The sequence below is a fragment of the Tachypleus tridentatus genome, chromosome 13, assembly GCF_004210375.1.
Source record: "Tachypleus tridentatus isolate NWPU-2018 chromosome 13, ASM421037v1, whole genome shotgun sequence".
NCBI classification, from domain to species: Eukaryota; Metazoa; Arthropoda; class Merostomata; order Xiphosura; family Limulidae; genus Tachypleus; species Tachypleus tridentatus.
This window is the reverse complement of record NC_134837.1, coordinates 44,979,760-45,268,117: the sequence shown is the minus strand read 5'-3', so window position 1 is coordinate 45,268,117 and position 288,358 is coordinate 44,979,760. Positions and strand designations below refer to the sequence as shown.

Genomic DNA, 288,358 nt, shown 5'->3' with positions numbered 1-288,358 from the left:
TGGTATTAACTGGAGTGTCATATTTTGTTACTAGTTTTTGCCAAATGTTGATTATTTTTCTGCTGATGTCGGGAATATATGGTATGCAGCAGTATATAGTTTCGTGATTTTTTGATTCGTGGGATATATTTACTTTTGTTAGTTGATTTTGCTTTTTATCTAGGTGTGTGCGTATAATGTTTTCTACGGTTGGTGGAGGAAATTTATTGATGTTGATGAAGTATTGTTTCATTTTGTCTAATTCGTCGTTAATTTTATCTGGTGAGCAACGTTTTATGGCTGTGTTTATTTGGTTTCTTGGTATGTTGAGTTTTTATTTTATTTTATGTGCTGAGTTCCAAGGAATGTATAGTCCAGTATGGGTGATTTTTTCGGTGGATTTCTGTTTTAAATTGTGTATCGGTTCTTGTAATTTTGAGGTTAAGAAATGATATTTGATTGCTTTCTTCCTGTTCACATGTGAAGTTAATGTTGGGATGTATACAGTTAATGTGTTTGAAAAAATTAAGTATGTGTTCTGTAAACGTGAAACCCGCAATCGTGTCGTCAACATATGTGTACCAGTATAGTGGTGGATGTAATGCTGCGTTGGTTGCTTGTGTTTCAACTTGTGTCATAAAAATATTGATTAGAACTGGTGATACTGGATTGTCCATGCTTATGCCATTTGTTTGAATATAGTTGTGGTTGTTGAACATGAAGTTTGTCTTAATCGTAGTTAATTCTATGAGGAATTCTACTGGGAATGTCTATTGATGGGTTAGGGTCTCGGATATAGTGTTCTAAGACTATCTTGCAGGCTTCAGTGATTGGGACTTCTGAAAAGAGGCATATAACATCGAAACTGGCCATTAAGGCTCTATGATTAAGTTGATTAAGGTTAGATTTGAAATTAAGAGTTTTTGATGAATGGCTGATGTTGCATATCTGGAGAATGCCCATGCTATATGTTTACCAAGATTGTGATTAAACGATTCATATGTAGACATTATTGGTCGTAACGGACAATCTCATTTATGAAGTTTGGGGATGCCGCATATTTGTGTAGCAAGACAAAAACATAAAAATTGTAAAAGCAGATAAAGGAAACGCTATAGTCATAATGAACACAAATGAATACATCCAAAAAATGAAGAACATCCTATCAGACACAAACAAATTTAAACCAATACACACAAATCCAACAAAGACACACGAAACGCAACTGAACAAATACTACTAGAAATGAAAATTTAAAAAACACTTTATTCCTAACTACGCAAACCGACTCACGCACATTACAAAAATGCGGCATCCCCAAATCTCATAAACCAGATTGTCTCTTTCGACCAATTATATCCACATATGATTTGTTTAATTACAATCTTTGTAAATACATTGCATGGGTATTCTCCAAACATGTAACATCAGCCAGCTCATTCATCAAAGACTCTTTTAATTTCAAGTTTAATCTTAACCATCCTTATCATAAAGCCTTAATGGCCAGTTTCGATGTTGTATCCCTCTTTACAAAGTGCCAACCGCTGTAGCCTGCAAGATAGTCTTAGAACACTATATCCGAGACTCTAATCCATCAATAGACATTCCTAGCAACCAAGTAGCAACACTCATAGAATTCACCACGATGAAGACAAACTTAATATTCAATAATCACAACTATATACAATCAAATGGTCTAACCATGGGCAAACCTGTATCACCAGTTCCAACCAATATTTTTATGACACAAGTTGAAACACAAGCAATTAACGCAGAATTACATCCACCACTATACTGGTACACATATGTAGACGACACAATTGCGGGTTTTACGTTTACAGGACACATACTTAATGTTTTCAAATACATTAACTCTATACATCCCAACATTAACTTTGCATGTAAACAGGAGAAAGCAATCAAATATCATTTCTTAACCTCAAAATTACAAGAACCGATACACAATTTAAAACAAAAATCCACCGAAAAAATCACCCATACTGGACTATACACTCCTTGGAACTCAGCACATGAAACAAAACAGATACTCAACATACTAAGAAACCAAATAAACACTGCCATAAAATTATGCTCACCCGATAAAATTAACGAAGAATTAGACAAAATGAAACAATACTTCATCAACATCAGTACGTTTCCTCCACGAACCGTAAAAAACATTATACGCACACACCTAGACAGAAAGCAAAATCAATTAACAAAAATAAATATATTCCACGAATCAAAAAATAACGAAACCATATACTGCTGCATACCATATATTTCCGACATCAGCAGAAAAATAATAAACATTTGGCAAAAACTAGTAACAAAATATGACATTCCAGTTGATACTAAGTTTATTCAAAAGCCAGGCACAAAACTAAGGTTTATGCTATGTAAAAACTACCCTGACAAACACAACACCAACGTTGTTTATAAAATACGATGTGATAACTGCCACGATTTCTATATTGGAGAAACAAGTAGAAAAATGAAAACCAGATTCAAAGAACACAAAAAGTCACCTTCACACGTTTTCGAACACTACAAATCAAATAAACACAACATAACCATAGAAAACACCCATATTAAATAAAGAAACAAACATAAAGAAACGTAAAATTAAAGAAGCCTTACTTATACAACAACTCAAGCTCAAAGTAACCAATACGAAGGAACACCTCTATACCTATATTGACAAATATAATCAAACATCTAAGCACGCCCTCTACATTTCTACACTCAATTACATAACCTCCTTCAAACCTGTGGTCAGCTATCGGTCAGTTACCTCCTTCTTTTTTTGTGAACCTGACGATGACCAAAGAAGGTCGAAACGTTGTTCGCTCCTCTGCATAAAAAAATTCCCAACCCATTTGAGCCGTTTTTACCTATATAAAGATAGCCATTGTGTAGTTCTACAAGTTAAAAATAGCAAAAGTACTAAGCTCAAGTATGTACTACTTTATACATTGTATATCCGTATTTAAAGGCAGTGTCATTATACTTCACTGTTTCATTGTAATTTGTATTGGGATATTAGCCCAATGCTAGGACTTGAATCTATTACAGAAAAAGTATAAGGTATAGTCAAGCGTTGAAATTCTTATATTTTAGGAAATGCAAAATCTTATGAATTAAACTTGCAAAATGTCATTTCCTTGAGTTGACTGTTATACAAATAAACATTATTTTAACTGTTAGCTAATTGAACGTTATATTATTACTACGGTGATGGAGTGTATTTCAATGGTTTTTCCCTGTTAGAGCAAAACATAAAATATTGTGCTCAACTGTTCGGTAGGACAAGAATCATGTTGAGTGGGTAAACTGGTTGTCTTTCTTCCAGTCTATTATTTCAAAATTAGGGACAACTAATGCAGATGGCTTTTTTGTTTTGGGGTTCTCTGTCCACCACAGGTATTTCTATCGTTGTTAGTCCGCTGTGCTAGTCGGAACCGAATACCAACATCTAAAAACAAATGAACAAATGATAATAAACATCCCTAGTTGAGAAAATAAGATGTTTTATACCAAAAGTGATTTATTTTAATATTTCTTGTTTTGATACATCTGTAATGAGTAAATTATTCAACATTGTGCTTAATGAAAGCATTCCAATTTTCTAAAAAATCGTAACTTTTACGGTATTGCCAAAGCTTAGATGAGATATTCATGCAGCCTGAAATTGTCATGTTTTCAATCAGTTTTGTAATTTTACAAATATTATATTAACATATATATAGTTATATATACCTCTATATTTCTAAATAAATCTTCGATTAAGTACAAAGAGGAAAAATTATTGACAAGCCAGTTACTGAATTGTTCATTTCAAAAACATTGTATGACTTTTCAGTATACAGTTAACTTAATAACTCAGTTTCTGTTATGACTTTAACGTAAATTGGTCATCATGTTAACGAGATGGATATCGTTTGTTGTTCACTGGACTTTTAATGATATTGGATTAATTGTCTTGTTCAACAAAGCAATTCATGATAAAAAGGCTGCATATTTCGGTATATTAATCCACATTTTATCTATAAATTTTGCACAGTGACCAAGAGAAAACAGACATTTTGAAAGCAAAACCTAAAATATAAATTATTCTGTTTCAATCCATATCTATTCGTATTTTCTAGCGAAATGTATCCGAAAACTAAGAAATAACTGATATTTGAGACATTTCATGGAAATCAACAAATGGAACTCTATAAACATGATCGGTAAAATCGAAATAAAATATTAATGTATAGTTGAAAGCAGGCAAGCTACAAGGAAGGAAAGGGATTCATTGACAAAATTTTATGACTGAATTTACTGATAGGAAAATTCTCAACAAACAAGACATATTACGCGTAATATGACATTTTATGCAGATGTAATGGTAGCAATATCATATTTGACATTTTCTTGAAAAAACTAGTTTTTGTTTTATTATCTCAAGACAGTATTCTCAATGTTGCAAACATAAGAACTGGTGTTTTACTTTATAGCAAAAATATAATTATCTTTGATTTACTAAAATAGTATTCCTCACAATGCTGAAAATACAAAAATGTTTTGTTGCTTATCACTTAATTGTTTAACATTATATTTTTATCCATATTAATTTTTATATCATGAAGAAATAAATTACTATAACAAGGTATAATACACAATAGATAGGATTGTAAGAGACAGACACGAATGTATCTACGATAACACTTAACACGTACCTTTAGAGAATAATAAGCTCAGTCAAATACAGCCATTTAAAGTTCCACTGAAAATATAGAATACAATTTTTTTCATTTTGACAAAAATGCAGACATCAATCAGTTTCTCCCTAATTCCAATGATCGATGATTGTGTTTCTCCATTATCCTCTGTTTTTTACCAGCTTTTCCAATTCAAACTCCACATCTACAATCCATTTTTTATCATAATCTAGTCCAATGCGTTACCTCTGAAGGATGAGCTAATTTTTCTTGAGTTTTATTCATCAAAATCGTTATCTACGTTCCCTTATATTTATACGTATTCCCAAAGTAACGAATATTTCACTTCCAGGAAGTTGTTCTTTTGCTTAGCACATTCCTACACTTTTTACTAGTTTTTTTTTCTATGTAGATGATCTTTATCATTCTTCATTGACATGAATCTTTAAATTCTCTCGATGGGAGAGTAGATCTGAATATGCATAAGATTTGGGGAATATTTTCTCAGATAGTAATTGATATTTCTCCAAATTAATTGTGGGAAAATGGAAAATGGTGATATATCAATTTTCGAATTTTTCTTCCACTTTATCAATTCCTACAGTTGTCTTTACCGCCAATATTCTTACATAAATAAGTAAAGTACTTGATTCAATCTTTACCTTATACTTTAATACATATTCCAGAGATTTCTCAGACCTTGAACTTAACATATTCTTGCAAACTTAACACTTATTTTGATCTTACGGTTTTTTTTAGGTAATCATATTTTATTGAGATCTGCCCCAAAATTGCTGTATCTACAATGTAACTATTATTGAATAATAATTTCTTCTGCGTCAAGGGGTTTTGACTGACCACTGTACATAGGAACTGTTTAGTGTCAGTGACACCATACGTCTTTGTTGTACGACTCTTTCAATTTTTATCCAGCTGCTTCTATTTTCATAAATTTGTGCTTTTGCTTTCTCATCGTAATATAAATACTCGTTAATCTAATTCAATCTGCTACTGGATCTTAATTATCTTCTCATAGTTAATCATGTCAAAAAATATTTCCAAAGCATGCATAAATATTTCTTTGCACTTCTCGGGCTCTTTTACCTAAAATCCTAGATCCAAATACGCTTTCTAACATGCCTGTTCTCTCATTCTTCTGACAGTTTAGTTTTCATTTAATTAAGATTTAATTAATCAAGTAAATATACCTGTATATAAATTCCATATCTTTAGATTTCTTGATAACATGTAAAAAGATATCTATTAAGGTTTTCTGACATCATCCTCTTTCAATACAAGTTGCAATTATACCTAAAATTACCACTATCTTCACAACTTCTGCTATAACTGTATCTATATCTCAAGCCTTCAATTTTCTTGTGTAATTTAAATATCATCTTGTACCTCCATGTTCATAACTGCTTGATCTTTAATAAGGGTTCTACCAGCAAGGTTGGTTCTCCTTATATTGATTAATTCACTTACATACTCTGTGCATCTTCCTTCAACATCCATAATTTCAAAGAGTATTTAGTCGTTCTTAAACTTGATGACTCCAATAGAAGACAAAGTAGGTTTCATATTCAACTATTTTGAGTACATATACGTGTTGCATCACTTTCTCAGTTTATGTATTTTATTTGTTCAGACAAAAATCATTAGATTGCCTACACAAATATGATTTCCTTGTATACTTCCATATATTCTGCCGTAATCTTTTGTTTAAATCTCGTTTCCAAATGTAATTTGTTTTACCACTTACTCTTATCTTCCTAACAGTCTTATTTCTTGTATTCTGTAACACTTTTATGAGTTTAACCCAATTGTAATTATCATTCTTGTTTTCAATTTTTTTTTATCTTATTAATGTTTTTGTTTTTGAATTTCGCACAAAGCTACTCGATTAATGAGAAAGAAGAGAAGGCACATTTGATAAACTACATTATTTTTGGGTATATTTTGATATTTTCTTTATTTGTATAAAGTTTGTTTGTTTTTTGAATTTTGCACAAAGCTACTCGAATGCTATCTGTGCTAGCCGTCTCTAATTTAGCAGAGTAAGACTAGAGGGAAGGCAGCTAGTCATCACCACCTACCGCCAACTCTTGGGTTACACTTTTACCAACGAACCGTGGGATCGATCTTTCACATTATAACGCCCACATGGCTAAAAAAGCGTGCATGTTTGGTGCGACGGGGATGCAAACCCGCGACCCTCAGATTACGAGTCGCACGCCTTAACACGCTTGACCATGCAGGGCCGTTATGTTATTAATACCTCAAATTATATTTAGTCTCTATCACAAAGTTTTGGAGATGCTGTTTTTTACTTCATTGTTCTAAGATCCACGTTATTTGTTTCTCAAAGCAATGTAGTCCAAATATCTTTACCTACTTTTGCATTAAAATCATTCATTACCATAACACATTTTTCTGTCTTGAATACCTGTTTTTTTCCTCAATATCTCAACAAACGCTATTATCTTCTTATTCTTCACTAACATATGTAGACACCTAAACTTGGATGATGGCTAATTGAATTGATATTTGCCCAAAACGTAAGTAATATTACCTTGTCTGAGATAGGCCAAACGTCTTTCTTACAGATACTTAATTCCTTTTCTATAATACTCGCCTTTTCTTCAATACATAAACATACAGCTTTTTAGAAATAAATTATGTGCTTTTTCATCTTTCTCAATATCTGTAAGTGTAAAAATATTTAAGACTATTTTCCATTAACTCTGCGATACAAAACAATGTTCACTTGGGCTGAATGATAAGTTGTAGTGTTTATGTGTTTTTATCAATGTTATGTATATTTGATTTTGATGTTTGACCAGCTTTAACACGTAAATCCTAAATTTCAAAGCATTTGTACACCTTCGAAATTTTACGTTCTGAAAAATCTAATCCTATTGTAAAAATGTCCTTATCAGCTAGATTGTTCTTGCTACAGTAATCTTCATCTTGCCTGTCAATGTATCCAAAATGAGTGGCTCACTGTTTGTCCTTAATTGTTATCTTAATCATCCAATTTATTCTTATTAATGTCATAGAAAGCCTTTGCTATAGTTGTACAATCATATCATTGTTGCTCCTATACTTAATATTGACATAATCACGCTATTTTCAAATTCAGCATCCCATAATGAAAGATGTTCTTTACAAAGTACACTATTTTTTAAATATTCATTCGATTTGGATAGTACTGATTATGCAAAAATGGTGGTAAGTTAATCATACTTCAATATATACTTTAACTTCTGCTATCTTGGAGGTTTTAAATAACCAAGCTTTAGCCAGATAGCTTGTTCAAGATTTTTATCTCAACATCTGTTATATTTTGTCACAATACATTTTCATTGTGTAAACGCTCTTTGAAGATGCTGATTATGCAATAAAATCATCTTTACATATCCTCACACAGCCTGACTCTTTGAATACACCTTCCTCCATTGTACTCATTCTGCTGAATGTGACAAAAGATGGTTTCACATATACAATTATAGAATTTTTCCTGTTTATTTGCATTCTCTTCAGTCAAACTTCTCTATTCAATACCTAATTCTCTAAATATGCCTTCTGTCATGTCTTATAACTTTCGTTACTATTTAACTTCCTTTAACTTCCTAACTACATGACATTTTTCAACTATATGGGATATTCTACATTATGGGAATTATATTAATTCCACTCCATCTAATGTGTATGGGTCACCAAATTTTTAATTTTTCCATACCAAGTTTTTTCACTGGATGTTGTTATAGCTATGCAAATATAACTTCTTGTATCTCTCTCTAGCTTTTTCTTCCAATGGGTAAGGATCACTCGCCTGTTACAGATCACTCGTCACGCGGTTTCTCTTTTTTATCATCTTTCAATCTAGGAATACTCATCAAGTTTCAACAAGTTAATTAGCCTTCTTATAAATACCACATCTTAATACTACTTTTCTAACTCTTATTTACAGTTTCTTCATACCTTTGAGAAGTTTATTACTTTAGCTAGGGCTACCCATATCCCATCTAGATGTTTTACATTTTACAAATTTTCATCTCTTATTTTCCATTCAGCACAATTATTAATATTCTAATGACGTTTCCCTCATTTTATATCTTTAAAACTTACAAAACAGATTGGAATTTTGTTTGGTCAATCAAAGGTCAATGGTGGCATTGACTTTAACATTCTATATTCCAGTTTAGTGTAAATTTAATTCACTCAGTGACCTCTTTCTTCTCTTAAATGGTTATTATTTTGCCTTCTCTTATAAGTACTTGTTTCAAACATCTTACCTTCATGTTTTGGACCACACAATCTCTGATGACACCAACTCATTAATGTACACTCTTTTTTAGACTGTTTTTCCTCAATTATACATTTCATTAAGAATTTACTTCATCCTTCAAGATGTACCACCTATTTGGTACATAACTGATACTACCATGAATTTCCTTCTCTTTCTTCAGTTTTATTATTACAGCGTATGTTAATATTCTTTTATTTTACCTCAGAGATATGTAAAAACAGTTTTGAATCTATGCTTTGAAAGTAACCACAAGCAAAATTTAAAAATAATTCGTTAGAGTTGATTGTAAATTATATAGATAGATTTAGAGTAAATAATGGGTAAAAAGTATTTTTCGTTTTTATTGGAAAGCGATTAGATGAATATTCTGCAAAAAAAGAACAAAGGATTTTAGTGAGAGATCTAGAAAATTCAGGAGTAAGTCAAGTAGATATTATGGATTTTTTTATACTTTCTCAGAAGGTTCCTTTTGTTTCTGAAATTTTTTTGTAAAATTATATTTATTTGCAAAATTTGGTATTATCTCTGTACGAAAAACATCAAATAAACCATAAAAATACCATAGTCGCGGCAAAGTATTACAGTGACACAATCCTTCATATCGTTTTGCCCAACTGACGAGTTGTGGCATTGAATGAAAAATACTATATGCAATGACTTATGTAAGATAAAGGATAGATCTGAAGTTCTATTTTTATACACGCTTGATTTAGAATTCTAGATGTGCAAATTAATAAAGGTATTGAAAACAACATACCGCAGTTAAAAATATACGTGAGAGTTACATTTGTTAATTACGAGACAAGAAATTTATGAATATCAAAATTAAAGTTACTGTGAACTGTGATCTCTCTAGTTTATTTTAGTTGTTTGCTTTTTATGTATATAGTAATTTAATAATTTCATTTTTGTGCCCTTACATTTCTCAGTTTTATTTTCTATTAATTTTGATAAAGTTTGATAAATATGTCAAAATATACTTTTAGGACATTTCTAAATATGTGATATTTAAAATTGAAGTATGTTGAAATATTGTATCAATATTTTTATATCTTCGTTTGGCCTTTTGACATAGTTTCATTCTTTGCGCTATGGATTTTTCAACGTACAAAAGTATTGCATATCATGAGAGTTCTATGAAAAGAAACATATTTCAAATAAAACGTATACCAACGTTTAACTAGGACTGCTTAAAGCTATTTTTCAAACTAATAATTATGGTAGAAAAAGTTATCGCTGGAAAAAAAAAATATTTAAATTCCATAAAACTATTTGGTATATTACTTTGCAATAAATATTTATAACATATTTGCCGAATAAGTTTGAAAAGAACTATATTTTCTGCTAATTCTCTATTTCGTAATTTCTAAACATAATTGGATACTGATCAATTGTGGTTCAAAAGTTAAATAATCTTGCGAATAAAAATATTTTAATACTTGTATTTTTGTGTACCTAGAATAATATTTTATGCTAATTCATAAATATATCTTGGTTCTTAAAATAAATATTTAACAAACATGAAATCTCACAAAATATTTTTACAGCTGTGAAAACAAAGAGTTAAATAGACTTTATAAGAATGTCATTATAGGAACTATGCTGCCCTTGATTCTACAACGTTCATCAATCACACTTATTCAAAAGCCATGAAATATCTAGCATTGCCTGAAGTTTGTTTGCTTCTAGACCGCTGTTAAAGTAAAAAAATAACAAAACTCTATTGCAGTTTCATCTGGAAACTTCATAGATATGCAATGAAATAAAATTGTTGTGATTTTAGAGCTTTCGGCCGTTCTTCTTACAAAAACGGCTTTTGAATTCGAGTTGTGAAGGAAAGTTTGGTTTGTGAGATTAGTTTAACTTTTGTTGTTGTTGCATTTTCTCCTTAACAGTATCAAAAGAGATGTCCATCTTCGTCACTATATTTTTCCGGTCGGAATGTTCTGTTTTGTAATTTAGTCTTCAGTGTATAAATGAGGACGATCCTCAGAGTGACTTGAAGTATAGTTTTGGATCCAATTACTGTTCTAAATGCTCTACTGTGAGAAGTCTTTTCTTCCATTTCTATGAAAAACATTTTTCTTCGTAATGTTGCGTCCAGTGTATCTACATCGTGCAAATGAAAAAAAAATCACTAGATAAATATCTTTTCTCAAAATATGTGGGTAAGACTCATACATTATTTTTATTTTAATGTAGTTAAATATCCTAAGAAGTATTTATACCGTTGATAATATCCTTATGAAAAAATGTGCATATAACTTTAAACAACCTCAAATAATAATAGGATTTCATATGCTGTCGTTTGCAGTGGCCCGGCATGGCTAGGTAGATAAGGCACTCGGCTCCTAATCTGAGAGTCGCGGGTTCGAATCTTTATCACACCAAACATGCTCGCCCTTTCAGCCGTTGGAGCGTTATAATGTTACGGTCAATCCCACTATTCGTTGTTTAAAGAATAGCCCAAGAGTTGGCGGTAGGTGGTAATGACTAGCTAGTCTTACACTGCTAAATTATGGAAGGCTAGCGCAAATAACCCTCGTCTAGCTTTGCGAATAATTTAAAACAAACCAATTCGTTTGCGGTGGGCATGGCCTAGCGCGTTAAGGCGTGCGCTTCTTAATCTGAGGGTTGCGGGTTCGCGCCCGAGTCGCGCCAAACATGCTCGCCCTCCCAGCCGTGGGGGCGTTATAATATTACGATCAATCCCACTATTCGTTGGTAAAAGAGTAGCCCAAGAGTTGGCGGTGGGTGGTGATGACTAGCTGCCTTCCCTCTAGTCTTACACTGCTAAATTAGGGACGGCTAGCACAGATAGCCCTCGAGTAGCTTTGTGCGAAATTCCAAAAAACAAACAAACAAATCGTTTGCGGTATAAGTTGCAAATGAAGCGAGATATACTAGAAAAGGTATTACAAGTATATCTAAAACAAAATGTTTGTAAATTAATGAATATGCATCCATTAATATTTGTTACGAATACAGTAGCAGTTTTAGTTATGGTATAGAAATTATTTAAACGTATTCTTTTAATACTTTGACAACTTTTTTTATAATTAAAAATACATCTCTTTCATCCATCGTATCCTGTCTAATTGTACTGATTAACCATTATAGCTCCCACTACAATTTCCTCCGCAACAAGCTTCTAACAGCAAAGACTGCGTGATCTCTCATAGACAATGTATCTTGAGAATCTTTCCACAGTGAGTAGATGTCGGCTTCCTAAACCATGTTTAAGCGGACAAAGTCCGCAAAAAAAAACACACCAAAAAAACAACACTGGTGCACAGTCAGGTGACTTTACAGGGTTATCAAAGAAGGAAATAACATGAGCATTGATATGATTCTCTGTCGTTCGTTAAAGTGATAGTAATGTCTTGAACGTTTGACTTGACAATTTATCTTGCACAGCCACGCCCTCTCGAATTTTCTGCTGCGTGAATTTCACTGCAAATAATGAATGTTAATACAATCTTCTTATAGTAACAGGAGCTCACTTTTGTTTTATTGCAAACTTTGTAAAGTTTTAATTTCACGTTAGAAGAGGGTGTATGTGTGTGTGTGTGTGTGATTATAGCAAAGCCACATTGGGCTATTTGCTGAGTCCACCGCACATTAGAAGACAAACCAACATTAACCATGAAACCGAATTAGCAGTCTTGTCAATAGGCTACTAGTGATTAGTGCTCAGTATTTATTCCCAGACTACAGATACAACAATTAAGACTAGTGTGGGAGTTAAGCGTTCACAGTTTGTTAGGTATGGTTTATGCAATAGTTGAACTTTATTTAAGGAAACGAATGTGGTACATACTTTTAAATGAAGATATGCAATTTGTTTGGAGAAAAAGTGGGAGGCTGTACTAATCAAAGTGGAGACAAGAGATAAAGAGAAGTGTAAACTGTGTGAAATGGAAACAGGATTTCAAGAGAAATAAAAGCTTTTATATGCAAAGGATACATTAGCTAGTAACCCTTTTTAAGAAGTTAGAAGCAATGCTATTAGGGCTAAAAGTAGTGGATTTAATTATAATGAGCTTGTTATATTGATCAACTAATTTCAACCCATGTATTTTCTATATATTATATTATATTATTCCTTCATATTACTTGAAGAAATACAAACAACAGGGACATAGAAAGCTCTGAATGATGAGCTTAAGAAGGTTATAGTTATTGGTAATTTTTTGACCAGACGTATGGATAGAATAGTTTGTGGGGTAAATAATGAGAAGATAATTAGATTATGCTACTAAGGGCACGGATGGAGGATATAAGTGACAGAGCAGGATATAATAATAAAGAGGGTTAGCAGAGATGCAGTTATGAAATTACAAGTATATCACTCGGGGTGAATGCTAGGCTTTGATTAAAATGAAAGGATGTGTATTTTGGTTGGTTGGACTTGTGAGATCAGTTGAATGGAAAACAAGATTTTCGGAATTGATGGTTTACTTTTAAATAGGGTTTCTCTGCAAAGAATATTAACTTAGCTGTAAGGTCTTTAACTAGGACTGTACAGTGGCGAGGGCAAAAATAAACTAAATGCAAAACATGAGATATACCGAAAAGTTTAACATAGGAAATGAGCATAAAATAATCACTAATGATAAACTTAATTGTTACTATTATAATGCTGGAAGTATAAAAAATAAAGTAGATAACTTTAGAAATTTTTTTGGAATGGAGAATTCTGATATAATTAGAATAATTGAAACGTAGTTAGATGTAGACGATCTTAATGACAAATGTCTTTGAAATATAAAGTTATATATTTTTTTTTAATTGGGACAGAGTACTAAACAAACAAGTTGATTTATATATAAAATACGAATGAAATCCTGTTGAAGCTCAGAATATCAAAGATATCAACAAGGAAATTGACTAGGTTTATATTTGTTTATATAACAGGAAAATTAAGAAGAAACTTTACATTGAGATTTAGATTTCAACTGCTAATATGGTCATGAATGTGGGTAACTAATATCAGGCACTTAAAATGAGAAAGGTGAAACTGGAGGAAATTTGGATGCAAGAGGTCATCTCTCTATCACGTTTGATATTTTGTTGCATATCGGGATGAGGAATAAGAATATTTTTGTAACAAATTCGAAAAAAGCAAATTTTGAAAGGATGCAATAAGGATTATCTGTTGTGAATTAAACAGTTACGTTGGCCAACAAATGCTACAAATTAAGAAAAGCATCACACTTTAAAAAATTAAATAGACTGGTATTGCTGGAGACTTTGAAAATGATGGATCAAAAATTTGGTCAAACGGGAAATTAAGACTTGGCCAAAAATATAAAACTTAAAAATAATTATAGGACTATTAGTCTTACATCATTTGTGGGAAAAGTTTTTGGAAAATTGATAAAAGGTAGTTTGCAAAGTCAGTTAACAAAGTTTAGAATTTCACTGCATAGTCAACATGGTTTTACTAGGGGAAATTCCTGCCTTTCATATCTTTTGACATTCTTCAGAAACGTTGCTGATAATGTAGATGAGAGTAAAGGTGTGATATTTGTGTATTTGGATTTTCATAAACCCTCTAGATAAGGTGCCATATAAAAGGCTTGCAAAAACTTATTTGTAGTGGATCCGTTAAGTAATTGGATAAAAGAGTAGGTGGATGGAATAAAGTAAACAGTTGTTATAAATGGAGTTCGATCAAGCTAGATTAATATCACAAGTGAATTAAGTACCTCAGGGCTTAGCTATTAGAAATTTTCTTGGAACATAGATGAAGCAATAGTTAATAAGTTATTTAAATTTGCTGATTTGGTCTTTGGTGTTGCTGGCCATGACAAAGATGCTGCTGCTATGTAAAATAATTTAGGTTATTTCATGAGTTCGTCGAACAAATGACAAAAAGGTTTTAATTATAATAAATGCTAGATTATACATATGGGTTATTGTAATTTGGATTATAAGCGTAATTTTAATGGGAATAACCTTTACACTGTAACAAAGGAAAGTGATCTCTGTCTAAAGGTCGACCAGTTTCTTAAGCCATCTAAGCAGTGTGATTTTGTTAGTGGTAATACAAATAGGATTTTATATTGTATCTGCAGAAATATTGAATACAAGTCTAAAGAAGATATAATTTCATTGTATAGATCACTGGTTAGGTCACATGTATACTATCATATTGAGTCTTGGGCTTTTCACTTTTAGAAGGATATTGAATTGTTAGAAAGAGTATAGAGAAGTGTTAATGGAATGATGCCTTGGATGAAAGAGTTGTTATACGAGAAAATATTAAGATTTCTGGAATTGTTTGCTCTTGCAAAAAATAGTTAGAACGATGTGTTTAAAATTGTTAAAGGAGTTGAAAGTATTCATGCATGATCATCCTATCATATCTAATGGTGAGAATGATACGACTAGAGGATAAAAATATACATTTTGGCAGGATTTGATTGTTTATAAGCTAAGACAATTTTATTTTCCTAACAAGGTAATTAGCCATGGAACAGGTTGCTTTGGGATGTTGTAAAAAAAATATATTGCTACATTTAGCAAACAATGAGCGCTCATACCCTTTTCCAATAAATTTTAGACCATTAACATATTTTGCTAAAATTAAAATTGTGAGGCAGTAATAGTCAGTTCTTATAACTTATTATAACAAATATAACTATGAAATCCTAAATATTTTTTCTTCGCTCTCCTGCTGCTCCCTGAGAAGGTAATATTTCCTGAATAAAAAAAAAACTCCTACTAAGGGATTGTACGGCCCAGGTTGGAAAGCGCTGGCTGGTTTAAAGGATAGGACTGCCTAAATAAACCAAACGAGCTATTTATTATCCCTAAACCTTATGTTATAACACCAAACTCAAATCATAAATTTCTTCATAGAGGCTATGTATGCGATGCTATAGCTCAGATCAAAAAGTCACCTTCAGACGTTTTCCGACACTTCAAATCAAATAAACACAACATAACCACAGAAAACATTCAAATACTAAGTAAAAAACAAACATAAACAAAGGCAAAATTAAAGAAACCATACTTATACAGCAACTCAAGCCCAAAATAAACCACTACAAAGGAACACCTTTATACCTATATCGATAAATATAATCCAACATCTAAGCACGCCCTCTACATTCCTATGCTCAATTACAAAACCGCCATCAAACATGTGGTCAGCTATTGGTCAGTTACCTCTTTGTTTCTTTGTGAACCTGACGATGACCGAAGAAGATCGAAACGTTGTTCGCTCCTCAACATAGTGCTTTCTCTAACTACACCAGCCGTTTTTACATATATAATTAGCTCGGATCTATAACAACACCCTCTTACATTAACATCTGCTAATCGTTCTCATGAGTTATAATTAATCCTCCATATTGTAACTTTACTCATTAAGATTATCACGTATGCCACTAAAAGTAGAAAATGTATAATAACAATAACTAAGGTAAAAAGTTTCATATTCGTGTAAATATGCACGAAATGATTTAAGAACAATATTCTAAATGTTCATTGGATAAAATCAAAGTTATCCACATTCTATTTTATTTCAGATGAAGGTTTCTAGTAAGTGGTAAAAACCATTTTTTTCTTTTCTATTAGGCGAAAAGCGTAACCCACACATTGCGAGAAACAATCATTTATAGATACAAAATTTGTTACTAATGTTGTAATATTAATGACCTTTCCTTAGTTAAGAATAAAAGAAATGTTTCAAACTAAAAAAACTAGTTTTGCAACATTAGACTTATAATGCTCAAATTCATTTTTGGAAAAGTACAGAAGAAAAACAAAACAATCGTTTTAATAAGTTGATATTGACCACTTTACGACCACTTAGTCTCTAAATCGTTAAATTACTACAATGTCTACACTATGTTTAAAGATAGCGCAGAATATGGTTCTATTCCATTTTTGTTTTTAGTGTTTTTCTTTCAAAATTGCACGTGAGACAAAATCCTAATTATAACAGCAACATGATTTATATTGCGGCTGATAAATTCATGATGCCTTTGAATTAATCTTTCAACAGTTCAATGTTTTTACTACTTTTACCCAAACCCATCAACCCGTTCCTTTAAGTGGGGCGTTTCTTAAAGATTTCCGGATTACTAAATATTTGCTTTGTCACATACGTTATAGATATAAATTATTCTTTAGTGGTGTTAACATATAAGTACGCTCTACAATTATGTAAGATTAATTAACGTGATATACGAGTTTTAATACTTTGCTTTCATCTTGTGATTGTTAAGAGAAAAGCTATACATTAAGCAACTGAACCAAAATTTCCTATTTCTTGTTATTTAACGTTATTATCTGTTAAATATATTGTGCTAACGTCGCGATTTGTTTGTTGTTCAAGTATTGCAGCTATTACTTTCTTATCAGAGCTAGATAAGGTTAGAAATATTGTAAGGTAGGAAATGTTTTCATAGATCTTACTCAATATACGAAAGAATGATACGCTTGATAAACATAAGTATATATAAATTCTCTAGTTATTTCAATAGGTATCTATTATATAGATTAAATATATACTTAATGTTGTTTTTTTATGCAATTCAAGGAGATATAAGTATTGCTTTTAAAATATTCTAATATATTACATTTAGTGTTCTAGTAATATAAGCTCAAATATTTACGATTTGTTTCACGAACTCTTTTTTATATTAATAAAAGTGCGTGCCTGTGTATCCGTAGGTATGCGCGTGTGTGACCGCCATAGCTTAAAGAGGAAAGAACCTAGACACCTATATTTTGTACATACACTAAGTGGACCTTGAGGGTGTACACCTGTGTATTATTACTTATCCACTGCGTCTGCGCATGCGCATCTTTTAATGATAGAAACCACATAGAAGTTAAGTAGTTCCTTATATAACAACTTCTAATGTATAGAAAAGTCAGTGCATTTTTGTGAAACTGCGTTCCAACAGCGTTTTCTTTATGCTATGATACTTAGCAACAAACGTATACATGTTATAATTTTATGTTAAAATGGATTCAGAATACACACACCATCAACCTTATAACCTGAGCGAACCCGAGTACTTTTGCTATGATTTAATAATGTTGATCTTTTTTGCAAAGTTATACATATTTAGATTAAGGTTTCCCAAATACGCATTTATACTATATAACATTATCTTAGGTATAGCAAACATTTATGATAAATTTATCGAATGGAAAGGAAGTTTTATAATAAATATTTAAAACACGCTAATACCAAAAACATCTTTCATACGGACGTTTCATAATTTCCTTAAATTCCCTCATCAATTAGTTGATAATATTCGAACTACAAAAAAGAATTCTGGAATTTTGAGGGTTTTCGTATTCAATCGGAACTTTAGAAAAAACATATTCAAACGGTAATAATATAATGGAATGTACAAGAAAACGTGAGGTATACTTACGTTTAATAAAAAAACATTGGTGAGAGAAACTATTATAGAAAAATGGTTAACAATAAATATAAACACTACATCTTTAAAATATTAATAAATATAAAATAAAAATACAGAGAATCCAGAATTGACTAATCAGTGACAACATGAAGGAGTGATGTCATTATTAAGTGTCGGGTGATCACTGCAAATGGAGAGGCTTTCTTCAGTAGACAGTTCGTAATCTGTTATTTCGGAGCCGGGAATTTTAAAGTTTTCTAGAAGTAGGAGGAAGTTGTTAGTCTCACCGTGCAATTGGATACAAGACTCAGGTGTATTATTCACGTTACATCCGCTTCTTCTTAAAATTCCTATATTCTCATGCGCACGTATATGTAGGTGAGGTGTAGTTTTACCAATATAGATAGCTTTACAGCTACCACAAGTGATTTATATACGACTCACGTGCACATATAAATGGGTAGAGTGTCTGACGTAAATAATAAACGCAGCTTAATTTGTGGGTAATATGTTTATTATTTTTAATTTGATATTTGAGTTTAAAAACTAGAGGATACTTTGATTATTGAAAAGAGTAATAACTTTTTTATATAGCAGAGGTGTCTCTTGTTAAAAGCTGTATTATTTTTAGCATGAATGTAAATATTCATTAGCGTATATATCTGTTCACCAAGAAAGTTGGTTTTTCTTACCTGACTACTTTGTTGGCATTTATGTAATGCTTTCAGGTTCATTAAAAAAAAGTATTCTTGAAAAAGGTTACTTATTAATATAATTAAAGATCTAAGACAACGCGTTAGCTTTTACACTAATATGTGCGAGCTGGTTGGATTATACATGTCTAATTTGTTAGTGTAATCTCTAACAAATCAGACATGTATACACTTAATAAATATTTATATCTTACACAATTTATCAATTAATATATTTCTAGCTCAAAATATATCAGATATTTTCAAGAATAATAATCATTTAAGTAAAATCATACTTTTTATTTATACAATAACATTGATTACAGAAACGTCGCGGTTCATCATGCTAAAATTAGGGGCTCGATCCTTATAGTGGGCACAGCTTAGAGAGATTGTTGTTTTTCCTTGCCTTTAAATACATCTGTTGTTGTCGGATAATAACCTGATATTTAAAAATATATATATTGTTTAAAGTGATTTATATATTTTGTGTAAACTTCATCATCAGAAATTACAGTTATAGTTAAAGAATAAATGAGACAATACTAAAAAAATATATTCACACAAATTTGAAATATTTTACAATTTTAAAATATTGAAACCTTAGCGTTGATAAAAATGTAAGCTATTTATTAAGAATTATTCAATATAATCATTGCTATTTAAGGAAAAAAGATCATAGAATTGTAAGGCATAAAGTCAACAAATCGGTTTTCAAATTCGAAAAGTTTCATTTCCACAATAATTGTACAATAATGAAACTTGTTATACATAATTTCCTTTTGGTTATGTCAAAAATGATTATATTTTTAACCTAGACATATATAACAAAAATTAAGGAATATCTTGTTGACGAATATACTTATTATCAAATAAAAACGATAGTAACTGGCAAATAATAAATTCAAACGAAGAACAAACTGTGGCGCATTACTTCTTTACGTTGCGAAATGTCACTCAACAATTTTGATATTTCTTTGTTTTATAGCGCTAAGCTACATAAACACAACTTGTCACATGAAATGACAAGTCAGACGGACAACATCAACCGAAGAAACATGTACTAGTTTTGTTCGACCACACAAATAAATTTGACCGTCACTTTTATAGCGTTCTTACCGTCCCATACCACGGAGATGAGGAGAGATCAGTTATGTAGCAACAGGAAGTAAAACGTGGATTCTCAGAATAAAACATTTTATTATTACAGATATAAAGTTTGGTACAAGTCATCTGTCCAGAATAAACCATTCAAATAAATTACTAAAGTGTTTATCTTTTAATAAGTTTGTTTAACTTCAATTTAAGGCAGTAGATTGTTTGAAGTTAAGCACAAAGCAACACGGTGGACTAGCTATCTGAGATCTTCCCACCATGGGTATCGTAACCTGGCTTCTAGCGTTAGTTCGCAGAAATACCGCTGTATCATTGGGGGCCTATTTTAATCAAAAATAATGATTTTTATAGTCTGAACGAGGACCATCGAAATAAAACTATTTCTCTAGAGTTTAGTGGTGTACTGAAAATAAACTATGATAAAGCTTGACGAAATACTGTATTACACTATTTATATGGTTTAATAGTGTTTTTCCTACATATATATATAACATTTACATATATATAATATTTTAAATGTTTTAACCATCTATTCTTGTGTATAATAGACTTGATAAATAAAGCAAGGCAGAAAGTTTTTTTCGGATCACATGGCTCATACGAATACTTCCTAAACCTCTTTAAGTTATAATTACTTTCATTACTATATGTACACATAATGGTATCTTCCATTCGTTCCTCGTAATTCATGCACGTAATGGAACAATTTAAATTATTTTCCTCAGCTTAACTTCTTCAAAACGATAATCGAAACCTGCACTATTATTTAGAACGTGTCCTTTCGTCAGTCCATATCATCTCATTAAATCAGTTCGAAATATAGCGAAAAAACTGAGTTTAAAGATACTAACCATTAAAATAAAAACGAAGGTAGAAAGTCTCCCTAAACATGAAAAGATTCGCAGTGTGAATTATCAAAGAAATTAACTAGAACAAAAAAAATAAAAATAATCCAAGAAGGGTAATTTAAAATTTCCTAATAAGTAAAAAATACCAGTGAAATTCTTGAGAATAAAATGAGTGCGTGTGTTTTCTTAGAGCAAAGCCACATGGTGCTGTCTACTGAGCCAACCGAGGAGAATTGAACCCCTGATTGAAGCGTGGTAAATCCGTAGACATACCCCTGTACCAACGGGATGGACAATAAAAAAAAAGATAACCAACAAATTTTAATGATTTTGCAGGAAAACTATTAGAAAACACTCACATCTAGCTGTAAGACACCAAAAATTTCTCTTTAATATTTAGGCCCCCTTCTTAAGCGGTACATCTGGGTACGTTCATAACTATAAAAAGGTTTCGATACCCGTGTTGGCCAGAGCACAGGAAGCCTTGTGTAGCTTGTGCCTAATTACAAACACACTCTACGTATGCATAGGCTTTATTTCTGCAGATGTCTCAATGAATGAGATATATTTTATATATCTTTCAATGTTACCGATTGGTTTGTTTGTTTGTCTTCCAAACACCCAAAAAACAACAACATAAAATTATAGATAAGAATTGAGCCTAACTGGCAATCGGAAAACAAATTTTCGTTAGTTATGAATTTTATAAACTCATTTGGTTATTTATTGTTAAACATAAATCTCCACAATGGGCTATTTGGCTCTGTCTACCGAGGGCAGTTAAACCCATTTTTTAACAATACAAGCCATTAGACGTTTCAATGAACCATAGGGAACTTCTTATAATACAACAAACATTCTTATTTTTAATATCTATTCTAAAGACACATCACTTTTTATGTATACTTTGTTATTAGTCAGTGTACTATTAAAACGTAACAGAAAATTGCATCGGTATATTTAAATGAATTTTACTTAAGAAGTCAAAATTATTGGAGTGAATGTCAATAATAAAAATTTACATTTTATGAAGTCCTAAATTATTCTTAACTTTAATATTTTGTTTGCTCAGAAAAGCATAATTTATTATAATTCTGTGTTTCAATTCAATGAAAGATATGAGCAATTTAATATTTGATGTTCAATATTTGCTACAAAAATCGTATTAGTACCTAAAGTATGAAAAATAACTTTACTTCATGCTAATGTTTAAAAGTGTTGTTAGCTTAACGTCTGTAACAATCATCCTTTGTAAATGTATTTTTTAACTTTTTATAAATTTTCAAAAGCAAGCTATATACAACAGGTATAATTCTAAATTTATACTAACTGCATATATTTAATCAAAATATCTTTACTGAAGGATATTTCTTGATACAAACTTGAAAAAAAATTAGAAATTGTATTCCTACAATTTAAAGAAGTAAAATATAAGTCAATGCACAAGTAAGACGTTAGCTCCACTGGATTTATCGTGTTAAGTGATGTAACGTGTACGCACGTTACAAAAAATATTTAAATATAGAATGGAAAACTGACACTTTAAATTTAATATTTTTACCCACTATAACTTTATTTGTGAATTTGTTTTATAAATATAGTCACGGCGCAAATATTTTTTACATTGATGTCTGTTTCTTTGTTTCTTAATTTCGCGCGAAGCTACTCGAGGACTATCTGTGCTAGCCGTCCATACCTTAGCAGTGTAAGACTAGAGAGAAGACAGCTTGTCATCACCACCCACTGCCAACTCTTGGTCTACTCTTTTATCAACGAATAGTGGTATTGACCATCACATTATAACGCCCCCACGGCTGAAAGGGCGAGCATGTTTGGTGCGACGGGGATTCGAACCCGCAACCTTCAGGTTACGAATCGAACGCCTTAACCCCCCGGCCATGCCGGCCTATTTTAATGTCAGTTGTTCTGTTAGATCATATTGTTTTTTAAATGTCTCGTACCGATAGAACACTTAGGTAATTGAGGAGAAAGTTCGTGCATTAAAAGCTTAGGATTAAACATGGTAATGGTTCAAATAAATTACTTAATGCAAATATTGGGATTCACGTTAACAGCCTGAAAATCTACTTGTATTGAGTTTTGTTGTACGTTTATTTCTATAAATGCTATAAGTTACATTTATTGATAAAATAAATTATTATTTTCACAAGTTGATTTTTCTAAAGTACGAAGCAAGACAATACGCCATCTATTCTATGCACATAACGGGTATCGAAAACCGATGTTTGACATTGTAAGCTTGCTGACTTACCAGTGAACAATTACCAGTAAGAAAAGCGTCAATACAACTTTAAAAATTGTAATTTATATGTAAAAATATATATAAAGTTCATTAAACTCTTAGTGTCTCCTGCTGGCACAGTAGTAAATATACGGAGTTACAAATAATAATCAGTGGTGTCGAGAAAACCCACGTTGTAGCTCCTTTACGTAAAAAAAAATTCTCAACCCATAGGAGTCGTTTCATCATATATACTGAGTTACAACTCTAAGATCAAGAGCTTGATTGTCATAGGTGGACTCCAAAAAGAATCTGATGTGGCTTTTTTATAAGAAAACACAAAAAATAAACTCTTAATTTATTTAACAATTCAATATTTCTCCTTCTTTGAAAGAAAGCCTCAAACGATTTTTTTTAATGCGATTCAGAAGTTTTGTTTAGAAAATATATAAATATAATTTCAAACTGATAACGATTTAACTATGAAAATATCTATTCTTTCCTTAACATAAAAAATGCAACAAAATTAAAATCTTAAGAAAAGGATACAACCATAAGTATGCTGTTGGAACATCAGTTCATATTTTTCAGAGGAACCTTAAGTAACGAAATTGCAATGAAACATAAAGAAAAGATTTTAAATAAGCAAAAGTTTAACCTCCAGTGTACGTGCATAGTCAATGTTTTCAATGGAACAGTTTATAAAATTAGAAGCGAATTTTTAAAATGCTGCACTAGTTTCTAATTTGCTTAAAACTTGAATTGATTATAAACGTCACATTCTTCCGAAAATATGTTTTTACACGTGACAGAGATTCAGTAACAAAACAGTAACTAATGTACTTCGTTCTTCCTAAAGTTAAACTAGTTAAGATTTCGCCATGTACAATGCGCAATATGTTTTAGTTAATAAAATTGTTAGGCAAAACGTTTCCATTCATACGACTTTTATTTATTTTTAAAAGTGTTCTTACCATTCATATTATTTAGCTAGAAATCTCTTATCCTTCAGGATATATATATTTTCTTCCCTTAATGTGCTAAAATTTGCAAAAAGCCAAAAATGCATTTCAGAACGGTTGGTATGGGTATTAACACTTTTATTGATAAGCAGAGAACAACGTTTCGACCTTCCCATGTCACCTATAATCCCATACACGTTTATACTCTCGTCCCTAAGACTGTTTCCGGCAACGGTCAGTTCCAAACTCTCTTTGTTAACCTGAAGATGACCAAGAAATGTCGAAACGTTGTTCTCTGATTGTCAATAAAAGTTTTAATACCCATACCAGCCGTTCTCAGATACACTTTTATTTCAAGTGGGTTTCTCATAATCAAGGATGCAAAAAGCCAGTCTCTTAATTTCTAAGAATGATTTGTAACATTAATTACTAGTATTCTGAAAAAAATCACGTAATTTTAATATCTTGATCAGAGTTAATATTAGGTATAATAAAGTATTCACGATGTTTTCGTGATTGATAGTCGTTAACCAAAATAATTCTTTTCTATTTAATATACTTTCTTTTTGTATTTGATTTAACTGAAGAACGCTAACTATGATATACTTAAAATGCATAAGCATATCAATATTATACATTGTTCATATTAAATTCAGTACCTTCAAACTTTGAACTTAACTCTTAAATATAATGCACAGACCCTTTACTTTATCAGCACTTATATATTCTTTCAGCCTTGGGCCTGACCTCAACCAGTTGCAACTTATATTGTATCAAGTGATTCATAGCGTACTATGAATGAGTGGAACAACCATATTTATAGTCAGATTATCAGATAGGGGAAAATGCTTGATAGTGGATGTACATCTAGCAAATGCGACAGTAGCTAAACTGTTTCATTGCATTAAGACACCAATTCATTGAATTTATCAGCAACGGAAAAATGTGAATAAAGTGTCTATCGCAAGGAAATATTGTGGTTGCAAACACTTAGGAACAGAAGTAGAAGAAAGGTGTTTCACAGAATGGTAAAGTTTAACTTTTAGGAAAGTATTTATCAATTGACATGCCTTTATTGTAGGACCATCTACACTCATCTCCTTGGAGAAGATGTTTTTGTAAATAGCCTATGGCAGTAAATAGGTTAGAATAATAAGACTAGTGAAAGGTGATTTGGTTCAGCAAATCTCAGTTTACACTTTTCTGCATGTATAGGCGAAGAAAGGTTAGGTGTAGCTATAATAATTGGTCGACCCGTCTTGTTTGGTATTTAAGGTTCTGATAATGAAGTCATGATTTGAAGCTGGGTTTCCTGACATACCCTAGACTCTTTGGTCTTTTCAGACAGCAGAATAAAAATCGCAACTTAGATCAGCATCTCTTAATGACGAGAAACCCACTTGAAATAAAAATATATCTCAGAACGGCTGGTATGGTATTAACACTTTTACTGATAAGGAGAGAACAACGTTTCGACCTTCCTAGGTCATCTTCAGGCAACGAAGGAATGAACAACGTTTCGACCTTCCTAGATCATCTTCAGGCAACGAAGGAATGAACAACGTTTCGACCTTCCTAGGTCATCTTCAGGCAACGAAGGAATGAACAATGTTTCGACCTTTCGTAACCTGAAGATGACCTAGGAAGGTCGAAACGTTGTTCTCTTCTATCAGTAAAAGTGATAATACCCATACCAGCCGTTCTAAGATATATTTTTACATCAGCATCGTTTCAGATCAAATATGTTTATCGATACTTCCTGTGTATCCCAATAGAGACAACTACTTACAAGACGGTAATGTTTCGATCCACAATGTCAAAAGTGTGCTTGCATGGTTTGAAAAACATTATGAAGACTTCAGTATCTTCTATGGTCACCAATTATCTCGGGTCTCAATACAGTTTTGCATCTGTGAAATGAACGTGACACAATCACAATAACAACCATCTGCACACTTCGCTCTAGAACTGCGTATAATTTTAATGAGTTAACGAAGAAATATCCCTTGAAACATCCTCTAGCAGATTCTAGATTCTTTGCTAGGCCCGGCATAGCCAAGTAGTTAGGGTGTCTGACTCGCAGTCTGCAAGAGGTACTTTCGAATCCCCGTCACACCAAACATACTCGCCCTTTCAGTCGTGGAAACATTATAAATTATGGTCAATCCCACTATTCATTGGTAAAAGAGTAGCTCAAGAGTTGGAGTAAATGGTAATGACTAGCCTTCTTTCCTTTAATCTTACACTACTAAACTGGAGATGTCTAGCGAAGATAGCCCTCGTGTAGATTTGCACGAAATTCAAAAATAAACAAGATTCTATGCCACGTGATATCTTGGGTTATCAGATTCCATTCATAATATAGTAGTCTGTCAGTATATATCCAATGTTGTAAAACCCCTAATGATAACAAAATATATCATGAAATTTTATAAGACCATTTTTCAGTCTTCAATACCACTGGTTTAATAGTAAAATGCGCACTTTGCATTTTCATTATATTTTATTAAGTAATTTAACTAAAATTTTGAGAATATTCAATAAAAGAGAATTATCTGACTTATTTTAGGTTGCGATTAAATTCCTGCTACATGGAGAGTGAATAGTTTTAAAGCCATTCGAACACTAAACATAGTGTTTGTTAGGTATATAAATATAACAGTACTGTTGTCTGTTGTATGTCCACATGACTATTTTATAGGGTGTAGATGAATCTTCACCAAAATTGGTATGGACGTTCATTAGGTTCATGGGGAGTATATAGAAACTTTTAGTTTCCATTTTACGTTTTTACTGCTACTTCATTTCCTACGGATGAAACTTTACCAAATTTGACATGAAGGTTTGTTGACTTCATGCAAAGATATGTGCGAATTTGTGTTTTCACATTTTGTGTTTTGCAGTTTTTATGGGCATATTTGTTACAATTACATGTAAGGGAAGCAACTTTTTACGTGCAAAGACAAACTTTCATTAATTACGAATTTATATAACTTCTATCCAGGGAATAGTACTACAGCTAGCTTACAGTAAAAAAAGAAAATAAAAGTAGACCTATGAATTATACTTTTGAATACATGAATACATAGGAGCATTTTTATTTATATTAGTTGCCATGACGATATTGACACAAGTAATATTACGTTTAAAGTTTATAATTTTTCTCTAAACATCATTTATTTAAAAGTATCACTCACTAAGTTACTTTATTTTACCATTTCATTATATCGGCATATAATATGCAGCAATTTTGGTTCTTTATTTCTCTCTGTTTGTCAGAATTTAATTTAGATGATTTACGTCCAACTAAAATTTCAACGCGTTGCAAGACAAAAACAATTCATAGCATTGTTACTTACAGTTACGCAGTTACAAAAATGTGTAATTTGCAACTCGTTAGAAAAGAAGCTCTTATTATATTAATGAATAATTTATGGAGTTGGATCGTTCTATTGAGAAAATAAACTCATTTTTAAACAGCTATTACACACACAGAACAAAGATAAAATTTTTGGTTCCATTTGTACTTAGAACACTTAGTGCTTTAGAAGTATTCCAAGTTAAAAGCCTTTTGTGTATAAAACACCTGACCTGTGATGAACTGTCAAATAACGAAGACGTAGTTAACACTGAGCTTTCGTTATCAAGATATACGACACCAAACAATTCTACTGTCAAATTTCGCTGTGTAAAAAATTTATCAGTAATTTTTAAAATAGAACATCAAAATAAGTGTTTTTAAACACTCTTAAAGCTAGATTTAACTGTTTTTTCGTAATCTCAGAGCTTATAATGAATTATTGTTGAACAATTATAATTTGTTGACTTATCCTTAAAACCAATCGTCGCTCACACAGACATACTTGATTAGGCTATCATAAAATGAATGTTCTCAAATCTAACTTATTTTGCACCTACAGAGTTATCATTAACAAAACAATAAAGACAAAACTATTACATATGAAATAGTATATCAAAATATTATTTACTGTTGTAAAATTGTCAAAGTTCCTGACGAACTCTGCAGTATTGTTAGAAGGGATTACTCAAGACGCATTACTACTTGGGAAAGTTAAGAATGTTCTGAGCAAAAAATATATGGATTGAAGTAAAGATGAATATTATCACACTCAGAGAAAAGGGTAAGAGTATATATATGATATAATTAAATTAAAAGTCAGAGTCACAACAACACGAAGACACATTTAAATGAATTACAAACAAAAAGTAAATACATATAGCAATAATTGAGTCATAAATGACACCACGTTTATCGGTTATACTAATTTTAAAAATTCAAAAAAAACTAAAACAAAGACACATAAAACCTGCATTTCCATTCCTTGGGTAATATTTTAAAGCAACTTTTCAGACCAGAAGGACAGAAAACATCGCATATAACAGATAGATAAATAAAACAAAGGTACTAATTGCCATCGAGGGAAATAAAAAATGCATCTCAGACAAAGATATATCTACTGAAATAGAACCCATGTATAGGTGGAGTCTGTTTGTTTGTAATTAAGCTCAAAGTTCGACAAAGGGCTGTTTGTGTTCTTCCTACTACGGGTGAACGAAACTCGATTTCTAGCAACATGCCTCTATGCCACTGGGGAAAAACGGCAGAAGTATCAATACGTAGTCCATCACATTTGACCAAGTGTTTTAAAAATACATAAACATTAAAAATTTGTATGTGCACAAGCACACAACGTCAATCACTTAAATCTACTATTGCCTGTCTATTGCATATGGAAAGATAGATACCAAGAATACAATACAATAAAATACATCAGATTACTTTGACTGGACCATAATAAAGCTTATCTCTTGAAACTTATATTCAAGCCCTCATTATCTTCAATTATTTATGTGAACAGCATAATTAAAGCTTATGTAACTAGATAAAAATACAAATATTATAAGTAAAACATAAAACTGCGTTAGAATTAGAAACATCATTCAACCCCACCCAGCTTAATATATTGTTAAGGAAAGCGTCAGCTTTGAATCTTAACCCTCATTTGTGGTAGCTAAAAAAGTGAAGAAATAATAGAAGTTATCTTATGAATAACAAAATTGTAATAAAACCAGGTTTTTCTAATATTATTATTTGTTTTCATGCTTCAGTTATAAAACATAAGTTGAAAAGTATCTGATAATTTATTACACGTATATTTTGTTCAGTTTTATACAGAATTTCATTACAATGTTGAGTTGTTGTTGATTTTTTAATAATAACAGGTACTCAAATATTCCTTCCATCATATACAGTGCTCAGTCTAATGGCAATAATTATGTACTGTTACTCGAAACTGCAAAGGCAGCGAGGTTAGCTTTAAATTTCATGTGTTGGAAACTTTTCACAAAGCTTCAACTGCACCCATTACTTGGACAACAAAACTTTTCACAGAGCTTCAACTGCACCCATTACTTGGACAACAAAACTTTTCACAGAGCTTCAACTGCACCCATTACTTGGACAACAAAACTTTTCACAGAGCTTCAACTGCACCCATTACTTGGACAACAAAACTTTTCACAGAGCTTCAACTGCACCCATTACTTGGACAACAAAACTTTTCATAGAGCTTCAACCGCCCCCATTACTTGTACAAAAAACTTTTCACAAAGCTTCAACCGCTCCATTACTTGGACAACAAAACTTTTTACAGAGTTTCAACCACCCTATTACTTGGACAACACAACTTTTCACAGAGCTTCAACCGCCCCCATTACTTGTACAACAAAACTTTGCACAAAGCTTCAACTGCCCCATTACTTGGACAACACAACTTTTCACAGAGCTTCAAGCGCTCCCATTACTTGGACAAAAACTATGAAGATTATATTCAAGTAAAACAAAGATAAGCAAGTCCTTAATCAAAAACTGACAGATATGAAGTCGAATATCATTTCCATACTTCCACTTCCTCATCTATATTTTGATAAAAGCATATGTTAGTATCGAAGTGTGTCTAAAAACTTGTGAATTTGCAAATGTTCATCAATTTCAACTCAACTTCTAATAGTTTGGGTTGATTTATAAGGTCCTCTTTTATTACATAAGCCTTCATTTTCTGGATAAGGACATTGTTGTTTTGGCTAGGCTTGAAGTGTCATTCCTAAACCCATTTCTATCCAAAGCGATCTACTATATGAGACATTCTACTTTCATTGAGAACTTTAACGACACTGTTTTTCCCGAAACGACGTGAACTTAACTTTTGATAATTTTGCTATGTAAACATTCTTTCTAGGAAAGGGTGGATACAAATTCTTAGGTCATAAATCTAGTGAAATGACATTGTAATAGCGAATGATAGGAAATTCACATTAAAACAAATACGAAATTTATTAACTTATTTCTCTTAAAGGGAGATTAGCATCCTGTGTTATGTTACTTCTGTTTCTAGGCTGTTTGCGAGCACGTGAAATTAAATAATTTTCAAAAATAATTAAATAATTTAATTATTATTTCATAACATTAAACGAGGAGAAACAAATCGATAAATTAGCACATAATTAACTGTAGTATCTAATTGATATTTAATAGTATTTTTAAATTTTGATAGGTAAAAGGTATGACATTTTTATCTGCTTGCACAATCAATACAGCAGTCAGAAACAATTTAGTTACATGATATGTCTAATTATGTGAAAATCATTATGCTGTTATAGGGCTTGATACGAATATGTAACAAAGGAATTAACGAATGAATTACTACATACATTTCTTTACAGAACTGTGATGCTATATATATGTATATTCCACCTACACGATTTTAAGCAGAGAGAAAACACAAAGAAATAAGTATTCAGTTCCATAATATGCACTGATAATATAAATGGAATGTGAGATATACTAAGATCGCTCAAACTTTCAAATACGTAAAGACATTTTATAGGCGTTATGTTTATAAATATTGTAATTCTTTCACGAGAGTAAAATCTCATTAAATTATGATACTTTATTCACATGAATGATATCTAACGTACACAATGAGCTAAGCAGCCATGTAAAAAACTTTAAAGATTCCTTAATTTTGAATTGGGAAGAAAGTGTAACGGTTGTAGCACTAAATCCCACACCGTATTTCAATTCGCTATGGCCCGGATGACCAAGCGTGTTAAGTCGTTCGACTCGTAATTCGCGGGTTCGAATCCCGGTTGTACCAAACAGTCTCGCTGTAGGTATGTTATAATGTGACGGTCAATCCCATTATTTGTTGGCAAAAGAGTAGCCCAAGAGTTGCCGGTGGGTGGTAATGACTAGTTGCTTTCCCTCCAGTCTTACACTGCTAAATTAGGGACGGCTAGCGTAGATAGCCCTCGAGTAGCTTTGCGCGAAATTCAAAATCAAACAAACAATTCGCTGTTTTATTGCTTTTCGTTTAGGGGTAAAAAATGTAATATGAGAAACGAAAACGTTATATTGTTACTGTAAAGAAAGTAATCTTTTTTTTCTTTATTTTTGCTTCTAGGAAAATTTTGTAAATACACACATATTAATTACATATTTGGAGATGCCGCATAGTACAAATTTGAGCAAAGCACCTGGGCCTGACAGTTTTAATTTGAACAAGTCTTCGTTCACTGAATTGTGCAAATCGAAGCTCATTAATTTTGCCTTGAAGTGAAGATGTTATTGGGTTCAAAATTTTCAGCTAGTAACAAGAAACTGGATGAAACACCTTTTTTTCTGTTAAGGATGTTTAATAATCATATGCCTAATGTTAAGCTTTAAAAAAACGTTATCCATACTTCAACAAGGACGCTGGGAAGAAAGTGACAACTGTGACTGCTGTTTGTTATTTCTTTAACTGATATCGTTTATTTTACTATTCACGTTAAAATGAGTATTGATTTCGATGTATAAACTATCTCTGTTATCTTATTATTTCATAACTGAATGTTAATTTAGAGGACCCCTATTATCCGAGAGTGATTTCTTTTGTGAACAAGAAAGGTAAAATATATGTTTTGTATGTATATATTCTTTAAAGTATGCATAAAACATACGCATGTGTTTTAAAGTACGCAAAGTCAATGCTTCGAAACGCTTTCGCGTTCTCAAGAAATTTCTTTGGAATTTATGCTCTATGGTAATTAGACCTAAGGATTTCAGTAAAAAAAATAATTTGAAATTTAATTTTATTGTTTTAGAAATGTAGTTTCACAATCAGTAAAACTCACTTTTAAGTAATTTTTTAACTTTAAAACATTCCATACATATAATTGATTAATGATATTTATCATATTATATTCTATTATAAAAGATTCTAATATATTAAACAGTTTGAAAGCATTAAGAGTTGCAAGATTAAAATAACCTATTCACATTTGGTTCTAATGGCTTGACTAGCCAATATCATTTTAATTATATTACCTTTTATCAATTAGAGAGTTAATATTTCTTCACATCGATGACAACGTTTCAATAATTCATTGCTTTCTTTATGAATATTTTGAAAGCACACGTGATATAGCTAATCTAACAATATCAGTTTGTACAAATATTTTCTCAAACACTTTTAAGCTAATGATTTTACATTTAAATAAGCAAGAAATCTTTAATATATTTTCTCTGATGTAAAATATACTTTCAGATATCTCAATCTACACAAACAAACTGAGGCTAAAATATAAAATTGATCTACTACTCAAGTTCAACTAAAACGAGAGAGGTTCAGTGAGACATTAAACAATTCTACAAAATTCTAAACTCATAAATCAGATATAAACCTGACTTGTTTCAAATCTTAAATAGAATGAAAAATAAAATTCAATCCCTGTTTTAATCTAAAGTCGCAATACAATGTTTGCACGGATTTGATATTATATTTTCTTTGTTTGAAATTTCGCGCAAAGCTAGGGCTGTATGCACTAGTTGTCCCTAATATAGCTGTGTAAGATTAGAGGGAAGGCAGCTAGTCATCATCACCCACTGCCAACTCTTGGACTACTCTTTTACCAACGAAAGGAGGGATTGACCGTCACATCATATTGCCCCAACGGCTAAAAGAGCGAGCACGTTTTGGTATAAGAGGAATTCGAATCCGCGACCTTCAGATTCGAGTTGAACGCCCTAAACACCAGACAAAACAAAAGTATACTATAGGAAGGTATAATTTACTACAGAAACACATGCATAATCAATAATTTCGACTGTAGATACAAGTGATATGTATGTTTGACAAACTTGTGAAAACTGTCAAGCAAAATTAAAAACCAACGTGTTTTCTTGATTACAAAATTTATTTTCTGTCATACGAGTGTATAACGTTCAGTTCGTAATTATAAAATAAAAATGAATAAAAATTTCTCACTTAAAAATATGCCATAAAAGGTATTTTATTATAATTTTTATTCAAACTTTTCACATACTATATTTTAGATGTTTTCTTTGTTGTGCCTCCCAGTGATACAGCAATATGTGTATGGACTTACGACACTGAAAATTGGGTTTCGATGTCCGTGGTGGTCAGAGAATAGATAGTCCATTATGTAGTTTTGTGTTCAAACAAATTGCTTCAAAATTAAGAACAACTAATGCAGATATGCCTCGAGTAACTCTGTATGAAATTCAACAGAATCAAACAAAAAACAAATTTGTATAAACGACTCAAAGATTCGGAATGAAAAACGACAAATTGTTTACAGGTATAAAAGAAAGATTCCTAAGTACTACAGAAAAGATTGTTTGTTTGTTTTTGGAATTTCGCACAAAGCTACTCGAGGGCTATCTGTGCTAGCCGTCCCTAATTTAGCAGTGTAAGACTAGAGGGAAGGCAGCTAGTCATCACCACCCACCGCCAACTCTTGGGCTACTCTTTTACCAACGAATAGTGGGATTGACCGTCACATTATACACCCCCACGGCTGGGAGGGCGAGCATGTTTAGCGCGACCCTCAGATTACGAGTCGCACGCCTTACGCGCTTGGCCATGCCAGGCTACAGAAAAGAAAGACATCGTGATGCCATAGCGGACATATATATTATGTGAATATAATTTTCTAATTATCACAGTGTACAACTATCCACGCATCTGATACATGTGATGAAAAATAATGAAGTTGTGAAACATGGTTATTTAATATACGTTTTTTGTTCTAACATAACATTGTTTTTCATGATTTTAAAGAAACTGAAAATCATATTTTTGATGGAAATATGAACTAGGATAAAACATTCTATGAAGCTTTTATTTAATATTTTGAATGTTTTAGCCTTTAGAGTAGATGTTTATGACCTTAAATCACAATCAATACATTAAGCAACTCGCTATATGTTGTGCTGATAGACTTTGCATTAATATAAATCATAGAAAAATCATTGAAATAAATTATAGGAAATATACGAATATATCTCGTTTAGAGATAGCAGTTCTGTAATTCCAATTGTTTTCCCATAAACAAGAATAAACTAATTTTATGTTAGGATTATAAAGTAAAAAAATACGTTGTGCTAAAAAATGTGGCTTAATGAAGGACTTATAGTCTCTTTTTCTTAATTAAAGAAAACCTATTTTCAGTACAAGATGTTCACCGATGTGTTAGTGGAAGGCTCATGAACTTTCAATTCCAAGATTTGAAGTTCAATTTCCTACAATGAACAGAACGTAGATGGTCTGTTATAAAGCTGTGTGCTACAAAACAAGTATAAAAGGAGAAAACGTATATAAGTTCCGAAAATAATAACTCGTTTGTAATAACAATCCCATAAAAAGAAGTGACTATTACTGGCTTGATTTCCGTGAAACTATTACCTTAGATTATATAATAATACTGTACAATAATATTTTATGATTGAAGGAAATCTGCTAATTGTAATGAAAAGGGTAGATTTTTTTTCCATTTTATTAACTGCTGCAACCGCTGGGTATAAACACATATTGTTTCTATAGATTCGGTTTAACAAAAGAAAGCATTGAGGGTTGTTTGCACAGATTCAGTGATATAAGTTCAACTTTTATTATTTTATTAAAGATATCTACCTTATTAACTTCGCGAATGTTATTATTAGATAGGTTTTTTTTTTCACCTGACAGTATGAGAAAAAATTAATATTACGATAAAGGGAAGAATACCTTTGATAATTAAAAAAAGTTTCATGTAAAAATCCATAATTTTAGTTACTACACTATGAATACCTTATGTGTCACTATTATACATAAGTACATTTTTAGTGAAATACTGCTGTAACTTAATGACAAAATAAATTATTTTAAATACTCAATATATTGACATATTAAAGTCATGTCGTATGAGAAAGATTAAGGTATTCTTTCACATCGAAAAGAAAAGAAGAATAGTTGATAAAATATGTATCATTCGTTTATATTATTGTCAATCACCAATGAAACAAGTATTCTGTTAAAAGTGATACAACACTTTTTTGGAATGAAACATTTTGACTTTACGAAGTGTTAGTTGGAGTCCCTCGATTGTACAGCGGTAAATCTACTGATTTAGAATGCTAAAATCAGGGGTTTTATAAGAAAAATACATACATACAAACACATGTTAGCTGGAAGATTAAGTTGAATGATCCGTATCTGTTCTTAAACTACTTAAAGGTGACTTATTATATCCAGGCAATGTGAGGGGTATTTTATTGAAAAATTTGTTAAATATTTTTTAACTCGTTGCAATAGTCGAACTTAAGCCTGAATTCAAAAGTAGAGCATCGCAAGTTGAAGTATTTAATAAATATCAATTTTAAGATATTTTGAAAATTTACTGTTAGCATTCTTTTTCTTAGGGGGAGGGATTGTATAGAATACTACACAACAGAAATGTTTCGTCAAAAAGAGAGGTATCTACAATATGTCGCATTATGAAACAATAACATCTACTGAACTCACCCATGTATACAGACTACCCCTTTTTATCATTTCGTACGATATAACAGTGTTTTCAAAAACGCTTTAATGAGAGCTGCAGAATAATTCCCTGAATGATTAATGATCATACACAAACTTGACACGCGACATTTCTAAATTAAGTAAACACACATTCTATGTGAAGTATAAAGTTTATCCTCTAATGACAGTTTAGGAATTTTATTACCTAATTGTACATGGAGCGTTGAAAGAACTTTCAAGTGGAATTCTATATGCTAGAGTTTAATCATATTTTACCCGCAGTGGCACAGCGGCATGTCTGCGGTCTCACACCGCTAAAAACTGGGTTTCGATACACGTGGTGGACAGAGCACAGATAGCCCATTGTGTAGCTTTGTACTTAATGCCAAACAATTGGCCCGGTATGGCGAGGTGGGTTAAGACGTTCGACTCTTAATCTGAGGGTCGCGGGTTCGAATACCCATCGCATCAAACATGCTTACGCTTTCGTGGGTAAAAGAGTAGCCCAAGAGTTCGCGGTGGTGGTGATGACTAGCTGCTTTCCCTCTAGTCTTACACTGCTAAATTAGGAACGGCTAGCACAGATAGCCCTTGAGTAGCTTTGCGCGAAATTCAAAACAAACCAAACAATCATTCTATTAAGCCTATTTAAAATAATATTTGATTTGCAATATTTATGTTTCAGATTGTGTACTTGGATAACCGAAAAGTTTTCTACCTAAAGAAGTAAATTTGTTAAACAAAATTAGTTAACAGATTATTGAAATTTAATTGCATTACTTGTCATGTCACACAAACAACTAAAGCCCAGATGTGTCTTATAGATATTATTAAAAAACGTTGGATTACAAGCAATTTACTGTGTTTGAGAGTATTTTTGTTATAGCAAAGTCACATCAAGCTATCTGCTATTTCCACTAAGGGGTATCGAATCCCTGATTTTAGTATTGTAAATTCGAAGATTTATCGCTGTTCCAGCGGGGGACAGCAAATTATCATTTATTATAGCAATTCACTATAATGAGATAATTTCTATTTATCTTTGTCTCACAGAATGCTTTTGAAATAATTAATACGCTTATTTTCCTTGTAACGTTGTTTTTAGGTTACACGTTTACTAAAACTACTTTGCAAAAAAAGCCTGTAGTAAAATGCTTTTAGCTGTATAGATTTATGAAGGGCTGGTACGGCCTTATGATTAGATCATTCAACTCGCATCAAGTTCGAATCCTGTCTCCAAAAATGCTCAACCTTTTAGCCGTTTGGGTGCTATAATGTACGGTAAATTACCCTCTTTGTTGGTAAAAATTTACTTAAAATTTTACATTTAGGGACAGCTAAAGCAGATTTATCTGAGAAGCTAGGCGCGAAATTCAGAATAAAGAAACAAGCATATAGACAGAGTAAACAATATGATTCTATGCTGCGAAATAGACGTTACAAAACAATGTTATATTTTCATTACTTTGCGAACTATACTTCTAACCTATGAAGTAAAGAAAAACAGAATAACATCGTAAAATTACAGCTTGACACCAGTGGTCTTTTCGTTCATTGTGGCGATGACAGGCAGTTGCAGTAATTCAATTTCCTCTTCCTGCTTCCACTATTCCTTACTACTTATTTTCTCACTCAACTGATCTATTGTGAAATACCAAAGATAAAAACTGAAAGAGGAAGTCGTGAACTTTCCTTGGTAATCCTGGTTATTCTTAAATTAGTTCCATTCTATTTTATTAGGCCCATAGTAACTGAAATCATATTATTATAATAAACAAAAAGTATGTCTATCTGTCCACGTACATCCATTCTAGCGTAACTGTAGCATTGAATGTAGTATCTTAAAAATAATTTTCCTTATATTTGCAATAAAATTAAAATATAAAACAAACTGACTGTTTTTTTTACAAACAGTTAGATTACTGATTTTTAATCCATTTTGTCATAATGTCTAATTCCTACGCTTATTGGCCACTATGTATTTCTAGTGTACAGTATATCATAGTTATATTCTACTGATTTGCCATTAAGTAAACATGGTTTAGACTCTTATTATAAGAAGGGCATAAGACGATACATAATTTTTCTAACTTCTAATTTGCTTTAGAGAATAAAAATGTTTTGTTTGCTTGTTTTAAAATAATTTATATCGTTACCCTAAGAGCTAAAAATGTTCGCTTTTGTGCAAATCAAATACGTGTCATCAGTTTGAAAAATATATTATAGATATTTCAAAGCTCAAATGTACGAGCTATGACTTTCATTTTCTGTGACAACGTTTCTGATAATTTGTTTTCTAAAACATAAGTTTGTTGGGTTTTTTTTACTATATGACTTTGCCTATTACTTTATAAGCATATATCGATTTATTTTTTGTAAATTTTATTTTATAACGCAGTATTAAAATAAAAAAAATTGTATCACATTGCATGACATATTTTATTTTACTATTGCAGATAAAGTGGCACATTGTAAAATTATTCGACATGCAAAAACAATTATGTTCACAAAAATGAAATGCATGAAAGCTAAACTATGCTTTCGCATAAATTGCAGTTGAAGCTAACACTGACCATCAAATAAAAAATTAGGAATTGTGCATTTAACGTTGTATTTATTGCAATCAAACATATAAATAAATTCGAACAACTTAATAAACATCACTTGCAAAAGGCTAGAATGTTATTATGATTAATTTCAGATTTCTTTTTTAAAGTTATAATTTTATTAAAATGATTTTTTTCTTTTACTCTTTACAGCTCTGAGTTAAATTTCTATCTTGACTTGAAATTCAAAAATATACACTTCAACGAATTAAACTGGCATATCTAATTATTGAATTGCTTATTACAACAAACACGGCTCATAATTGCAAAATGTTATACTGCAGGAAGAAATCTAACATAGCGTACCAGTAATTTGCAACGTACTGTGTTTCTCGTTTGAGTGTAGTATTAATTCAGTTTTCTAATGAATCGTTTAGAACAATTACTTGTATTATGTCCTTTAGCCAAATACTCGAACTAGAGAGCCAAGATATGATCAGAAAATATTCAGCTAGATAAATAACGTATACCTTTGTAATTCTTGTGAGTCACTTCTATTGAAAACGTGTTTTGGAACATATGAGAAATTGTTTCGTTGTTATTAAGCACAAAGCTATACATTGGGCTATATTTATCCTGGCCACAGCTATTATTGAAACCTCATGTTTATTAATATAAATTTTAAGGGTTACCGCTAAGTCATTGCAGGACAGATTCATAAATGGGGCCCTAACAAGAAATATAAAAATAGCTATAAATCCTTAAAAAATTAGGTTACTTAATACAAATGTTGGCTATACCTTCCTAACAAAAATAAAATAAATCTTAAAATCAATGATGTTTTTTTTCAGGTTAAAGAAGGTGAAGGAACATTTTCAAGTACTAGCGTAACCACTCATGTTTATTAATATAAATTTTAAGGGTTATCGCTAAGTCATTGCAGGACAGATTCATAAATGGGGCCCTAACAAGAAATATAAAAATAGCTATAAATCCTTAAAAAATTAGGTTACTTAATACAAATGTTGGCTATACCTTCCTAACAAAAATAAAATAAATCTTAAAATCAATGATGTTTTTTTTCAGGTTAAAGAAGGTGAAGGAACATTTTCAAGTACTAGCGTAACCACTCAAAATATATAAATGAAAAACGAAATGATTAACAAAGAAATCTAAACAATGCCAAAGCTTCTTAAAAATCTTTCTACATCGCTATTCTATTACTGTTAAGTAACACTGATGTAGCTACGGCATGTGACTGTCTTCCCACATGCTGTGAAGAATTCTCTCCATCCTCTTGCACCATTAGTCAACGACAGAACTTACTGCAACGGAAGAAGTGAATAAAAGGTTGCCTGTTGGAAGACGGTCAATTTAAAGAAATCAGGCCTACATTCTGCTGCATGACGTGTGCTAGCACGAGCGCTTCAGGCTTCATTGCAACATTAAAATTCCTTAGCCGTTTCAAGCCAGTGTAATTGAATAGGCAGACTAGATTAGGAAAGTTATGTAGAACGTGCGTTTATCATACAAATGGAACTGTTCTCATTTCAAGAAAGAACATAATAGCATCATCTATGCCATAACTATTGTGGTTGGTAAACTTTGTATATCTAGCACACACACTATGCATCTTCTAACACGTCTAGTCCTTGAAATTTCTAAGTGAAGCTACATGATAGTATATTTAGTGCAACATAAACAACAGATTAATTTGCATAAACTATTTTTTTTATTATTGATATCTCTAGCCTCTACTGTAATATTTGGACCAAATATCCATATTTTATACAATCATGCGAGGAAACAATGAAGTAATAAACCTACCTTTTTCTTTCTCGCTTCCTACTTTAGAGAAATTATTACCTGTACTGTTCTCGTTAATTATCTGTAGTATTGGCTAATCTGTCTATCCACATTTTATTTTACTAACTTTGTGAAAGAAACTGAAGCATGAACAATTGAAACTACTTTGTAATATAATGCTTTAATACTCTATACTTTACCTTACTTTTTCCACACCGTTTTTACGTCGTGAATCAATTCTCCGAACTTTTCATTAATATAATTACAAACTCAATTGAAGATGGTTAATAATTATGTAGAGTATCATTATATTACGAATTGTTTTCGAGTTCTATATAATTATTTTTTCTTACACTATCAGGAAGCTAAAGATTTATTATTGTAACCAAATCTGTCATAGGGAAAAGAAAAATGTTAATTTTTATTAATTCTCTTTTACTGAAAGTCAAAAATCCTTCCTTCTGTGTATGTTTGACAGCGGAGCTCAGTTACACTGATTTCATTAATCTTACCTGTCTCACGTTCTGAGGCCCGGCATGGTTAAGGCGCTCGACTCGTAATTTTTCAGCCGTGGGGGCGTTATAAAGTGACAGTCAATCCCACTTTTTTTTGGTAAAAGAGTATCCCAATATTTCACGGTGGGTGGGGATTAATAGCTGCCTTCCCTCTAGTCTTACACTGCTAAATTAAAGACAGCCAGCGCAAGTAGCTTTTGTGTAACTTTGCGTGAAATTCAAAACAAAGTATATTAATTCTGCAAAGTACACTAATTTAATATTTTTCCCCAAAGGCACAAAAATTGGTAACTTTTCGTTGTTCAAAAAAAAAAAAGCTTAAATTTCCTGTATATTTTATTTGTTCTGACAATGTTTATAATAAGTTTACTTAACGAAAATATTGACATCACTAACATTTCTCGTCATTGCAAGCTTGTTTGTTTTCTAACTATATGTAAATAAAAGTAATGTATAATTTGTAAGATGCATTTCAGACTCATATCTGCTTGAGAGAATCTTAAGAAATTGCAAACACTCAAGTCACTTTTCCAGGTATATTGAACTATATTTCTTTAATGTTATTTTCTGATTATGGAAGTATAATTTTAAGTTTCCGTTGTTGTGGAATCAGAAACAAAAGCTCATCAATGTGCTTTGTTTGCGAATTTAACAAGTATTTTGATTAAAATGTGTTTCCTAACTGCGTTTAGTGTCGTTCAGCAGACGTATAAAAATAATTTGCATGTATTGACAATGCTTATACCCATTTATTTTGCTTATAAAGGCATTCTAAAGGTTACGATCTATAAAAAATCGAGAACAAAATTACAGTTCTCAGGCACACTCTTGTTAAAATAGAAAAGTGAAATAAGAATATACACTACTACCCTTACCTTTTAAAACAACAACGTTAGTTGGTATTGATTTTTTTTTTAATTTTGCACAAAGCAACAAGACGGCTACCTGCAACAGCCGTCCCTAATTTAGCAGTGTGCGACTAGATAGTAGGAAAACAGCTAGTTACCACCACTCACCGCTAACTATTGTGTTACTCCTTTACCAACAACTAGTTGGATTAACCGTCACATTATAACGTCAACACGGCTGAAATAACAAGCATGTTTGGTGTGACAGGGAGTCGAACCTGTGACCATCAAATTACGAAGCGACTTCCCTAGTCACCTGGCTATGTCGGGCCAGTAGGTATTGACTTCTATATATATCTGCTTTATATTAAGTTATATTTATTTTGTGCATGTAAATTCATAAAACAGTGAAGATGGAAAATAACTAAGATACAACTGATTTTCGTTCAGCGTATTGTAAATGACATCTTCTTAGTTATAAGAAACCTTGCCATTGAAAAACCTTAAATCCTAACATATTTAATATTTTTAGTTCGAAATGGGTATATTAACCCTCTCAAAATTTTTACTTTTTCAGTTAGTTAATTCATTTAAATATTGGTAATTTTTTTAATATCATATCAAGTAATATTTTTTATGGAAGCCATAAAATAAGAAACTTTTGTCTGCATTTACTTTACTGATATATATGGACTAGAGGGAACTTAATCAGACTTGTTCTTGTTGTTCAAATATTTTACATGTTTTTATTGGTAATTGGTTATTGAATCATAAGAACGTCTTGCTATGACATGTATATATTTAACATATCAATTTATACCGAAAAACAAAAACAAAAATGTTATATATAAACGTGTTCTTAAATATATGGAATAAAAAGAAATATCAGTAAACTTTGTATTATTACATTTATTAGACAATATTTATTAGTTTATTAATCTACCATGATGAAACTGAATATAATAATAGTTTTGAAACTCTGGCAATAAAGTAGACATTATTGAATTTGTTTTTTTTATAGCTTCAGATTTTCTATGGATGTGAAAATGTTTAATTTTTTAATTTACCTAACCTTACAGATTTCCCGATGGGATAGGAGTGAGAATACAGAGTTATAACGTAAAGTATAAAATTTGATTCCATTCATTTGACACAGCAGATAGCCTCATATAATATCAAATAAATACATAATACCGTGTAGTGTAGTGTAGTGTAAAACTAAAATAAAGTTTATAACCACTATTATCCTAACAAGAAGTTTATGTGGAAACGAGTTTCGATACCTTCAGTTTTACCTTTCTTTCCGTATAAATATTTTGTTCCGACAGTAGTAGACGTACTCTAATATGACTTTGTTCTCAAACAAATAAATCAAACTAACTCTCTATCATTATTGTTATTTGAATGCACAAACCTCGAAATCTTTACATCACGCCGATCATTGCAGGTCATCTATCTATAAAGATATAATATTATTACAAGTTAAATTAATATCATGGATTTCTAAAAAAATAAATTAACCCACTTATTCCAATGATAATTCATAGTAATCTTGATGAGAAGGATATATTATATAATATTACAATTTTCGTGTGCTTCAAACTTTTGCTTTACTTCGCTTGCTCAACCCAAATTAATGATTATTAACTTGTATAGTTTGTAATTAATTGAGGATTTAAGGAAGACACGTGCTTAATTAACCAGTTAATAATTTATAAGAGATTTAAAAAAGAAACGACAACTTGCGAATTAACAGTTTGTCATAAGTCGTAATCTTTGAGTATTGAGCAAAATCATTCAATAACGATCACAATCGTTATTATGGGACCTGAATCAATCAAATGCTTCATAACATATAGCGTAAAATAACTTCTTTAAAATATTAAAAAGAGCCACATTTCAAAGCCTTAGCTTTCTTATATTTCTGAAACAAACAACCTCCCAATTTTAGGTTTGATTGAATTTTAATGGGAATTGTTGAACGCAACTTGTTCAAGATATGAAATTAGTAGTTTAACAGTTCAACAGTTTACCTTCTATTCCGATACAGACTTGATGGTTGTAATAATGTCTGATTATCATGAACAGGTTGTTCGGCAACTGAGATAATAAATGATTAAATGATTACATTCACCTCAGATCATTTCTTATCAGTTTATCTCGGTACATGTAGAGGGCTAAGAATGTTATAATAAATTTCATTCGTGTATCGAGCTAGTGCTGCTTTTCTTCAGTCATAAACAGTTTGTTCTTTCAGTGAAGCACTAAATGTAGTAAATTCATATGTTGATAAAAGATCTGAAAGTATGTGTTAGTAGGTGTGTATTGTTGCTCTCCGCAGTTTGCAATGACAAATAAATCACACACTGGTTGAGACTCAACACTTGATCTTTCGAATGTTCTACATTCATGAAGGAATAATATGCTAATACTTTGATCACGTAGAAACATAAATTAGATATATTTCTGAGAGCGAGCATTTGAAAAACAACACAAAGAATGATGAATTATCTTAAAATAATTAGTTAACGGATTTTTTGAAATTTATATATGTTTATATTCTTTCCAGAATAGATTTTAAAAAAATCAAGGTTATTGTTCTAAGGACGGTTTCACTCAATTCGCCATAAATTTTACAGTACTGGTTAAGAGAAACCAAAATAGTCTCAACTTTTATCAACGTCCGAATAATAAAAGTTTTGATATTCAGTTTCAATGTTAATTACAATTATTTTTACGAACTTTGTAATAATGAGATTTCTTAAGATTTAACACAAATATATCCCAATATGTTTTATTGCTGAGCAAGTACCTTTGGATTATTTGATAAGAATATTGCAAAGTTCAGTCTACGTAACGATAGAAAATTAATTTATTTCTTCAATAACGTTTTGCCATTGACAATATTTACTAGTAAGCTTAACTTCCTAAACAATGTTTATACTGAAATTCCGTAATCAATATATGCGTGAGTTAGAAATACACTCACGATTACATCAATAATTACTGATTATAATCAGTGAACAACATAGACGCTGAACGATTCACCGTTCAGCTTACTAATTGAAACACTGTGTAACTGACATTGCACTAAATAACCCATTAGTGTTTAATTCATCAAATAAATAATTCAATCAGTCTGGTATTTATAATATACTGTTATATTCCTAAACAATGTCTAAAACTTCTGGATTCTATAGAGACTCTTACAATAATTTTCTAGATTTTAGATCACCACGAAATAATCATTGGCTCCTTAATGGCAAACAAATATCTAAAATATAATATTAAACATGTAGCTTGCAGCATTGCCCCTTACTAGGTTGTGTACGCATATGGAAAAATTTATTGTCCTCTACTGCTAATTTGCTCTCCTCTCACTGTGAGTATTCTTCCGAGTTTGTAGATAAAGGAATCCATTTACAATTCTATCCTTCGATATTCCTTAGAAGCGTTCTTGATAAAAACCGTAAGCTCTTTCCACAGGTACATTTTTCTCTGAAATAATCTACTGGGCAACTTTCTTAATGGTGTATTTAGAAATATGATCATGGTGTGTCCCCAGTGACACAATGGTACTCACACCGCTAGAAACTGGCTTCAGATAGCCGTGGCGGAAAAAACACAAATAGCAGATTGTGCATGTTTCTCGTTAATTCCGAACAACTAACCAAGTTTGGACTATCTGCACTTATGCATTCTGTAAACCACATCAATGATTTTTGTAATCACATAAAGTCATGTATAGCGTCAACATATTATATGCAAGATGCTGTTGAGTAATTATCCTTCAGCTGTGAGTGCAGAAGGTCCAATGGCAGTTTAAGTTTTATTCCAAATATCAGTGATGATTATTTGTTGTCTATGACTTAATATACTATCATTTCATAACTCAAAAACAGAAATAGAATATCTTAATGCCACGAATTCTTAGGGTAATTTACATAAATGACTTAATGGTGTATCATTCCATTGAAAGATGGATGAAGGGTTTTTATCATAACCTTTCTGATTCCTAGGAGCCAGTATATTTCTTTAAATAGTGCTGATTAAAATTTCCATCCCTAATCTGTGAGAAGTTCTGTAGTCCACTAATTTCTGGGTTTAATTTATTGCTGAGTTTCCTTCTTAATTTATACTTCTTGATGAAAAACAGCATATGCTTCTATCAATTCTGTAAAATATTCCATTAACACAATTAACCATGATGCATTTATTTCCACTACTACGCTGTGACAAAGGACCAAGTATTTTAACAGCAACTTTATCAAGTGGTACTATAACACAAAACTACTCTAAATGCTCATGAAATTTCTTTCGTGGATTTTTTCTCTCATAATTTATCTCCATTCACTCTATATCATTGGAATTCAATCCAATAGGACTGTTCTCTTGCTCTCTTCAGTGTAACCTTAGGAATTTACCACTTAAAATTGGACACCAGATATTCTACGTATTGTCTAAAAGGTACCTATTTCTTATGTTCTTTTATCTGAGAATACCATCTCTACAGCTTTATATCTTGCAATATCTTAATCAGTTAAGGGACTTTGGTGTATTATAAGATTGCCATCAAATTTCATATTCGGTTTGATAAGTATAGCCCAGGAGCTTGCGGGACGTGTGTTGAAATGCTGCCTTTTTTAGTCTATAACATTAACACCAGGGAGATAGCACAGATATCACTAGCGTAGCTTTGTGCGAAATCAAGATGTAATCAAATGTAGTTGTATAATCAATTCGTTTTTTGGACATAACTTCCAAAATATTTATAATATGATACACTTAAAAACAAATTATGTTGCCGAAGGCTGAATTAGATTTTAGAAATTTTAGCAGTCGTTTCATATCATAAAGGAAATATAAACTCTAATGTCATATTATATATGCATATGTATATATATATAAGAACTGCAGGAAAAAATCAAATTTGTGTTTGAAAATTAATCAATCTTTCATTTAAAAATTTATTTCACAGTTATATATATAAGAATATATCAACAACTTAGGCTTATAATTACATTGAAGGGTACTGCTTCCTGTCCTTCTGCTTACTACACTAAAAATAAGGTTTCCATATTCGTGGTGAGCGGAAAACAGTTAACCAATTGTTTGGTTTTCCGCCTCACAACACCACCAATCGAAGGTTACAATTCGAAGGCACGTGTATAGTATAACACAACAACATAAGTATGTCAGTGACTAACTACAAGTGGAGCCTTTGTTCCTAAACTAGAGTGTAATTGAAATGATACACGTTCTAATTAATCTAAGAATAATGCTTAAGGACATTGAATGAGATATTATCTCCATATAATGAATTTACTCTGAAAATACGCTCTGAATACCAAATTTATGTTCGCAAATATTGTCATTTTTTATTCGGTTTTTACGTGCAATATTGTCCTGAAAATTAATTTATTACTTTGGCGCAATTTTGACCAATCATTTTGAGTTATAGTTATAGCTTTTTTCTCTATTAGTTTTTGTAAACAAATGGACGCTTCCAGCAAAGAAAATTAAAATACATTGTTCATTGAAATGTATGGATAGTATTTTGAATGGTATGAAGTAACGTAATAATAATTTACAATTTTATCAATTGTAACAATGTTTTTTTATCAAGTTGTGCAGTTGAATATATTTTAAATTTTCTCCAGATATTCCATCTAGCAATATGATTGATAAAGCGACGTTTTAGGACATCAACCGGCATATACTTCCTTTGTTCTAGCGTTTCTTAAAGTTGTCCTAGAGTAGCCACGCTCTGCTCTCATTTGCTATACAACTATTTGTCTAGAGCCAAACATTTTCAGTTAGATAAACTTTATATTCTGGAATGAAAACTTCAAATAATTTTCATCAGCGGTTTTCTCGAATACATCTTGGTTAATAAAATGTTTTGATTCAAATTATCTATTCTGCCAAATACAGAGAGGTGTATTAAAAGGAAGCAATAAAACCACCCATATTTAGTCTAAACGCTAGGGCTTAAAACACAACAATACGAGGCACAGTCTCTACGCTGACAGAAACCAGTTAGCCTATTGTTTAGATTTGTGCTGAAACAACCAAATTAACCCTTTCGTTATTACATAATATATCGACAAAACAATTTTCAAACGTTTTTGTTATTAAATAATAATACGACAGAACATATATTCAGCAGAATATAAACTAAATACTTTATATACATTTCTCAAGATCTACTTTGTTGCTTATCAGAGTAACAATTCAGTATTTTCGTTTTAAGTTAATCTTGAGTAATATAGTTTGAAAGAGCATTGTTACCAATTTTGCTAATTTTGGTCAGGATTGTGCTTACTCTTCATCTGAGGGTCGCGGGTTTGCATCCCCGTCGCGCCAAACATATTCGCCCTTTCAGCCGTAGGGGCGTTATAATGTGATGGTCAACCTCACTATTTGTTGGTAAAAGAGTAGCCTAAGAGTTGACGTTGGGTGGTGATGACTAGATGCCAGATAGTCCTCGTGTAGCATTGGGTGAAATTCAAAACAAACAAACAATCAATTCGTCGATGCCCCCAACTACCTTCCCTGTAGTCTTACACTGCTAAATTAGGGACGGCTAGCACAGATAGCCCTCGATGCCCCCAACTACCTTCCCTGTAGTCTTACACTGCTAAATTAGGGACGGCTAGCACGGATAGCCCTCGAGTAGCTTTGTGCAAAATTCAAAACAAACAAACAAACTTATCTTATTATAATGGAACGTGCGATGTATGCGTCAATAACTCGAATCTTTGAAACTAGCTCAAACATCATAACCAATCATAACTGGATATTACTTTTATAACTATTCAATATTTTCACAGTTGAGCAATAAGAAATATAATTGAAATTTCCACAGAAACGATATGTTTCAGACTTAGCAAATAAATATTACCAACAAAATTGATACGTTTCAGATTCAACCAATAAAAATTAGTAACTTTCAGATTTAACCAATAAATATTACAAACAAGAAGGAGTAAGTTTCAAATATAAGACAATCAAAAAATTAAAAAAAAATTGTTTTTTTCAGTGGAAATCTCAGAACGTTACGCCAGAAAGGCAACGTACTCTCATTGATAACAACGTGTACGTAGAAATACTTAAAACAAAATATACTTTGTGATGCAATGCTATGAAGATAGCCCATTTTTAAATTAAGATTTCAATAATATAATTTTTCTCATGGACGGTGGATATTACTGAATGTCAAATATAACATACTGTTGAAAACAGTGGTTCCAGTAGCCTTCCACAAAAAACCGAAGGGCGGGTAATTCTCTTATTTTATAACAACACTTCGACGCTTCACAACTTTTATACTTCCAGCATTTAAAAAGATCTGTTATTCAGTAGGATAACACGATTTACATTATTATCCTACTAAACGTTAAAACCAAAAATTTAACGCTCTCAGCTAGGTTATTGCGTAAGGAGCCAATTTGTGATGAAGTTACTTCTTCAGTAGAAAAAGGAAAAATCTTCAACGTGCTTACTTACCAGCCATCATGTTCTATCTTTTTATTTAGAAACTATTGTTAAACTTTCTATAATCGAACAAAAATGTGCATTGTTCTAGTTATTTTAAGCTCCTCATTAATACTAAATTTAAAATATTAGGGTTTTTAGATCCAACTTATTTATGCAGACCATTTTCTTGCAATTGTTTTCAAACAATCATTCTTCTGACTGTCCCCGCTGGTAAAGTGGTAAGTCTTTGAATTTACAACAAATAAAATCAAGAGTTCGATTACCCTTGGTGGACTCAGCAGATAGCACAATGTGGCTTTGCTGTAAGAAAACAGACAAACAAAATTATTCTGATTACAACTCCATATTTAGCCTGTGCTACTGAATTTAAGTGTTTGATTTTATTTCAAGTTCTTTGAAACACCAACCTCTTGACTACATGTTTTCCTATGTTCTCTTAAACGTCTATTTTTTTCATTTTATACTTTGAACTCTCTTTTGTGGCAAAATAATTTTTTGTTATTTGAACTACTCTTTGAAATATTAATTTGAGCAAAACACAGTTATTATTTTTTCTCTAAAGTAATAACGTGCCTTCAATTTTCCTTGATAAATTCTAACTTTGTTTTTTTTTTTCTATTCAACTTTCAGACTCTGTGGACCAGGTTGATACTTTACTAGTCATTCAAAGGAATTAACTGAAGCAAAACAATTATGTTAGTAATTTAAACTTACGCGAAAAATAAATGAAGCTCTACGAAAGTATGTTTAATTGGATCAAGCTGGTTAAAATCACATTTACTGGCAATACAAATAAGAAACAAATACAGCTACAGCTTGGTTAAATATGAAAATATAAGGATATAATTAAATTCACTGTTTTGGTCAAGTGACCATAAGGAAAATTGTATTCAACAGCGCTCAGTAGTTGATATATAATTATGTTGTGGTAACTCTTTTTGTGTAACAAATGGTTTTTTTGCTATAATTTCAAAACAATATATGTTATATACAAAAGAGACCGTAAAAGTGTTTCTATTTTCTGTGTGACATGGTAGGTATTATCCCTTTATTGTTTTCGTTGTTGAACTTAATTCATGACCGCTCTGTATAAGTAATTTTACATCCCTACATTTACCTCGAAAATATTCTTTTTTTTTACTATTGTTACTGTGAAGCTCACACGGTGTATAATATAAAATATTACAAGTCATGAGGAAAACATTTTAAGGTATCATTTTATAGTTTAATAAAGCTAACAAAGAAAGCGCCTATGACATATTTAGAAGAACTAAGTTATTGCATGAGTGTTAAAAAAAATATTTAGACACTTTTAAAACAAAATAAATATTTTGATGTTGTATTTTTAATATTCTAAAATATGCATATGGTAAAAGTAATATAATTTGATTAAATCGTGAAGATATAAATGAGAAATTATCGTTTTCTTCAATTAATATTTAAACTACAAATAGAATGGTGTTACCTAAAATACCTTAAAATTGAATATTTAGAACACTAGTGGTATTCACCAAGCACCTACTGAAACAGACAAATCAATTTCACAAATGTTCGTCATTAGCGAAAAATTGATTTTTTTCTTTGTAGGTACCGATCGAAAATAACATTTAAAACGCTATTGGTTGAGGACATTGGCATAATTGTATACGTATGAATATGACTGATTCTACTAATAAAAATTAATTGTATATAATTAATCGAAAACGTTGAACACGACAACCTTACACGATACATTCTCAGCTTAGATATTTCTAGTGCTGTGTTCTTTTTTTTTGTTTCCCCTTTATTAACTGTTGTAAATGTAACAAAACTACTTTCATTTCTTTACCCTAAGTGTAATTTACTATTATTTATATATGTCTAGGTTTATTTATATAGAGTTGTACGAATATAAATATCAGCGTATTACTCGAAGACATACATTAAAATAAAATGAAATATTTGGGATCTTATATTATAACGATTACTGTGTAACTTGCAGGATCTATTAACTTTAGAATATTTTATTTTGCAAAAATGTCGCATGTGTGAGTAAATGCTGTAACTAGAAAGTAAAAAATATTTTAGATAATTTCATTTCCTAAACCATTTATTATATCTTCTGCAAATTAAGTTGTACATTAAAAGTTTCTCCATTGTTGACATAAAGCATTAGTTTTTATGCTTAACCTACATGTGCATTAACTTTAGAATATTTTATTTTGCAAAAATGTTGCATGTGTGAGTAAATGCTGTAACTAGAAAGTAAAAAATATTTTAGATAATTTCATTTCCTAAACCATTTATTATATCTTCTGCAAATTAAGTTGTACATTAAAAGTTTCTCCATTGTTGACATAAAGCATTAGTTTTTATGCTTAACCTACATGTGCATCCACGTCAGTTAGTTGAAAGAATGTTATATTTTCTAGCTACGTACAGAGAACTGCAATAGAAATTTATCAACATTTTAAAATTAAAAACTCGGTCACTTTAATTTTCCCAATTGTTAAACAAATGCATTGTGTTATATAAGAAATTTGCCAATAATATATTGCAGATGGAGAATCTGTGTTCAGACTTATTAATTACTTTTATTGATGTAAATCAATTAAATTTCATTTTATGTTATTTTAATTTTTAAAAATGAGTAACAAACATGAATTATTTACATAGTGCTACATAGAAAGAATTTAAGGTGTATAATTAACAAACATGAATTAAGTGCTACTTTTATCATGCATACTTTTATGTGTGTGTGTGTATATAAATATATATATACGTATGTATACACAGGCAACAGTCACGTTACACTCTGTAGTAGGCTGCGGTGAAAACCAAGTGTATAGTTTATTATGTAATTCAAATTTCCTACTTAGACCAATTATAGTCAATTTGCTGGCTTCCACTATGGTCTTTGCCTTGTACATTACAGCACTTGTTTCCACGCAGAATATAATGCTTGTAGTTACAAACACCTGTTCGTTGTCTAGAAATCTAGCCTATCATGTTCGAAGATGTATGCATATGTGTGTTTACGTTATATTAATGATATAAATGCTATAAATTTTTTATAAAAAATATTCCATCCTAAAATTTATGCGCTAAACATCATGTTTTTAAGTGGCAGAAATGAGCATCAGTTATCCTTGTTTTAAATATACTTTTATCCAATTTATACTATATCGAAATCTACAAAATCTAATTTCTATAGTTCACGATAGTTCCACTATTTTTAACTTTAAATAAATGAAAATATTTCTCACTGCTTTTGTTTAATTTGTTGTTAAAAGCAATTATTCGTAGAGCTATTATTGGGAAAAATAGACACGCTTTGTATATTGTTTAAAATAAGTTGGAATAAGTTCTCACATCAGAACCATCATTGTTAATTGTCAAGACAACGTTTTTACATAATTACAGTTAGATTATTGAAAAACGATTTTGTTTTGAATGTTCTTTTGAAAATCGACCACAGTTATTTTGCAATAACATATGATTAGAAAATTCTTAGTATAGAGTTAAATTTCTTTAATACTATAGCAAAAATTAAAAAATACAAATAAAACAAACTGTATTTTTGCGGAGTTATCTGACGCTAAGTATATTAAAAAATCAATAATAACCTAATACTATAGTTTTAGGTAGAAACAGCTGAATATGAAATATACTTTCCTTTCATTGAAGCTTTAATTAACTCACACTAAAATATAAATTTTATTCAATGTAGTACATGTATTGGCTGTTTTCTGAATTGCTGTGTTAAATTAACTACGCAATTTGGTAACAGCTTCTGTTGCATATTCAGAATTTAAAAAGTGTATGCCATTAACGTGTTATAATTTATTGTTTTTTACATGTCAATTTTAAACCCATTAAACTTTTATAAAGATTTCATTATATAACAGAATACGTCAGCCATAACTTTAAACTTATGTGGAAGTATTTACTCCTTTGACATATTGCTTAACTATAGTTCAACTCTAACATGAACTCAAACCAATTAGAAGTTTTTGTTTAGCGAGGAAACTCAATAATTGAATAATTAGTTTAAAAATATAATAACAGCAACTTTTACAGAAGGCAAATTCGGTTTTCAATAAACCTACGATTTAAGTATTAGATTGTTCAGAAATAAATGTCGTTTTTGAACTGCAAAGTTTGTAAAAGTATAAATCAGTGTTGTGGAACATGCTTTAATCAAAGTAAGCATCATTTGCCTCAGCACAGTTTTGCCAACGTGTAACGATGCTGTTCATGTCTCTGCTGCATAAATCAGAGTTTCTATGATCAATAAACTCCCTGAAAGTTTCTTCTGCGCTGCCTGGTTTTGAAAGTGTTTATTGTTCAATTTTTTTAAAGTGCTTGAAAAATAAAGATCTGAGGAGAAAGTGCTGAAGAATAAGTTGAATGAGGCAGAATCTCGATTTCCAATTCTTTCAATTTTTGGAGCGTCATCATTGACAGGTCTCATAACGCCGATTTTCTTGATGTTTAGTCAGCTCATGCAAAACGCACTTGTCCAACCTTTTCGTCTTTCCAATTGCACTAAGTTGATTGGCAATGCTTGATTTGCATGTGCCTATATTTGCTGTAAGCTCACGTTCGGTTGTGCGAGGGTCTCTCAACTGCTTCCCTTAATGTGTTTTCATCTAAGGATGGCATGGTTTTCAAGACTTTCATCTCCTTGTCGAAATCTTTGGAACCAAAGCTGAACTGTACGTTCAGTAACAGATCCATTGCCAAATGCCTGGTTGATGCTCTTTGTCGTTTCGTTAGTCTTTTATCCAAATTTGAAGTCTTAGAGTAAAATCAGACGAATATTCTTGTCCATGATGCCTTGGGAGTTGCAAAATTTACCCCGAGTAGAGTTGCAACAGTAGACAATTAAGACACCTTGTAAATGACAAACGTTGGATTAAGTTAACCAACCAACGATAAGCTGCTCAATATTCAGGTTCCATATGTCATCGTAAGAATTTCAAGATTTAGTTCTGAACAACCTAATATCTTAATAATATATGTTAACTAACAGTAGTTCATTCCTTGGATAAATCGATAACGAAGCATTTTCCAAATATCTATATACATATTAAAGAACAAAAAATAAAAAAAATATACTAGTTTATGCAGAAATGGAATCAAACATAGTTTTATATGAAGTTTATCATTTCAAAACTTTAGTATCACTAACGATTATCATGTTTAACATAGATAAAAGGCTCAACAAAATAAATAAATAGGGAAAAAAGTTCTGAAAAGTACTTGAAATATTGCAACAATATCCTTTGCAAATTATCAGTCGTTACCTCAAAAACTAAATATATTATTACTCATTTTAGAACATTTGATTTTTGTGAAAGACAAATAACATAAATGTTACTGTTTACAATAACGATAAAAGGAATATCAGAATCGTATCTCTGTTTGGAACCAACAGTCTTTTTCTCGGTACCTTGACGAACATCTACCTTCAAAAAAGAGCATTTATATAGAGGTTGCTCCAAAAGAGCATAAATAACAGAAATAAATCCAAAAACTTATTTCAATTCCATATGAGACTCGATGAATATAGAAACTTTTAACCTTGCTTCATGAACATAAATAAAAGTTTGTAAAATAAACGAACAAGTAAGAGATTTGCACATTATTATTATGCATACATGTTATTCATATACATATGAATCAATTTATCACAAACTAGTATATTTTGTTTATGTATTTCTTCTAATTTGTCACAGAACGAAAATTTCGAAAAAACATTCACTTTAAAACAAATTTCTTAGAAGAAGAATAAAGAAAAGTTCAAATACTTGACTTTATCCCTTTAGTTTATTCATGTGTTTGTTAGCTTGCTAAATATTATCTCAATTTGTAGCTGCTGAAACAGATTATATATGTAAAAAAACAGCTGGTATGGATAGAAAAAGCACTATGTAGAGAAGGTAACAACGTTTCGACCTTCTTCGATCATCGTCAGGTTCACAAAGAAAGAAAGAAGTAACTGACCAGTAGCTGACCACATGTGTGAAGGCGTTGTGTAATTTGGTGTAGGAATGTAGAGGGCTTGCTTAGATGTTGAATTGTATTTATTAATATAGGTATAAAGTGTTCTTTTGTATTGGTTTATCTTGGGCTTGAGTTGTTGTACAAGTAAGGTTTCTTTAATTCTATGGTTTTGTTGTGTTTACTTGATTTGCAGTGTTCGAAAACGTGTGAGAGTACTTTTCTTGTCCTTTGAATCTGATTTCCATTTTTCTACTTGTTTCTCCAATATAGGTGTCATGGCAGTTATCACATTGTATTTTATAAATAATGTTGGTGTTGTGTTTGTCAGGGTAGTTTTTACATAATATAGACCTCAGTTTTGTGCCTGGTTTTTGAATAAATAAGGTATTAAGAATGTCATATTTTGTTACGAGTTTTTGCCAAAAGTTGGTTACTTTTCGCTGATGTCGGGAATATATGTTATGCAGCAGTATATAGTTTCGTGATTTTTGAAATCGTGGGATATATTTACTTTTGTCAGTTGATTTTGCTTTTTGTCTAGGTGTGTTCGTATAATGTTTTCTACAGTTTCTGGAGGAAACTTATTGATGTTGACGAAGTATTGTTTTATTTTGTCTAATTCGTCGTTAACTTTATCTGGTGAGCATAGTTTTATGGCTGTATTTATTTGGTTTCCCCAAACCTCATAAATCAGATTATGACCAATAATGTCCACATATGAATCGTTTAATTAGAATTTTAGTATATACATATCATGGGCATTCTCCAGATATGCAACATCAGCCAGTTTATTCATCAGAAAGTATTTTAATTTTAAATCTAATTTTAATCAACTTAATCATAAAATCTTAATGGCCAGTTTCGATGTCATATCCCTTTACAAAAGTCCCAACCACAGAAGCCTGCAAGATAGTCTTAGAACACTATATCCGAGACCATAATCCATCTATAGACACTCCCAGCAACCAATTAGCAACACTCATAGAATTCACCACGATGAAGACAAACTTCATATTCAATAACCACAACTATATACAAACAAATGGTCTACGCATGGGCAATCCAGTATCACCAGTTCTAACTAACATTTTTATGACACAAGTTGAAACACAAGCAGTTAACGCAGCATTACTTTCACCACTATGCTGGTATAGATATGTAGACGACACGATCACATTAACTCTATACATCCCAACATTAATTTCACATGTGAACAGGAAGAAAGCAATCAAATATCATTTCTTAACCTCAAAATTACAAGAACCGATACACAATTTAAAACAGAAATCCACCGAAAAAATCACCCATACTAGACTATATATTCCTTTGAACTCAGCACATGAAACAAAACAAAAACTCATAATACTAAGAAACCAAATAAGCACAACCGTAAAACTATGCTCACCAGATAAAAGTAACGACGAATTTGACAAAATAAAACAATACTTCATCAACAAGTTTCCTTCACAAACCGTAGAAAACATTATACGTACACTCCTAGACAAAAAGCTTTGTTTGTTTTTGAATTTCGCACAAAGCTACTCGAGGGCTATCTGTGCTAGCTGTCCCTAATTTAGCAGTGTAAGACTACAGGGAAGGTAGCTAGTCATCACCACCCACCGCCAATTCTTGGACTACTCTTTTACCAACGAATAGTGGGATTGACCGTCACATTATAACGCCCCCACGGCTGGGAGGGCGAGCATGTTTGGCGCAACGCGGGCACGAACCCGCGACCCTCGGATTATGAGTCGTACGCCTTACGTGCTTGGCCATGCCAGGTCCAAACAAAAAGCAAAATAAACTAACAAAAGTAAATGTATCCCACGATTTAAAAAAATCACGAAACCATATACTGCTGCATACCATATATTCCTGACATCACCAGAAAGATAACCAACTTTTGGCAAAAACTAGCAACAAAATATGACATTCCAGTTAATACCAAATTTACTAAATAACCAGTCACAAAACTGAGGTCTATACCATGTAAAAACTACACTGACAAACACAAAACCAACATTATTTATAAAATACAATGTGCTAACTGCCATGACTTCTATATTGTAAAATCAAGTAGAAAAATGGAAACCACATTCAAACCACACGAAAAATCACCTTCACACATTTTCGAACACTGCAAGTCAAATAAACACAACATAACCATAAAATAACACCCAAATACTAAATAAAGAAACAAACATAAACAAACGCAAAATTAAAGAAGCCTTACTTATACAACAACTCAAGCCCAAAGTAAACCAATACAAAGGAACACCTTTATACCTATATTAATAAATACAATCCAACATCTAAGCACGCCCTCTACATTCCTACACTCAATTACATAACCTCCTTCAAACATGTGGTCAGCTATCGGTCAGTTACCTCTTTCTTTCTTTGTGAACCTAACGATGACCGAAGAAGGTCGAATCGTTGTTCGCTTCTGTACATAGTGCTTTCTCTATCCATAGCAGCCGTTTTTACGTATATACTTTTCTCTGCAAGTGGGTTTTCTCGTCATCACGAATTGTAGAAATAGGTTGTTTGCTTATTGAATTCCTCAGAAAGGTGATCTATCAGCGCTGTCTATCCCTAATTTTGAAATTATAGACTATATGAAAGGTAAGTCGTCAGCACCATCCATTAGCAACTCTTAAGCTACATTTCGTGAACAAATAGTAGGATTGAACGTACGTGATAACTCTCTAACGGTTGAAAGAGTGAGCATGTTCACTGAAAGCTTTAATTCCACGACTCGCAAAGTGTGAGAGGAGCACCCTAACCGGTAAGTAAAAAAAAACACCTGAGGAGGTAGAGAGATGGAGATTATTTTCCTGTTATGGTATAGCACTAGAACTAAATAACTGATATTTTTCTGTGAGATATATATATATTTTAACGACTTAGAGCAGGTGGCTAAGGTGTGATTTTTTACAAGATCGCTCACTTACCTGTGATCAGATGGTTGTGGTCTAGGCTTTTGAATTAATCCTCTAGACCTCATTGATGTTCTATATGATTAACCACTAAGAAATGGACTGTTTTATATGGTTAAACTCTGAGATATGGACCTTTTAATATGATTACTCACTGAGACATGGACTGTTTTATAATGTTAAACTCTGGAATAGGAACTGTTTAATATGGATAAACATTAAGACATGGACTACTTTATATGGTTAAATTCTGAGACATAGATTGTTTCATTTGGCTAGTCTTTAGGATATGGTTTATTTTATTGGTTAAATACTGACAATTACACTGCTTTATATGACTAAATACTAAGACATGGACTGTTTTATATGGTTAAGCTCTGGAAGATAGACCTTTTATATGGTTAATCATTGAGTCATGGACTCCTTTATATGGTTAAACTCTGGGATATGAACTCCCTTACATGGTTAGACTTTGAGACATGGACTATTTTACGTGGTTAAACTCTGGAATATGGTCTGTCCATTCAAAAATATTTTTAGATTTATAAAATAATTTAGTGACCTTGCTTGTATATAACTTGTGAAATAACAGTTAAATTTCAAACGACCAGTGTATTCTGAACAAATGTCATGACGGATCAGAAACTGTTGGCTGAGATGCCTCCCCAAACTGTACTGGTCTCCCATCATGTTTTACAGTAAATGGTGTACGCTGAATCTAATACCCTTATTCTCACTGCCTTAAAAAAAGCATTCGTTGATTGTTACTGAACAATTCGAACTTGGTTTCATTTGTATGTAGCACATGTTCACAGTTTTTGCTAATTGCATTGTTTGGAGTTCGTTGCCTAATTCAAATATTTTGATTTGATTAACTGTTCTCAGCAACGGTTTTTTATCAGCTGTGCATCCATTTATGCCTTCTTATTTTAATGTGTATCTTACAGCACTTTGAATAACGCTCACCTTGTATTTACAACAAGAGCTTTGGTAAAGTTTGTAGAATATAATCATTTATTCATGTGGATATGTAAAATACCTTTTGGACAGTTTCAATTTTTTTTCTCATCCACTTCTAACTTTCAGTTTCACATACGCTCTTCGGAGTCTTTGATACAGTTTCTACCGAAACATGGAGTTTGGTACTTTTATACCCTTTAAACTGATGTGTCATTTTATTGATTGCTTGGATGACAAATAATTACGGTATGGAATATCAACATGTAACTATATTCTGGTGCAGCTTATTTTCAAGCAACAGAATTTTGTTATTCGAGTAGTATTTATGTTTTATGCTCTTTTTTTCCAAATTTTCCATAATTACTTTTACTATTGTATATAAATACTCAATAATATACATGTAAATAATTTGTGGTACTTAGTATTAGCTGTAAAACAAAGTATTATGGACATGTATGTATATATACCCATATACATATGTATATATGATTAAACTTTTTTATAAAAGAGCATAATAATTTTGTTTTCTCAAGTGCAAACAATAATGTTTATAGTTTTATTTAACAAAAATCATGTTTTATAAGATTTTTAGCCTAAACCCTATGTAAACTGGAATTAGCTCACCCTTCTTCGAAATTGCAAAATAGTTATTTTGTACATAACAGTAAATCCAAATTATATATTGGATTTACAACTTAGAAAAACAAAGATATCACTGCTTATTTTTATACATTGTCTTTTAGAAAACTAATAAGAAATTTTGAACGGTTTATGGAAAATATGAAGCTTCAAATTTAAAGCTAAAATTGTTTGACTGTAAAAACCTCATTGACAATGCGTGTCGAAGATGTCTGAATAATTTATTGAAGGATTGTGATCTACGGCTATTTTCATCTACTGTTACACAAGAAATATACTTTAAAGTATATTTTTGTTTTAATTATTTTAAGTTAAGTTTGAACCAATATTACATTTCTATCCTTTAATTATTGGGAGAAAATTTGAACCACTAGACAAAATTTTTTTGTTGATGTGTGTTAGTATTTTAAGAGTAAACTCGTATAAAAAGAATGCATTATCTGTTTAGTTGCTTTCTTTATGAATTCATCAAAAGTCAGTCATACAAAATAGCCATAACATCAATCAATTATTTAACAGTACGAGTTCTGATAAAAAAATCAGTATATTTTCTAAGTAAAACATAATAATATATTGATTAAGTGTGTTTTATTTTTACAATACTCATATTAAGTATTTTAATGTACTGTTCTGAAGATAACTAAATAAAGTAGCTTAAAATTAGTTTAATAATATTACAACAAAGGAATTTCAAATTGCATATGCTAAAAGGGTTAGATGATATCAAAGTGAACACAAATTGAAACGCAATGTCTTATCGTATTTTAAAACTGCTAAGTTCATTCACCTTTGAGATAATACAAGATATAGAACGGGCTTTACTGATATCTGATAACATAAGATGTAGATGGAAAAGCAGTACAATCACTTTATTGTTATCAAATACGTGTAGTTGTTCTAAATATTATATTTTATATTTATTGAGATTCGTGTATTGTAATTTACCATTTGATTTAGAATTTCGGCACATTTACGTATGTGTGCCCATTTTTCATTCTTATAATTTTTATATTTCCATTAAATGGTATAAATAAATATTGATGCAAAGTTTAATGTAACGAGATTTCTCAATGTAAAGTTCGTAAAAAAAGAACATGGTATACAATATTACTATGTGTGATGATGAAATTTCTCACTTTGTTGAATACATTACACAGAATCTTTTCCATAAATAACAGTATTTGTTTTTTACAGAGTGTTTCTTTTATTTTATTTTTAGAATTATAAAAAGGTAATAATACTTCTGTTTTAAAATCTAAGTATTTTGTTTGGAAAAGTTTTATTCAAAACCAAAAGTAAATTTTTCTATTTGTTATTTTTATGGATTTGAAAATTAATTTTGCTTCCTATTTCTTTTATTTCTTACTGTAATTATAATATAACATGAATTGTGAACTTTTATAGCCATTGGAACATAATGTCTACTTATTCCTAAATATTCGTAATTTGTAGACTTAAAAGAAACAACATAATATATTATGAAACTTATGATTATGTTTGTACGCCTTACTTTTGTAAGTTTTATTTTATTTTCGTTGCGCAAAACAGCTTTGTGTTCAAAAGGTCTAAAATGAGTGTTTTATTTTGAATTTATCACAGAATGAAGTCTACAGGTGCTCGTGTTTGTTCTTTTAATACCCCTATGTTTTGGTTTATTACATACCAAACATATCTTGAATTGCAGTTTATAAATTCATATCTTTACCTCTTTTCCTATGTTCTATTTTTCTTGCCCCCAGTGTCTCAGCAGTATATCTGCGGACTTACAACGCTAAAATTCGGGTTTCGATACTCGTGGTGGGCAGAGCACAGATAGCCCATTATGTAGCTTTGTGCTTAATTCAAAACAACAATATATTTTTCTTATGTATTATCAATGAATATATACAGTTAATAATGCGTGCATAAGGTTCAACACATAGTAAACACGTAAATGTTTATATTGCATTAATTCCTTAAAAACGAATCCTGTTGGATTTTTCGTGTTCGTTTGGTATTAGTCAAAAGTCTATAGAAAGACAACATAACAAAAGAAGTCTCGTTCGATAAATCCTATCAAAGACGAACGCTGTCAGAATGCAATCGGAATCCAATTATAAGCCAGAAAATAACGGAAAGGAGAAAGACAAATCCAATTTAGGACTTGCAGGTGTGTTAAGAGAGGTGACAAAACATTGTCATTGGATTCGCCAACGAGATAAATACTTAGTACGAAGCAATACTATTTTATTTAAAGAAGAATTCTCTAGGGTTATCATACATTTTCAGGTGTTATTTTCCAAGATTTATGCTTCTCGTACTAAAGATTGAGGGTGTCTAAACACAAATATATTTGTGTTATTATTTTTCTTATTCTAAATGCGATACCTAAATTTTCTACAAGCGTATAACACAAAATAAAATAAATAAAATTTATAAAAAAAAACAGAAAAGAGATATGAATAAAAGCATTTAAATCGAAATTTTATAATCAATATTGTATTGAACTTACAATGCTAAAATACCTTTCCCGATTCTTTGCGGTGGACACAATGCAGTTAGTCTTTGTGTAAACCATCAACATTAGTAATGAATTTATGGTATTCTAATTGCTATAATGTTATTCAAGCAAACGAATTAATAAGAACAATCTCTATATCCTTCTTGATATAAAGCTGATTATAAGAATATATAACTACTATCCTACAGCTAAGTGATGTTTTTTAGAATTAGCATTTAAATTAATATTACAGTATCAAGTTCGGAAAGAATTAGACACAGACTCTCGACTGTTAAATATTATGAGGGTTGAACTAATTTAATGAAATACGAATTCCTTTGATTACCTCTAAGAACCACCTTTAAAACCAAAAGTTCCTTGATATTAAATACTATCTTATTATTAGTTGTTGTTTTAATTCATTAGTGAATGTTATACTTTTAATTTTCTTCATGCAAATGAATAAAATACGGTATCAGACTTATGATATAAATGTCTAAGTCCAAGAATGATGTTACCCAGTGGGTCAGCTATAAGTTGGAAGACTAACAACGCTATGAACCGAGATTCGATTCCCAGTGGCGGGCACAACACAGTTAGTATGTAGTGTAATTTTCTACTAAAAACGAAAGAAAAAAAGAAGTCCGATAATAAACGATTAAATCAGAATATTAGAAGTAAAAAAGAAAATTTACCATATATTATGAAATTAAAAAAGTACGATATAAGACTAGTCCTGTAGGTAATGAATAACAGTTTATCTAGAAAACTCAAAGCCATAAAACTTAGATGTGGTGATCATTTCGAGTGTATTAAAGATTAAAACCAGTACTGTAACGTAAATTGAAAGAAATTATTCTGAATTTCGCAGTTAAAGTTTCTGTACATTTTCATAAAACAGAGCAAAAACACTTAACCATAATTACCATAAGTATTATGTTTATTAAATTTAATTTTGCAATTTAGTGAGTTCTGTTCATAGGATTTTTCCAGAATCAGAAGAGCGTGTAACAATGTTTCAGCTACACATGTCCGACATATTGATGTGGCGGTCGTGATGTGGTTGAAATACTAATTAATATACACTCGTCTTCTTCTTTTTGGAAAATCCTAAGGGATTAAATAAAAAATATAGTATTAAAATGTAATATGTTTAATAACGATGTCTTATGACAGTTACAATTAATTGTAATCAAAATTCGTCAACTCAAGAAAGACGTTCACATCATAACGACAAAAAGACTTGTAATTAAAACACAAAGCAGCAGTTTCGTCACTTGCCAAAAAGTGAAACATTGTGTTGTGTTTCTCCAATCTTATGTTTATTAAATGAAAGAAAAATTCATTCTAACATTACAATTCACATAAGAAAAAAACAAACCGAAATCTTATCTTGCAAGAGTTGAAAATATAACACTTATAAAATGCAGTAAAAATCTGCTTTTTCATCTGTTTGTCGTCACTTTAGTAGCTTAGCTGCTAAATAGTTATGTGTTTAATTTTCACGTGAATCCTCAGAACTAATGGATATAGTTTTTTGTTTTCAATGCAATTTTCCGTTTCGATTGCAGAGCTGGTTTCAAACCGTTGTATTACAGGACCTGTGCGTCTGTTTTAAACCAAAGCCTTCCTGCTGCGCTAATGACTTTAAACCACTATGTTGCAGACGTAGCCTTCGCATAAATCCTAGCTAATCTACTTACATGGCCCATAAGAAAGAAACATTTGTACAGTGTTTATCTATGACTACTATTTCAAGAAACAATTTAATTACTTACACACAACAAATTACTATATCAAACTAAACTAATAATAATAATAACACAATCAGGTTTACTGAGAAAACTCAGACATTATGGATAAAATGGCACCAATTAACGTGATTTATAGAAGACGTAGAATTTGCATAATAAGAAAGACGTCAATGCACTGTGTTAGCGTATTGGAACAAAGAACTTTAAAACTAGAGTTCATTCAAAAAGTAAAGTCGAATATCAAACAGTACAAAACAAAAGACTAAAATTTCAACATTTATCAGCATTATGATTTTATTTTAGAATAAACAAATCTAGTAACAAAAATTTTTGTAGACATCTTTTCACGAAAACAGATTCTCCATTTTAATAGAGAGCTCTCTCGTTTTAACACTTTTGCCCCAGAATAAATTGAACATGGCGTGTTATAGAATTTATAAGCCCTCGTAGAAAACTAGAAGAAATATTCCTTTTTTTTAATATTGTCATGCAGACTGACAGTGGTGTGATTATATCTATGTTCCTAAGGATTCAGAAATATCCCGATGCGTTACACAATAAACATATTTTGCATATGCAAGTAAACAAAGTATTCTATAAAACAGTATTCTAAAAACATTACAAATAATTCTGTTTTATAATAATAAAATAATCCAGTTATCAACTAGTCTTCAGCTTTTGTGTAATTCAAGTTATTTATCATAGTTACGATATTAAATACATCTGATAGTGAGGGTAGTAGTTAACGTGGTTCACATAAAACAATTATTTTGCAGTATTTTATCTAGAATATAATGTTTCGTATCTAATAAATATCCTTGTTCGTTTGTTCTAACGTTTCTGTAGAATAAGCATAATTACAAATTTAAGTCAATATTACAGGATGCTTTACAACTTTATGATCAATAATTTATAAGTACTGACGTTATGTTCTGTGATTATAAATTTGCAAACATGCCGTAGCATGGCGCTGAAGGCGAAATATATCGATAGTTGTCGACCCAGTCGAATTCAAGTATACGTAATACGGCAGAATACTACACCTGCACGTTCGATCGTGTGAAACTAAGTTGTTTTTTGGTTCTCCACGGACACTGCCACATCATAAGCCTGTGCTAATCTTCATTACCAGGTTCTTTTGAATCACTTGTTACCTCTTCATTGGTCTAAGATTTTCAGTGTACATGGTGTTCTAAATCTACAAGAAAGTTATTATACGACAAGGGTTAGTAACATCGTTATGGAGAAAATAAAGGAAAGAATCTAGCTCTAAAGATCCGTTTATCAACGAACATAGTAATAGTAAGTGTTATTTCTTATATTAATTACTATATTAAACCCTCAGTATACTACAGGACGGATAGGCAAGTTACAAAACCATTCTCTTGTTTAAGAAATAAAACATAATTTATTAATGAAATATATTCTCTCATTTCTCTCTTTCACATTTTATTGAATAGTTTCTTAAGTTGCAAGAAAACATTTACAAATAAAACTTCTAATTTAAAATACATGCCTTATCCAAGGGTTCATTTCTCTCTTACATTTCCCTTTTCTTGTACTTGTTCATAAAATGAGACCTAAGACATCAAATAAAATAAAAGTATTCACAAATTATCAGATTTCTCCATTATTTTACTTTACATATTAATATTGCACCGTTGGACGAAAAGAGAAAAACCTTATTATGCTAGAAATTTAATCCTCACATAACCTTTTTCATTTATTAAACCAACGGTAAATATCAAAAATATAAATTTGATTGCTATTGCTTTATACTAAATTTCTTTTTAATTGTAAATTAATTAATTGTAGAATATTACCAAACCACATTTTTGTATAATGTGTTTTTTTTTCTTATAGCAAAGCCACAATGCTGAATCCACTACTTTTATATAAAACCTGCAAGTAGTAATGAAATGTTTTTAGCATGTTGAAATTTGCTATCCAAGCGAAGATAAATAAATAAATTAACGATAAAAAGTAAAAACAAAAGAATTATGCAATAGAAGAAAAACTATAATAGAACTGTTGTATTGCTTGCACACATTGGACTATCTGTACTCTGACTATCACGAGTATCGAAGCCAATTTTCTAACGTGGTATGTCCGAAGACATACCGCTGTGCCACTGTTGAAGGAAAGTATGCGCATTAGTAAATAACTGGAATTTAGCAAATTGTGGCCTTCATATATTTTTTTAAAAAGTTGCTAATGTCATTTCCCTCCATTCTTTTTAGTACTGTTTTTAGAACAAATTATTATTTGAATCTTGTATGAAAAACTTAGTTTGTTCTATCAGAAAAACATATTTTAAAATCTCTCAATATAAAAATTTTAAGATGTCCTTTTCAGTTAGAAAGTATCATATAAGGTACCGTTCAAGTATAAAATAATGTATACAAGTAATAGAATATTGAAAACAAAGAATTCTAATAAGAATATTTTTGGCTCTAAACAAGTATCTAACTTAATTTTATTAAGTTGAAATGTTACAATCTAATATTTTTTTTACTTGAGTTATTACCTGATTCTCTGCAACATTTGTAGGAATACGGTATTGTAACTTAAATGACATATGAGTTATTTTCTTATCTTTCACACAAGTATACTTTTATTTATATACTCCTGTAACTGTTTCTTATATTTTATGTAATAGTAGTATTTATTTATTTTTAAAATAAAAATAACCCAAAGGTATTTCAGTTTTCGTTTTATGTTTACATGTCGTATTTAATTTCTACATTATCTTATGGAATCAGTGTACTGGTTAAAATCTTTAGTGTTAGTTCTGCAGCATTAAATATCTATTCAATGCCTATCAAATTATAATAGTATTTTTCTTATTGAATTGAACAGTCTGTTATTCTATAGTAACAAACATTTGTTAAGTATGGTTTAGATAATTGAATATCCTTAAATTTCATTTAGTACTTACATTACATTTTTGTGATTAACTTCGTAAATGTGTCAGCAACAATTAAATATTTGAACGCTAATAATTAAAAATGTCTCTTTTGTAATTCCATAAAAATGCATTAAATAAGTATATATGAAAAGCTGAATCAATATTTCTTTTATGAATGGAATAATTGGACATCTAATTTTCGAAGTTTTCTCATTTTGAGCTCATTAGATTAATTGTTCAGCTTTATCTAATTTACAAAAGTTCGTTTTTCTCTCTCATTAGACATTCCTAAATATTATTTATCACCTTTCTATTATCCTCTATTATCAAGTTTCCATATCCGTAATATAAAATACAAAAGAAAAACTCATTTTTTTCAGATATTCAGGCAAAACTACACAACGGCTATCATTGCAAGTCGTTCTTAATATTAAACTAATAGACTAAAGGAAAAACTGCTAACCAATCATATCCATCGTCAACATATATTTCAAAAATCCCATATGTAACAACAAAGATATATATATATATAAATATAAATTAAAAATTTACAATTATAAAGAAGCATAAACATTTGAAAATTATTATATTGAAGATGATCGACAAACGTTTATAGAGAGAACGAAAAGGAATAAAATTCAAGAAATGTCATATCTTAATATTCAACACATTTAAATTTAATGTCTTTCTTGCAAAGTTAAAATATGAAATAAATGAATTTGTTGTTCGTGATATATCTTTCTGCAATCATAACTGTTATAACATCAAATACACTTTTTAATATTATATCCTCTGTGATAGTTTGACAATGTTAAGCGAGAATATAAGATATGAGACTCAAGTTGGTTAATTGCACGTAATAAATATTATATGAGGACTTCATAATTAACTAATGTCATTCTAGTGCGAACTATTTTTTTTTAATTTAAATTGTGTATAGTTAGTTTAATTCTCGGTAAATTTAGTTTGTAAAGTTACTAAAATAGTAAATAGTTATGGACAGCTAATTTTTCATAAGACCACTACCTTTTTATCTTTAAACAAAACTGCACATTTATATAAATCCTACAAGTGATATGGAAACTCTAACTCTTACACAGTGATATTTCACATCTTAAACATAGGGTTTATGTTTAATAAATGCAATATATCATGCTAATACAAATTTCTGTTAATATAAATTATCATATAGGTCACAGTTAACTGTGTTCTGGTGTGTAAGTCCGCCGGTAGGTCATCATTAAGTTTAAGGGTTAATAACGCAAATATTCGGGATTCGTCTTCCTGCAACGAACAAAGCACAGATAAGCAAACCACTGTATAACTTTACGCTGAAACAAATATATTTTTTAACTGTACGCCTGTCTGTTTCAAAGACCTGAACATTAAAAATAGAAAGAAGATCTGTCTTAGAAGAAACAGGGGCTTATTAAAAAAGTAATTACAACACTAGATATAATTCGAAATCCACTTAAACATTTATTAAAGAGTAAATGCGTAAAACAGATATGCCAAAATTCTAATGAGTTAATGCTATAAATTGTACACAATTTTATAGTTAATAAAAAAAGTAGAAATACCTACGCTTCATAAATATTTCAATGTATATAAAATGAAAATATGTGAAAACAGTCACGACACATTTAATTCCAGGGTATATGCACAAATAGAGATAAAACTAAATAAAGGATACAGTTTTGTTTTTCTGGTAAAAAGCATTTCTATTTAAAAATTATTTTTTAAAGGAAGTTGGTTAGCGTTTTATGTTTCTATGAATATTCCAATCCTTTTAACAATAGAAAATTGTAGTAATCAAAGTACCTTTACAATAATTTTAAAGTAGCTACACAGTAATATTATCAATTTAATAACGCTTATTTTATTTTATTTTTGTTAAAAGAGAATGTTCTGGTAAATATTACACTAATATATCAATAATTATCTATTTCTTGAAAATTTCTTTTGACATCAACTCACATAACTTTCACTTCATCTAAAACGTTATGTTACAAGGAAACATTTGTGTTCTTAAATTTCAATAAATTAGATATTTCTTTTACTTAACTAAATTGAAAATACGTATAATTATACAAGGACTTTCCTTTACGTTAAAATACTTTTATTTGCGCTTTAGGCCCTCACACCGAAGCCTTCCTCCGGCAACAAAGTATTGAGTGGTAAAATTCGTTGAACAGTGAAGTGTAACGAATTTCATCGCTTAGTACATTGTTGCCCAATGAAATTTGCTATAAGAGGGCCGAAAGCTCGCAAATTAAAGTCTGGGTATAATTCTAGATATTAATTCATTTACGCTATAAGTCATGAATTGAAAATATGTTAAAGTTTGCATCATATACTCAACTATAGTGACAGAAATGTAATATTTAGTTTAACTCTATGTCTAATGACATAGTCTGTATAGATATGTTTTTTATAAATTTGTTATGCACAAGCTGTGTGTTTGTATGCATTCTGGGTCTCCCGCTGAGGCAGCGGTAAGTTTTCGGATTTACACTACTAAATTCAAGGTTGCACACAGCAGATAGCTTAATGTATCTATGGTATAAGAAAAACACACACACACACACACACCCTTTTGTTTTGGTTACAGAATCATTAATAAAATTAGAAACATATAAATATTTACGCAAAAATACCAGAAATATCTCAATTAATCCCAGTAATTGTTGCTGGGATTTGTACGTATTGTACACAGACAATGAATGATTTCACCAGTTCTTCATTCTGGGTTTATTTCACAGAATATAGTGAACGGTATGTTAACAAGTTAGTAATTTAAGGGTCATTGATACTTCATTGTATCACCAGTAGACAAAATATTTGAAATGTCTTCTTTACGGAATATATATGACAAGCGACTCGTTTGAGTAAATCATTGAAATTATATTTAAAAACAGCAACAACTGCATATTTATACATATATATATGGGTATATAAGGATGTGTATATTTTAAATAGATTACTTTTATCAGTTACATATATTACGTTATAGAAACTATTCATATTAAAAACGGTTGACCACGTGATTTGTTTGCTAATTAATAAAAGTTGATGTGTAAATACTATGTTTAACATTCCTTCTGAATTGTAGTGTCATTGATTAGTCGATTTCTTGCTTAGTACAGTAAAAGAGTTTTTAATAATTTGAAATGTCATTTTTCTTATAATTAAAAATAAATGGTAAGTTGATCAATAATCAATTGTTAAAAAAATAGTAATCAATATGTTGTCCATTTCTGTATAAATAGCTTTACTTAGATGATAAATGTTTCTTCAGTTCTGCAGAAAAACATATATCTAATAATCTTATTTCGTTTATTATTTTACTCAACAGTTTTGAATTATTGTATTGTGCTCTTTTTTAAGGCAGGGCCCGGCATGGCCAAGCGTGTTAAGGCGTGCGACTCGTAATCTGAGGGTCGCGGGTTTTCATCCCCGTAACGCGCCAAACATGCTCGCCCTTTCAGCCGTGGGGGCGTTATAATGTGACAGTCAATCCCGCCTTTCGTTGGTAAAATAGTAGCCCAAGAGTTGGCGGTGGGTGGTGATGACTAGCTGCCTTCCCTCTAGTCTTACACTGTTAAATTAAGGACGGCTAGCACAGATAGCCCTCGAGTAGCTTTGTGCAAAATTCTAAAACAAACAAACAAACTTTTTAAGGCACTTTGCATAGAGATCCAAAACATTCTGTGATAAAAAAAGAACCATTTTTGTATTGAAAAACACACTAGCTCTTTATAATTAAAATCCTGCTGTACAGATTCTATGTTTGACAAATAGATAAATTATTAACCACATGTAAAGAGGGTTAAATATTTTATATTAAAACGATTTTTGATCCTTGTAATGTCTTTACAGCCCATATTTTTACATCAGATCATGCCTTATCTTGACAATTACTATATAACGTAGTTTTGTATTACAAAAAAATTCGGCCGTAAGGCTTTTATGCCAAAAACACAGCATTTCAACCAATTGCTTTCCATAATCCTTCTACCAAATAAAAAATGGCAGTTTCCTAGCACCCATTTAAACAGCCCGATTGTACGACAATTCAAATGTCCTCATTTGAAATAGCATAGCATGAATCCTCCAGCTTTTAGAGGTGTGCGACGTATAACGAGAAGTATGATAGGAAGTCCTAACTTGAAAACGAAACATAATTTGCTGGCCTTGCATCTAGACAGATATCCTTTTTTATCTTATTGGATATTTTTGCCTTGTGAACGTAAGCGGCTTTTGATTTTCATGTGTTAATAGATGGCATTTTGCTTATCACAGCTGAAACGCACAACTTAGTTGTTGAACGTTTCTTTCTGGATGTCCTGTACCCCAATTGATTTATATTCCCTTCTTTTTCCAGTGTTCTTAAATATTAAGTAAATCCTCCTTTCATGATTTAAGTTTTTGAGCATTTTATGTCGGAAAATCCAATAGACGATCAATCTGTTTTTTTTTTTTTTTTGAGGGGCCATTAAACTATGTAAATAATCAAAAATAATATCAAAATGTAATTCTTCGTATCTTACTCATTTTCTTATTCAAAATTGTTTTACTATAACATATTCAACCCTATATTATTAAATGTTTATCACTTTACTTGAGGTATACATTTAAGCAGCTTAGATATGATTATATTTGCACATTATAATAATGTTTCACTATTCTTATTCAACTGATGTATATGCTAGACTTGTCAAGATAATTAAGTTGATGTAGCAATTTAATTACAGTAGAAATAATGAAACTTCAGTTGTAAAACAAAAATGCTTCTCGGAAAGAAAAGGCACCCTCATAAGAACATTATCATTAAGTAAATATACATGTTGTATTCTCTCTATAAAACTAAGTCTAATATACAACCAAATTATTCTTTATTGCTAATACACTATATTTCATCTTATATAGCATATACAAACCAATATGAAACATATATACAACAGAAATAATTAGTATATTTAAAATAATAAATATATTGAAGCAAATGAAAAGACTTAAAAAGGACGTAAAGTTTGTTTGTTTCAAGTTAAGCGCAAAGTTACAGTATGGGATTTCTGTGCTCTGCCCACAACGGGTAACGAAGTACGGTTTCTATTGTTGTAATTCCGCAGACTTGCCACTATACAACCGTGGACGGGGAATGTACGCCATAAAGAGGGTATGGATCATACATAATGAACGAACTATTATATTTTGATGAAAATTAATAGAAAAACAGATTATGATTTTTATCCCTTTTTTTTTTCTCTCGCATAAAATTGTTAAATAATGATCTAATATACCGAACTCTTCCTTATTCTATATATTTCTACCAAGTAAATTGTGGTTTGCATACAAATTGTCATAATGGTAAATTTAAGATATCACTTGTTGTATATTTATATTATTTATACTTCAAGGATAATCGCTAATCATGAGAACTTATTTTAGTGTGAGATGGGGTGGGTGTAGACATTTTAGACCAATTAGTGACTGATGGTGCACTTAATTTGGCCACAGCAGATATTTAACATTTGGGGAAGTAAATACTATTTATCGTTTCGAAATACAGGTGATATAGTAATGAAGAAAGGTGGATTACACACAAATCACATATAGAAAAATAACCTTACATGTTCATATCTTTTAACATATTTTTCAAGTATTAAAAAAAATAATGTTAGTGCACTATTTCGTGATTATTAAACTTTATTCATATTCGTTAAATCATGTATGTTGCACGCGCCTTTGTAAAAAGATGGGATTTTCAGAATTATGAGCTATACTTAAATAAACTTAATTTTACATTTTAAAATTTTTCTTGAAGCATGGATAAAATCGGCCAGTAAAACTACTAGAAAATCAGTAGCGATATTTGAAGGAATGCTATTCTATGTAATGCCATTGCTCCCGCACTTCCATTTTGTTATCTCTAGTGATTATTAATTTTCTTCGTCATCTCTGATACGTAAGTTATTATTTTTCATTGTAACTACCAATTATCTCATCAAATACTCGGCAGTTATCTAACATTTTCACTTTGTAAGTTGGATGTCGTTGACCAACAAGTACAAGTGGTAACACAAAAATTTAGAATTATAGACTGTGGAAAACGAAACGGAAAGAAAGGAAACAATAAAAAATACAAATAGTTTTGGCTTACTGATAAATTAAAAGAACCAAAATTACTCGAGACTAAGAGATTGAGAAAAGTACTTGTGAATCTGAAGAATACTGGAGATAGGCCTTATAGTTGGTAGAAGGATAGGAATTGCATGCTTTGCATGAACACTTTATAGTTCCGTTCCTCGGACTTTAAAATTAGCTGTTATGACTAGATTAACTGGCTGAATACGTAGCTATTTTTCATATATCTTAGATACAATGATACAATTTGATATTTGTGAAGCACGTGACTCTCATGGTTATACATATACAGACTTATATTAGTATGCATTTTTTACAATCAACTAAACCTAAACTTTTCAATAAGTTACGTAATTGTACTATTTATTATTCAAATATGCTTGAACGGTTACATGGTCTGTATGAAAGGACTATATTTTCATTTTAAAAGCTATTTTTGAATGACATTCTTATCAATTTGTAATTCTAAATGCGTTTTTTTTTCTCTATATAAAAACTTCGAGCAACAATTTCTGGCAGTATAACTGTGCAGTGTTTGTCATGCGAAAAAATTGTTATATGTGACTATATAACATTTCCTAGACTGCATTTAACGATTGTGTTAGAGTCAGAGACATTCCACTCTTTCTACGAAGCTTTCATCAGATCGTGTTCATTGTGTTGTTTGGTTTTATTAGGACCATCAATGTCGCGTTGTTTTGTTCTTGTGCTGAGATCTCATGTTTTGTTATTTCACTATATCTCGTCATCTGAGTGTCTCTGTCGCTTCGAGAGAAGATATAATCGTAAAACTACTTTGTCATGTTTTGTTCGCTGTCACGTATTTTCTACTGAATTTATACTATAAAACTGCATATGTTTACGCAATTTATTGTAATTAGAATGAAGAGCGTAATTGGCGTTTGAATCTTACAAAAAAAAAGTGTATGTCACCAATAATAAGTAGATTGGAAGTGGAAACTTAAAATATTGTATTCTAAATACATTATATCTGTTGTACACTGCTATCAACGAAACGTTTCGCTTAGTATCAAGTATTAAGTATTTTACCATTGCAGTACAAATAAGTCAATACTCTTAACACCAAGCACTTTGTCAGTTTGAGATATTATTTGTATTTGTTTGTTTGGTGTTAAGCATAAAGCTACACAATAGGCTATTTGTACTGTAACCAGCATGACTATCGAATTTCGATTTTTAGTGTCATAAGAACCAAGATTTATCGCTCAGACTCTGGTGGTTCCAGATATTATTAACAGAGAATAATACTGACAAAAAACAAAAAGATAATCTTAGCATTTGTGCAGCCTTACTGTAGCCAAATTAACATGATTTGAAACAAATTTATCGATTGTTAGGTTTTATATTTACATACAAACGTTAATATTCTCTATTTGACACATCTGTTGGGTAATTATTTTTAATAGTTAGATATAGTATTTATTAATTTACTAACCAAACATCACTAAAATATTAATTATGACTTTTAATCTATTTTACTCATTCTCAGAGTTACTCATTTATTGTTTGAGATTTTTTGAAGACTTGCATTATAACATGACGTTTCGGGACAGCATGAAACTATTGGTCCACCTCGGCTGTTCCACAGTCTAAACTAAATTAATACAAGAATACACCAAATTATTTATAAAATTGTAATCAACCTATTTTATATCAAACAGATCATTATCAAAGATATTCCATTTAACTACAATTATAAAACGTCTGCGTATGGACAGTTTATCCTAATCAATTCAATTTCAAGTTTTAAAACTGCAATAACATTTTTGTAGGTAGATGGTTTATAGTAAATAAAGTTGAAGGTAATCAATATATATTACTCTTTTCTTTCTGGTTCTAATGAGTTGAGTCTATCCTTATGTTATATACTCATACATTTCTATATAATAACTTTAACCTTCTGTCATATTCAATCCATATCTGTCGAGTGGAAGAAGCTCAGTGTAAGTAACAAAACTGATTATATCAATCTGTTGTTGGCTTTCTTTTGACATTTCTCTATATAACTAACTATTTACATTTGTTACTATCTGAGATGAGTGGGTGTGTTGTATAAATATATATTTATCCTTTTGCTAAAACGTCATCTCTGATTAAAGAAACGTTTGCTAGCAAATTACTCATTTTATTTTAACATGATGTAATTCAACCTCATGCGGCTTAAATTACTTGTTGTTGTTTTTTCACGTTATACCTTGAAATGTAGGAGGAATAACTTCATTACCCTCATTTTCGGTGTAGTTTGTACAGTGACTATATATACCATTCAGTCAATTCATAGTAGCAAATTTCTCTGTGGGTGATACTTGCATAAAGTGTGGGTGCTAATAGCAAGTTAACAATGAAGTTTTGAAATTACTTCGTAATTTTCCGCATCATAATTTTTTATTTCCTTTATTGGCCAAGACAGCTGTGATTGGTTGTTAGCCCATACTCATAATAATAGCGCAAATGATCAACTTCAAAGTATAAATATTTCTTCTTTAAATGGTAACACTTTGTAGAAAAATTGGAATAATTAAATGCATTATAAATACATACATTATTCTGTAATACTTTTAACCATGAAATTTATTTTATACATCACAATAACGCAAGAATGGTATTTTATAACTTTCGATAATAACGTTAATTATAGAGTCAAGAATATATTTTATAATGTGTTGATCAGTCCTAGTATTCGTTGGTAAAAGAGTAGCGCAAGAGTTAGCGATGGATGGTAAAGACTAGTTGCATTCCTTCTAGTTTTGCACTGCTAACTTAGAGACGGCTAGTGCAGATAAGTCCTCGTGTAGTTTTGCGTGAAATTCATCACCACCCACTAATAACTCTTGGGCTACTTTTTTACCAACGAATAGTGGGATTAAATGACACTTATAACGCCCCACGGCTGAAAGGGCAAGCATGTTTGGTGCGACGGAGATGCAAACCTGCGACCCTCAGATTACGAGTCGCACGCCTTAACACGCTTGGCCATGCCCGGCCCACACACAACTAATAATAACTTTAATGATGGTATTCTTTAGTGGTCAAGTATGAATTTTCAGTTAATGTGGAATAGTTTTTCCCTTATAATATCCCTCTTGTATGCCGCTGCTGTTGAAACCTATTTCTTAAAATATGTTAAACTCAATAAAAAAGTCAAAAGTTCTGGCTTATGCTCTGTTTACATAATATTCGTTTATTAAAGTGAATAATCAACAAATTTTGCAGTTTGAATGTTTTTGAATACTCTTCTTGCTAGAAAAGCAAGATAAGCCCCAAAACGATTGAATTAAATCATTATCAGTATTATTATGGCATAAAGTCCTACCTGTTATGTTTTCAAAATCGTTTTTCGCGTAAGCACTGTACACTACAAGCATATTTCTCAGAGCACGAGTTTTATGTCATTCGCTAAGATGACTATTTCTAGCTTAGTGCTATACCGTGTCAAATACCTTTTTACAAGTCATTACACCATCGAAATGTTTTATTATTTAACCCAGGATTCAACCTTTTATCTTAGAAGACCAGGAATGTCAAAAATGGAAACATTGGAAGGAGACAGGGGATAGTTTGTTACTTATGCAGCGAGATTTTCTATTAGAATTTATTAATGAGTGATTTTTGATGCTCAGATTTGAGCTTTAAATAGATGGTTGGTAATGAGTGATTAAGCCGGATAATTTTAATCTTTTCGTCGTATACGATCAGAGCTGTAAGATATACCTATGCGCGCGCACAAATATACAAACATAAACATATATAAAAATGATGTTCTAATATTACGGATGAATTTTTACTCAAGAGATAACACATATCTGGTTTAAGTGTTGAATAAATTTGAATGGAGAAACTTTTGACAAAAACATGCATAAAAATTGGAGAATTGTTAAAAAGTATGTCTCAAATATATTGTCGCACTGCTGGTATAGCAGTAAGTCTACGGATTTACAACGCTAAAATCAGGGTTTCGATTCCTCTCGGTGGGCTCAGCAGATAGCCCGATGTGACTTTGCTATAAGAAAACACAACCACGCATACACAAATTTATAAGGACTTATTTATTAGTTAATAATATATGTTAAAACAATAAAAATCAAAGACAAAGTCGAACGGATGTGTGGATAAAATTCATATCATTAGTATAAAGGCACGCAACCGTAATGTATCTTCTATATTTTGACACTTTACAAGAATCGGCAAACGGATGGCTTAAAACAATGAAATCATAGTGACCAGTTGAGAAAAGATCCAGTCTGGAAATTTATTGTATCCTTAAGCTGGGGCTGTGAAACACAACTTTATCTTGTCAAGCCCATTTTATTACGCCCAGGCTAGGGCTGGTAATTTACGGTCTCCGTAAGCTTACTTCGTCACAACTGTATAAAGCTTAATCCAATTTGATATAATCTATTCTAAACTGTGACATACGTTAGAACTTCCTTAGATGAAAGTACAGTACAAGTCCTGCTGGTATTGGTTAACTGTAGCCTCGTTCTTTCAGTGTCTATAGGACGTTGGAATTAGGCTTTCCTCTGTAATGCGTCGTGAGTCACGGGAATGTAGATTCACAGCGGAAATTATCTCTCATTTTATTAATGGCGGTTGTTAACCGACTCGGTAGGCCTAGTCATTTCCTTTGTATGTAATTAATGAAATAAATATATAGCTCTCGATAAATCGCATAAGTTAATCATTGTAACCGTCATTTGGTTTTCTCGCTATATATATATATATTCTGCAAGCAGGTCTTGGATTCATTCAGTTATGCATCTTAAAACAATCAGAATAAATTTCCTATTGATTTATAACACATACACATAACCTACACGACATTTATAAACTTGCTTTGATTATATTATTTCTTTTATGCAGAGTTTAAGTTACAACTACACCTTCTAATTTTTAGATTTCAATATTAAATCACTTAAAAAATATAAAACTTGTCTTCACGTCCTGTACTGTGGACCCACAAGAAACTTAATGTAGAGTATTTCTTATACAGTAGGTTTTCTCATTTTTATACAAGCAGGACTAATATTTTACCTTATAATAAATGTATAAATTATTTAAAATTTATTGTTAAAATGGATGACTTGCCTCGTGATGTAGCGTATGCTCATCATGCCTGTATGTCTTCTGTATGAATGCATTAACTGGCAATATTGATGAACTTCCATTTACTGCTGCACAGATTCATTATCAACTTTCCACCAGAGTATCTACAAACAATTTTCATCTTTTTGCTACCTTTTTACCTAGTTTTTTTTTTTAAATAACATATGCGTAATTTATTCTTTTAAAAATATTCTCAAGACATCAACATGCTACATAGTCAGGAAGATTTAACTTGTATATATATATATCAGACTCAAACAATCAAATCCATTGTAAAATAAAGAAAAGTTTTAAAACAGATTCAAATATAATATGCTAATAACTAAAACGTTTCTGGAAGAAAAATGGATACTGTGAGGCCATAGGTTCCTTTCTTAACTTGAATTGTGAACTGGACATGATTTTGTTGGTTAAAGCATTCAAATAATCACTAAACGTAATAGAAGAACCTTAATCGTGAAATTGGTAATATACATTCAGTTAAAGAGTCAATTATTGCTGTGAAAACAATAAATGATATTAGTTTCCTGCAACTTTCTAATTTTTTTCTTACATAATATTGGTTTTGGTAATTGTACTAAAGTTACTGAACGAACATATATATATACTTAATTGCGTGTGATTTTTATAGCGCCATTACTTGAGTGTTAGTGTTGTTATTTATCAGTTATACGACGTTTAAAAGTAAATATATATATATATTATAAGATTATAGCCATTGCATACATGCACGCACATACATATATATTAATTAATATTGAAATTTAAAATACTACGATATTTTTTGTTCCATAGTTGTTAATTGGAACAGTTGCAATTGAGAACAAAAATAAAATTATTACAAGCAACTTTTCGATTCATCAGACATAAAAAGTAACAATGAATAAACAGATATTAATTTGTGCTGTTTATGAAACTTTATGTTGAATACCGTACAAAATAAAAATGTATATCGATTTTTTTCTTTTCACATATAAGTATATCAATTTTACATGCAAAAAATATTGTTGACTGTTAACAATACATCATAGTAAACTATTGTTGACAGAAAAAAATGATGTTTTTTCTTCACTCTTGATTCAAAATTTTATTGATTTAATATCATTCTACAATATTATTCACTTTACCACTTCTATTCGTATGATAACTTATAGTTTCTTTGAGTACTTTATATTGTAATATGAAAAATTACGAATAGATATCATGACTCAGTAAACAGTATGTTATCATCGAGTATAAATGTGTGTAACTGTTCGTTTATCTCGAAAATTTCTGCAAAGTAGACTTCTGGATTTCTGTAATAAAATGTCTAACGTTTGAAATTAAATTTCAACCAAGTAAAACTGGATTTTATTGTAGTACAATTAAAGTTTCTATAGAAATGAATACTTTTTAGAATGATACTACTCTCTCTATTCACCCTAAACCTAGTCATGCTTTTTCAGTCGCATACCACACCAAATCTTTTTATCAGCTAAGTTACACTTGCAAATAACAATCGAAATGAGACTTTTGAAAAGCTTACGTTAAAGACAGGATATTGATCTCAAATGTGAGACATATGAAGTTAACTTATGTATATTTGTATACTATTTTGAGCAATTTTTTTCATTTATAGAGAATTTCAAATCGATGCAGTCATCTTTTATCGTTGTGGTTATTTCACATATGTCTAGACATACCAAGATGCAGAAAACAGTAAGATAACGTTAAGATTTGAAATAAAATTAAAAACAAAACATCTAAGGTATTTTAAAAAGATGAAATATACATATATATATCATTTGCCAAAATGTTACAGATAATTTCGCAGAGAGATGGAAAAACACGATGTTAACGGCAAAAAAAGTATATTTTCATATTGTGCATCATCATTAAGATTAGTCATGATAATAGAGATTAAATAATTATGAGACAATTCAGTCAAATAGAATAAAATTATGTTACTTAAATATTTCTCGAAGATAAAATTGTGTTTCTATGTTTTTATTATATATGTGTTCTACAAATACTATCGTTTCCTATATTGTGATGATGAATACTGTTCACGGTCTTTGATGCAAAGTTAAGTAAAAACGAACAGTATGAATTCTGTTGTTGATTTTTCGAATATAATTTGAACATTTAGTCAAAACTCTCGAAGTTTAGACTGCTTAATAGAAGTTTCGTGCAGAAAAGGGAGGAGCTGTTGAATTAAAAGAAATTAAATAGCACATGCAATAAAGTAATTGTCTCCACGATGAAAGATGTATTGATTTAATGCAATGGCTTTCTATATTGTTAGACATATGTATAAAGATAGACGCCGTGTGACAAATTTTTTAAAGCAGTGTTCTTCAGTTTCAAAAGTTTTAAACGTTATACAAACAATAATCCGTTCATATAAATTTCTGATAACAGGTCCCATGAATGAGTTTGATGAAATTCAAATGAATTTATTTTTATTTCACAGCTTAAGGAGAATGGCAGTTGCTTTCGGGGATTTGATAAATAATTCGAGTCAATTTAATAAAACTATCTGTAGATTTGCGGTTTTAATTTCAAAACTTCTATGTACAGTCGATTTGAAATTACGTGAAATCTCATTTTATTTTTACTGTACAAAAAAATAACATTTATTTGTAATACTTTCTTCCCCAAAGAAATATAATCTATAAATGTTGTACATAATGCATGTAAACAAGCTTAAAATTGTGTGCAGCTAGATTATAAAATATACCTCTAAATTTTAATGTCAAAGTTCCTGGAAGTTGTATTAATATTTTATGGTATCTTGTTTACATGTGATTTCACCCCCTGCTGGATAAGTATAAAATTAGACGAGTACGTACATGGCCATTGGGTCTCTTTTCTTGAAGATAAGATTTGATTATGCGTGTTATGTAATAAAGAATATGTGGTATTGTTTATGAAAAAATATTTATGCAGATGCATGGCTGAATTTTACTGTCATCCCTCGATTTACTATCCAAACATATATAAATTTATAGATTTTTTTATCGAATAACTGAATGATTTGATATAAACACAATTGCCAAACACTGGTTAAATTTGAAAATAAACATACGTAGCCACAAAGAAATGATAGTTGAAAGATAAAGTCTGTATACGAAATTATATTTTTTTGCAATCTATCACATAAACCATTTCAAGCGAGCTTTCATGTATTGAAATATCAAATTAACACAAGCGAGAAATCTCTTATGTTTTTTGTTTCTTTTAGAAATGACGTCAGTTGTATATTAAGATCTCTCGGTAACGTCGATCGCCTTAGCTATTATAGTCTCAGAATCAGAGTTTTGTTTTCAAATAAACAAAATATGCTAGTTATATGATCTAAACGCTGTTTCTTGGTGTTTTCTTTTCACCAGGGCCGATTCATTTGGACAACGGCAAATACTTGACACCCTTCCGTTGTGACGTCACTTTTCTTTTCTAAACGCCACCGTACGGCTCCTAGAACAAAAGATAGCAGCATGTAGAAGGCCTCCTCCTGCTTTTATCGACACACTGCAACATCCTTTCACGCACACAGAAGCCCAGTCGATCGTCTCTTCGCTAAAGTTAGATGCGTGTGAATACCTTTGTGGATTTGAATGGTATTATTTTCTCTCTACTAGATGAAAGAGGCGTAGACTTCTCGACTTCTGGTAGCCCCATCAGTACCTGTCTTATGATTATTTTTTTTGCCAGTAGAGAATAGCCGCTACTTCCTTCCTTTTTAACAGCATCAGTGTCGTGCAGTGTATTAACTATAAAATGATGAATTAAGTAGTCAATACTGAAGACCAATGACTGTGAATATGAAAAGTTTTGGAGTCTTCCCGTATCTCTGCATTTGTCTTATGTGTCCAGTGGTGTTGTCAGGTGAGTGTTAAGTTTAAACCACTGAAAATAAGAAGTGGTCACAATTTTTTATTAATGAAATTTTAAATACTTATAAACTTTATTGTATTATTTTCATTATTTTGCTTAAGATTTAGTTGTAACAGTGCTAATAAGGTTAGAGATAACTTATCTTACACTGTCTTTAAATTCCTCGAGATAACATTTAAGGAAAATACAAAATTTTATTTATCACAATGGAAACCATAAGTTTTTCGTTTGAAAGACATTTTATGATGTTATGACATATTATGTAGGCAGTGCACAGAAAATCGTTATGCTTTTTCTGCACAACAGGAAATGGAATTGATTCATGGCGCCAGATATTTGAAATTTTATTTTATAATTGAAGTAACATAAGTTTTCCCGATTCTCTGTCGTGGATACATGAAATTCTAAATCCGATAAAACAGTTAGCATTAATTTAATATCATATGAAACGAGCTAGAAAATATGACATTTTAAATTACTTATAACAGCTGCTTCAAATGTACAAGCATGTATATCGTTTTGCTGATAATGTAGATTTCAGTATTTCTTATTGTCTTGTAGAAGTATTTATCCAACAGGGTGGAAATAGAGCGTTAGGAGGTATACTGTTACTCAAGTAGTTATAGCTTTATAAGAATAAAAAGAACGAACATCTACTGTGTGACCATTTTCCTACATATGTATGTATGTATTTTTGCTCTCTCATCAGCACAGAAAATAGAAAGACTTAACTATCAAGTCACATTATATTCTACTAGTCATTCATTGTAACAGCTTCCGCTCTAAGCACTTCGTACTTTCCTGTTTGCATCTGCGATAAGTTTTTCGGACTAGTTGTCGACTACCATATGAATTGTCAGTAATGTTCTTTGCATAGTAACATTATAATTTGTTAATTAAGAAACAGGTTGGCTAAGGGTCCATTCTATAAATCTGTTTAACTGTATTTTCAATCCAGTCATCGATGGTTGTAAATTATGAATTTTCTTAGTAGAGACATTACCTTTTATTTGTAATTATTAAAAACTTTGAAAGGATTTCTTTTTAACGGTCAGTCAGAATTAGTTGTTTAATAGCAAATTTATTCCTCAAAACTTTCAGTTACAAAAGTAAGTATTTTACATCTTCCTGAACTAGCATTTCATTTAGCTGGTAGTCCATTTCAACCAGTTCTTGTGATATAACATTTACTGCCTGAATTGTAATTACAGGACTAAGTGCGTTGTATTATAGCGATTTTAAATATATAAATCAGAAAGTAACGTGATAATTGCAACCTATAAAAGGAATGTACCTGATCTACTTTTTTTTATATTGTTTGGCGTATATAGTAGTGTGATGCATCCGAAATGTTATCGTATTTTCGAAGGGTATACAATAGAATTGCCCTTCTTAACACAAAGTATTCAAACACTCAGATCATAAAGATGTATCCATGTCGAGTTTTGGAATTTCTAAAACAGAAATAACCACTACTAGACGGTATTGTAAAACAAAGGAATATGGATCAACTTAGGACTCCAAGACCATCAAGAAAAGAGACTTGGAATAAGCTGTACCCTAACTATGGGAAACTAAATACATTGTTTTGTAACTACTGAAAATACACAAACAGAAAGATAAGTGAAAAAAGCTGTCCACGTATCCAGAACAGTAGTATGTCTCATCTCCAACGGATGAGCGACACAAGCAACTTTTACACAGGTAAGTTACACAACATGCATGTTCAACCCTTGCATATCTCAAGGAGCTGTAGGATAAAACAAGTATTCACGTTATTCAATATGAAGACATATCGCAGCAGCTATGTATTTCTGTCCGGTCGAACTATTAAAACAGGCGCCGGGAAACTGTCGTCCTTGCACACTGGTTGGGTTATATGTATCTTCAAGTATGAGAAGTGTGCTTTGAGGATGACGGCCTTACGAAGAAACCTTATGTAATAGAAACTGCTTTGTAGGACTATTGTAAAATACACTGTCGTCATAATGAATATCACTGGTTGCATTGACATTGACTGTAATGATAAAGCAAGGCTCCTAAATCGTTCTAAATTAACGCATTCAATATCTGTAAACGTAGCTATAAATAAACTCAAACCGTGCTAGTGTTATTTTAACAGAATGACAAAAATATTTCAATTTATTGGACGTGATATATACTTATTAAATAATTTAAAAAGAATATATAAAAATTAGCAATGCTTGTTTGGGCAAAATATTGACCAAATATATAGATCTTGAACTATCAGATTGTTGTCTCATTTTAATACAATGTAGTTGTGTTGCCTTTCAATGTGCACCTTACATTTAGTGTTATTTTAATTTTTAAATTATTGAATTCTTTACATGCTCTTTGCCTGTTACAACACTCAGTTTAATTAAGGAAATGATTAAAAAGTTTTGGTCGCTTTTGAACTCATATATATATGTATCTTTATGTGTTTTAGAGTGATGTAAGTATTTCGTACTATGCTTACGTTTTCAATTCTAGTTTTTATAGTTTTCTATATTTAACGTTTCTTTTTTCTGTCTGTTGTGGTTATATGTTTATTACCACAATAAAATGCTTAATTTAACGGAGTAAAAAAGAAATCAACACGCCTAACTTTTCTAACAAGAATCATATAAACTGAAAATATTTTATTTTTTTCCTACGTATCTCTGAATTTTTCAGTTTTGTACTTAGAATCAGAGATACATAACAATAGCATTTTAGATCTATTTCTTAACTCCCACATGTCATATAGAAGGAAGACGTATCGTTAACAGAATACATTGTAAACTATGGGTCTTCTATAGTTTGATCGAAGAGTAGAATTTGAGCATCATCTTTATAAAGTGCATAGCACGATTTGTGTATGTGATAACTGGACGCGAGTGATAGACCTGCAGATCCACAAACTGACAAACTAGCCACTGAATCCACACTCAGCCTTGTATTTTCATAAAACAAACTTATTGTGTTATACAAGTAATTTCTTCGATATATGGCATTTGGTTCTTTTTTTACGCCTCATTGTCAATAAAATATAACTTTGTGTCGGTTGAAAAAAGAAGAATTTTTTTTGTAGAAACGAATTTCAACCCTGCATTTTGAAACTTATAAAACATCATAATTTTCTTTACCTTTAAACGTATTAAAGTTAATATCAGTAGCGTTAGTATCTAATAAATAACTTTATATTCGATTGAGTATACTTGAACGTATTATAAGAACTTTATTTATTACTTAAAACTATTTTATATTAAAATTTCTAACTCACAATAAATTTTGTCTTCCTGGTTATACATTTCATATTTTAACTATTATCTCTAATTGGGCTTCTTTCTTCTATTTAATTTTTAAATATTAGTTTAAAAGGTAAAACTTTTTACCTTTCCTTCGTGGAAATGCTTAGGAATTCTCTCAATATAATTAACCTATTTATTTGTAGTTCCCGAATGGCCAGGTGGTTAGGGTGCTCGATTCACAATTTAAGTGTCGCAGGTTCTATTCCCCGTAACCTCAAACATGCCCGCCCTTTCAGCTGTGGGGATGTTATAAGGTGACGGTCAGTCCCACTATTTGTTAGTGAAAAAGCCGACCAAGAACTGGCGGTGGATGGTGATGACTAGCTGCCTAGTCTATTGTCTTACACTGCTAAATTAGGAACGGCTAGCGCAGACAGCCCTATGATAGTTTTAAACGAAATTCAGAAGAAACTTATTTGTATAAGACTTGTTTTGGCATTGTTCTTGTGTAACAAAGTTATAACTTTCCCTCAACGGCAAGGACTAGTTTTCTCGTAAAATTAACATGGCATATAACAAAATTTCGTAAATTCCAACGCTTACATATTTGTATTTTTCTAAAAGAACAGATAAATGAGAAGAACGTATTTCATTAATATTTGTGTTCTAACATCGCTGATACGTATTTTCATCAAGTAAGTTACATGCCTTTTAAAAATAAAATTCAATTTGGACAATACTTTTTTTCACATGAAAAAATACCATGACAGCAAAGAACTGCCTTTTTCTGATAATATAGGGTCCCATGGAAGTAATCCAATACTGTAAATTCTCCTCAAATCAAATTATGCAGGGGAGTAGAGATTCTAAAAAAGGTCATAAAAAGCATTTCTTTTGTTAGTACAAGAATGCCTATTATACAAGTTGCTTTTTTTTTCTAATTTTTAAGACGATTATCTCCAATATTCTTCATTTTACCTGTTCAAGTGAAATGTAGTATCTGTAATTTCGTTCTTGAATATTATTTTAATGAGAGAACAGTAAAACTCATTAATTCATAAATTAACCACTGTTTTATTTTACATACTCAATAGTTTCATAAAGAAATATTCGAAAAAAGCCAAATAAGCATGGGTGATGTATATCGTCTTCTGTTTTTAACGTCTTGTGTCTTTTACGAATATGTTTATTTTTACAACAAAATATATAAATTAACAAAGTTAAAAAAAGATAATCAGAATGAGTTACCATATACTTGTATAAAAGTAGAGAAAATTTTCTTAGAGAAATGAAATAAATATTTACAATAATATTGGTTAAAAGCCTATACAATAAATTAATATAAATTCCATTCAAGCCGTCTATTATTTGAGTATTTAAAGAATATTTTGTAATGAACTACATTTTGTAAAATAAACGTTAGAAGGGTAATCATATGTGGTAATGTAAACTATGGAAATAAAATTTTTACTCTAAAGAGACTGAATCAATAAATACTGTTGATTAATAACATTTTAAACTCCTGACGAAATAAACATGTATGTAACATTTAAAAGATCATTGTTGGAACTAACTAGTAACCGGTCTGCCGAACACTTTTACATTAGTTTTAAGACTACCTAATTCAGTAAGCACAAGCTTGAAGTACAATTTATTGGTCGCCGTATAGTAACTAAAGTTTGCTTTACTTAATCAAATAATTAACAACTAGCTGTCGATATCAGTATTCACAACTTTGTTGGAAAGAGATTATCGTTGATTCATTATTTTGTATTTTTGAGTAAGGCTTTTCAAAATCTAGTTCTTGTTAAAGGCTAAATACATGAAAAAATTGTTGGCATTATGACTTGAAAATAGTTGTAGCCCAGCAAAAATCCGTAAAATCAACTGACGTGACTTTAAACATCAAGCATGAGTTTCAACGCACAGAACTTATGCCTTATTCTTAAGGCTTAACTTTAGGATGTTTCAATCTCCTTTACTCAATTATTTTTTTCAGCCAGGAGCATTTGAGTTAGCCAGTGTCACTTCACAACTTGGTATCTAATGAAGCCAGTTATAAAGCGAGACGTGGTACTTTTCTTGTTTTATTATCATCTCCATTATTGATTTTAAACACATTAACTGCATAAAAAGAGAGAAAACAGTTTTCTTGGATAAGGCTACTTAAAATAATCCACATGAGTTATCACTTAGCTGTAGCAAAGTATAAAAATTTGTCGTGCAAAGAAACGAAGATTCTTTAATCATAGGTCAGTTAAAATCAACTATAATACACTATATAAATGTTATTATTTTTTGTTAAATAAACTCTATGTTTCAGTAATTCTCTAACAGTCCTTTGTTAATGCTTTAAAAGTTGTTTTTTTCTTTTTCATTCGTTTATACCTTGAGAAATTTTGTTTATTTTAAACACAAAAATGTACAGTAAGCTAGCTATTTATGTTTTTCTCACCGCTAGAATCGAATTCCAAATATTAATGCTACAATCCCTGAATAAGCTTACCAGTAAGATATCCGGGTAGGTGGGGGAATGGGATTCTCTCAAAACACATAATTCACCAGATTGATTTTTCAATGATTTCAAAAAATGTTTCTGTCGATGCAGTAGCTGAGTGATATGATTCAAGACTTACAACATTAAAATCCATGATATGATTTCCTTCCGTGGGAAAAACACACTTGGCCTTTTGTATTACTTTACGCTATACAATCTACGATTAAATTTAAGCATGATTTTTCCAAAGCTCTGTGATCAGTAGTTAATGATACGATGAAGCAGTTTCAACTTTTATTTCACTTTAAAAAAGTGTATCTATCTATCATTTCTAATAAGAAATAAAAGTAACGGGCCCTTCATGGCCTGGTGGTTAAGGCACTCCACTCGTTCGAGTTACCGTTACACCAAACATTTTCGTCCTTTCGCCTACCGAGGCATTATAATGTTACGATCAATCTCACTATTTGTTGGTAAAGGAGTAGCCCAAGAGTTGGAGGTGGGTAGTAATGACTAGTTGCCTTCCACTAGTCTTACACTGCTAAATTAGGGATGGCTTGCGCAAATACCACTCGTGTAGCTTTGCGCGAATTCCAAAAACAAACAAAATCAACACAACAAAAACCCAGTTCTACCTTGTTCTGTTGGTAGTCAAAATATGTCGTATTTCTTTTGTTTGAAAATACTATATTTATGGTTTTAACTCTGCATATCTCGTTTAAATGCATCTAATTATACAGGTCAGCGATGATTTTATTATCTTGAAAGTTTTACATGTTCTACAGTAATTCCAGCAGGCTCAATCCTAAAATAATATCTAATTTCGCCATTTCGTACAGATGTTTCGCAAAACGTGATATGTAATTTTATATAACGAATAATTTTCATTAATTTGGGTCAAATTTTGATGTGCTTAAAGTATTGCCAATCATTGACTGTAGATTTATCAAAGCCACTTCTAACATGAGAGTCTTATCGATTTTTCTAGAACTGATGAGAAACACTGCTGGCATACAAACGGTTAACAGGCTGCATAACATATCATTTCTGAATAGTATTTTTTGAGCTTGCACCTTAACATTATAGTTTTCCTTAAAATATTATTTATTCGTTGATATTGCAACACAATGATGTGAAAATGACCCAAACATATTCTTTTATATTTGTCGTAAATTTTTGTTGGTCCTCAGATTAGGAAATTGACTTCGGAAGAACCGTTCGAAAGGACAATGAAAGAAGTTGAAAAAGAAGCGTGGATCGCCTTTTAAAAAAGCTACTGTCAAATTTCTTGGAAACAAAAAGGACCCAAATTATGAAAATATTGTCAATAACATGCTCCATAAATTCAAAGAATTTGGTTGTAATGAGCTTGAAAGTTCATTTCTTACACTCTTATACTGAATATTTTCCTGAAAATCTCTATGTCGCTAGAGAAGAACAAAGAGAAAGAAATCATCAAGTCATCAGAAATATGGAGAGGAGGTATCAAAGAAGGTGGAACAACAACATGATGACTGATTGCTGCTGCTCATTCAAATGAGATGCTCAAGACTTAATGCGTAAAAAAAAGACCACAACACTTAGTTTTGAGGCTAAGAGAACTAGACTTTACAAAAGAAAACCAAAATGAATGAGTATTCATATTCGTTTGACATTAGTGTTCTTCCTTTTTCTTCAGTTTGTTTGTATTTTTGTTAACATTTATTCATTATAGTAAATGTAGTTTGATCTAAGTAAGATCCCAATTTGTAACAAATCCTTACACGATGGAAAAACAGTTAATATAATTTTCGAAATTTATGTAGATTTATGGAAAATACGTTGTTAACTTTTATGAAGCTTAAATTCGTATGCCTGTGTTATTATGGGAGTGTTTCATGTCGATTAGCTGGATGTTTTCTTATCTGTGTAAGTCTGCAGCTGCAAGAAACCAAAATGTCACAAAACATTTAGCTGTGAACGAAAATTTAACTGACCATAGAGCTCGTAAAGTCCAGCTTTATAACGGATAGATAGATACAAGTAATTGTTATATGGGAAACACTTTTTTTTTAATTAGCGTTCCGTTTTTGTTTAATAAAGTTCCCAAATCGGTAGGAAGCTGGTAATATTATGAAACCTGAAAATGTTTATATCAAAATCACAAAGAAAATAAATTTTAATAAAAAGTTTCTTCCCTACAAAAAAACGATTATAGAACTATATAGACACGCATTTTTCTTGAAAATTATACACAACAAATTATTAATGGTACGTGAATGACAGTTCTTAGTAAACAGAGTGGAGATTTGTCTACTCAACTGTTGTTTCTACCAAAATACTAGAAAAGAGTCTATAATTATTTGATATTTCACTTTTGGGAGGCTTTTTCGTTACTAAGTGACAGATCTACTTAAATGTTTTGACTTGAATAGATCTTTGAATATGATTTTTATGTAATTCATAGTTGCTCATAAGTTAAGGAATTTAATGAATTTACTAAAAGAGATTATCCTTTAGCCACTTAATTATTATCAAAATGTAACTACACTACAAACCTGGTACAGATAGTTTTTAATGCCTGCTCATGCATCGTTTTTTTCAATATGTAACAAATCATGCACTATGAATATAAAGGTACAATTCAGCATGTTTATTATGTCTAACTATATGAGAACATATCTGATCATTATGAAGGTTAAGCATACAATACATAATGACTTCACAATAAATTTGAAATAAATTTTCTTCTTAATTTTCGCGTGAATAACATAATTAAATCTAAACTACATAATATTTATTCAGAAGTTGATGAAGATTTAGACACTCATGGTTCACAATAAAAGAAAATAAATCTTTATGTGTGTGTGTGTATATACATGTATATGATATATATATATATATCATTTACATAATAACAATATTATGTTTGAATTTGACGATTGAAATTAAAATTTCTGTGGATATTATGATTTGTTTTATTTTCCTCTCAACTTTTACAATTATTTAAATGTACTATTACTTTAAAAACCAGTTTTAAAACTTTCACTACACTTCAGGTCTATTTATTTTCAGCTTCAAAACAGTAAAATGTAAGTATATATATATCACTGTCTTTTGAAAGTGCTTTAAATTACAAACAAATAAAACAAATTGTGTAAACCCTTACTAGAATTATAAATATAAAAGCTTAGTTACATATCAAAGAATAAAATCATAACAAGCTGTATACTGCCAGATGAGAATAATAAAGATATAAACCGATTTTTTAAATAATAAAATGTAAAAAGTACAGTAAAACTAAATCTTGTAGAATTCCATTATTAAATTATAATGTATTTAAAAATTTTAATAAACTAAAATGATAAAGATAACCAGTTATATACACAGTTCAAAATTTGATGAAACATTTGTCCACTAATTAAATTCTAATGTATTTAATATTTTTAATAAACTAAAATAATAAAGATACTCAATTACATACTTAGTTCAAAGTTGGTGAACTATTTGTCTACTAATGTTCACTTTTTGTCCTGTACAGTAAATATTTCTTTAAAACAGGAAGAAATATTACAGTATTAAGCATTTCCTATAATTTAGTATAAATTATTATTTAAAGAGGTTTGGAATTAAAAAGAAATGTTTTTTTTTCGTATTTCAACTTGTCATTTTGTTACTAAATGACTAAAAGTGACAATTTAAAGAAAAAAGTTCGTTTAAACTTGAAATTGTGAAAAGAAATATAATACAGAATAAGTGTTTTACTGAACCTTTTATTAGATATGTATATAATAATTTGTAATCTTTTCATTTATTATAACTTTCAAATACATTAAAATTCTTAACAGCTTATATTTTGTTAAGTAAGAGATTTATTTATATTTTTATAATTTTAATCAGATATTTTGTATTTTGTTATGCAAGTAATATATTTATATATTTATGAATGTAATCAAAAATTATACACTTTGCTGAGATCTTATATTGTTATATTTTTGAAGTTTATAATATTTTAAAAGTTAATGGTTTATATTTAAATTGCTGAACAGTTTATATCAAACACATAATGCGTATTCGTTTGAGATCTCTCATAAAGGGCGAACAAAAAACTTGTGAATAAAGCATAAATTTAATTATTCGATTATTTCTATAAGTTATCAAAAAAAATGATTCTTGCGTTAATCTTTTCACATAAAGTTTGAAAAATATTTCACATATTTACTTCGAGGTATCAGAATCCTTAGCATTTACAAATTTCGTAGAAAATTAAGTGTAGCCTTTGTTAGGCACAAAAATTTCAATATTAATCGAATGCTAGTATAAATTTTTAACTTTTTTATATTGAGTTTTAAATTAAAATAGTTTAGTAATGCAATAATCAATTTCTAACTAAATAAAGCTAATATTTATATTTTAAATTAAGCCATGTAATAATTTACTTAAATAATAAATTGTTATTGTTATTTTCAACATAATTTCATATTTTATCCATTTTGCCAAACGGCCTAATCAGAGATTTGAATTAGGAATTTCATATTTTTTTTTAATTACTGGCTAAAAGAAAGCCAGTAATACCAGTCACCACAATGGTTTTTGTCAGATTTTGAACTGAATAAATGTTCTATTGTCTCTTTTATAAACGCTCACAACTGAAAGTATAGATCGTTTTCAGCGTCCTCGCACAAACCTTGAACCTTATGATTTACAACCAAGAATGCTAACTGATAGACCACGCCTGACTCGGCTATGAAATAATAAATAAATAAGTAATAACTTAATGGTAAGATATTGATTTCAAGATAAAGAAACTATAATAAATGTATTAACATAATCTATATGGAAAGAAAAATAGAAATATTTCAAAAATAAATTGATAATGTTAAAGATACATTTAGTGATATTTTGAGCAGAGTCACGTAAGTGTATTTGTCCATTTAACCTCATTTTATTCATATTATGAAAAAATAAACAAATGTATTAAGACAATACCTATTATGGCGAATGTGCATTGCCTCTATATCGATATATCTAAAACTTTATAAACCAGTTTCTGACTTTTAAAACTTTTTTATTAAAGATAAACAAATTGTAATAAGCTGAAAGAAACAAAGTCCGCCAACTGTGATGTTAATAGAGATGGGGCTTAAGTTGCGCGAGTTGGAAGTTGTATGAATGTCCAGTATTCGTACGTTTACTGAAAAGCATTTCTCCACAAAATGAAATTAATTTCCAAGTATGTATGATCCGTTTTATAAGTTTAATTATTTTTTCAATGAGTTCTTATTATAAGATATTAACATTTACATTATTATATATTAAAGTAGTTATATTGATTTTGTTATAAATTATTTATATAATATTTTCAACATTTTCATAGTCCAAAATCAATTTATTTTCACGAATTTGTAACGTTTTGCGCATCAAATACAGTTACAACAACGAATATAACAATAAATGTACAAACTTTTATTAGATACTTGAAAAGTTTTGATTTACAATTTAAACTCTATGAAAGTAAGCATATGTGACACTTAGAAAAAAGCAGCTAACACCAGCTGATAGAAATATTCTAAGTATCAGTTGTTCAACTAAGAAATGAAAATAAATTCTATTCAATGTAGGTGTAGATATTCGAGAATGTTTCTATATTTGTATAAATGACTTGGAAACATTTACGTTCTCTATAACATTGGTATTAACCGGTTTCCATTTAGATTCTCCCCTCATCCGATGGCTTAACAGTAAGTATGAAGCTTATAAATCTAAATATCATGTTTTATATTTGCGTCAGGTAGAGCACAAAATAATACTAAAATAAGTAGAATCAAGTGAATTAATTTTTTGCTAACTAATAAATAAACTATAGAAATGAAACGTTCAAATAAAGTGTGTAAAATACAACTGCTTTAATAAAATATTGAAACAATTTGTGTCATGGTTAACTTATGAAACTGCTCTTTAATTTCAGATACTTGGACAAACGCACTAGATGCAGATTAAAAATCTGCACTTGTTCGTGTCCTATACAAATCAGTTAATACGAAAGTCAGTTGCAACGTTTATCATTTTCAGTGTTTGTTAAAATAGCATGTAAGTAGGTTGCATTCGTTTAGAACCATGAAAATTGCGTTGATTAGATTTTTTTCAGTATTCTTTACAAATAATTTATGTATGTTTCATATTACACATGTTGTATCAACGATAGTTTCTATTGAAAGAATGACAAAATATTAAGTGTAGCTTGCAGCTTAAAGGTGTACACACGAGTCCAGAGTATGAGCTGTATTTTTCATTCCTGCAAGTCTTTAAATTTAAACTTGTCACGCCCAGCAAGATATACGACTTCAACACTACGATATACTGCCTAATTATATTTATGGACGAAAATTGAATATGCTTTCTGTTATCTTAAACAAAATTTCATTAAAGGATGCTTATAGAATCATGTAAGATGATACAACAACTAGCACCGCATTGCATGCAAGCATAATCCTATTGAAAAGTATGACAGGTCGTTTCTCTTTTTTTTTTTTAACCTTCTTGCTATTCAAGACCTATCATTACCAATTTTCTCTTACTTTTTTTGGATACTATTTCAATATTTAGAATGTAATAATCACACTATGTTCAATAATCAATTAAACTGAAGATAGGAAAATAGGCACCTGGTCAGCTGACTACATTCAGGTCATCGATGATATAGAATACGATGCTGCTTTACTAGTCTTGTGAACACTTAGTTAAAGATACATTTGCAGTGTGTTGCACAATCTCGAACATACGAAATGTTAAAAAAAAAAATATAAATAGTTTTAGGAAAATTTTGGAAAACATTATGAACTTCTTATATTTAACCTGACCGTATAAACCAAGTCAACTTTGTTAAACATGCTCGCCCTCCCAGCCGTGGGGGTGTATAATGTTACGGTCAATCCCACTATTCGTTGGTAAAAGAGTAGCCCAAAAGTTGGCGGTGGGTGGTGATGACTAGCTGTCTTCCCTCTAGTCTTACACTGCTAACTTAGGGACGGCTAGCACAGATAGCCCTCGAGTAGCTTTGTGCGAAATTCCCAAACAAACCAAACCAAACAAAAAAACTTTGTTAAAACGGACCGAATGCGGTTTAATAGTTAGCGAACTAAGATCGCATGGAATGCGTCCCCTTTGCGACTAAAAAGAAAATCATGTCCCGCAATATAAGGCTACGAATGCGTTATAAGGATGATGGTCACTTCTCAGTTTTCCAATAACAATAGTCGAAGACTCGTTGTTGTCTACTAGCCGCCTTCCCTTTAGGCTATTAGTTCAAAATTAGTGACGACTAACGAGACAAGCTTTGAGTAGCTTTGAAAAAAATTCAAATAAATCTGTTGAGACTGTCTACGGCAGAAAATCAATAATTATTATTTTCATATTTTTTTAAAATTAATGAGTTAACGTTAATATAACCGAAAAAATCTGATAAAAATTTACGTATATTAAATGTATCTATAACTTAAATACTAACAAAAAAATTGTAGCGGTTGTTTGGGATATATATACAGCAAATAAAATAGTGTCCAGTTTCTAGCTCTATGGTACATGTTAAAACATGACCACAGCAGTTGTTTTTAAAGTTTAATTTTGCATATTTTCTTCAAACGTTTCTTAACTTACCGGACAAAATGACTTTATGGAGAACGGTACTGAAATCCGTACAATACTGAAAAATATATCACGCACTTTAAACTTTGAGCGTGTTATCAGAGTCACAGCCAATTTCTTAAAGTGGATGGTCGGCGGTAGGGCATTACTCAGTAGCTGCCTTCGCTTTGACCAGTGGCGCTAGAACTATATCATAAATGCAAAATTACACGTATTTAATTTAACAACCAGTAGAAACACTACCTATAGCTCTGTTTTCCAGTTATGTCATTTCATCAAAACAACGTTAGATAATTTTCATTTGCTTCTCGTTGCTTAACGTTTTCCATAGCTTGGGTATAATATTCTGAAAATTGTATGTGAATATTGATTTACTGTGAGCATGCTGCTTTTGAAAATCATCTGATAGAAATACATGTCATTAAATTTAAAAATATCCAAGACTATAAATTAAGCAATATGTTATCAATCAAAAAGAAATACATATCGATAGACTATCAAAAATTATATATGCTGATTTTAAGTTTTCAAATACTGATTCATAATAAGTTGTGTGATGTCTGAGAAAGTTTTGAAGTTTTAACCGAATGTTCTTTACTCACTCTGTGGATGACAAATGTTGCTATTAATTTTTGACAGCACCTATTCAAAACTTCAGTTATAACTAGCATAGAATTAATGTTTTGTTCTCTTATTTTAGATAACAATATATTTTCAATATATACAGATTATTTAGACTAATTAACACAAACACTCATATGCATATATACTTTTTATATGAAAAGAGAAGCTTTTAAAAAAAATTCATAAGATCACAGTTGATTAATAAAAAACATTTATTTGAAAAATTTACCGAAATGTTTTTATTTACAATAATGTACAATTATATTCGTTTGCACTAGAAGAGGAATAAATTATAAAATCCTGTTAACATTTGACAATCAGTTGAGCATACTCTCATTCGATAGATTACCTTCAGATCCTTAAGGTTACTTTTCTGTTTCCCATTCGGTTCATTAAGTTCATAACCTTCTTGATAAGAACAAAGTAGATGAATAATTTATAACTTACGGTTTTTTGTTCTTTTTTTTAAAATAAGTTACTGTTGGTCATTAATATAGATATGAAGCTTTACTAAAATCCAAGGGAAGTAAAACTAAACAAAGAATACATGTCAGGATAATATTTTAAAGGAAAGTTTGTATAAAAATAAATAATAGTTTGCATAACCGACGAAAATGACATAAAATTTCCAACACAAGCTGTAATCAATTGATGACAGCATTACAATTGTTTGGTTTAAAATATGCTAATGGTATTGGTTACGTCTCATTACACAAAAGCCTTTAATGCAAAAGTTATAAAGAGCAAAAACACTAAGTAAAACAAACCCAAGAAATATAAAACAGTATGTATGATCATTCTTTAAACACAAGGAAGTGCTGTAGACTCTTACATAATAAGCTATAAGATTAGTGTCTACCACAGGGATCGGAATCAGAATTTTAGCATTATAAAATCTCCGAAGTGAAGTATGTTTTATTGGTTCATAAATAAATCCAAAATAACTTCTCTTCTCCATAAAGATTGTAATTCACGAAGAAAATTTACCCCATTATTCAGAGAGAAAGTTAAAAGCTTGTTTCACTGAAATCCAAAATACATATTGTGTAGCCGTGTACTTAAGAAACAAAGAACAAACCAGAAAATCATATTTTACAAACTCAACCAGTTAATACTCCAACAGACATAATTAAGGATAGCATAATACTACATAAAACTAAGTATGGTAGATTTAAAAAAACGATTGAAGTCTCATGTCATTGTTAGAGTTTCTTTGGACCATCACAAGCATAATATATGTTTAAAGGCGTCAAACAGCTTCAAATGACATTAAAATAGACATTTTGTAGGGTAATAAAAGGTTTTATAACACATAAAAGAAAAAAGGGTAAGTCTAATTAAATCAAAAGCTAAATCATATTATATTTTAATGATTGGTTCAGATTTACCTAAGAGTATATATGGAATAAAAGGTATCCTTATCATTATTAGATAAACCTTACTGCAGTAAGTAGCTTCTTGAGTAACGGTACAAGTTAGATACTTAGATTTTTATACAAAAAATGATTTTTTTCAAATATTACACAAAATAATTTGTTTGTTTTTAATTTTCGCACAAAGTTACACGAGGGCTATCTGCATTAGCCGTCCCTAATTTAAAACTAGAGGGAAGGCAACTTGTCATCACAACCCACCGCCAGCTCTTGGGCTACTTTTTATCAACGAATAGTGAAATTGTCTGTCACATTATAACGCACCCGCGGCTGAAGAGCGAGCATGTTTGATGTGACGGGTATTTGAACCCGCAACCTTCAAATCTCCAGTTGTGCGCCATAAGCACCTGTCCTTACAAAAAAAAAGACACATTAACATCATAAATATAGATTATATTTTTGTTAATAAATAATTTAAATCGTTTTGATTAATAATTTAAATATAATTATTATTATGTGCTGTTATCCAATGATAAACCATGTAAACCTGAAACGCACGAGATACGTCTGAGTAAAAAAAAAATCAAATATTACAGACGATAACTACATTTCCTTTGTTGTAAGAAATTTAGATAACAAGAAGTTTCAATAAATTTGAAACATATTCACAACTGATATGACTTAATAATAACTTTGGTATAAAGTATTTGATTAAGTATATGTAGATTAGAATAAACAAATCTATACCAGGAAGAATGGGAAAGAATCTGGTGAATCATGAAAAGTTATTTTTTTAGCTTCGTGTAGCATGCATTGTTTTATTATTTATTTCAGAAAATATCCTTTATTCATTATCAGTTAGTTACATTCTGAGCAATAAAAATTTTACCTCATAGCAATTATTGTTTAACACTAAAGATGTTTTCAGAAATTATGAAGCATCCCTTCCTTATTTAAAAGGGAAGCATGTAAGATATAAATAAACCATATGTTAGTTCACAATCCGAGTGATAAATGATCAGCTAATGCAAACGTAGAAACACACTAGGGGTTAGGTGTTTTAAATTTCGCATATGTACAAAAGCAATAAGTTGCAAGAGTTTGTTTTTTTGTTTCACTGAAACACCCAGAGCTTCTCAGCTGGAGGCTCACATGGATACTGGTATAGTGTTGTTCGACCTTTTGTTTGGTTTAATGGAGCCATTAGTGGCAGAAGTGAGCTTATCGACAGCAGTTTTCCTCTCCTAGTGGTGAACTAATGTGGATTTTATTGAGTGAAAGTGTCTGAACTTGGTGATGCTTGCACACTCGTTAACTAAATTAGTACTATATTGCTTCAGTTAGTAATGCCTATCTGACTTTTGCTACTCTTTTATTTCATTTATTTTAACCATAAACTGCTTCCGGTGAGTGAGAAGAAGCGCTTCCTTCCTTGTGGGGTATTTTCACTATTTAACGTTTAACCGAGAAGTAGGAAAAATATTCAGAAATTACTAAAAGTGTTTAAAGTACCAATTTAATTCATTTATTTGTAAATGAAGTTTTAAAATAGAAACAAAAATACGGTAACAGTAGATTATTTAACTTGTACAATAGCTTATGAACAGAAAACTATTGTAAAAGGTATCTCTACATCACCCGCTGGTACAGCGATAAGTATACGGATTTATAACCCTAAAATCAGGGTTCGAATCCATTTGGTAAGCTCTGCTGAAAGCCTCATGTGGCTTTGCTATATGAAAATACACATATGTATCAACTTGTTTTGTTTTTTTTTATAATTTTTTATAGGTTAGTATGCACAAATTTTGTATATTAAAATTTATATTCACAATTAGTTAACCATTCGTATTATGTATTAATTAAATTATTATTCTTGCTCCTCCCTGTATAAACCCCCCCGCTGGCACAGTGGTATGTCTGCGGACTCAGATTGCTAAAATCTGGGTTTCGATACCCATTGAGAGCAGAGCACAGATAGCCTATTGTGTAGCTTTGTGCTTAATTCCAAATAATCAGTCGATCAAAGTCTGTAGAAAACCTAAATCCCCGACTGCACATGTCAGTTGACTGATTCAGTTAAGCCTTTAACTCAAAGTAACACACTCTTTTTTCTAATTCACAATCATCGGACGTCCTCGAGTCTTATTTGAGGGCTGAGAGAAGGTCATGAGTTGGCCGCTAGTTTTTCTTGCGTTAGTTTAAGTTTTATTTTGCGTAACAGGTGTGCTAAATTTGACCCAGAATGTATCTTACGACATGAAATAAAGGGTAAATCTGCTAACGTTTGTCAGTTATACATTTTTATAAGCTTCCATTTCTTTACTCTTAGTGATAAATTAGAAATAATTCCTTTGACATTTACTGGTTTAGAGTGCGACAACAATACCGTAATAAAACGTTTTGTATTATATCTTTCACACATATTATTTTAATTTAGTTCTCAAAATCTGTAATACAAAATTAAATTTTACTGAAATATTTATGTCTGCAATTAATTTTTTTATATAAACATTGAGAAAGTTAAACTGTAAGTTCGAAAATGTTATGGTATTTTTGTTTTATTAGAAAATTATGAAATAACCTAACAATGAAAAACATAGAAACAATCAATAATATTATCTAACCGTTTCCGTAAAATGTTTGCACAATAGGTAAATCATATAAAATAAATGAATTATCTAGGTATTAATGTTCTTCTGATGTTACTTTGTTTTATTAATTATGCTACTTCTGTTGCTCTTGCAATTTGAAACACTGGAATTGTTTCTACGTAATATTATACATGTATAATAGTGTTTGACGGTCAAGACGATCATATCAATAACAAAATCATCACGATCAAGTTGAACAGTGATCTTCTGATTCGATCTACTTCTTAATCTGAATAGCATTATTCTAAAAAAGTATAAAAATACTCCGATCAATACAAAAATCGATAAAGAATAGATATACCGGCTCCAAAGTAAATTACTTGCACATGATTTCAGAATAATTGTACTTTGGCTTTGTATCTGAAAACAGGAGTTAAAAATTTAAATATATAATCTAATATTCTGAGAAAATTTTAAAAAATATAATAGCGTTATCCGTTGTATGTCCGTGTAATTTCTTCGCATTGTTTGTTTGTTTGTTTGTTTTGAATTTCGCGCAAAGCTACTCGATGGTTATCTGCGCTAGCCGTCCCTAAGACATTGTAAGAATAGAGGGAAGGTAGTTTGTCATCACCCCCCACCGCCAACTCTTAGGCTACTCTTTTACCAACGAATAGAGAAATTGACCATCACATTATAACGCCCCCACGGCTGAAAGGGCGAGCATGGTTGGTGCGACCTGAATTCGAACCCGCGACCCTCGGATTACGAGTCGAACGCCTTAACACGCTTGGCCATGCCGGACCTCTTCGCATTATATTGACAGGTTTTCAATGGTATGAAAGTTCATTAGGTACATACAATTTTTTAGTTTTACAATATGTGGGTTATATGGAAGTTTTTGCGTTTATTTACCACTCTCTCACCGCCTATAGATGGATCTTTGCCAAACTTGTTATGGAAATTCATGGGGCCTATGGAGAGAAACATAATTTACAAATTTTCCATTTCGCGGTTTTAATGGGAGTTTTTGTGTCTTTTACAATAACATGTAAGGGAAGCAACAGTTAATATTCTAAGACAACTTTTTATTACTCATGTTTTTTATAGCTTCCGTCTCGGGGACAAGTACTCCAACTAGTACAGGAATAACTTAGTGAAACGAAGTGAATATGCTACAATATTATGCATCAACTTAAAAATATTATGTAAAACAGATGCATAGGCATGCAACTCTAAGGCACTTTATCGTTTTTGTAATTCCACTTCAACAGATATGAAGAAAAAATACTATTTATTTTAGCAGATAGTCATTTAGACTTGAAGAAAAGCAAGTCTGAGTAGAGTACACGTGGTAACTGTGCGATTATTTTCTTGAATAATGAAATTCCACGATTTTTAGCTTGATACCAATGTTATTGTAGACACAATATAAGATTGTGAAGTGAAAAATAACAAATTATTTTTACGTTATTTCGAAATCTCTCAAAATCAATAGAAATAAAGTTGTAATAATATGTCATTTTAATTTCCAATATAGTTTTCACCGAATCAAAGTTTCCAATTTTTCTAAACTTTGCGTACGTTCTATAAAATAATGTTTTTTAAGCATGTCTGTACAAAATGTGTACCAAAATTTGATTTTTAAATACCTAGATAGTTTTTATCAGACTCAAATTTCCAAACCACTGAGATGTCACTATTCTAGAAAATCATGTGTGTAAGCAAGTATGTGAGTGATTTACCGACATGTTAAAAGTTCTGTGTGTTCTTAGCTAATAAATATATGATCGTCCAATAATTTTCTTACGAATATATTTTAACAATTTTGTTATCTTCTAGTCCCCCACTGGCACAGCGTTAAGTATACGGGCTTTTAACGCTAAAATCAACGATTCGATTCCCCAAGGTTTACTCAGCAGATCGCCCAATGTGGCTTTACTATGAGAAAACGCATACAAATAATCTTCTCAGAAGCTTTAATTAAAATCTTGTCATAAAGCTAGACCGTTGTTTTACAGTCATTAGCGAATAAACAGATTTCGTGTATTTTTATTTAGTTCTTTCTGAATTTCGCACAATGCCATTTGAAAACTACCTGCGGTAGCCATTTCTAATTTAGAATTAATAGACAAGAGAAATGTAGCTAGTCAGGACCACCCACCGTACGCTCTTGGGTTACTCTTTTGTAAACAAAAAGTGGGATTGAACTTCTATTATAACACCATCACGTCTGAAAGAACGAGCACGTTTGGTGAGGTGATTTGAACTTGCGAGCGTCCTCATCAACGGATCACGCCTGACCTTATGTATATTTAAGGAATTGCAACTACAAAAAATCTATGGTATTATAAAAATTGTATATAAGTTGCTAGTATTTTATTATTCCCGTTCCTCATATCAGGACGGTTGATAATTATAATCAGTGTGAATTGTATGTAGTAAAGTTTATAACTCCTTCACCAATTTTTGTGTTCATGAACCTCAGTAGTGTTCATTGTAGTAAAGGAAACATAAAGTTGTGTTTCCCCCAAAAATTGTTTACCCATCAATCAAATGATTATTACCGTTTTACTTTGTTAGTGAAGGTGTATGTGTGTATTTTCTTATAGCAAAACCACAGTGGGATATCTGCTGAGTTTACCAAGGGTAACCTAACCGCTGATTTTAGCATTGTAAATCCATAGACTTACCACTGTACCAGCGGGGGACATTAATAAAGGACTACATATTGTAAGATTTTTTTTAACTATACAAAGTTCATTATTTTAAGAGAGTAATCGGCGTTTTATCTTATCGGTAACGTTAATTATTTTACTTTTGTAAATACTTAGAATTAAAACCTTATTTCATTTATTCTATTTACAAAGTAACAAAAATATCCTTGAAAAAGGAATGGCAGTAAAACATTACAAGTAAAAGCGAGCAGTGCATAATAACCAAGTCACGTATATATGAAAACGAAAACTTGAGAATATGGAAAATGAATGAGCATGTTGCTATATACGGAAAAGCTTTACAACCAAGTTCCAATTTCTCTCCTACGATAACTTGTATAGTCACTCTTTTCTAACTACTAATCGATATATTTATCTAAACATATATCTATCTGTAAACGGCTTGCTTCCAACCAACGAATAAACATGAATAACCTTCCACTTCCTTATGCTTCTTTCGTTCTCTCCATTCGAATAAATGCAACGTTTTTTATCTCTATTCGAACATACTTTACATAATATTTCGATATCACGCAGCTTCAGACTTTCCACACCTAGATTTATGTCGATAGAGAGCTCTGGTTAAATCTCTTTCTGCATCTAGATAGCGTAGACAGAATTTGCTAAGCTATTTATTTCATAGTCGTTTTATTTTATTTTTTTATACAGTTGAAATTCGAGGTATGGTAAGCACTCTTCCAAAGTTTAACGAAATCCATCAGAAAACTGAAATGTGTGACACCGCACTCCATACATACAATTTTCTCAGCCCTTTTAGGTTTCGAGTGGAATTTTCTACCAATTGTTCTACCGTACGAATGCTAGAAGATTTTTCAATGTGATATAATGTTTAAGTGTAATAACAAGAACTGGATTACTCTCTTATCATAACTCAACTGAATTGCAGTATAACTACAAGTTGGAACTTCAACCAAATATTTGGGTCAAACCAGATCTAGAAGTGTTTCTTTATATGGATTTCTTCCGCGTAGAGTTTTTCTTTCTTTGTGATACAACGTTTGAGAGTGAAATACATCCAGACGAAAGCACTACCAAAACTAACCCTTAAAGAAGCATTCAGTTATAGCTGATATCCTTATTAAACTTCTAATTAACTGGATTAATGTGCCATCATCATGTTAACGATACGATTGATCAAAAAATAATTTGGGAATTATCTAAGTAAAATATTTTCAATGGTACATGGATGACCAACACATTAAATATATTTTGGATAGTAAATAACACTGATTGAAATCTAAGCAATAATATTACACACGTTTTATTGTTGGATAGCTATTCTTAATTGCTGTTCGTTTTGATGTCCTTATAAGAAACCAAATCGCACTAAATGGCACGCTGCAATACACTACTACTCATTCTGTTTAATATTTAGATATATTATTTAATTTAACATAGTTATTGGTCCTCACTAGTACAGCGGTAAATCTAGTGATTTACAACGCTAAAATTAGGCGTTCGATTCCCCTCCGTGGGCACACCAGATAGCCCGATGTGATTTTGCCGTAAGAAAAACATACACACACAGTTATTTTTATAAATAATTTTTAACTAAAATATATTAAATATGATATTTAGTTGATATATTTTCACTACTGGTTAATAGCAAATTGGTAAAAAATAAGGTTTTATTGAATTGTAACTAATCGAACTAACTAAGGTTCATTAATCGAAACACGTAGAAATTTTCGACGTTATAATTTTTTTATTTAAAAATATGTCAAAATTACTAGTTTTGGTAGTTTGAAAAATACAAAATTTTTTCAACATTTGCAAGATGATATTCAAAGACAGTTGTAGAATTATTTCTCTTAGTTTCATTGAGTTTACTCGACCAAAATGATTATGGTTGGCGATTGCACAATGACAATTTCCTCTCCCATCGCTGTATCAAGTAGAAACATTCATTAACATCTACTGCTTATAATGGTCCTAACCCAATTTCTCAATCAAGAGGTCAGAGCTCCAAACCAACCAGCGGCTAGGCTTTGTCCATAAATTAATACGTCAGGGTTCTTATCTCCTGGGTTATTATACAATATCCTTCCGAAGGTAGCAATCAACAGACGTGTTCAATTACCGCGGCGCCATAATCATCTTGAACTGAAAGATCGAGTTATTTCATAATAACAGCATTGAATATTAAGGGAAGCAGACACATATACAAATATTTTCTTGTGTTACTAAATTTAAAAATAATATTAAAGCACAGGATATATAACTTATTCTTTATGGAGACGTATGAGGCACCAGTCTACGAGTATAAAGAATTATGTATGACATAGCGTTAGATTTTTGTTTGAATAATATGGAGTTAACGTGTTGTATCACATTTTCTTCGCATTTAGATTTTTTTTGTTTCTGTTCTTTTATTTACTAAGTTGAGTACAAGCGATTTACATATGATATTGCTTTCAATTTTTCTTTGGACAGGGATTCGAACAAGCGACCTTCAGCTTGCGAAATTAGCGCCCTAACATCCTTGCTATGCTGGACCGTGTAGTCTGTACCACAATATATAATTGGTATGAAGAGAATATAGTTAGGCGAATAAAACGAAAGTGATTTTTTTTAAATAATATAAACAACCTGTTTTATCTGAAAAAAGACACACGTTTTGTTCTTACAAAATGATATTGATAAAGGCTATCTATGATAGTCATCACCACCTGCTGCTTAAAACGATTGTAGAGTAGAAATGAATTACATATGAGATAGCTTGGATGTTTCTTTAAATAATGTATAGTTGAAACGTTTTTAATCCATTTACAAACACAAATCGCTAGTAAATTGCTAAATACTTACTTTCCTAAGATTTAAGGTAATTATAGCTAAAAAATCAGTAATACTTTCAGTAAATAAAAAAATCTAAACTTTGTTAGAAGTATATTTTAACTATTTAAAGAAAGAGAGTCAAGATTCGAGGAATAGTTAGGCTTGCATTTCCGACATAAATGAAGTTTGATAACACCTATTAGAATTTGTCTACTGTTCAGGAAACATGTACATTAAAGAAATTTATATCATTCATGTCGTAAATATGTTTACTTGCTCCAAAAACAATAAAAACAAGAAAAGGACTTAAACTGCTTGGCGGAGTTCCGATAAGTAGAGAAATAAATAACATGATTTAAAGTTTCGTTTGTTTGTTTTATCGAAAGTCAACCATTAAATTATACGAACGCTATTAACCGTGTAGAAATCAGCGCTAGATATTAGCGTTGTAAATATATAAACATACCGTTGACCTGCCGAAAATCAAGTTTTAAAGTAAACTGGTGTTTTACAGTGACCTGATGTAAATTGCTAAATAGTTATTTTAACGTACATCAAAGTGCTAGCGTCATAGAATGTACCAATTCTTTCTGAATTAAAAAACTTTTAAAAATTAGGTAATGCTAAAATTCATAGGTTAAGGTTCACTTGAATATCACAGAAACAAAACGTTAAAACAATATTTCAAATAACTGAGGATTACCAACTCTATATTGTTAATTATTTTCATACATCAAACATTAATTTTGTAATTTTCATGATTACAACTACATGTTCGGATTATTAATAATAATAAAACTGAAAATAACTTATTTACAGGGTTCATTATTGTCTCTTTCTCATTATATTTTTTATTGGAGTCTTCTTAAAAAAGGAAACGCAAACAATGTTTTATAAATTATACCAAATTAGCTTCTGTTTTAAAAATATTATAATAATTAATATTATTAATTATTATTAAAGTTATTAGTTAAACTACGTACAATGAAATTCAAGGCGTATTAACAATATATATATATGTTCGAGATAATATTAATCATAAATTACAGTCACTTTTGTACATCAACATACGTTAGTTTTGAAAATATTAACAAGTTAAACCATCACATCAAACATTGTCGCCCTTTCAGCTGTGGGTGTGTTATAACGCAGCATTCAATCCCACTATCTGTTGGTAAAAGAGTAGCCCAAGCGTTGGTGGTAGTGGTAATAACTAGCTACCTTTTCTCTACTCTTACACTGCTAAAATAGGGACGGATAGCGCAGACAGCCCTCGAGTAGCTTTACGTAAAATTTAAAATAAACCAAACAAATAAGCAGAACACACATTAGCTTTCTCATCTTAAGACTATGCTTCTTAAAATTGGAACAAGTGAAATTGGTGTAAACTAATCTGAGAAATACACTTAACATCAATAATAATAAGATTTTTAAAATTTAATACTATAAGTATGAGGAATTTATTTAAGACTAGGCATCATTTAAGAAAAAATGCGATGAAAATATTTTAGAAAAATCACGAATAATGAGAAAATGTTTTTAAACAGGAGCATAAGAAATGTTTATTAAAATAAAATAAGTGGCTCAACTCGGCTTACGTGTGCTACTACTACTCTACATGTTATGTTAACTACAACATCCGTTAATGTCTTTGATTGTTTTGTTTGTTTTTGAATTTCGCGCAAAGCTACACAAGAGATATCTGCGTTATCCGTCCCTAATTTAGCAGTGTAAGACCAGAGAGAAGACAGCTAATCATCACCATTCACCGCCAACTCTTGGGCTACTATTTTACCAACGAAAGGCGGGATTGACCGTCACATTATAACGCCCCCACGGCTGAAAGGGCGAGCATGTTTGGCGCGTTACGGGGATGAGAACCCGCGACCCTCAGATTACGAGTCGCACGCCTTAACCAACCTGGCCATGCCGAGCCTAATATCTTTGAAATTCAAAAACACCGGAGTTAACGAAACAGATAGAGTAGTGACAAACATAAGCCGTATGTAATGCTTATTATTTTGTTTTTATTTTAATCACATCTTCTTGCGCGCCAATAAAAATATCCACCTTTTTTATTTTCAAGTATCGTTTCGCAATCTTGGCAACCTATAATTTTAATGAACTGTTTTCACGGCTTTTATCTTAAAGCAGGTATTATTGGATAACATCTTTGGATCAGAACATTATAAAATCGATTTTTTGCGACACCACCACGACGTGTCTGCTATGAAAAATATCACTAAATCTTTCGTAAATAATGTCTGATATGTTAAAAGCTATAAATAAAGTGATGATTATATAAAATGCAACAAGGAGTTCTATATAAATGCTCCAGCTTAGCTGCCAACCTTTCAATATTTTTCATTCACACAGTATGCTATTTTTTAGTAAAAATTCATATTCAAAAGGGTTATATGTCTATCATTTACTCAAGTAACGTGGATACAATGTTAGTATTTACCCGATCTGAATATTAAAAATATGTATTAAAGTCTGGGCCATTTTAACAGCATTTTTTGTTTCACACTTTCTAAGTGATTAACTATGTTCAAATAATGTGGAGTTTTTTTTAATTGGTGATATTTTGCATTACGTTGTCCAAATCTTTCTTTTTCTCTCCTGATAAGTGACATTAAACCGTTTCAAAGTCGGTTGTATATCTTAAAACACCTTGAAAGTTAATACTCGGATATCAATCCCTAACCAGATGTGATTTAATGTGGTTCCTCCGCATTAAACTTATCATCTTATAAATTAATGGTTAACAAAACGAGTGTGAATATTTTCTACTCCTTCTCTTACGTAATTAGAAAAGAAATCCTGTAGGAAATATTTTATTACAAAATATCCACATTCTCAGAATGGCTGTACGTGCACAGTTTTTATTGTTCTAGTCTACAGTTCGAGATATCCAATATATGAGCCGCAATGTGTCTGTGAACACGTTTGGCGCAGAAAAGCTATGATGCTAATAGTTGTGCAAGTTCAATAATTGTATATCATGAGTGACTATGAGTTTTGCAATGTTAACTTCACGATTAGCGCAAGGAGATATTTAAATTGAATGTATCAAATTCATTCCTGTAACAGTGAAAAAGTATTAACTAAAACATTTTTGTCAATAAATCTGTGATCACTTTTCTAATTGAGGGTCTTTAAAATAAATTTATTTTTATACCTACAGCCACTTTAAAAGCTACTGATAACATAATCTTATAGTTTAATCTCACATAATGTTGTTTATAAAGGTGTCAAAGGCAGAAAAACTATTTATTCATCAAACAATCATTATTTTCTGCTTCAATTACGATCCTAGGCATTGTTCATACAAATATGCTATGTATTTTAACTATTTGTAATTATTCATTTTATTATAGCTTTAGAGCCCTAAGCTACCCACTTGAAATATATCATATCTGGTATTGTGTGTTTCGAGGTATGATATACGGGATTACTTCATTGTCGTTTCTTACAAAAACTGCTTGTGAAAGTGTGTTTCATACACTTACTTTTGATTTTCGATTTTTATGTTATAATTTTTATACTAATTATTTTGCATTGTTAGCTTGATATACAGATTTAGGATTAACCTAAATTTCCCAGTCTTGCAAATCTCGAGATATTATTATGTTTACAACTAAAAATATCATTAACTAGGAAAGCACACAACTGATGTAACAATACATTCTAAATTCTATACAGAAAATAACATGAAAAATTATACTTACTTAGCCCCACGTGTTATCAAGTTGACTTTTGGTATCGCTCTAAGTAGGTAATTTCCTGCGATAATTAACAATTGTGCTTCTTTTGTGGCTTTTCATAAGTAATCTGTTTTTGTTTTTGTGAAATTTATTTCTTGCTAATAAAAGGTGCTATTAGCTCAAACTTAAGTATAAAAAATCACCCCATTTAGTTTTTAGATAATCACTATTTCTGAAAAAAAAAAACAGTATTCACTGATATCATAAACTAAGAACTGTCGTTTTCTCGGAAATACTGTATGCTATCTCCTTACTCAAACCCATTAATGTTTATATGCTACGAGTTCACATTAACTCTCAGAATATAATCATTAGCATCTAAGGTAGGTTCCAGGGACAATAACAAAAGCAAAGCGATAAATCGACCTAATGTATATGATGTATTTCTTTCTGTTACAACTTTGCATTTAAATGCCAATTCTAATCAAAAAACATAAGTATATTTGTTAATAATCTTATGATATAAATTGGTTACCATATGTCGAATTATCTTAAATACGTAAAGAACAAATGCCTGTGTCAATAAGTCTGGTAAGAGAAAATATGATAATAATATGGAATAATGTTTACTGTATGATATGTTACGAGTACAAAAAACATAACTCTGCTAAGAATCTTCTATACAAAGCTTTGAAACTTTCACTGCGTTAACAGTTTCTCCCAAAGTGTAAATAAACCACGGTAATCAGATAGAGCACAAAATAACGTTGTGAGATAGACTGTAACAACGTGGCGAAGCGGAAAAAAACGTTTAATTTTAACGTTTCCAAATTTCAGAAGTTAATGTGGCGATATTGTAGATGTTCACAGAGAATTTATGTATGGAGAGATCACAGGATGGCCATTTCATGATAAACAGAGAACAGCGTTTCGACCTTCCTTGGTGATCTTCAGGTTAAGAGAGAGAGTTTGAATGTGACCGTTGACGGACACATGTCTCAGGGACGAGAGTATAAACGGGTACGGGATTGTATGGGGCGTTGCAGATGGATGCTAGATTATTCATCAGTAAGGGTATAAAGGTGTTCCTTTTTATTGGTTTAATTTTGGTTTCAGTTGTTCTATAAGTAGGGCTTCTTTGATTTTGCGTTTGTTTATATACTCTTCAATAAAAGAAACGCAAAAGGCAAAATATGAGACAAATTGTTAACAAGTTTATTCCGGGTAGTTCTGTATGACATGTCTGAAACTTTGCACATTCACTGCTGAACATCCAAAGTCTGCAAAGGCGAAGTCCACGCTCACTAGGTAAAGTTTAACGTCACCCAACGTCAATAACGAGTATGCCCCCCGTGAGCATCAATAACTGCTTGGCATCTTCTGCCCATGGAAGCGATGAGATGACGAATCACATCCTGTGGAATGGCTGTCCACTCAGCCTGCAAAGCTGCTGCAAGCTGAGGTAGAGTCTGCGGTTGAGGTTGTCGCCGTCGCAGACGTCGGTCCAACTCGTCTCAAAGATGTTCGATGGGGTTTAAATCCGGTGATCTGGAGGGTCAGGAAAGAACGTTGATGTTGTGGTGTCTCAAGAAGACAGTGGTGAGTCGGGCTGTGTGAGGACGGGCGTTGTCATGTTGAAAAACGTCGTTGACGTTCACCATAATGGGTTACACATGGGGCTTAAGAATCTCGTAGACGGTTGCGTACGATCTGATTGGAAATCCTACGCAGCCCTGGTATGGTTGAGGCAGTAAACGTCGCAGTGGTGGTCCTATCCCGAAGGTAACGTAACCGGATGTTGCGATCTTGTGCGGGCGTGGTCACACGAGGTCTGCCAGATCGTGGACGGTCACGAGTTGATCCATGTTGTTGGTGACGATTCCATAGCCTTGTGATGGTGCTTGGGTGGACATTCACAGCTCTGGCAACATCTGATCGAGATTCGCCTGCTTCCAAGAGACCAATGGCGTTGTTGCGTTGTGCTTCAGTCAGTCTTGGCGTAACTGTATTGCGTGTCGGTGGCTTAACACTGAGCTATGAAAACCGAGAACCCGTCACTTTTATAGGAATTTTGCACATGTTGCACTTGCAGACCATGCAGGTCTCTCAAACAAATGTATTGGACACGCATGCGTTTTGGCGAAAAATCCGATGTTTTCCTCCGTTTTCAAAGTGCACAACTTTTATTGTCATTTTGGTCTGACAATCAGTGCCTTAACACGTGTAACATCACATACTCTGAGCTTGAACGTTATTACACATATTTCTCTTTAAAATAACAAAAAATATCCCTTTTGCGTTTCTTTTTTTGGAGAGTATATTTGTTTGCTTACTTAATATATAGGTGTCTTCTGTGATTAGATTATGTTTATTTGAATTGCAGCGTTCAAAAACGTGTGGTGTTCTTTCTGTGTTCTTTAAATTTAGGTTCCACTTTTCTTCTTGTTTCTCCAATATAGAAGTCGTGGAAGTTGTTGCATTGTATTTTATAAATTATGTTGATGTTGTGTTTGTTAGTATAGTTTTTACATGGTATGAACTTTAGTTTTGGTGTTTACCAGAATGTTGTGTTTTGTTATAAGTTTTTTTCCGAATGCTCGTTAATTTTTCGCTGATGTCTGGAATATAAGGTAAGCAGCAGTATAAGGTTTTGTAGTTTGTTGCATCTTGGGATTTATTGTTGTTTCTTTGTTGTTGGCCTAGGTGTGTGCGTATACTTTTCTCCACGGTTATTTGAGGAAATGTGTTGATGATGATGAAGTATGTTTTATTTTGTTGATTTCATCGTTTATTTTATCGGGTGAACATAGTTTTGTGGTTGTGTTTATTTGGTTTCTTAATATATTCAGTTTTTGTTTTGTTTCATGTGCTCAATCCTTGGCAATGTATAATCCAGTATAGGTGATTTTTCTGTGATTTTCTGTATCAGTTCTAGTGATTTTGAGGTTAAGAAATGCTATTTGGTTAGTTTTCCTGTGTTCACAGGTGAACTTAATGTTGGGGTGTATATAGTTAATGTGATTGAAAAAAATTAAGTGTGTGTTTTGTAGATGTGAATCCCGCAACCGTGTCATCTACATATCTGTCCCAGTATACTGGTGGATGTAATGCTGTGTTAATTGCTTGTATTTCAACTTGTGTCATAAAAATATTGGCTAGAACTGGCGATACTAGATTGCCCATGCTTAGGCCATTTGTTTGTATATAGTTATGGTTGTTGAGCATGAAGTTTGTCTTCATCGTGGTGAATTCTATGAGGGTTGCTAAGTGGTTGCTGGGAATGTCTATTGCTGGGTTAGGGTCTCGGATATAGAGTTCAAGGGCTATCTTGCAGGCTTCAGTGTTTGGGACTTCTGAAAAGAGGCATATAACATCGAAACTGGCCATTAAGGCTCTATGATTAAGTTGAATAAGGTTAGATTTGAAATTAAGAGTTTTTGATGAATGGCTGATGTTGCATATCTGGAGAATGCCCATGCTACATGTTTACCAAGATTGTGATTAAACGATTCATATGTGGACATTATTGGTCGTAGTGGACAATCTGATTTATAAGGTTTGAGGATACCGTATATTTGTGGTGTGCATGAGTCGGTCTTGCGCAAGTAAGAATAAAGTGTTTTTGAAATTATGTTGTTGTTTTTTTTTCATTTTTAGTAGTATTTTGTTTAGTTGCGTTTTGTGTGTCTTTGCTGGATTTGTGTGTATTGGTTTAAATTTGTTTGTGTCTGATAGGATATTCTTCATTTTTGGATGTATTCATTTGTGTTCATTATAAATATGGCGTCTTCTTTATCTGCTTTTAGCATTTTAATGTTTTTGTCTTGTTTTAGGTTTTTAATGGAATTAATGTCTTTTTTTGTAAAGTTGTTTTTAGTTTTTTGTTTTGTGAAATTGTGTTGATAGTTTTGTGATAAAATTTGAAAAAATCGTTTAAAATGTTGTTTTTAGGTGTTTCTGGAAAATATTAATTTTTAATTTTTCCTGGGACGTTTGGATGTTGGATGTCAATAGAATTGTCGAAGTTGTCTTCTTTCTGTTGGTTGTTTTTGTTTTCTGTGCAAAGTATCACAAGTCTCCTGGCTAGGTCTTCTAAACATGCTTTAATTTCTAAGGTTGGAATTTATTTGTAGGTAGTTTTGGTTATTAAACATAAAGTTAGTTTTGGTGGTAGTAAATTCTATAAGGGTCGCTAATTGGTTGCTGGGGATGTGTATCAATGGAGTGGGGACTTGGATATAAAGTTCTAAAGCTATCTTGCAGACTTCAATCGTTGGCACTTTTGTGAGGAGGGAGATTACATCAAAACTGGTCATTAAGACTTTATGATTTAGTTGATTAACAATAGATTTAAAGTTAAAAAAGTCTTTGAAAAAGAATTCGGCTGATGTTACATATTTAGAAAATGTCCACGCTGGATATTTATCGAGGTTGCAGTTAAATGATTCGTGAGTCGACATTATGGGTTGCAGTGGACAATCAGGTTTATGAGGTTTAGGGGTGCCATATAATTCTGGTGTGCGTGAGTCTGTCTTTTGTAGGTAAGGATAAATGTCTTCTGAGATTGTGTTGTTTTTTTCTTTTGTAGTAGTATTTTGATTAACTAGTTTTCATATGTTTTTGTTGAATTTGTGTTTAGTAGTTTAAATTTGTTTGTATCTGACAAGATGCTGTTCATTTTTTGAATGTATTCATTTGTGTTTATTATAACTATGCATTGCCTTTATCTGCTTTTATAATTTTGATGTCGTTGTCTTGTTTTAAATTATTTATAGAACTAATATCTTTTTGTGTGAGGTTGGTTTTTAGATTTCTTTTCTGTGAAATTATGCTGATAGTTTTGTGTGAAAATTCTTTGAAAAAGTCGTTTAAGATACTGTTTTGAGGTGTTTCAGGGAAATATATGTTTTCAGTTCTACCTGGAAAGATAGGTTGTTGGTTGTCGGTGGAATTGTTGTAAATGTTGTCTTCTTTCTAGTGGTTGTTTTTCTCTATTTTGTTGGTGTTTTAAGTTTGTGTAGAAGGCATCACCAGTCTTCTAGCTAGGTCCTCCAAACAAGCTTTCATTTCGATGGATGGAATATTTCTAGATGTTACTGCGAAGTTGATTTCTTTGTTGAGTAGATGTATTTTTTCATTGCTTACTTTTCGGTCGGATCTGTTAATTATGAGGTTTGTTGGTGTTTCGTCGTGTTGGCATGTTTTTTTTTTTGTTGTTGGCACCTTATTTTAACTAGTTTCTTGTTTTGGCGGACTTTATTTTCCTTGTCGTCCTTACTATTGAGTTGATTAATGTTGCGTTGTATGAATCCATAAATGACTGGTTGAATGCAGCAGGCCAGTTGATAGTCTAAGTTATTTTTTTTGTTTTTGTAAGTCATTTATTTCTTTATATTCCGAGCTTAGCATGGCTTTTAGTTGTTGTTTTTTTCTGTAAATTATGGATAATGTTTATACACTGGTTAAAATTCTTCGACAGTTTTATCTTCACAAAATCATGGATAGTTTTTCCTTTCTGCACTGTTGAATGAAATAAATGTTATTTCTTCTATTGATGATTTTTTATTTAAGTTTCTTAGTTTCGTTAGGATTGCACGAGCAAGTACGGTTAACAATAACGTAGTGTAGATGAGTTCAAGAATAATGGAGTTTAAACAGATAACACAGTGCACAAAGAAACACAAACTACTTAAGCTCCTCGTATAATCGCTGTGGGGAAGTAATTCTTCATGACGAGAAACCCGCTTGAAATAAAAGTGTATCTCTGAACGGCTGGTATGGGTGTTATCATTTTTATTGATAAACAGAGAACAACGTTTCGACCTTCCTAGGTCATCTTCAAGAAACCTCTAGTCTCTAAGACATGTGTCCGTCAACGGTCACGTTCAAACTTTCTCTTTTTTAACCTGAAGATGACCTAGTAAGGTCAAAACGTTGTTCTCTGTTTATTAATAAAAGTGATGATACACATACCAGCCGTTCTGAGATACAAAGTAAATACTTATTGAAACCTGCTTTTATTTCTTTCCAGTAACAATAGATGTAAGCATAATTTCTTAGAATAAAAAGACATCCAAAATGTAAATCATCTTTGTATACTTATTTAATATATTAATCATTGTTTCATGTTCTGACATGAAATGCTCATTCCTCCAAACCTTCTCATACGGAAAACGTTCATATAAGCGTATGTCAGAATAATATTTCACCAAACATATGATCTAAAATCATTGTAATTTGATAGCAGATATGCTACACTAAGTTGCAACTTTTCTTTATTTGTACATAATTTTAATGTTCATTAAGAAAATCTAAATTTCAAAACTATAACCATAGCTTCTAATTTATTGTTTATAGTGTAATTACACACGTAAATACAAATGTACAATCTACTGCACAAGTGATCTTTGTTTCTTATTGGCATTGAACATTATTAATTAGAGTTAAAGCACATACTAATCAGAATATATGGAATACAGGTATTGTGTTATAGAAAATAAAAAGCAATAAACACAACTACGCGTATTCTATGCTCAGATTTCACAACTGATGGATTTTCTTAGGAGTATATAGAAGTAAGTTTTGACAGCTAACTTCTGCCGGTTTTAGATAGGTAAGATTTATATTAATTGCCTCTGACTGTTTGCGTTTCTTGAAATATGTTAAAAACAAAAAAAGATATTTCTTTATAAATTGAGTTTCATCTTATCGTCGTCATGTTTTAAATCTGTCAAAGTATTATTTTATGTTTTCATTTGAAATTTTACCCGAAGTTTCTACTTTTTCTGTGATATATTAATATTCAAGGAATAAATTTTAAAACCATTCTTCAAATATACATAGTTTTACATTTAAATTAAAGAAAATATTCTATATTCAAAGATAGCTTAATAGAAGAATACTCTTTGGCAAATAGTTTGCAATTAAACAACTCAAGCGACAAATCAAACTCAAATACAAAAAAAATGCAACATTGTTATCATAAAAGGTTTGAAATAATACTAATAACAACGAATTAGTAAACAATACAACTTGAAGAAGAAAACCTAATTCATATGATTATTCGAATTAACGATATTAAACACTTCTAAAAAAATCGTTAAATCAAAAATAAGGATTAAGTAAGTATTTACAATGTTATATTTTAGCAAAAGAAATTTTAATTATTACAGATTTACAAATAGCTTACAAAACCAAGAAACCTGGTTTCGATACATGTATTAGGCAGAGTACTGACAGCCTATAGCTCAATTCATCTGACCATTATCCCATATATTTTCATCAGGTTAACTTGTTCTTTTTAAGTGTTTACAAGAGCGATACTCATACTTACGCCAATTACTTTAATCTGAATGAGGAAAATATAGTGAAGGCCTAATAACAAGACTAATTAAAACGAGAATTTAATAATTGAGCGTTTAGAGGCAGTTAAAGAAAGAACATACATAAATAGCAATGGGATCGCACCCATAATAGCTTTTTAAAGATTGACATAAAATGTGGCAAGAAGGGTAATAGTTTTGGAATTTAAGAATAACATTTGAAGTGGTTTAATGTACTTGCTATATGACCAACACTAGAGATATTTATTAATAATAATAGGTTTTTTTTATGGTAGAATTCAAAGGAAGGTGCCAAAACAAAGGTGGGTGAATTTAACACCTTCTTTATATTAAAAGTACAAGTAAGGAGTATATAATAAGATTTTAAAAATGGAATGTTCGCTGGAAGAAGTCCATTTAGAAGGCCAGGTGAAATTCGAGTGTTTATTTTACCTTTTGAAGACTTCAAAGAAAGGAACTTATAGCTGGAGAGTTGACAAATCTTTAGACACAATCATTGCCACAGATTCTAAAATGTGGAAGGCAGAAGTAAATTTACTGTAAGTTAAAATGTTCTAAGTAAGTAGGAAGGGAAATAGAGGGATGACAAAGCTCGTAGACTAGTTTTAGAGCCAGAAATAATATAAATGAGAATTGTTTGTTTGTTTTTTAATTTCGCGCAAAGCTACAGGAGGGCTATTTGCGCTAGCCGTTCCTAATTTAGCAGTGTAAGACTAGAACTGGAGCAAAGGCAGGTATTAATCACCACCCCCCGCCAACTCTTGGGCTACTCTTTTACCAACGAATAGTGAGACTGACTGTCACTTATAACGCCCCCACAGGTGAAATGGCAAGTATGTTTGGTGTGACGGGAATTCGAATCCGCGACCATCGGATTACCAGTCGAGCGCCTTAACCATCTGGCCATGCCGGGCCTAATGAGAATTGACTATGCCTTTCATTGGTGATTCACTACAAAGCAAGAATAATGACAGTAAGTGCAGATCATAAAATCCTTGTATTATCAGGTTTAGGCAGTAAGATTTAGGTATTCTCCATATTGTAGATGAAAGGCACATGCAGTGCTAGCAGAATATGAATTAATGCCCCCCAGTGGCTCATCGGTATGGCTGCGAACTTACAACGCTAAAAACCGGATTTTGATACCCGTGGTAAGCAGAGCACAGATAGTCCATTGAGTAGCTTTGTGCTTAATGCTTAATTCAAAACAACAATATGAATTAAATGGAACATTTATCCATACAGATAAAAACATCTCTAGAGAGCAGGGAAAAATCCATATATTACGAAATATTTTAAAAATAGAATAATCTAAACACTTTGCTGAGTAAACTAGGTGTGGAAAACTGGTATTTTTTGTAGGTTGTGACACTAATGGTAAAAATGTATTTACTCCTGATAGAGTAGACCTGTAAACTTAAAAGACCAATTATTTAAACAAACACTGTAGTAACGTCAACAGAGATCAAGAAAAATCTCGACTGATACAATTTTAAGGAAAACATTAAGACTATACGTTAAGCACCCAAGCTTGTACGCCGAATATCATACTGAATACTATCAAGTTTTTTTTATGACAGGTAGAACATGCAAATCAATAAGAAGAGTTCCTGATTTTCCGGATGAGAATATATTAAACATCGATACAAAGATATGAGGGTGGGTCTATCCGCACCCAAACTGGAACTGTAAACAGGTTGCAACATATACAGCCTACGACTTTATGACTACATCTATCCACCAGAGTTAAAAAGTGTGGTCTCTAAGCCAGAAAGACAATCGGCACTAATACCAAGAAGGCAATAATCATATATTCTTTTTACAATAATATAAAATTAAATAGTCAAATGCCATAAAAGTCTTCATAGTTAGGTAAGATCAATACTTGCATTCCAAGGGAGAACTGTCTGGTTTGGCCTGGTGATTATGGTACTTCACTCAAAATCTGCTAGTTGCTGGCTCGAATCCCGTCACTTAACATACTCGACCTTTCGGTTGTGGAGAACGTTATAACACGAGCCTTACCCACTATGCGACTAGCACAGTCTAAACTTTACCAGTGAGTGGTGTTGACTGGAGCTAAGACAGCTAATGTATCGCTTATAAATTAGGAATAGCAAAAGTAGGTAACCCTATGTAGATATGTATGTAATTCAACAAGACAAACAAATAAAATAAAAAATCAATGGAGTAAAACAAATATTCCACTTAGAAACCCACGTTTTTGAATAATATACATTGAATGCAAGAGATGAACAAAGAAATACAACGTTTCGCTTCCTGGTGCTAAATAGTGATACAACACAGATACTAGTCGAACCTCCTCTTATCATACACCAACTATTTTAACCTTAAAATATGTGAGATGTAGAAAATTTCTAACTCACCTCAGTACACGATTATAGTACCCTAATTTATAAAGTTTCTGAAGAAACTTGTCGATTGAAATCCTATCAAATGCACAATGCATATTGAAGAAGATAGCTATGGCAAGTCATTTGTTGGCTATATTGACCAAAAGACCTTTCTGGAGATTTCATAAACGCGTAATCACACACGACCAAAAGCATGTTGACAAGATGAGAAAGAGCCATAGCATTCAAAGACCAGATAAGCCGGACATTAATCATATCCGAAAGTCCTAGCAACACAGAAAGGCAAATAGATTGGGCAGTGAGAGTTAACAATCGCAATCACTGTAGATTTACTGATAAGGAGAATTTCACCTTATTTTCAACGAGGATGACTGATTTTGATAATGCAACTATCATGGATCATGTTCAGTGTGCAATTCTGAGAAAAATCAAATAGCTGGGACAGCTATTGAAGACTAGTTGCGTGATAGATAAGACACAATTACTTTACACCTAATTAGAGAAGACAGAATTATTTCTTCTATTATAAATAAATCTTCGTAGTAAAACTTTGAACATGTTAAAAAGCGCCAAAAGGAAGAAAAGTATCCTCAGTAAATATAGAACCATAATTTTCTTTTACTGGAATGTTTGCAATCTGCATTTTATTTTTTACATGAGCTACGATTTGTCGGTATAGTCTCAAAGATTATTGGCTAGATTGTCAAATTAGCCATCGATAAGTTTAACAACTCTTAGCCACTAGTAAATACATTCGGCGTTCTACCACGATACTCGTTTATATAATAATTTCCTGAAATATTCAGTTTCGAAGATCTGAAAAGGTCTTCTCAAACATAGTTCTGAAGATCCAAGCAGCTGTAAAACCACGGTCCAACTGTTTATCCTTCATGTATGTTGTTGTGGAAAATTTTCCCAAACAGCTACAAGAATAATGATATTTGAAAGAAATAAAAAAGCATATAGGTCATCTGAAGATAAACTGTGTTAAGGAAGAGGAAATGTTCTCCTCCAAAGTTCTCTGTATGAACAGTCCTCATGAATATACGACCAATCGAATTTGAAATATCGTTGAAATGCAAGGTAGGCTGTTAACTAGTGCGAAGAGAACTAGAGTATTATGATTAAGAAACTGTTTAAACGACCATTCATGTGAGAAAACTAGACCTCCCCTACAAATAATGACGAGTGTTGAATTGTTCATATACAACAAACTGTATGAAGACTAATAGAAAAACTCTGTTCAGCCGGTGGAAGTTAAACATATCTGAAGTATAAAATACTTTAATAGTGGTTTGATTAATCAACCTTCAAAAGGTGTACTGTTTAGAATAACAATTTGATGAAGAGGTACATCTCACCTAGTTAAAAAGCAAAGGCTGCTGTGATCTTGATAATATACAGTACTGTCACAAGTATTAAGACAAAGTAAAAAATTAGATTTCAGGCTACCTTAAATGAACAAAGAAAGGTAAATCAGAGGTGAAACATCAGAATCATGTGGTAGATACCACTTACTTTAGACCCTAAATTTAATCCGCGTGTTCATTATCGCAGAGCCATTACAACATGCTCTTTGTGCAATCATATAGGAATTCTAAAAAAATTGATAATTATTCTCATAGTGTTGAAATTTACCTTCTGTAATGGCATGGAAGAAGTAGCAACATTAAATGAAAAGAATGATAAAATATTGTCCTGTCCTAACACTTTTGCACAGTACTACATGTCTTGTCTAAACACAACGTAACCGGAAAACTAACAGGATACAATACGTTTCAGCCAAGTTTCACTAGACCAGCGCATGAGAACGAGACAGAAAACATGTAACTCAAAATAATTTGCATGGAAGCTTTGAGCAATCCAAAGCAAAATGTTAAATAATTATATCATTTCAAAATTTGAGTAGAGTAAATAAATCTTTAGGAATAAAATTAGAAATAATAATGTTATTTACGTCTCGAGAAATGACTAGTATCTGTTCGGACTGTTTATTGGTTGGAACTACTGATGACCTACACAATATAGGTTCAAATAGGAGTATAAAGTCCCTAAAAGAAAATCATCCGTCAGGAGATATGATCTACATGAATGCATTTAACTGTCACAGAACTAAAGCTTAGATGTGAAAACAAGTGAAAAATGAAAGGCTAAAAAATTAGATGACACAATTTGAGAATAAGAGTGTTGATTTATTGACGCAGAAAAAGAGAAACTGTGTTTCCTGGCTTCAATAATAGCGATATTATGGACAGCAATAATCAATTTTAAACTTCTAGTTCATTTGGCTTAGCATTTTTGGCACGCACCATATCCTTCAGTTAGGAACCACCATGGTTTGTACAACGCACATCTATTTCTGATATAGCTACGACAAACAGAACGACACGGTTTTCTCCTGAAGCTAGAAGCAACATGTTTAAATCATTGACACTTATAGCATTTAGTGCGAGTGAACAAAAGAATGCATATGAAACCCTCCAAATCAAGCAATAACACATGGAAAGTGATTCATCGCTACAAAAACTAACAATGCTCCAGGTATCCATATGTGGTGAATTAACTCTTCAAAATAAATTAGCTGTAAGGATTCGACGCACCTCTGGTATAAATTCTTCGTAAGGTTCACCCAAAAGAACTAAATTAACAATGACTTTTTAGTCTGCTGTTGAGCAAGTGCGAGAATTTGGCATCTGTGGCAGCATCATTACTAGCCAGCTTCCGATTAATAAAGAAAGAAAAATAAGCACAAAAGCTTTGCCAAAGTATAACTCAATACGTTTGCTAAGAGTGACATACTTAGATAATATAATAACAACAACAGGATGTGATGTTGAAGAGGTTATCTGTGCCTGAAAAAAAAATCAATTTGAAAACTTACTTTGTTGTTTCTCTGCCTTTGAGATCGGGCCCGGCATGGCCAAGCACGTTAAGGCGTGCGACTCGTAATCCGAAGGTCGCGGGTTCGCATCCCCGTCGCGCCAAACATGCTCGCCCTCCCAGCCGTGTGGGCGTTATAATGTGACGATCAATCCCACTATTCGTTGGTAAAAGAGTAGCCCAAGAGTTGGCGGTGGGTGGTGATGACTAGCTGCCTTTCCTCTAATCTAACACTGCTAAATTAGGGACGACTAGCACAGATAGCCCTCAAGTAGCTTTGCGCGAAATTCAAAAAACAAACAAACAAATCTTTGAGATGTCTACTTGAATTTGAACTGTCGTGGTTGTAAATCTTGTTGTTGTCAGGTTAAATGGTTTTACCGTGAAATAAATTAATTTTTATACATCAAAAAACTATTTTTTAAACAAAAAAAGGAAGAGAAAACAAAGAGACATTCAGAAACTTAAATTAGAAGTATAAAGACGAAAAAGGTAGTTAAATTAAAACAGTCCCGATAGCTACTTCGGGTGAGAAAATATTCTTGCTTTTTTGACAGATCCTCTATAATATATTAGTAAAAATGTAACCCTTACAATTCTTAACTACTTCTCAACGATACATTAGTGAACTTCAAAAGTCAGTCTCACTTAAACTCTGAAGCGTTCTTAGTGTCTTGCAGGCCACGATATTACATGTCACGTGACTTAATACTTAACACTTCTTCTACATAATTAATTATAAACTTAGTCTCAATATATTCTCGTAGAGGAACTCTGTGTTTTGGCTTAATATAAAAATCACTCATTTAAGGTTTAATAAAGATTAGGAGGCAGGTGAATTAACTTTTGAGACAAATATTAATGTAATTGAGCTAATGCATTGGAAGAGGAAAAAATGTGCAAACATTAAACAAAATCACAAATAAAAATGAAATAGAAATTGCTACCTCTCATGACTTCTACCCGCCTTTTGATGCTATTCTACCAATGATGCAAAGGTTCGACACAATAATTTTATTTTTCATTCACCAACAATAATTCATCAAGAATAGATTTTCTTTAAAAATTTCTCTTTTCAATTTTCTGCCAATTCGATGTGTAAAAGCCTCATTATCGCTATTCTGAAACTTTAAAGTACAAAATATTAAAATAAATGCAATTTCAACTTCATGTAGGTTCAAGAAGTTTTGACAGAAATGAATTAAAAGCACTGTAACTCGAGCGCTTTCGAAAGGTGAAAGAAAGATCTAACTTTCGAAATCTCTCGGCTTATAAGGTTTCTATTCATTTCTATACAATACTATGTGCTACTCTTAGAAGTTTTGACGAAGTTATTACCTTTTAAAACTCGTTGTTACCAATATTTGATTTACGTTTACTTGGAGGATAACAAAAATACGACTGTTGATATAAATAAACCATTCCTCAAGTCAAAGGCGAAAAATATAGGAATTTTATTTATAAGTTTAGAAAAATATCACAAACATTATCCAAAACCAAGATGTTATAAATCTGATTTCCCCTGTGGTGTTACTTCTTCATCTATCATAAATCCTATTATGAACTAATAAAAAATTTGACTTACAAACGTAAAAACGGGTATAATACTTACGATTGAATGAGTTAATCTAAGACAGTTTTTAGAGCCTCATCACATACCACCATGCTCTCTCTGACAACTATGCACATTCAGTAGTTTCCTTTACAAGGCCTGGTATGGCCAGGTTGGTTAAGGCGTTCGGCTCGTAATCTGACGGTCGCGGATCGAATCCCTATCACATTAATCACACTCGTTTTTTTTTCGTCCATGAGGATGATATAACGTTAGGGTCAATCGCTACTATTTTTTGATAAAAGAGTAGCCCAAGAGTTGGTGGTGGATGATGATGACGAGAGGCCTCCCATCTAGTCTTACATTGCTAAATTAGGCGCGGCTAACGCAGACAGCCCTCGTGTAGTTTTGCGCGAAATTTAAAACAAACAAATATTTTACAAGAGGTTCCATCATAAGACTCTCATGGTCAAAGCACTACACTCATTTCTGCTGGATTTCTATCGTTTTCGTACACTGGTATGTCTTATATATAATATCATAAACACCCTTTTCATTCTCTAACTGCTTGAGATATCCAACGTTGGAATGAACTTCGACTGAGTTGTTTTTTAGACAGATAACATTTCAGAGACATGTGAATGGTTTTTAATCACTGAACTTCGTTCTCGTAAATTTTGAAGTAAAAGGTTAGTCAACATCTACCATCAACTTTTATGCTGCACGATACCAACAACTAGTGCAACTGGTTGTAACATGATAGCACTCCCAATGGTGAGTTTGTACAGGAACAGGTTTTCATTTAACTATTCCAAGTCTATCTTGAGAATGTTATGTCTTTTTTTTTTCTTCTGATTTCTAGTTTAAGCATGTCTTAAGATATCTCCGTACAATACATACTGAAAAACAACCTTGAAATATTAGAAAAAAGCAACTTAATAAGGTTTATGATAACCTGTAGGGAAAGGCACCAAGTTATTGTGTTTACAGTGTTAGATTTAGTTTAACACCCTCTAGAGTACATGAAGAAACAAAGCACATTGTGTACAAATAGTCAGAAGCGGATTTAAGATTGTGTAGGCTCTACATTCTATGTAATTTTTACATAGAATAAAATTATCAATGGACCCCTATTAAGACAATGAGCCCTGGGGCTGAATCCCTTCTAACTCCTACCTAAATATGCCATTGCATGAAGTACCATACAAATTTCAAAATTAATACATTAAATTAATGCGCAATCTGCGTCTGTGCATAGTGTTGTCATAGTGATTTCACCTCTCAAATTACTTCGAGTAAAAGAAGTTTTTTTCTTCTAGTCATATAGGAAGATTTTTACAAAATGTGTTTTACCCGAATACAGTGCTCTCTAATTTATATATATCTATAGTTTCAGAAAAGAAAATGTAACACACTAAAGCCTACCAAATGGGAACGTGACACGCCAAAAACTAGAGACAACTCATGCAAATTTAGCTAGGTTTTTACGAGTTAGCTGTTCGTTGAACTACAATAACATTCCACAATATATATGTATATATATATATATATGGAACCAAGAAAAGTCATAATTGAAGTGAAAGATATATATATATATATTACACTAATATAAACTATTGTTTTAGCTTTCTATTCAACTTTGCACACAAAATTATTACTTATACTTTCAACTGCCGCAAATATGCTTAATCGTTTAATATTAATTGAGTAGCCTCACCAGCAATGGCAAACAACAGAGTTATGCCTGTTGTGATGCACACTCTCTTACCTGGAAACCCATGATGTTTAAGTAAAGAAGAAATTACGTTTTTATTTTAAGACTTACTACAATGCTATTTTAAGTGCTACTGCACTGTTCAGTGACAATTGCTACTCAAAATATAATACAAATTTTGTGTACTTGAATATAACTAAAAGTTGTAAGTTGTCTATAGTTTTCTACTAAGACGATAACTATTTTGTCACTTGCGTGTTGTACATGTGTAAGAAAAAGTTAACCTTCCACTTTCATTTTATTGAATTACAAAAACTGACAGTTATTTAAGCTTAGACAAAAAGATGAAAGTTCTAAGTTTCATCTACTGGATTTACTATATCAATTTTCTTAATATTTTATGGCATGAAACTTCCAAAAGTGAATTACTGCTCATATCAACGAAATAACTTCTATACGTTTTGAAATCGTGTCTACGTTTAGTGCCTCGGCATGGACTTCCTACACGGAATTTCGATGAAATATAATTACTGAAAAAAGAGGTATTTACTGTAAAATCATTTAAAAACTGCTGTCTTAAAATGGGTTGTTCACAATGTAGCTTTTGAACATATTAAAACAATATAATATTGCAAAACAGTAGGCGATACTACACTTCGACAGGATTACAGTACATAGTGTAACTATTGTACTATAACAAATTAAGAAATACATAGCTAAAAACGTTGATCTCACTTCACCTCATGAGGGGTAATTCTGTAATGAATGATCCATTTCAAACAATACACTTAAAAACATTCTATATTTTTATTTGTTTAAAAATTGTATATAAATAGGAAAAAATCAAAAAAAGATACGTTTATGTAAGTTACACCCTGACAGGAAATTCTTTAAAAATCCTATTTGTTTACAGACAAGGAAGTTTAATAGGTTTACTGTGTAAGTTGTCACTACTAGCAAAATCTTCAAAGCATTTACTGTCAGATTAGTATCTTAACTGCAACAGTACTTATTTAAATACAATTCTTATGAATAAGTCCATAACTAGCATTTGTACATTATGGGAAAAGACTAATGGCCTTCTTGTTTTAAGGTTTAGTCAGAATCGCTATTTTGATGAATAAATATCGTTTATGCTTATAATAAGCAATGTATTTGCTCATTTTATACATAAAAGTATGATTTTATGTGAAAAACTATTAATCTGTTATATGAAACATTACAATCATGACTATATTCTTCCATAATGATTATTATTCATTATTTTAAGAGGTTGGGAGAAATGGAGAAATTATTAAATCGTCTGATGCAATATGTACAATCTCGAGGGGAAATATTTTCCTATGATACTCCATTTCTCTATTTAAAGTGGTTAGTTTTATTCCTTAGATCTATTAGAATAAATTGCACTTTTAAATCTACATATAAAATAGACTATACAAGATTTAATAGGAGATGAATCTATTTAAGTATATTGGTAGTTTCTATAAGAATCAATATATTCGTTCGTAAAGTAGCTATGATAACGTTGTTAACATGCCAGTGTGGACAGTGAGAGACTTGAACAAGGGAATGCGATACAAGTATGACATATTAAAGAATCAACGTTATCTTGTGTTTTGGAAATACTTTAATAAACCACGTACTCTCTCTCACACACACTGAATCCATCGCTGAAAGATGAAACGTTCTGACCGCCTCATGTAGGTTTCATCGATTGAAATTGAACAACACTGCACGAAGGAGCTATTGAGAAATTGAAGTGATGAAAAGTAGTATCGGACTTTTATAAAGGTTGACCAAACGGAAATACATCAAACAGTCTAAAACGACTTAGGAATTACTTTAACCAGAGGTTGAACCCCTCCAAGAAGTAAGCACAACAATTCCTTCACATTTACTGACTAAGACTAGTGTTAGAAACATTCCGTGTCTTATTCGCATATTGCTTATGGAAAATAAACAATTTATTACGTTCGTAAATAAAAACAGTTTCAAAAAGGTATACATTTCATTTAATTAATTGCGTGACTAATCGTTCTTCTTTAGATAGCAAACAAAGCTATAATAAAGATGATCTATAACAAAAAAAATACGCAAGAAATATTTCGCGAAATTGTTAAGCCAAAATACAGCACTACTGAGAATTACGTAGTTTACCTTGTTAACTGTCACTAAGAAATGTATTTTATTTAAATAAAAAACTATTGCATTACATTTATTGACGCATCAGATAATGTTTGAAAATTTTTGTTTTACAAAACAGACGAATTTTTTTGGTTTACTCTGATTTACAAACACATTATTCATGATAATATTGTAGGCAATGATAACAAGGTTCAAAGGAAAGTAAGTAGATGGAAAAAGTGACCAGTCGTCTTGTAGATTTTTTATCATTTACACTTATTTTATTAATTTTCATTTATCCAGCTTATTCATGTTAATCCTTATTGTGATGAATCGTTATGCAGTTCACATAGACTACTTAAAGTCTAGTTCATTTATTTTATTTCCGCTAACACTTTACAACTTGTTTAACCTATGATTCTTATTATTCAGTTTATGTAGTCCATGTTAGTGTATAAAGGACATTTTAATACTAGAATTTTTAAAACACGAATTTTTTTAATCGTCGTTTTGCTTTATAGTCTCTTTAGAGAAATTTCATTAAATCCAAACCGAAACTGGAAATTTTATCTTTATCATTTTCCGGCCTGGCATGGCCAAGCGCGTAAGGCGTGCGACTCGTAATCCGAAGGTCGCGGGTTCGCATCCCCGTCCCACCAAACATGCTCGCCCTCCCAGCCGTGGGGGTGTATAATGTGACGGTCAATCCCACTATTCGTTGGTAAAAGACTAGCCCAAGAGTTGGCGGTGGGTGGTGATGACTAGCTGCCTTCCCTCTAGTCTTACACTGCTAAATTAGGGACGACTAGCACAAATAGCCCTCAAGTAGCTTTGCGCGAAATTCAAAAAACAAACAAATCTTTGAGATGTCTACTTGAATTTGAACTGTCGTGGTTGTAAATCTTGTTGTTGTCAGGTTAAATGGTTTTACCGTGAAATAAATTAATTTTTATACGTCAAAAAACTATTTTTTAAACAAAAAAGGAAGAGAAAACAGAGAGACATTCAGAAACTTAAATTAGAAGTATAAAGACGAAAAAGGTAGTTAAATTAAAACAGTCCCGATAGCTACTTAGGGTGAGAAAAGATTCTTGCTTTTTTAACAGATCATCTATAGTATATTAGTAAAAATGTAACCCTTACAATTCTTAACTACTTCTCAACGATACATTAGTGAACTTCAAAAGTCAGTCTCACTTAAACTCTGAAGCGTTTTTAGTGTCTTGCAGGCCACGATATTACATGTCACGTGACATAATACTTAACACTTGTTCTACATAATTAATTATAAACTTAGTCTCAATATATTCTCGTAGAGGAACTCTGTGTTTTGGCTTAATATAAAAATCACTCATTTAAGGTTTAATATAGATTAGGAGGCAGGTGAATTAACTTTTGAGACAAATATTAATGTAATTGAGCTAATGCATTGGAAGAGGAAAAAATGTGCAAACATTAAACAAAATCACAAATAAAAATGAAATAGAAATTGCTACCTCTCATGACTTCTACCCGCCTTTTGATGCTATTCTACCAATGATGCAAAGGTTCGACACAATAATTTTATTTTTCATTCACCAACAATAATTCATCAAGAATAGATTTCCTTTAAAAATTTCTCTTTTCAATTTCTGCCAATTCGATGTGTAAAAGCCTCATTATCGCTATTCTGAAACTTAAAAGTACAAAATATTAAAATAAATGCAATTTCAACTTCATGTAGGTTCAAGAAGTTTTGACAGAAATGAATTAAAAGCCCTGTAACTCGAGCGCTTTCGAAAGGTGAAAGAAAGATCTAACTTTCGAAATCTCTCGGCTTATAAGGTTTTTATTCATTTCTATACAATACTATGTGCTACTCTTAGAAGTTTTGACGAAGTTATTACCTTTTAAAACTCGTTGTTATCAATATTTGATTTACGTTTACTTGGAGGATAACAAAAATACGACTGTTGATATAAATAAACCATTCCTCAAGTCAAAGGCGAAAAATATAGGAATTTTATTTATAAGTTTAGAAAAATATCACAAACATTATCCAGAACCAAGATGTTATAAATCTGATTTCCCCTGTGGTGTTACTTCTTCATCTATCATAAATCCTATTATGAACTAATAAAAAATTTGACTTACAAACGTAAAAACGGGTATAATACTTACGATTGAATAAGTTAATCTAAGACAGTTTTTAGAGCCTCATCACATACCACCATGCTCTCTCTGACAACTATGCACATTCAGTAGTTTCCTTTACAAGGCCTGGTATGGCCAGGTTGGTTAAGGCGTTCGGCTCGTAATCTGACGGTCGCGGATCGAATCCCTATCACATTAATCACACTCGTTTCTTTTTCGTCCATGAGGATGATATAACGTTAGGGTCAATCGCTACTATTTTTTGATAAAAGAGTAGCCCAAGAGTTGGTGGTGGATGATGATGACGAGAGGCCTTCCATCTAGTCTTACATTGCTAAATTAGGCGCGGCTAACGCAGACAGCCCTCGTGTAGTTTTGCGCGAAATTTAAAACAAACAAATATTTTACAAGAGGTTCCATCATAAGACTCTCATGGTCAAAGCACTACACTCATTTCTGCTGGATTTCTATCGTTTTCGTACACTGGTATGTCTTATATATAATATCATAAACACCCTTTTCATTCTCTAACTGCTTGAGATATCCAACGTTGGAATGAACCTCGACTGAGTTGTTTTTCAGACAGATAACATTTTAGAGACATGTGAATGGTTTTTAATCACTGAACTTCGTTCTCGTAAATTTTGAAGTAAAAGGTTAGTCAACATCTACCATCAACTTTTATGCTGCACGATACCAACAACTAGTGCAACTGATTGTAATATGATAGCACTCCCAACGGTGAGTTTGTTCAGGAACAGGTTTTCATTTAACTATTCCAAGTCTATCTTGAGAATGTTATGTCTTTTTTTTTCTGATTTCTAGTTTAAGCATGTCTTAAGATATCTCCGTACAATACATACTGAAAACAAACTTGAAATATTAGAAAAAGCAACTTAATAAGGTTTATGATAACCTGTAGGGAAAGGCACCAAGTTATTGTGTTTACAGTGTTAGATTTAGTTTAACACCCTCTAGAGTATGTGAAGAAACAAAGCACATTGTGTACAAATAGTCAGAAGCGGATTTAAGATTGTGTAGGCTCTACATTCTATGTAATTTTTACATAGAATAAAATTATCAATGGACCCCTATTAAGACAATGAGCCCTGGGGCTGAATCCCTTCTAACTCCTACCTAAATATGCCATTGCATGAAGTACCATACAAATTTCAAAATTAATACATTAAATTAATGCGCAATCTGCGTCTGTGCATAGTGTTGTCATAGTGATTTCACCTCTCAAATTACTTCGAGTAAAAGAAGTTTTTTTCTTCTAGTCATATAGGAAGATTTTACAAAATGTGTTTTACCCGAATACAGTGCTCTCCAATTTATATATATCTATAGTTTCAGAAAAGAAAATGTAACACACTAAAGCCTACCAAATGGGAACGTGACACGCCAAAAACTAGAGACAACTCATGCAAATTTAGCTAGGTTTTTACGAGTTAGCTGTTCGTTGAACTACAATAACATTCCACAATATATATGTATATATATATATATATGGAACCAAGAAAAGTCATAATTGAAGTGAAAGATATATATATATATATTACACTAATATAAACTATTGTTTTAGCTTTCTATTCAACTTTGCACACAAAATTATTACTTATACTTTCAACTGCCGCAAATATGCTTAATCGTTTAATATTAATTGAGTAGCCTCACCAGCAATGGCAAACAACAGAGTTATGCCTGTTGTGATGCACACTCTCTTACCTGGAAACCCATGATGTTTAAGTAAAGAAGAAATTACGTTTTTATTTTAAGACTTACTACAATGCTATTTTAAGTGCTACTGCACTGTTCAGTGACAATTGCTACTCAAAATATAATACAAATTTTGTGTACTTGAATATAACTAAAAGTTGTAAGTTATATATAGTTTTGTACTAAGACGATAACTATTTTGTCACTTGCGTGTTGTATATGTGTAAGAAAAGGTTAACCTTCCACTTTCATTTTACTGAATTACAAAAACTGACAGTTATTTAAGCTTAGACAAAAAGATGAAAGTTCTAGGTTTCATTTACTGGATTTACTATATCAATTTTCTTAATATTTTATGGCATGAAACTTCCAAAAGTGAATTACTGCTCATATCAACGAAATAACTTCTATACGTTTTGAAATCGTGTCTACGTTTAGTGCCTCGGCATGGACTTCCTACACGGAATTTCGATGAAATATAATTACTGAAAAAAGAGGTATTTACTGTAAAATCATTTAAAAACTGCTGTCTTAAAATGGGTTGTTCACAATGTAGCTTTTGAACATATTAAAAACAATACAATATTGCAAAACAGTAGGCGATACTACACTTCGACAGGATTACAGTACATAGTGTAACTATTGTACTATAACAAATTAAGAAATACATAGCTAAAAACGTTGATCTCACTTCACCTCATGAGGGGTAATTCTGTAATGAATGATCCATTTCAAACAATACACTTAAAAACATTCTATATTTTTATTTGTTTAAAAATTGTATATAAATAGGAAAAAATCAAAAAAGATACGTTTATGTAAGTTACACCCTGACAGGAAATTCTTTAAAAATCCTATTTGTTTACAGACAAGGAAGTTTAATAGGTTTACTGTGTAAGTTGTCACTACTAGCGAAATCTTCAAAGCATTTATTGTCAGATTAGTATCTTAACTGCAACAGTACTTATTTAAATACAATTCTTATGAATAAGTCCATAACTAGCATTTGTACATTATGGGAAAAGACTAATGGCCTTCTTGTTTTAAGGTTCAGTCAGAATCGCTATTTCGATGAATAAATATAATCGTTTATGCTTATAATAAGCAATGTATTTGCTCATTTTATACATAAAAGTATGATTTTATGTGAAAAACTATTAATCTGTTATATGAAACATTACAATAATGACTATATTCTTTCATAATGATTATTATTCATTATTTTAAGAGGTTGGGAGAAATGGAGAAATTATTAAATCGTCTGATGCAATATGTACAATCTCGATGGGAAATATTTTCCTATGATACTCCATTTCTCTATTTAAAGTGGTTAGTTTTATTCCTTAGATCTATTAGAATAAATTGCACTTTTAAATCTACATATAAAATAGACTATACAAGATTTAATAGGAGATGAATCTATTTAAGTATATTGGTAGTTTCTATAAGAATCTATATATTCGTTCGTAAAGTAGCTATGATAACGTTGTTAACATGCCAGTGTGGACAGTGAGAGACTTGAACAAGGGAATGCGATACAAGTATGACATATTAAAGAATCAACGTTATCTTGTGTTTTGGAAATACTTTAATAAACCACGTACTCTCTCTCACACACACACTGAATCCATCGCTGAAAGATGAAACGTTCTGACCGCCTCATGTAGGTTTCATCGATTGAAATTGAACAACACTGCACGAAGGAGCTATTGAGAAATTGAAGTGATGAAAAGTAGTATCGGACTTTTATAAAGGTTGACCAAACGGAAATACATCAAACAGTCTAAAACGACTTAGGAATTACTTTAACCAGAGGTTGAACCCCTCCAAGAAGTAAGCACAACAATTCCTTCACATTTACTGACTAAGACTAGTGTTAGAAACATTCCGTGTCTTATTCGCATATTGCTTATGGAAAATAAACAATTTATTACGTTCGTAAATAAAAACAGTTTCAAAAAGGTATACATTTCATTTAATTAATTGCGTGACAAATCGTTCTTCTTTAGATAGCAAACAAAGCTATAATAAAGATGATCTATAACAAAAAATAATACGCAAGAAATATTTCGCGAAATTGTTGAGCCAAAATACAGCACTACTGAGAATTACGCAGTTTACCTTGTTAACTGTCACTAAGAAATGTATTTTATTTAAATAAAAAACTATTGCATTACATTTATTGACGCATCAGATAATGTTTGAAAATTTTTGTTTTACAAAACAGACGAATTTTTTTGGTTTACTCTGATTTACAAACACATTATTCATGATAATATTGTAGGCAATGATAACAAGGTTCAAAGGAAAGTAAGTAGATGGAAAAAGTGACCAGTCGTCTTGTAGATTTTTTATCATTTACACTTATTTTATTAATTTTCATTTATCCAGCTTATTCATGTTAATCCTTATTGTGATGAATCGTTATGCAGTTCACATAGACTACTTAAAGTCTAGTTCATTTATTTTATTTCCGCTAACCCTTTACTACTTGTTTAACCTATGATTCTTATTATTCAGTTTATGTAGTCCATGTTAGTGTATAAAGGACATTTTAATACTAGAATTTTTAAAACACGAATTTTTTTAATCGTCGTTTTGCTTTATAGTCTCTTTAGAGAAATTTCATTAAATCCAAACCGAAACTGGAAATTTTATCTTTATCATTTTCCGGCCTGGCATGGCCAAGCGCGTAAGGCGTGCGACTCGTAATCCGAGGGTCGCGGGTTCGCGCCCGCGTCGCGCTAAACATGCTCGCCCTCCCAGCCGTGGGGGTGTATAATGTGACGGTCAATCCCACTATTCGTTGGTAAAGACTAGCCCAAGAGTTGGCGGTGGGTGGTGATGACTAGCTGCCTTCCCTCTAGTCTTACACTGCTAAATTAGGGACGGCTAGCACAAATAGCCCTCGAGTAGCTTTGTGCGAAATTCCAAAACAAACAAAATTTATCATTTTCCTCTATTCATCTGTGGTTGGTATTCGATGACAAATCCTTCCTTAAACTTCCTGTCAATATATTGATGACTTTGGTAAAGATGGCGCCTATAATTATTCTTTGATTATTTTTCCGTCTTATCTTTTGCTGCTCTGTAACTTTGAAAGAACTGTTGCTTACTACAGGTATCATTTAATTATTTCTACAATAAGCTTAGTACGTCAAGCGCGCGCTGTAGAAATGCATGTCATAGATTTGATTAGAATTTATTATTAAAACCATTTGAAGTTTTGTACTGTCAATAACGGTTTCTATTTTAGCGAATGGCTTTTGAAGAAGTAGTAAAGTGAGACGTTAAATGTTCAAATATAGAAACATAACAACCATTTCTAGTATTATTCTTCATTCTGATACCATTTGATTAAATTATCATTCTTTAATTCACAATATCAAACAATTTTTGCTTATTTTCAAGAAGATAACAAACAACCTCAGATATATATATTCTATTTTACTCAACGTTTTGGCTTACTCCTTTAAAGTAATTACAATTTAAAGTAATTGAACGTCACAGGTTGTTTGCCGTCTTCCTTATAAATGGTTTCCATTCCTCAGTTAGTACTGAAAACTTTATAAAATGGTAAAGTAATTTTTTGTGCATTTGCAAATATATAATATAAACTCAATTTGTATTTTTTCTACTCCACTATGATTTGATTGTCTAATACGCTTCTAATAGATTTGCTCTCAATAACCTTTCTTTTTTATACCTATATCTTTATTACTGAGTTTATGGATAGTTCTGTGATGTATTTCTCTCATGTTTTTCATTAATACTGAGAGTAATCTTCTATTCAGAGATGTATGTCAAGGTATGTCTTTTCTATTTGTTTCTTCTTGTCTTATTATAGAATGTTCTCTCTTTCATTTCATGCTACTTAGGAGTACCAGGGATAAAATTAAAACCTGTTCATATCTATGATGATCAAACAGGTATGTTTTACATTTAGTGAAATATTGTCTATGTTGCTTCGGTTTTTGTGATGTGATCGACTTGTGTGCACTTCAGTGTTAGATCTCGTACTAGATTTTATGCGTTCTTCAACAGTAAATGGTGTATTAATCTTACTACATTAATTAATGGAAGAAGAAACCTCAACTAATAATGTTTTACTTTCGTTGGATAAGATATGTTTACAAACCGACATGAAATAGTTTGTGTCAGTGACCGTAAGTGATTATTGTTTAAAGCTTAGAAATTCTCATGTTCCAAAATACTAAAATGCCGGTATATTTCAACACGAAACCTTAAAAATATATACCACAGAAATCACCTGTGGAATTTCAAAATAATTTCAAAAATGCTTAAAATATTTATGCACATGAAGGCTTGTGTTGTTTTAAAAAAATCTGTTTATAGATGTTTCGAATATATTAAAGCGTATATGAAGCATGGAGGCGTTTAGAGCGAATTTCTAGGTTCATTAAACTTTCTGGTGCTTGTAAGCATGTTTGTTTATCTTTGAAAGCCTTAAACGTGTGCGTATTTCTCCTTTTACATGTTATACAAATTTGTTCTCGTTTGAAATGCAAAACATATATTGAGAGGGCGCTACCTACTATGAAGTAAGTATTAATTGTACTTTAAGCATAGAAATAATTCAAGAGTTCAAAATGTTTCTGTCTTACTGATGTTTTTGCATAAATTACAAAACTTTAGTACAATTTATTTCACGTTAATCGGTATTTGTGTCATTTAAATATTTCATTTTAAGCACATTTATTGTAAAGTGCGTCATTTCAAAGTGTTTATAATACTTTCAAGGAATTATTATGTCATAAAGCTTTTGTAGACATTCAACTACATTTTCATGCTTTTAACGATATTTTATGTTTTGAGTTGTTTGTTCACACTCATAGGTTATTCTGGATGATTAAAATATTACGAGTCATATTCTAAATGAGCGAGTTAAACCGTTTTAATGTGTTTTACAACGTGAGTTTAAAAATGCGTATATAGAGAGAAATAGACTTAAAATTTTACCATTTTTAAGAGGAATGCAGGAACGAAAATTGAGACGGTGACTGATAGATTAGCTATGTGATTTAGACATTACAATAAAAATATGCTTTATAAAGCTTATTTTTAAGATATTGTTAGGACTACGCTACCTTGTGGCACTAAAATGCTTTTAAATTTATAATTAAGATCAAAAATAAGATGTCATAATCACTTACTATCCCTAGCTAAAGATATTCATGCCCCAACTGCTGTCTTAACTGGATTACCTACCATTTGTGGAATCTACATTCATGATGTAAACACTGCAAAAATAAATTAGTTGTGGTTCAACTTCTAATTAGTAGTAAGGTTTATGGCATGTCTCGGGAATTATACTCACCTACTTAAAGCTCGTGCCCTTCTTGGACGTTAAATAAGTTTAGTAACAACAGTACTTTACTGCAAATATGGATTTTCGTAGCTAAAATTTCATCATCATTTTTGTATAACTCATATATTTACCATTGGTTTATTACCATAGGTTGTGTTAGGTTTTTTATTTTGTTTTTCTCTGAATTACGACAATAATTATGCGGCACAGCTTCATTTACTAGCTGAATAATTTTTGCAATTTCCTCCATGACTGATTTTATTAATGTAATATTTCTAAAATATCTAGCGATTTTGTAAAAACAGATGTGTTTTTATAAACATATTATTATTAAGTGTGTATACAGCTGAAATGAACATTAAACAATTGAAAGTTTAAATATATACTCAAAACATTTTTATATCAACACAAAAAGCATTGACAAAACAATTGCATCTAGGATTTCGAAAACAAAAAAGAATGTGTAACCAGTTAATTAAATAGAAACAGATTTTTTTGCTTGTTGAAATAGATTATACATTAAAAAGTTTGAAACAAGGCTGTTTTTCTACAATGTTTCTGAAAAACTAACTATATTAACATAATAATATTGCTTCCACCAAAAAAAAAATATATAGCGAGTATGAGTCTCGATTTAAAAATAATTTTTTGTTTCTTTATTTTTTGCTTTTATAGATGGCTACACAATGGACTATTTTAAAACTGCCCGAGAGTATAGAAATCCTAAATGCTGGTGTTGTGAGGACATAAACTCAGAGTTGATTCATCGAGACTGAGTAAAACGTCTAAAAAAAAACAAAAAAAAAACATATAGATGTTTATGAAATATTAAAATACTTTAAATATTATGCCTGATTTAAGTAATGTATAATAGATATGAAGCGGAAATATTAGGTGCCAGCTTGCGCACAGCCCTTAGAACTACTTCCTACGTACTCAGCCTGATGTTCATAATTATAAATGCACTATTGCTCGACACCGAAATTTTACTCGAAACACTTTACAAAGACCTTTCACTATACGAGGACATTGGTTTCTAGAAGCACGCTGAAACAGGCTTAAAGTGAAAAAGAATAGATTGTTATGTAATTGCCACCGTGATTTCATTTTTTAAAACATTTTCTCGTGAAAACAGCCCTTGGCTTTGTAGTATTGTTGAAAAATTGTGGAACTTTGACAAGTTCACATATGTGTTATTAGCTAGGTAACAGTATCAGGAAATAGAGCCTGCTTCATCACAATGTTTTTTTGCAGTTTTTTTTTTTTGTGGTTGAAGTTGTTTTTTGTTTTTGTCTCGTAATTATGACCTTTAATTTTCAGTTTAGGACTTTTCTCTGTATCAGTTTGGGCAAGGTTTCATAGCACATAACTGTTCTAAACTCCTCACCTAGCAAAATTTCCGCTTATACAGACAAATTTTGAAGGTTCACTTATTCGAAATGCTGTGTCATTTAGCTCTACATCTTATAACAGTCTGCTTTCATAGACAGCTTTATAATTGTCAGCATCATCCTGTCGAATGCCGGGATATTGCTCTGAAAAAAACATCTTATAGTTAAATATATCGCTCGCAGTGACAGAGCTCGCATTGTGTAACAACACGCCAACGTATTACCACCTATAAATCATTCAAAGTAATGTACGATTAATCCTCTATATAACAAAGTATGTATTTTGACATAAATAGTGTTTATATATTCAATTGACATAAAAAATGCATATTTTATACTCCATATTAGATTCTCCAAAGCTTAAGCAAAGATATTTTATTGATTCTGAAACAAAATAACATCATTATCTACAAACGGGTGAATCACTACCAATTATGTTTTTCAAAATCGTCAAATAATTCTAGACCATTGGCCTTAACGAGATTTGATAAAATTTGAAAATGACTAGTTGAACAATTTTTACTTAATATACGTACAGAAAAGAGTAGAATATAAAGTAGTTTGATACAAAGCTTAATAATTTTGCAATCCTGGAAACACTATAGGAAGTTTAATATTAATCTATATACATATTAAGTTATATAACTTACTCCTAGGTCGCTGGGCTCATCTGAAACAAACTTTGCGGGATGATAGTTTGGAATAAGATGAATACTAATAGAGGGTTCACAACCAGCTCCATCTCTCATTAATACTATTATTGATCATTTATTATCTTTCACGTTAGTTAATTACATTCATAGATAACTCCACGTTCTTACATAAAAAAAACAACTATCAAATTTTCTACAATACAGCATACACACAATGTGGAGAAGGGAACGCAAACGTGTTATATATCTCAGATAGTAACCTAACACTCTCTGTGGATGACTGCAACAAAACAAATGTCCGCCACTATTGAATAATACATAAACTTAGCTGACGTATATACTCCGATAGCTACAATAAGGCTGATATGATTGTTTTTGGTATGATTTTTGAATTTCGCGTAAAGCTTCAGGAGGGCTATATGCGCTAACCGGCTGAAAGGGCAAGCATGTTTATTGTGAAGGATATTCATGCTTGCGACTCTCGGATTACGAGTCGAGTGCCTTAACCACCTGGCTATGCTGGGCTCGAGGCATATCTGAAGAACCGTTTCTTGAGTTATACCAACTTCCTACTTTTGCCTCGTGACCTTTAAACTTCAGCCTGTAAAACACTTTTGCGACCAGTGACCATCAGTTAATTAATCACGTGAAACATTATGTAAGGACACCAAGAGCTGGAAGTTTAAAATGGATAGCAAATTATACACCCACCGCCACCATTTTCCGCTACCTCTCATTACATTGTCACACTCACCGTCGCACCGTGTTTCAAGTATATTCATATTGAGTTCTTAAAGCTAATACAAAACTTTTGATGAGGTAATAATGAATACTCTAGTAATGTGTTATGATATAAATAAATTGTGTAAAAGTCAGTAGTTTTGTGTTATTTATCATTGCATCCATCCATACACTTTTTAAGTTCATAACCTGGGCAAAGGACGGATACCTCAGCTTGTTATATAATAATAGCTCACGCAATTTTGAGACATTTTACGTGAAATAATTAAATATTACGTATTAGAAAAAGAAGTCATCATTCATAACAAAGGTTTTGTATCTAATTCATATAGTTTTCATTAAATAAGGTCAGTCTTTATGAACATGTTTTAAAATATGTTTCTAAGACTAAACGTTGCACAAACGCTATCAAACAATGTTCCTTGAAACCTAGATTGTCTATTGTCTACCTAACAATATATATTGCTTGCTTGATCATACTTCATCACTCATTCTACGTATAACGGCTTTTGACAGGTTAGATCAATTCCATTGTTGAAACATAATATTCACTGTTACTGCTTACAAGTTCGCCTTGCCATACTTTCACTCCGTTTGCTCAATTAAAACATAAGGAAAAGTTCGTCACTTAAATTAATTCTGGTTCATTGTGTAACAAATCTGGAAAAAAACACAGTATTCCGTGTTTGCATTATATATATTCTCCTGTTTCAAAACTTTTACAGAGAAAACAAAACGTCGCTATCACAAAATGTAACGTCACGTTCTATACGTGGCGTAATGTTCTGGAAAAGTTATTTATATGACTAATAAAGATCTTACACTCAGTATTATGATCAAATCAGTTTCTCTGAAAAAGCTTTCCAAACACATTATCTATTTCATGAAAGAAATAGCAATATCATGTTAAGTAATTTAATGATATATTTGATTTTCTATATTTTACAACGTTTTTATATTATATAACGTTTCAAACCTACAAAATAAAAGGTGTTTTAAAAATAATTAACTAGCTTCTATTCTAAACATTGTATCCACTCATTATTTAGAACTTGAGAAATAACATGTTTTTTGTACGTTTTAATAAGGAATCTTTATATGAAACTTTGACATTCAAAATATTCATCGGAAATGTCTTCATTTTACCAAAAAATACATACGTCTACAAACTCATAAACATTAATCTAGCTCGGAATAATGTTGTACATATCTACGTTTAAAAATGAATCAAGTTTTTACATTAGATTTATATCAGCTACCACGGTTAAAGATCTATAACAAGATTATAGCATCAGATGTAAAGTTCTTTAATAATTTCAAAACTCAGAAATTAGAAATATAATGTAAGAATTTGTTTGCTAACTTGAAAATGACCTACAAAGGTCTAAACGTTGTTTTTGTACGTTATTTCAATTAAAGTTTTTAATACTCGTACCAGTTGTCTGTACAATAAAAATAACTAGATATTCTTGTTTTCTTACACAAAATTACTTGTGAAAACAATTATTTGTTACAAGTTTAAAAACAAATTACATTAGTTTATTTCCAGCTTCTATACACCCAAGAATAACGAGCAGTTTAGAAGTGAAATTGCAAAATTGTGAATTAGATAATTTTATTCGATAGCAGTATAATATAGTTTCTATCCATGCATGTTACGTGAAAAACTTTTGTCTGGGAAGTTGACATTTAAATTGATATAATTTCGTTTTCAAATTGATTGTTTATTCTTGAATTTCGCGCAAAGCTACTCGAGGGCTATCTGCGCTAGCCGTCTCTAATTTAGCAGTGTAAGACTAGAAGGAAGACAACTAGTCTTCACCACCCACCGCTAGGGACGGCTAGCACAGATAGCCCTTGAGTAGCTTTGTGCGAAATTCAAAATCAAACAAACAAACTCCGGGCTACTCTTTTACCAACGAGTAGTGGGATTAATCGTCACATATAACGCCCCCACTGCTAAAAGGGCGAACATGTTTGGTGGGTTGGGGATCCGAACCCGCGATCCTGAGTCGAGCGCTCTTACCACTTGGCCATACAGGTCCTTTAAATCAAAATAGGTCATTTAACAAAACCCTTACGTAACAAGTTATGAGTAACATTAGTTACGTAGTCATTCGAACGTTTAGTTTGTTCCGGATATTCGTATAAAACTATACGAGGGTTATCTACACTAGCACTCACTAATTGCTAACTGATAAGGTCACAGGCAAAGCAACTAGTCAAAAGTACCAATCGTTAACTTGTGTGCCACTCAGAGTGAACAGTGGGCTTGGACTGTTACTATTTTAATACTTTCACGACCCCAAAGTGCGTAGCGCAATTTTTTCTTGCAGAAAGGGACGTGAGTCATGGACTTCCTGATCTATTGTTTGGTATACTAATCAATAAGCAATGTTAGATCCTATTATCACAATTATTCGGTTATGATTTTCCTTAGAATATTTAAAATACGTTGCTAGTTTGAAAAAGAAAAAGATAAGCCGCTACCAACTTTATCATAATAAAGTTACGTGTTCCTTTATGATAAAATATGCATTTAATGACTCTTTTTTTGTAGTATGCAAATATATAGAGAAACAAGCATTTTGATAATATTATGTTAGTTTAGCATAAGTAGATGACATTGAATTTAATAAATAAAAAACGTAACACTCTTGGTCCTCTTTTTTTTTTTTTTTAGATTATGCTGAATACAGCTCAGTAGTGGGGGACAAGGTGGTCCTCCCTTGTAACATTACTCCTCCTTCACCGGATGATAGTGTAGCGCTTGTTTTATGGTATAGAGGAAACTCTGGGAACCCAATTTATAGCGTAGACGCAAGAAATGAGCCAGTTCAAGAAGGAAAGCACTTCGCCAGTGACGTTCTTGGTTCTAGAGCAAAGTTCAACATATCCTTGAAAACGTCTTTTCTCGTCATAGAGCCCGTGAAAGACGATGATGGTGGCGAATACCGATGTCGAGTGGACTTTCGGCGAGGTCGAACTCAAAACAGAAAACTAAAAGTCAATATCATTGGTGAGTAAACACTTCCGAGATTGTACAATGCTATAAATAGGTTTTTACGTTTGAGTAATCCGTGTTGTGTTGTGGTTTTATATTAAAAACAAAATTACATTGTCAATCTCTAGTAAAATGTAATGCGATTTACTTGATATTTCTATTATATCCAGGAAAGCGTAAGAGTAAAATTGAAATCTAGATATGTTTTCAATCAAACATAATCGTTCCACCTCTTAATTCAACTTGGAATAGAGTATGTGCACATTTCCTCTTGAATGAATACGATATCTTTGTTTACGTGTTTCGAAGGCTGATGCTGTGTTTATAGCTTTTATCTACACGTTTGCTTGCGATCAAGAACACAAAAAATGCACCATTCTTCTGGCTTAGTCGAATTTTGTTTTATTATTGTGACATAAGCTGAACGAGAATTGACAAGTAGTTAATTTTTACTAACATTTCTATCTGTTTTCTCTGAGTTTTTCTGCAAAAGAATCAAACTTAAGATATGTCATTTTTGTTACGTAGGGTTGAACGAGATTGGCATACTGCATACCTTTTTATCGAATACGATCCAGTGTAGTTCAACTTCCACACATTTTGAAATATAAAATGTTGTTAAAAATGTAGAACATCTTTATAGTCTTTAATGCTTATGGTTCTAAACGTCCGGAATAAATAAAACAACTTTTCTAAGGAAATGAAAAAAAAACTACTTGTTTAAGCTGTATAAATGTGTACCTGTTGTTTAGGTAGGATACAAACAGATTAAACGTTCATGCTATGTAGTTTGACTATATTTACTGGGAAGGTTTAATAATAATATCAAGTGATAACAAATAATAAACTTGCCCAAAAATAATATATACTTAAGTTAAAACAAAACCGACTTATATTATAATTAAATTTCTTAAATCATCAATCTTATAGAAAATATTGTCTCTTCTGCGATTGAATATCTTAATTTCATTAAGTTCTTAAGTAATTTTAAAGGCAGGTGATTTATTTAAAAATGTAGTAGTTGTTGTTTTGAATTAAACACAAAGCTACACAATGGGCTATCTGTGTTCTGTCCACCACGGGTATTCAAACCCAATTTGAGCGTTTTAAGTTCGCAGACATACCGCTGAGCCACTGGGGGGCATTAACAATGTTCTAATAGGTTCTAGTATTTCAGAGTCGAAAGTGTTAGAAAATAAAAGCATTTTAAAATTTGAAAATACTTAGGATATAAGATATTATCAACGCTGAACCAATAAGTACGCATTCTGCTGTGATTTGTTAAGGACATTTTAAATGAAAATAGATATTATAGTGTGCGGATGGTTTATTACAAAATATAATACTTATAATTATATTTACCATATAAGTCCTGTATATAACTGTTTTGAATGGATAAATTGCGAGATTAATAACACCAACCTCTTATACTGAAATATTAAAATTCATACTTCAAATTAAAAGACTGAATTATATAATGAAAGTAGTGCCATTTTTGTTCTTATTTTGCAGTACCACCGCAAGATATCTATATTAAAACAGGAGATGGAAGATTTCAAGATGTAGTTTTCGGACCATTTAATGAAGGAAGTTCATTGAAACTGGCATGTGAGGCTATTGGAGGTAAAAATATTGAAAATTATTAATTTGAATTTATCTCGAACATTCATACGAACGCTTTTGTAAATTGTAAACATACAATCTTTTGATAATCTTGCTATAATATTACGTGAACCTTTCACATGCATAATAAATAGCGCGTAACATACAGTTACCATAATTTTCATCATCATACTTAAATGTCACACAAAAAGTAATATAGTTTTTAAGAGTAATGATTACATGCTACGGCGTACTTTAATACATAATGGACATTTTTCGTTATCTAGTAACACTGCTACAATTTGAAGAGAAATTTTGAGGGTTTGTTTGTTTGTTTTGGAATTTCGCACAAAGCTACTCGAGGGCTATCTGTGTTAGCCGTCCCTAATTTAGCAGTGTAAGACTAGAGGGAAGGCAGCTAGTCATCACCACCCACCGCCAACTATTGGGCTACTCTTTTACCAACGAAAACGACCGTCACATTATAACGCCCCCACGGCTGGGAGGGCGAGCATGTTTGGCGCGACTCGGGCGCGAACCCGCGACCCTCAGATTACGAAGCACACGCCTTAACGCGCTAGGCCATGCCAGGCCCAATTTTGAGGGAGGATCATATTTAAATAAACAGAAGAAAACAGGAACATTTATGTGAGATGATTCCCCTTTATGGATCAATAAGAATTTTTAGGTTTATTTTCCAAATAATAAAACTGAACTGTCTTTTTTTAAGAATTCCTCCTCCTTCTGTGACTTGGTGGAAAGAATCAGATTTAATGGACAATAGCTATTTTATTCCGGAGAAGAACGTAGTGGTGAACATTCTAGAGATAAAGGTTGTGGAGCGATACCTATCAAAGGGTACTTTAACTTGTCAAGCTCAAAACACGAATCTAACCATGCCCAAATCAGTAACCATCAGGTTGGATGTGAACTGTGAGTACTTTTATCGGCTAAAATGGCACGGTTACTAAGGAAGATTACTTATGATCTAAGAACATCCCTACTTTTACCTCATTTGTAATGGAAAATTTATTAGTATGCTATTACTTTCTGACACCCTGCAACAATGTTTGTGTGTGTACTGGTATAGTTAAATTGTAATTTCAATATTACCATTACAAATTAACTTACCTTGCGATGACAATGATGTAAAACAATGGCTTATATGTAGATATATACTGAAATAAACTGAGTAAAATAAATTTAAAATAATTTTCTCATTCTGACTGATTCTCCACCTTGGTCTTTGTTTGAAGTTGGTCCTAGACCTAATTTTTGCAAAATAGATTAATTTAGTAAGAATGTACAAATGATTTTTACCTACTTAATTTTGTTGCATAATTCTATTTGATAAATAAGCCGTGTTAAGAATTTACGTTCAAGTAATAATAATATAAACTTATATTATTATACAAAATATACAAGATGTTCGGAAAGTCACTGTGCACTTATATATTTATTAACAGACATGTTTCAATACAGAATACAGGAGGTAAATATGAATGACAATTATAAACAATGTTAAAAGTGACTCCCGTTGGCATCAATACAGGCCTGGATCCTTCTTATTTTGTTTCTAAACACCGCTATCAGTTGCTGGCTTGAAATAGACTGAATAAAATATTCTTACAAAACTGCACAGTGACTTTCCGAACACCCTGTACTTGAATTATTGCATATTCATGAAAGAATCTCATAAATACAAAACGGTTCAAAACCTTTAAGTGTTTGAAAAGGGCACGTGCCAAATGTTTGAAAGAAATCGGAATGTTATCAAAATAACATAGTAGATTAATTTCAAGGATATTTATTTATATGTTCTAGCGTAAAGCTAGGCAATAAACTATCGTATGTTCTGTCCACCATTGTAAATCGAATCTCTCACTTCAGTGTTATAAGTTTGTAAGCATTACGATGACAATTTGTATAGCATTTATTATAATTTATTTTCATGTTTTTTGTTTCAGTTACTTCTCTTTATATATCCATAGAAATAAAAAATGTTGCAAACATGTTTAAAACTTATTTCCCATTATCTGGTAAGAAGGCCTGATAAATAAATACACAATAAATAACGACATTATTTCTTTTATAACTGAATAAATACATTCTTCAAAATGTTTAGACTTTAATATTTACTTAATTGTTATATTATATACAAAAATTACATAAAATTTTATAAAGTACTTAATTACAGTAAAATCATATTGTGAACATCAATAGTGAAAATTACTGTCTCATCTGAATTGTTTAAAAATGCGGCTCAGGTGTATCTTTTACGAGTTTATTTTGCTAACATTTAGTACTGTAAAATATATTAGTTAAGATCACTCTTTAATATTACTTCAGATGAAAAACAAGCTCAAAAAGAATTATGTTACTGCACTTTAAATATTACGTAGACAATGAACAGGTGATCAAAGTCTCTACCGCTGGGCTTGTAATAACAAATATGATTTACAATTTTTCGTCTTACTTAAATGTAATAGTTCTAGGGGTAGGTATAGAAGAAAAAAAAATGGATCGATCCTATACAGAGGAGAGGAAAACTTTTTAACTTCTTTTATTTAAGTATAACTGTTTATATGTTATAAAACTATTTTCCTTTCGTCTTTAAGTTATAAACTGAACGAAACGACAGACAATTTTACAAAAAATGTTTGAATATTTTTTAGAGTTTGTACTGATAAATTTAATTATTATTAAAAACATAAATTGCTATCTGAACAATGATAGTCTGCGCTGTTTACCGTGGGTATAAAATCCTGATTTTTAAAGTTATAAGCCTTCAAGCGTACTGTTGAGCCCTATGTGGCTAAAAACCCGTAAAAAGAAAAAGAAAGAGTGACGTGTTCACTCTTCCTAAACTAATCAACATGTTTTATACTTGTACATCTACAAAAACATTGAAAACACTCCTAATTTTTTTTAAATTTTAAATGAAAAATCAATAGCTCTGAAATTGTGTTTAAACAACACGTTTACAGCGCTTTATACAACACTAAAATGCTAAAAATGGCAAGCAATGTTGGTAAAGAAAAGAGATATACACATACCGCCAGTTAATTTCCGTAAAATGTTTGCTCAATAAAGAATTTTACGATAGGATACTATGTTTTATAACACCTATCCTTTCGCACTTATCCTTAAACATAATTAATTTTTATGCTAATGCTTGTGTTCATACTACATTTCTTCCACCGTGCCAAAAGCAAGTAATTTGTATTATAAAACAGCAATGTCTTATTAACGTTTCTTGCTCCTCGCTAATGTCATAGTTTTTAACCACATAGTTGAAGTTTCATCAGTATAAAGTTTTGTGATAAGTATGCATTTCCCACAATAGAACTCTATACAGAGTAAATTATTTTAATATACGTGAAAACGTCATCTGATATTTAGTGATTAAAAACAATATAAGCGCCATAAAAGCTAAATTTCTAGATCCAGAATCGAATCTATATTGACATAATTTATTCTACGTCGTAAAAGCTACTTACGCTTTTACTATACAATATAAATATGCATTATCAGATTACTTTTGTAGTTATAAGTCCTCATAACAAAAGCTTTTATAATTACTTATTTGCTTGGTTATAGTCGTTTCGTTGTATAAGTGTGTTAGTGTATCTGTACGCGATAGCATGTTTTATATAAGCCATGAACAAATGTCAATCGTCTAAATACATCGTAAACATATAATATTTTATTTTTTATCTTTATTAGCCTGTAGTGAATGAAGCCGATGAATCGTCACGCTCTTCTATTGGTGTGTTTTTCATTCGTCCTTTATACAATATGAATCGATACAGTTTTCATGGATCTGTCGTGTATAGTAATAAAATATGATATTTGTTCGTGCTTTCCCTTCTTTATAAAGTATAAGCCTAATGCAAAGAAAATTAATTAAGATTTTCGGAGATAACTTAAAAAAAACATTACAAATTGTTCTAAACGGTATAATTTTCTGTACGTTTAAGTACAACACAACAATTTCTTGATGCGTGTAATTTTTCCAAACATTTAAACTACATATAAGATTTTAAGTTCACTGTTAAACATGAACATTGTACGTCATCAAGTAATCTACGTAACTTAATGAAACCTAACATAAGTTTTCCTGAAGAACATAAAATTATACAAAAATTCTATATTTCCAAATTAATTGATTATCAGAAATAATTTTGCCAAAATTACGACATATTTTTCTTATTTTATTAAAACTTAAAAGGACTACCACCGTTTCTAGCTGGTGTAAAAAATGTGAATACAGTGAATTACAAAGCCTGGATTACCCTGGCAACTGAATAGGAACGTAAACTAAAATCGACATTCCTAAGAAACAGTACAAAATATATCTGATATACTGATATAAACATATGTATGTTTATACTAATCTACTACATGTAGATATAAACTACATATACAGTTAATACATTCTGCTTAGCAGAAAATAACATGTACCGAGTATAGAGCAAACTATTGTAAGCATGTCTGTATTTCGGTGCGTGGTATGAAGTTTGCTTTCCTGGTTGTGTTCTGTTATAAGCAAATACATTGCAGCTGATTTTACTAAAAATAGGTTTTCAATAATTTTAAATACTTTAAGAAAGAAACCAAGTAATAACAACTATCATGCATTTCTAAGAAGTTTGAATTACGATAAGATTTAGAAAAAAAAAAAGAGAGTATATTCAAACATTACGAGCTCTATTTGTACAAGTTTTTTTTAATTTTTCAACACACAAGTAGTCTTATATTTTGGTTACAACATTGAAGTTTCGTCTTTGCCCAGTGAAGCCTCAGTACGTTCGTATTTCCTCAACCAAGGAAAAACTGGAAGCAGGAACAGAACAGAAAGTGAAGTGTGCTACCAAAGGCTCCCTTCCTGCCGCGGTGTTAACGTGGTGGTTGGACGAGAAAAAGATGGTGAACCACAAAGAGACGGTAGCAGATGATCCACCCGTTACTTCGAGCATTCTTACTTTAGTTCCAACGGAGAAGGACAATGGAAAGACATTAACATGTAGAGCAGCCAATCCTCGCCTACTTGATAGTGTTCTGGAAGACTCTTGGAATTTAGACGTTCTCTGTGAGTATAAATTCAAGTTTATGTATTTGAATACTGTTATAGATCAACCAATCATTTTGCAACTTTTCATTAAGTTAGTAAAACTATGTCTAATGGCTGTAAAATTTAAAAATGAGTTAGGAGAAATACGTCTAACGAAGAGTTACTACAACATACTGATTTAGTAAAATAATTTTTCTTAAAGATGCATGTGGATGACATAATAATAAATTACTTTTTACTTTAGAATTATAATATGAATATGATACAATCGCTTTACAAAGATAGATATTAAGAAGCACTGGTTATATTTTATTCATTAGATTACACCTTAATCAATTTTGGTTGCTTTACATGCTTTCCAATAACTTTCCATTAAGAAAAGTATTTAGATAACTCGGTATTTTTCTATTGCTACTTTGAAATATGTACTTAATCAATAACTAAGAGCAAGTATTCATTTAACTTTAAAGTTTAATAGATTTGAGGAAGCTTAAAAGTTATTTTGGTTTGTAAACCGTTGCTAGGAGCACGTGAATAATGTATAAATAATATTGTAAAAAAAATAACATCTATAGAGTAAAGTGCAAAGTATTGTTAGCATGGCACTATTTCGGTGCGTGGTACGAAGTTTGCTTTTCTGGTTGTGTTCTATTATTTGTTGTATGAGCACGTTTTCTCGTCGGAAAATGAAACACGTGATTAAGTACCTCTGAAAAATACAGGAAAATTCTTTCAGGAGTAGAGTACAATATATATGATATTTTAATTATTAATAGGACCATGATGTTCTGGATTCCTCGGTTCTTGAGCTATGAACATTACTCTGTTATTTTTATCCAATATTGCCCTTATATTCATAATTACTCTTGAATTAGGTCTCTTTTAATATTATAATTTGCAAAGAATATGGGTAAAGGTATGCAAACTGTGTTTCTCCTAAAATATGGTTTCAAGTAAAAGTTTTCTAAAATGTTTACATAGTTCAACATTTATACGAATACTCTGCGACAGCAGTTACATGATATTAAACGTACTGTATTCGATTTTCAAAGAGATAATTGTTTTCTTGATCAGTGAGACAAAACATTAAAAACATCTTAATCTACTACTCTGAGCAGTTACATCTCTGATAATTTTAAAATTATCACAATTTCCAAGTATTTTATGTCTCTAAGTCTTAGGATTTCTTCCCAGTTGTCAACAGGGTGTATTTACTAATTACATGGTGGTAAAAGGTTTTCCAAGTGTTAATACTTTTGTTTAGCAGAAATCGTTATAATAGTATGTGATATTTGTTGTATTTCCTTCAGAACTCAATAGCCTCTTTATCTAAACAGTGTAAAAGCAAAAACAACAACAAGATTTAGAAACACTTTAGTTTAAACTCACGATGCTTTAATCTCAATATAGTGAAAACGACCGCGGAAATTTCGTCTTCCTTTCATACCTTAGCGTATCTATATAGGGAAATAACTCGTTGTTTACCGGTTGAGTAGACAATACTTTTTTCACACACACTGAAAATAAAGAAATCCCAATTTTGAGCTACAAAGTTTACTTTTTATAGTTATGTGCGAAAGTTATAAAATAAAAAAATGTCATCTTGAAATTCACGTATGCTTATCATTGTAAGACATGTTCAATACGTCAAACATTAAAAATGTTTTATTTGTTGTTAACGACGAAGCAGCACAATAGGCTATCTAAGCAGCGGTCACCACAGGTATCGAAATCCGGTTTTTAATGTTATTACCTTCAAACTTACAACTGAGCCTCTGGAGGCTGTTGGAAGAGAAATGAGACTATAAGTTACAGGAAATAAACTATAATAAACACAGAAAGTATCAGTAGAAAAATAAGAGATTTGAATACGGTACTTTAATGTCAAAAATATCTTAATGATATCATTGAAAATAAACAGTTTATATTTATTAGTTTTTAAACTATTGTTGCATCGTCAGAGGTCGCCAATATACCTTTACATTTAAACTAAATGAATATATTTAATGTATCATTGGCTAAACACAATTATTTTCAAATTACTGTTAAAACTTTAAAACCATAAAGGACAAATATTCATTTCTGTTTTAACAAACGGAATATTTTTTTTTATTTCAGAAAGAAATTACAACCAGCTACTAATTGGGGTAGTTTTTATCTTAAGGCTAATAGTTTGTATCCGTATTTTAATTACCAACAGAATATTTTAATAACAGAAGTATTTTGTGACTAAACAAAAAGATACGGCACATTGAACTTCTTCAGGTTCATGTTTATATGATACGAAGGCCACTAAAGGAAACACTGTAGATTTGACCCCCCCTTCCTCTTTCTTGCTATTCCATAACAAAAATACCCTAAATCATCTAACATTGTTTCAAAGATCATTTAATCAAAACAGTTTTTTCTGGTGTTGGTTGTCTCATGAAATACATGAACATTATATTGTTTCCATTACGACAATACTTACTTCACTATGTTTTATATTTAATTAAAACTTTATACGAACAGTGAACTCGATACAATTACTCTTTATTTTGTTTTGTTTTAAGAAACCATAGTTTAATTATACTTTCATGATTTCTACAAGACATAAAACATCTAATCCCTATCGTATAAGTGATGTTTTGTTTCATAGAAAGGTGTTATCGTATTATTTAATTCCACAAATATAATTTCTTATATCACTTTAATTGAATTAAGTATTTCACAGTTTATCTACGATGACTGTTGTAGAAATATGTATATAATTTTAAGTTTTTATTATGTTATTTAAGCTTAGGTTTTATGGTGGCCACACTGTATTATAACGTATGATCGTTTCAGTTAAATTGTGTCTAAAATATGAAACATTTCTCATACCAAACCGTTATAAACAATTGCAGCTTTTATTTAAGAGTTATGTGCAGTGAAACATTCTGTTAAGTACAAGTTCCTTATAATATTTTTAATAATAACTTTAATAAGTTCTGCGTTTATAAACCCATCATTAGGCAAAAGTTAAAGATGTTTAACTTTTTTTTCAAGTTAACACTTATTAATTACATATTAGCGTTCTGACTAAACGTTCAATTCTGTTAAATTTTGCTGCTTTTTGCATTACCAATTTCGCCTTTCTTCAAAACAATATATTGTTTCCACATCTATTAATATAATATTTCAGATGAAAGTTTTAAACATCAATAGCTTTTAAGTTTTAAAATTATTACATCTTTTTTTCATAATTCGTTTTCTATTTATTTAATATTCCAGTAATTTATAATACTTATGAGAAATTTTGCTTCCACATTAACTAGATTTCCTCTACATATGGTTTTATGTTAAGATCATAAGCTCATATACTTATATATATATATAATACTTCATAACTATTTGAAAAGTTAAAACTCAGTATTTTCATACCTAAATGTTTTCCATGCAAAATATAATACACTGTTTTAGGATTAATTGTACTGATATCTGTGAATAAAAATATAACTCATTAATAGAAATATTTCTTAGTTAAAAACTATAAGGAAATGTGCATGCTTTAGAAATTAATAAAATGTGTAAATTTTGCTATGAATATCTTCATGGACCTAATTTCGTTTCTTTTATTAATATTTATTTTTATTCGTTGGTTTGCATTTTAGTTCGTTTACTTCATACTATTAACTTTATCTGCTAATTTAACTTTACAATAAATGACCTTTGTTTAAAATATTCAATAACCACTCTTTTCAATGAGGCGAGCATGCAAATTTTTAAGTTTCACACATTCAAAGTGTAATAAAACCTTATTAAAAAAGGTTAAAATGGTGTGAATATTTTGTTTCAATATTATTATTTTTTTCTTTTTTTACCTTTGTTTGTTAAGTTGCTCACAGTGAAATATTTTTGTATTAATAGATCAACCAAAACTCTCTCTTGTTCTTGGAGCTAGTGTTCAGGATGAACAAATCAGAGAAGGGCACAATGTTTATTTTGAATGCAATATAAATGCAAATCCACAAGTTCAAGATGTTGAATGGCTATTTAATGACGAAAAGCTCTTCAGTGAACCATCAAAGGGAATCCTTATAAACAACAAGTTGCTACGCTTGCAAAACGTTGGAAAAGAACACCGAGGGATCTACCAATGTCAAACTCATAATAGTGTTGGAAGAGGGCTGAGCGAGAAAGTTCCTTTGAATATTCAATGTAGGTAGATATAATTTGATGTAATAGGAGTATTAGGTAACACGTTTAATAATACATGAGAATTACCACCATCAGCACCGACGTAATGAAGTTATATTATAAACACTTATACGTTTTCTTTTCCATTTTTTCTCAGAGTTGTTTAATTTCATAATATATTAATCACATAATGCTAAGACACCAAAATGAAATAACAATGGTTTCACAAATATAAAACTCATCTGCAATATGCCTGAGAGAAAAACATTAGAAGCAATTTTTAATACGAACATTTGTTTCATGATTAATATTTTTGATTTATATGAAAAATAAAAAAATATGAATATTTGTCAGCTGAAAGGCGTAAATAATACAAAATGTTCATGCACTAGAAATCATTATAATGTATATATTTTGTTATTCGATAACTAATTTATTCACATTTTATTTGTCATAACAATATTGGATATTATTCAACATTTTATCTGTTGATTTAATCTTAAGATGATCAAGTTATTTATGATAAAAACAGCACTTTTATATCTGTACATCATTTCTACACAAACTTAATGACTTAAATGTAACTTTGTTTTAGCTACCTTTAGATGTTTTTTTTTATCTTATGCACACAAACCCATGTTTTCTAAGATGGATTTGTGAAATACATTTCAGAATAAAAACAAATTATTAAATAGCCTTAAAATTAACGTTAGGTTTCATATAGAACCTTTAGGTTTGTTAAGTATATGGCTAGTTCATTTATGATGAAAAACAACAACATTTGACTTAAGTCAATGAGTTATAACTTTGTATTCAAATGAAGTGAACATTAAGTTTAACATGTTCACTTTATTTGAGTCCAAAGTTATAACTAGTAATTAAAAATTATTCAAAATATTATCACTTTCATTGTGTTTCTTCATGGTTGGTGTAAGTAAAATAAAGACATTTTTAATATATTTGTTTTTAGAAAATTTAATTATAGCACATATTTTTAGAGAAAAATAATGTGTACTTATATCTGTTGAAATGTAAATATGCAGCAAATAGATAACAGAAAAGAAAAGGAACTATAAAATAACTAAGCAAAAGAAAAGTAATTATGTGCAAATTAAATATGAAAATGCTTATTATCACCTCGACACTTAATTAATGTAGTGATGTAGTAATGTATAACCTCTGCTTAATTAATTATACGGTTATCTCAGAGTGTGTAGCTTAACTTATGCCTTAAATTAAACACATTTCTAATTTTCGTGAGCTGTGGCATCTGAAACCACGACTTGTGTCCCGCAGTTCATTTCATACAAACGTTTTTCTGGTATATTCCTGACGTTGAACAATAAGCTTCCTTCCTTTCAGTATCAATCTATATATGCAGGTAAACATTTTTTTTAAACATTCATTGTTAATATTTGCATAAAAACAGCAAACGTAATCATAAGTGTTTTTTTTGTGGGGGAGGAAATGAGTAATATAGCGAAAATCTTTCATTCTGGACAACCGCTGATTTTGATTTATCTATTATACTAAATGAAATACTTTATATTAGTGCAACGATGATATTAATGTGTAATATATTACAATGCATTGTCGACATGTTTTTGAAATTTGTAAAATATTATAAACTATATTTATCTACACTTTACGTATACAGGCCTTAAAAGAGACGTCAAATCCCATTAGTTATGTAAAGTAACTCAAACGTTGATGGTGAGTAGAGTTGACTAAGTTCCCTAGTTTGTAGTTTGTCACTTCAAATTTAGGAACGACTATCACAGACAATCCTTGAACAACTTTTCGAGAATTTCAATGACAACAATATTGACTAATACTTAATTTTTGTTTGCATTCGTGTTTTTCTTTTAAAATAACATTATGTAATGCAACACAATATATATCATTGTTTTCAATATTGTTTCTTCACTACATCGTAACCCGGCAATGAAAAAACAGGTGGTTAAGGCGTTCGACTCCTAATATGAAAGTCGCTGGTTGGAATCCCCGTCGCACCAAACATGCTCGCCCTTTCAGCCGTGGGGGCGTTATATTGTTACAGTCAATCCCTCTATTTGTTAGTTAAAGAGTAGCCCAATAGTTGGCGGTGGCTGGTGATGACTAGCTGCCTTCCCTCTAGGGACGGCTAGCGCAGATAGTCCTCGTGTAGCTTTGCGCGAAATTAAAAAAACAAACAAACTGATGGGGGCATCGACGAATTGATTGTTTGTTTGTTTTGAATTTCACCCAATGCTACACGAGGACTATCTGGCAACTAGCCATCACCACCCACTCGCCAGCTCTTGAGCTACTTTTTTAACAACGAATAATGGGATTGACTGTAACAATATAACGTCCCCACGGCTGAAAGGCCAAGCATGTTTGGTATGACGAGGATTCAAACCCGCAATCCTCTAGTGCCTTAACCACTTGGCTTTGCCGGGCCCACTATAAACAAAACACACTGTCACAATTTTTAATAAAACGGACACTTTCGAGTGATACACCTTTCATATCCAATTACACATGTTCAAAATAAGTTATGTCACAATGTCTATTACTCACAGCATACTAGATACAATAGAATGTGTTCTACATTACACGATTTCGTGGACGAGACTCGTAAGCTAACTGGCATTTTTCACAAATGAGGTTCATTTTATCACATTATTTTAAACACTACATTCGTTCACTTTTGCGAGAAATTTAAGTGTTCTTGCTACTAATTGTGGATCTAAAAGTTTTACAGAATATCATGGCCTTTCCGAAACTTACATGTCTATACTTTAATGTCTTTGAAACATTTATGCTGCATTGACCTCAATTATGTTTACCTACCTTCAATTCAAGTTCATGGTATGTACAATGATTACAAGCTGTGTAACAACTTTAGTAAAGTTATAATATATTTACTGTTTTTTGTATTTCCTTTTATTATCATTATTGATTATTCTCAAATCTTATGACGTTTACTTTACGTCTTTTACAGAAGATTTAACATTATTTATTACTTCATGTTGCTCGCTTCGTTTGTTTTCTTAAGTGAGAGAGATTAATTAAAGCCGGATTAGTATGCTTACTTTACTCTTTTTCCTTCATTGATATTTTTATATTTTAATTGGAAAATCAATACTCTAGCTATTTATTGTAAGATTTATTTCCTGTTCCTTATTATTTAATGTTTTGTATCTTCATAAACATTAATGTTTGACTGTGTTATTGGTACTGTTTTGTTACTCGACTCGAATCTACCCTAAACAGTAACATGTGTCGTAGTAGTTTATCTCAGATGTCAGGCTCTTATAATGTTACACTGTCGGATTTAATTGGCTCTTTTTATTGGGTACCCCGCTGGTACAACAATAAGTCTACGGATTTTACAACCCTAAAATCAGGAGTGTAATTCCCGTCGGTGGACTAAGGAGATAGCTCGCTGTGGCTTTGCTATAAGAAAACAAATGCAAACACTTTGTCAGGTTAGCTTCTATCTGTATTTTGATCTAAGTAGGTAACTTGCGCTATACGGAAGTTAATTCTATTCTTCACAAGAAAGTCATTCCCCTTTTAATTGACATTTTTAAATTCTCAATTTACGAATGATGTCTATCGATTCCAGAAAACAAGACTGCTTTGTGTTTTTAACAATGATACCATAGCATCACGAACTAAAGACGAAGCTATAAAAGCTTTGGTTGTTCATTCAAACGGTTCTTCCTTGTTTAGCATCTAATCAAATTAGCGATTCTATCACTACTTTTTTTTTCTAAATGTTCTATATTCACTTTTAGTCCTTAATCATTCTAACATATTAAAAGCCATAACTTGTGCTTATATCATATCACAACAAATCAAAGGTTTTTGTTTTCGATGTCAGATAAGCCTTTCTTACATTTTTTGGTGTTAGCGGAAGAAACATTCTTCATGTTGATATAATGATTCCTCTCACATCGTTTAGTGATTGTACGAAAAGATCCTCTTTAAGGAGTGATGAGGTTGTTACAAGACACAGTACGTTTTTGTAATAACACAATAGCTATTGAGGTTTGTAGTTTAAAGCTCTGAATAACAACTCGCCATACAAACATGTTGCAACGCTATTCTATTTTAGTAAGCCAACACACTAATATATTATTTTAAATTAGAACATATTTTACGTTATGGTCGTTTTGGCTATTAAGAAGATCTCAAATCTTATGGCTGACAACATTTATACGAATGGAATATAATAGTACAACATTCATAAAATGTTCAAAAAGAAAAGTTTGATATAAAAATATACACCTACTCCGTATACACGTATCATATTTGACATCATAAAAATACCCGTTGCAGTTCATTACAGTTTTCAAATCTAATATCAATAAATTAAAAACTACACGCTTAACTATTAGTTCATAATAATGTAAAAATGACATTGGAACATTATTAAGACTTATCTTAAGATGCACTTAAATATTTTTTTCAAAATATCATTGCAAATTAGTAGTGTCAATAATATTCTCAAACATAGAGTTTAACCAGAATTTCACTGAGAAATTATACAAATATTTAAGTATTTTATGAGACTTCTGCTCTTAAAAATAAACTTAACTGCTATTTTTCTACCAATTGTCATAAGATAAAAATCTTAGTAGCTTAACCACAAAACACAAAATACAGACTCCACTTATTGTTTTAGGATCATAATGAAAAGTATGCATACTTACACAATTAAGTAAAGTTCTGATTTTTAAGCTGTTTTTTTATTTTTTCACAGGATTTAAGTAATGCTTAAACCAATTGTACACAAACACTTAATTCAATAGGCTAATTACCTATTAACCAAACCAGATATTAATAAAAATATGCAACAGGCATCCGAAAAAATAGTTTATCATTACATCTCCTTGAAAAGGATCGTATCATTCTCTTGAATTTAAAAAAAAATATTATAATTAAAAATGAATAAAACAAAAACGTTCTCAGTTCTGCTCTTACCTTTCTCAAGACTTCAATTGGAGTCGCTTTTATGTTTGACTATCCAACTATGCCTTTATTTTAGGCCTAAGTATTTAAATGTTTTCCCATTTGATGCGGTGACCATAAGAACGCTTAACCACAGCACAAGTTTATTCATTTAGCTGTGTTTGTTTCTTTGTTGTTGTTGTTCTAAATTGTATATAATATGAAGTAATTTGTGTCAGAGTCAGGTCTTGCTGCTGCTTTTTCTTCGTATGACTCAGTTGCTTCCGAATAAATTTCATTCTGTGTCTTGAAAACTATTTTAACACTGTTCTTCATTTTGTAATTATCTATGCATTCGGGTTGAAACAACGAAGAAAAAGTTATCCACTTGCGGCTTACCAATTAAGACCACTCAGTGGACTCAAAAGATAACTCAATGTGACTTTGCTATATGAAAAAACACACACTAGTTAAAATTGAGGAATAGCCTTGCTTAGGTGTTCTTGTTTAAAGGTGATCTGGTGTTTATCTGATAACACTATTTATAAATACGTTAAATTTCACAATTTTTTCACTAGAACATTAGTGTGAAAATCGTAAACAGAATCAACATACGATGGAAGATAATGAATCAGAACTCGACTTTGACTAATAATATCACAGAAAATTGAGTATTTCAGAAAATATATGTAATAGCCCTTTAGATACAAAACGATCATACACTTACTACGTAAGCTGTATTAAGTTTAGGGATTTAGAATTTTCATTACAGGGATACACCTTATATTTAACGACATATGGATCAACATGGGGTACAAATACTATCCAAATAAAGAACTTTATCGAGTCGTAATTCAGCTATGGTAATAAAAATCCAAGAACACAATGATTAATTACAAAAGCCACCCATGTGTCAAACACTGCAGTACCCAGTATAGTAAAAAAGGTTCTTCATCTGGAAAAGCGACAAAAGTTACGTGTGCATAAGCTGTGTTTTAGATACATTCATTCACCATCGCATGCTTCAAGCGACTGTAAAATTAAACAGACATTATGGTATTCCATAAAAAGACATAGTGGTAGCATTATATGGATTTCTGTGACATCGGACTGTTGAAACTGGTGCTGTGAAACCGTCATCTTCGTATACTAGATAGATTATTGAGACCATAAAGGCGTAGTGGTGTACATTTAACATGAAAAACCTAACGGCAAAGATTTTTGCAATGAAACCTACTCTGCATGGCTATTGTCAAGACGCACAGCTAATGGAGCATAACCAGACGTGACGACATTGGGTGTAACGACGTGAGGGGCCTCCAGAATTGTTTTAATATAATGCATCCAATCGCTAACTACTAAAAGAGAAACATTAATGAATGAGCCCCCAATGGCTCAGCGGTATGTCTGCGGACTTACAACGCTAAAAACTGGGTTTCGATACCCATGGTGGGCAGAACACAGATAGCCCATTGAGTAGCTTTGTACTTAATTCAAAACAACAACAACAATTAATAAATGGATTTAGGTTGAAGTGAGAGGAACATAGTAAAGTTAAACTAAGTGACATACATATTTCGTCTTTAACTTTGCAACAGATGGTCTTATTCGCCACTTTGTAAAGAAACTATGTGATATTTTGTTGCAATAAGTTTTCATCAATATTGTAGCAATAGCAGTTGCCTCATGTTTAATGCCATACTTGATTTGTCCTGAAATTTTGAATGTTCTTGATTGATTGATTGATTCTCAGTTATTACGTATATCGTATCGCCTGAAAATAGATACTGGCCACTAACGTGTGAGTGAAAATCATTTAGTACATGCTATAATAATGTCTTAGTATACCACTCTATAAGTATAAATATGTATTTTACAATCATCTAACATCTTATCCCGTTACCACATAAATAACGATTAATCATGAGTCTTTTTCATTTAAAAAGCAACATATAGGTTATATAATAACCTATATAGGTTATAGTTCGTAATTTATATTGTGAAAATAAACTTTGCAACTGGATATACTGCAAAGAGTTTCAAACTCGAATCTATCTACTATTTATTAATCTACACTTTGAAGTTGAATAATTTGGATTCATAAATCGTATAAGGGTGTGTTATTTCCTGCTATCAATTACTTGTGAACATAAGAGGAATGACCACCTTAGTTAACATTTTATCTGCTTTAATGATCGTGGTAAATGAAATTCTAAAGCCGTTTACTCAATACAACTTTAAATTTATGACTGTTTTGAAATGAAACCGTTATCAAATGTACATTTATTACACCAATAAACTTTTGTTAGAAACTCAATTTATGACGTATATAGGCATATCAAGGCTCTCCCCTCTTATCTTCTAGCTTACATGCGAATATGTTGAATATATAACAATAACATTTTCATATATATATAACGGTTCATATTTGGGAACCACATGGCAGTTGTAATATAGTTAGCTTACAAGTACGTGTTTCATTATATTCATACCTTAATATTCTGTTGCTTTCTTTTGCATTAAGGTAAATTAGTTAGAAATATATGTAGAATATCATGCTCTGGAATACAAGATAAGCAGTGATGTACCCTACTAAGTGCGTAACGAATCAATTACCTTGTAATAGATAAAACATCGTTTTAAATTTTACAGTAAGTCACGCAATGAACTACGCATGTAAAGTAGAAATTCACTTAAAATATTTATTTGAGCAGGTTTCTGGGTTTCTATATTTTGTCACTTTTATTAAAGGAAGTAGCTTTCTTACATTGTAAAATTCCCTAAAAGGTACAAAAAATTCCTGTTTGAGTCCAGTCAGATCAAAAGCAGATGACGTTTACATATGAATGCATAATGTTTTAGTGTCTGCCTAAGAGTGTTAAAAAATGTTATAACGAAACATTACGGAAATGCTCTTTTAATAAATACTTCGTTGCTTTCACTGAGTATGACATATTTTCTATGTGCAATATGTATTAGATTTTGGGACCTTGTATTCAATCATTTAAAGCCAGAGAGAAAGTACCTGAAATTTTATTTACGATAAATGAACCGACTTATATTACTTTAAACCGTTCAATGGTTAGGTTATGATACGTAACTGGCTTACACTGCTTTTTTTAAAAAAATCTGAGTTTATCGACGTTGTGTACAAAACATGAATTTGAAGCTGCTAGGGTGCAAATGCATTTAGTTTTATATTTATATATGTTGAACAAAATATTTTAACTTAGGTGCTCTTTTTAACAACTTTTAGCTTTAGAATTATGGATATTTTTATTCATTCACAAAGACACAAATTATGATTTACATGTGAAAAAATTGATTGATGTATCACAAATGATAATAGTATACAAGGTAAATGCAAATAACATAAATTAAAAATACGACAGATCGTCTTTATAAAAAGTAATGTCACCCTAATATTTTACAAAGTATAATACTCTTGCACAATTTATTTCTGTCGCCACGGTTTTACTGAAATTTAATTAGTACTTAAATGTTGAAGTGGTAATTTAATTGCATGTAATTTCCAGTGAAGCTTTGGAGATAAAACAAATAAATAATGATATAGAAAATGTATTCTCGTTTGTATGATACCATTTTGTTTAATTGACATCAGTGCTTAAAGCGTACTTTTCGTTTGTATTGTACCAACAGTTACATTTGTAAGTACTTAATTACTTAATGCTAAGACAAAAAATAAGATGTATTGCTCTTGTAAATTAATTAATTAGGAGGGGGAGACATTACTTAATCTCTTATAATTATAATTAACGTCTGGCAACAAATTAAAATAGAATTTATTATTTCTAGCATGTTGGTATCCATCCTGAGGTATCTTTGTTTTTGTTTGTACAAATATATCCGTACAAACATAATATACGAAATATTTCTAAAATACTTAAAACATATTTTCCTCAAATATCCTGGAGCTTATTAGTTTCAAGTTCACATAAATATATAACTATTAAGATAGTGTACTTTTGTTCATTTGTGTGTGTATGTCACTAAATGGGTTGTTTATCTGTAAACGTGAATGTGAAAGAGAAAGGGTTAAGGCTTAAATGTTCACTTTTGGGAAGCATAGTGGGTCTTTCAGTATGCGTTAAGTCTGATGGCATTTATCCTTCTACGGCAGAAATTATTAAAGTAATCGAAAAAGAGTTAAGAATCTTACAGACAATTTTAAAGGTTGTTCTAATAAAGTATTTAAAATTAAGACATATAATAACAAAAGAATACAGTTAGACTAAAAATCGTAAGTTGAAATCAAGCATTGATTTTTTTTATGAGCAAGTATTAGCATGAAAATAATTTAAGTATCAGATGACATTGAGTATTTCTTTATATATAAAGAAAAATCAAATAAATTAGAAGAAATAAAATTTGTTTCTGATTTTTGCACAAAGCCAAACAAGGTCTTTAGTTTCTAATTTTGGATTGATAGATTAGAGGGAACGGAACTAGTTAACCTTACCCATCTCATATAGGCTACTCTCATATAAAAGTGAGATTAGACCGTCAATCGCCCCCTCCACGACTCCAAATAGAATAGCGCAATTTTTTTGGCAGCAAGACAGGAACCATGACCCTTTTACTTATAGTTCAGCAAACTAATCATTGGTCTGAAGAAAAAACGATATCTGAAGCTGTATCGTAAAATCGATTACTTCTGTGTCGAAAAGTCACTTTGATGCACGAAGTTTCTATATTGAGCTTAGAGTTTAAGCTCATTGTACCATTCGTGCAAAATATAAGTTTCAAGATTATTAAAGTTCGACCTGCACACAAAGCAAATGCTAAGTGATGTTTTCGTATCAGAGAATTTTCTTGATATTTGTTCGAAGTCAATGATAAAGTAAGACGTGAGGTCCAGGATTACACGTATTATACATATAAAGAACAACGTTTCTTAAGATTTATGTAGTATAAGATTGCAGAAATGTAACTGCAGTGCAACGCAAAATATTCAAAATATATGTTTCAAGAAAGGAAATTCTTAAAGCAGCACTTGACGTAGTACCTTTGAATATGTGAGTGTTATTTTCATAATTGCGAATATTGATAAATCAGTAATGTCGAATTATATATAAATACATTTTAGAACCTAGCAAGTTACTGTATTTCGTGAAAAAAGTGGAGTCTCTCTTGCTCATATTAAATTACATATATTAAGATATTTTATATGTGAGACGTGTGTTCCCTGCTGGAGTTACTTAAAACAAGCATATTTTTCAGTAGAGTAAATAAGTAGACTCAAAGATTTTAAAATAATTGGTATACTACAAAAACTGTAAAACAAGAATTAAGATGTTTTATAATACATTTTAGTGCTTTATAAAATGTAGTAGTCGAACATCTTCTTTATCCCAGTTGATAACACGGATAATACCATGCTTAGCCAATGATATTATGGTAAATGAAAAAATACTTAAAACTGAGATATGGTGAAACACAAACAAAATGTTCAACTCTGACAAAAAAGCTTAACATTGCGTATCTTCTAGACCAAATCCCATTTTAGTTGTTTTTTTATATATTTAACCTTTCATTTCCTTGGGATTTCTTCTTTATCAAGACACACTACGTTGTTGGCCATCTAGCTTTGAGAATGTTAAACAACAATTATACCTATAAAACTTTTTCCAATAATTTGAATATTTTATCCTTCAAAATTTAATTGCAATAAATGGTTATTGATTTGTTTGATAACCAATATAATGTATTGTCTGCAATAGTTTCCAAATTAGTGTTTGTAAAGTGCAGTATTGTTAACAATATTTATCTTCAGATATGACTAAACAGGCTACAATTCACATTTTTTTTATATGGATTGATTTACTGCACCTACGATAATAGTTAAATTTTTGAAATTAGAAACAATTTATTCTGTGCATAATGTTAAGTAGTAGTATTTGTACACGTTTGTGAATTAGAAAGCAGTTAAAAGCGCCTAAATTTATTCAAAGTGATGAATACGGCTAAGGACTTTTAAAAGTAAGCATAAGCTTGACATTAAACTTTACAAATAAGTTTTCCGATCCATGCTGAATTCAGTTAATCTCCTTTGCTCACGTCATCTTTAAAGATTTAATATTACTTTTGTTTCTGTGAAAAGTTTACAAGATTAATAATGCTTTAATAAGGAATCACCATTTAACGGTATTATTATTATGAGCAACCAATTTAACATACAATAATCAAAGTCATTTATGCGTACACTGGAACAGCGTAAATCTTCTCAATAGTTATAAGCGTTCAAAATTACTTCGAAATGTTTACAATTAGAAGTTACGAAAGACTGAATATATAATTTTAATGTGATCGAAATAAATGAATAATTTCCTTGTTAAATATAAAAATGGGGCATTAGTATCAAATGACAAACGCAGGCGGTGGGTGTAAAGTACATTTTAACTAAATATTTAGTGTGGATTTGTGGTAAATGCGTTTGAACAATTCTAAAATATATTCACATCAATATTTGTTAAAATAGATAAAAGTACATAATATCTCTCTAACGGTTTAACAATTTGATGAAGAAGAAATGAACTTTTACTTCATGAGTATCATGATGATAAGAGTGAAAATATTTTACTGTCTAAGAGAGCTATAAATATATTTTTATATTTTTTACTCATATGGATTCTTTCTAATTTTGAAAACTGGGGAGACTGATAGACATTTCAAACAATTATCATATTATTATCGTGACCAGCTGTTATAATATAATCCATTATAGCCAACCATTTTTGAGAATAATATACTGAAGCGCGAAAAAAGTGTTGTTTGATTGGAGCTTATTTATTGAGGAATATGATCTTCGATTGATTTACAGATGTTAGGATGCGATTACGGTGGAGAGGATGTCATACAAATTCACACCAAACATGCCCAATCACTATGAGATTAGATGATTTTGTTAGCCAAGAAAGATGATTGAAGTCATTGTCATTCTCCTTGAACTAATCTCGGTCAACAGAAGCTCGATGGATTGTTATGTAATCATCTTGTTCATTGGAATAAAAATACAATATTCTTGAATGACGTAATCGACAACAACTTTCAGGGACTTGGACGTCGTTAATTCTTCTAAAGGAATTATTATACCCAACATCTGTTACCAGAACGTTCTCCTCAACACCACATTACTTCCAACTGTCGGAATGCCCCAAGCACGATCAAATTTCTAACTTTGTACTTACCTTCCAGCCACTGCAGAAAAGGGCGTACAGTGCCTCATAAGAAAAAACAAAACAAACAAGTCAGATGTCTCACTCATTCATTGTTCGCTTTTTATAACCTATTGTTTTCCTATTAAAATCTGAGACGTGATTTTCTGACTATTTATTGGCTACCGTAATATCCTTCACATGGATCAAAGCTAAAGAGATCAGTGAACGGGGACACAGCCAGACGTATTGTGTATGCTCAAGGCCTAGTACATTAGTCTGTCAGTTGCAGTAGGCAGCCATATAGTTTTATAGTACCTTTCGACGCCAGTGTTGAAATACTCTGATTATCTTTGAATACCATGTCAAAAAACAATATTCAATAGCCATTACCGTATTAGGTACGCGCTCACTAATATGATAGTTAGGTCCACTTGAATATTGGAAATATTTTTGTTCTTCCTCCCAGTGCTACACATTACTAAAATATATGACAATATTACTGTAATTATATCATAGTACTAATGAATACCAAAAACCTAGAACATTATATGATCAATTTATTCTGTGTATGCGTGTAATTGGAGTGTTCCACGAATCGAGTATAACATTTTAACAAAGTGGCCTGTTTGCATATTTAGTACGATTACTACCGAAAAGTTGTAAGTTAAAATGTATTACTTAGTAAACTAAAACGAAATTCAGTTTGCATTAAACAGAAAGGAAATAAAGGAAGACGTTTTTGCTTACGAAGTAACAATTCTGAAATAAAGCCAAATTATAAACTGTATGGTCTTATCACGCAAATATAATACAAATATATAATACTGTAAACGTGGAATAACAATATTATGTGTTTGTTGTTAAGCGCAAAGTTACAAAGTGGGCTATCTGTGCTATTCCACGTAGGTATCAAAACCCGATTTTTAGCGTTATAAGCCCTCGTAACTACAACTGAGGCAGTGGTGAGCAATAAGGTTGCACTAGTAAAAACAAAACATTATATATCGAGTTTACTGAAGTCACTGATATTTTGTCTACATTTCTGTACCACACAATATTCAGTGTTTAAATGTGCATACTTCATGATGTTTACTGTTGAATTTGTTGTGGCTATTAATACTAGACATTTAATACCTATAAATGGTATTTTTGTTGAAGGGTGTGTGTTTCTCTAAAAGCAAAGCCGCAGCGGGCTATCTACTGAGTCGACGGAGGGGAATCGAACCCCTAATTTTATCATTATAAATCTGTAGACTTACCGCTGTACCAGCAGGAGGACTTTCATAGGAGTGAGATACACAAACCTCATATACTCCCTTAAAATTCTTAGCACATATACACAAAAGTTGTCTGATGCTGTACCTTGTATGACGAAAACACAAGCGAAAATTCAGTTTGATATAACATAATGAAAAATGTATGAACAGAACCAAATATCGAATGTGAAACTTAAACCTGAAACTGTTTACACATAAAAAAATAAAAGATATAATATTCATCCAAACAAAACTTCATTTATGCCAGAACAAGAAAATTAAAACTTTTTCAAATAGCCCCCAAAAGTATTGAGAATATCCCATCAAATAGATAAAATTCATAAAACGCATATGCACAAGACTTGTGGTCAAGATGGTCATATAGAGGTTAAGTATATCGGCTTTAACCCACAAATTTTCAACACCGGCTAACACTTACCATCTGCAAACAGTTGTGTGCATGATAGTCGTCTCTAAAAATAACTAAAAATTATATTAAAATTAGCATCATAGTATAATTTGATTTGTTATTAAAAATTACTAGAACACTACTCCATTATCATGTAAACATTAACTGCACCAGAATACACTTACTTATTGATAGTTTACACTGTGACTATTTGTCATCTAATTCATCACAAATGCCATAACAGCATACATTCTATAAATGTACAGGCAGTCATACTATACCAAACCGTAGTATTAGTAGTTATGTATTTTTGGTTATGGCTTCTAGAACGGAAATACCGCATGACAAGCGTGTGATATCAAAGTTTTCGCTGGTTAAAGATATTTCATGCGAAAAATTGCAGCAAGACTCCATGCTTAAGCAAATCTGAAATGGGTAAGTAAAAATGGCAATGTTCACAGCAAAAGTGATCGAGGTAGAAAACCAAAACACTCCTAAAAGATTATTAAGTATCTCAGTCTGCATCCCTTTATGATAGATAAGGTGGTTGAGTATAAATCTTACAAACTATCTAATAGGGGTATGAAATGTTGCATACTGAAAGTTAAGTTGAACATTAACACGTGGTGGTTTCGAAAACTTCTGCTTAGAAGAGATAACTAAACTAAATAATAGAAATGGACCAAACACAATGGAGAGAGAAAAGATGGGGACGTGTGCTCTTTAGGGACGAACTAATGTTTAAATTTTTCGGTAATAATCAACAACAGTTTGTTCGACGAAGGAGAGGAGAATGGCATTATAGTTAATAGGCAGCTTGAAAGTGAAGCGTGGTTAGAGGTCAGTACAGGTCAGGGGCTGCAACGGCGTTGATGATCTGTACAAAACTGATTTTCTTGACTGCTGACAAGTACAGGTTAACCCTGATCCATTATGTCTTTCTCTCAGAAACACAACTAATCGAGCGTGGATTCGTATTTCATCGATACATTGAGCCCGAGGAAACTAAATATATGTTTATATGATATATCGATGTTAAAGTGGCCGATGGAACACTTACGATCATGGCTCGAGTTACACAATTTCCCTATATGATCATTATTAAGGCTATATAGATTTATGCGTAAAACCAAAATAGTTAAAATGCGATCAAATAGCTTGATATAATTTTGTGGTGTAATACAGAACAATATTTCTTTATGGTTCAGTAATAAACTTTGACAGCATAAACACAGTTTTTGTTCTTAGCATAAAATGAAGTGTTTTCCTGTAACATTCTTGTGCATTATACAAATTATTCATTTTTCTTTTTAATTTTTTTTTGTTTAGCGTTTTGCGTGCTAAATATGTTCATCATCTAGTTGCATGAAACGTATTTTGTTTCCTTATATATATATATATATGACTTGTGTGTTTCCGTAAATAACATTATTATGTATTTATGCTTCTGTTGTGTCTTTATTAAAGCTATATTACCAGAAACAACAGAACATGTATTCATATCTTAGAAAGATCATAAGTTATTACTGTACCACCTCGATGTAGCGTTACTTTTGAGTTGGATTATTGCTACTATTATGAAAAGCTTTAAATTTACAATTGAAAACTAATTTATTAACATCATACCACCCAATACTTCTTCCCTAAGCAAACGAGTAAAATATTTGTAAGTGTAAACGCAAACAACACATATAAGATGTTAGTTTCAAATACCTTTCTCAAGGTATCTCAAAAAATGAGATTATTTACTAACTTAAAAATGTTGTTGTTGTTGATGCTATTTACTCATTTTACCCAATTTTTGCATTAAGCTCTTCAGGTGGATCAAAATATAATCAATAAGATTATTAATGATGTAAGTCTTTTTGTGGTTATAACCAGTTTAGTCATAGTTTATAATTACCTTGTAGCAAAGAGCATAATTCTGGTGAAATATGTTACATATTTTAATTTATTTTGGACGAGTCTCCGAGTTACTAAGTTACGTACGTTACTACTTATTACTATTTCAACTAAAAGGGAATTTGATTTTGACTTTCGAAGTTAATTAAATGCTAATATGTATCAAATTTGTAATATTTGTCAATAAGATTAATACACTCAATTTCCTTTTTGAACAAAAGTATTTTTCAATATACAAACAAATAGAAAATAGAGTTTATAATAGCAGTTACTACAAATGATGGTTTACATACAAGAGCTTTACAAACTTACAAGCAACACTGAGTCTTATATCGTGTAGAACTGAGTGTTTTATTGATGATCCAGGTCCATGACGATCAAATGAATTATAAATTGATATAGTCAGATCTCGCTTAAGCTAACGCTGTGTTTTCTTGGCTAGCTTCACGATGCTGACTTTTTATCGGTGAAAATATTTAATGTCCTCTTAGAAATATTAATGTCCGAAGTAATTCACTGAAATTGAAGGGTTTGTAATGCTCGAAATCTATAAACGTTCCTGGTCCAACACTGTAATTTTCCGATTAATATACGTTAATCACAATTATAGCTTCCGATACCTGTTGCTCACTGAGTGTAAATGATCGACAACAATCTTTCTGTCTCTCGGCTAGCCGTTTTTTATAGAAATCTTACGAGTTTGTAGAAATTTCAAAAATGTTCTAGCGCGATTTCGTAAAACAAGTATTGTTGATTCTTACTTTCAAGAATCTTTCAAAATTTCGAAAACAGGTGGGACTTGCACAATACACAACCAACAAAATACGTCACACACAAAAAAGAAAACTATACTGAAACAAACGTAGCCACTATAACAAATGTACAACAGTTAATCTCTCATAAACAATACATTGGGCATGATAATTGAAACTTTGCTATAGCGCCTGAAACATATTTATTTAATTTTTTTTTTGTGGCAATGGAAATTAATAAGATAATTCAGTAACAGATTCCATACTACAACACAATATCGGATATGCACAGTTAACATAAAATAGTTTCACTTGAAATGATTATTTGTTCTCTGCAAATCCAGTTCCAGTCAGCGTCTTCTAACATTTTGCGATCAGTCATCAGAATTTCATTATAAGAAAATATATGTGGACCATATACATATCTCAACTTTATGAAAACCATGCTGTATGAGCAGTTCTTAAAAGTAGCATTTATTCACATGTGACTGTAATGGACAAAGTAGTGTACAGTACAGTCGTTTGCAACTGAATTTGTCGCAAGAATGATTTTCAGTGCTTTCTCTCAATTATACTTAAACACCGCACACAACAAACACTTAGCCTGATCAAAACCACTTTTAGATGTTGTATGATCAAGTTATTAATAGTATGTGTTGCTTCCTGCAACTAGGTTGCAAGTGGCCAGGTATAACAACAGTTTCAACATTTCCAGCACCTTATAATCTCTCCTTCCTCGAGTTTATGAAGTTCTGGTGTTTTACGAACATTTTAACATTGTTTCGTTTTACTGTATGTAAACTCACTCAATAATCTTGAAGATTATATACCTATTGAAAAATGAAGCCGGCTATTTCTGACGGGGCATTGTACGTTTATAGTTAGAACGTTTGCCCATATCCCTCTAGTCCATCTTGTTATCTTATAATTTTTTTCAGATATTACTATTTTCTTTCATATTTTTCATCTGTATTTGTCGTTCAAAAATTATTAAGTTTCACTTTGATTGTGTAATGCCTATTTAATTAGTAAATATGATTTTTACAGAGTAATGTATCAAAGTTTCTTCTGTTGCTGATAATTATTACTATAAGAAACTAAAATGATATACCATAAGCTAAATCTCCTAAAATTCTATATGAAAGAATAAATACTTAAATAGTAGGGTTTTCTAAATTTTCTTACTTTTTCATTATTGTTTTATTTATACGTGAATTTTCATTACTGCATGGCATATATACAATGCTGTGACATTATACCTCATCAGTTACCATTGTTACTGATGTATTTTATTACAATTCCATTAAAAAAAAACTTTTACTTTAACGTCAACTGTGGCGTAAGCGGTTAGAGTGCGGACCTCCATAACCATCGTTTGCTTCCTGTTACCATAACAATAGTTAGGATCTACACTTTGAGATCGTAGTTGCGTCTTTAAGAGCAACACTGAAATACACCTTACGCCACAGAAGAGTAGCCCAAGAGATGGCGGTGGGTACTATTGACTATTTGCCTTCCTCCTAATTGGTCAGCTCAAAATCAGAGATAGTCCTTTTGTACATCTGAGTGAACGTCCGAAAATAAATAAGCAAAACTTTTACCTTCTCCTTAATTGATATGGCTGAATAACGACTAAGTAGGAAAAATACCAGCTTTGGAAAGTGTACGTAGAAGTAGGAACAAGAGATAATACAAACTCATTTCGTTTCGCTTCCTCTATTAAACGGTCATAGCGGATGAGTTGAATTAATTAAATACATCCTGAAATCTCAGAGGACATGTACACGTTGTACTCTAACGTTGTGAGACTCATATCTTCACAGCTATTTCTTGCATTACAAGGAAGGACATCAAGGTTACAGTTTGAAGATATTCTCACTTTTTATTTAATACGTTGGTTAGACAGAGCATCCGATTTGTATGTCATTGCATATTATGGTGTATTGTATACTAGTGTTATAATAACTTTCAAATTTGCTTTAAATAATTAAGTGATAACTGGATGTCAGTTGTGCATACTGAGAAAATCGAATGTTGATTATATTGCTCAAAATACTCAATCATATTTAGAAATGGAAATTAAAACAAATAACAAGCTCTGGGTTAATGCAAGCTTTAAATTGAGTTACTACATATTACAGCCTATCTGCTGTATCCGCCGAGGGGAATCGCCCCCCCCCCCTGATTTTAGGGTTGTAAATTTGTAGACTTACCGCTGTTCTATCTTAATTACATTTTCTGACCAATCACATTTTCTAATATACTATCTCTAATTTACAGCGAGATTGCTAGGGACAGAAGTAAAGTTAAATATATGTACATATGCATTCGTGTTGTATAAAAAAATAATATAAATACTTTCAATTTAATCACTGTACATCGAATGCAACAAATAACACGTAACTGTGAAACTTGATGCAATGAAAGCAATTTACTACTCACAAAAAATGCAATATAAGCCAAAGTTGTTTCACTTTATAAAAGTTATTTGTTTAATACGTTTCTTTAATCTATTTATATAATTAAACTACATAAATATAGAACAAAAACATTATTTTATTCAAATTTATCTCTTGTAGTTTTCGTATCCTCACTGCAAAGTCATTGGTACAGAATACCAAATATAATCTTTGAAGACTTAACTGAAGGCTAAGACTGGCAGCTTATAAGACCCCCAGTGACACAGCGTTAAACCTACGACCTTTTTACGCTAAAATCCAGGGTTCAATTTCTCGCGGTCGACAGACCATATAGCCAAATGTGGTTTTGTTTCAAAAACAAACAACCCTAAAACTTATTAAAAGCTATGAATATATGTCGTGTGAACATTGATACTAATTTGTGTCATGTTATACTTTTTTATTTATTTGCTGAAAATTAATTTCCGTTAAATTTCAGAAGCAAATGTTCAGCTTTATTTTGTGTGAAGCAAAACATTCTCAGATACTTTCGTGTTTTTTTCTTCCTTTAATTCATACATTACACGTGTCAAGTGTATACTCTCAAAAACTATGCTTAAGGATTGAAGGTCCAAAATTATCATGTATTACAGGATTGAATCTCAGAATTATGAGTCTTGGTTTCTTCAAATGCTTTGTAAAATGTTTTAATTTAAGGCTACTTCATTCTTCATACTTTCTGTAACTTTGAAAAACAACAACAAGGTCTATTCTAAATTCTGCTTTTTAGCATATGAGAAACCACAGTTTAATTTTGTTAAAATGTAGATGGTATTGATGTTCATCTATGCCTAAAGTATATAAAAAAAACACATTGACTTATAAAATTTTGCATTAGAACGTAAAGATTAAGACTGTAACAGCTCAGATCCAATAATATTATAACCGTTAGCTGTTTAATTGTGAATTTAGTTTGTTTAGTTTCACTACTTCACTAAGCAGCTCGTTACCAACAACGAAATGAAACTACACGAGCACTGTTTTCTTAATACAGAATTGGGCGCGTTTTCATCTGCTTATGTAAAGCATTAATGTTAAACACTGCATGTCACTAAGTAGTTTGTTTTTCTAACAGTATTTTAAAGTATATTTGTTGTTCTCGTCAGAGGAGCGTTTGTAATATTTATTTCTTTATTGGGCCTGGCATGGCCAAGCGCGTAAGGCGTGCGACTCGTAATCCGAGGGTCGCGGGTTCGCGCCCGCGTCGCGCTAAACATGCTCGCCCTCTCAGCCGTGAGGGTGCATAATGTTACAGTCAATCCCACTATTCGTTGGTAAAAGAGTAGCCCAAGAGTTGGCGGTGGGTGGTGATGACTAGCTGCTTTCCCTCTAGTCTTACACTGCTAAATTAGGGACGGCTAGCACAGATAGCCCTCGAGTAGCTTTGTGCAAAATTCCAAAACAAACAAACAAATTTCTTTATCAAGAAAATACGTTCCAGCTCTTCTCTTTCCTTGATTAAAATGTTGTATTATCCCTAGATTCTCCAGTTTGTGCTCCTGGACAAAAGTCGGTCTATGGTGTCGGTAGACATGAGAGAGTTCGTATTACTTGCCAACTTGAAGCTGATCCCAGTGATATTACTTTTCAGTGGGGTTTTAATAACTCTCAAGAAAACCTAGACATTGTGACATTTAATAGTTCAGGCACCGTCAGCACAACTTACTTCATACCAAGGACCAAGTATGATTATGGAACTATTTTTTGTCACGGAAAAAATGACATTGGAGAACAACGTCATCCTTGTGTCTTCAACATCATCCCAGCAGGTAAACTTGTACTTCTTCAAGTACTTTCAACTATACCGCAGTATAACAGATATATTAAACACCGGAACTGAGTCAGTTTGAATTTTGCCATATTCAAAGAGATACTTACATAAAAAGAAATAAGTTATTCATATACACTTATTGTAGAAAACAGATGGCATATAGATATCTCTTTTAAATTCATGTTTTTTAATGTTTAGTTTAAGAACTTCAATTTTACACATACTTACTAAAATGAAAAAGTCGCGATATTTTAATTCGAAACAATTAACTCATATGTTATTAAATGTTTGTATCTTGTATAGAGCATTGCAATACAAGGAATGAAGTTGTCTTTAACAATGTATTTTCATGTGATAATTTTGCTTATAAAACACGAATTCTTTACAGGGAAACCTGAATCTGTTAATAATTGTAGTATCAACAACCAGACAGCACGCTCCTTAAGCCTTGCCTGTATTCCAGGAGATGATGGTGGCTTGTTACAGCAGTTTCACCTTGAGATTTATAGTAGAAAGTACCCGAGATTATTAGCTAATCTGACATCTCTTGATCTTCCGGCTTTTGAGGCTATTGGTCTACCACCTGGCAGTCCTTTGAGAATAATTGTTTACGCTTCTAATGCTAAAGGAAAAAGCGAGGAAGTAACCTTAGCAGCTAGCACTCTCTTTGCTGCCGAGAAGCATACAGGTACGTGAGTTAGGAACTGTTAACAAAATCTTCAAAGTTAGTTTATTATAGGCATTAAGATAAAATGTAGAAGTGTAAAAATTAACAGACACATTTTTTCAAATAATGCAGGTTTCGTTATACCATAGCTAGAACATTTCTGTAAAACACTTAATTCATAAAAACAACCTCCAGTTGCAATCAGCTGTTATTGTTTTGTTACTATTATTAATAACGCAACGAACAGAATTGTATCTTAAAAAAAGTAGAAAAGGTAACAAGCTAAATGATACGTTTAGTTGACATATTATTACAATTTTAGATCGAGTAAGTTTGTTTGTTTTGTTGGAATTTCACACAAAGCTACTCGAGGGCTATCTGTGCTAGCCGTCCCTAATTTAGCAGTGTAAGACTAGAGGGAAGGCAACTAGTCATCACCACCCACCGCCAACTCTTGTGCTACTCTTTTACCAACGAATAGTGGGATTGACCGTCACATTATAACGCCCCCACGGCTGGGAGGGCGAGCATGTTTGGCGCGACCGGGATGCGAATCCGCGACCCTCAGATTACGAGTCGCACACCTTAACACGCTTGGCCATGCCGGGCCCAGATCGAGTAAGAATCACTTGTCTCTTTTATTTACAACAATTTCAACTTTTATGGTTATTGCAGCGAGTTTTCTATTTCAGTGTTCTGGGTTAATAACTGTGTTATGTTAAGTTATAATAAGAATGATTATCCTTAAATCACACCATTGTTTAACCTCTTCTCAATTACAAATTTTCATGCTAGTTTGTTTATAGAATACAATCTTAGGTAAAATGCTGCTGATATCAGTAATATTTTAGTTTAACTGTTCATCAGTTAGCTGAAATCGCACATTTATAACTCCAGTTCAGATTTATGTTTCTATTATTTGTTTAATAGGTTCAGTGCCTCAGGTATTCATCAGCCCTGTGCTGGCTGTACTTTTGGGCATCATACTTGTATTAGTTATCATGGCACTTGTCATTCTTGTGATTGTGAAGAAAAGAAGATCCGAGGTGAACAGAGGTAGTGTCAAAATATACTTAAAATAAGATAGCGTCCTCTTTTTTATTTGTGTTTCGAATGATGTAAACTGAACTTATTCTATTGTCAATCATGTTATTATTCAAATAACAAACAACTGATGAATTATTGTACCAAGAGGACATATTAAATGGCAGTTGTGATAAGTAGTTTGGTATAAATCTCAAAGCAACGTTATCATTTTTTTTTACACTATATACGCTAATGTTGAAACAGAGAAATTATTCTAAGATTTGATGTCAATTAGAGAACCGTGATTCTATTAGTACTTTTTATTTGTTTGTTTATTTGCTTTAGTACTAACTGTTTAATCTATAGGGTAAATAAACATTGGAAAACGTCTGCTGAATAGATGTTTACTAATGAAATTTTATTTGACGTTGGTTATTTTGTAATATTTTAAAATATAATTTTAAGAGTTTCATTTATTTTTCATTCAGCTAGTGTGATAATATGGGAAGAAATTCAGATGGTGGAGCAGAATATTAAGTTAAATACATCAAAAAGAAACACACTGTGAACAAGTAATATTATATAAAACGAAACTTTACAAACTGAATTTTCAGGTCAACGTTTTGTGATTGAAAGATAAGTAAATATTAACTACTAACAGAAAAGGTAATATACTCAATATTTGAACAATCACACAATCTAAATTTGTGGCTCATCGATAATTCTGAAGGCTTACAACACTGCTGTTGCATGCAAATACTTGCAATGTATTGTTACACACGTTGTTAAATCAATTATCTAACTAACGTTGCTTTAGCAAATACAAATATATGTATACTGTTTTCTAATGTCCAATCAAACCAACAACAATTTGGGTTATTTCTGTGTATTTACCGAAGAGACTTTTATACATAAAAATCCGTATCTAGATACCCATAGGGTCTGTTAAAACCTTAAAATATTTTAGTATATAAAGTCATTGAGTTGAAATAGTTTTACACTAAATTCTTAAGTTTATACTTGTATAACGTAAGGTTATGTTCTTTGATTTATTTCAATATTATACCCTTTGATGTAAACCAAATTTTGGGCCTTTCTTTCATTTGTTTCTGAAGAATATTAATAATAAAAGTAAAAGTTTGTTAAATTATTATCGTTGGACGTTACTATTTCATGATATTCTATGCTACTCTAATTATACCGCTAATAACCAACCAATCTTTTTGAGTGAAAACTATATATTTTGGGGTGCACCTACAGAGAAATTGTTCATATGAATTAAATTTTATTTTAAAATAAGTCTCAACATAATTATTTGCTACTAAAATTAGAAATGACATCAGAATTGCCGACAGACAGCCGGTGTCAGATATTTAGAAGGTATATTCAATGGCAAATTTTCAGAGTTATCAGATTCGTCGATTTTGAATGATAAATGACGGTAGAAAAATCTATCGTTTCAAGACAGCTTGCTGGACAGTAATAGTTCCTTTTCATAGCTTTTATAAATAGAACTAAGCGTGTACCAGAGAGAGTAATCCGGTTTTTATAACAAAGTGTATGTGCATTGAAATTTTCAAGTCACGATAAATGATTTCTACAGTTTTTGTTTTCTTTTTACGTATTTATAATGTAACAAAACACAGTAATAAAATAAAATACATTTACATTACACACACAAACGGATATTAGTAGCATAGTATATTATTAATGTATCTGAACAAAACTTTGTGTCACTATTTTAAAAACTATGGTTTTATACCAAATTCAAAAGTTGATATTTTGCAAAATTTCCATATAAATATAAAACAATGGTGCAAGTAAAGCAAAAATGAAATTATTAGAACATTTTCTTCATCGTTCATCGAATCGCTAACTTATTTACGATTATAAACGTAATAATAACTGTATTTTAAACATGATATTTTAATCACTGAGTTTTATCTTCTACGAACACTGCAAGCATTTGCTTACATGCGTTGATCTTTATAGATTTATTTTTCTATAGACGAAACACCTCCTACCGACGGCCAAGATAAGTAAGTATTAACTATTCATATATTTAAATTTAGATTTTAGATTATAACCTTTTTCGCTCAAAGCTGAAAAAGAAACGAATAATTTTGTTGAGTAAACAAAATTACAGTTTATCTGAAGACAGAAGAAAACTTACTCTTTCAAGTTTTATGAATAAAAATAATGTCCTATTCATGAAATATTCACAATAAATTTACTTATTTGAGCTTATGCTTTCAGATCTGTATAAAATATGTCTTGAAAACCACCTTAAATTTTTGAAGGATAGATTATGCTAAAATGTCTTTTTTAGGTAACTGATTATTTCATTTGTATGACATTTGTATGAATTAAAAATATATAATTCATTTACGAATAAAATGAAAATTACACATAACAATAATAAATTACATTATCCCCATAATAGCAACTACTTAATTTGTCTTTTCTGATTAGATCAGACGATTTGAAAAAGAAGAATCTTGGAAACCATTCTGAAACAAAAGACAAATGTCCAGACGTTATTCCTCCTCGAAATGTGTCAACAGGTTTAATTAAAAACATACTTTTATTTCAACTCTATTTTGCATATGGTATAAAATAAAGCTGATCGAATATATATATATATAATGCATATAAGTAATGATGGTAGAGAAAGAGCTGGCTGCATTAATGTTCTACATATTAGGGTTCATATAATTAGTTTGATAAATCAATTTTATGATAATAAGTGCACTAAAATATATCCTATTTTCTACATCATCTTGCGGCTAATGTAATAGAATTCAAACATGCCAAAAGTAAACGTTGTTATCTTAACAAAACTAGTTAAGGAATAAGTTACGTTAAAAATGTATGTCTTGTTACAAAATATTCCAAAGTTTTCCTTTTTTCCCATTAAGCTTAGAGTACCTATGTTTGTGTAAAAGTGAAATACTTATTACATCTTTACAAGATTATAATTACTTCCGATTAAAGTAAACTATGTGCTTTAAAATGAAACTAATGGTCAATCTGGCCATAACTATAGCTAATAAGATATGATTTCTTTTACGGTTCAAGTTACATAAAGATTGGAATATATTGTTTCATCAGTTGGGCATTTTCACTGTAAACGATATTTGAACCGTAAAATCCAAAATGGTATAACAGTCATAATGATTTGTACAAGCAGAAATATTTTAGTATATATTCAGCACTCGGCACGATCAGATTGTACATACTACACATAATACATAGTGAAATGTGACTATTTCACATTTTCAACCGAGTAAGTAAAAATGCCTGGATACGCATGAAACAACAAACTGATTTTATGGCCAGCTAAGAAAAATGCAAAACTGAGTGGCTGAGCCGATTGAAACTTTGGAATGCATGAAACTCTTTCAGGGTGAAATATTAAAAAAATTCATTTTACTTTTACATTGGATTATCTTAAACTTACTGCGAAACTATTATCTTGAATACATTTCACAAAATTACGTTAAACTGATAGCTTCAATTAAATTTTGAATATTATTCGAAACACTGCATAATTTGTAAAGAAGTACGTTATTTTATAAATCATATATATGTTTATTTAAAAGTTTATCTACGGTTTACAAAATATGAAACACTTCATATTCTGTAGATTTTATTGCTTTAATAGCAAAAATGTGAAATGGATTTTGCATCGAGAATGTAAAATATTAAGCTCTGTGAAAGAAAGTGAAAGGAATGATTGTTTGTTTCTTTGCTCTAGAGTAAAGCCACACTGAACTACCTGCTGTGTCTATCGGAGAGCAAAAGGAAAAATCATTCGTTTTACCTCCTCATTATGGATCATAAACAGATATTGAAATGCAAAAATAGTAAATCTGTAATAATCTCTCCATCGATTAGTTCTAGAACGCAGACATTTTCTGTTACGAAATCAAGCATAAATCTTCTATTGATTAATACTTTTTTTTAGAAACTCGAGCGCAAAGGAGTAAGGAGATAAAGATATTTTATATGTAGTTTTTCAAAAAAAACGTTGAAATCAAACTAGCTTTAAACAAGGTTGAAAGTATAACCAACTTTGCCATGAAAGATGTGGACAGTAAACCAGTACCTTGAATTTTAGTAGTTGCATCATAATATGTAAAAACAATAAATATTTTTATTGCCTTGTGTATCGACTTTAAGGGTTTCATGTACATTTGCATCTTACTTTTAAGTATTTAAATAATCACAATAAATAAAATTTTGTCTGTATATATATATATACATGTACACCTGAATTACAGATGGATAACAATTAGCATGTAATGGTTCATTTAATTATATTAAAGACTAAATTCTTCTAAAATGTATAATATTTATAATTTTTTTCAGGACCAGAATATGCAGACGTTGCCCTAAGTGTTGCGACAAAACCTACTGATCTGGCTAGTCAGTGCATTTATGAAAATCTTAATAACCAACGAGAGCACACATATGAAAATATTATAAGTAAACCCCACTACAGATCCAAAAACGTAAGTAATAATAGCACTACACAATTTCATGTATTAGATGTTCTCTTAGAAAGAAGCAATTGAATGTTACGAAATGTTTATATAGTATGCTTTTATTAAATGTAATTGGAAATCATAATTTTCAAATTATAATGATAAATCATAATGATACATGGTAAATGTACTTCTATTTTCTAGTTAGAGTGGTTCTTATATATTACTGACATTTTCTCTGTGCATGTATTGCATAGGTTACTTATATAAGACGGTTAATCAAAGATAACGTAAGAGGTTGGTTTAATGGTCCTTAAATTTTGGGTTGACTTCTTGAGTTATATGCATTTCCATCCTTATCGTTTTTCGATAACCTTCCTAGATATAAGTATTTCAACAAGCTACTCACGGTTTTCTAACTTAAACTCCTTTACACAAATACATGCTAATGAGCTTGCTCTGTCACCAAAGTACTTGAATTAAATTTTAAATCATCCTAGAGCACAACAAGTAAAAACTAAAATCTAGCAAATAGCATTATCACAATGCAGTCCTTGCTGATCATCATGTAAATGTTATAGGAAAAGAACATTTTATCTGTAAATAAGTCTGAAAGAAAACAAGCATTTTCGTGTGTGACAGATAAGACAAAGTGAAAATAAAGGTGATACGTTTACTTTAAAATTATTAAATGTTGATTATAAAACAGTACTGTTTTATGTGTTAGGGACGACATTTATAGACATGTACCCAAAGTTATCTATAGTATATCAGGGACAAGTAAAAAAATAGTATTTCGATATAAGTTAATAACTAATAAATACAAGTTTAAGGTATGAAAGTCTGAAATAGATAATACTGAGTAAAATATATTTTTCATTTCATCCTGCGACATGATAAAATATAAGATATTAGAAATAATTATGGATACAGTGAGGTTAAAACAGGTATAAAAGTAAAAACTATGGTTATAAAACACCTTCATATTGTTGACATTAACTGCACTAGAGTTCAGTCACACGTTGACAGTTTACGTTGTCATTGCAAAAATATGTCTCCAAGTTTCAGTAGAAGCATTACGTAAGTATCCGAAAGGGACACTGTTATTACTAGAAGTGGTGGAGATAAAAAGTCGAAACTTTGTAAATTGGACTTGCAGTGTCTCAAGATACATTCTATATGAGATAGTGGTCAGCTAAATATAATCTTTTTTCAATTGTCTCGTTAATACAGATGTCAATGTTGCCTCGAAAACACGAGATAATTATTAATAATTAGTGGTCTTAAAAGACTTATAAGTACTTAAAAATTCCTTTCATGAATAGGTAACTAAACTAAAAGTTGCTGGGATTTTCATCGGCCCATAGACGTAGGATTAACAAAGCTGCAGGCATGTGCTTTGCTACAAATGGATTCAAGTTTATGTTGTTCACTAATAATACACAGAATAGTTTTTTTGATAGCCAATGGGAGAAAAATAACGCAACCAGTTGGAATAAAAGGATCTATACTAATTTGGAGGTGTATTTCAACCAGTGGTGTCAACTCTGATACATACAGGCATTTAGCATTTAGAAAAAAAAAAAAAAAAAAAGAATCCTAAGTCGTACTAGTGTAACATGTAACATGGTTTGTACTGCCAGAAAAAGAGATTCTGCCCAAAACGTTGCGGGTACTTCTTTTGCTATAGACGTGGGTTTTAACATTTTTAAACATTTCTCATTATTTTTTTACACAGATTGCGATCTTTTCTTCAGGGCGTTTTTTTCATACTAGCTATCGTTTGAAGCATCATTTGAAAATACAGGTTTTTATTGTTGTTGAGGTTATGAGAATTGTTACCCAATTTAAAGCAACATTTTCTTTTCTAAAGTATATTGCCTCCTGCATGTGTATCAACAGGTCGTTTACTTACAAGGTGGAGATTGCTGGAGTTAAACTCAATTGTATTAATAATTTCATAACTAATAAACCTTTACTGTCACAAATTATAGCATTACTTACTTTTCGATACTCTCTTCAAAACATATGGGTATGAGTGTTTTCTTATAGCAAAGCCACATGAGACCTTCCAATATGTCCACAGAGAGGAATTGAACCCCTGATTTTAACGTTGTAAGTCCTAGCGGGGTAGTTAAAACGTATCAATAAACAATAAAATATAAATTGCATACATATCGTTCCAAAACAGTAGTCGGATAAAACAGTATCAAACTTGTGTGTGTAACTTACTACAAACCTAGAAAACACTGAAATGTAAACTAAATGATGTGTCTCACTTAGCACTCTTAAAAAGTATAAGGTACGAATGTATTTTGCTCTGCAGTAGTCTAGTCTCTGCGTGCGTAGATGCTAAAATATATTCTGTCCAATAATATCTATCCCTTCAGTAGTTTTGTTTTAAATTGGTTCAAATATGTTGTCTCAATCTTGCGATGTAAAATGGTACTTTGAAGCACCTATCAAAAATGTTCTATTGAAATGAGGTTCACTTAATTGTGCTGTCCAAGAATGTCAACAAAATGTATACGATCTTGATAGATTGTTGCATTATTGTTTTGAAAAAGCCTATACCCATCAGTTGGAAAGTACAACAGCAATAACAGTAAGGTACATTCTGAGCGTTATTCGTTATTCTAAAAAAATCAAAATATAAAAAGAATCTTCAGTACCATTACGCTACGTCCAATAAAATTCACGATCGGAAAAACCACTCTTATGGTCAAGTATTCCGTCGGTACATAAAAAAGGAAAACATGGCTCATCAGACGAAATAAACCAGTTTTAATTTATTCATTGTGCAGAACGTGAGCTCTAAGATTAGCTGAAGATATGCTTTCCTGTTGCATCTGAGATGAACAGTTTTTTTAATAGTTAGCATTAGCCACGTGGCTGTTTTTTATTTATTTATTTTGCTCGTTACACTTAAATGTAACAGACAACCGTTAAAATAATCATTTGACTAGGACACAAGCTTCACAAGCTTGTTCATTCATTAATACCTAAGTGTATAAGTTAAATCAGCTCATTGATAGTTGATTTTGTACTGAAATATTTTAATCACTCAACCATGTTTTATACTAATATATATGATACTGTCAGCGGTTAAAGGCGTAGTTATAGCTTAAAACGGTAAAAGAAATTACAGTAGTTAAAGCAGGCATTACTTCGATTCCTTGCTTTGAGACTTATTATTTTCATTTACACTAACTTTAACATTGGACAATATTAACTTTATCTTACGTTCCCCTTGGAAATAACTCGGCATTAATAATTAATTTTTGTAGAAATTATTAAAATATGCATTTGGTTTATTTCAAGAGACATGGTTTAAATGTTTTTATGGTTGACATTTCCACTTTTTCAGAGTTTTTTTTCACAAAATCCTTTAAAATTTACAGTTATTTTCAGTTTTATCACGGCTGCTTAAATAGATAATACCAAAGCAGCGGTTGTATTTCTGAGGTATATGTGTATATATACAAATGTATATATAAAATGTACTATAAATTTTCATAAAAAAACTCCATGGAAGATCGATCTACCTAGTTTGTATTGCCAAATCGAAAGTTTGCTTTCACTCATTAAGACTGCCAAGAAGCGTTTTCTTTCACTCATAAAGGTTGCCAAGAAGCTATGAAATTGTCTGTTGAGTCGTACAATTTACTACTCCTTCTTCAATCTACAAAGTTATTCAGTATTTTAGAAATCGCTAATAATTATTTTAGTTATTCTTAGATGTGCAGATATTTCGGAATTAAGAGCCTGTATAAAGTTCTTATATAATATTTATTTTTTTCAAGACATTTCCTATTGGTTTCTTATATCCAAAAGCTAGGATGGTATTTCATTCAGTAACAAAATATCAGTGTCCTTTAGTTTGAAATGTATAATAAAACATTGCAAAGTGGGATCTTTAACTTTGACACAGGTTTAGCAAGAAGTTGAAATAAAATAAGAAATTTATAAGTAAAAGGTAAATGCCACCATTTTGACGTTTTCTAAGCCTATAAGCGCAGTATCATCAGATAAAAACTGTGAAACTTGTCTTACCTTGTCAAGTTAATTGGAAGTTAATATTACAATCGGATCTTGATTAATTAATACATTTCTGTGAAATGGATTATATTCCTTGGTATATTTACACAATTAACGAACTAATTACTAACTCTGATTTGTTTATATATGAATGTAAATAACTACGAAGAACATTAGCTGTAAAAACTGGAGAAATGTTCCCACGCCTCTAAATTCTCAAATTAAATAAATTGTCGTGTGACGTGTATAACCATAATAGAGTGACGAGGAACTTATGTACGCCGAACTGACGCTACCAGAAAATAAGACCAACGTGGTAAGAACATCTGACGATCCACCGACCGAATATGCTGCCATAGACTTTCAGAAGTCTAGGAAACTGACATCTCTTCCTGGCAACGAAACTGAGGAAGAGGAAGAAGGCTCTTCTGTGGAAACTCCATTAATGAACAACAGAAAAGACGATAAAAAGGTGATAAACCTAATAAAGTAGTTCTGTGCGAGGACCGATTGTGTTCTTTTATTTTGATGAAATTTGCATTTAAACTCCCAATGGAATTTATAGTTAGCAGGTGCACTAGATGGACTATAAAAGAGCCATGATAATTAGTCACTTCTTTCATGAATTACGCGGAGAAGATTAATGTATGTTGAATTCAATAATTAACTTCGCAGGGGATAATTAAATTGTGTCAATTTACGACAAACGTTTCATTTGAAAGACACAATCTACTTGTGTGCAACAGTTGTATACGCGTATGAAAACATATGAGCATATCTACCTGTTAAGAAATATTTACTAAAATAATATACATCATGTTATGACAAATCACTTGTCACCAATAGCGAGAAAACAAATTATTAGATTGACAATTGTATTTAGCACATACAGTTAGATTAAAAGTAAGTTACTTATGTAATAAAAATATATTTCAATCATGTAATTATTAAGTATCTCAAAAATTGAATTCACAAATTTTCGTTCCAAACTTTCTGAAATATCAAAATAAATATATTTAACTATTTAATTAATTATTATTTTTAATTTTTAGTGAAGAAATTCTAGATAGTAATAATTTCTATTAGCTCATAGTTCAACTTTTACGTTAATTATCCCATAAAGAATAATAATTTTAGAATTTTAAAAATACCGCATTTTATCATTATTCTTCCTTTAATTATATTTACTTTTTACTAGCTATTGTCTAAATTTATCTACAAATCAAAAACATTTGAAACTTGAATACTTAGTTAGTTACTTTTAAAACCATGCTGAAATAAATTATATTTTAAGATACACATTTGCACCTTTTACACGAAATGAAGACTGTACCCATGGGGTTACTACTACAAGCTATGCTATCAGCTGCATAAGATATTTTTAACAGGATATTAATTTGAAATTTGCAAACATTTTAGGTGAATTTACAAAATACAAAGGGAAAATCAATGGTACAGTAAAACAAGCTATTATTAGAAAGTTGAACGATAAGAAAACATCTTTTTCAGTAATATCAGTAGAAGTATATGAGTCGTAAATTAATACAAATGTTAACTAAGGTAAAAATAAGTACACATTAAAGGAATATAAAAACAGTAATTTTTATTTATTTTGTTCATTCACTTTGTGTTATTTTGTTGTCCTTAAGAGTTTTATGATGTGATGGGCAATAATATGAATTTTGTGATCCAAATAGGACGATAACCAGTCGTGAAATCATTTCAGGTGTTGGGAGACAGTGTATAGTTTGTTTAAATAAAACTGTTTTCTATAATATAACAATTTATGGCAAAATACTTAAACATTACACGAAATGGCATGGAAATGTAATAAAAGCAACGTTTATACAAGTTTTACATACATTAATCAAGACATTCTTGTATACATTTCTTCTTTTGCATGCCACTTTTGTTGTCTTATACTTCCAAATATAATTTATAAGAGTATGAAAAGTGAAACAGTTTCATCCTTAACTTGCTTCATTATTTTAATAATAAAAATAAAATAAACAATTGTAATGACAAAGCTATAAACTGGTCTCTATACTAGTAAAAGTAGTTTCATTAAGTTCAAGTATTCTACTTCTATCAGCCTTTAGCACTAAAATGAAACTTAAATACTTTAAAAAAATATAATACATTGAGTTCGAAATTCTTAAGAACCTATGGTTCTTTTGCTTCAAACCACGCCTTTACTACGTTTTTCTATTTTTAAATGCAAGGCAAATGTTGTAAATTTTTGTAATGCAAATCTATCGTATGCTTATGCTACTACAAATGACCATTTTTGTGTTGTCTACTACAGGAATAGATTCAATTCTTAAACTAAGTGCAAAGAGAAATAAGTTTTTGAAATGTTAAAGTGGTTTCGTATTGTTGTGATGATAGAAATGAAAATTGGATCTCTTGGAATGTAAATAGGTTGCACTGAGAACAAAAGTAAAAACTGAAATACCTGGACGCTTTAAACATCGCACACCCATCTCTAAATTTTTATATCTATATGTGAAATCGTTGCAATAACTCTCTCTTTCTTGAGCTTTAATTGAATTTGTTTGCTTTTTATACATAGTTTATCTATACTCTTCTATATCCAGTAAAATAATCTTTCTTTGTATGCTTCTGAATTTATACGTTAAACAGAAATATGCTTCATAAAAAATAAAAGTTCTGTGCCTTGTTTTCAGTGGATGCGAATGGAACGAGACAAACCAACAGTGTCCACGCCCGTTTGACAGAATAATTATTCGTTCCCTGTGAGTCACTAATGGAGATATGTATGTGTCGATGTTTTGCTTAGAAACCCTTAATTTGACATAAACTACATAAAAGGCCACCCTGTTGCCTACGTGTTTGCGTGTGATAATTCTCAAATTTCCTTCATAATCTTTCTTATCAAAGTTATTCGTCGTGAAGAATGACATAAGCAACTTGAAAGACTTCAATAATTCTAAGACAGCTGACTCACCTGTAAACAAAGAAGGACGAACCATGTATTCATATTTACTCTGACATTCTATCTCAAGAAGTTCGCCTTTCGATTTTTGTTTTTAAGACTTCTATATTGCTAAATGCAGTAGTTCATACGTATGTTTTGAAAATAAATAGACTCAGTACACTCATAACACTCATATTGTTTTTAATTTTTATAAAATCGTTGTTGTTGTTTTTGCAAAATTTCACTTTAACAGCTGTAATTAATTTTGCTTATTTATTGTTTATTTCAGATAATTGATACTGGTTGTTGCTATTTCAGAATTGTGAATATTAAAAGAGGACGTCTTATGCTTGAGATCTATTAATATTGTCATTCTTGCGCAGATATTTTTTATTTCAGTTAGCTTACTCAACGTACTTCTTTCCTGGTGTGTAGTTTAAAACCAATTTAGTGAGTTTTTAATACAATTTAATGAACGGCATCATGAATGATATAAGACATGAAAGAAAACACAAAACCGCGTGTTATGAGACCATTTTGTGTTTTGTTGGATTATTTTGATAATTTCAACAGTATCAGGAACTTACTTGCTTCAATCATAGAATTTTCATTGGGTGTAAAACTTTTAGGTACTGTGGAATTATTTTTGTAGCACAGTACTAACAGTTTAATTTGTAAATCTGTATAATTATATTGATGCTGAAACTCACCAATATAGGTTTTCAGTTATAAGTTGCTTCGTATTGATTATCTCTGCTTTTTAAGGTGAATACGTAATTATGTATAACTGAAATATGTATATAATAATCAAACCATTCTTTGTTACGTCATATAAAAGTGAAACTAAATAAAGCTCTTTGTAATACACATTGATAAAACAGATTATATTTCAAAATTTACGTATCCAACATTTTGTTTTGGATTTAAGAGCTGCATATTATTAATAATATTATTATTTCTATTTTGGTTAAAACATCAAAACAATATTTCAAACAAGAATAACGAAATCCACGTTTTGTTAGAAAATAGTCTAATTTCTTAAAGTTCCTGTAAAAAGTTAAAAATTAAATTATACATGTGCCATTTTTTCTTTACTAATATTCAAAAATCTATATATTTTCGTAAATTTACAGTTAGCCCGTTTGTTTTAAGCCTCAGCCGGAGTAGATATTAATACTGTGTTATGTTTAAATTCATAATACGAAATGTGGTATTTCGTAAGTGTAAAATGTATTAAATTGTGCCTTTGTATTCCACTGATATAATTCTGCCTTCATATGAATGATGTAATGGTGTAAACCCTTCCACAAAGATTATTAAAAAGCATCAATAACAGGGAGAATATTTGGTTGGTTTGTTGTTTCATGAGCTATTAAGATATTACGTAATTGTAGTTATTTAGAGTAATTCTCCTTAAAATTCCGATCTTTCTTATTACATAACTATTTTAATTGTTGTCATTTATTTTAAGTACGCGAGCACTTAGTAGTACAGATCGACAAGGACTCCAAATATCTGACAGGCCGTAAAACAATCATATAGAATTTCCGAGCGAATATATAGTGATGATACGCTAACAAAGGTCACTAAAATTCTGGGATAATAATTCAAAAATTTCTCAACTAGAAACTTTTTCGTCTACTACCTACTTATCCGATCACGTCAGTGGAGCTAAGGCCTGGACAGCTCGCACTAATGTTACAAGACTTCTACAGTTTTCTTGACTTACCTGCTGTAACATAAATGGTAAACATATTACGCACATACTTAAATATCATTTCAATCCAACGGATGGCACTACGTATCAGTAGATAAACACGCAACAGTTTCTAAAGGTAAAGTATATATCAGGTCATCCCTTAAGTAATGTCCGATTTTAGGTTCAGAAAAAGAGAAAGAATTTCAAACGCTTTTAATGTTATTTAATCAGTAACGTATGTTCCACTATTATTCATTATTTCTTGCCAACGATTCACAAGCTTCTGAATGCCAGTTCTATAAAATTCTTGGGATTTGGAACAAAAGAATGTAGAGAGGATAGTTTTTGACATATTCATGTGTTCCAAGCTCTTTTCCTTCAAGATAGTTCTGCAAACTTCGGAATAGATGATAATCAGATGGGGCAAGGTCTGGAGAATAAGGAGGAGGTGGAGGTTTTCACAGTCTAGATCTTTCATCTTTGCAGTTGTGATCCTTGCTGTATAGGCCCGTGCATTATTCTGGTGTAACACAACACCTTTACGACTGATCAAAGCAGACCTCTTTTCTTTCAGTGCAACATTCAAGCGCTCTAACTGTTGACAATAGAAGTCTGATGTAATCGTTACACTGAGTGGCAACAACTCATAGTGGATCACACCAACAATATCTTAACAAACGCTTAACAAGAGTTTCCTAGTGTGGAGATCCATTTTGAGTTTTCTTTAGCGAGTTTACCTGCACTGAGCCATTGTCTGCGGCGCTTAACATTTTTATAACATATCCATTTTTCATCTCCACTCACTAACCTGTCCAAAAAATGTGAGTTACGCTCACGAGAGTGCAGAGAAGTGCAAATGTTCACTCTTGCCCTAAGATTGGCTTCTGTCAAATCATTGAGGACCCAGTTTTTAAGTTTTAACACCTTTTTAAGCTATTGGAGATGATGGTGAACTGTTGAATGGATTTAATTGAGCTTCTGTGCTAGTTCTTCAACTGTTACAGCACAATCTTCATCAAGTGTAACCAGCAGTAAATCATCATTAAACTCAACAAGACGACCTCAACGTGGCTTCTAATTTAAACTGTAGTCCCCTGACCTGAACTTTAACATTTTGTTTCATTGAGAGACTCCACACCATAAACACATTGTGTTTGTGTAGTTTCTACTGCGCTATTGCTTTTTTAAACTCATAAAGCATTATATGCCAATGTGCTCCTCAGAAACATCCATCTTCATAAGGGTTTATTTGATTAATGATCTGAAAACGTGGAGTTGGATTACTTTCTTTTATTTGTTTGGTTATTTTTTTACACGTCCCAACATATATTTTAGTCATTAAAGCCTTCTATAGAGACATAAATGATGATACACTTTCTGTGTTAAATTTTCGGACATTACTTATAAAAAAAAAGATTATAAAATGTTTCTAAATGCATCTACGTGAGCCAGAAGCATCAAACGTTAATCTTATTTATATTAAATAAATATATGTAACAGAAAAAAAAAAGGAATTTGAGTGCAAAAAATCAAATACCAGAAAAAAGACTATTAAAATATAGCACGCTTTTAGTTCTAATTCTATAACATTTTAAAGATTACGCCCATAAATAATTGGGTTATGAATTCTTAATTCACTTTGTTGATTTTATTCTTTTTTTTTATTTGCGAATACGTAAACAGCTTTAACGATACACACCCTTTTCTGTTTCTTCAGTTATAGTTTTATTTACCGAAACTTTCCCAAAATTTATAAATGTACTTATTTAATACTTTCTTCTTAATGAGTCAGTCTTTGCATTATATGTATAAAAAAAAGAGATAAATTGCGTATTCATAATGTTTGTTTGTCTTTTTACTGTTAGTAACTACCAACCAACAAGCGTATTTGGTAACTTGCATCCAAGGTATATAAATATACATGAATAAAGTAAATATTTAAGCAGAATTATGATTGTTACACGATTCTAATTACAAAAATGAAATCCGATAAACCCGTGGTGCTTTTGGAAAATAGTCTCTATCTTTGAGGTCTATTTCACTGACAGCCTATATCAAACTTGAATTTCGATACCCGAGGTGGGTACAGCACAAATGACCCACTGTGTAGCTTGGAACTCAATAATAAACAAACTTCTCTCTCACCGAAGGAACCACCACAACTCTCTCAATGCACTAAGGTTTCTTTAAAAACGGCCCTGGCATGGCCAGGTGATTAACGCACTCGACTCGTAATCTGACTCAATCCAACTATTCATTGGTAAAATAATAGTCCAAGGGTTGGCTGTGGGTGGTAATGACTATTTGTCTTCCCTCTAGTCTGACACTGCTAAATTAAAGACGGCTAGCGCAGATAGCCCTCGTGTAGCTTTGCGCGAATTTCAAAACAAACAAACATATAATATCTTTATTACTCCAAGTAATGATGCTACAAATTTAGCTTTAACACGTCCTATACGCACTTGAATATTTTCTAACGTTTAACTATGTTTCTTACATTCGGATTTGGCATTCACGTATAACCACATTAATAACATGAAGATCAATAAGACTTCTGGATTATTCACTAAAACTGAAACCCTTAGAGGGCCTTACAATACAATTTAATGTGATAAAACATGATAAGCTCTGGTAACAAAAAATTTTCTATAAATCATAAAATATTGTAAGTTTTAAAACCACTAAACTACCACTATGTGCGCCCTAGTTTTCTAAAACTCCAGTGTTTAGTCCCTAAAGTTTTATGACTATATCAGATGTTTTATGCATTAATTTGGTATAAAATGTACAAATACCTGAAAAACTTTTCCAAAGGTTGAACATTTCCTGATAATAATATGTATGTATATATATATATATACGAAGTTTAAGTGTAAGAACATTAAGGTAAAATGATAGACAGGTAAATAGAGTAGCCATTTGTGTGCATGTATTTTTTTCATAGTAAAGCCACATAGGGCTTTCTGGTGTATCCAGCGAGGGGAATCGAACCTTTGATTTTAGCTTTGTAAATCCGAATGCTTACAGTGGGTGACAACTATTTTCAATAAAGCCTGTAAACCTAGCAAAAGCAAACATCACGGAACTAGGTGCAACGTTTTTATTTATTCCAGTAAAACGTAAAATGCAGAAGAGTATCAGTGTCTTAACTATCATTCAAAAACAAGTTTGACAAGATGCAAATGTTATGCGGTTGTGTAAATAAACATTTTAACAAATAAAACTGAAATGTGTGTAGATTCAGTAGTCCAAAATATTCAAATATGCGACACTGTTCATAATCTTCTTTTCTCTTTGAAGAAATACGACAGTTTCAGCGGTATGAGTAAGAATGTAAATGGGAATGTTGTGAAAAATTTGTGCGAGTTTGTATATAATTGTTTGTTTTGGAATTTCGCACAAAGCTACTCGAGGGCTATCTGTGCTAACCGTCCCTAATTTAGCAGTGTAAGACTAGAGGGAAGGCAGCTAGTCATCACCACCCACCGCCAACTCTTGGGCTACTCTTGTACTAACGAATAGTGGGATTGACCGTCACATTATAATACCCCCACGGCTGGGAGGGCGAGCATGTTTGACGCTACTCGGGCGCGAACCCGCGACCCTCGGATTACGAAGCGCACGCCTTAACGCGCTAGGCCATGCCAGGCCATTGTAAATAATAATATACCTTCCACGATATTTTTAGTTGTACTTAGTTGTAAAGTTATATCAGAAAAATTATATTACCCTGCTAAAATTTTTTTATCTTTATTAAGTAATAGTAAAATTACCTGAATTATTATGATGACTGAGCTTTAAAAACATTTTATCACATCTCTAAACATCGGGGTTATATAAAAATTAACAATTAAATAAACAAAAAACAACAACATAAGATACTGTTCTATGATATTTGTTACGTACAAGTAACTTTTTAAATAAAACTATACCAGGTTATTATGCTTAATTTAAAAATCACTATATTTTTAACCATTTATTATACAATGAAAAGACATGGCGCATTCTGTGTTGAGTTTAAATTAAGTCATTTTTTTAAGTTCTTGAATTTACTAAAAGTGAAATGCTATTAAACAAACCAATCTTTCGATGTGTGAATTTCGTGGCTAAACAATAAAAAAACTTAATGCTAAATCGATAATGTGTGTTTAGATAATTATGCTATCAATATGATGATATCATTATTATCTAGATCCTTATGCTAATATCAACAGTGGAAAGATTATATTTGGCTAAAGACACTCTTGACTGTGTCATAAACCTCTAAGGCCTCTTATCTCCAAAATTAAAATCTATGTATGTTTTTGATAAACTAACCACGACTATCCACATTGTTTATTTGTTTGGAGTTAAGTACAAAGATACACAATGAACTATATGTCTTCTTCTCATTACGGGTATTGAAATCCAGTTTCTAGTGGTTGAAGTCTGTAGACATTCCGTTGTGCTACTGATGGGGCCTGTAAACATGATTATTAATATAATAAAAGAAACAAAGTAGAAAATATTTTTGTAAATCATACGTTAATCTTTCTCTAAACTTAAAATTGTTTTCTATTTTTAATATTTAATCTCAACATTTTCATTTAGATTTGAACATTTATTTGTTTAGACAAAAAGTTTGTTTTTCAACAGTATATTTACATATCACACTGGGGTGTCTCTCAGCAGTTTAATCACGATGAGCAGCGGAAATATAAACCAACATTTGCAGCACTTTGTTTATCTTATAATAAAGTATGTAAGTACATTGTATGTTATTTCTCTACAGTTATATACATCACTTTATTTTGATATTATATGAACGCCTTTCCTTACTAAATTCGTTTAAATAAAAATATATTTCAAAATATGATAAGAAAGTGTGCTTATTTATTTTCGTTGAAACATTAGAAATAAAGTGAAAACTTTCTTTCATTGTAGATCAATTTCAAGTAAAATTATGAACAGGGCATCTCCGGCAATAACAAATTTTAAAATGTATTTGTTTAAATTTTAAAAAAATAAATATTATTCCATAGTTTCCAATCTTTCAAAATTAAAGTATTTCAATAAAATATTAAAAAAAGCTAGAAAAATGAGGATGCAATAATCTAATTTTTATGTAATTACATGAATATGGTTGAGAAAATAAAACATAATGCTTTAAAAACAACATCAAACTATCTGTTGTGTCCACCAAGAAAAATCGAACCCCTGATTTTAATTTTATAAATCCTTAGGCTTATCGCTGTACCAACTGGCACGTTTTCTTTCTCTTTAAATAACGCAATAAGAAATATTCGAACGATTTTATAACATAGGGATTTTTGTTAATTTGTATCAGAGCAAAGGCGCCTTCCTACGCCTGTAAAAAAATTACAAAACCAAATTTGTAATTAAATTAATTTTATTATAAATATTATCCATATTTTTATTAATGTTTCTATTTCTCTGTATAGTGTTATTTTCTACATATTGCTTTTAATTAACATTTTCTCTAATTCTCATCGCCTTTTGTTTTTTTATTATGTATTGTATTTATGAAAACATTTAACCATTATCACTCTTACCTCCCGCTAGTACAGCGGTATGTCTCCGGATTTACAACGCTAAAATCAGAGGTTCGATTCCCCTTGGTGGGCTGAGCAGATAGCCCTTTATGGCTTTGCTATACGAAAAACACACACACACACATTATCACTCTTACGTCTTTCATGTATTGTACACATTTCTTTTGTACTAAGTAAACCTGACAGTAATGTCTCCAAAGTCAACTCATCTAGAACGTACCGATATATTACATTGCACTCACTAATCATCACCCTTTATTTTACTGAAGAAGAATAATCAACTATTAGAATGCACGCGAAATTGTTTGTTATATTAATTCATTGCACCTTTTTTGATGTGATCCTGTGTAATAACTCTTTGGTACAAATATCTATTAATAGTATATCTTAATAGCTTCTATCTTAAAAGAAATGAGGACATGAAGTAAAATTTAGTATTGCTACTGGTTCAAAAGTAAGAAAACCTAAACCAGTGTTTAAACTAATTAAATAAATTAAATTTGAATGAAAGAAACAAAGAACGTTTGATCGAACTTAATAATTATTGATATACATTCTAAATTATTAAAACTTACAGTTAATTAACAACTAAATAAAGTATCATTAAAAGATCAACATATTCACAAGAAGTGAAAAAATAGTCTTTTTGTTTATTCTTCTCAAAACGAGTTTGATATTATTCATATTTCTAGATTTTAAGAAAAACGACAACATTTAACTGGATTAAGAACTATGTTGTTGTTTTGTTTCTCACAGTAAAGGTACACTAAAAGTGATGTTCAACAATAATGAAGTACTTAGGAATGAAAAAAAAAATACGTCATTATCTTAATAGAAGATCATAAAAATAAAGGTCACGTTAAATATAGATAATCAAGCACAGACTCTATTTGATGTTTAAGGTATAAAAATGAATTATAATGTTTTTAAATACTTAACATAGATAATCTCTTTGGATTAAAAAGGTTTTGTTTAATTCGTCGTAAATCACGAACATTTTCATAGAAGTAGTGATAATTTTAAATGTATTGTAGCTCTAAAATAAGATACTTTTTTTTATAGAAAACATACAGTTTCAAGTTTAATTTATTGAGATTATCCTCATATTGTTTGCTTAATTGTATAACTAACTGTCAATTGATAAATCAGTATTAATCACATGAATAATTTATATTTCCAAAAAATTATACACTTTCGATAATAACGATAACGTACAAAGCATTTTTGCTGAAAGGCAGCCTTATATTTTTAAACTCAAAACGTTGTAACTTATTGAAGTATTAAAATCATATGTTGCTGCAATTTCGAATTATTGTCATAAATAAAGAGATAACATACCAGATTTATTGTGGTATTGAACGGCTACAAACCAAACAGATATATCTTTCTTTATATGTAGTACATAGAAAACACATAGGGGTCATAAAATGTAAGAATCTAATAATAATACTGATAGAATACGCTCCGAATAGGTAACCCTGCCTAGCACAATAATATTTGTTGTCATATATCAAATGAAATCTTAGAATATTAAAAATTGTGAAATTTGATGATAACTTTGCGTCAAGTTACTAAACTATCGTGAGCAACCAATTAAAGAGGGACATATCTATATCAACATTTTTGCAAGTTCTTCTGAAACAGAAATCAAATACGCAATCTCTCTCAGAGCAATATTATCATGTAATTGTGACTTTCAAAAACGTGTCTGGTTTACAGAACTGAAACGTATTCTGCATATAGTTTGAAACTATTTTTGTAATCTTATTAATACATTATATTATTTTACAAGTATAGATTATAAGCTTTAAATAACATGATTATCTGGCGTAGACAAGATACAACTAATTTGGTTCTAGTTATCCAATAGAACTTTGTGGTCATATGAATATAGTGTGATTCCGTGTAAAACAAAATAGAGGATATTTTATTTTACGTATGTGTGATATGCACACTGCAGGAAAATCGTGTTTCAAAATACCAGATTGCGTTCAAATTAACAAATTCAAGGTTTGCACAGTAACGAGAAGTGTTTACAGCTGCTACATGACAAAATTACAAAGATACATATTAATGCTGGTTATAAGTGATATCTAGGTATTTCCATCTCAGCTACCTTGGAACATTTACTAATATAAAATGGCATTCACAACTCGTATAAAGCCAACCCTATTCTTTACAATTCATTTATCATCAAGTTATTTACTTTCAAAATCGTTCTTCTTATCCTTATCAAACTACCATTACAGTAAAACATGCCTCGATACTGTCATTTGAAATAACAACCGCCCCTTCACATGTAAATGCAACAATAAAGAGCAGCTCATTCAGTGGTCAACGGCATTCATCAGAATTGCACGAATTTTGACAGTATTCACATATGTAACCATTGAGTAGTTCATTAGCACTAGCATACTGTTACTTCATTCGATAATATATCCCAAATTTCGTTTGACCAAAAATCTGCTGCATTGCTTGGGGTACATTGTTTCTTACATGTATCTAAATAACATCATGCAATGTGAATCAGTCTTTTTTGCACTTACTTTTTGGTAGCTTTTTCACACCTCAATGAATTACGTAAAGGAAAATTTACAATTTCATAAATAAACTTTACTTTTCTTTACAAGCAGAAGAATCGGATCTGCTACCAAGAGTAGTATCGTCTAAGAGTTGGACATCCTTTTGAGTAAATACACGAAAGGCAGTTTTCTTGCCGCATCAGATGAATGAGCTAACAGCGTCACAACCACTGATACTATACACTGTGATAATTATTTTCATTTGAACAGCTGTCAGTTTCTCATTCAACGGAATATATCTCATAAGAGGAATATTCTTGTCTTCATAACACGTTAGCATGTAGCTCTAGTATACACTGAATCAAGTTTTATGATTAAAGCAGTAAGACCAAACCACTATTGTCAGGACTTCTCAAAACAACTAATTTGACTTTAACATTTGCTAAATCAACTTCACGTATTATAAAGCACATGCCTGTTTATTCTCAACTGACGCTGAGGAGAGGGACAGATGCAACAGATTCTCCTCTTCTACTAGATGTAATAAAAATTGGAAGAACGATCTGCAATATCAAAATCAAAATCCTGATATTTCAAGCTCTCATTTGATGTATTGTCATCGGAATAAGATTTCTGTAAAATAAGCTACTTTAAATTTCCTTAAGCACAGTAATTGGTTTGGTTTTGGAATTTCGCACACAGCTACTCGGGGGCTATCTGTGCTAGCCGTCCCTAATTTATCAGTGTAAGACTAGAGGGAAGGCAGCTAGTCATCACCACCCACCGCCAACTCTTGGGCTACTCTTTTACCAACGAATAGTGGGATTGACCGTCACATTATACGCCCCCACGGCTGGGAAAGCGAGCATGTTTAGCGCGACGCGGGCGCGAACCCGCGACCCTCGGATTACGAGTCGCACGCCTTACGCGTTTGGCCATGCCAGGCCCACTTAAGTACAGTAATTAGTCTTCACAATTAGTAAAATATGATTTTTATTAATTTACTCTTGTGAAAGAGAGTTTGCTTTTTGAAAGAGAGATTGGTTATCATATTATAAAAATAAATGCAAAGTCCATGTTAAATTAACAAAAAATAAGAATAAAATGGAAATCACAAAAATATCATAGACTTTAAAACATTTTTTCTTTCTGTTTTTTTCATGAATAATAATAGTAATACGTTCACGTGAACAGAAAGTTAACATGTTTAATGAAAGTTAATATGCAAACAATAGATAAATAAGTTAATGAATTAGAGAAATATATTAAGGAAAACGTAATTTTTATATTCGACAACATTCTCCTAACATATTAGGCAATGATCCTGCCGTGTATTGTTAATTCCTATGCAATATACCAATCATCTTTGCCAAAAACAATGCATTAGACTTTCTTTGAGAAAACACATGAATCAGTGATATGAAAAAATATATATTATTTTCAGTAAATAACAAACATACGAATTCATTCTAGCTCTAAGATACATAGACGCTTCAAATATTAAATGTGGAGTTCTTTTAATCATAGCATACGCAATGAAGAATATCAACATCATATCTAACTAATCAGTCACTCTCCTGTCAGCGGAACCGTTTCTACAAAGAAAATATCTCATTAAGGAAGTTTAAAAATAAATTAAAGGCAATAAAGGACCCAGCTCTTTAAATTAAATAAAAATAGCATTTTTGAGTATCTTTGTATAAAACTATTTTCACGTAGAATGTGTATATCTTAATTAATAAATAAATACAAACTTGTGGGCCCTTTGCAGGGAGCTGTGTGACATAAAGTTTTCTTAGGAAAATGAATAAGCATGATTTGCCAAAAATGTTTAAATATTTGACGTCCTTCTATGAAGATTTTGTTTGATTATTGATAACTGACTAAATTTCAAAAAGATTAAGAAAAATGAGAGTAAGAATAGAATTTAAACAGTCTGTATGTTTTCTCCCAGAACTGATACTTTTGGGTTTAGTGGTATTATTTTGATGTATGTAAATATTACTTGGCGAAACAAAAATATTTTGAGCAACTAGAAACTACTGGGTAAAACACATTGCTGTGATAAATACAATAACAATAACTTCAAGAGTCTAGTCAATAAACTATATGAATGACGAAAATGTAACAACTGAAGATATTGCAGTACAAGGTATAAAGCATGTTTTCAAATGCTAATTTAATTTGGACAAGCATTTTTTAGATAAAATGTTGGTGTAAGCTGCTGAGATTCCATTAAGATATCTCTAAAACTGTGTGGACCTACAAAATAGACTCACTGTGTAAGTTTACGGATTTACAACATTAAACCTGTGGCTCGTCTTCCAGTAGTAGAGAACGGATAGTTCGATGTGGTTCTGTTCTAAAACATGCCATAAAAAGGCACAAAAACAACTTTTTATTTCAACAATCAACTGAATAAACACAACATCCTATTATTAGAATTAGATTTATCATTTGGATTATCTAATATCAATTTTCATCGATTTTTAACAAACAGTAAATTTTTTCTACCTCCTGAGTCTCAGCAGTAAATTATATTGATTTTACTCAATTATCATGAATTTTTATTACGTTTTTTATAAAGACCGATTTTAGTAAACATTAATTTTAGCTTTAATAATTCTATAATTGTAATGTAATATAAATTATTTTAAATAAAGACAACAACATTGTCAGAGACAAGATAAAAATAATATAATTATATAACTTATAACACATAAACCCCAAGTACTGTTATAAAGTTACCATATTTGATCATAGAAATCATCAGTGATTAATGAAAACGAAAAAACAAAAGCTGGACGTTATTAACTGCATACCAAAGGTTGAGTATAATGTCATCAAACTGAATTTTCTTTTCAAATTAGATAATTTAGAGAATTCATGCCCTCAAGCACTGTAGTATATCCAGTTTAAATATTAAAACATAAGGTAGTTAGTTAGTTATCACCATTAGATTCCATCTAGGAACATGGGGCCACAATCGCTTGCGGATTCTTCAACAAGTATTTAAGTGAGTAGGTTGTTAGCCCACTGCACCGAGCCGTCCCTAATTTAGCAGTGTAAGACTAGAGGGAAGGCAGCTAGTCATCACCACCCACCGCTAACTCTTGGGCTACTCTTTTACCAACGAATAGTGGGATTGACCGTCAAATTATAACGCCCCCACGGCTGGGAAGGCGAGCATGTTTGGCTCGACGCGGGCGCGAACCCGCGAATTACGAGTCGCACGCCTTACGCGCTTGGCCATGCCAGGCTATAAAACATAAGTAGTCTTATAAATAAAAATATTTAAAATATGTTCAATATTACTGCACTTTAGAACATAATTAAAGACATTTTTCTGTAAATAATATTATTTTTAAAGACAGTATTTATGATTTCTAAATTATTTAGTTAGTTTTAAGTATTTAATAATAATCATTTCCTTTGCGCGAAATTTATAACAAACAAACAAACAATAATCATTTGCTGATTTCTGTTTGTTTGCAGTTACGCACAAATCTACACGAAGCGCAGCTGTGATGTGCTTACCACAGGTACCTAAATCAAGTTATAAGTCTGCAGAATTATAGTTGTGTTATTGAGGACCACTAGCCAAACATGCTCGCCCTTTCAGCCGTGGGGGCGTTATAATGTGACGGTCAATCCCACTATTCGTTGGTAAAAGAGTAGATCAAGAGTTGGCGGTGGGTGGTGATGACTAGCTGCCTTCCCTCTAGTCTTACACTGCTAAATTTGGGACGGCTAGCACAGATAGCCCTCGAGTAGCTTTGTGCGAAATTCAAAAAACAAACAAAACAAACGAGGACCACTAATATTTTTATTTCTAGTGTTACAATTATTGGAATATTATGTATTGGTAGACATAGCCTGCAGGTTAATTATTAGTAAATAACGATGTTTCTTTGCATTTTACTGGATTTAATTCGATAAGTTAATTATCATTATTACGTTACTTTTGATAAAAGATATTTCAAGTAAAACGTATACGAAATGTATTAATAATAACATCTTTGTTTTAGCTCACGCATTCCACTTTTCCATAAGAAAAGGTGCATAAAGTGCATTTGGATAATATTCTTTACCATCGATACAGCTGAGCTGGTGAGAGCTAATATAACCAAAATTACAGTGCTCAGTAGTTCATGGTAATAATACACGTTAGCCAACATGAAAAAGAAAATGTTTCATATTTCGAATGGCTTATGCTATAAAACAGTGGTTCCCAACCAGGGGTGCGACATAGCGTACCAAGGGGTGCGAGATAACATTTCAGTTTTTTTTTTGTTTATATTAAGGGTACAGTCCTATATATTTAAAAAATACGTTCGATTTTTATTTCTTATTTTTCTTGTTATAGACGTAGCTTTTTACCTTGTTACGATAAACTATCGTTTCTACCGTCACCAGTGCAGACTGAAATCTTAATGTACAACTGTAAACAAACAACACACAAAATGTAAACGTGACATAAATACTCGGCACAACTGATTAGATTACGTTCGTGAACGCCGTCTTAAAGTGTATATTATTTATTTATGTTATGTATTCACGTAATCATGAGTGGTAAAACTTCCAGAAGTATCCAGAATTAATCGATGACGTCATGTGACGTATATTCGAGAATGTTCTAGAAAGTTTCGCAGAGTATATAAGCCCACGCGTGATGCTATGGTAGTCAGTGCATTGTTGATTCTGTGTTCGTGCAAGAAAACTTCATTATGTTAAAGAAAAGGAAATGGGATGATGATTATGTGAAGTTTAGTTTCACTTGCATCGGAACAACTGAGGATCTGCAAAAACCCCAGTGCATGCATTGTAACGCTGTCCTTTCAAACGCAAATTTGAAGCCATCTAAACTGCAGGAACACTTCAACAACCGGCATGGTGGAGCAGCTGTTGCAGGCCATGATGTTGAATCGTTGATAGGTAGAAGGACCCGCTTTGATTCTCGAGCAACCCTTCCAAAATTAGGTTTTATATCTGCTGACATACCACTGCTGATGGCTTCATACCACGTGGCGTATAAAGTAGCCAAATCAAAGAAGCCCCATACAATTGCAGAAGAGGTGATAAAACCGTGTGCATTAGAAATGGCAACAATTGTTCTGGGAAAAGAAGCTTCAAACAAGCTTAAATTAGTGCCGTTAACAAATAATGTTATTCAAAACCGAATTGGTGATTTGAGTTCGGACATTTTGGACCAAGTTATCGCAGATATCAGGGCTAGTCCCTTGAAAATCTCTCTCCATTTGGACAAAACAACTGATGTTGCAAATTGCGGTCAACTCATCGCACTAGTGAGGCATGTTCATGATGGTGTCATTATGGAAGATTTCCTGTTCTGTGAAGATCTGAAAACAACCACAAAATGGAAAGATGTCTTCCAGTATGTGAAGGACTTCTTTGCAAAATATGATTTAGATATCCAAATTATTGGTTCTGTGCCTCTGCTATGCCAGAAAATAAATCAGGATTTTTTGCACTGATGAAACAATAGATTCCGCACTTGCAAGGTACTCACTGTTTTCTTCATCGACGTGCTTTGGCATCAAAAACATTGCCTCCAAAGTTGAAAAAAGGTCCTTGACACTTCTGTGAAGACCATCAACTGGATTAGGGGTCGCGCTCTGAACTTTCGCCTCTTCAAGTTGCTTTGTGAAGATTTTGGAAGTGAGCATTCAGTTTTGCTCTTCCACACAGAAGTTTGCTGGCTGTCACGTGAGAAAGCTTTAACGCTCTTCTTTGAACTGCGAGAAGAAGTCAAAACTTTTCTGAAGGAACGTGACTATGATCTGCCCGAAGAAATATAATCACAATAATTCAACCAAATGCTAGCCTATTTGAGTGATATTTTTACTCGTGTGAATGACCTGAGTGTATCTCTTCAAGGGAAAAACATAAACATATTGAAATGCTGCGAAATGTTAAATGCTTTCAATGAAAAGTTACATCTTTGATATCGACGAGTTAAAAGAGGGAATCTTTCAAATTTTCCATCACTCGAAGAAATGGTAGGTGAGGATAAGTCCCTAATTCCATGTGTGTGTGAAGAAATTGTGAATAATTTGGAAATACTATCAAAGTCATTTGATGGATATTTTGGAGGAGAACTGGAAACATCTGAAGAATGGATTATGAATCCATACACCTTCAATTTGGATAATATGTCGGATCATAAGAACTGAAGGAAAATCTTATTGAACTGTGCACAAATCGAGTTATTGAAATGCAGTTTGAAAGCAAAATCTTTGGAACAATATTGTTATTCGGCAATGAACATGTTTCCAAGACTTTGTGAAAAAACTAAATGTGCTCATCATATTCGCTACGACGTACTTATGCAAGTTTGGATTTAGTGCCCTTTAGTCAATCAAGACAAAATCTAGAAATCGCTTGGGTGCAAAGGCAGACTTGCGGATTGCTATCAGCAACAAAGTGCCACGCTTTGAAAAATCTCGTAAGAAATAAACAGGAACAAAAGATTCAATAAAAATAAATTGGCTTATAAACATTTGAACATTTCAAATTCAAAGAAATTTCATTTCATGCATGGATGAAAATTTATTTTTTTGTAAGCCATGTAGGGTTTATACAACTTTTAGTTTGTTGTAATATTTTTTTCTTTTCCAAATGTTTCGTTTTTGTTTATATATCATTAAAAACTAATTATAAAAATTTGTTTTGGCCACCTTCACCTTCATTCTTAAATAAATACTTACTGTGAGAGGTGCGAGAACATATTAAAATTTTTTAGAGGTCCGGGGAATAAAAAAGGTTGGGAACCACTGCTATAAAAAAACGATTAGTAACTGCAATTTTATCATACGCAACTATTAATACCGTTTATCAGTATTTAAATAAGCCTATGTCACCGATCTAGGTGGTAAAATTTAGTTTGGAAGAAGGTTGCTGAATATATATATATATGAATAGTGTCCACATTTACTATAAATGTTACGTAAAACGTGTAACAAAATCCAACTACCTTCAAATTATTTAATAAAATGCTTGGTTACTGTTATTAATTTTGTACATTTATCAAACTAGCTGGTTTTGGTCAGCTGTGTTCAGAATTAGAAATATTTTTGACATCAGTATTTTTACAGAATGTAGGTGATTAACAGTTGATTAATCACATGCATTATAAAAATGTTATAAAGCGTGAATTTAGTATTTTGTCATTTTCTTATTCTGTGAAACATATAAAAGTTAATGATCTGCTCATTTATTTATTTATTTTTTTAATCATGTGAGCCGACGAAGTTAAAATTAAACTGGATAAACCGCATACCCCAAACATAATTAGAGGCTTACTTCCACCAGTATCTCTAAAAATCAGAGCATATTACATAAGTACCCATTTCGTAATTTATGCTCCAATATTAGATGTTTGTATCGTGATGAAATTTTTTCTCCCTTTTGCACGAATTTACATTTAATTATATATAGATATATATACAAGTGTTTGCACCAAATGCTGCTTGAAGGTAATGTGAAAACTAGTATGTGATATAATTTTATATGTGTGTGTGTGTAAAGGTATATACACATTCTGTGAAGACTAATTCCATATTCCCAATATACCAGTAAATTTGTCAGAAAAACAAAAGGAATGATACGCTCTCCAATTTAGAGAGTACTTTAAACATGAAGAAACCTCTAGACAACATTAATTTACGACATATTGCCTTCCTTTTAACTAACTTATATTCTAATCATCAAAAAAGAAAAGAGAGTTTTCGAGATAGTAGCTACATCATAGCTAAGATAAAATTAATGTCCATTCTACTGTCTTCTTCTGGCAAAAACCTCTGCTTTTGACACACAAACCAAGCCATAATATTCATACATTATGCTTATCTGATTTAGGGAAGAGCTTCCGATAATGTATAATAGAAGAAGTTGTCAGTGCTAATTAGTGAACGGAAAAGGCGCCTAACTTGTATTAGATTGGGTCTTCCATTTACAAAAAGTCAAGAAATAATTGTTAGGTTTGTTTTGTTTTTCTTGAAACTTCAGCAACAGAGCAGAAACGCTTGGTTTAACTGGTGCCAGAAGCCCGTAATGGGGCTCAGGAAAAGTCATAACGGCTGACTGCACTTCTTCCATTAACTAGGTCTGGATGAAGCAGGAGAGAGTTTGAAGAGACACTCAAGAGTGTAACTGGTGCACTGCGCCAAAGGCGCCGTCAAATTTCGAAAGATTAGTACTTCGTAAATCAAAGCTTCTTAAAGTAGAAGAAATTGCTTGACCTGGTGGAACAAGGCATTTGCCTAAGGAGGAAGTAACTTACAGGTTTTTTTTTCAACACGAACTCTGAAGACATATTAACTAAACAGAGCGTATATGACTTTCGACTCTACAAATTGAACTGATTTTAGAACCATAAATAAAAACACTCGACACCAGCACACAAGATTGAACCAAAAGTGAAAGTTGTTTAATTACAAATAAATTTATTTATCGCAAGAAAAAACGAAGTTTAGTAGCTGTTACTTTAAGTTATAAAAATAAGTCACCAAAAGTATCAAAAAATGAAGTAAGATAAAAACTACTAAAGACAAACTATAATATTTTATTCTTATACTGTTTTTGTACTTATCGTTAGAGATGTATAAACACATATGAAAGAAAATCAATCATTTTGTCACAATCTTCTTCAAATTTTTCACATGTAAATTACATTGCATTTCCATTTCCTTAGCTAATGGTAACATGATTTGGCTATACAATGATGTACTGTAAGTGATAAACCTACGTTCTGTGACAACATAATTTGTCTAAATCTCAAACACAATTTTCTGAAATCACATAAAATAACATGTTTTCCTATCTCTCAAACACTGTTACAAAACGTTATTCTCATTTCATATATCATACCCTGAGGGGTGAGTGGAGTTTTATTAATCTTTCATTGAGTCGTGTATCATTATTTTCAAACTGAAAATGAAAATAACGCTATTAAGAAACAGTATATGTTATATATAAATAATAAAAATACCTCTGCAACAGACCGAAAATCATAACAACCTTAAGCAATAATAGCATATCTTTACGAAAATGAAGATAAATGAGTTTAAATGAATGTAACTGAATTTTCTAATTCCCATGTAATTTATTAAGTATATTATTCTAACACTACATTTAAAGCTAGAAATGACACAATAAATAAATCACATAAACCTAATATTTATTGTACATTGTCTTGATTTAAGCTCAAACGCAGCTTTAGCTTTTCTTTAAAGGAATTATCCTAAATCCTAGCAGATACAGAAAACAGAGGTTCAAGAATTTTGTTTATTCAATACAAATTCAAATTCTAAAACAATACTACATCACTGATTCCACCAAATAATACGCACCATCATCAGATGTAAGGTGTTAGCCCTCAACCCCCCGCTAGTACAGCAGTAATTCTACGGATTTACAACGCTAAAATCAGGGGTTCGAAACACATTTCAATAGAATAAAAGGATCCCTAAAGTATTGTATTCATAATATTTTCAAATAAAAAAGTAAAACTTCAATGATTACTGCTATCAGAGAGCTGAGTCAGAATACGGAAATCAGAAATAAAAAATCTATGTGTCGACTAATTTCACAACAGTTATTTTCAACTAATAAGTGTAGGCAATGCTGTAGTCCTTTTATTAAAATATCAGTGGATTTTATGCATTTTGAATGATTAAATAATACTGAGGTGAATTACTTTCTTGAGCAATGAATTCTTGTAAAATGCTGCAAATTTTTTATTTCTTTATCTCTTATGAACGCAAAAGCATATGTTAAAATAGAGATCAGTTTTTAATGTATTGGTATTTTGAATTTCGCACAAAGCTACTTGAGGGCAATCTGTGCTAGCCGTTCCTAATTTAGAAGGGAAGGCAGCTAGTTATCACCACCCACCGCCAACTCTTGGGCTACTCTTTTACCAAAGAAGAGTAGGATTGACCGTCACATTATAACGCCCCCACGGCTGAAAGGGCGAGCATGTTTAGCGCGAGGGGAATGCGAACCCGCGACCCTCAGATTACGAGTCGCACGCTTTAACACGCTTGGCCATATCGGGCCTCAGTTTTTAATAACTTCTATTACATCGTTTTGCATACAAAAATCTGTACAATTCAATATACTTATCAAATTAAATGTTTTTCGTTATGTTGTACAAGAAAGAGTAAAGAAAGTTTCAACTTATTTCTAATTATTGCATAAAATATGCCAAAACATAATACTTAGTCATAGAAAATGTGTAAAATATAAAATTGTAATTAATTTGTTAAAACTCGAAATAGATTTAAAAAAGTACTGATACAATGATTTACTAAATAGTTAGCCAACAGTCTGGTAACACTGATGATGCACTATCAAATAAATATATGTAGTTTTTGCGAAGCTCATATGCTAGCTCTCGAAGGACCTTAATCTTTCACACAACGAGAAGAGCTGATCTTACACTTTTGCTCAGCACCCTGAAGCAAGTGGAAACACCAAGCAGCTGTCAATGGAGCGTCTGATTAGTCTAGCTTGGCTTGTTTACACAAGCTTTAAAGCTATATAATCTGCCCTTAGATATTCCAACCTTACATTTCTTCAATGCTTTTACATCAATTTTTTCCCAAAACCATTATTATCTTTATTTCAAGAGAGTTTTATAGCTTCTATATTTTTCACCTAAGCTTAAAATTTTCTAATTATATCACTGCAGTTTTCTCACCATCTTAAAACTAATTAATTAACAACTGCGTTGTAATTGAAGTTAGTGGTTCATAGAAATAAAGTTTACAGATTTGTTTAGTTCGTAAAGCGAATTACTAAAAAATAATATTATATATATATATATACATATCTAAATTCGACTGAAATAGTCGTGTATATTGAATTATCTTACGTGAACTCGTTTTTTTATTTAAAACGAAATCTTTTGATGTCAAAATCCTGCACCTTCATTGTCTATTAATTAAGACGTTAAAAGTTAAAACAGTGCTATCAGAGTAATAAAACATATAGAAATGTTATTCCTTTTCGAAAAATCTGAGTGAGATATAAAAACTGCAAATTTTACCGATGTGTCTGTTTAAACGAGCACGAGCAGTTGTGCGTTTTCCATATGAACCGTGTAAATTCTGAACACTCATTAATTTACAAATAGACCTTAAGCTTTAGTTTAGTGATTTCATATTAACAAGGTTTATGTACTGTTCTGACTCATTCGGCCTGTTTGCTTGAAACTATCATAAATAACTCACAAACACCTTTTTAATGCGGATATTTGTGTCTAAAATTGAACTGATATCAATAATGATGAAACGTTATGTTTATAATTTTATAAAACAGTTTGATATACCAACTCAGTGTCTTTGTTTATAAAGAAACTACGTTTAAAATTATGGTACCAAGCACTAAAGTCCATGTTTTCCATTAAACTAGTAGGTAACATAGTAACGCAGAATTTTTAAACGTAAAACCATTTTAAATCTACTTTTTTTCAAATAAACAGAAGCTGAAGATGAGCAAAATTCTCTCTGTTACAAGAGAAAAATCCAAAATCCTGGGTAGACATTTGTTGGTTTAATATACACTAGAAACATACGTAAGTTTCACGTAACCTGTTTTTCAAAACTCGTTGGTTTTAAAAACGGTAATATTAGGATTTTGGTCTGAAAATATTTTAGATAAAGAGTAGTGTTATTCTAGATTTTCAAGCTCATCACTAGGCTCAAATAAGAGACTAATTTATGTAATCACCCGTTGAATCAGAGGAAAATTTCAGAGGCTCGATTCACGATGGTGGGCAGAGCGCATAAAGCCCATAATGTAGCTTTTCGCTAAAATAAAATGTAATTTTATAAATGCATTTTGTTGCATAGTGTCGTTTTAGAAAGCCCCCTTTGGCACAGCGGCATGTTCATGGACTCACACTGCCAGAAACTCTGTTTCGATACCCGTAGTGAGTAGAGCGAATACAGCCCGTTGTGTATCTTTGTGTGTGTGAGAGAGAGAGTGTGTTTGTGTATTAATATTAGTAAATGTCTTCAATAACACATCCTCAATGAATATGCCCGTTTTTGTTGCTTTTCAGTTATTACTTTTTCTAGCTTTTTATGACATAAATACAGATAAATCGTTTTGATTACTTGCTTCCAATATGCGGATCCGGTCATGGTTTAGAGGATAGCTAGCTCGTCACATTGTAATTGAAACATTTAAGGTTTGAAACATGATATCGTTTAGTATGCTCTTTTGACTGCCGTTACGTTATAAAAGTGACAGTACAACTTCACGTTCTTATTAAATAGCCATGAAATACCTTGTGACGGAAGATGTTGCTGGCTGTCTCCCTACTTTCTTGTTTGTGTTCTTAAAATTAGGAACAACTGTACCCGAATATTAGAAGTTTCTGACTTGGCCTTTTAGCGTAAATGCGCATGAGATTCCATTTAGTTCGAAAATTCTATAAACAACTAATATCAACCACATTTTGATATTACAGGAATCTTTGAAGTAATATTTCTCAGTGATTAATAGGTAACTCTGGATGACTTATAACACTAAACATCTGGTTTTTGTTCACATGGTTGGCACAGATAGTGCATTCTCAGTTTTGTGCTTAATAACAAACAGACAAATGTAATATAAATAAATGGCAATTGTCTTTTGGTAACGCTCCGTTCGAATGCATCGCTTAGCAATACATATATATATACACAGACACACGCGCATATATTTGATTAGAACTTTAAAAGTTTATATCAATTTACAAGTGGCAAAATTATGTTACTGTTTAAGTCACATCAGCTTACAGAGGCAAAACTATCTTAACTCTACAGGTTACAATAGCTTACAGGGACAAAAGCTATCTTAACCACATATATCGCATCGGCTTTCTAGATGTATGGATCCCTCCACTTTCCGCAGAGCCACTTAAATAAGACAACTTCATGAAACAGATAAATCGTGTACACTCAACTATTTCTGCTAGAACGTCATGCTTCAAGGCTTCCATGATAAGATTATGTTAGTGAAGCCTTGTAATCCTACTGCCTGTAGTTCTTTATTACTTCACCTGGTATATGTAAAAGTAATTTGTCAATTTCTGTGTAGGTAACGCTCATATAATGAGTCATTTTTTAAATTTAAGTCCCACCATCCTTACTGATTTTTTAAATGTACTTGAAAATTGTTTTTATTTTTTCAACGTGTGACTGTTTTTTTTTTTATGAAGAGGGAAGTTTGATAAACAAATTTCCACCAAGGAAGCAGGAGGGTGCCATATTTTGTTGCTTTTTTTACAAAACTCCAACCCAGTCATTTTCTGATGGGTCGGACAAAGCTAGTTTTATTATAAAAGTGACTAACACTCCTATGCTTTCTTGTGATACATTTTGTTTAACATTATATTAAGTAAAACAAAGATGTTTTAAAAACAATGTTTTATTGCTCAACACAAAATTAGTATTCTTGAAGAAACGATACTATATGTATCTTTTAGCTGTAAAAGATACACTTATTATTTCTTTATTTCCACATAACTCTTCCTGCTTGAATATAATTTGTATACATTTTTTTCATGTAATGAATAGATTTTTATTTTGAAATATAATGTGCCAAATTATAATAGCTTTTTACACCGCTAGTAATTTAGAAGCAGTGTTTGAAAAATAGGCAGAAGCGTTATATTGCAGAGGACGTGCAAAATGTAATAAGGTTTCTAGTTTTAGTTGTTTATTACTTAATCAATACTTACTACTCAAGTTTATGACGTCATAAATGTGGATTTTTCTGCAAACATTTGGGTAATTTTATTCCGTGATATCCTGGAACTAATTATTGTAAATAAACGTGAAATTGGCTCCTTTTCTGAAACATGCAGTTGCAACGTATGTCTGGAATGGCATTGTTCTTTCATCGCTTTTATCTGAAAGACTGATCCGGTCTTTGTCGCCGTGAAAAAAAAATAGTGTTCCAGAAGCAATTCTTTATTTGTTTACCACGTTTCTAGAATGTAATTTCTCATTCATAACATAGATTTTTATATAATATTCATTTCATCTCTTTAGTGTTTCATATTCCTTATGATCGTATCGATAGCACCCTCCTTAACAGAGATTAACAAGGTTAATATATTTCTGGAAAGACAGCATGTATGGAATGCTCTTGAGATTTATCTCAAGGTTTCACTAAATGTGTCCGGTATTTAGGTATTTCAGAGGAATGATTGAGAATTCATTACAACCTTATAATACTTTTGATTGTATGTATTTCTTCTTAAAGTGAAAGATATGTGTCTTTTCTCATAGCAAAACCACTTCAGGCTATCCGCTGAGTTCACCGAGTGGAATCGAACCTCCTGACATTAGCGTTGTAGATCCGTAGAGTTACCGCTGTACCAGCGGGGAACTAAAGTGAAAGGCCTCCTCTTCACAATATTCATTTACCGAGTTTTAGGTAACTGACAAATCACTCGTAATGACGAATTTATAGCAAACTTTATACCTCGTTTTTATATGAATAGACAAGGAAAATGACAATTGACAATGCTTCGTTTTGTCTAAAAACTCAAAATATTACAAGTTTTAATTATCCCTAAATTATTTTATATAGTGTAGCATTTCCACTGCAAATTTGGTTAAAAATATAATAAGTTACAAAATCTCGCTCTTTTATTATTTTAGGGAAAAAAGCGCTTAGAAATTACAACGATATATTAACAAACAATGTTTAAATACTATCGCTAATTACGACAGTATCTCTTGTTTAAAATAGTCACAGTTATGAAATGATTGAAACAATTTATCTGAAAAAGTTACAGTTACCATAAAAATAAAAGATACGTTCTGTAACTAGTATATGTCTTTGTCGTTGGTGCTTGTTTTGCATCTTTCATACATGCTTTTAATAAATCGAGGGACAACGTCATGAGTTGTCCATTTTCATTCCTCAGCCAGTGCAACAACAGTTTCTTCGATGTCACGACGTTAGTTAACTCGTTCAATACATTCCCACAAACGTTCTATGAGATTTGAGTCTCACTGATCAATTATTGATCTATAAATCAAAACAAGGTTTGATCCCATCGCATCCGAGAAAGTTTTCCAGTTGGGCCCAATATATTTAAAAGCTTTATTTTAACTCTCAGAAGCACATTAAGTTTTGTAAGTCCATACCATAAATGCACTGTCACCGATCGGATTATACTAACAATGTTGCACTGAACAAGATTTTCAGCTTTGAGTTTCCAAACATTAACTTGTATCTCATTACTAGAAAAATTAGCCCCCCGCTAATACGGCGGTAAGTCTACGGATTTAAAACGCTTGATCAGATGGTTCGATTCCTCTTGGTGGGCTCAGCAGATAGCCCGATGTGGCTTTGCTACAAGAAAAAGACACAGACAAAATAGAAACATTAATTCCTAGCAAATCTTTTGTTACTAATTGTCACATTTTGAAAAGTAAAATCAAGTTATATGATACGAATAAGGATAATACTTTTTTGTCTGTTTTGTCACTGATAAATCAGTTAAATTCTAATCTATCGTAATTTGACAGATCATTCATAAAGCTGTTGTTATGTGGTACATTTAACGTTACACGACATTGCATAAGCTATCTAATAAATATACCAGTTATCTGATTACAAAAGTTGATCTATCAAACAGCCAGATAATTAAGTTTGTAAATAAAATGGAAAGTTTTAATTTCAGAGCGGTTACCTCCCAAAACAGACATGGTTCTTCGCGATTGGTCACTTAAATCGTAACTAATGGTAAATTATATTTTAATTGTTTTTAGTATAATTTCTTTTTGTGAGATATTATATTTTATTATTTCATGTATTAGCAGAATGAACATAATGTGTTTATGCCATAAACACCTTTCTTTTTCTCATGGAGTTTCGAACAATAAAACACTATTCAATACTATTTTATAAATAAAAGTTTTGGCTTCTACTACTTTAATGTACTTGAACTAAAACAATAATAGAAATTTCTGCAAAAAACTTTCACAGTATAAGGTGTTTCAGTGTGTTTGACACGAGATTGGTGTTTCTAAGGGTGTGGTCGAATCTCCTGCCGATGGCATTTGCTATACCTTTTTTTGCAATTTACACAATTACATATATGATATCCTATGTTTTGAAAAGAAGACAGCGACTGCCGTGGCTTTAGAGAAGCCAATAATCACGAAGATGGACTGTATAAATAATACATCTTTATACTATAGACTATTTTATTCTGTGAGCTTCGTGTCACAGTAGAGTGGATTACACTGAAAAAAATATTAATACATGCACGTACGGTTAACACATTTTATTGTAAGTCGTTCGTTGATTGGTAAACTATATACATAATACATGTGATATATATATATGTGTGTGTATGCATATATATATTATGAATTTTATCTTCAGGTAATACTGCTGGTATCCATTTCAAGAGTCAATGTGCACATTTTTTATTTCTCGCTTTTTCAACATTAATGAAGTTTCTCTTATCATTTATTTGCACTACTTATAAGAAAAACATATATTACCTTTTTTTCTGGAATGTGACGTGTCTTATCCAAAACTACGTGTTACATAAATACATTAAATATTGTTATTGTACTGCATGTGACTTTATTTTAAAAAATGAATGACTATTATAGGTATACAATCATTAACAATCTTCGTTTTACGAAACTAATTTCTGTAACTAGAATTAAGTGCCTGTTGTTTCTCTTCCTCGAAAAACTTGAAACATGAGTAATACATAATGACACTACAAGAAACCATTGTTTGTAATATCAAGCTAGTTATTAATGTTAATAATTTTGTGTGTACGTCATAATCTGTAATGTTTAACTAATTACATCTTAGTGATACATTACGTTTTCTGCATGAAATTATTTTATAAAACGTTTTGTGATACTGGCATATGAAAGAGCTGTAAAAATTACTACAAAATAAATAAAGAGCTTCAATACGGTTACTTTAGCCTTAAATTTTGTATTTTTATGTGTATTTTGATCATTTCCTTACAGTAAATGTTACTTTGATTTCATTTATCACTTTCAATGTACTCGTGAATAAGAAAAAGAAAAACTGAGATGTATTGAAAAACTCACAAATTAACAAATAAACTTCACACCTTGAATTGTAATAGCATTTGGAAATTATCGTAACCTTAAATCGTTTCGAGTTTTTAAAAGTAACGGGTTAGAATATACTCTTCTGCAAAGAAACAGTACAGCTCATAACATTTCAGGTCAAGCCTTTTATATTGCAGTTTGTTATTCTTAAGCGTAATACAGCATAGTAGTGGTATCTACACGTATTTGTAAGACTTTTTTTGTTTCGTAATTTCTAGAAGATGTACACAAGGTTTGTCTGTTTACAACCAGTCGTCCCTAGTTTTGAGCTAAAAGACTAGAGAGAAGACACATAGTCAACAACACCCTCTGCTAACTCTCGGGCTTCTTATCCTTCTAATGCACCTATAAGGCAAAAGTTTTGGAGCGCTCTTTGTAACAAAGTATTTACAGTCTGGACAATTTAACCACTAGGCCACATACAGCCCTTCAGAAAGTAGTATTTTGATAATTTACACACATTTATCAAAGACAAACAAACGTTCGACATATATAACGTAAATATATATTAATTTTCTCTCAGTTAAACATTTACGTTTTCAAAATGAGTGTTTCGGTTTTTTTTTCATTCAATTCTTAATACCATGGTATTTATGTGTTGTGTCTTTAATCATTTCTTATGTGTTCTAACTTAGTATATGTATATCTGGTGTTTCTCATCAATACATGAAAAAAAAATACATTTTCACAGTACAGAAGAAAGCAAAGTTTCTGAAACTTCATATAAAGTAATAGAGTTTACGTGTATTGAAATAAACGCGGTTTCCAGAGTGATAAATTACAATATTTGTATAATGTCTGTGTTCTTAGTTTACTTGTGTTTCCGTATGATGTTATTCAGTCACAAATGTTACACAGAAAATGTTTTATTTCATTCTTAAACTTAATATGTTTTTCACATTGTTTAAAAATCATTAAAAACTTTTCATATAAATTAGTGGAAAACATTTCACTAATTGTGAAATTATGTAATTCAATGCAGAAGGTTTATAAAATATAAAGGCACAGCCGTATATTTAAAGTAATTAAAACACCTAAATGACTTCTTTAGACTATTCCCGCATCAGGTCAGGTACGTAATGTATTGAAGGAATCTGATGGCCGCGCTGGTCTTCTCAATGATTGCAATGGTAAACTTCAATGGGTTAAGCCTATTTCACAATACGTGCTAATCACCAATACCTTTAGTACAAAATAACACCTTAAGCTAAATGCTCTGATCAAATATTAAAAACCAATGACTTATCTACTAAAAGACACCTGACCTAGCAACGTGTTACAAACCTGGGTGTCTGAGGCAAGGATTAAAGCTCAAGAGAGCGACGCTACTGCTACTCTGAGTGTCCATAAATAAAGCAATTCACGTACAAAACCTTAACACATAAAAACTACTGTCTGATATACGGCTATGAGGGACGATAGAGCCATTATCCAAATAACTTTCCCTTTGCAATACAAAATACTATCTACAGAACTACTCCCTTGCACGTATTGTCCGTGCTTCCGTACTATTTGTTTCATTCGTACGTAGTTTAATGAAGTTTAAAAAGCTTCTCACGTATGCACATCCGTTACTCTTTTAATTATGTAAATGGAAGGGCTGAAAACTATTAATGATACGTTTCACAGTCATGCTTTGTTTTAAATATTGTATAAATAATTCAGTATTTTGAATGTGTGGTATGGTACTAAAATCATCAAAATAGTTTATTTCTAACAGAATACCAGTATGTGAGTTTATAATGCATGCTTTATCTAGTAGTTCATAATTATTTTTAATCTTCATTTAATGGCTTGATAAGTTAAAAATGTACTCACATACTGAGCCATGAGGAAGCAACTTGACTTTATATTAGCGTTTTAAGTGACTAAATATTTTCATTTGTAATTTTAGGACGCACAGGACTTTTCAGATACATTATTTTTAGAATTAAATTTGGAATGGAAGCAGAACATGATGTGCGCTTCTTTTTTTTTAAAGAAAACATATTCTGAAACAAAAGATAAGAAATAAATATTTTGTTAAAGAGGTAGAGTTTTATTAACAGAAACCATAACTTCAATATGACTCTTACAGCTCGTCTGGTAGTATACTTCGCATTCGTAACACGATCAAGCACTTCTGTGACCCAAAAAATTGCATTATATTCGTAGATCCTGAAGCATTGGAGAAATGAAGTGAATCGTGGCGAATTTATTGCAATACTCCAAAAGCCAACGTTTAATAAAATCAAGCTCAACGTTTGTTTACTCTTGCACTGTAAGCATTCCATGGGAAATATATATATAATTCATTCTTCTCTATAGAACATTTGTGAACAGTAGCTCAGTATAACGACTTTCAACTTTTAAACTTATTTTCAAACTATTCTCTAGAGCCATCCATCAATATCCTTAACCAAGCCTACGCCAAAAGTTCAACTCACCAAGAACTGAAGGTTGTTCAACTGCCTGTAAATTTGAAAATTTACTCTTGTTCAGTTCAGTTTTTTTTCAGTGCGTCAGCTGCCCAACAGCCAATCACTATTCTGAAATTTGCAAGTTCAAGCATTATCTTGCAAAATATTTGAAGGGAAAAATGATCTCAAATATCCATGTATTTTGTAATTAGTGATTGCCTTCAAATTACATTTGATGATAACTTAATTTTTCTCTATTTTAATTCGTCATACATCAATGTAATATTATTATTAATGTTATATGTCGAAGTTTATAAATGTATTTTATAAATACTTATCTGATTTTTATTTTAAATTTAACATGATTTCTTAAAATACTCTTAGAAATAAAACTTCATTCAAGGTTTCGGAATTCTGAGTCAAATATTAATAAATTGCTCACATACAAGTCGTGTACAAACACAACAAATCTGTAATTTTTCCTGAAGGTATGATGCAACCAGGCTAGAGCGTTTACACGTATCAATAACACGTAGCAACAGTAAAAAATAAAGATGAAAAATGCATTACTGCATATGTCATTTGACAGTGCTAAGCATGTTACACCTAACTGTAGATATTTTGAGGGCTACAATTAAAATTCCTCAAAGTATTCTATAATGACACTACAAGTCCTAACAGGTAAATCGGAGTACCACGCATGAGTGGGTGAAATTTACACCATTTTATGTTATATTTGTAAAAACTCTACAATAAAAAAGAGTAATTTAAAATAAGTGAGATATAATTCCATGTTCTTTACTGATAATTACATCTCAGCTTCACTCTAGAAATGTAAGGGATATATAATATTGTTAATTTGTTAATTAAGAAAATACTGTAATATTAGACATGTATCAAATATTAACGTTATAATTTTCTTAATGTTATATTACGATTTAAATTATGTGCATATTTGTTTGTTTCATACGAAAATAACCATTTTCTTTTCAAAACATAATTACCTTTATGGGTTTATTTTATCCAAGCTGTCAGATAGCAAATTCTATTTTTTTATGGCTGTGGTTATGTTTATTGTTAATTTATCATTTCTTTCTGTCGTTTAGTTTATTTATAATTTTTAGTTGCATTAAACCACTAACCCGCCTTCTAGCTAGTCATTTGTATTTTCAGTAAATACCTATGTAAAATTAAACTGACACCAGCTTCTCTAACATTGACGTACAGATACAATTACTGTAGCAGAAAATTATGTAAAGTTATGATCACATGAGGTGTACTGTTATGATCTCAGTCAATAAACGTCCTGCGAAAAGCTTCAGTAAGACAAAGTGTCTCGAGATCGTTATTGAATTATACAGTTAATTATTGCTGTTTATCACTCGATATTATTATCACTATTGAAAGGTTTTTATGTGTTGTTGTTTTTTTCGAATTATCTTTTCCTTTCTGGCTCCATTATTTAAAATAATATTGATATTTATGATATATTACTCATGAATATTTGTGTGAAGTTCCGGACAGGCAGGTGTTTATGAGCTGTGTTATAGTTGAATAAAATTTTCTTACTGTTGTTGAATCCTAATTGCTGCGGCGTGTTCATTTTAGACTGTCAGAATTTTTCGATCCCCATAACATTTCTAGATTAATATTAACTTAGTCTTACAATACACATCAAACCAGGGCACCTGCATATTATAAAATAATGTGATTCAATTCACTTCGTAAATTTTTAGTAAGAAATTCTAAGAATTCTCTTGTCTTTATCTTAAATTCAAAACGAGAAATCCAACAAATATGTAACGTGGTAGTAAAAATAAGACATATAGCTACCTATCTACCTATCTGTATGAGAAGTAAGTACAGATGTGTTACAATATAAAGTTGGGAGTTGGAGAACCGTTCTGTTTAAAAATCAGTCATTATTGAATTATAATAAATTATAAAAAACTGACAAATTTCCAATTTCTGCATCAAACGAACTTATAAATAAACAAATTCAACGCCTTTTAACATACCTTGAAATTACTTGACTATTTAACCACAATATCCACATAGAGTTACAAATTTCTCTCTCGATGACATCCACATACTTTATGGGAATGTCTTGCATTAATTTTTCGTCCACACAATAAAAACAATTTTGACATTTAATGAGTGTTTAGAAACTAGTAAACTTACAAATTTTCAATTTCATTATCAAAAGGACTTATAATTAAAGAAAATCACCACCAATCTACATACTTCATAATGATTTGACTATTCAACCATAACATCAATGTGGAGTCGAAAATATCATTCGTTGATTTTTTTCATCCATAACATCATGTACACTATGCAAACGATGTTGACATTTAAAGTGTTTTGAATAGTCAACAGCTACGTTAAAATAATTTAATTTTCTATATTAATCTTCAATCGATGTTTCGTCTCATTACCTAAAGACAGTAAATCTAATTGAAGCCAAAATTTCCATGGATAGTTATTGAATAAAAACGGAAGATTTACATTTGGCCAGCATCTATCAAACATATATAAAAGTTTGAAAACTTAGAAAACACATTTTCTAAGCATGGAATAAGTGCTCACAACTTGCTACTTGTGGTATTAACCTATATGAAGTACTTACCAGTGTTCTGTACAGACAGTTGTAATAAAATTATCAAGTTAATCAAATAGGATACATAATCTATTAGAGTGTTGTGCAATATATTACTTATTGCCAACAACCCGATAAATCCCAGAAAATAGTGAAATTCGTCTTTGTTCGTGTTAATCTTTCACTACAAAAAATGAAACAGTGAAAGATAATACTCTAATGATATCCGGTGATCTTACCATTATAAAAGAACTAAAAACCCGATGTGAAGGGTTAGAGTTTTTTAAATAACTTACTAAACCATCCGCCTAAAGACGTAATAGTAAACCCTATATAACCTAACGTGTGACAAAACTGGTATCCATTCTGTAATTATAATTACTATTAAATGTGAACAGCAAAAACTTATAAACAGTGGCTGTGATTATGAATTATTGGAATAGAATATTTTTTCCTATATGGCTTGAGGAATAGTTATTCTTCAATTTTTTTGTTTCTTGTTATGCCAAAAGCTACAAAATAGACTATTTGAGTTGTGTCCTCCACAGGTATCGAAGAATATTTTTTTTAGCTAGATAAATAGGTTTCAGTGTTCCCGCTAAATCACTGGTAGATTATCTTACAAAATACGTGAAAAAATCTATTAAATTAAAATTTTGTAGCTGTAATAAAATATGCTATTAACTTTCAAGATTTCAAACATTCACATCCTTTAAATTTTAAAGTTAAATGTTTCATTCAAAAAAAGATGATGTTGACTAAAAATAAAATGATAATAAAAATTGGAAATAAAGTAAGTTATAAAATTTAAAACTCTTCAGAGAAACAATAAGAGCCATACTTTTAAAGGAAGATGCTTCTTTGTCGTTTCAAAGTAAAGTCATGTTAATCTTTTTGCTGTGTACACCATAAGAAATCGAGTCCCAACTATTAGCGTTGGAAGTCTATAAACTTATTATTGTTTTATCAGTGGACAGGGGAAAGTAAACCAAAAGTGCAAAAATAATTCTACAAATTTAGTGAGTTCAGTAGTTATTGTCAGCTCATCAGAATAGTTTTAGAAATAATTTTTCAGTCTCGTAATTTGTTAGTATACAGTACTGGGCAAAAGGACAAAGCAAAAAATTGGATTTCAGGCTACTTTCAAAAACCATCACAGGTTAAACATCAAAGTGTTATTAATGATATATTTCGTACAACACAAACTCAGTAAAAGTGCTAGAGTTCAGCAAACAATTAACATTTTGTGTGTCTCCCTTTTGCTTTAATGACTACAAACAAACTTTCAGGCTTGGATGCAATATATTTAATCACATTGTTCTTTGGAATTTTACTCCAAATGTATCTAATAAACTCCCATAAAGTTTATTTGGAAATAACATTTTATTTGTCATGTTTTTGATCTATCAAATCACAAATCTGTTCAATTGGGTTGGGATCGAGATTCTTTGTAGGCAATTGTATCATTTCAATATTCCGGCAACTTCTTTCATAGTTAAGTAATTTTTACATAGGTTGAACGGGTGTTTGGGATCTTCTTGGTAGTAGAACCAGTTGTCAATAATACGCAAACCACTAGATATACCATGATATCTGATGGTACTTGCGCTGGCCCATTATTCCATCCTTTTTATAAATAGCTCCTTTCGTCTCAGTAGAAAAACACCTTCAGATCATCACACTGCCTCCATGCTGTATGGTAAATAGGCGTTATACATTGAAGTAAATTTCTTTCACTTTCTTGTACCGGACGTACAATTTGTACTTTGAAACAAATACTTCAAATTTGTACTCATTCATTCATAACACCCTTTTTCAATCATCACTAGTCCAGTGTCAGCATTTTTTAGAAAATTTCAGTCTCTTGACAACATTTGGATAAAGAAGTCATTTTCCTTAACTGCTATACAACCTAATCTTCTGTTCTCATTCAGTCTTCTTGACACACTAAATCTGGACACGTTTCTCTCAACAATTTGGTATATGGTCGTTTATATCATACTTGATATCAGCGTTAGTGTTTTCTTCTGTCTCATTGACTGCATAAAATAATGTATTTAACATCAATATCATTCAGTTTAGATGTTCTGCCTCTGCCTCTTCCTTTTCTATTTTCAAATTTACCTGTCTCAGTCTCACTTGTCAGAGTTTGGGGAGCATTTCAAGTCTGAAGCAATTTGTTGACGCTTCCAACAAGAGTTGGATGTAAATCTTTTATACAAACTCTCTACTCTACTGACAATTTTGTACGGTTTTGGGGCCTGGCACGACAACAAAACTTATTATACAGTGTTAAACATTGTTTTATCAAGGTTTATTTGTGGAGTGTTATTAAATTGATCTCTCCTAGCATATATCAGTATCATATGATAGCTCCTCGTTAGATTCTTTCCATATAGTTAAGACACTGCATCGAGTAGCATGACAGTTATTTGAGACTCTAAACTTGATCAGTAGGTTCATTCAAGCAGAACCCTTATGAGATATCCGTGATACAAGTGTATGAATAAGTATACTCACCCTAGCTTATTCAGTTATCAACAAAGATCAGAGAATTATTACCAAAATGTTGAAATTTATGTCATGTATTAGCACAGAAGAATTAGCCACATAAAATGGAAAGAATGTCAAAGTATTCTCTTGTCTTGATAGTTTTGCACAGTAATGTATTAAAGAAAAGACTGTATTGTTGGAAACAAAAAGAACTAGATAAAACTTTTTAAATTTTGCAAAAATACATTTACAATTTAAATGATGGTATAAGAATGTGTGGTCTTTTCGAAAAAATTTCAAGGCTCTGTTACAAAATTACGATTTATCTCGGACAAGTCTCCAATTTATTATGTTACATATTACGATCTCGAATAGTCTGAGACTGAATTAAGTTGTAATATAAATTTAAAAGTTAATCAAATTTCAAGATTTATAAAATTTGTCAACAAGATTGATAAACATAGTTTTCTCTTTTAATACAAATATATTTTAATATATAAACAATAATACAATTTATAATAACAGCTATTATATATAGTTATTATAAATAATGATTTATATATGTATAAGTTTTACAAAATTATAAACAATTTTGGGTATTCTAACTGGTCTAGACCTGAATATTTTATCGACTGTTTACAATGAGTGAATTAGTTTTGAGTTGATATAAGTACACTTCACTTAATTTCCAGAAGTACCAATAAGTCTAGATTTAATCAATTGTTTATGTAGTTTGTGAATATCATGCAAATAATAATAGTACAGTTAAAAATATATCAGTAGTGTCTTTCAGAAATGTTATGTATAAGTAAAACATAAATAAAGTTTCCAAGTGAAGCAAGTTACAACAACAGTATAAAGCTTGGAAATAAGCCACAAGTTTAATTCTAAAGAACAAAAACCCACATAGTAGCTGAATCTTTGTTACCTGTCACGAAAAGACAGAAATGGAAAATAATTATTTCCTTGAAGTTTCTTTTTTAACATGATTGCATTGACAAATATAACTCAAAACATTGGATAAGTCCGTGCGAGATTACGCTTGCTGAAGTGCTATTAGCTGTTAATTGTACAACGTAAAATTGTAAAAATGCTACCTGCTTCCTTCTATTTCACCAATAAGTATGATAGTTTAAATAGTAGTTGGTAGAGCACAGATGGCCTATTGTATAACTTATAATAATGCTGAACAACAAACAAATAATATGCTACCTATATTAGTGGATTATTCATCTTTGAAGAACTAATACAATCTCAAAGAGATCTGTAAACAAAATACGTGTTAAAATATTATTTTAAAAGGCCTGATATTGTCTCGTGCTTCAAGCAATTCCCAAGTTCTAAAAGTGATCTCCCGTTTGCTGTTGGAACGTTCTTTATAAAATGACGTTCAATCGCACAATTGGTTGGTAAAGAGTGCTTTAAGATATTGTTGGGTGTACTGTAACCAGTTTCCTTCTCTGTGGGCCACAACTCAAAATTAGAAACGGCAGCTAATAGTCTTAGTAGCTTGATACCATCAACAAACTGTGATAAAACATATTTAAAGGTAAACACAGTTTGATATCGAAATAAATAAAATAAATCAGGTGGAGCAGTTCATGTTTGGGTAGCTATTCATCATGGTGGTTATACTGTTCTTCATATCCTCAAGAAAAACGTTAATGGCACTTCCGACATGTATCGTATGGAGAGGATATTTCTGTTGCATACTATGGCAATGTTTTACAATAAATTTGTGTTCCAGAATAACAATGCCACTGCTCACAGTGTGCGCATTCTGCAGGAATACCTCGAAAAGGAAAACTTTATAAAATTACCATGACCTGAAACGTTTACAGATTATAATCCCATTAAAAGCTATTGGGCAGAATGGAGCTGAAAAATGTCTAAACATGACTCAAACCCAGTTGCAATGTCTTATAATGAGAAGTTGTTACGAAACACGGCATATAACATCAATAACCTTATTGACAGCATTCCACATAGCTTTGTGGAAGTTATTAGGGAGCGAGAGAAACTAGCCAAGTGTTGAATGTTTAATATCAACTGATATAAGGTTACAGATGCCATTTATAATAATTTATTTTTTATTTTTTCAGTGTATATGTGTTAGTAAGGTTTTATGTAGGTAAATTTATTTTCATTTTGTTATCTTCAAAACAGGATTTGTGTATATTTTTAAATTTTTTAAGTATTTATCTTTCGATTGTATATTGTATTTTTCGGTTGACATTTTGTTCAATGTTCTGCGTTTCAGCTCTCTTTCAGATAAGATTTTTTTCACCCTCTATTTTCTTTTAATTATTTGTGTGTTTTATTTGAAGCAAGCTGAAAATATTCATATTTATTGCTTTTGTGCCAAATGAACAATGAATTTGTTTGTATTTACATTCTACTTTCGGCGCCTATCCAAAATGATATTCAATAACTATTTACCTCATGAATTAGACGTGGGACAAAAATAGTGTGTTGAATAAAACTGCAGACAATTAATAAAATTTAAAACATTAAGAGCAATTCAACAAAAACGAAACAAGGATTATTATCCAGGATTCAGTAAGAGTGCAAACAAAAACTACAGAGGTCCACGCTGAACGTAACCCTCCCTGGTCTAAAACATGAACTGAATACCGATGAAGATGAGTAAATGAGCAGCTTGCGTGTTACTATAATGTATGTTAAATAACGTTTCTCCGAGAGCATTAATTGTTCAGGTATCAGTTTATCGAAATCTCACGAAAGATGTATGTGTATAACGAAGTAATTCAACTTTTCTTAACTCCTTGACGCAATGTATTACCTTAATGAACAAGATATCCAGATATTCAACTATTCAAATGACATAAAACGTCTTGTTGAAAATTTCAGTATCTATTTGTTCCAATCTTCAAAGGCATAAATACAAATCTGAATTTATATAGATGGGTCTTGTGTTTGTTTTTTATAGTACAGTTTTGGATTCTTGCAGCCAGTGAAACACTAATGACCAATTCATCTGTATACGACTGACAAATAACAATAAGTTGTTGAGATCTTGAAAATAAGTTTAAGTGATATTGGTTTCAACCGAGAAATTGATATATTGCTGGCTATCTGCTTAGTTATATTTTAGGCTGCTAAGTAAACATATTCGTGGATACCATAGTCACTTACTGCTTTCTAGTCACTTACTCTGCTTACATAGAAATATTTTTGGCTATTTATATATAGAATTATATATAAATGTATTAATTTTATATATAGAAGCTCGGAGTGGCAACTTGAAATTCATCTGAGTAAATTATTGTATCTTCTTTTGGGTTTTAATACAGAACTCTTTGGAAACAATAATTTCAAGGAATATTTTATAAATATTCAAAAATATTTTTGTGCTTGTTTTCAACTTATTCGCTGTATCTTAATCTAAATTATAAAGATGTGTGCACTCTTAAAGCTTTTATTTTTTCTTTACCATGGGAGTTTAAACTATTTCAATAAGAGCATTTTCATCCATGCTTGAACCTATAATCCAAAATTATATATTAATAAATATTTTCATTACATTGCTTACATTCTGTTTTTATAAACAATGGTGACTCCGTACGTTTTTCCTCATCACTAGTATTCGATACACTAAGATCCACAAAATTGCATAGAATTACATTTGTGCAGTTTTCATTCATTCATTATTGAGGTCTGATTATATTTGTTTTTCTACTAAGAAGCCCAAATTCCATAAAACTAGCTCTTTTTATCAATTTTTATGGGGCTAGAATTTTGAGGTCTATTATCTTAATAATGATAAAAAATGTCAAATCTAATTCTGCCAATTTTTCAGAAGCAACATCGATTTCTCGCTTCGCAAAATTTTCACTTACTATTAAATTGTTTAATGCTAAGCAGGGCGAGACTCTCTCTTAAATAAGGAAAAAAGATAGTAACGTATGTATTTATGTTTCATATTAAAAACTTTGACTGAAAAACACACACCTTTGGCCTAAATTATTTTATCAGTTATTAGAAGTATGGGGGATTTTTCATCATGGCTTTTGTAATTTCAACAAGATAGTAATATCATAAAAATAATTTGAAAATAATATAATAAAAATGAACACTTTACGAAACTACTTTTTAAATATTTTGAAATTGATAATTTGTGGTTCTAAAATAATCTTGTGATGTTTTCGATTTCCTTTTCTCAATAAATTTCCAGATCCTCTACAAATTAATCAAACAGTAAGGTCATGTAGAAAGTCATGCTCATGTGAACAACTTTCAATTAAAAACATTGTTGGTGTGTTTAATTTCGTGCAAAGCTACTTGGTAAATATTTGGGTCAGTCGTCTCTAATTTTGAGGTGATAGACTAAAGTTAAGGCAGCCAGTTAAAAGCACATATGCCAATTTTTGACTACTCTTTTTACCACAGAAAGATATAATTGACCTTTACTTCAAAGATCGAACAAACAACTAGCCGAGTGAGATTTGGAAGTTCTAACTACCGGGTCTCAGAATAATGAACTTTGTAAGATCATCAAACGAATATTTATTTGTTATAGAAACATATATACTGCTTTATATTATTTACAACACATTTAAGTCTTCTTATTCTCAAATTTGTTGCAAAAGTAATGGGAATATTTCAAGATTAGCTTGTGAAATTGGGTCAAACCAAGAAATGGAGATTCCACTTAAATGATTGGATGATCAAAATAACAATAAAGTTAGTGATACTTTGCAAGTGGTGAACCAGGTAAATGAAACTCACAAAACCTGGTACTTAGTCTTGAGGTCTCTGGTCTCTCATAAGATGGCATGGAGAGAACATTCCGATCTAAATCCCTCACCACAGAGGGTTTCTACATTTTCCCTGTACGTTGAACTAACTTCAGCTCTTACATGCTGAAAAAAGATAAAACATTAAAATACATTATAGTGGTATTTTTTATGTTTTGTTATGCACAAAGCTCCACAAAGGGCTATCTGTGCTCTGCTAACCACGGGTATCGAAACTTGGTTTCTATCAGTATAAGTTTGGAGACACACCACTGTGCCACTAAGTGAAGGAGGGGGTTCCTATTATTAAATTAAATTCTGCAAGTAATTTTGTAGTTTGAAGGTTGTATAATGTGACAAGATACTTTACTTTTGTATCTGGTTGTGAAATAAAATTTTACTCTCTGCGATGATTTGTGTCCAGTTTTAAAACATGAAAGAGAAATCATTTCTTTAAATAAATTATAGCATTTCATCAAAACGTATCAATATAAGATTATTTTCTGAACATCTTATCTTTATTATTGTAAAACAAGAATAAATTTTTGAATGTGACTAACTTTTTACCACTTCCACGGGTTCAATTTGCCTGTTTGAGTATTCAAATTACTATACTGAGTTTTCTTATTTACTTAATTTTATACTTATGAGATCATAGTTTCAGTGTCAAAATGAGTCATTGTAATTTAAAAACTGTTTCTGCGTTACGTGCAATTTCATAGTTTTACTCATTTTTGTCTAAGGCGTATAATTTTACTTGTCTATTAATTTTTAAGATCAAGAAACAAAACATTTATAGTTGTACATTATTTTTCCTTGATTTATTTTATAAAAGTATTATATGCTTTCAGTAGTTTAAAATTTTTACTCAAAGCTATTCAATACTCTTAAAATATCCATAATTAATATGAGAATACTTTTATCTTCGATTGCTTCTGTTTCTTTTTACATTCCATCAGATACACTTCGTTAATTTTTCTGTGTTCTTCTTATCAAGTAAACAAAACAATTTTATTGCAGCTTAGATCTTTATTTTTATTATTATATATACAAACACAAATGTTTTGGGCATGTACCAGCATTGGATACTATTTTGACTGTAATTAATAAATTTTTATATATACATACCTATCGGCGTGTGATGCTTAATAACAGATATTTCAATTCTAAGTAAGCTCTGTGTAGTAAAAGTATGAAAGCACGTATAAAGAAAGCTTCAGTTTTGCATAAAAATCAAAGTGCTACACGTTTAAAATAATACAAAGTAAATTATTGTATATTATCAAATAAATCTACTACATTAACTGTTTCATACATCAATAAAATATTTTAATCTGGCTGCATGTAATTATTTTAAATACACTAATAATAACACTGTTGAATATCAATGAAAAGGTCCACTGTTCACAATATTACTGTTTTGTTGCATTACTAACTGTAGATCGTATAAAATCGCAGACACAAGTTTCAAGTCGTTTTAATTCGGTTATAAAGTGTTTGGGTTGCCAACGTCGAATAAAGTAACGCGTGTGTATAAAGGTTAACTTTGGTGTCCTGGAAAGTGACTCTTATTATTAAACTGTATTCATCTCAAACAAAAAAAGTATAAAACATTCGACATCGTGTAAAAACAGAGGGTACACTCATTTACTTTTCCTTTCTTAATGAGATTTTTCGACACTTTCAATTGACATAATTTTAAAAAGTCACTAAAGCTCAACAATAAAGATAAATGATGTTTATCGAAAGTTTTTGTTCGTTTCTTGAATTTCGTACAAACCTACTAAGATGTTATATTTGCTTTGCACCCCAAACCTTGACCATTTTGACCTTTATTACCCATCAACTCTATCACAACTTTTAAACATATATATGTGTTTTTGTTACACTTTATATAAATATAATTATTTATTTAAAACATTAGAATAACGTCAAAAGAACTTTTAGCAACACCTTTTAAAATATGCATAACGAATATATTCATATTTCATAATTGTGATACACGTTCATAAAAGTTATTGTTGATCAAATAAGCAATAAGAGAAAATTTTGTACAATTACCAGTATATTTTACTAAAATGTTACTTCATTCATAAACAGTTCATCATTTTCAATTTTCACATTTAAGAACTACATAACAAACACTTTATATATGAAATTAACCCTTCAGTATGGAACTGTTCATAAATACTTTTGTAATATTAGAACTTTTTATTATGTAACATTTAAACTGCCAGGTTTTTAGCTTTGGTTATTCGTCTTAGTAAAGAGAAAGTCCTAACTGGTGTTCAAAACTGAAGCAACGAGAATTGTTGACTGGTTATGAGGACAACACATGATTTATTTCCCTATATCACGAGTAAATGATTGCTTTATTCCTTCCTGTATAACATTTTCCTCAAATATGATTAATTAGCATTGTCTCTTAACGTATTTCGTTTACCTCTCTCGGCCTATTCGTAAACCTTAAAGTTTAACTTTTCATTGAGGATTTTGATTTCATTTTAAGAATAAATAATACATCAATGAGATTTAGAAATAGTTTTAATTTCAATATATAGTAGATAATCATGATGTTAGAATACTAATATTTGCCAAGAATACCGGAGAAAATTACAATGTTATTTGTAAATTATGCCTAAATCAATTCGCACTGTGATGCAAGAAATTACACAGGCCTGTGATGATTTTATTATATTGAAAGTATTACATATCCTACGGTGATTCCTGTACTCTGAATTCGAAAATTATATCCCATTTTTCCACCATGTCCAGGTTTTTCTTTAAACGCCATATGTATTTTTACTTAAGTTAATTATTTTCATTCAAATTGGATCACATTTAGTTATGCTTGGAATGTTGACAACCACTAGCTATTGATTTCTCTAGACCGATTGCAATGTGAGAGTTTTATACCTCATTATAGAATCCATACATAAACATAATACTAGAAAATATTCACTGCGGTAAATAAAATAATAGTTTCATTTAAGTAACATTTTATTCTTCTTTTTCCCAATTTATGAAAAAATCCTAAGGTGATCAAACTAGTATTATTTTCGAAATCTGACTAGATTAATTATGAAAAATCCGTTATTAAAACCAAAACAACTTTTATATAGTTCAAATTCACAGGTATGCGTTATCGTCTTCAAAGCTTTGCTGTAATAGTGGCAACTACTTTGACAACAGAGCCACACTGATGGACATTTTTGCTTGTTTTCTAAAAAAATATTTCACAGGACATGATGCGCTCTGAGTCAATCACAAATAATGAATTCATTATGGGATAATTAAACTAATTCTCAGTTTAACTAATTATTTTTAGTGTGTTGTATAACTTTGATATGAACATTTGGTTTGTTTGGAAAAGTAATATTTGCTACATAACAACAGTATCGGTTGAATTGAATTATCTAGTTTTAAAGTTTCCCTTTAAGTTTGTATGTGTATGTATTTGTGTTTGTGTTTTTCTTATATCGGACTATCTACTCTGTTCATTGAGGGGAATCAAGCCCCTGATTTTAGTGTTGTAAATCCGTAGACTTACTGCTGTCGCAGGAGGAGACCCAATTTAAGTTCAATGCGAATGCTAAACTTAGTTATGTTTAAAAGAGATAGCTTACCTCAGGTTTGTTTATATAACTTTTTTCGAATCATATGTCGTATATTTCAATTGATGTAAATTAACGCTTCTTGTTTGTTTAATTTTTAATTTCGCGCAAAGCTACTCGAGGGCTATCTGCGCTAGCCGTTCCTAATTTAGCAATGTAAAACTAGAGGGAAGGCAGCTAGTCATCACCACTCACCGCCAACTCTTGGGCTACTCTTTTACCAACGAATAGTGGGATTGACTGTCACATTTTTGCGCCTCCACAGCTGAAAGGGCGAGCATTTTTGATGCGACCGGGATTCGAACTCGCGACCCTCGGATTACGAGTCGAACGCCTTAACCCACCTAGTCATGTCGGGCCTAACCCCTCTTGTATTATTTCGTCTTAGTGGTAGAAGTGTTTAGACTTTTCTCGTTGATTTGATAAGTATTATTGCATCATAATATCTCGCAGTGCTTAGAACATTCTAGGGTTTTACTGAGATGTAGTTATGCATCTGAAACGTACTTCGTGTAGGTTAGTTAGATAGATTGTATAGTTAGATATAGACTGCATTATTGTGCATTTAACCATAAAGTGCGAATAATGATGATTTTTAGAGTGAAATTATCATAGTTTGTATTGTAATAACAGAGCAGAGACAAATAATTCGTCTTTATTCCGAAATTGTGTTCTAAAGAAACTGAACCAGCTTGTATGGACTTTGACGATAAAGACAATAACTTAAAGCTTCGATATAATTGTGAAAACAAACAATGTAACTAGTATCGGTATATCATTTTAAAATAAATAAGTGTACTGTGTGCTGTTACTTTATTGCTGAAATTTATCGCCAACAGATCATAGGCAACTACTGTAAAGAATCTGGCCCATACACAAAACCTTACAACTATTAACTGAGGACATCATAGGATGACTTATAATGACTTTAGTTTTGCTTTATGAAAACAAGGTAGTTTACATAATTTTATATGTTTCTTTTTTCATTTTAAAGTGAAAATATAAATTTCATATTATTATTTTTATTGAACTGTGAATATAAACTGAGCTGTAGTTTCACACCTTTTCTCATTTTTAGAAAAAAATAGATCAAATGTAACAGATACAAGGATCGTTTAAATGAAATGAACAGTGTTTCATTGTTCAATTGGTCTATTTTTTATCGTTGGCTGTATCATACCAACTAAGTTTAGATTCAATGCAAAGGTAAATAAGTCTTAACAAGTCACTTTAAGTATCTTCCAAAATAAATTTTTAAATTAAAATCTCAAAAAATAATTTAAATGGATAAGGTAAAATGTATTAAATTTGTTTTTCTATAAAATTACATGAAACTAAACACAGAAGACGTGAAAAAAATAAATACACCCATTAAGTAGATTTTAAAATATATCACTAGAAGTATTATTGGTGTTATTGTAAAGTCATTTAAGTTACACTATAGTTTACTTTAAGTGATGTCATGTGTTTGCCAATGTAAATTAGGTGTAAATAAAATAAATAAAACTTTGACAAATTATCACTTCAGTTTAAAAATGCCTTGATATATAACAGCTCTGATGAAGAGGACCCTGTATTCTCCCATAAGAAGAAGAATATTTTATTCTAGTCAAGCAGTGTGATATTCTTTTATTCAGAATGATTTTTTTATGTAAAATAAATAAAGATAATACGACCCTTTTTATATAAGTCAGACAGTAATTTTCGATTGGTGATGTAAATACATACATCAATCATGGATGCTGTTCAGTCGTTAGACACATGGCATAGTATTTTCTCTGAATGATATAAGCTGAATATTTCTTCTTGCTTATTTTGGAAACACAAGTACAAAACGTATGATTGTCGGGTAGGAAGGAATCTCGTCCTTTCACATAAAACAATTCTATATCTGTGACACATGAGGCAACGTTCTATGACTAGTCAATTTTTTCTGAAGGTACACAGAGACTAGTTTATTGCTAGAAGCGGTACACAACTATATTTTACACCTCGGAGGAGGGAATCTCTTGCGTTGGAAGGTGTACTCTTATGACAAGTGCTAAGATTTGCATCAGTAATGTACCTTCCAATAGCAAATGTACATAGTAGTCCCTAAACGTGCATATGACCTTTGAGGTTGCGTCTTCCTGGGTGAATTTAAATAAAAGATGATATAAATGTGTAGGAACTAATATCACTACCTTCCTAGTTCATGTATGGGGACGTTTGTGTGAGGGCGTTAAGACTCACTTTGTTAACGTTCCTAACACACTATCCCTGACCACTTTGAAAAAAAAAAAGACATTTTATTGGGGATTGATGAATTGCTATATCTATGGAAAATACAACATTTATAGGTCGACCTCTACAAACCCACTAGAGATATTTGTACAGTATCAGATACAGTATAACATGTACGGCCAAAGCTGTCATTCATTTTAGAACAAAGTTGATTGCGTGCTTTCATAACAGTTGCAAATCGATGACACTTTTGCTAGACACACTATGTTATCGTACACTTTCCTCAAACAAACATTTTGTAGCTTGAAAGGTAGAAATAAACATTTGTGTATGGTATTATTGCCACAAGTAACCTATTGAATTACGAAGACATAATCAACATAACCGAACGGTAAATATAGATATTTATTATAAACTTGGATGTATATCGTTTTTAAAGAATTAGGATTTAAATTAAAATTTTATCAATTTTCTCTGTCTCTAGTTCTTTGTGCATGAATATCACTGAATCATTGGAAATGAATGTGTTCCAGTATGTTTCATAATCATTCATCACTGAGTACATGAAGATATAGTTTATATGTTTCATAATTCTAGCACACAGTATGTTGTTCATAATTAAATACACATTCTGAGAATTTCAGTTATTTTACCTAAGTGATATTTTAAATAGTATACACAACAGTAATATAATTTGTTAGAAATTATAATTATTTTACAGAGTTTCAACCCTAAAAATATCTGCACTATTATTTTATCGCTAAGCACTAATTATGTAAAACTAATAAAACATAACTTAAAATAAAAATTAGAATAATAACATAAATGTCGGAACTGGAGTTTATAAAATAGAACTCTAATTTATGAAACAATATCAAGATACAAAAAATAAAGATATATTGTGGAACAACAATGGCGTTACCATAACAAAAAATGTAATTTTATTTTATTGAGGCCCTTTGTCCTCAGGCGTGCTCTTGTCATTTGTAATAAATAATCATTTACTATTTTTCAGCCCACTTTATAACAGAAAGTTACATGAATGATGTTTACAATACAAGTTATTTTCAGTATATTAATATCGTGTTAAATGCTCCACACTTCGAAATAAAAGTGTAGAATAGTTATACTTTCGGTTCACACACACAAACACATTTTCTACGTATAATTTACCGGACCTCAAGTAAGACTCTGAACTGAAATAGGCAACTCTGTAAGGTACTTAATATTATTAAGTACATGATGTTTTTTTTTTTTTTATATTATATAGCTTTCTGTGTAGTAGATTTTATGTTATTGAGAGTAGGTATTTACGCAACTAAAGTTATTGCAAGTAATATATTAAACAAATTTATAAAATGAAAACTTCATTTTTTTTCTGAAACGTCCGCATATGATATTAAACAGTTGTCATAGTTTGATTGAAATTAAGCACTAAGCTACACAGTGTATTACCTGTGCTCTGCCCACCACTGGTATCGAAACCTAGTTTCTGGCATTGTATGCACGTAAACATACCGTTGTGCCATTGAGGGACAGCTCATATCACTAAATATTCTGTAGTATTTTGTTTGTTTATTTGTTATTAATTGTAAAGTACATAATGAGCTTTCTGTTCTCTGCTGAAGGTACACAAACCAAACACCCAACCAAACCCTCCCAACTTATACTTTATGCATCATGAACTCGAAATTATAGCTTAGGAAATAATTGATAATATCTGACTCCTTCCTAATTTTCCGAGAAATAACACAACGCCCCTTCCATAAAAATACGCAATGGCTAGCTTCGGTATTACTTGTTATTTATTAATATTCCCCTGGATGAAATCATTCTTTGATGAAAACACTCTTGTTAATGGACTTTCGAAATCTGATTTCAAATGTGATTGAATTTTCGACTAAAGACCCTTCTCTATCATTAACAATACTTTACATGAGCAGATAAATAGAGTTGCTACGGGCTCTGTAACGGATTTCTTGTTATATACTTATTTTAGTATCGATATCTCTTTAAATTCAATACATATTTAGAAATGCATACAATTTATACTATTAAATGTGTATTGCTAAATTCTCGCCCATTTTCTAAAGTTGTAGAAGATTTTCGAATGTAAGAATCAACAAAATATATCTTGCGAAAGCACTAGTGTATCATCAACTATAGTTGCCAACTAAAATATCAAAATCTCCGCCTAAAGTTTATAAATCGACGCATAAAGAGACAGTTTATGTTTATGGTTTGCTACAGCTAGTATAATATAAACCTAAGAAGCAAAATATCTAATAAGTGCTTATTAATGGAGAAACTATAGGTATTTGTAATAACTGTTATTATAAATTGTATTATTGTATGTATATAAAAGTATGTTTGTGTTAAGAAAGAAAACTGTACGTGTCAATCCTTTTGGTAAATATCATAAACTTCATACACATTGACATTCAGTTAACTTCTGAATTAAAATTAAAATATCAGGCTATTTCATATTGTAATACGTAAAATAATAACTTGGACGCTTGTCTAAGATAAATTATAATAAGCAACAGCTCCCCAACTAGTCTTGCACTTGCCGACAATTTCTCTGTCAACAGAACATAACTGGATTGACAACTGTCCTTTAAGCCTGTTTTCTACAGAAGGTATGGTGGTGATACCCCGCATATTTTTCGCCATAATGAACATATCCTTCGTTTTCTTGACTATCTTACTTCACAATACCGAAATTGAGAGATGTAACTCTATTTCCTTTCTAGACGGTGGTTAAGGCGCTCGACTCGCAATCTGTGGGTCGCGGGTTCAAATCCCCGTCACGCCACACATGCTCGCTCTTTCAGCCGTGAGGGCGATCACTAGCTGTACTATCTCTAGTCCTACACTGCTAAATTAGGGACAGCTAGCGCAGATAGCTCTCGCGTTCCTATGCGCGAAATTCCGAAACAAACAAAAACAGTTTTTTTCCAGACATTCTTGTTAATCATGATGCTAACGGATTTACAACTTCTGTCTATGGTGAAAACACATTTTTGAACTTTTCACCGTGTTTGGTAGTTTTGTACCTTTTTCTAACATAATCTTATTCTCTGCCCACTAAATATGACTATAAACGTACCTCTTCCTACTTAGCCTTCACAAAGAAATTTCTTCCGTACAAAGCATTATATTTTGAAACGACTACCTAAAGCATTTCTGGGAGAGAATAACTTACTTATTCTTAACTAAATTGTTTGTCACACTACTTAAAAGATCTACTGTATACAAACTTCTTTTATGAAACTCTTACTATTCCTAAACTGGTCTTAATATTATTATGGATCCCAGATTCAGATTAAGGAAGTTTTTGTTTTTTTTCCGCTACATATATTGCGTTCCGATTTTCCATAATTTACATCTCGTCTTCTTATGCATGTGCCGAGACTGTACGTTCACCTATATTGGTGAAACCAAACGTCAACTTAAAATATGAGCAAGGCAACACATGTGTGCATTTATTAAAATTGAAATAAAAAATTAAAATCCTCCCGACTACGCTATTTACCAGTACAATTCAGAAACAGGACATTCGTTTTCTCTCCCAAACTTTAAAATTCTGTTGAAAGATAAACATGATACTGAACTCTTAATAAAATAAATATTGTACATAAAAACTATTATTCTATCCCTAAACAATATACAATTGTCATCTGATTTAATTCTATTTTAATTTAACTATTAAATTTGGGCTACATTTATTAATTTTTATATTCAAATTTACTTATTGTTTCTCATGTGTACTTTATTACTTCAAAATTGTTTATTTTGTACTTATAAATTATTAATGATGGAAATGTCAAGATTCCGAAACGTTTGATAAAAGCTTCCTATTATTATATTGTGTTTTGCTTTATCGCAAAGTTAAAGAACAAAATTCGTGACATATTCTATAATATGACTCAAACGAAACTGCACAAGATATTATCAGAACTTAAGAATAAGACTGACTGCGGCATAAATAAAATATAATTAACATATAATATTGGTACAATTAGATAAATGTAGATATTTACAAATGCTAAAAATATTTCAATTACGGAAGTCACAAAATAATGACAGTTAACTCTTTATAATGAGAGATTGTTTGAATGAAACTTTTAATACATTTGGTCTTTCACATTTTTCGACTAGTTATATTGTAAATATATTTGTAGCAAACGTCGCATATTTTTTATATAAAGGAAAACTGAAAACATAACTGTTGAAAACATCATTTCTAGTAAACAAGATCCATTCCATATCTACGATATCTAATTTAAAATTGATTAAATCATGTCATAAGCCTTGAAACTTTAAAATCTACCCAGAAAAAGATAGTTAAAGAAAAGTGATTTTTATCTCTACTATATTTATAAAACACTTATGAAACTTAAATAAGATAAGACAATTTGATGTAGAAAAACCTATCGAATAATAAAGTTATATTACATTTATTATCACCCACAGGGATTTTTCTAAACCAAAATGTTGATTTAAATATAAAAAAAAGTTTTAACATTCATCGTTACTCGTTGAGTATGTATTTAAACAAATATTACCACAAGTTATGTGATATTTCGTTTCAGGTTATTTGCAAACTAAATGTTTAGATATACGTATATATTTATTAATTTTTATGATATGTAGACAGATGCATAAAAACAAAATTGAGTATTTAACCCGGAGCACTAATACAAGAGTTAATGGAAGTCCATCATTCACTCAAACCACCACCATTCATAACATGCCACTGAACCCAGCCGAAAATCCTACTGCAATTTTCCATGGATTTAGTTACTCCAAAGGAGCTGAATATAGTTCACTTACAGTATATATATGTATATATAATTAAAGTAAAAAAAAATTATTTAAACCCTGAGCGCAAATTTGCCAAGAATTGTTGTTATAAAATATTTTAGGACTTAATCTTGCAGGAGCTAATTGAAGAGAAAAGAAATGTGAACGATCATTAGATGCTTTATTACATAATGATTTCCTGCGTGTGTGACCTAAATACAGAACTTGCTTGAAAAAAAACCACTCGAAAATATAATTTTTTCTAAGAATACTGGTAATAAACTTATGTTTCAAGATCACAAAAAATCTAAAAATACGATCGCTGTTATGAAAATAGAAAAATATCGGAAAGGAAAGACAAATAATAAGTTTTGTTTTTCCTTTACTTATAGGTAACTAACGTTGTGTTAAACATTGAAGAAGGTAACCTGCATAATATTTTATAACTTAGAAAAGCGCCGCTTTTTCGCTTCCTCTAACTAGAAGATGACAAACAATAATAAGAATAGTGAAAGTTGACATTTCATCATACTTTAACATAATGAAAAGTTTTAACACAAATAATATCCAATATGTGCATTGTCTTAAGAATGTTTTTAAGTAAGTTTATTGTAACGAAGACTTTCCTCTCTTGTTTGTTTTTGCGCAGTGCCATATAATAGGCTATCTCAATTACGTCCGCCATGGGGATGAAACCCCAAAAATTAACAAGAGTAGACGTTTAGCTCACCACGAACTAACCCAAGGGCGAAGACGTTTTAATACATTGCTCAGTCATTCTAGTTATGTGTTATTAAAGTAAATAAACTACATGTACAACAGCTTGAGTATGCTATATTAAAATATTTGGAATCTCATCACATTGTTATCGTCAAGTTCTACACATTTTAAAATACTTTGTCTAACACAAAGCATCTTGACAACAACCCTATAGCGTAGTTGCTGTTGCAAAAGTAAAGATCGTAACGCTATCATATTGAAAGTCCCCCTATTCTCTTCGTAATATACTGAGTGAAAGAGAACAAACGTTTTTCGAGCATATTTTTCAAGATTGCACTCACACAGAGATCCATAAACTCTCCAACTGTTTTAAGGTTGAACAGGAAGTATCATTGGAAGTCTTATTTCCTGAACCCCCGGGATTGTTTCTATCCGGAGATCCTGTTTTATTAAGTTGCCTGGAGTACTTAGATCTATCTGGAGAGCATTTGCCATTGACCTTACTGTTCGTGGACCCAACTGTTTCTTTTCACTTTGTTTACCATGGGTGGAGTACATCTTGTTGAAGATATCTTTCTGGATTGTTCTGATATCCTAAGGTTATGCATATCCTTTTTTTTCTTTTCAAGTGCGATCAAGTACAAGGGATGACGTCATATTAAAAATCGCAAATTCGAATCCCTGCTCCACCAACATTCTCACCCTTTCAGCCGTGGGGGCGTTGTAATAGGCCAATCAATCACATTATTCGTTGGTAAAATAGCTGCCCAAGATTTGTCAGTGGGTAGTGATGACTAGCTGCCTTTTATTTACTTTTTCGCTGCTGAATTAGGGACGGCTAGCTCAGATAACCCTCTTGTAGCTTTGAATTCACAACACACTAAGCTATTTTGAAAAGTATAAATACCCAATCGACTCATTTATTTATGATATGAATTTAATAGCATTTTGCAATTTATAGATCTTTTATATATTCTTTCGAAAATCGATCAGCTTTTGGTGGCACGTAGTTCAGACACATACCGTTACGCCGCGTCTCAATATCGACTGTTGTTTTTCACGTGAATTGCTGATTTACATTTGTTTTCGTACCCAACCTGATATACCCATTATATATAGCTATTACTTTTTTTTATCTTAGTCATATTCCACTGATCCATACACTATTATGTAGTAAGTATTACTCAGGCTCGTTCGTCTCGCGCAGTAAAGAACTTTTGATATCTTACAATCGATTCGTGCGTACAGTTTAGTACATGCTCAATTTCTTCGATTTGTGATTTCATGCAGTTAACATTTTAGACTTCTCGAATGGGCCCGGCATAGCTAGGTGATTAAGGAGCTCGACTCTTAATCTGAGGGTCGCAGTTCGAATCCCCTTCACACAAAACATACTCGCCCTTTCAGCTATGGATGCGTTATAATGTGACAGTCATTTCCACTGTCCGTTGTTGAAACAGTAGCCCAAGATTTGGCGTTGCGTGGTCATGACTAACTGAATTCCCTCTAATCTTAAACTGCTCAATTAGAGACAACTAACGCAAGTAGCCCTTATATAATTTTACGTGGCATTTTTCTTATATATTTTTCACTTGAAAGAAACAAATGTCAAAAATTAAAAGGACATTAGTTTTCACTTGAATCATGTGCATCTGTATAGAAGCTATATATTTATTCCTTGAAAATACGTTCAAATGAATTATTCCAAATGACGTAAAATCATTCACGTATTCTCTGAGACCCTCACAAAATATTATTGCTCAATCTCTAAGACACTTTAGAAAGCATTGCTACTGAATCAGCTTTTAAACTATTTTTTATAAATCACATTGAATAAGAATTGGTTATCAATTCTATGACAACTAACCACTAAAAACCGGTTGGAAACAAGGAAAGTGCATCAGTTCATCAAAAGGTTGCTTTTAGCTAAGTAATGCAGTATAGAAGTCTAGATGATTCACTTTACCTTCTAAAAAGTGTACATTAAGAAGCCCCTATCTTTTCAGAATTTCAGCTTTTATAATATAAATGATTGCCTTCAAATAGAACACCAAGAGCTAATTTTGCAACATTATAACATTCGCACAATAAAAGTCTGATTTTTTTTCTTAAACAATGATAAATAATCTTTAATAATTTAGGTTTGTTGCAAGTCATGACAAGCTGACGTCTTACTCTGGTTGTTTTACAGGCTTATTGATCTATATTTAGAACTTTTTGCAGGCATCATGAATTATACTTTAAAAATGAATGAAAAAGTTTGTTTGTTTGTTTTGGAATTTCGCACAAAGCTACTCGAGGGCTATCTGTGCTAGCCGTCCCTAATTTAGCAGTGTAAGACTAGAGGGAAGGCAGCTAGTCATCACCACCCACCGCCAACTCTTGGGCTACTCTTTTACCAACGAAAAGTGGGATTGACCGTCACATTATAACGCCCCCACGGCTGGGAGGGCGAGCATGTTTGGCGCGACTCGGGCGCGAACCCGCGACCCTCAGATTACGAAGCGCACGCCTTAACGCGCTAGGCCATGCCAGGCCATGAATGAAAAAAACTTAGTTATCTGAGTTGCATCGATGTATTTCTCATAAGAAATTTGTAGGGCACAATACTATCATATTACAATCATATTACTTAATAATAAATCAATAACTATTTTAAAACCATCTTGCATATTTGAGATATTTTAATTTGAAACATATATAATTATGTCAAGAAAAAAAAGACTAAAACTAATTTCTTTCATAGGTTTTGGTGTAATAATGATTCCATCACTGTTTGTTTTGAATTTTACACAAAGCTACAAGGAGCTATTTGCGCTAGCCGTCCCTAATTTAGCAGTGTAAAACCAAAAAGAAGTCAGCTAGTCATCACCACTTATCGCCAACTTTTTGGTTACTCTTTTACCAACGATTAATGAAACTGACCGATAATTTATAAGGCCCCCACGACTGCAATGGCAAACATATTTAGTGTGATGGAAATTCGAACCCGCAACTCTCACATTGGGAGTCAAGTGCCCGAACCACCTGGCCATGCCGGACCCGTCAATGCTTAGTTAGAATATTGGGTTATATTCTTTACTTTGACGTTCATATAACAACACAATTCTCAATACAAAAGTAATAACTATTTAAAAGTGATTTAAACTTCTTGTCATAGTGTTATGTCGAGCTCTATCAGGTTTAGGAAACGTTAAAATACTAAAATTAAAATAACATGATATAATACAAGATTATGAAAACAACACGTGCACTGGGTCTTTAGTCTTGGTTTGAGTTATTCCTACTTACTCAAAAAATATAATTGGAACACCTGAATATTCAAAAATATCATATCTATGATGATGTTATGCTCATACGCTTTTAACTCATTCGTTACTATAAAAGTTGTTTTCGAAATTTTCTTAAAATTATGACGCGATATGTGAGTAATCAAATGAAAACATACAATATCAATGCAATCTAAGTAATTAGAAAAAAGAATGGTTTGATTTTATTATGCGTTACTAAGTGTTAACTTATACTTTTATTAAATTCATGATCAGCCGATATTTATAAATAACTGTCAGGATGTCCTATTCTCATAACGTTTAATTAGATGAAGAATAAATATTTTTACAAATCAATTTTATATCGTTCTACCATGTATTCTTTAGCTTATTTCTTTAAAATAAAAAATATCTTTGCCATTTTACACAAAATAAAACGTTATTTATCTTTTATTAAACAATAAAGCTTTTGATGGACATAAACTCAGAAATACTTAAATTACATTGAATAAAACAAATAGATACAAAACATAACCAAAATAGAAGATTGTCTGAAATACAAAGTTATATTCTTTTTCTTAAATTTAACTTCAGTCTGAATTCTTATTCTCTATAGACGACCAATAATAAATAAAAATAAGCTCTTGTTGGCCCAATCTGATATGATTTTAGAATCAGCTGCTGTTTCTTATATGATAAAGCATCACTATGGTTTGTTCCAATGTATGAGCACAAGAAAATAATCTCCTGCCTCAAAATGCTTATTCTCTTATATGCTAAGTCAATTTTTATACGAAATATTTCATTATATTCTTTGTGTGTGTTCTACTTTCCAGGTAAACTTCTGTTCCTTGTACTTGGATATCTTGTATTTCATGGTAATCATTCTATGAATTGCGTCATAATTTGAATACATGTATGTATCATTATGTTGTGTTTTTATAGCAAAGAACGCCTACAAAATAATAAATTCTTAATTCTCTGTTATTTGAAATTATGCCATCCGTAGCACAGCGGTAAATATTTAAGTTTGTAACTTTAGAATCCAGAGTTTTGATATCCCTAACAACAACAACAACAAAAACTTGAAGCTATTAATCGTTGCAAGAATCAGTTAAGTTTCTTTAGTGTTTAATCATTTTTCTCTTCAGTTAAATATTCCCCAACTTTCTCCTTGTTCTGGACCCGGCATGACCGGATGGATAAGTCATTCGACTAGTAATCTGATGGTCACGGATTCGAATCTCCATCACACTAACTAGCTTGCCCTTTCAGCCGTGGGAACGTTATAATGAGACGGTCAATACCACCATTCGTTGGTAAAAGAGTAACCCAAGAGTTGGCTGTGGGTGGTGATGACTAGCTGCCTTCTCTCTAGTCTTACAGGGGAAAATTAGGGACGGCTAGCGCAGATAATCCTCGTGTAGCTTTGCGCGAAATTGGAAACAAACAAACAAAGTCTCTGTTCTTTCTTTCAACACTTTACACGTTTTTATTAATAATATTGTTTAAAACGTCTATAGCAATATATAATGTATAAATATCCTTCTGCTTTTCTAATGTAAAAAAGTTATCTATCTATTCATAACCAATATTGAAATTGAGTCTATTAAGATGGAAATAATTTTTTTAAATTTAGTCAAAGCTTAGATAAATAAATAGAAAAATCCTTTTGATGACAAAAGGAAAGGTGAGGAAAATATGATTGTTTTTTTATGTCGAGAAAACCCACTTGTAGAGAAATATGTATGTAAAAACGACTCGTTTGGGTTGAGAAAATATTTTACGTAGAGGAGCGAACAACGTTTCGACCTTTTTCGGTCATCGTCAAGTTCTCAAAAAAAGAAAGAGGTAACTGACCGGAGGCTGACCACATGTTTGAAAGGGGTTGTGTAACTGAGTGTCGGAATGCAGAGGGCGGTGTTAGATGTTTGAATATATAATTTTATATTATTTTATTATATTATTTTTAATATAGGTATAAAGGTGTTCCTTTGTATTGGTTTATTTAGGGTTAAAGTTGTTGTTTAAGTAAGGCTTCTTTAATTTTGCGTTTGTTTATGTTTGTTTCTTTATTTAGTATATGAGTGTTTTCAAAAATCAGACACAAAACTAAGGTCTATACTTTGTAAAAACTACACTGACAAACACCACACCAACATTATTTATAAAATACAAAGTGATAACTGCCACGACTTCTATATTGGAGAAACAAGTAGAAAAATGGAAACCAGATTTAAAGAACATAAAAAGTCACCTTCACGCGTTTTCAAACACTGCAAGTCAAATAAACACAACATAACCATAGAAAACACTAAAATACTAAAGAAAGAAACAAACATAAACAAACGCAAAATTAAAGAAGCCTTACTTACACAACAACGTAAACCCAAAATAAACCAATACAAAGAAACACCTTTATACCTATATTAAAAATAATATAATAAAATAATATAAAATTATATATTCAAACACCTAACACCGCTCTCTACATTTCGACACTCAGTTACACAACCCCTTTCAAACATGTGGTCAGCTTACGGTCAGTTCTTTTTCTTTCTTTGTGAATCTGAGGATGACCGAAAAAGGTCAAAACGTTGTTCGCTCTTCTACGTAAAATATTTTCTCAACCCAAACGAGCAGTTTTTACACACAAAAATGTTATTTTTTTGTTTGTTTCGTATGAACGTATTCTGAGGCATTAATTTATAATTTCGCGTTGTGAATAAACAAATCATTAAGTGTAACATTAAAATCAAATGCTAAAGTATTTCTTACATGTTTACTTATCGTTTCTGTTTTTTTAAAGTATTGTATAATTAATGTCTTAATCACAATATCTTTGACGTGGCTTTTAACAAATAGCCACATGTATTATACTGTATGAATATTTATGAAAGAGTGACATTACTGGTAGCAGCAACTTGTACACATTGTATAATGCTTTATTCAATAGCCACATTTTAAAGTATAAAATTTGAAGCATCACTTGAGACTTTCACAAAATTAAATAAACTATTGTGATAAAATCTGTACATTTTCAAAATTTCAACAGCTATTCAAACATTTTATCATTACCTGCAAACAGCACATTGTATTTGTATTTGTATTAATGTATTCTCATACATTAATTGTGACCTCGGTGGATATTATACAAGCCCTGACTTATCTTCTCGAGTGAAGTTTTCAGTTTTTCTACAAAAATAATTTTTGAGTTATTCGGCATGATTTTAAATACTTTATAAGTTTGTTTTGTTTTTGAAATTTTGAGCAAAGCTACACGAGGAAGATTTGCACTAGTAGTCCCTAATTTAGCAGTGTAAGACACGAGGGAAGGCAGTTAGTTATCCACACCCACTATCAACTCTTGGGTTACTCTTTTACCAACGAATAGTGGGATTAACCATCACAAAATAATGCCCCCACGGCTGAAAAGGCGAGAATGTTTTATGAGACAGGGAATCAAACCCTCGACCCTGATATAATAACACAACTATGTGTTTTTCATAAATGAGCAAGTTTTCTCGGGCTCTTTCATGATACTTGTGGCACAGTTGATACTGATTATGGCTTTGTCCGGATGTGTCACAGGAATGAAGGAGCGATGCATCTGCTTTAGGTGTAGGTAAATTTGTCACTTCAAGGTTAACTGCTCATACTTTACTATGCAGCAAGATAATCAATGCCACCAGTTTAAATTTATTGCTCAACATGTACTGAAAGGTCAGCAGTAAGGTGAAGTTAATGTAGCCAATGTAAAAGTTTTGGTCATATTTTGAGGGGATATGGAGTCTCTAATATCTCCATAACGTGAGAATTAAAGAAAGATTAATCTTAGTTCAATCTTGATAAAACTAGTCTTTTTGATTGAGTTTCGTATTACTGCCATGTATGTCCAACTTTTCCAAAATTTCCATACCATTATCTGCTCCCGCTTAATGTAGGATACGTCTTAAATGGATGGAATAAGTATTTTGTCTCTAATTTGTGTTCCAGCTGAAGTGTCTGGTAAAATATCCATAAAAAAATTTATGAACTAGTCACCTTAAGATATATGGTAGGAGAATCCAGTCGTGAATGGATACGATGACTAATCTTTCATGAGCTATTTAAAGAGCAACTAAAAGACCCAGAACTATTGTGGATGCTTCTTGTCATACGGTAATATGATGCACAGATTGAGAAACTTAACATGGATACATGTAGACTTTGGTCTGTGTATGAATAGTTTCGAGTACAGGATGATGCGTTGTACAGTTGTTATCGGTCACTGTGATATGGCTCTCAACGTGTTCTAGCCAGTGATTCTCAAAGGTCAATTGTAGAATATTCACGAGACTTTAAATAACACAAATACAGGAAGCTTGGAAGCATTACTTTCAACTGCGCTAATGTGTTTTGCGACTTTTACAAGTCACATTTTAAAAAATTAAGTAGTGATGGAAATACTACAAGACATGCATTTCTCAGATGGAAAAATATTTTTAATCGATAAACTGCCATAGATTGTAAATTTAATGGGACAAAAATGCGTTGAGATTTTTACTTTTATGAGCTATCGACTATACTTTTACTGAAAGATATTCAGAAGGCATTCTCTGACAACTACTTAATTTTGTATTCAGAATAGCTCTTGTTAGTAAATGAAATTTCTAGAATATCATTAGTTTGTAAAATTGAGGGCGATTGCTAGGAATTCAAAACCACATCTCAGATATTGTTATGATCCTTACTTTCTAAATTATTGCACAGTTTTCCATAGTAATATGTCTTTCAGCATTCTACACAAATCATTCAACTTATGTATCTGAGTAGCGCAGGTTCTTTGAAGTAGAGTGCCTCATAAGTGCTAAACTTTTCCAAGTAAACATAAGTATGTATAAACCTCCACATATCATTAAGGAGTCACACTTTTGCTCAGTATATAATATTAATCTAACATGGATATGTCTTAATTTCAATGGGTTTCTGTCATTTTATCTTTTTCTGTGTGGCACAGACTGTTGTGAGTCAATTAACTCAGGAAACTCGATATCATGCTATTTCAACAACTATCGTTGATAATGATTTAAAACAGTAGAAGTATTCTCCTCTAAAATATTTTATTTAACTTTAGTTTTTTCTTTGTACATTGATAAATATAATAATGACAGTACGTGAATGGTAATCACAAGTGAAATCATTTTACCATCAGCATATCAAAATTCTCTTGGTGATCACTTATTTTGGGAACATCGTCACGAATGATGGGTAAGTAAATTAGGTTTGGTTTGTTTAGAATTCCGCGCTAAGCTACACGTGGTCTGTCTGCGCTAGCCGTCCCTAATTTTGCAATGTAAGACTAGAGAGAAGGCAATTGATCATCACCACCCACCGCCGACTCTTGGGTTACTCTTTCATCAACGAATAATGGAATTGATCGTCACATTATATAGCCCCACGGCTAAAAGGGCGAGCATGTTTGGTGTGACGGGGATTCGAACCTGCAACCCTCAGATTACGAAACGAGTGCCTTGTCCACCTGGCCATGCCGCGCCAAATAAATTGAGAGAGTACTGTTTTATCTTTTCAACTTGATTCAAATAATTAGGAGGATGGTACTAAAAAAAACTAATCTTGTTGAGCAAGATGAACCAGAGAAGGAGGAAAACAGGCAAAAATAGCTTTAGTTGTCTACAAAGAGGTCATCAGTGACATCATTATCACTATGAATGAGCTAACTCGTCAAACAAATAGTTAGGACAGTCACTGGTTATGGAAACAACAATATAAGGATTGGAGCTTAATGCCTCATATACAGAGGCGTGCATGATACCATAGATATCGATATAATATTAGTGGATGTAGCCAGTGTAGGTTACCATGTAAAAACATGGATAAAAATAAAGAAATTAATTTGGACGTCCAGTTTCCGATATATAAACTAAGTTATGATCACTGGTCTGTAAATGATCATGTAAAGATACAATGCACCTGATATCTTCTTTAACGATGGTGAAATAATACAGCAGTCTCATCATTGAAATGTAGGTAGTAGATTTTTATGGTTATATAAATTAATACTATCCTTAGAAAAAATGCTTTTTGATCTGAATGTTTCACTATTAGTAGTGAAAACCACTTTAAATAGAATGGATCAAAATATTTGTGAGCAGGTGAAATTATCTTTAAAAAAGCGAAATATGTGTACGGTAGCTTATATCATTCCAAATGTAAATTTGGTGCAACTAGTGTTTGTTTGGTGACAAGTGATTTTTTTAATTATACATAATGAAGAATTTTAATAACCATTAATAATATCTGTGTTCCCAGTGGCCGGAGAAACTGTACCTCACCATTCACCCACTTCTGAAATAAAAAAAATGTTCCGTGCTTCACCAAATTACGTCCATAAATCTACACAACTAAAAGCAAGCAGTCAGTTAGACAGAAACTTTGACACTTACGATCAAAAAGAAAACAATCTGTTGAACTGTCGGGGTCTTCCTTCAGAAAAAGGAAGAAAGACAATATGAGCTCATTTAGACTTAAAAGTTCCCTGCATATATATATATATATGCATTTCTTTTTCTCAGTCAGTTTTTTTTTTAAATACCGGAACTTTAATTAAGGCCCAAGTCCATTCATATATATTTTGAACAAGACGTACAAATTAACCATTCCTTATATGTGTATTTCTTATTACCTACAGTATTGTATTCAGTATATATACAGATATATTTTCTGTAAGGGAATTTTATTTTCTTCTTTTTGTTCTTACCGTTAAAAGGACTCATTTTTAATATGTTACGATTTTAAAGTTTCTTCTTTTTTAATTTTTGTACTGTATATTATGTGTTTTTTTATTTTCTGAGGAAGGCTTGTTTTATATTTAGTATAATACTAAATGTTTGTCTTTTCTTAATGTTATGCAATGATTTATATTGAGAGATGTGTTTTGTTTAGAATTTTAAATCCCTGGTCGAAACATTTATTTCACGTTATATCAACGGATATCTATAGGTTTGCCCAATTATACACTTTAAAAAAGGTTTTGTCTCGTACTATTTTTTATACCACAAACATATATCTAATTTTCCATAAAGTTGAACTGTAGTTTTTAAGTAGATTTTTACAGAAGCTGAAATTATTTCAAGGCAAAACGTTTTACATCTTAAAACCTAAAGTTTATTAGTACCACGACACTTTATCTGCGTAGAACATAATGACTAGTTTCAAATAAATATCTCTGAGTAAAAAAAATCTTATCTAAAATTTTGTCTGTATTTTCGTTTTTAAAGTTTGAGACAGCAACTTGAATATTTAGGTTGTAACGAATATTCCTGTTGTTTTCTTTTGAGTCTTTTAGTTTTAAGTGAAAGCTCAAATTTATTTGTTATCAACGGGGTATACATAACATTTTCACTAGCAGTCAGGAGATACTTCAAACGTACAATCTCTTTTATTTTATATTGACGGTAACCATTAGCCACATTAGTAGCCCCTGCACCCTGAGAAAAATAGTGATGTTTTTTTACGTAAATAATGCACGTTTTTTTCAGACTGTAAAACTTAGTTTTGCAGAAAAGTCAGATTATTATATATACTTCAATTTTCTTTTTTGAGAAGTTCTTCAGTATCAGCACAAAAAGACTTACTTGTTGTAATTCTGTTATCAATCAAATAATTACTGTTTCACTTTTTTAACTTGTGTCTAGTGTAATGGACTTACTATTACATACTTATTTTAACATAAATGTTTGTTTCGGTTAACTATATATTTTGTTTGTTTTGTTTTTTGAACTTCGCGCAAATTTTGTTTTTTTTAATTTCGCACAAAGCTCCTCGAGGGCTATCTGTGCTACCCGTCCCTAATTTAGCAGTGTAAGACTAGAGGGAAGGCCATTAGTCATCACCACCCACCGCCAACTCTTTTACCAACAAATAGTGGGATTTACCGTCATATTATAACGCCTCCACGACTGAAAGGGCGAGCATGTTTGGTGCGATGGGAATTCGAACCCACGACCCTCGGATTACGAGTCGAACACCTTAACCCACCTGGCCATGCCGGGCCCAAATATATATTTAGAAATGCATGTAATTTATAATGTTAAAACAATATTGCGAAATTCCCGCCTATTCACTAAAGTCATAGAAGATTCAGGAGTGTAAAAATCAACAGTGTACGACATGTATTTGTAAATACTAGTGATAGTCAGTATTGTTGAGCCAACCGAAATTTATAGAAACTCGTCTCACACTTATAAACCAACATGACACTCCAAGAGACAGAATATATATAATTCGTTTGCTACAATTGGTGTACAATAAACTTCAAAAGCTATAACTGTGATAAACGTCCATTAACCGGAAACATCAAATATTAACCAGAAACGTTTATAGATTTCGAACATTACAAACCATTTACTTCAGAGGATTAACATGGGACTTCATGAGGGACTATCAGAAAAAAGAAAAACATAGAGGTAGTTGCTTCCCGTTAAGTGAGTTGTTTCTATATCAACTCGAACTTAATTAGCTCATTATGAACTCTTGACTTCAGGAAAGTTCAGGATCAGATAGAAGACTCCACATTGTTTCTAAGTTTGTCAAATTTTTTGTACAAGTTATTATGTGTAATACACGTTATTATAAATTGTATTATTGTTTGTATATTAAAGTATAAATGTAATAAGAATGAAAACAGTGTGTATCAATCTTGTTGGCAAATATAACTTGAATATATGCCAACGTTTAATTAACTTCTAGATTTAAATTATCATTTAACTCAGTTTCAGGCTGTTAGAAATCGTAATACTTAATACTAGGTTCTTTCTTTTTTTCAAACTCGATTGAAGTTCGAAATTTCATACCTTATTCTTAAATACATTTTTTTTTAAAAGAAGCCAAAATTACTGTAAAGTACCTCTATGAGTATCACAATAATACTCGCAGTACAGTTCAATTTTATTTATATATAACATAGAACTATGGCTAACTGATTAAGTTGATGACAAGAACAATTAAAATACACAACCTATAAATAAGTATAAATTATTTCACTATAAAAAGAATACTATTCCATGAAATACAAAAAACATGAAACAAAGGTTAAACAATTTACGGTAGAAATACGGTAACACATTGTATTTGCAAGTCTGAAATTCTGACCTGTAGAGATGTGCTTCTTTCCTGGCAAAGAATGTATTTAATAAGTGATTCTTTAGAAACTTTCCTGGACGCAATGTAGAGTTGTTAACCAATTCTTATATTGGCCACGTTTAGTGACCAGAAGAACATCGTACTGCAAAGAATCACTGTTATGTCTAATGAGCTGGTAATTGATGTAGACTGATAGAAGACATCGCTCGAGACTTGTGATGTATCAAGCAACACTGGTCATCATTCACTGCTACCAGCTGTCCAAGTGGCACGCACACCATAACACAAATAGAATGGCACTTTATTGTGACAGACCAATATTTCAATGAAAGTATTTGAGAAGATTTCACAAATGCAGATTAGATTACTGGCAAGATTGTACAAATATAGAATACAGTGTTTCTGAGAGCAGGAGAGAGTAATAGTATTCCCACAGACAGCTGATTTGGGTATTAAAACTTTAACCTGAAGATGACCTAAGAGGGTCAAAACGTTGTTCTGCACTTTATTTTAATTGAAGTTTTAATACCCATATCAGCCGTCTTGTGAATACATTTTTACTTTAAGTGGATGTCTCGTCATCATGGAGTATTCCCATAGCTGTCAACATACAATATTGACAGGAGTGAGAAGTGGCTTTAGTTTAAATATTGTACTATTGTACCCTATGCTATGCAGATTATTTCATAATTGCTCCTGTCTCACACAAGAGTTTGTTTGGAGAGTCTGTTCTGCAAATTTTGCTGTCAAAACAGTACTGAAACTGCTTTCCAACATAACTAACACTATATTGATACCCAATTCACTGTCCACAGTAGTATTGCAACTGCGTACTATAATTTTTGTTGAATTACACCACCTTCCTATCTTCCAACATTCTAGGATCTTTCCTCTTACACTAATAATATTTGTCATTACGTTTTTCCTTTGTTTTGTTTTTTTCAAATATGCTTCTAAAATTTCCACTTAGAAACATTATGTTATTATTATAGGTATTATCTACTTTATTTACTTGAAGGGATAAAATTTTTGTTTTCCATGTTAATTCTATTGTGTCTCTTCTGTTAATAAATAAAAGCTGTAAATACAATTTTTAAGCTAGTCAAACATTGTAGTGATTTCACTGTAATTGGTTTAGGTACTATAAATACAAATATATATATATATTGTAAATATAGTTTCTGGTTTTTCAGCTACTTTCGGATTCCTAGCTTAAAATACTTAAAATGTGTCATACACTTTCCTCCAGAGCATGTAGTTAATTTTATTATTTCTCGTCTTTCTGCAGCTGTGACTGTTGTGTTAGTAACAAAATGTATGAATATATATATACATATATCTTGTCTTTAATTCAGCATAACTTTCTTGTAAAACTTTAGCTTTTACTGTAATTGGTTTTGAATTCATTTTTTATCACTTGAGTGTGAAACTGCAGATTAACGTATTTTTTAAAAACTCATAAATAACATATTAGCTGTCTAGGGTGTTACCCACAATATATAATTTATTACATTTTACATGTGGCATAGTGCCTCATATAATAACTGTAACTTTTTCTTTCGCCAGGTGGGTTAAGGTGTTTGACTCGTAATCCGAAGATCGTGAGTTCGAATCCCCGTCGCACCAAACATGCTCGCTATTTCAGCCGTGGGGGTCTTATAATGTGACGGTTAATCCCACTATTCGTTGGTAAAAGAGTAGCCCAAGAGTTGGCGGCGGGTGATGATAACTAGCTGCCTTTTCTCTAGTCTTACACTAAAAAATTAGAGACGGCTAGCGCAGATAGCTCTCGTGTAGCTTTGCGCGAAATTCAAAAGACAAACTTTTTCTCTTTTTAAAAGGCGTGACTAGAGGGAGAACAATAAAAAGTTAAGTTGTTACTGATTTCTGAAAGTTATTCAATATTTGTTTTATAATTTATAGTAATTTGGGTTAAATAACATAATAATAACTAGTATGATAATTTTGATAAATAAAAGTAAGATGATAAAACTTTTTACCTGGTTTACTAGTGTAAATGTTACTATTACATTAAAATAGGCTAATTACGGGTAATGGTACTTTAGGCTTAGGTATATTTCAACTTACTGGTAAATGGCAAAACAGATTAGATACATTATTTTATTAAATAAATACAATTTAAAACTAATTTATTGTCGCTTGGTATATTCAAATGAGTTTGTACTGGTATAACTTATACGCAGATTATAAACCAGGCTAAATATATTTTATTTTTAACGTTACGTATATTATTATTTATAATAAATTATTAAGTTCAGTTTCTAAGTTCTACATATTTAAAAATAAACTTCAGTCTGAAAATAAAGTAGTAGTAAAAAATAATAATATTTGTTATTAAACTTTAGGCTTAACCGTAACAGTGTTAACAATATGCTACTAGTATTTGGTATTCCAGGTTACGAGTATAAATACAATGATTAAGACTAGTGTAGAACTTAAACGTTCACAGTTTGTTAGGTCTATTGAGTGCAATGAGTGGGTTTGATTTGGAAACTCTGGACTAGTATGTACTTTTAAAGAAGCTAGTAATGTAGATGCTCAATTTTATGTATAGTTGTATGTTGTAGGAAATGTTGGAGGCTATCCTAATCAAAGTAGATGCAATAGATAACAAAAAACGTAGACTGTGAGAAATGACAGCAAAGTTTCAGGAGAAGCTTAATTATTTACATGCAAGAAATGCATCTGCTAACAATGACATTCAGGAAGTAAGAAAAAGTAATATTGGAGCAAAAAGCAACAAATTTAGTTATAATGAGCATATTTAGTTGAGAAACAAATGTTAGCCCCTGGCTTCTGCAGATGATGAACTATTAGAGGAAAAGAAACAAAGAGGATCAGAGATGAATATAGATAATAAGAAGGTTATGGCTATAGGTTATTTCTTGACATAGCTTATGGATAAGATAGTTTGTGGGGTAAAAATGAAGTAAAAAATCAGATTAAGCTACCTAGGGACACGGGGAGTATATAACTGATAGAGCATGAGATATGATAAAAGAACCTGGCAGAGGTGCAGTTTTTGTGGTACGTATAGGAGCTAATGATGTAAGGAAAGGCAGGCCATAGGAGCTAATTAGTAAGTACAAATGTTTGATAAAGACATTTAAATGAAAAGCCATAACTTATTGTAATGGAAGGTTTACATTTAAATAGGGTAGGGATTGTTCTATTTTTACTCAGTCCATTAGCTCAGCTGTAAGAGTAGTCTCAAACTAGGACGAGACAGTGATAAGTACCAGGAAAACTAAGTACAAAAATAATAACAAGTTGAGAAAATGTTAGCATAAGAAATGAGTATAGGCTTAATTGTTATTATTGTCCCTCTAGAAGTATAAGAAATAAAATAGATGACTTTAAAGCATTAGTAGGAATGGAGGATTTTGATGTAATGAGAACAACTGAAACATGGTTAAACACATTATTCTAAAGACAAGTTTCTTTCAAATACAAGGTTAGTATCTATTTAATAACAGTAGGGTATTGAGGAAAGATTGAGAAGTAACTGTATGTAAAATATGACTTACATCCTGTTGAAAAGGTTTTTAGTTGAAAATTATTACAGACTATCAAATGATATGGGTGATTTTAATTTCAAACATATAGCTTGCGAAATTTTATACTCAACCATGAGAAATAAAGGATTTTGGAAACAATATAGGATGGCTTGCTTCATCATAAGTAAACAAACTTACTAAAATCAATGCCCGATGAATGTCAGAAGCAAGGTAGCTCAAGGATCAGTCTAAGGATATTTGCTCTATTTTGTTTATATTAATGATATAGATAAAGGAACAGGCACAAAATTACTTAAATTTGCAGATGATATGAAGGTCTTTGGTGTTGCTAGTTATAAAGAAAAGACTACTGATTTACAAAAGGATTTAGATAATTTAGTGAAATGGGTTTTAATTATAATAAGTGCAAGATAACGCATGTTGGTTATCATAATTTAAATTATAACTTGGATGGGAATAACCTTAACATTCTTATGAATAAAAGGGATCTTGATATTATAGTCGTTCACTCTCTAAAGCCATCCAAGCAGTATGCTGTTGTTAGTGGTAAAGCAAATAGGATGTTAGCGTGTATCTACAGAAATATTGAACATAAGTCTAAAGAGGATATAACTTCGTTATACAGGTCACTAGCTAGGACACATTTTGAACATTGTGTCTTTTCTTTGGCTCCTTACCTTAAGAATTATCGAATTATTGAAAATATTAAAAAAAAGGTTTTTAGAATGGTGCTTCATATAGAGGAGTTGTCTTATAAGGAAAGGCTGAAATCTCTCCAAACGTTTCTCTTGAAAAAAAAAGAGTTGGAAGAATCTCATTGAGGTATTTAAGATTGTAAAGGAAATTGATAGTGTTGACACATCATCTTTTTTTTTTCATCTTTAACAGTGAGAATAGTAGGACTACGGGATATAAATGTTGGCTGCATGGGAGTCATCTTCAGCTAAGACAAATGTATTTTTTAACAGGGTGGTTGACTTTTGGAATGGGTTGCCTTTCGGTGTTGTATAAGTAGTAAATTTAAATGAGTTTAAGATAAAACTTGGTACTATTTAAATGATAAGACTGGCTTTCATTTTTTTAAATATTTTCAGTTAATTTAGTTTAAAGTATAGAACAGTCGAGATGGACCTATGGCCCAATATTGTCCCAAAACGTTGTTTCTTCTTTTGACCGATTTGAGAAGTAAGTACAATTTTGAACTCAGAAGGTCAACCTCTCTTGATTGATGTATTTAACTACGTCTAAAATCTCATAGAATGATCCTGTATAACAGAATTTAAATATGAGGGTCGGCTGGTAGGGAGCCTTATGAGTAACAAAATCGAATCGAATATACGCACACCCAGCACTTGGTATTGATGGTGCTGAAAAATACCAATAAAAAATCGGGGGAATGTCTCATAAATTAATTTACTCTAATCTTGCTTAAAAGATTGTTAAGTGCCACGACTAGTTAGGATTAGCTGTTGTCTGTTGTCATCTGTAAAGAGCTATAACTGACGTAACTTGTAATGTTTTATTTGTGTTAATGAAGTTCAGAATTTCGTGCTTAAGACGGTAATTATTATTATATATTGGTATATGAAAATATTTTCTTTTGTAAGTTATTATTAATTAAAATAATTATCGTTTAATAACACGTTTTATCGTTTTACCAAGACTTAAAACCTCAACGTAGAATAATGACAAATCATACCTCTTTCAAAATATTCTTAAAACGTAAACCTTACTCTCTCACACTCATACTTTAGTTTACAGTTTCAAAAACTTCTTTATTTATAGTGAATTTGTAAAATCAGAAGGGTATAATAAAAAACAAAAAACAATTTATATTATATGTGATTCTGTAGTTTGTCAAAAAAACAGAAAGGGTTGCGCTCATGGCCTCAGAGGGATGAGCGCATTAAAAGAGGTGCGATCAAATCCCAACATCTGGTCTGACAAAAATAGCCCCACTATTTTCAATGAGTGATTTGACAAGCTACTTGCCTTTCATTTAGTTAAGACACTCGACTCGTAATCTGAGGGTCGTGGGTTTGAATCCCTATCACACCAAACATGCTCGCCCTATCAGCCGTGGGGTCATTAAAATGTCACAGTCAATCTCACTATTCGTTGGTAAAAGAGTAGTCCAAGAGTTTGCAGTAGGTGGTGATGACTAGCTGCCTTCTCTCTAGTCTTACACTGGAAAATTATGGACGGCTAGTGCAGATTGCTCTCTTGTAGCGTTGCGCGAAATTCTCAAACAACCCATTCCTTCTAGTCTATTATTTAAAAAAATATATGGACGACTAGAGCAGAAGCCTTCGAGTAACTATGTGAGAAATACGATAATTAAATACATCTAATATTATCAAGTAACTGAAAAATAAGTACTAAAGTTATTTGAACATAATTATTTATTTAAGGGATTTTTTTTAAAAAATTGTGAAAAAATGCAATAATTTAAGACATATAATAGTATAAAATAACTGAAAAGTAACTGTTAAAGTTAATTATTTATTTAAGGAAACTCTTTTTTTACTACAATACATAAATAATATAACTATTTTTCGACAGTCTGATAAATACATTTTAATGGAATTTTTACCTCGTCAATTCAGAGCAACTAAGCTGACGACGTTATTAAAGGATGCGATACGAAAAAATTCAAATTCGAATTTTTTTCATCATTCAAACGATAAAATTTCCATATTGTTGCTTCAGCTTATATAACATTTTTAAGTATGATTTTCATTTTGATGCACAAAAAATTAAGATGTTATTGAATCTTTTGTTTGCAAATATTATGGCGGGGATAGCAACTACCATGTATATTCGGAACACTAACCTTATGATAATGAAGTATCAAATTGACTGTCTATACATAAATGTAAAATTATTATAATTTTTATGTGCATTCATACGTTCTCGCGACTCCCCAGTGACACCGCTGTATGTCTGCGAACTCACATCGCTAAAAACCGGGTTTTGATACCTGTGGAGATAACAACATAGTTAACCCATTTTATATCAAAAACAAACTGAAGCATTTTGTTAGTATGTAAAATACGGATATGCCAGTAAACGTTCATTCTTGTAATAAGTAGTTTATTTTGAAAATATTTTATTTTCATGTACAAATTGAACTGAAGTGTAAAATGTAATTTTAGTAAACGTAATATCGAACACAGTTTTCTCATCCAGAAGAAAACATCTACTTAATTCAATAACATTTACAAACTGTAAACCTGTATACAATAAATGGTTATAATAAAGTAATTTCCATACTACATAGATTCTCATTTGAACGTGTTTAAACAAGACGTGGCCAAAAAATTATAGCACTTTAACCGTATATTTGTAGGCGCTAGTCATCTGTTGTACGTGTGGTAATAGCTCTGTATTTATTACTCGCTGTTGATACCTAAAACATTAAAGTATTTTAACGAATTTTCGTTAGTTCTAGGTAACTTTCAATTCTTGTAGCTTCGGTTTTTAACTTTCACCAGTAATTATATATTCATAGGAAAAGATTTTACGTCAAGGAGAAAAAGAAATGGAGCTATGTTTTAAAATACATCAAAACAAAGGGACAGAAAATCAGAAATTCATACATATAAATTCATGCCACTAAGAAGCTATTTGATATACACAATTATGACTCGTGCACGATTCATCTTTAGGTATTCTTTAAGAGTAATATCAGTTGTGTTTAAACTGTTGATACATGTGTATATTCATTGAAAATGAAGAGAAAGCACATTAAAAAATAAATAATTTAGTTGTAACTGACATCCATAGCTCACTTTTTCGTTGTATTCTCCCAATTATATAAAGAATAAAAAGGACCGACAGTGACAGATGAAATTCAAATACTGATCACGTAAAACTATATACAGGTAAGTTGGTGGTGAAATGTTTATAGGTAAAACGCAAAGCAAGTAAACTGTTATCAACATGTTCTAAGCTGAAAGAATTTTTAGAAGTACCTCTCATCTTACGGTAGTTGGAAATTAAAATACGGTATATATTGTAATATAAATCTGTTCATGAATACAATAACTATAAATCAATTACATAGGCTCGGTATGGCCAGGTGGTTAGGGCGCTCAACTTCTTCTATCAAGGTCGCGTTTTCGAAGCCCCGTCATCCCAAATATTCTCGCACTTTCAGCCGTGGAGGCGTTATGATGTGATTACTCCCACTACTAGTTAGTAAAAGTGTGGCCTAAGAGTTAGCGGTGGGAGGTAATCAGTAGCTTTCTTCCCTCTACTCTTACACTGCCATATTAGAGACGGCTAGCGCAGACAACACTGGTGTAGCTATACGCGAAATTGAAAAACGAGCAATTACATAGAAATTACATTATATGTTATAATATTGTCATACTAGTCACAAACACTTCATTAGAGAGTTTATATGAAATAGATAAGAGCAGAACTTTATTTTTTGTTTAATACAAAGTATAATAACAATTATAGTTGCGTTTTGTTTACGTCACAAATTTTAAACGAATAGTCAATTAACGGGCCGTAAAGAAATATCGCAAGATCAGATATACATTTATTTCTTTTGGGAAAAATAAACTATGAAAATCATGTGGTTGTATGATTTCAGGAGCTATAAAAGGTTATATGACATTAAACAAAACTTTATCATTGTACCAATACACCACACAGTTTTCAAGAAAAGTTAATATATCTGATAATTACTTGGTATGGAATGAGAAAAGTGCATCACAAAATAATTATTGAATGATAAGTTTTTAATTACTATTTCCCAACTTTTAAGACTATGAAAAACTCATGCAACCAAAATATTATATAGATTAAAAAACAACGAATGAAAAGGCATGAATTATTGGCGCAGCTGGTTTTTTAGCTGAATAGGCAACGCTACACGAAGTTTGAAAACATATATCCAGTTGAGTAAAAAAAATACAAAAAGTATGAAGTTAATCGCACTTCACAAGATCGATGTCCCAGGTCTGTTTTGCGTTTAGAACTACGGCTGCATCGTCCATCATACTCAGTGTGATGGTCACGAATACGCATTGTTTCCTGACAATGCAATTTCTATTGTAACAAACTTTTGTTAAGGATGAACAAGTCAATTTTCACTCATACATCTTGACAAACGTTCCACGCGCCATCATTGACTGTACATAGATTTCAGTTTTCAAAACCGCATTTAAACAGTCCAAAGACACAAAAGTCTGGTGTATCATGGGCTCAGCAGGTACGTGATGAATGAAATAAATGTTATTTTAGTTTCTACGAGCACCTGATTTCGAAGCATTACAGTAAACTTTTGAGCTTTTATTAGCTTCAATATCTTATTCATTGTCGTTTCGGATCAATTAATTTATCTTTGATAACCACATTGCAGGTGAGAGCATTGTTTTTGATTGACTTGGAGTATGATTTACTAATCTACTGCTGCCCTAAATATTTACATTGATAGCTTCTATGATAAACTTTGTGTATTAATTTTTCCAAATGTTGTGTTTATTGTTCCTTCATTGTTTAACATTCTCTTCACCTGCACAGGTTATATTTATGGTAAAACACTTTTATTTTAGCATATACAAATTGTTAATATACGCTATTAGCCCTTTATAATGTTTATGAGCGTAAACGAATAATATCAGCAGTCGTGAAATATTGAATATTTGAACAAATTAAATTTCATGTTAAAAAATAGTCAAAGTTTGACTTGAAAAATGTTGCTCTACCTTCCTACAATATTTAAACTGGTTGTAAGTAGGACCGATAATGACAACGTGGAATATGTAAATTAGTGTTATCGAGCAAATGAAGAAGTAAGAAAAGTAGATAAAATTTAATAGTTTTCACTTATTTATAACAAACAATATCAAAGGTAATTTATCATTTAACCACAATAAAGAAAACCAGTCTAATCCATATAAAAGTTTGAAAAATATGCCTGATACATAATCCAAAACAACTATATATGAAGGTAATGTTTTAAGATTTCAAGATTTGAAACTTATATGAAGAATTTTTTGGTTTGAATTTTGCTACACGAGGGCTATCTGCGCTAGCCGTTTCTAATTTACCAGTGTAAATATTAGAAGCAGCTAGTCATCACCACCTACCGCCAACTCTTAGGTTACTCACTTACCAACGAATAGTGAGATTTACCTTGTGACAAGGATTTGAGCCCAGGACCCTCAGATTACAAGTCGAGTGCCTTTTCCCCTAGCCATGCCGGGCCTAGAGAGAAGGAAAGGAAGGCAGCTGCAAAGTATGAATATTGAGGAATTTATTTAATTTCAAAAGAATCTCACATATAAAAAAGCAAATGTGTGTCACGTCACGTTGCATTTGATTATTATTGATTTCTCAACACAGAAAGACTCATAAAACCCTAAGTGCATTAATATCGATAGAAAAATTCGATCGTGATCTGCCCATTGCAATTTTAATTACGAGAGTGCAAGGGGACCGTGAGGAGGAGGAGTACCTGAAACCTTATAAGTGTTGTGAGTGTTGGTATAATTAGCCAAAAGTAAAGACGTAGAGTTGAATCACCTAACCTAGAGGCAAAAGCATACAATTTATCACGAAAATATAAACATCGATAAAGTTTTAAACTTAAATCGTTTCTGAATTAAGCTATTTTCTTTATGTTAAAGGTTGTTAATGTAACCTATTTATACTACTACTTAATTTATCAATATGCCCTATTCTCTTTGTCATTCTGTCAAGAACACTTTCACGCTCCTTTTTTGGTAAAGGTCAACAACAGATATCCTCGCCTAGCAACAAGAGTATTATGGTATGATAGAGCGTTTTAGCTATTATCAATTTTTACAGTCTTTTTATTATATGTTAACTATTTAAGTATTTTTAACTATTATGAAATGTTATACAGTAGTTATCAAATATAATGAAATGCTATAGATTGTTATATTATGGGCTGTTATAGGATAGTTTTAAATATTATGAGATGTTATAGAGGGTTTTAACTATTATAGAATATTATATAGTGATTTTTAAAAACTATTATAGGACTGATGTATAGCTCTTCAAAAATGAGTATAGTATGGGATGGATGGTGGTGGTAGTACTTGCCCTAGACCCGGCATAACCAAGCGTGTTAAAGCGTGCGACTCCTAATATGAGGGTCGGGGGTTTGCATCCCCGTCGCGCCAAATATGCTCACCCTTTCAGCCGTAGGGGCGTTATAAAGTGACGGTCAATCCCACTATTCGTTGATAAAAGAGTAGCCCAAGAGTTGGCGGTAGTTGGTGATGACTAGCTGCCTTCCCTTTAGTCTTACACTACTAGATTAGGGACAGCTAGCACAGATAGCCCTCGAGTAGCTTTGTGCGAAATTCAAACAAACAAGTACTTGCCCCGTCATTTGTTGTTGAAAAAATGGTTTGCGATATCAATTGCAATTTATGATACAGAAAATCATATTTGCAAATCTTATTTACAAAATTCGCTAATTATTAATGAACTTTTTTGACAAATTCGGAAAATAAGTATGCTTTCAATAGCAATGAGTGGATATTGGCTCATTCAGGACTAGTCTATTATAATTGTTCCCTTGTGTGACAGCGATAAGTTTACGGATTCGATTCCCCACAGCAGACAGCGGGTAGCACATATGACTCTGCTCTAAAACAAACAAAAATACATTTGTAGCGCTTTAATATATGTTAGTAAAGAAATGTTCTCCTTCATCATTTAACAAATTTAAGATCTAAGTAATATAGTTTCACTTCAAAGTTTCTGTGTAATTTTAAAGCAAGCAAAGGCAGGAGAAAAAACTTTTGTTACATTCTATAGAAAACCAATTAAGGAATTGTTTCCAAGCTATACGCGATTATAAAATCAATAACACTTTTATCATTATTGAAATAACGACGTCAATAATATAAAACTTATTTTCCTTAATAATATTTCCTAAAAAATAACCGAAAAATATATATTTTCAGGAAATATAAAACAACTTAAGTTCTCAAGTATAATTAATATATTGAGGGTTTTAAGACGCTCATGGAGTTACTATGCACACTTTCAATATACGTTTTTCAGAGTTAGAGTAACGTACTTTATTTAACTGATACGTTTCCAAGTGTTTCTTTGATTCTCGATCAATATGGTGTCTGGCGTCATGGACTTTGCAGCAGCGTTTCTCAACTTTTAGTAATAACGCAATTCAATAAAATATCGAGATAGAGGAAAATTTCCTTCTGGCTAGACAAAGAAATGAATAAATGCTTTTTCCTGACAAAGGAAAAATGGATTTACCTTCTGAATGATGTAAATATTTCTTTTGAAAAACGAGAGCTCGTTAAGATAATGCATATTCAATGATCTCTAAACGTTTAAGGTCGACAGAACGGTTGCTATAAATTGGTGCTATTCTTTATTCCTCAGCTAAAAGTCATTTTCCCTCGCTGAACGTACCATACAGACAGCTTCTCCAGGAAACAATCGAAACATCAGAACGTTACGTTGTATTATAAGGTATTGTATAACATCGAAGGAGCCTTGTTCGATGTCTAGTGTACATTGTCGCCACCATTATACACTTTATTGTTAGCACTAACTGTGAAAAAATTAAACAGCTAAACCTCTTTATCATTAAACTTTATAAACTTTTTCTCATTGGCACCAACTGTGAAAAAAATTAAAGAGCTAGGCCTCTTTACCTTTAAATTTAAAAACATTTTATTGTTAGCACCAACTGTGAAAAAATTAAAGCGCTAGGCCTCTTTATCATTAAATTTTTTAAACGTTTTATTATTGACACCAACTGTGAAAAAAAAATTGAAAAGCTGGGCCTCTTTATCTTTAAAATCGTTATTTTACGAAAGAAGTGATTTTGAAAAATACCCCTTAATTATTTGTGCTTATATTAATTTATACATATGTCGATTTACAGTTGCGGCTGTTATTTGCAATGAAAACAAATAAAAACCCACACTTATATTCAGCATTCATTGTGCCACAACCTATGTAAACTATACATTTGCCTGATCTAACTCAGTATTATGTAATTAAGTTGTATTAATCTACGTAATTAGTTTTATTCTGACATTTCTCAAAAATAGCCTCCCAATGGCACAGCAGTATGCCTGCGAACTTACAGCGCTAAAAACCGGGTTTCGATACTCGTGGTGAGGAGAGAACAGACAGCCCATTGCATAGCTTTGTGGTTAATTCCAAGCAGGCAAGCTTATAAAATAACTTTATTTTACACTTTTTTGAGGTAAAATTAATATTAAAGATAAAATAAATGTTTGCTGTTGTTTTTTTCAACTTAGATACGTTTCACTTATATATTTTCCAAATAAAACCCACCAATGTTTCTTGCTTTATTTAACTTAAATATTACTTTCTGTGTACCAAATGACTAATTGTGGTTATCAGAAACGATGAACGCTTTACTTCACTCAAATTCTAACAAAAATAACTTACTTTAAAACAGTGCAGATAATATTGAATTTACAATACTCCAATGTAAAACTAATTTTTCTCATTAGTGTGGAACATTCACGATAGTGTAATAACTCTTTCGGAACAGATCAATTTTACAAATTTACAATGATGTTATGCGGTATTGTTTATCAAATATTTTTTGTCTTGATAAACGTTTATTTTTTCAGTTTCAAATAAGCTACAATATTTAGCACGTGTGCAGCAAGCTTGACGTTACCAAACCAAAACTCACTGAAAACTCTAACGATCTTTAATCTTAGATAATCAAAGAAAACCTTCAATGTAACCCGCATGCTTTAACCACTATATACTGCTACACTGTCGAAGACAATTCCTTGTAAGAAATATTTAAAAAAATATTTCTACTGTTTTGCGGAGTTCACAGGTTTTTATTAAGGAAATCATTATAAGATATTCAAATTCTAGCTATAAGATTTTAGAATATAATATTAATTGTGTAGTTTATAATGAATATAATTTAGTGTTTAGTGAATTTGTTTTATTGAAAAATGTATAGTTAGGATCGATTACCCCTGTGGTTAATGTGTCTGGACTGTGAATAAAGCAATTTGTCTCACGTCCCGTTAACTCTCTTCATCTCCATCTAAACAAAACGCGCATAAGAGTGAAGGTAAGTAGCCCATGGTTTAATGGTTATGGGTGATGTTAACTAGCTGTTAGTCATCTAATTTATCAGCTCACTATTAAATATGGTTATGCGCTGCTAGTCCTTATGTAGCTTTCTGGGAAATTCTAGAACACCAAAGATTGTTGTTATTTGTTGTTTTGAATTAAACACAAAGCTACACAATGGGCTATCTGTGCTCTGCCTACCATGGGTATCAAAACCCGGTTTTTAGTGTTGTAAGCCCGCAGACATACCGCTGTGCCACTGGGGGAGGCAACACCAAGGAAACAGTTTTATGATTATTAATGATTTGGCAGTATGGCCTTAAATGTTAAAAGTGTTCATTAATTAGACTAAAACTTACACGTTTTCAGTTTTGAAGAGAAAGTTTTAAAGTTTTGGTAGCCGAATAATGTATTATATATATATATTAGGTTCGAAACAATAAAAAATGTAAAACTTTAAAGTGTCTACGTATTTCTGTACATAAAAGAATACTTGTTTTATTGAGATATATTGGATATGTATTTAGTTTCTCTGTATTTGTCACACTGTTCCTCAAATGGTCAGTGGTAGGTTTACGGACTTACAAGTTAAAAGAAATCCGTTGTTCGATTTCCTGTAGTGGTCAGAGAGTAGATATCTTATTGTGTAGGCTTTCGCTAAAATAAACCTTGGCATATTAATAGTTTATTTGTTTACTTTTAAGTGCAAAGTTAAATAATGGACTATCTTTCATGTGTTCATTGCAAGTATGGAATCCAGAACTGTAACATTACAGACCCTAAAACTAATCATGAAGCACTAGAAGAATGATTGTAACAGAAATATTTTTCACAGATTTCTAACATCGCGTTGCATATAAATTACACGAATTGAGTTTGTATGGTTATTTTAGGTTAAGCACAAAGCTAAACAATAGTTATCTGTGTTCTTCCCACCTCGGGTGTTGAAAGCCGGTTTATAGCGTTGTAAGTCCACAGACGTCCCGCTGTTCCACTGGGGGACTAAACGAATTGAGACCAATATATCGTTATACAATAACGTTATTTCAGTTTTAATCTCACCAAAATGGAAACTTAAATATGAATGGCTAAATAAACTCATAACGTAAAATAAATTTGCACACTATATAATATTGTTGCTACAATATATTTGGCGTTTTATATTTACGTTATTTTAGTAAAAAACAGCCAACTCATAATTTGTATCATAACTGTTAATTTTTCACGTATTTCTCTCCTGTAAAAAAGTTTTAAAAAATTAAAAACAGAAAAATTTTGGCTTCCTAAGTCTTATTTGCTTCTTTTCCACATCGTCTTTTGTCAGCTCATAACGTATCATGTTAATCATTCGAAAATCTACACGTAAACTAACCAAATTCGTAACACTTCTTTATTGAATTATTAAAAATATAAATATGAATTCATGTTAAATTATTCTTTAGAACTCTCATTCTTGATATTGATATTACAGGTGTATTAACCAACTCTCCAGTGTTATAACAAAACTGCCATATAAATATTTAATGAAATATAGAAGAAAATACCATTATATTTACTTCAGGGATCAGTAATCTTTCATTTTTTAACCATTTCAATTCCATACTAAAATAACTTGTAGTTAAAGTACTTTACTATGATATTAACTTGTAAGAAAAGAGGGTATAGTCATTCTTTTGAAGTAATCTAACAGAATATTTCTTAATGTCCCAGACAAGAGAAATTATCAAAGGATGAGCAGAGCAATAAATGTTTATCAGTTGTTTTGTGACAAGAATAACACAGGTTGACTAGCACTTCGTATAATCTGCTTGCAGCAAAAATACTAGTGTTTTACAGACCGGGCCAACATCGCGACAGAAAGTGATGTACGGGGGGGATAACTAAATAAGAAAACATAATCTTACCAACTTGCTTCTGAAGTAGTCAAGCCTGTAGACTATTGCAAAGCTCTCTTGAAAAACCAATGAAATATTGTCGCTATTTTTATGTGGGATCAGCTCATAAGAATTTTGCTGACTGTGTGGGTAAAAGCAGGTCTACACGAGTGTATAGTTAATGTGTGGGTAAAGTAGATATGACTTAGACGTTTCAAAGATAGTTTGACCAGCGTAGTTCTCAAAAATGCCTAATTATGTAAGCTGAAACGTTGTCCTACTTTGTAAAGAAGGAGGATCAGTTCATTAAAGTTAATATTCTACTATATGTATTCTTACACAAAAATCTACCTTTCATAAGCTTAGGAGAAACCTTATCTACGTAAAGTTATTAATGTAATACAATATATATATACATACGTTTTTTACTTGACTTTGGATATCTTTGAAACCTATTCTTGGCCCGGCATGGCCAAGCCTGTTAAGGCGTGCGACTCGTAATCCGAGGGTCGCGGGTTCGCGTCCCCGTCGCGCCAAACATGCTCGCCCTTTCAGCCGTGGGGGTGTAATAATGTCAAGTCAATCCCACTATTCGTTGGTAAAAGAGTAGCCCAAGAGTTGGCGGTGGGTGGTGATGACTAGCTGCCTTCCCTCTATTCTTACAGTGCTAAATTAGGGAAGGCTAGCACAGATAGCCCCGAAGAAGCTTTGTGCGAAATTCCAAAATACAAACAAACAACAACAAACCTGTTCTTCATAAATAAAATGCATACATTGGTTAAACTGCTAAGTCGCCAACCTCTAAGACTTGGATAGTGCCGTACCTAATTATTAACTATTGATCAGACTTAAAACAGCAAGTGACATCAACGTTGGGCTTCAGTTGAATATGGGAATTGACGGCCACTCTTATAAAGCACTCACAGTTAAAAGCTAAATCGTAGAGCAAACCGTAGACAATCTTATTTCCAGCCTGCCATGCTAAACACCAGTCTCAAAGAATCTCTTGAGCTCTAAGAACTCAATGAAGATAAATTTAACGAGAGACTAAGACTTAGATTCATGATGACAAGAAACCCACTTGAAGTAAAACTGTATTCTTAAGACGACTGGTATGGGTATTGGCACTTTAATTAAAATAAAGTACCGAACAACGTTTCGACCTTCTTAGGTCATCTTCAACCTAAGAAGGTCGAATGTTGTTCTATACTCTATTTTAATTAAAGTGCTAATACCCATACCAGCCGTCTTGAGCATACATTTTTAAAGTTCAGACTGTTTATTGTATTTATGTTTGTTTTTGAATAACTTAGCTGTTGGTTTTGTTTCTTGTTGAATAGCTTTAGTGCTGTTTTTGCTTGCACTTTAATAACTTTATTGTTCTTTTTGTTTCCTTTTTTTTGAATAACTTTGTGTTTTTATGTGGGTGTTTTTCTTATAGCAAAGCCACATCGGGCTATCTGCTGAGCTCACCGAGGGGAGTAGAACTCCTGACTTTAGCGTGTTAAGGCGTTCGACTCGTAATCTGAGGGTCGCGTGTGCGAATCCCGGTCGCACCAAATATGCTCGCCCTTTTAACCGTGGGGGTGTGTGTAATGTGACGGTCAATCCCTCTATTCGTCTGTAAAAGAGTAGCCCAAAAGTTGACAGTGGGTGGTGATGACTAGCTGCCTTCCCTCTAGTCTTTCACTGCTAAATTAGGGACGGCTAGCGCAGATAGCCCTTGAGTAGCTTTGTGCGAAATTCAACAAACAAACAAATTTATGATGCTATGATGGAAGTAATGCCAACATTATTTCTAGACAGATAAAAAACAGAAACGATAGAAATTTAACAATTCAATGTTTCACAATAATCGTTTCTGGGTGAAGCCTTTTTTGCGTTTCATTTCTTTGAATCCAGGAATTTATTGTTTGCAGCCTTCTGTTAAAAAGAACTTCTTCTGCACATTGACGTTGTTGGCATACTAAAAAACAATGTGAAAGTCAACTCTCACCATTCAATCATATAAGAGCTATTTAGAAGATGGTGGGTGCTATTGTCTTGTCTTCTCTCTGGTCTGTAAAATAATATTAGGAACGACTACATAGTTATGTGACTACAGTCCTTGAGTAGCTTCGAGCAAAATTCTAAAACTTTAGCAAACTTTTTTAATGACAATACATTTGTTTCAGTAAAAGGTTAATTATGTAGATCAGCGGTTATATTGCAAAAGCAGACTCTCAGAGTTCCAAAACTTATTTATATTGCCTGACAGAAATACGTAATAAAATGCTAGCTTTAGTATGGCTATTCGTCTTTTGCTAGTTAGATCTACACCTTCAAACTTTGTATTGTTTTTCTATTAGGCATGTTTTGAGGTTCACACTTCCACGAAATAATTTGTGTGATTTTTAAAGAGAAAAACAAACTGTATCATCTCTATTTTACACACTACTTACATTTACAGGTTGTTAGCTATTCTTCTGTTCTAATGTGAAGCTTGATGGGTTAAACAGTCAATAATCGTTCCTCCAGAGGTCCGCCCCCAGTGGCACGGCGGTATGTCTGCAGACTTATACTGCTAAAATCCGTGTTTCTATACCCATGGTGAGCAGAACACAGTTAACCGTTCAGAGGTTCTTTAGAAGCAAATCCAATTTAAATATTTTGTTAATCAAGTAATGTACTATAACATCTTTAGTGAAAAAAGATGGGTAAAGAAAGCAAAACTGAATTAAACAAACCCAATAAAAATCATTCCGCATTTATTCTTATTTATTATTAGTTAAATGTTGTATATCTGAAAACAAGTAGGAAATGGTAAATATTTTTAACTTCTAAAAACATCTTACTTATATTAATATGTTTAACAACAACATTCTATTAACAACAATAATCTAAATTGATTTTTTTCAGCTGCTATTCTATTGTGTAGAATACCTTTTTGCTGTCAAATAATCTAAGTGGAATATTCTGTCTGAGAATTTTTTTTTTCCGTACCACTCGATCAACTGAAAGCTTTTGTGACAGCACAGAGCAGAGTCATTTCTCCAAAACTATTTTTTGTACAAGTTGTTGCACTGGCCAGAAACTTGCGACAGAAGATAAGTTAAGTGATTCTGTATGTTCTTCATATATATGTATAAATATATTCGCTGTTTCGGAATCAAAAATAACTCATTCCCCTTTCATTTGTTTTCCTAAAGTTTTTGTGGCTAAGTTTTCAAATAAATACTTTTTTTTTCTTCCATGAGTTTTCAATCGCTTGTATTGTGGTAATTTGTTGGAATATATTTTAAGAATATGTATATATATATACGAGACGTTATACAAATAAAGTATAAGTGTACTAATATAAAGGCCCGTCAAAAATGGCGGGAACCATTCATGAATGAGTAATGAAAATTATAAAACTTTACTAAAATGAATTTGTATGTACCTCCAAGATGCAACTACTCTACACTTATTTCATAGTCTCAAAGTAATTCTTTAATCACCACATTTTAATAAAAGTTACGCAGAAAAAGGAAAATATTATCGTGAACCAAAGTACATGTGCATTTTTAAAATGATTTGAGCTTTTTTCCTGCATTCTAGGTCAGGAAATGGAAAACATAGGCGGACATTCCGACACAAATTTTCAACTTTTTCAACTGCACAAACGATAAAAGATATTTCTGAGTAATAAACCTTTTCTTCTATTTTCAGTTTCAAAACCACGTAGTTAATATTTGTGTTCAAATGCCAAAATAATAAAGATAATGAATATTTATTCCCCATTTAAAACTTTTTAAGCTCTGACTCTATAACGTTAGTAATAATAGGCCTATTTGTAAATTATTTTATGGATTTGGCCTAATGTATAAATGTAACGTAAGGCTTAGTTGAAACAATATTTGATAAATTTTGTTTTACTTTTTGCTACATTACGATGTCATAAAACTTCTTAATTAAACGGTTTTCTGTTATATTACCAAAGTTAGAATAATAATAATAAAAATAAACCATTCTAGCAACTCAACGATAGCAAAGATAGCTCTCGAGCAGATTTCCTCGAATTTTTGAAGAATAAACAAACAAACAACCTCAGAAACAAATTATTCTGGTATAAAATGCGATGTTTATAGGCACATATAGTCGTTCACGAACAACAAGTTTTATATAATCCCAGTTTTTTGTTGTTTTGTTTTCTTTGTACTCGTTGTGGTACGTAGTTTTTATGTATATATCATCATCAATCGATTGAATTAGCATTTCGATATTTCAGTATGGCAGTCTGATTCTCGTAATTAGCTATTTAATCTAGTTAAAGAATGTTACAGCATCATTAATATTGCACATTAAATCGGTTACAAATATAAAAATCTCTTAGTTAGACGTGTTCTTGTTGCGTACAAATATAAAAATAACATTTAATGGTATTTGTTTGTTTGTTGTTTTTTAAACTCCAGGTTGAAATTTCTGAAGGTGTTTCAAGAATATATTAAGTCCGAACATTAACATTTCTCAAAGACCTTATAGCATTTTGAAGTGGATAATAAACATTCATGCTCAACACGATTTCAATGTTGTGTTTTTAAAGTCGAAATGTAATCGAATTCCTAATTAATCTTCAGTACTAGATATCAAATATGATATTGTAAATTATTATAAAATGAAAAACTTTTTATTCGTATTTACATAAGCTTATCATATAAAGCTGATGATCAATTTGTCATAACATTTTTATTATTTTTTAAAGTTTGAAAGTTATAAAAAATTTTAATTTATGTTTTTGTTACGGTTGAATTAAACCGTCTTAATATGCACAGTATTTCACAAATTATTTATCACTTTAATACACAAATAATTTATATAATTATGAATGATGGTATTTATTAGTTGAAGTAAGATATGTGAAACTAGTAATAAATATTGTAAATTATTGGTGAATGTAAAATACATTTAAATATATATATACTATATGGCTGGTATACTATAAAAATACAGTATTACCATTATAGAAACTTCCAAAATGTCTCAGAAATCGATTTTGTTATTTGAAAACTTTTATGAAAAGATATCTGATAATTTTACTTTAAAATACTGTGATAAAATTATATAAAATTTTATAGTTTACTGTTTCTTTGAATATACTTTGTAAACAGTTACAAACAGCAGTTTATAAGGCTCTTCAAAAAACGTAAGCTACATTTGTTACTGAGTTCTCTTACAGACAAACGTCACTGGTTTTCTATGAGCTAATTACTCTGATGAGATTAATGTTACTAAGACTATAATTATTATATTTTCTATAGACGACACAATTATTACACTTATAAAGATATACTCTTTTGTTAAGAACAAAGCTACATGTTGTACTACCTGTACTCTGCCAATCATGAATATCGAAATCTAATTTTTAGCGTCATTAGCTTTAGAATTACCACTGAAGCAACAGTGAAGAGGGTTACAAATAATTACTACATTTCAAATATAAAAATGCACAGAAATAATAGAAACAATATTAAATACCTAATAGAAATATTATAATGAAAATAAGATAAGAATAATTTGCCAAGTAATGAACAAATATGTTCACTTGAGGACATGTAATCAAAGAGAAAACACAATAGGTTACCTCCTTTTAATGCCATACCATAACTACAATCACAAATTACTTCACCTACAGCGCATGCTATTGTTGTTGAGATATAATAGTACAGTATAATTGAAGCTTGACCCGAATGTAAAGATTTAAAAATTATGTTATAAAATGAAAATGTTTAATGTTATAAACATTTAAAAATCAATTACAATACAATAAAGTAAGTGTTTTAATTTAAAGCCAGTGTCCCTAAGACATCAATATAGCAATTTCTTCACTAAAATATTTACCTAACAGTTTAAATTTCTTATTTCTGAATTTTGTTTTACGTCAATACCGTAATATATTACCAATTTTGTACAAGTATTATTGCATTCACAATAAACTTAAATTATCCAATAATGTATGTTTTGGAATCTTCTATTTTATTTTCAAATTTCAACCTTTATTTCAAGTTAATTTTATGTTGTTCATTAAAAAGCCGAAATATATATATATTTTTAAGTATTTATGGCCTTCCGCTAGTACGGCGGTATGTCTCCGGATTTACAACGCTAAAATCAGGGGTGCGATTCCCCTCGGTGGGCTGAGCAGATAGCCCGATGTGGCTTTCCTATAAGAAAAACATACATACATACATAAGTATTTATGTGATGTAAGAATGTAACATAGCTTTTGAATGTTTCCATGAAACCGTTCGGTTTTGGATTTTTTTTTGGAAGTTTTGTGTGTGTGTTTGTATTTTTCTTATAGTAAAATCACATAAAGCTAATTCCTGTGTAAACTGAGGAAAATCGAATTCCTGATTTTTAGCTTTGTAAATCCGAAGACTAACCACTGTCCCAGCGGGGAACATTTTGAAGTTCACTGGATATTTAAACCATTCACGAATTTACTTCTGGCGAGTCCTCAAAGAGGAAACACATCATTGTATCTCTTAACACCTTAATAAACATTGCAAAATTTTTACATATATTCCACATATTATTAGCATATTGATTTTTTATAATACGTGCTTTACAATGTGTTTCTTGGTGTCTTGCTAGGTAAACCAAAAGAAAATATATTTTAAAAAAACAATGCAGGCATGGTCTTCTTTCGCTGGGAGTATAAAATACCTACTAATTAGTAATATGTTTTAGTTTAGGTTAATAAGCCATTAGATACTGAATTAAGTAAAATAAAAATCAGCCATAGTGTATGTTTGTATATCATAGTTTCATGACGTTATCTATTTGTCAATAACAAATTAATGCAGTTAACTTATGTGTAGCTTTTTGCGAACTTCAAATCAAGTCAACATAACTTAAGTCGTTATTATCTTCCAAAACTTAACAGCAATAAACCATTAGCAGACAATACTTTTCCACCTTTATTCCTTCCCATTATGGTTACAATTTGTAGTACAAACCACAAGTATCGATTAGTCATGTTACAGTTACAAACCTGTTACTCTGTTTAACTTTGATTGCGAAAGACTTGAAGTTCTGAGTGCTGCACGGCAAATTCTATTTAAGAGGTTTTTATCTAATATCTATAGTAAACGAGCTTAAAATACACTTCAATAAATACTTTTTACTACGTTTACATTATAGATCCATTTAACATGTAATTTATAAGTTTAGACACACACACACCAACACAGAGATATATATATATATATATATACACACACACACGCATCCTCACTCACATATTTTTTTTTCTCGAGCAATATAAGTGTATTCTTATTGGCAAACAACTTAAATGCCATTTTCTGCGTAATTAAAGACTGAAGTATAGTTTTGTTGTTTAAATGTTATGGATGATTTACTTCATTGTATTGTTATTATTATATATGTGAAAACGGCTGATATGGATTGAGAAAAGTCTATTTACAGGAGCAAAAAACATTTATTCTTTTTTTTCTTTGTGAACCTGATGATGACCGAAGAAAGTCGAAACGTTGTTCGCTCCTCTACATAGAATTCCTCAATTCATACTAGCCGTTTTTCAAATATATTTTTCTCTACAAGTGGGTTTTCTCGTCATCACGGATTATTGTTATTATTATTTTGCTTTTACCATTGTTAGTTGTTCATAAGTTTTTATTATTATTAATAAACTAACATGTGTAATAAACTTGCTTTTTATTGTCTTGCTTCAACCTTCTAGGGAAATATGAAATACGACGCTCCCTTTTAGTGGAAACCGCTGCAATTGTACGTCATCAGTTATAATGTTCTGCCTAATAGAGCGAATTATATGTGACTGTAATTCACTTGTTCCCGTTCATAAACACACTGGCGACCAGCATGAATGCAAATAACGAAAGTGCGACTTCATTTATTTATGTTTGAGCAACTTTAATCTAATACAAATACTTGGAAGTGTCTATGTTTACAAAGCAGATATTTCAAGGAATTTATCTTTGTTGGTTTCATATAAACAAGGGATTGTACACCGCCGATAATACAGTTCAGGCTCAATGAAGTTTGATAACATACGACTGGGACACGATGAATGCATTGAAGTGAAATATTCTCCCCTCATCATCACCCCACGGGAATGTATATTTCCGATATAGGCTTTCGTCACAGTGTAAGTCATTATCCACACTACTATGTTTTTTTACGCCATTCTCCTAGACAAGGCGTAACTTTTACATAGCCTTTTTGCTTTCTTTATCACTGCCAAGAGCGCTCAAATAACAATTTAAATAATTTAAACGTTGTAACGGATTTACAGTTATACATTTATTTTAATATCTACTTTTGTTTCAGTTGAATGCATGTAACATGTATTGTTAAATGTGTGTTGCACAAGTCCCATTTGTTCCATAAATCTGTAGACGATTTTCGAGTGTAGGAATGAACAATATATGTTTTAGGAAAGAACCAGCATATCTTCGAATATTGTTGCCAAGTGGATTTTCGAGAATCTCACCTATTGAGTATAAAAGCTAGTCATCGTCACACGCGGAAAAACAGTGATAGAATATTACTGGACAGCTACAGTCAGCTAGAAGCTATCCTAAATTTGATACACATCGACATTTAATTAACTTTTAAGTTAAAACTAAAATTTCCGGCTATTTGAAATCGTAATACGTAACGTAATATGTAAATTGGAGATTCATCTGAGATTAAATTATAATATGTAAAAACCTAATTATTAGATGCAACACTTACCTTAAATAGCAGTTGCTACAAATGAGATAGGGGCCAGTTTTGCCAACCTTATAAGTCAAACGGCAATAACCACAAGAAATGCACTTTGCAATAATTAGGGAAGAAATGTTTAACCTTTATTTATTAAACTAAAAATAGCAAGTATAATAGAAAAGGATTCATTTATTATGAAACATTTTATTCTCATGGCGTTAATTTTAGTTAGTGAAAACTGCACTCAAAGTTAAGATGGCAATCTGTACCACATCAATCTCTGCTCTGCATTTATACTGAAAACACTAGAAGCCTCATATTCAAAACAGGCGTCGTTTATACATAAACTGTGTGAAAAGATCTTCACAGTTGTAATTTAATAATACAAATTGTATACCGAATATATCAAACTTAACAATATATATATTTTTTCTAAGTTAATGAAAGTAAAATGGAATTTTGTATCTAAAAACGGCTGGTATGAGTATTAACACTTTTACTAATAAAGCAGAGAACAACGTTTCAACATTTCTATGTCATCTTAACCTGAAAATGACCTAGGAAGGTCGAAAAATTGTTCTCTGCTTTATTAGTAAAAGTGTCAATACCCTCAGCAGTTGTTCTGAGATACGTTTTAACTTCAAGTGGGTTTCTCATCATCATGAACAAAATGGAATTTTGTTAACTCTCGCTCTAAATATGTATTAAAGTTAATTTTATTGATATCGTCAGCTGTTGAAATGAACTGGAACAAAGAAAAGCATTATTAAAAATAGCCTACTTTTAATGTTTTAGACAGTTTCCCTCACCCCTTTAAGATGCATTTTGTTCTATTCTCAGCTCTTTGCAACCTATTAGTCGTGCTTGCCAGTCGCGAAACTATTTCTCTAACATAAAGCAGAGATCTTGATTTAAAAAAGATCATCAAAATAAATTCATATTGAGATTTTCGTACTTGTGGATTTTCATATGCTTATCACAAAGATAAATTATTCATTGGAGCGTAATAGATGTTGTTGTTGTTGTTTTGAATTAAGCACGAAGCTACACAAAGGGCTATCTGTGTTCTGCCCCCATGGGTATTGAAACCCGGATTTTAGTGTTGTAAGTCCGTAGAAATACCGCTGAGCCACTGGGGAGCGTATTAAACCTTAAAAATAATAATAATATTTTTGTGACTAAAATCATTTTCCGAAAATCGAATAAAATTCAAGCAAACGCTGAAAGTTTCTAATTATACATAATTTAATATTCTTTCCCCACCATTCAGGTGAACAAAACTGCTTGGCTACTAGCTAGCAGTGTACACTAAAGAGCCACTCAGTTTTCATAACTAGATGGCATCAAATAGACGGCATTTCGAAATGAATGTTCAACAAGCATTTATATCTAGCTTTTGCATTGTTAACCTGAAAAAATTAACTGACGTATTCCTTGATATCTTATATAAAATTAGTATAAATTTACTAAAAGAAAGCAATGTTTTTGGTGTCCAAAAATACGTATCTGTGCATTGATATACGAATACGTATATGAGTTTGCTTTGTAAGATGGATATTTAAACTATTAATCACAAAACCTGATTTTGACTCCTTTAGGTGTTCTAATTATATTTTAAGAATGGTAATTTCATCGCATTCCTTTATTAACTTTAAGACATGTAAACTTTAAAATAAGCAAAAATAAATCCCATAACAATTCATTAATATAATTTTAATTATTTCAAAGATAAAATTTAAATATTTTAATTGATTATCTTTATTCTACACAAGTCACCGGGTTACCTCCAATTTGAGAAAAAAACTACTAATAGTAACCTTGTGTGAGGTGGAGAAAATACATTAGTAAGTTTTTCGTTACCATACTATTAGAGCGCTCGACTCGCAGTCTAATGCTGGCTGATTCAAATTCTTATCCTATTAAACATGCTCGCCCTTTCAGCCGTTGGATAATTATGATGTTACAGTCAACACCACTATTTATGGGTATAAGAGTAGAACACCTCTTGACTGGGGGTGGTGAAGACAAGCTAATTTCCCTCTAGTCTTTTACTACTAAATTAAGAACGAATAGCAGAGTTACCCTACGTGTAGTTTTGAGCGAAATTCGAAACAAATCAAATTAATAAAGTTTTATTTGAAAAGGAGGATACACTTCATGTAGTTACAATACTTTACAGTCTAACCCTTACCTCGATTTATTATCCTAAACTGTATGAATAACGTAACATAATTACTCGAAAAACGTTTCCGTTTTTAGCATTTTAAGTCCTCGGATTTACTCTGAGCCACCGGAAAACATTTTATATAAGATTAACAATTATTAATACTAACTATTAAGGATAGCGCAATTTTATCAAGAGTTCAGTTTTTATACATACATCAAACGATTTAATGAATTAGTTTGAATAATATTCACAAATCTGAAAGTTAAACATAACATTGTAGTTTAAATAAATTAAATAAACCAACACATTCACACTTTTTACACGTAACACAAACACCATTTTAGCTTTACAAACGTCGGTTTTCCCTTTTGTATTGAGGTAATGTACTAAAGTTGCTGTAAAGTATTTTACGTATACATATGTTTATAATGATATGTAAAGATAAGTCTATGAGTTTACAACGCTAAAATCAGGAGTTCGATTCCCCTTTGTGAACTCAGCAGATAGCCTGATGTGGCTTTAATGTAAGAAAACACAAGCACATATGTAAAGAAAATAGGAGAGAAGAAAGCATTGGACTACATCAAAGGGACAGAAAACGTATTTTTAATCAGAATAAAGGGAATTCAGTGTTTCCCAACTTCCATTTTCAAGATGACACATTATCAATACTAAAACGTATATACGAGACTAATACCGATAAATATAAAGATCACGTACTGTGATATTTGAGTACATGTTAACGTACTTTGTGAACTATAAAACTGAGTTTTTGCTCTCTTGCAAGGTTCTAAAAATATGGTGACTACTTAATTTATCACTAAGCTGTTAAAAGTAAAATTGAAAACATTTTAGTAATAAAAACTTTATAAGATAAACTAACAGTACTAGTGCAGTAAATTTGAAAGTTTCGTTACTGTTGTATCAAAGAATGAAAAGCGAATAGTTATGGAAACTATAAAAATTCGTTATTGTAGAAAAACAGACAATAATGTTCCAACATATGCTACTTAAACGGTGTTGAAAAGTACTTTGTTTATTTTATAAATAGAAGTTTTTGAGTGTTTTTTAATAAAGCATAAGTGTATACATTAAACATCCATGGTTTGGTAAGGTTCGTTTGTTTTATATATAACATAGATTATAAAATAATATTTTAATACACTGCGTAATGAGAATAAAGCTTGATTGCTTACGGAGGAATATTCCGTTGTTTCGTTACTTTTGTAGTTTTACACTACTTGACACTGAAACATAGCCATTACCGTTTTTGTACACACTGCTGCTTGACTTATATTTTTAACATTTAACTTTTTTCCGAAAATACTGAATAATTCATTTCTATTGTAGTTCTGTTCTCGATAAAAGCATGCTTAGCAAAAATAAATAGGATGATAGGAAATCGTTAAGAAGTTTTGATAATTTCTAATGTGAGGATTTTTTAGTTAAGCTTATATTATCGTTCACTGTAAGCTATGATATTGAGATAAACTACAGATCTGTAAAAGAATTCAATCCACCCTCTAATATACACTCAACCAGATATATTGTATTGTATTAATAATATTGTATTGGATTCCACATTCAACTAGAATTTGAAGCTTAATGGTGTATTCCTGTTTGTCCAGGCTGGCAGTGATGTTATCTTTATTTACTAGTAGAATTGTATCGTGGTTATCTTTCATTAAATTGCTGATCACAGTTTTGGTTCTTTTATGGCGGTTTTGTAGTGGTGTTTATATTTCATAATTTTCACGACTGCTTACTTTATTCTGATTCCTGTAAGTTGTCTATTCTTTAGTTATACCTGTATTAAGAGTGGATATTTTGTTAGACCCAATATAGACTTACGTGATCGTATATGCCATTAACCATTAAAATGATTGATATCTGATCCTCATAACCTTAGCATAATTACTAAGCTAAAGTCTTAACAGTATCGTAAATAGAAGATAACAGTACAATATTTCCTTGACACGAATTATGAAAACAAGAGTGAGATGCTCATCAATTATAGTCACACACATGCACTCACATTTGGACATTCAAAATAAATGATAGAAGAAAGTAAGTAAGATTTCAGGTATTGATTAGAAAGTGCCGTGCTATGGGATGAGAAAACAGTCACCCAGTGAAACATTACGCCTGTTCAAAGCGTATCAGATCTCTTCTCTGTAATCATTAGAAAGGAAAAAAAAAAAAAGATGGACTTGAAAAGAAAGAAAAATTCGGCCATACAAACGTATAGCACACGTATAATGAGAACTATTTCATTTGTAGAAAAGGTTCTTTTGTGTGTATTTTCTAAATTTAAATTAACATCAAGCATACTAAAATATAAGTGAAATTGTTTTTCAACTATTTATGCAAATACCTTTTGAAAAAAAGGGATATAATGTATTTACATTGATGGTTATTTGTATTACATACAGCTGGAGACCGAAAAAATATGAAAATACTCACTATTGTTAAGGTACTCATTATTTATAAAACTCATAGGTGGGGAGGCTTAAGTGAGGATGTGGAATTTTATGAGATCCTTGGGGTTTGGGAAACTTATATTACACTCTCACGATTTTCCTTTCGAACCAAAATCAAATGGCATCCAACTTACGAAACACTAGAAATTAAAATATAAATAACAAGAAAAAGACGCATTCTAAACTGTTAAATATAGAAATAATGCAGAAACCTCCTGTAGATGCGAGTCTTCAGTAGTTAATTTGTTCAGTTTTTCTGTGCGTGTGTGCATGTTTTTAAAGTCAAAGTTCCAAAATGAGTCGTCTATGCTATGTTATGCAGTTATAGAACAGCGAATTTTAGTGTTATAAGCTAAAGAGCAACAAATGTAACAGAAGTAAACAATCTACAGTAGAGTTTATTTTTTACTGATCAATGAGTTGACATCAGAAGAGTAGTACCTATAAGATAATCATTGAATTAGATACATATTGAAAAATAGGCTTTAGAACCAATAGATTTTCCCAAATATTTAAGATAGGTCGAACTAAGCTCACATCTGCTCTCAACCAGAAACAATAGCGAATGTTAAAGTTGACTTAGCAGTAATAGAGGTAACTTAAAACTAAACTGCTAAGGAATATATATCCATATGTACATAAATCAATAGTTTTAATGTTATAAAATACATTAACTGTCAATAGGCAATTAAATCAACACAATAACACAGGACTTCTGAAAACATAACAGAAGTATTTTTTACATTTCTTATTCTCACTTCAAAGCAGTTTAAATTGATAAATGTTTGATAATTATTTTTTTAATATTTTAAAACAACATGTATAATATAATGAACTTGTTAAGGAAAATTACAGTTAATTGATTAATACCGAGAAATTAATCGATCTTTAATTAAATGAGCTGAAACTTTATAAGTAGAATAAAATTCCCCACAAATTTCTTACCAATAACACTATGTAACACAAATTTTGTTCCTAGATAGTATATGTTATTTCTTAATTTCTTATGTTGTAAAAGAAAAAACTGCCCATTATTCCCTTCAAACTTTGCTTTTATGACCTGGATAATAAAATTTAGAAATTAACCTATTTTCTATGTAAAAACGAGCAAATTTGCAAATTTTCAGTTACATAAGGTCTGAATAAAACAACATACGAACCAAGATTAACATGTATTTATACTAAAGTTATAAAAAATCAACAAAAAATGTTTAGAAGTGAGTAGTTTTTTCAGATTTGCGACAGTAATGTAAATCATTTTCACGTATCAACCCACAATAGTCTCCCGTCATGTTTTTGCTATACGCTCCTTGGTAGCGGCGTTCAAAGTCTAGTATATGTTGGTGGAAGTGCTCGCCTTGCGCCTCTGAGTATGCTCCCATGTTCTCCTTGAATTTATCAAGATGAGCATCAAGGATATGGACTTTCAGGGACATCCTGCAGCCGATTTTGCTGTAATTCTTCATCAAAGTCTCAACCAGTTCCACACAATTTTCGGCCTTAAGATTGCCCAAAAAACCCCGAACCACTGCGACAAAACTGCCCCAAGCATTTTTTCCTTCCTACTGAGCTTCCAGGATCTTCTTTATTTGTGGTCCAACGAAGACACCAGCTTTGACCTTTGCCTTAAACTGATCAGGAAAGAAGTCTCAAAGGTACTTGAAGACTGCAAATTACTTATCAAGAGCTGCAACAAATTGTTTCATAAGACCAAATTTTATGTGCAATGGTAGGAACAACACCTTCTGGCTTTTAGACTTCACGTATTTTAACAGATGCTGTTACATAGTACTTTTTCGTTCTTGACATGATAAATTGGCCATATACATAGCAGAATGCGACTGGAGAATGCTTAAAGCTTCTTGGTGCCATCTCTGATAAAATCAGATAGGTCTATATGTTCACTTAGGCACCTAGAACTAAACTGAAGTGGTGAGTGGTGAGCCCCTGTATTTATATTACTATGGAAAATTCTAGAAATTAAACGTTCTTGAAAATTCTTGTAAGTTCTACCACATTCTAGAAAGTTCTTGTAAGTTCGAGAAAATTCTCTATCAGCTACTCAGTACTGAATCTACCTGGAGTGTTCTGGAAAATGGGTAAATTTGAAAATTTCATTACCCAGCTTACAAAAGCAAAGTTTGAAGAGAAAAATAGTTTTTTTTTGCATTTACTTTAGACATAAGCAATTGAGAAATAACACATTCTGCCCAGGAACAAGAAAAAGTAAAAATGTTGTTATGTAGTGTAATTTATTTATATTGGCTAGTGTAATAATATATTGAGTAAAATAACAGATTATCTGGGTATCTAAAAATACACAAAATTTCCACAACTTTAAATCAATATATTAATTAGAAAGCATAATAATCTCACATTAATATTACAACACCAAAGGCTTTTAAAAACCCAAGTGTGGAATAATCATCATACATTATATTAATGTATCCAATTAATGCCTAAAAAAGCACACGTGAAGGCAGCTTATTCCAAAGACCAACCTTCCCAATAGATTAAAACTTTCTTAATTCAAAATTACTCCTACACTGCCAAAATGTATATTTCTATCCCCTAATCCTACCATCCCCACCATTAAGTAAGAAAAAAATCATCAACACTGTTAATTCCTTTAACAATATCAGATATCTTAATCAGAAAGACTTTGAATTGTAATTAAAATATATTAAATGATAGTAAAGTACATTAAATATTTTGTTAGCTTGGAGGCGAGATAAAAGCTTTTTATAGGAAAGAAAAAAAAAGGTACCATGCCTCACGATGGATAGATAGAAATAAACCTAATAAATTATTTTATCTGTAAAATAATAGTAATCTAATAGAAAATTCTTTAAAAAGTGTGTGTTATTTCAAATTTATTTAAAGTGTTTTACAGCGTTTTCCTGAAATAATTGTAAATGTTCCTTAAAATAATGTAAATTTATTAAAACACTAAATTAATATTTTTAAGACATTCATTTATTTGTCGAGCAAGAAAAGTAATGGCACAAAGTTTTCACCACTGATGAATTTTTTTTTCTTCTGAGGTCAATCCGATTTTATATTTCTGAGTCTTCTCTGTCGTTATATTAAAGCTTCGTATTCGTCTAAACTATAGGCAGAAGTAGGCGGTATTAAGTTAAATAACGGATAAATCGATTATTCATAAAGTCCCAGAAAGTGTTATAATACTAACATTTTTAAATAATGGAAAAAAATAAACAATTAGGTAAAAACAGTTCATAATTATTTATCGTATGTTTTATTCTGTGTTATATTAATTTAGGTGCATAATAAAGTCATTATAAGTTTTTGCAAAATAACATACAAAATTACATGATTAAAGTACTGAGTGATAATGTGATTCTGTTCAAAGAGTTACTTTCACTACTATACACTTTTTTAGTTCTGAAATTTTATAATTCACGAGATTGTTTATAAAAATAAGTATCCATTTGTGCTTTTAAATGAAAGAAAAGTCTTCCATAACTTTTGCAAGACAAGTGCACTCCTCAATGGCACAGCGATACGTCTTCGGACTTACAACGCCAGAAACCGGGTTTTGATACCCGTGGTGGGCAAAGCAAAAAAGGCCATTGTGTAGCTTTGTGCTTAATTACAAACAAATAAGTAAGACACGTGCATATTTTTCTGTGAAATACAACATAATGAATAAGATATTACTGTGAGCTAATATTAACTATACTCATGTTTCTAAATTAATATAATACTCCATTAAAGCTTCAGTTTGTTCTATAACAGAATGTTTAGCTTCCTATTTTTATAATGCTATAAAAATGGAACACGTTTAAAATGTGAAACTAAAAAACAACAACATTTAATTGAATTATAGGCACTATAAAATAAATGTCTTATTTCAGATATTTGAGCAAAACTACACAGGGGTTATCTACGCTAGCAGCCATTTCTCATTTTGACCTGATAGACTAGATGGAAGGAAACTAATCAGTTACATATACCGCCAATTCTTGGATTACTCTAAGTGAATAATAGGATTTAACTGTCACTCTTATGATGTATTAGTTGTTTGTTTTGAATTTCTCCCAAAGCTACACGAGGGCTATCTGCTCTAGCCGTCCATAATTTAGCAGTATAATGCTAGAGGGAAAGCAGCAAGTCATCACGACTCACCGCCAACTCTTGGACTATTCTTTTACCAAGCCCGGCATGGCCAGGTTGGTTAAGGCATTCGACTCGTAATCCGAGGGTCGCGGGTTCGAATCTCTGTCGCACCAAATATGCTCGCCCTTTCAGCCGTGGGGGCTTTATAAAGTGACGGTCAATCCACTATACCTTGGTAAAAGAGTAGCCCAAGAGTTGGCGCGGTGGTGATGACTAGCTACCTTCTTTCTAGTCTTACACTGCTAAATTAGGGACGGCTAGCGCAGATAGCCCTTGAGTAGCTTTGCACGAAATTCAAAAGTAAACTATTTTACCAACGAATGGTGGGCTTTATCGTCACATTATTACTCTCTCACGACTGAGAGGGCGAACATGTTGGGTGTGACGAGGATTTGAACCCGCGACTGTTAAATTACGAGGTGAGTGCTTTAACTTCTTAGCCATGCCGGATCATGATGTAGTAATGAACGCGATTTTGAGACAAACGAAAGCCAATCATGGACTCAAGAGACTACAGACCACTTCCGGACCAGCTGAATAAAAAGATAAAACAATATTAAAAAAAAAAACACCTGATCTTCCTACCTATAAACAAGAGAAGCCTAACTGAAATATTTATATCTCAAGAACTCACAATTTATTGTAGACCAAATTATATTAAGTATTTCTAAAATCGAAATGTTGCACTTTCTTTTGGTTTTAATATTGTCCTGTCTTCATTGTAAACTCAAATCTAAGTTTAACGTTCAAACATCGGGTATTTTGGCTGATGCACATTGATATTAAATATATAATAAAATTAAAAACGTAGATTAAAAAATTTTACGCTTACTCAGGGAGACAATATAAACAATTTTTACTGTGAAATTGAGATAGAGGAACAGTGATTAGAAAATAAGAAAAATGGGAAAATTGTAAGGTTCGAAAAATGGAAACAAATATTCCATTAATAACCTACTGAAAGTGTCTTTTCTGCAGGCATCCAAGACATATCAAAGGCTTAATGATGAATTTGAAGAACAAGTAGAAGTGTAACAGTTGAAAAAAACCTTTAAAATATATTATACTTAAAGAAAGAACAAATAATTTTGACAAAAAGCTATAAAAATATGTCTTTGCATTTGGTGAACAAACTATATAAAAGAAAAATGCGGCGTTTGCCTTCTATTCCCAATGGTTTCAATCCATGTCAACTCTTCTAATTAGCTTCATGAGTTGCAATTTTCATAGTTTTAAGAGACTCAAACAACTATTTTACTGCAGTACGTAAGGGTTATGAACCACCTGCAAATGAAAATTATGTGATACATACAATACGGAAACATCTTAAAACAAGAGCATATTTGGTCAATAAGCCGAAATACAGAAGACGTCACTAAATTTAATTCTAACCATTTCTTTATTTTATTTTAGTTTGATAAATCACTAATGAATTAAATTGTAAAGAAAAATAAAGTCATGGAAAAAATTTAAATGTTGCAATAATATTTCATTATGTAAATTTTTTGTACTTGTTTGTTTCTTTGAAGTTAAGCACAAAGCTACACCAGTTTCTAGCATTTTAATTCCTCAGACGTACTGCTGGTGTCACTGGGGTTTTCCTATTTGTTAATGAAATGAAAAATATCTATAAGGTCTGATTTTCCCTCTTTCAGGCCTCTCGCTAGTACAGCGGTATGTCTCCGGATTTACAACGTTAAAATCAGCGGTTCGATTCCCCTCCGTAGGCTGAGCAGATAGCCCAATGTGGCTTTGCTATAAGAAAAATACAAACCATATTTCAGTAGAGTATAAGTTACTGAGGAAATATTTATTTAAACAATTTAAGAGTAATAATACTGTTCTAAATATAGTATATGACATACATTCAAGTTATCATTTTTACAGTATGATAATACAAAATTAAATAAAGTTAAAATATTACCATTAAGTAAATTATATATTTAAAAACACTAAATAGGTTTAGCAAAGGTGTATTGAATAAAATCAGCATACAAATATACATATATATAATTGAAAGACAACAAGGTCCCTGTTGGTCTAACTAGCCGTTCCACGCAGTATAATAAATTCTAAAATAAAAATAAATCACTCAAACCCAGCCCTTATCATTTATCAAGCTTTCCCTAAATCTCCCTTAAATTCATTGTATCTAACATAACTGAAGGCAACCCACTTAAAGGCCCAAGCAACCTATTAGAAAAATAAACATTAAGTATTATAAAAGATAATTTATCAAAACTACAAATTCCATGAACTATCTTAAGCACCTTGACCAGAGCCTTTTAACTCTTCGTTTTTAGAAAGTAAGTCATTTCAAAAAATGTATCCTGTCCTCCTATAATAATATATTTATCCCAGGTTTCATCTTCGTAATCACCTTCTGAACCTATTCCAACAATTCAATGTCCTTTCTAAGGCAAGAAGCCCAAGAGTGAACACAGTACTCCAAATGTGGCTAACCGATGGCCTATATGAATAAATTATAACCTTTTTAGGCTTGTGTTCAATATTTCTGTAAATACAGTATAAAATCCTATTTGTTCTGAAACTATAAATGACTCATTGCTTGGGTAAATTCAAAGACTGATCAACCAGAACTCCAAAATCATTTTCATCCAAAACACTGTTCAGGTTATTCTCATTAAAATTATACTCATAATACTAATTACGATACATCACAAGCAGCACTTTGCATTTGTCATAGTTAGTATAACGTTAAAACATAGTTTTGATACCCATAGTGGGCACAGAACAGATTTTCCAATGTGTAGCTTTGTGCTTAAAAACAAACAAACAGAATATGCAATAATTTCCTCTCCAATTTATTTCGTTATTTATTAGAATTTGTAATAGTCTGAAACTGAGTTTAACGTTAATTTGGATTTAGATGTTAATTCAATGTCGATATATATCAAATTTATGATGAGTACCAACAATATTGATACACACAGTTTCTTGCTTAACACAAATATAATTTAATATACAAACACTAATATAATTTATAATAACGGCTACTATACCTAGTCATTAAAAATAATGATTCATATAGATAAGTTTTACAAACTTACAAACAATATTCAATATTGAGCCTTTCATCTGGCTTAGAGAGTAATATTTTGCCAACGGTTCACTATGAACGAATTAATTTCGAGCTCATAGAGTTTATATCGGTACAGTTCACTTAACGGGTAGTTAGCTATTCTTTTACACGTGAGTTTTTCCCTTTGAGATTATACAAAGTCTTTGTAGAAATACTAACGTCCAAAGGTAATGCACTGAAGTATGGTTTGTAATGTTCGAAATTTATAAACGTTCTTGGTCAAATATATGTAGTTTCCCTATTGATAAGCTTTTATCACATTTATAACTTCAGTGGTTTATAGTATAGTAACTGTAGCAAACCCAAAATATAAAACTGTTTCTTGGCGCTTTGATTTATAAACTTAAAGGCGAGGTTCTCGAAAGTTCAATTGGCAACAATACTGGCAATCACTAGTGTTTTACATACATACATAGTACATTATTAATTCTTACTCTAGAAAATCTTCTACTAATTCAGTAAATTGGCCAGAACTTAGCAATACACATTTAGCAGTATAAGATGCACGCATTTCTAAATATATATATATATTAAACTGAAACAAACAGAGATATTAAAATAAATGCATAATGATAAATCCATTACACTCCCTATACTTCTCATCTCATTTACGTTACAGAATGTAATACGCCTAAGAAACTGTAAAATTTTGTAAGAAAAGAGATAATAATGCACTTTGACTAAAATATAAAGCTGTGTTTTGTACTTTAAAAAGGGAAATCACTTTCTTTATCCAAGTCATAAAAAACTCTCGTTCATTTTATCTCGAGAAGCTTGCCAATGTTGATATTCAAACACACACACATATATATATATATGTACCTTCAGAACAATTTATTTTTATAATTAACATGTTGTAAGTTTTCTGTGTAATCCAATATGTATTATTAAACATTTAGAGGCCAAGCGTGTTAAGGCGTGCGACTCGTTATCTGAAAGTCACGAGTTCGCATCCTCGTCGCGACAAACATGCTCGCCCTTTCAGCCGTGGGGGTGTAATAATGTCAAGTCAATCTCACTATTCGTTGGTAAAAGGGCAGCCCAAGAGTTGGCGGCGGGTGGTGATGACTAGCTCCTTCCTCTAGTCTTCCACTGCTAAATTAGGGATGGGTAGCACAGATAGCTCTCGAGTAGCTTTGTGCAAAATTCAAAAACAAACAAACAAAACATTTAGAAAACAAACTACTGGGCGTACGCTAGTTCAAGATGTACATTTCTCTATGCTGAAATGCCCTACAGTAAACAGCGGCATGTCTGCAAACTTATAATGTTAGAAGCCGAGTTTCGATACTCTTCGTATGCAAAGCACAAATAGCTCATTGTGTAGCATTGTTCTAAACTTCAAAGAAACAAACAATTTACCATGAATGGGGCCTCTATTGTCTCAAAAATGAAGCTAAAACTTATTAATTTATTTAATAAATAAATCTACGTAAGTTTAAAAAAAAACTTACGTCGGTAATATTTTAACATTTCCCATTAATGAATTTCAGCAGCCCAAACATTATTGTTATTTAACCTTTCCAAACCATAAAAAATGTTATACATTTAATATAAGTAAGTTGAACTGCTCCAAAAATCTACTGTTTTCCCAGCGACCAATATTTGGCAGGACGAGTGAGCTACCAACAGATATAAGGTGGTTCTAAAGCCAATTAACAGATGATGAAAATAACTATTATTCTGAGATAAGTTGGTCAGGAGAAGAATTACTTACGATAGTCTTTGAACTATATAGCATTTGCGCCCTTCTGTATAATTCTATGAAACTTCCTTTACGTGTTTTAATAACAGAGGAACATTCTTTAAGATAATCAGCAATATGTTGTTCCCATTTCCTTCATTTTCTGAATAGTGGCTTATAAGCTACAAGCTAACCCTAATCGCCAATGAATTTATTACAAATGATAAAGAGTTTACTTGACCCGCCGCATAATTCAAATCATTTTATTCGAAATAAACCAATGTAAAATAGAGTAATTCTTTTGACATAATTCTAGATAATGCTTAGTTGTTTAATCACAATTTAGCTTTTTTATTATGTTATTAACCTCTTAAACAAATTTATAAATCTGAACCTATTTCAGTCGTTTAAGCCCAGCATTAAAGAAGAAGATCCTACATATTCCATATTATTACAGTGTTACTTAGTTTGGAACATTCTTTTCTATAAGCTCGTTAATTATGACTGAGTGAGCTTTTCTTCGCCATCACTGCACTAATTTATAAGGATTATTTCTAACTTTGTTGTTCTTGCGTCAATAGTTCAATATCTGTTTAAGGGGTTTATCTTAATGGGCGATTCAACTTTTAAAGACTTGACTACTTTCTGATTAAACAGGCAGGAATAACAAATACATATAACTTCATTTGGAAAAA

General features: G+C 31.3%; 1 protein-coding gene across 1 annotated transcript; it reads left to right on the top strand.

The window, feature by feature from the left end:
• Positions 1-65,141: 65,141 nt before the first annotated feature.
• Positions 65,142-188,273, top strand: LOC143236934 (protein turtle homolog A-like). Its single transcript, XM_076475634.1, has 16 exons — positions 65,142-65,395; positions 81,644-82,139; positions 135,034-135,084; positions 141,953-142,288; positions 143,786-143,897; positions 144,606-144,808; positions 148,671-148,967; positions 152,838-153,128; positions 173,486-173,773; positions 174,164-174,463; positions 175,373-175,498; positions 177,477-177,507; positions 177,941-178,032; positions 179,840-179,982; positions 184,253-184,465; positions 186,681-188,273. Exons 2-16 carry the CDS (start codon positions 82,064-82,066, stop codon positions 186,726-186,728), a joined length of 2,607 nt encoding a protein of 868 aa, XP_076331749.1. The 5' UTR covers positions 65,142-65,395; positions 81,644-82,063; the 3' UTR covers positions 186,729-188,273.
• Positions 188,274-288,358: the final 100,085 nt, after the last annotated feature.

Bases quoted from the DNA above. Each gene is read 5' to 3' on its own strand.
- LOC143236934 (XM_076475634.1), top strand. From the start codon at position 82,064: ATGACTGTGAATATGAAAAGTTTTGGAGTCTTCCCGTATCTCTGCATT. The intron at 148,968-152,837 runs GTGAGTATAAAT...TTGTATTAATAG, and splicing joins TTGGAATTTAGACGTTCTCT to ATCAACCAAAACTCTCTCTT. The intron at 174,464-175,372 runs GTACGTGAGTTA...TTTGTTTAATAG, and splicing joins TGCTGCCGAGAAGCATACAG to GTTCAGTGCCTCAGGTATTC.